The sequence below is a fragment of the Pristis pectinata genome, chromosome 6, assembly GCF_009764475.1.
Source record: "Pristis pectinata isolate sPriPec2 chromosome 6, sPriPec2.1.pri, whole genome shotgun sequence".
Taxonomy (NCBI): domain Eukaryota; kingdom Metazoa; phylum Chordata; class Chondrichthyes; order Rhinopristiformes; family Pristidae; genus Pristis; species Pristis pectinata.
In genome coordinates, this window is record NC_067410.1 from 45,513,011 (window position 1) to 45,801,368 (window position 288,358).

Below are 288,358 nucleotides of genomic sequence, written 5' to 3' on the forward strand. Positions count from 1 at the left end.
GGGATGTGAAGGATGTGGATAAGATGCATGAGTTTATAAAATTAGAGATAGATATTTTAATAGATATAGATAAATGCATTATATAGCACATTATATTTGCAAGTACACATAACAGAGTGAATAAGAAATCAATATGACCATTCCTTGTTCTGAAACATCAACTATAGTCGTCTCCACAAACATTGTCTGGTGTGCTGAGTATTTCCAGCATCTGCGTTATTTTGATTTTGCAATTTTTGTGGGCCAATTTAGTTGATTTTTTTAAAAATTGAGTGCTGATTGCTCATTGGTTGCCTTTTTCCAAATATCTTAAACAAGTGCATCTGGTTGGGATTTAAGAGCAACAAAAGACTGCAGATGCTGGAATATCTAGGTGAAAAACACTATGATGCTGGAGGAACTCAGCAGGCCAGGCAGCATCCGCAGAGAAAAGCAGGCAGCCTGAAGAAGGGTCCTGACCCGAAACGTTGACTGCCTGCTTTTCTCCACAGATGCTGCCTGGCCTGCTGAGTTCCTCCAGCATCATTGTGTTTTTCATCTGGCTGGTTTTTAATGTCTTCCATTCAAGCAAATCAACATGGTTCACTTAACAAATAGAAGTGGGTAAGTCTTTTGATTTTGTGAAATCAGTAACAATGATGATCTGTTGCCTTGCAAATGTGTTCCTGTGTGATGAGCTCTTTAATAAATATAGGGAAACACTCAACTATTTGCAAGTTCCCATTATTATTGTCATATTTATTCTGGCATATAGGAGATAGTAAAATTGCATTCCAGCATGTACATAAGGTAATGCTATTATTACATTTTAAATGTACTCACTTTAATTTACAGGATTTGGCATCATTGGTAAGGCTATTTCTAATTTCATGTGAGAAGGCAGTGGTGATCCATCTTCTTGCAATGTTGAAGTTGTTCTGGTGAAGGTACAACGTTGTTGGAGAGGAAATCCAGGATATAGATCCAGTGATGATGAAGGAAAACAATTTATTCCAAATGAGGATAGTATATGACTTGGAGAGAATCTACAGATGGTGACATTTCCATCTGTTCGTTACTTTATCCTTCTTATTAATAGAGGTCACGGGTTTAGAAGATGCTGTCAGTAGTAACTGTAGTGCATTTTGTAGATGGTACACTGTGCAACCATTAGTGGAGAGAAAGACCACTTAAGTTGATGGATGGAGTACCTACTAAGCAGATTGCTTTGATGAAAAACACGATGATGCTGGAGGAACTCAGCAGGCCAGGCAGCATCTGTGGAGAAAAACAGGTGGTCAACGTTTTGGGTCAGGACCCTTCTTCAGGACTGAAGACAGGAAAAGGGGAAGCCCAATATATAGGAGGGAAAAGCAGAGCAGTGATAGGTGGACAAAAGAGGGGAGGCGGGGTGAGCACAAGGTGGTGACAGGCAGATGCGGGTAAGAGATAGTGATAGGCAGGTGCGGGGGAGGAGGGGAGAGCAGATCCACTGGGGGATGGGTCAAAGGTAAGAGAGAGGAAAAAAAGGGTTAGGAAAGGGAAGAAGAGAAGAAGCATGGTGGGGGGAGGCAGTTGGTTGTGCGAAGGGGTTGGGATTACCTAAAGTGGGAGAATTCAATAATTCAATATTCATGCTGTTTAGGCTGCAAGGTTCCAAGATGGAAAATGAGGTGCTGTTCCTCCAGTTTGCACTTGCAATTCTCCTGGCAGTGGAGGAGGCCAAGGACTGACATATCAGTGACAGTGTGGGAGGGGGAGTTGAAGTGACTGGCAATGGGAAGATGCAGGTCGCGGTTACGGACAGAGCGCAGGTGTTCTGCAAAATGGTCACCTAGTCTGCGTTTGATCTCACCAGTGTAGAGGAGGTCACACTTGGAGCACTGAATGCAGTAGATGATGTTAAGGGAGGTGCAGGTGAATCTCTGTCTCACCTGAATGGAATGTTTGGGTCCCTGGATGGAGGTGGTGTAGGGGCAGTAGAAGGGTCCTGACCCGAAACGTTGACTGCCTGCTTTTCTCCACGGATGCTGCCTGGCCTGCTGAGTTCCTCCAGCATCGTAGTGTTTTTCATCTAGATTCCAGCATCTGCAGTCCTTTGTTTCTCAAGCAGATTGCATTGTTCTAGATGGTGTCAAACCTCTTCAGTACAGCTGGAGTTTCACACATCCTGGCAAGTGGTGAATATGCCATCACATTCCTGATGTCCCTTGTAGGTAGTGGAAAGGATTTCACCAGGAGATGAAATTCTTGTCACAGTATACCTAGTCTGACCTACTTTTGTAGCTGCATTACAGTGTATTTCACTGTATTACAGTGGCCAATCTAGTTCAGTCTGGAGTCAGTGGTGACCAATGTGGATGGTGGGGGTTTGGGAGTGGTTGGGGGAAGAGAAGGGTGTTGAGAGATGGTGATGTTATTGAATCTCAAGGGTAAGTGGCTACTTACCTTTCTGGAGGTGCTCACTACTTGGCACTCGTGAGGTGTGAACATTAGTAAACACTATCTGGATCTTGGTGTATGCTTGTAGGCACAGACTGCTTCATTTGTTATTGGAATTGAAAATGGAATTGAACGTTGCACAATCATTCACAAACATCCCCACTTCTGGCCTTATGATGGGAGGAAGGTCACTTCTTGAAGCAGCTGAAGATGGTTGAGTCGAACACAACAAATGACATGTAGTGGAGGTGACTGAACCTCGCCCCTCCACACTGTGGCCCCATTCCCGCTCACCCCATACCAACAATCACTACTATCTCCTTTTGTGCAAGAATGATTGCAGCCTATAAAGCAGCAATGCCCATTGGTTTCAGCTTTACCATGGCTCATCAACGCCATACTCAGACACAGCCTGCCTTGATGTGAAGGGCTGTTATCCTCATGTCATCTTTGGAATTCAGCTCTTTGGTCCATACTTGGACCAATGCTGTAATGTGGTTTGCAGCTTAGGAGTTCTGTTGAATCCTGAACTATGCAGCAGTGAGCAGGTTATTGGTGGTTAAGTGCCATTCAACAATACTGTTGATGATTGCTTCCATCATTTTGATGCTGATTGCCAGTAGACCAAAAATATTTAACCACACTGGATTTGTCCTGTTTTTTTCAGTAGACAGGAAATACCTGGCCATTCAGCTTTAGTGTTGTGATTCTAACTGAGATATATGACATGAAACTGAACCCGGCTAACAATGTATTTTGTCTCACACCCAAGATATAGCACTGCTGTTGTTGAATAAACTGGAAATCACTATAGACTCATAAAATCACAGTAGGCTACAGCATAAAAGAAAGACATTCAGCAAAGCAGGAAATGGTATCCAGTTGGTAAATAAGCATTGAGTCTGCTTCCAACAGAAACAGGGCTTGCCAGAAGCAGCAGCTGGCATGCCTAAAATGAAGTTGCAACAAAGGGCGTCATGTGTGCTACCCAACAAAAACAGCATGCAATAGACAGGGCAAGGTGATCCCACTACCAATGAATGATATTAAAGCTCTGGCATTCTGCCACGTCTAATCATTCATCATGGTGGACAATTATGAGCTAACAGGAGGGGGAGGCTCCAACAACATCCTCATTCTCAATGATTGGGGGGAGCAGTGTTTATTTATGTCAAGGATGAAGCATTTGCAATCATATTCAGCCAGAAGTTTCAAGTGGGTGATTTATCTGAGCCCTCCTGAAATGCCTGTTTTCACAGAAACCAATATCCAGCCAATTTGAAATCAGGAGATGGCTGAGGGCGTGGGACCACACCACACCAACTGTACTAATGAAGATCCACGCTCCAGAACTAGCATTTGAATGAAAAAATAATTTTCTGAATTCCCTATTAGATTTCTTGGTGACTATTTTATGCTGATGGCCTCTATCTATATTCTTTCCCACAAGAGAAGACACTCCCTTTGTATCTACTCTATAAATATCCTTCATAATTTCAAAGGACTCTATTAGGCCTAAAGGAAAGAGAGACCCATTTATTCTTCTGGGAAGGAGTGCTTGTTCCCAAGTTTAACTCCCCAGAAACTTCCATGGTTACTCAGTGAAAACTTTGCAAAAATCCAGAGAAAACAAGTATCAGAACTGTATTAACTAAAAGCTAATAAAATTGAAAAACCTTTCCATGTTCTCAAGTTGTAAGGGAAAAGCAGTTGCAGAATGCAATTGCTTCTATTATGTCTGATGTACATCTGTGACTCACGGGTAAGTCCATTACTGCACAGCTTGCCATTTTGCAAATGAATTCCAAGAAGCATTGACCTCTGCAAATTGTGCCCAGACTATTTGAATGTGGAGCAGTATGCTGAAAGTCACCTGAAGGAAACATCCAACATGTAAGAACAAGCCTTCAGATGTATTTGGTTATAAGCATAGCTTATAAATCACAAACTTGGCCATGAGAGAAAATACATATGTATGAGGCACACAGAAGAAACAGTGATATGCAATAAAAAATGATGAATAGATCTGTGCATGTGTGACAGATGAGAGAAACAGGCATTTCCACTAGCGAGGAGGGCAAGAGACAGATCTGTGTGAAAGATGCAGAGATATGAGAGAGAAGTACACATCTGCATGAGAGAGACACTGCCTGATATATGTGTAGACAAACAGTAAATGAGAGTGATAGATTGGCATGAGTATTAAAGACACACAAGAGATACAAAAACTGCTGTGCAAATGTGCATACTTGTACATTAATATTTAGTATTCCCAATTTCTATACATATACATGCCATTAGGTTTCACTGTTCCAGCTGTCATTTTGTTCACAAGATCACAAGACAAGGAAGCAGAAGCAGGCCATTCGGCCCATCGAGTCTGCTCCAAGGAAAGGGAAAATAGAAATGAGAAATGGGGAATGGGGGAAAGAAAAAAGAGAAAAAAAAAACCTATTCTAATCCCAATTTCCGGCCTTATCCCCATATCCCTTGATATCCTGACTATTTAGATATCTATCTATCTCCTCCTTGAATGCCCCCACTGATCTGGCCTCCACTGCTGTACGGGGCAAGGAGTCCCACAAATTCACCACCCTCTGGCTAAAGAAATTTTCCCTCATCTCTGTTTTGAAACTGTACCCTCTAATTCTAAGATTGTGCCCTCTGATCCTGGACTCACCCACCAAGGGAAACAGCCTAGCCACATCCACTCTGTCCTTTCCTATCAATATTTTAAATGTCGCTATGAGGTCCCCTCTCATTCTTCTGTACTCCAGTGAGTACAGTCCAAGAGCCGACAAACGCTCCTCATACATAAGCCCTTTCATTCCTGGAATCATCCTCGTAAATCTCCTCTGAACCCTCTTCAACGTCAGCACATCCTTCCTAAGATGTGGGGCCCAAAACTGTGCACAATATTCCAAATGAGGCCTCACTAGTGCCCCGTAAAGCCTCATCAACACTTCCTTACTTTTATACACTATACCTCTCGAAATGAATGCCAACATAGCATTCGCTTTCTTTACCACTGATCCGACCTGGTGGTTAACCTTTAAGGTATCCTGCACAAGTACCCCCAAGTCCCTTTGTACTTCCGTGCTTTGGATTTTCTCTCCTCCTAGATAATAATCTGCCCGCTTATTTCTGCTTCCAAAGTGTACAACTGCACATTTCCCTACATTGAATCTCATCTGCCATTTCCTTGCCCATTCTCCTAAACTGTCTAGGTCCCTCTGCAACCTTCCTATCTCTTCAATACTCCCTACTCCTCCCCCTATCTTGGTGTCATCTGCAAACTTAGCCATGAAACCATTTATTCCATTATCCAAATCGTTAATGTACAAGGTAAAAAGGAGCAGTCCCAACACCGACCCCTGCGGCACACCACTAGTAACCGGTAACCAACCAGAATGAGATCCTTTTATTTCGACTCTTTGCTTCCTGTCAACCAGCCAATGTTCCACCCATTCTGTTATCCTACCCGTAATTCCATGACCTCTCATCTTATTAATCAGTCTCTTGTGAGGCACCTTATCAAAGGCCTTTTGAAAGTCTAAATACACAACATCCACCGCCTCTCCCTTATCCACCCTACCTGTGATTTCTTCAAAAAACTCCAATAGGTTGGTCAGGCAGGATCTTCCCTTCACAAAACCATGTTGGCTAGGACCTATCTTGCCTTGCACATCTAGGTATTCCGTAACCCCATCCTTGAGGATAGATTCCAATAATTTTCCCACCACTGACGTCAGACTAATAGGTCTGTAATTTCCTTTATGCTGCCTCCCACCTTTCTTATACAACGGAACTACATTTGCGACTCTCCAGTCCTCCGGAACCATGCCAGAATCTATCGATTTCTGGAAAATTATCGCCAATGCCTCCACTATCTCTAAAGCCACCTCCTTCAGAACCCGGAGATGCACCTCATCCGGTCTGGGAGACTTATCAGTCTTTAGCCCATTTAGTTTTCCTAGCACCTTCTCCCTAGTAATCTTAACTGAACTCAGTTCCATTTCGTGAGACTCCTGACTAACCGGCACGTTGCTCATGTCCTCCACGGTGAAGACCGATGCAAAATATTCATTCAATTCCTCTACCATCTCTCTATCGTCCATTATAATAGCTCCTGCACTGTTATCAATTGGTCCTATATCAACCCGTGTCTCTCTTTTACTCCTTATGCATTTAAAAAAACTCATAGTATCCTTTCGAATGTTATCCGCCAACTTCCTTTCATAATTCATCTTTTCTTTCCTAATGACCTTCTTAGTTTCTCTCTGCAGGTTTTTAAAAGCTTCCCAGTCTTCTGTTTTCCCACTAATTTTTGCTTCTTTGTACGCCGCCCCTTTTGCTTTTATTTTAGCCTTCACCTCTCTCGTTATCCACATTTGTACCTTTTTTCCATTCAAAAACTTCTTTTTTCTTGGAATATATCTATCCTGCATTTTCCTTATTTCCTGTAGAAATTCCTTCCATTTCTCCTCCGCCGTCCCTCCAGCCAGCTTACTCTTCCAATCAATTAGGGCCAACTCCTCTCTCATACCATTGTAATTTCCTTTGTTCCACTGAAATATCGATACACCAGTTATCAGCTTCTCCTTCTCAAACTTGAAACTGAACTCAATCATATTGTGATCACTGGTTCCCAGTGGTTCCTTTACCTTTAGTTCCCTAATCACCTCCGGTTCATTACACAGCACCCAATCCAAAACAGCTGATCCCCTAGTGGGCTCTTCAATAAGTGCTCTAGAAAAACGTCCCTTAGACATTCCACAAACTCCCTCTCCTGAGTACTACCACCATTCTGGATTTCCCAGTCCACCTTCATGTTAAAATCCCCCATAATTATCTTCACATTGTCACTCTGGCATGCTTTTTCTATCTCAAACTGCAACTTATCGTCCACTTGCTGACTGCTATTAGGGGGCCTATATATAACTGCTACTATTTCTTAGCTCCACCCACAAGGATTCCACCTCCTCTGACCCAATGTCCTTCCTTTCTATTGATTTTATATCACTACTAACCATCATGGCCACACCTCCCCCTCTGCCTACCCGCCTATCCTTCCTATACACTGTGTACCCCTGGACATTCAGTTCCCAATCACATCCATCATAAAGCCATGACTCAGTGATTGCCACAATGTCGTATTTATTAACCTGTAGTTGTGCCACTAGGTCATCTACTTTATTCCTAATGCTACGTGCATTTAAATATAGTACATTTAGTCCGGTATCTGCTATTAATTTTGTTGTACTTCTATTGTTCAGCAGATTATCCTGGCTTTCCACCTCTCTATCCTTCTTACCATCTTCACTACATACTATCTTAGACATGTTCCTATATACCTCATCCCCTATCCTAACATTCTGTATCCTAACATTCTGACTTGTTGTACTTCTATTATTCAGCAAATTGTCCTGACTTCTCACCTGCCTGTCCTTCTTGCCATCCTCATTGGACTTGTTTCTATAAACTTCCTTCCTTACCTTAGCATCTTGTAACCTAACATCCTGGTTTCCATCCCCCTGCCAGACCAGTTTAAACCCTCCCCTACAACTAAATTAAACATTCCCGCCAGGATATTGGAACCTTTGGAGTTTAGGTGCAACCCGTCTTTAGCGAACAGGTCATGCCTCCCCCAAAAAAGGTCCCAATTATCCAAAAATCTGAAGCCCTGCCCCCTGCACCAGTCACTCAGCCACGCATTCACCTGCCAGAGCTTTCTATTCTTCCTATCATTGACACATGGCACAGGTAGTAATCCTGAGATTACTACCCTTGAGGTCCTAAATCTCAACCTTCTCCCTAATGCCTTGTATTCCTCCTTCAGGACCTCTTCTCTTTTTCTATCTATGTCATTGGTACCTACATGTACCAAGACTTCTGGCTGCTCACCCTCTCCCCTCAGAATATTCTGGACCCGGTCCGTGATATCCCGTACCCTGGCACCAGGGAGGCAACACACCATCCGAGACTCGTTGTCGGTATCGCAGAATCTGCTATCCGTACCCCTTACTATAGAATCCCCAATAATCACTGCATTTCGCTTCCTCCACTGGACCACAGTACCAGGCACGGCGCCAAGGTCCCGGTTGCTGAGGTCTTCCTCTATCAGGTCATCCTCTCCAACTGAATGGAGATGGAGATACCTGGATGTCTACGTAGCTCCTTGGGTTACTTGGTGCTCTATGTATTTTATGTATTCTAGGCAACTATGTAGAATGAGTTTGAAGTCTTTCAACTGTATACTGCAAGTGCAATAGACAGCTTGTATTGATGAATGGGAAAGTATTGTTTCGAGGTGCACGCTCAATATTTTGGACTGGATTTCTTAAATATGTTTTGTTTCTTTTTCAGCCCATGGATGAACATTTATTTGTGTAGCATTAATTTTGAATACTTCAACATTGCAATGATGATATCTCACTGTTCTCATAGTAATTGTAATGGTTTAAGCATTCATAATGCATGCACCAGAAATTTTGTAGCCAAAATTATGTTGTAACTAGGATTTCAGTAAAGCATAACAGGCATACAGAATAATTTATATTTTTCTGTTCATCAGTAATATTAAGACATTGATTTTGATCAACATGTGGGGAACACATGAAAAGGATATTTTAATTTCTCAAACTTTGTGTCAAGTACTGGTGGTTACAGGTCTGCCATGAACAGAGGTAATAATGACCAGAGAAGAAATTTGATCATGCACAATATTAAATGAAATTGGATTAAATGTGATTTTTAGTGTCTGCAGCATGATGAAGAAGGACAGCACGAATTTTGTAAGTTGTTTAGAGTAGTGATATTATACTTTCTCCTTAGTTTATCAAAACTTTGTGATATATGCAGAAAACATGGTTTAAAAAAACACTGGTATGGTAATGGTTAATGTGTCAAGAATGTGATAAGGCTTGATTAAAGCTGCTAGCTATAGTGATCTGTCATCTGACAGAACGAATTTGTGACAGGAATTTGTTTGATCATGTGTATAAAAGGAGATTTTTCCATTGATGGGGACAACTTTTTTGGACTGGAGTTGTGAGGACCATAAACAGTGAAGTTATGCTGAGATTTGGTGTTACCAGGTCTTTGTAACAGCAGAAAGAATGTGAGAATGATGGTTTGTTTCCAGGGTTGATTGAGCAGATTTTGCCCTCAAACTGTAGTCGTGACTGAGTGATATCAAGGACTATTGAAGATTCTTGCATTTGCTGTTGCCAGGAATAGCAGAAAAAATGTGGGAACTGCATTTACTCATTTAGTGTAAACTGTTTGTTCTTGTTACTAATTGTGTAGTCGTACAATTTCCTTGCACATATTGATTAGATCAGAACTATATTGTAATAAACCAGCATTTTACAACATAGCACCAAATCTCAGCATATCTTCTCTGTTAATACAACATGGAAGCAGGCCCTTTGGTTCATTCAGTCTGTGCTGACAATCCAGCACCAACCCTAATCTATTTTTTATTCTCCCCACATTCCCTTCAACTCCACCCAAGCTTCTACCACTCACCTACACACTTGGGGGGAATTTACAGTGGCCAATTAACCTACCAACCCACACATTTTTGGGACATTGATGGAAACTCCAGCACCCAGAGGACACCCACGAGGTCACAGGGAGATTGTGCAAACTCAATACAGACAGCATCAGAGGTCTAGATTGAACCCAGATCGCTGGAGCTGTGAGATAGTAGCTTGACTAGTTGTGTCACTATGCCATCTGAACAGATTTTCCTGTAACATATTGTCACCGACATCTGTGGTCATATCTCCAGGAAGAGTGGCTAACTGTACCTTAATGGGGCCAACTGGCAATACAGGTTGTAGCCCATAAGTTTTGAAATTAATCTTAAATTTAATACTCCAACATTCCTCAAGAGGTCCAAAGACACGAGAAGGATGGAGAGCTGAAGCCCTGTTTGCTCAGGCTGGAAGGAGGGAGGGGCATAACCAAGTCTCAGGTCAAAAGCAAAACTACAATTACTGGTGTTAATGACACATAAGAGTTTTATCTTCCCAAGATCTCTCAGTCGAGGGTGATGCAAACAGTCACCAGAGGTTGTGTGCCATCAGATCATCAGTGATTGACCCCTGGCATGCAGGGCTCAGCTTGTAGTATAAAGAGGTAGAGAGAGAAAATGGGTATCCCAGTTTTAGTTGTTACATTGAAGGTTATTGCAATCTCATCACCTCAAGTAAAAGTATTTCACTGCAAGATAAGAAATTCTGTTTTTTTGTTATTTACTGGAAATCCCCAGTCAGGATTACAACGTAATTGTAGGAATTCAATTACCAGCCTATGGTAGATGTAGGTAGGCAGGGGAAGACTCTAGTCTATGTCTATATAAACTTGGCTGTGAAGGATAGTTACATGGGAAATTCACATAGAAGACTGAAGTATTATAATTCCAGTACATTTGAAAAGGTATTGTGCTGTCCCAATATGAATTGTATTTATGTCAAGAAGAAAAAGAAAGCATATGTAAGATTTAGGAAACTAAAATTGAACAGAGCCCTTGAGAAATATAAAGAAGCCAGAAACGAGCTCAGGAAAGGAATTAGGAGAGTGAGGACGGGCCATAAAAAGTCCTTGGCAAGTAGGATCAAAGAGAATCCCAAGGCATTCTATACATAAATCAAGAGCAAGAGGATAACTAGGGAGGGGGTAGGACCACTCAAGGATAAAGATGAGAACATGTGCTTGGAGACTGAGGATATGGCTGAGGTCCTAAATGAGTATTTTGTGGTGGTATTCACCAAGGAGAACGACATGGAGGATAGTGAGATCAGTGAGGAGTATGCTAATACACTATGGCATTTTGAGATAAAGAAAGAGACGGTGTTGGTTTTCTTGAAAAACATTAAAATGGCTAAGTCCCCAGGGCCTGATGTGATATACCCCAGGTTATTTAGAGAAGCAAGAGATGAGATTGCTGGGGCCTTGACCAAGATCTCCGTCTCCTTCTTAGCCACAGGTGATGTCCTGGAGGACTGGCGAGTTGCTAATGTTCGAGAAGGGAAATAGGGATAATCCTGGAAATTATAGGCCGGTGAATCTCATGTCAGTGGTAGGGAAGCTAGCGGAGAGGGTTCTTGGGGAAAGGATCTATGAGCATTTGGAAAAACATGGCCTAACTAAGGGCAGTCAGCCCGGCTTTGTGTGGGGCAGGTCATGTCTTACTAGGTTGACTGAGTTTTTTGAGGAGGTGACCAAGATGATTGATGAAGATAGAACAGTCGATGTTGTCTATATGGATTTTAATAAGGCATTCAACAAGGTCCCTCATGGTACGCTCATCCAGAAGATTAAGAGACAGAAGATTAAGGCGGGCACAGTAGTGTAGCAGTTAGCGTAAGGCTATTACAATGCCAGCAACCTGGGTTCAATTCCGGCCGTTGTCTGTAGGGAGTTTGTACGTTCTCCCTGTGTCTGTGTGGGTTTCCTCTGGGTGCTCCGGTTTCCTCCCACATTCCAGACATACGGGTTAGGAAGTTATAGGTGGACATGCTATGTTGGCGCCGGAAGCGTGGCGACACTTGTGGGCTGCCCCCAGAACACTATGCAGAAGATGTATTTTACTGTGTGTTTCGATATACATATGACTAATAAAGATATCTTATTTTATCTTAAGATGCATGGAATCCACAGTGACTTAAGTCGATGGGCTTATTCTGGCTGGAGGTCCGTGACGAGTGATGATCTGCAGGGATCCATACGGGGATCTCTGCTGTTTGTGGTATACGTAAGTGACTTAGATGAAAATGTGGATGGGTGGTATAGTAAGTTTGCTGATGACACCATGATAGTGTGGATAGTGTCGATGGTTGCCAGAGGATACAGTGGGATATAGATCAGTTGCAGATATGAGTGGAGTTTAATTGGGGCAAGTGTGAGGTGCTGCACTTTGGGAGAGCAAGTGTAAAGGGAAAGTACACAGTTAATGGCAGGACCCTTAACAGTGTTGATGTACCCAGAGATCTTGGGGTCCAAGCCCACAGCTCCCTGAAAGTAGCTGCACAAGTCAATAGGGTGGTAAAGAAGGCGTATGGCACTGAATTCGAGAGTCAGGACATTATGTTGCAGCTTTATAAATCTCTGGTTAGGCTGCATCTGGAGTATTGCATTCAATTCCAGTCGCCCCATTATAGGAAAGACGAGGCAGCTATGGAGAGGGTGCAGAAGAGGTTTATCAGGATGCTGCCTGGATTAGAGGGCACGTGCTATAAGGAGAGGTTTGACGAATGAGGGTTGTTTTCTCTGGAGCAGCGGAGGCTTGAGGGGAGACCTGATATAAAATTACAATAGGCATAGATAGACAGCCGGTATCTTTTTTCCAGGGTCAAAATGTCTGACTCTAGAAGGCATGCATATAAGGTGAGATGTGCAGGTCAAGTTTTTTTTTAAACAAAGAGTGGTGGGTGCCTGGAATGCACTGCTAGGGGTGGAAGTACATATGATGAGGCATTTAAGAGGCAGATAGGCGCACAGATATGCAGAAAATGGAGGGATATGGACCACATGCAGCCAGAAGGGATTCCGTGTCATTAGCTTAATTAGTTCGGCACAATATCATGGGCCGAAGGGCCTGTTCTGTGCTGTACTGTTCTATGTAGTGGTGTGAATGCATAAACATGTCTCAGTCCAAAAATAGTTCCATTATTGTTCCATTTTCTTGGGTCACTGATGATCTGTACACCATTTCCCTAGTTTGATGCTTACGAATGGAGAATGCTCACAGGAAGATAATGGAACATGATGCGTAGTACCAGCAGCTACTTAAGTTCATTGCTCGGTCAGTGGGTTCCCTGCTGTATACATCAGGAAGCAAATAGCAAGTAATAGCTTGCATCTGTTACCCGCTGGTGAATATATTACTGCACAGTATGCCATTTTGCAAATAACTTTCAGGAAGTGTGGTCCAATAGTCTGCAATCAACTAGCAGGGTATTTGCTCTTTTTATTTGATTATGGAGTGATGTGCTAGATTTGTACCATTAGACATTTTTGGTGTCAAGCATTCACCAGAAGGAATTACGCAATGAGGAGAAAAGCCTTCAGATAGATCTTGTTCCAGGCACAGCTTATAAATCATAGATCAGGCAGTAAAACACTTCGTATTCCAACAATAAGTAATTGAAATCACATTATTCTGAATTCCCTATAGCTTGGCCAACTTCAGATAAAGGAATAATTGAGTATGGTCCCTGTTTTGCAAGTAATCTATTCCATATTTTCCTTCCCCTCAATTTTTTTTGCTCATGTCCTGAATGTGGAGATGCAGTTCATCAGTTGCCACAACATAGCCCAGACTCTAGTCTTCATGTATAAACCCTGACAATGAGAATGTGAAGTGTATTTGATTGTGGGGAGCACATACCCAGGTCCAACCTCAACCAACATTAAGCAAATAGATAGCTATGTGAATTACTGCCAGTTATAGTCCCTCTCACTAAAACTGAAGCTGAGTCATTTAGCAGAATATCCACACCTGCCTATCACTATCTCTTACCTGCATCTACCTATCACCATCTTGTGCCCACCCTGCCTCTCCTCTTTTGTCCACCTATTACTGCTCTACTTTTCCCTCCTATATATCGGGCTTCTCCTTTTCCTATCTTCAGTCTTGAAAAAGGGTCCTGACCCGAAATGTTGACCGCCTGCTTTTCTCCACAGATGCTGCCTGGCCTGCTGAGTTCCTCCAGCATCGTAGTGTTTTTCATCCAGGCCCTTCTAGTCAGGTAATCAGTTATATTTAACACAATGGCCAAACAAGGTTGTCTAAACTCATCTGATGATGAATACCAGAACCAACATGCCAGATAGACAACACATGGTCACATGGACCTGTGAATGGGAAAGAGAGGAAGTATATTTAGATAAATTTTATGACCTTACAGAGGTGGAGTTCCAAAATCTTGTACAAAAAATTAAGTACTTTTTTAAAAGAGGTACTATGTAATGCAGCTAGACAAGAAGCAATTTAATAAAAGACCATATTAGCTGTTCTTTAAGTGCTGAGTGATAAATATTTTTTCAGGTCTTGTAGATATGTTTTATTTCTCCTCAACTTTACTCCAATTCATTTTTTGTTTATATTTTTGGTTTTATTGAACCTCTTTAAATTACTTATCTCATAGATGAATTTGTCACCACACAGGTGAACCCAATACTATTTTAAGAACATGTAATAATAAAACATGGAAAGATAAAAGACTCATAATCTGCCTTTACACTAGATAAGTAAGATCTGCTCCATTATGAATTTTATCCAATGCCTTTAATAACCAAAGAAAACTTCCATGAATGTTGAAGATTTCTTAGTGTGTGGTGAATACAAATAGTAAATCTTACCTAAATATTTGGCGTAGACTTATGAAGGTGATTTGTATTCCACTTGCAGTTGGTGAATGCTGCACAATACCAGATAATACAAAGAGATGCTGACAATGAATATTACGCAGTATCTGGTATGAGGGATGCACAGTGAATGTTGTACAGTGGCCCCGTGTGGACACAGATGAAGAACTTTATACTCTGCCCAAATTGGGCATTGTCCTGATACAAGTGATGTGAATGCTGAACATGCCACTGTGCCTGGTGTAGGGTTGCAACCCGTGAATATTGCAGTGCTTGGTGCAGTAGATACAGACATTGAATCCTGCACAGTGCCTGCTGCAGGGGACGTGGCAGCTGAATGTTGTATCAGGTCTGGTGTGTTGAATGTTGATGGTGTACTTTGCACAGTTCTGTTGAAAGGGATGCTGATGGTGAATGTTATACAGGACCAGATGCAAGGCACACTGATGGTTAATGTTACACAGCATGCTTGTTGTAGTCAGAGTGTGAATGTTGCACAGTGGCTAATGCAGAGGGTGCAGACACTGGATCTTGCACAAGGCTTTGTGCAGGGAATGCAGCCAGTGAATGGTGCACAATGTCTCCAGGGTGCAGGATGCAAATGGTGAGTATTGCACAATCTTTATTGCAGGAGATGCTGATAGAGACTGCTGAATGCATGCAATGCAGATGCTAGATGAAGCACAAATCTTGTCAGGTGGGTATGCAGTTGGAGAATATCGCATGGTCAGATACAGAGAATGTAAATACTGAATGTTGCACAGTATCTGGGGTAGATGATGCAGCTGACAAACACTGCAATGTGTCTGGTAAGGGAGTTGCAGCTGCTGAATGTCAGAGTGCCAGATGCAAGGGACACAAGTGTTGCATGGTGGCTAGTCCAGGGTGGGCAGAGATGTTACACAGTACTTGGTAAAGGAATGTAGACAGCAAATGTTGCCCTGTGTTTGGTGCAGAGAATGCAGCTGGAGAATGCTGCACAGTGCTTCGTACAGGCTATGCTGACAATGAACGTTATACAGTGCCTAAAGTGTGGGGTGAAGAGTTGAAACAGGGTAGACAATGTATGTTCTATGGAGCCTGGCAGGAGGAGATACATAGGTTTACGCTCATCGGTGCCTTCTGCAGGGAAACAGGTGCTGAATATCACATAACAGCTGGGGAAGAAGAGGTGAATGTTCCACAATATTTGGAGCAGAGGTTGCAGGTGGCAAATGTTGCAGTGTCTAGAGCGAACGATAAAGGCAGTCAATGATGCAGTGTCTGGCATGTAAGATGTAGCTGGTGAAGGTTACACAGCCCCTGGAATGGGGACTGCAGCCAGCAAATGATGCAGCACATGGTGTGTTGAATGCAGCAAGTGAATGTTGCATGGAATGGATGTGGTGCAGGTGCTGCAGCCTGTCAATAGTGCACGTTGCCTTGGATGGAGAATGTAACTGCTGAAATGGGCACAGATTGGAGCAGAGGCTGCAACCCGGAGGAAAGGATGCAGGCAATGAACGCTGCACAATGCTTGGTGTGGAAAATGCAACCAGTGAATCTTGCACAGTGCCTTGTATATCCATAGCTGCTGGTTGCAGCTGGTGAATGTTGCATCGTGTCTGATTAGTTGGCTACAGCCAATTCATGGTTCAGTGCTTGGCGCAGTTGATGCAGCTGGTGAACATTTTGCAGTGCCAGAAGCAAAGGATGCAGGTGCTGAATGCTGCAGACTGTCAGTGCAGTGCATGTAACCATGAATGTTGCTGGGAGCATGGAATGGTGCTGCTGAATGCTGCACAGTGACATGTGCAGACCACACACTAGTGAACATGGTAGTGCCTGGTGTAGTGGATGCAGCTGTTATATGATGAATAGTGTCAGCCACTGAGGACTTAGCCAATAACATAAGGCATGATGCAGACACTGAATGCTGAACAGTGTCTGATGTGGAGGACAGAGGGGTTCAGAGAGTGAATGTTGCACAATGTCTGGTGCATATATGCATTTGGTGAATATTGCATAATGCATGCTGCAGGAGTCCATCAATATGCAGTGCCTGGGCAGGTTATGCAGTTGGTAGATGTTGCTCATGGAGAGGCTGAAGCCGTTCAATGGTGCCCAGTGTCTGAGGCAAGTGATGCAGCCAGCGAGTTTTCACAGTAGCCAATACAGTGCCTGTAGCCTTTTAACAATGCAGTGTTTGGCGAGTTTCCAGCCAGTGAATGTTATACAGTGCCTCGAGTGGACGATGCAGTTGGTGATGTTTGCACATTGCCTAATGCATTGCACTCAACCAATGCGTTGCCCATTCCCTAGGGCAGAGGATGCAGCCGGCGAAACACTGCACACTACTTGGTGCGGAGAATGCAACCGCTGAAATATTGCACAGCGCCTTGTGCAGAGGATGCCGCTGGAAAATGTTGCTTGGAGCCTGTCGCCGAGGATTGCAGCTGGTGAAATCTGCACAGGGCCTGGTACGGAGAATGCAGTCAGTAAACGTTGCGCCGTGCCTTATTACCGAGAACGCAGCTAGTGAGCAATCCAACTGCCTGGTGCATAGGATGTACCCGGCGAATATTGCATGGTGCCTTGTAGGAGAATGCAATCGGTCAACGATGCACGGTGCCTGGTGTGGCAGATGCGGCCGGTAAAAGTCGCCCCGACTCTACAGCGGCGGACGCAGCCGGTGGGTGCAGCTCATTTCCTGTCAGACGATGCCCCGCGGTGGGCGGGTGGCGCCGGCTCCGGCTGCCGTGACGTGTTTCCGGCCGTGAGAGGCGCGCGCGGTTTGGACGGGTTCGTCGAGCGGCGGGAATGTGGCGGCGGGAGGGCTGGGACCGGCCGCTGGCGGTGAGTGAGGGAGGGGACCAGGGACCGGGGACCGGCCGCTGGCGGTGAGTGAGGGAGGGGACCAGGGACCGGGGATCGGCCGCTGGCGGTGAGTGAGGGAGGGGACCGGCCGCTGGCGGTGAGTGAGGGAGGGGACCGGCCGCTGACGGTGAGTGAGGGAGGGGGCCCGGACCGGGGACCGGCCGCTGACGGTGAGTGAGGGAGGGGGCCCGGACCGGGGACCGGCCGCTGACGGTGAGTGAGGGAGGGGCACCGGCCGCTGGCGGTGAGTGAGGGAGGGGGCCCGGGACCGGCCGCTGGCAGTGAGTGAGGGGGTGAAGAGGGTGGTGGTGCTTCCCCCCCCCCTCCCCCGGCAACCTAACCCAACCCAACCTAACCTGGCCCGGCCCCTACAAACCGGGAGCCTAACGGCGGGCCGAGGCTTGGCCCGGCCCGGGCTCCCTGCACCTGCTGTCGGGCCAGTGACAGCCGGTCCGCTGCAGGAGCGGCGGCTCCATCCCAGGGGCCAGGCTGGCGAGCTGCTGACTGTGGCGTTGACAGCAGCTGGGCGGCGGGAGGCCTGGGGTAGGTGTGTCCTGGCTTAAAATCCACACTATGGTCCGTACGCCCACCTAGTACTCCAGCACCCTCTCCATGTTAAAACTCTCACGCTTTTGGGTGGAGTCCGTCTGTCCCCATCATCCCTGTAACCTTCTGCCGTCCCTGAACCCACGTCACTTGCAGCGTTGATCTCAGCTTCCCCCAGAATTGTTTCCAACAATCTGCCCACTGGTGATGTCTGGCTCAATAAACAATCCCCCCTGCTCCCCCCCCCCCCCCACCTCACTTCACACTTTTCTGGATTGAACTCCATCTGCCACTTCTCAGCCCAGGTCTGCATTCTATCAATGTCCTGTTGTAATCTCAACAATTTCTGCACTATCCACAGCACCACCAACCTTCATGTCATCAGCAAACTTTCTAACCCACCCTTCTGCTTCCTCATCCAAGTCATTTATAAAAATCACATGCTGTTCAGCTGAAGACTTTTAGATCAATTTTGCATCAAATTATACTTGAGAGTAAACAAAGGCTGAAAGATTGCTGTCAGACTATGTCCACGCTAACAGAGCTTGACATTATCTGTGTGCAAGTTCTGCAGCAAATTCAATCAAGAATAACAAAATGCAGAAATTGCTGTCTGAGATGGGCAGATTTCTGTTTGCTTTGCCAAAATAGCATCTAGCTATGTCTTGTCATTGAACTGTATTAAATCTTCTGTGAGTTGATATATTTATGCAGTAGGTATGAAGCAAGTTCATCACAGGTGGTTAGGATTTTCTATTTTCAGTCTTAAATGTGCTTTTAATGATATGATGTGCTACTTACTGCCAGTGCACCCCTCTACCATTCATAGTTAACTATTACAACTATGTCTTATTCTTTCAGATTTTAAACTTGGTTTTTGTTTATTTAAATAAAAGAGTACTTTAGATCTTCCTTCAATTTTGATGTACCAGATTTGACAATTAATTCATCATTCCAGCTTACACTTGTTCATTCCTTGTGCTGTCAATTTTACAATCTAATTGGTTAACGTGAATCGCACTCCAGGGAATAAAGTCCTAACCTATTCAACCTTTCCCTATAACTCGGGTCCTCAAGTCCCAGTATCATCCTTGTAAATTTTCTCTGCACTCTTTCAAGCTTGTTGATAATCTTTCCTGTATGTAGGTGACCAGAACTGCACACAATACTCCAAATTTGGCCTCATCAATGTCTTGTACAACTTCAACTTCACATCCCAACTCCTGTACGCAATGCCCTGATTTATGAAGGCGGAAGTGCCAAAAGCTCTTTTTACGACCCCATCTACCTGTGGCGCCACTTTCAAGGACCTATGGACCTGTATTCCCAGGTCCCTTTGTTCTACTGCACACCTCAGAGCCCTACCATTCACTATATAAGTATTACCCTGGTTTGTCCTCCCAAAGTGCAACACTTCATACTTGTCTGCATTAAATTCCATCTGCCATTTTTCAGCCCATTTTCCTAACTGGTCAAGAACATACTGCAAGCTTTGATAGCCACCTTTGCTGTCCACTACGCCCCCAATCTTGGCGTTATCCACAAATTTGTGATCCAGTTTGCCACATTATCATCTAAATCATTAATATAGATGATACGCACAGATCCTTGTGGCACACCACTAGTCACAGGCCTCCAGTCAGAGAAACAACCATTTACTGCCACTCCCTGGCTTCTCCCACTAAACCAGCGTTGAATCAAATTGGCTACCTCATCCTGAATGCCAAGCGACCTAACCTTCTGGAGCAGCCTCCCATGCGGGACTTTGTCAAATGCCTTGCTAAAGTTCATGCAGGCAACATCCACTGCCTTTCCCTCATCGACCTTCTTGGTAACCCCCTCGAAGTACTCTATAAGATCGGTTAGACATGACCTACCACGCACAAAGCCATGCTGACTATCCCTAATCAGGATCTGTCTATCCAAATACTTATATATCCTGTACCTTAGAATACCTTTCAATAATCTACCTATGACTGACGTCAGGCTCACTGGCCTATAATTTCCCGGCTTATTCTTAGGGCCTATCATGAACAACGGAACGACGTTAGCTATCCTCCAGTCCTCCATCTGTGGCTAAGGATGTTTTAAATATCTCTGCTAGGGTCCCTGCAATTTCTGTACTAGCCTCCCACAAGGTTCAAGGGGGACACCCTGTCTGGCCCTGGGGATTTATCCACCTTCCTTTTCCTCAAGACAGCCATCACCTCCTCTTCTGTAATCTGGATATGGTCACTACTCTTTTGCCCTAGTTCTGTAGTCTCTGTGTCCATCTCCAGAGAAAATATGGATGCAAAAAAATTCATTTAAAGAGCTCCCCCATCTCTTTCGGCTCCATTCGTAGATGACCATGCTGTTCTTCAAGAGGACCAATTTTGTCCCTTGCTACCCTTTTGCTCTTAATATAGCTATAAAAACCCTTGGGATTCTCTTTCACCCTGTCTGCCAGAGCAACCTCGTGTCCTCTTTTTGTCCTCCTGATTTTTCTCTTAAGTGTTCTCTTGCATTTCTTATACCCCTCAAGCACCTCATTTGACCCTAACAGTCTGTACCTGAAATACACGTTTTTCTTTTCCAGGCCTCAATATCCCTTGATAACCAATGTTCCCTAAACCTGTTAGTCCTGCCTTTTATTCTAAGAAGAACATACAGATTCTGTATTCTCAATATTTCACTTTTGAAAGCTTCCCACTTACTAAGCATCTCTTTGCCGGAAAACAGCCTATCCCAATGCATGCCTGCCAGATCCCTTCTGATGCCATCAAAATTGGCCTTGCTCCAATTTAGAATCTCAACCCGAGGACCAGTCCTATCCTTCTCCATAGTTATCTTGAAACTAATGGAATTATGATCACTAGATTCAAAGTGCTCCCCTGCACTCAATTCTGTCACCTGTCCTGTCTTGTTCCTGAAGAGGAGAACCAGAATCGTGCTCTCTCTAGTTGGGACCTCTAGATATTGATTGAGGAAACTCTCCTGAAACATTTGACAAACTCAATCCCATCCAATCCCTTTACAGTATGGGAGTCCCAGTCAAGATGTGGAAAGTTAAAATCACCTACTATCACAACCTTACTTTTCTTGCAACTGTCTGCTCATTCTGTACAAATTTGTTGCTCTAAATCCTGCTGTGACTATTGGGAGGTCTATAATATGGTCGCATTAACGTGGTCATCCCTTTCTTATTCCTCAATTCCACCCATATTGCCTCAGTAGATGAGCTTTCCAGTATATCCTCTCTGAGCATTGCTGTGACATTTTCCCTGCTGAGTAATGCCATCCCTCCCCCTCTATCATGTCTAAAACATCGGAACCCTGGAACATTGAGCTGTCAGTCCTGCCCCTCCTGCAACCAAGTCTCACTAATGGCTACAACCTCATGATTTCATGTGCTGATCTATGCTCCAAGTTCATCTGCCTTACCTACAATACTCTTCACATTGAAATAGACACATCTCAGAACATTAGTCCCACCATGCTCATTCACCTGTCGATTTCTGTCTCTGCTTGTAGGCTTAACATCTACTTTCTCCATAGCCACTCCACTTGCTGCTCTGCCACTCTGGTTCCCAACCCCCTGCAACTCTAGTTTAAGCCACCACCACCCCCCCCCCCCCCACCCCTGAGCAGCACTAGCAAATCTTCCTGCAAAGATATTGGTCCCCCTCCAGTTCAGGTGCAAACTGTCTCATTTGTACAGGTCCCATCTTCCCTGGAAGAGAGCCCAATGATCCAAAAATCTGAAGCCCTCCCTCTTGCACCATCTGCTTAGCCATATGTTAAACTTCCTATTTCTTGCCTCACTAGCATGTGGCATGGGTAGCAATCCTGAGATCACCACCCTGGGCATCCTGTCTTTTAACTTAGCACCCAACCCCCTGAACTCACTTTGCAGGATCTTGTCAGCCTTCCTGCCTATATCGTTAGTACCGGTGTGGACCACGGCTTCTAGCTGTTCACCCTCCCCCTTAAGAATGCTGTGGACTTGATCAGAGATGTCTCTGACCCTGGCATCTGGGTAGCAACATACCATCTGGGAGTCTCGTTCTCTTTCACAGAATCTCCTGTTCCCCTAACCAATGAATCCCCTACCACTACTGCATCTACCAGACTCCAGTGGCTTATTCACGGTCACAAAACCATTCATTACAATACTGCAGGGAATGGTTACCATACCGAGTGATTTTGTGTATTTTCTGACTTACGGACAAAATTGACTTATGAACTTCTGTAAAAACAGTCTGTTCATAACTTGGGGAGGGCAATGCCACTTTGTTTTGTGGCCACTAGATGGCTGTATAGAATGAGTCTCAGAAGTCTCCCAACTGGATGCAGCAAGTTCAGTGGCTAACTTACAAGTATTGAAATGTTGAGAGGCGCATTCACTCAATATGTAATAATTTCAGAATGGATTTTTAAATATTTTTCATTTCTTTGACAGTCCATGGATGAAATCTTGCGATGTGGCATTTGTTTTGAATACTTCAACATTGCAATGATGATACCTCACTGTTCCCATAATTGTAAGTACTCTGGTTGCAGCATTTGTAATCCTTGCATCTGAAAGGTATTAACCAAATGGGGTTGTCAGTAGGATTTCACTAAAGCATAAAGTGAATAGAGAGACATTTAATATATTACTGTTCATTGGCATTATAAAAACATTGATTTTGATCAACACATAGAATATCCCTGAAAAGGATATTTTAAGCTGTCAACTGTGGACTAAGGACTGGTGGTTATGGGTCTGCCACTGACGGGATGAAGTTAAAACGTGACTCGCACGTTAAATCGGATTGGATTAAATATGATTTTCCCTGTAGCATATTGATGTTGGTGTTGCTGTTAATTTTGTTCAAAATATACAGAGCAGACTGTTCTCTTATTATCCCAGTACATTTGAAAAGGTATTGTATTTTATTCAATTGTATCAATAACCATTGTATTTATGTAATACCTTCAATGCAAAATAATTTCCATAGTTGTTTAATAGTTTCAGCTATTTCCATGTTGTTGGGTCCCCACTGGCCACAGATAATTGTGCAGCACTCCTCTTGTATGCTGATGATTGTGAATAGAGAATGTTGAGTTTGTAATGCCAGTGGTGGTGTAATGAAAGAGGCTTCAGTGAATACGCCATTCTGAACTCCGTTGTGGAGGAGATTACTAGGTGGGCAAAGAAAAAGGTTCAAGGATGTGTTCAGAGCTTCCTTGAAGAAGTGCAACATCCCACCTGACTTCTGGGAATCTCTGACCCATGACCACTCAGTGTGGAGGAGGAGTAACCTGGATGGTATTGACAACCTGAAGATCAGGAGCACAGAAGCCCAATGCAACTGAGGGAAGGAGTGCATCACCTTACAAACTACGCTCCCTCCTGCCTGTCAGCTCCCTCCTCCCATTTGTGGAAGAGTCAGCGGTACTCACATTGGCTTTGTTGGCCACCTCCAAACACACAAAGCCAGAGTGGAAGCGAGTCATCCTCGATCCTGAGGGACTGCCAAAGATGAAGAATATCTGTAAGAGAACCTAAACCAAACTGGTTGTCTTGGTATTTCGTGCTGTGTGCATGGAATATTAATTCATGATTAAAAGTAAAATGTTGGAAATACGAACTAATAAAAGTGATGCTAATACCAGTTAGTCCATCAAGTGTGCCCTGCGAAGAGTCGCTGCTGCGTATCTCGGAAACGTGGCAAGAGGGCTGGGCTGCAGGCGAGGCTGAAACAACGTGGATACAAGGCCCCCCCTCCCCAGCATATTACTAGCTAACGTCCAGTCCATTGAGAACAAAGTTGATGAACTAAGGGCAAGACTGACCTACCAAAGAGAACTGAGGGACTGTTGTGTACTATTTCTCGCTGAAATGTGGCTTACACCTGCATCACCTGACTGTTCTATTCAAACTGAGGGCTTCTCAATTCATCAAATGGACAGTACAGTGATCTCAGGCAAAGTTAAAGGTGGAGGGGTCTGCTTTTTAATAACTTGTGATGCTCGGTCCTGGCGAGCTCCTGCTCACCCAGCCTGGATTATCTAATGGTGAAGTGTCGACCATTCTATCTGCCAAGGGAGTTCGCTTCAGCTATCCTGATGGCAGTCTACATCCCACCACAGATGGACGAAGCCTGTACTCAATGAGCTATACTCCATGGTCAACAACCTTGAGACAGGATATCCTGAGGCCCTCGTTGTTATCGCAGGTGAATTCAATCAGGCCAACCTCAAGAGTGTGTTACCAAAATACTATCAGCACATCTGCTCCGCCAGAGGTGCTAACACCCTTGACCACTGCTATGCAACCATCAAAGACTCCTTCCGAGCCACCCCTCGTCCTCACTTTGGTAGATCAGACCACCAGGCTGTGCTCCTCCTCCCTGCATACAAACAGAAACTAAAACGGGAAGATCCAGCACAGAGAGTCGTGCAGTGCTGGTCTGAGGAAGCAGATGAGCTCCTACGTGACTGCTTTGAGACAGTGGACTGGTCCATGTTCATAGACTCAGTTGCCAGCCTTGATGAGTATGCCACCACCATCAGCAAGTGTGTGGAGGACTGTGTACCAAAGAGGACAATACAGGTGTTCCCAAACAGGAAACCATGGATGAACCGAGAGATCCACTCCCTACTGAAGTTGAGGACTGCTGCACACAAATCTGGTGATCCTGATCTGTACAAGAAATCGAGATATGACCTTCGGAAAGCTATCAGGGATGCCAAGAGGCAATACCGACTCAAAATAGAGTTCCTGACCAGCTGTCAGTTATGGCAGGGCTTACATGCTATAACAGGCTACAAGACGAAGATGGGCTGCATAGTTAACAGCGCATCCCTTCCTGATGAACTTAACGCATTCTATGCGTGTTTTGAACAGAAGGGAAGTGGATTGTCACCACTCACTCTGACAGCCTCCAAAGCAACTGAACCTGTGGTCACCGTTGAGGACGTAAGATCAGTCTTCCAGAGAGTGAACACGAGGAAAGCATCTGGCCCAGGTGGTGTTCCTGGCCGTGTGCTCAGATCTTGTGCTGATCAGCTGGCAGAAGTATTTGTGGACATATTCAAACTCTCCCTGCTTCAATCTCAGGTTCCCACCCGTTTTAAGAAGACCACTATCATCCCGGTACCAAAGAGAAGCAAAGTAACATGCCTCAATGACTACTGACCAGTGGCTCTGACATCCACCATCATGAAGTGCTTTGAGAGGCTGGTCATGGCACGCATCACCTTCAGCCTCCCAGACAATTTCGACCCACTACAATTTGCCTATCGCCGAAACAGGTTGACAGCGGACGCCATCTCCCTGGCCCTACACTCAGCTCTGGAGCATCCAGACAGTAAAGACACCTACGTTAGACTATTGTTTATTGACTACAGCTCTGCCTTCAGTACAATAATCCCAAGCAAACTTATCACCAAACTCTGAGACCTAGGACTCAACATCTTCCTCTGTAACTGGATCCTTGACTTTCTAACCGCAATCAGTGATGATAGGCAGCAATACCTCTGGCACGATTATTCTCAACACTGGTGCCCCACAAGGCTGCATCCTCAGCCCTTTACTTCCTATACACTCATGACTGTATGGCCAGATTCTGCTCTAACTCGATCTACAAGTTTGCAGACGATACCACTGTTGTAGGCTGTATTTCAAACAGCAATTAGTCTGAGTACAGGAAGGAGATAGAGAGCTTAGTGGAATGGTGTCATGACAACAACCTTGCCCTCAATGTCAACAAGACAAAAGAGCTGGTCATTGACTTCAGGAAAGGGGGCAGTGTACATGCACCTGTCTACATCAATGGTGCTGAGGTCGAAAGGGTTGAGAGCTTCAAGTTCCTGGGAGTAAACATCACCAACAGCCTGTCCTGGTCAAATCACATAGATGCCATGGCCAAGAAAGCTCACCAGCGCCTCTACTTCCTCAGGAGGCTAAAGAAATTTGGTTTGTCCCCTTTGAGACTCACCAACTTTTATTGATGCACCATAGAAAGCATCCTATCTGGATGTATCACGGCTTGGTACAGCAACTGCTCTGCTCAGGACTGCAAGAAACTGCAAAGAGTTGTGGATACAGCCCAGCGCATCATGGACGCCAGCCTCCCCTCCTTGGACTCTCTTTACCTCTCGCTGTCTTGGTGTAGCAGCCAGCATAACCAAAGACCCCACACACCCGGGTCATTCTCTCTTCTCCCCTCTTCCATCGGGCAGAAGATACAGGAGCCTGAGGGCACGTACCACCAGACTTAAGGACAGCTTCTACCCCACTGTGTTAAGACTATTGAACGGTTCCCTTATATGATGAGATGGACTCTGACCTCACGATCTACCTTGTTGTGACCTTCCACGTTATTGCACTGCACTTTCTCTGTAGCTGTGACACTTTACTCTGTACTGTTATTGTTTTTACCTGTACTAATCAATGCACTCTGTACTAACCCAATGTAACTGCACTGTAATGAATTGACCTGGACGATCGGTATGCAAGACAAGTTTTTCACTGTACCTCGGTACAAGTGACAATAATAAACCAATACCAATAATATGTTACTTTCCCTTTCTTCCTGAAGTAATCTCTAGGAGAGGCAAAAAAGTTAATAAAAGACTAGTCAGTATCAGAAAAGAGATTGGCTTTTGTAAATGCAATTTTTTGTTCTGATCTCATTGGAACTACTATGTGTCCCTACCATTTTCCGTTTCAGATAAGTTTCAGTGTCAGTAGCTATTCTTTGTAACCTTCCATCATCTGTATGTTTTGGAAGCTTTCAGTACTTTTCTCACCTCCTTTCCTGATGGTGTGTGGTTCCACACAAGTTAAGCAGTTTCCTTTGTAGACATCCAGGTTATTCTGTTGTACTACATTGTACTACATGCAACTAGTAAGCAGGGTGCTAAAATCCACCCCACTTGCATATTTGCCAGTGCTACTAAACAATGCCCCTTGGACTATGAGGTGGGATTCTGGTATACTTAAGTACAAAATAATCATGGCTGACTCTTAGAGTAGTCATGGAAACTTTTGTGCTCCAATTTTCATGCAACAGTTTGAAAGCTGAGAGCTAGTTGTGTAAAATTGAGCTTCCTACTGCAATGTAAAAATTGGACCACATTGAACCACGCTCTTGAGGAATGTGGAAGGCATGCCTCTTTATTTGAACAAATGAGGCATCATGGACTTGGCGAAAAACATCGTAAATCCCTGCCCTGAATTTGCATATCATGTGGGGACTGAAGCAATCCACTTAACTTGCCCAAATTTCATCAACTGCCTAGCAACCATTAAAATGCACCTTTTCTGCTGTTACTTGTACCCAAAAGGTTGTGAGGGTATTGGAATTGAACTCCACTTTGACCATTTTCCAGGTGTGTGATCAGGATCCAGTGATATATTTATTCCATCTTTCTTTGACCTAGAGTACTACTTCAGTATCTTCATGCCACATTGGTTGAGATTAACTGATTTAGCATATCTGGGTTTGAATTTTGTGTTTCATAATTTGTGAGGAACACACTATACTATCTAATGAGAATGAATTATGAAATTGTCAACCTGGTTTTAATCGATGCTGGATTTAATCAACAATATTGACATTGATTGGTTTAATTAATCTTCCTTGTGACTTACTGCCTAGGATGTAGTTTTCAAAGATGCAAGGAGGAGTGACCTCATTCTTCATTCAATTCACAACAAATGCACCTTCTTCCTACCTGGCAAGTGATGAGTTAACTTTATAAGGACTCCAATGAATGTGGAGTTTTGATTTGATTCTGCATGAATTGGTAGAATGGATATGGTAGGTTCCTTGGAGAGGGTGGTTTGAAATCTCATATCTTGATCCTCGAAGGTAGCTTTGGAGCAATATCAGCAGGCAGATTTTGTCTGTGTGGGAGAGATAGGTGACTCAAGCTCATGAAATTAACATTTTATTGCAAATACTTTTATTTAGGGAAGCAGAGCATGAGTCACACAGTTGTCTGAAGGTATTGCAGGACAGTTGTTGCTCTGTAAAATAAACTCGATTGTTCACTCTGTGTCGCATGCTTTTTCTGTTTTCATCATATGCAGATATTTTCAGATAAAGGGATTGTTATGCAGATTATTTTCCACCTTGTCCCTTTGTATGACTTTGTGTTTTTCTGAATAGAAGACAAGCTGATATGGCACCTGTTATAACTTGGATTGGACATTTGTCTTGTGTATCAGATTATGTATTTTCTGTTTTAATCCTGTAGTGGTTCAGAGTTTAAAAAAACTTTCTCTGCTGGTTATCAGTACCATTCGTTCCACGTACACTCATTGCAAACTTTCTTTAAGGTTTAGATATTGTAATTTTAAAATAACAATGTATTTTCCCATCCTTAAAAATTATTTCTCAATTGCCATTAGGAATTGTAAACCTGGTTTTAATTGATGCTGGATTTAATCAACAATATTGACATTGGTTTAATTTATCTTCCTTGTGACTTACTGCCTCGGATGAAGTTTTTAAAGATACAAGGAGGAGGGACCTCATTCTTCATTCAATTCACAACTAATGCACCTTGTGTTGGGGGGAAAAGGACTCATTTTCCATTGAGCTTTCTCCTCCACAAAAAAATGATAATGCGTTGATCATATTTGACAGCATACCACAGATTTCAAATCAATCTAAACTATACAAGCTTTTTCTTCTTTTGATTGACACATAGCTGTTGGCATCATTAAAACGTGCTTATTCTTACTCACTGGCTTGTGTTCAGCCAGGCAACCAAACAGCCAGTTACTAGCCAGCTTGTATTTAATGCATGTTATCAGCAAAAGGAACCATCTTCCTCAGGCACTATGGATAACCTCTGAAATATTCCTTCCTTTACTTGTATTGTACAGCAAAACTAACTTTTATCTATTAAGTCATGATTGGGAATCAAGTACATTCTTAGAAGGAAACAATACCAATATGTTTTCCTTTGCTTTCATCCTTTTTGCCTTGACATTTGCTTGTAAAGTTGAGCTGCATCTTTAACTTAATGACTGAACAAGTTGAGTTGCTTCAGCAGAACGTCAGTAAAACAATTTTTGTTTCATCCAGCATCAATATGCCTCTGGTATTGGATCCAAAAACTCACCAGTTCTTATCTCAGGTTAAAATTGGCGGTGCAGAAGTTTTACCCTGAGAAAAACTTCATTATGTGTGACTTGTTGCTAGTATTGAGTCGTTGATCCCATCATTGCCAAAATCCTAGTTCATACTTTGTTGACATGTCAAACAGTCTGGTTGGGGCTTCCAGATGTGTGTGTCAGATGTTGCCAGTGGGGCATTTGTCCAGAGACACCAGTTGGAGTCTGGCCAGACTGAAGATGGCAGCACACATCTAGATATGCTTGTTGTGGGTTTCCAGTCGTAATTGCAAGACTCAAATGTATTGCAAATTTCAAAATAAAGATTTGCAATACATTGAGACTTGTGATCACCACTGGCAACCCAGACTTTCAGGTGATACACTTCTCTCCAATGATACTGCAAGACATTTGGTTCTGTACATCATAATTGAAAGCTGGGTCCAGTGTTTTTAATGTAGTGTACACTTTCCACACTGCATATATTTGAATGGAGTGAGTGGGCTTTATATTTGCTGCCTGGCTGGTGCTCTGTAATTTATTGACTGGAGCCCTGAAATTACTTAAGATGGCATAGAGTGACTTAGTGAAGTAGTTTTTGTTTTTTCTCATCTTAATTTCCTTTGCAAATTGCCTACCAATTTTTCCTTGGGGTTAGGTTGCTATTTTTCTTTCTTCCATTTCAAATTGATCCTTGTATTTTGACCAGCAGTTGTTCATTTAGGATTTTATTCCCTTGTGCTCCCAAACTCTTCAAAGTGGGTTTACCCAGGCTTGGACTAGCGACAATTTTCATTCTTGCTCAAATACAGTTTTTCCTCATGAACCTGGTGGGGGAGGAGAAAGGACTGTAATCTAAGGTCCTGCTGCCACTGGACACCAAGGGGCTGGATCCTGTGTAACAGTCTCTCAAACACTTGACGGGTGTATTGTTTAAAGAGGCCACACAAGTGGTATTGGTTTATTATTGTCATTTGTACCGAGGTACAGTGAAAAGCTTGTCTTACAAACCCATCGTACAGGTCACTTCATTACACAGTGCAGTTACATTGAGTTAGTACAAAGTGCATTGATGTAGTACAGGTAAAAACAGTAACAGTATGGAGTAAAGTGTCACAGTTACAAAGAAAGTGCAGTGCAGTAGGGTGCAAGGTCACAACAAGGTAGATCGTGAGGTCATAGTCCATCTCATTGTGTAAGCGAACCATTCAATAGTCTTATCACAGTGTCCCTAAGCTGTCCCTAAGTCTGGTGGTATGTGCCCTCAGGCTCCTATATCTTCTTCCTGATGGAAGAGGAGAGAAGAGAGAATGTCCTGGGTGGGTGGGGTCTTTGATTATGCTGGTTGCTTCACCAAGACAACGAGAGGTAAAGACAGAGTCCAAGGAGGGGAGGCTGGTGTCCGTGATGAGTTGGGCTGTATCCACAACTCTCTGCAGTTTCTTGCAGTCCTGGGCAGAGCAGTTGCCGTACCAAGCCGTGATACATCAGATAGGATGCTTTCTATGGTGCATCGGTAAAAGTTGGTGAGAGTCAAAGGGGACAAACCAAATTTCTTTAGCCTCCTGAGGAAGTAGAGGCGCTGGTGAGCTTTCTTGGCCATGGCATCTATGTGATTTGACCAGGACAGGCTGTTGGTGATGTTTACTCCCAGGACCTTGAAGCTCTCAACCCTTTCGACCTCAGCACCATTGATGTAGACAGGTGCATGTACACTGCCCCCTTTCCTGAAGTCAATGACCAGCTCTTTTGTCTTGTTGACATTGAGGGCAAGGTTGTTGTCATGACACCATTCCACTAAGCTCTCTATCTCCTTCCTGTACTCAGACTAATTGCTGTTTGAAATACAGCCTACAACAGTGGTATCGTCTGCAAACTTGTAGATCGAGTTAGAGCAGAATCTGGCCATACAGTCATGAGTGTATAGGGAGTAAATAGAATCTATTGGTTTGCTGGTAAAAATGTATGTGTTGATGGAACCATGAATATAAAGACATGTACTGATTGTATTTCCTGTATATATTTTTATGAATAAAGCTTATTTTTGAAATGAATTACATCCAATTATCATTCACCCATAGAGAACAGATGTCTATGGCAGTTGCTGAACCCAGGCCCAAATGGGAAGTCTGGATAATTTATTTATAGTTTGTTTTTCTTCCTCTAATTTGACCACGTTCTCTTCATCCTTTTGATTGAGATTAATAAATTCACAGACCATTGGTCTAGTTGGAGATTGGTACAGGTGGGCTGCTGATCACAAAGGAATGAAATATCTGAATTAAAACAGCTTAATTCAGAAAATAAAATAATTTTACATTGAAATGATGTTTTTCTATTCCAATAGCATCACTATTTAAAGATAATATTCCAAACTGGCAGCTAAAGTTTATTGAATTTGAGTTGCTTCCCACATCCTGCAGCAAGTCTTGGTTTGGGATGGGATATGAACGAATCAAAACAACACTTGAGGCAGAGCAGCACAGAGCACATTGTTTGACCAACATTCCTCCAGAATACTTCATGATTAGAAGCATTTTTATTCAATTTATTGGGGAGCTGATGAGAAGACAGACTGACCACTTCAGTTGTATTGACCCTCACCCACTTCAACCTGTTTGCAGGTTATGAACAGATCAGCCCAGGAAAGCAGACATGCAAATCAACACGAGTCCTTCGGCCCATGATGTCTGTGCTGAGCATGGTGTCAAACTAAACTAATATCTTATCCCACCATTCCCTGCATATTTGTGTGTTTTCCTAAAAGCCTCTTGAACACCACTATTATATCTGCTTCCATTACCAGTCCTGGCAGTGCGTTCCAGGCACCTACCACTATGTTAAAAGAAAACTTTACCCCTCCTTACCTTAAAGCTATGCCCTTAATAGTCAACATTTCTACCCTGGGAAATAGATTCTGGCTTATACCATATCTATGCTTCATAATTTTATAAACTTCTCAGGTCCAGAGTAAATAATTTGTTTGTTCCTTATGGTTAACAAACTCCTTATAGTTAATACCCTCTATTCTTGGTAGTATCTTGATAAACTTCTGAATCCTATCCAAAGCCTTCACAGCCTTCATATGATGGGGCAAACAGAACTACATGCAGTACTCCAAGAGCAGTTTAATCAACGTTTTGTACAACTGCAATGTGGCTTCCTGACTTGTACTCTATGCCCCTAGTGAGAAGGCAAGGATGCCATATGCCTTCTATACCACTATCTACTTGCATTGCCACTGTCAGGAAGGAATGGACTTGGACCCCAAGATCTCTTTGTAAATCAGTGCTATTAAGGGTCTTGCCAGTAACTATTCTTTGCCCTTCCATTTGACCTCCCAAAATGCAACACTCTCAGTTGCCCAGATTAAACTCCATCTGCCATTTCTCCACCCATGATCTATATCCTGTTGTACCTTTTGACTTCACTATCTGCAACTCCATCAATTTTTGTGCCGCCTGCAAACTTACTAACCAGCTCATCTACATTTTTGTCCAAGTCATTTATATAAATCATAAACAGAGATCTCAGCACTGATCTCTGCAGAACGCCACTGGTCATGGACCTCCAGCTAGAATAACACCCTTCCATCACTACCCTCTGTCTTCTTTGGGCAAGCCAATTCTGAATGCAGAGATCAAGTCACCATAGATCTTGTGCATCTTAATCTTCCTGATCAACCTACCCTGAGGGATCTTGTCAAACACCTTGCTGAAGTCCACATAGGCAACATCACTACCGTATCCTCATCAATCACCTTGGTCATCTCCTCAAAAAAAACAAAGAAGTTTGTAAGACATTGCCTGCCCCATACAAAACCATATTGACTGATCGTAATTAGTCCATGTTCTTCCAAATGATCATAAATCTGCCCCGTCTAAGGAAGTCCCAGTCAATATTGGGAAAGTTAAAATCACCCACTATAACAACCCTGTTGCTTTTAGATCTTTCCATAATCTGCCAACACATCTGTTCCTCTATCTCCTGTTGGCTGTTGGGAAGCCTATAGTATAATCCCATCACAGTGATTACACCTTTCCTATTTTTAAACTCTACCCATATTGCCTCAGTGGATGAGCCCTCCGGTATGTCCTCTATGAGTGTAGTCTCCCTGATTAGTAAAGTGAGATTATTTTTATCTGTTTGGAAAGCTGGATTCACATTCTAGTTTCCAAAACAATAAATCCAGTTCTTCAAATATAGAATGTTGTCACTAGGATTCCATTAAATCATCCATCAGTACATTCATTGATTTTTGCCATTCCAAATGAGTATTGTGAGTGCAAAGATTATTTTCACCTGTGTAACACTTAGGTGAAGCATTTTGTGGCTTGCCTCTTTAATGGGAAGTAATGAATTAACAACAATTCAATGAAAAACAAGGGTTGCTTCTTTAAAGGGAAATAAAGACCAAGCAAATGTGATGGTAAACAGATTAAGAAATGAAATAGGAAGAAAGAATGTTGTATATCTTGGAGAAAGAATAGAGAGCGTTTGTTGGGATGAATGCAAGAGTAATTAAAAAACATGCTAAAAGGCTAATTAGAATTGCAAAAAGGGATCCTGTGAAAGGTAGCTCTGATTTAAAAACATAAAGATAACAGATTATTTTGGTGCTACAACAGAAGAGATAAATACCTGAGTAACATAAATAGGTTGGAAAATGAGCACAAATAACAGGGGCTTAATATACAGGATGATTATTTCTTCTCATCTGAGAAGCTGACAAAAACCTTAGCTAACACGTTTGTCATGTACCAGATGTAATTAATGAATTAAATTTAAACAAAGTAGGAGTTTTGCATGCTCAGAACAAGTTAATTTTAGTGGATGGTTGACTGCTTTTGTCTTGTGCTTGTGATCACTTTTAAAATTAATTTGTAAATTTAGATAACTAGGCCTTAGCATAAGTCTTTGGATACCTGGCAAAGAAGAGGGCACTCACAGGTGCTGTACTCCATTATTTCTGTCATCTGACCATAGTTGGAGGCAAAGGTTTATTATGGTTCAGTCTGTACCAGTCTTTCCGATATTAGTCAAAATGCAATGGTTTCTTGACTGAAATTGCATGAGAACTTGAGGAGGAAACTGGATTGTCTCCATGTGTTGTTATAGGCTGAAGATGAAGGTTCGGGGGCAGCTCCCCAACTGCTCGAGCAAACCTGCCTGCAAGGACATTGGTCCCTCTCGAGTTCAGGTACAACCCGTCCCTTTTGTACAGGTCATACCTTCCCCAGAAGAGATCCCAGTGATCCACAAATCTGAAACCCTACCCCCTGCACCAACTCTTCAGCCACACATTTATCTGCTATATCTTCCTTTCTTACCCTTACTGGCACAGGCAGCAATCCAGAGATTACCACCCTTGAGGTCCTGCTTTTTAGCTTCCTTCTTTAGGTCCCTCTTCAGGACCTCATCCCTTTTTCTACCTATGTCGTTGGTACCAATGTGTACTACGACTTCTCCCCCTTCAGGATGTTGTGGACTCGATCCGAGACGTCTCGGACCCTGGCACCTGGGAGGCAACATACCATCCGGGAGTGGCATTGCCAATCAGGGATAGTATCACAGCTGCAGAAAGGAAGGATGTCATGGAGTGGTCATCTACTGAGTCAGTGTGGGTGGAAGTTAGAAACAAGAAGGAAGTGATCACTCTATTGGGAGTATTCTATAGGCCCCCCAATAGCCACCAGGACACTGAGGAGCAGATAAGTAAGCAGATTTTGGAAAGGTGCAAAAATAACAGGGTTGTTGTCATGGGAGACCTCAACTTCCCTAATATTGATTGGCACCTTCTTAGTGCAAAAGGTTTAGATAGAGCAGAATTTGTTAGGTGTGTCCAGGAAGGATTCCTGACACAGTATGTGGACAGGCTGACTAGAGGAGAGGCCGTACTGGATCTAGTACTAGGCAATGAAACTGGTCAGGTGACAGACCTCTTGGTGGGTGAGCATTTCAGAGATAGTGACCACAACTCCGTGACCTTTAGCGTAGCCATGAACGGGGATAGGAGCAGACGATATGGGAAAACTGTTAATTGGGGGAAGGCTAATTACGACGATATTAGGCAAGATCCTGAGAGTGTAAATTGGGAACAGATGATCTCAGGGAAATGCACAGAAGAAATGTGGAGGCTGTTTAGGGAACACTTGCATGGGGTTCTGGATAGGTTTGTCCCACTGAGACATGGAAAGGATGGTAGGGTAAAGGAACTATGGTTGACAAGAGAGGTGAAATAATTAGTCAAGAGTAAGATGGAAGCTTTAGGAAGGAAAAATCAGGCAGGGCTCTTGAGAATTGTAAGGTAGCCAGGAAGGATCTTAAGAAGGGAGTTAGGAGAGCTAGAAGGAGACATGAGAAGGCCTTGGCGAGTTGAATTGAGGAAAACCCCAAGGTGTTCTATGCGTACGTGAGGAACAGGAGGATGACTAGAGTGAGGGTAGGACCGCTCAGGGATAAAGGGGGAAACATGTGCCTGGAGGTGGAGGAGGTAGGGGAGGTCCTTAAGGAATACTTTGCTTCAGTGTTCACTAGTAAGAGGGACTTTGACGAATGGGAGGTCAGCATAGAACAGGCTAATGTGCTGGAGGATGGGATCCATGGAGACTTGGCTGCGTGGATTCGGAATTGGCTTGCCCACAGAAGGCAGAGGGTGGTAGGAGATGGAGAATATTCTGCCTGGAGGTCAGTGACTAGTGGTGTTCCGCAGGCATCTGTTCTGGGACCCCTGCTCTTTGTGATTTTTATAGATGACTTGGATGAGGAAGTGGGGGGATGGGTTAGTAAGTTTGCGGATGTCACAAAGGTTGGAGGGGTTGTGGATAGTGTAGAAGGTTGTCATAGGTTACAACAGGATATGGACAGGATGCAGGGTTGGGTGGAGAAGTGGCAGATGGAGTTCAATCTGAAAAAGTGTGAAGTGATACACTTTGGAAGAATGAACATGAAGGTGGAGTACAAGGTTAATGGCAGGATTCTGAGCAGTGTCGAGGAACAGAGGGACCTTGGGGTCCAAGTCCACAGATCCTTCAAAGTTGCCGTGCAAGTTGATAGAGTGGTTAAGAAGGCATATGGTGTTCTGGCCTTCATTAGTCGGGGGATTGAGTTCAATAGCTGCGAGGTAATGTTGCAGCTCTATAAAACACTGGTTAGACCACACTTGGAGTATTGTGTTCAGTTCTGGTCACCTCATTATAGGAAGGATATGGAAGCTTTAGAGAGGGTGCAGAGGAGATTTACCAGGATGCTACCTGGATTAGAGAACATGTCTTATGAGGAAAGGTGGAGTGAGCTAGGGCTTTTCTTTTTGGAGCAACACAGGATGAGAGGTGACTTGATAGAAGTGTATAAGATTATGAGGGGCATAGACAGAGTGGACATCCAGCACCTTTTCCCCAGGGTGGCAATGACCAATACCAGAGGACATCCGTTTAAGGTCAGAGGAGGAATGTTCAGGGGAGATGTCAGAGGGAGGTTCTTTACATGGAGAGTGGTAGGTGCCTGGAACGCACTGCTGGGGGTGGTTGTAGAGGCTGATACAATCAGGACATTTAAAAGGCTATCAGATAGGCACATGGAAGTAAGAAAAATGGAGGGTTATGGACAGTGCAGGAGGGAATAGTTAGATTGATCATGGAGTAGGTATTTATATAGGTTGGCACAACATCATGGGCTGAAGGGCCCATACTGTGCTGTACTGTTCTATGTTCTATAATATATCTTTCTTATATTTCCTGTGTTTTTTAAAGTAGTTACATGTCACTGACCCTTTTTGGGAAGCATTCGGATCATATCCAGATTCTGTCTCTCATGCCCAAATAAAAAAAAATAAATGGTGAATTTTTCCCATGTGACTTTGGAGTTGAATAAATATTGGTTCACGTATCATGTTAGTACAGATAGTAGGTGTTATTATCAGTCAAGACTTGCACTGAAATTTTACTCCTTTAAGGCAGTTTTCTGTTTTGAATTGTATTGGAAACAATGTTAGCATACTAACAATTAAGATGGTGTTCTTCAGTATGATTGTGCATCAATTAGAAAATCATTTGATACCAATCTTCATTTTTCAAGAATTTAATTCATTGCAGGAGGTACACAGAGTGGGGAAAAAACAGAGGATTGAGTAAATCTATTAGTGTCAGTTCCCTAACCAGGTGGTTCACGGAGCTTATGAATCTAGTTCATTTAGGAACGTAGGTAAGGTATGAAATGTGTGGCAATTAAGATGGTGGAAAGGCTTTGGGGTGTCAGGAGGTGAGTAACTCACTGCAGGATACTATTCCTATGACCTGCTTTTGTAGCCACAGTATTTATATGGCTCGTCCAGTTTCTGGTCAAGGACCCCAACAATGTGGGTGATAGGGAAATTCAAGGGTAAGTGGTCAGACTCTTTCTTACTGGAAATATTTATTTTCTGGCACATGTGAATGTTACTTGCCAGTTACCAACCCATACTCAAATGTTGCCTAGATTTTACTGCCTCTGGGCATGGATTGCTTCATTTGCTGAGAAGATGCAAATGGAATTGAACTTAACCTAATCATTGGTCCATGATTGAAGTAAGGCTATAATAGGATCTGGAGTCGAGTGCTTCTGGCAAAACCCAAACCCACGTCATTGAACAGATTTTTGGTAATTCCACTTGATAGCACTGTTGATGACAGCTTCCACTACTTAGCCGATGGTTGAGAGTAAACTGTTTTTGTGAACCTTTGATATCTGGGTGATTTTCCATATTGTTGGGTAGATGCTAGTATTGTAATAGTACAGGAGCAGGTTGGTTAGAGGTGAGATGCTTCTCAAGCATAGATCTTCACTGCTACAGATGAAATGTTGTCTGACTCCAAACTCTTTGCTGAATGCAGTACTGTCAACTTTTTTTTTGCAGAAATTCTATGAAACGGAATGAGACAGCATGTATTTACCAAAAGGAAAAGCATTTAACTGACTACTGAAATAAGTGCAACAAAGTGTATGTAATATACTTGGATTGACCAAGATGTTGTATAAGATGCATCATAGAAGATCTGATCACAAAGTCAGAGTATCAATGAAAAGTTAAAATGAAGAATTGAAAGCAATATATTTATGTTAATTGGAAGCAGTTTTGGAGATTTATAGATATTTAAGGGATAGAAGGAGGGTCAATTGTCCCATTGTGTCTTTTTGGTCCATTGCACCCTTGAGGATCATAGAAGAATTATCCAACTTAATCCGCTTTCCAGCTGTTTAAAGGTAGGTTATAGCACTTCATATGTGCATCCAAGTACTTGTTAATGACAATGAGAATTTTTGCTACTACCACCCTTTGCAGGAGTGAATTGCAATCCTCCACTTTTTGATCCTATCAATTACTTTACATCCACAGTCCCTGTTTATTGACCTATATTCAGGAGAGTAGGTTCTTCCTACTCAACAGCACTCATCCAGATCATAGGGGTCTTGATGGGGGATTTGAAGAGGATGTTTCTTGTGGAAGAACCAGAACTAGGGATCACTGTTTAAAAATAAGGCCTCCATCATTTTAAACAGGTAAGGCAATATTCTTTCTCTCAAATGACCATGAATGTTTGGAACACTCTTCCTCAAAAGGTCATGAAAGCAGAATCTTTGAATGTTTCTAAGCCAGAGGTAGATAGATACTTGATCTGCAGGAGGGTGAAAGGTTACTGGGGTATGCAGGATTGTGGTATTAAGCTTGCAGTCAGATCAATCATGATCTCATTAACTAGTGCCACAGGCTACATGGGTCAAGTGGCTTATTCCTGCTTCTGATTTGTATGTACCCTTTGCTTCCTGTCACTGACTCAGTTTTGGGTACAATTTGCAAATTTCCTATGGATTTCATGGACCTTTATTTTTCTGGCCAGTGTATTATCTAAAACCTTGCTAAAAGACTTCCTAAAATCTGTGTAATGACATCAAATGTATATCAACTCTCTTTGTTATCTTAAAAGATTTGATATAATTCGTCAGATACAACCTTCTGTTAGCACATTAATATTGGCTATCTTTGATTAATCTGATAGTATCTAGTTAGAGAGTTAGAATCATTCAAAGTTTTGGAATGATATACTCAATAGGTTGACTGAAGTATCATTATGTAGTCACTCCCTTTCTTTATACCATGTTAACAATCCAATATTTCATGAACCTTACTTGTAGCCAGACAGGATTTGAAAGTTATGGTCAGAACTTCCACAATTTATTTCCTTATTTCTTTAAACAATCTGAGATAGTTTTCATATCTGTCTGGTGATTTATATTCTTTCAGTATACTAAATTCCTTCATATTTCCTTTCCCACTGGCTTGGGTCTTCAGCTGCTCTGAGCTTGCTTGTAACCTGCTATTGAAGTCTGCTTTTACCTGCAGCAAGTTTCAGGGCACAGCCTTTGTCAGTGAAGCTGCCTCCCAGCTGTTGGACAAGGCCTAGCACACTGCAGAACCTTTCTGCTTGAAACTGGCAGCATTGTTTTGATAGCTGGCTAAAGGTCTAGGCTTATAGTCTGTGAAACTATGGATAATAAATGTTTGTGTCTAATAGGTATTACTCTTTTTTTAATTATCCCCTCTCTTTTTTAGCTATTTATAAATCATGTTTGACTTTTCTTTGACCTTCCTTGGCAATATTTTTTCTACGTCTTTTCTGTTTTCCTAATTTCCTTTCAAACATCAACCACCTATACTGCTCCAGGTGTTCTGCAGTACTGGGCTCTTAGTATCTGATATAAGCTTTCCTTTATTGTCTATCCCACTTTGCATTCTCCCTGTTATGTATGTGAGTAGATTTGGGAGAGCCACCTTTTTTCTTTAGCCACATATTCGGTCTATATCTGTTTTGAATGCATTGGTCTGATACTGATTTAACAAGTAGCTGCTTGTAGTCCATTTTTATTAAATCAAATTCAATGGTGAGATCTGGTGAATGGAGTTCTGCAGGCCTGTTGTTGGGATTTGTAGTTTTTAAAATTTCCTTTAATAATATGAAAGAGTATCTGAAGTCTTAATCCCAAAATGAATAACTGACACCCAGATAGCAAATGAAGAATGGATGAATGCTACAGGGGAATCTAGATTAGATTACATAGAATTACAGTGGCATGCAAAAGTTTGGGCACCCCTGGTCAAAATTTCTGTTACTGTGAATAGCTAAGCGAGTAAAAGATGACCTGATTTCCAAAAGGCATAAAGTTAAAGATGACACATTTCTTTAATATTTTAAGCAAGATTACTTTTTATTTCCATCTTTTACAGTTTCAAAATAACAAAAAAGGAAAAGGGCCCAAAGCAAAAGTTCGGGCACCCTGCATGGTCAGTACTTAGTTACACCCCCTTTGGCAAGTATCGTAGCTTGTAAATGCTTTCTGTAGCCAGCTAAGAGTCTTTCAATTCTTGTTTGAGGGATTTTCGCCCATTCTTCCTTGCAAAAGGCTTCTAGTTCTGTGAGATTCTTGGGCCGTCTTGCATGCACTGCTCTTTTGAGGTCTATCCACAGATTTTCGATGATTTTTAGGTCATGGGACTGTGAGGGCCATGGCAAAACCTTCAGCTTGTGCCTCTTGAGGTAGTCCATTGTGGACTTTGAGGTGTGTTTAGGGTCGTTATCCTGTTGTAGAAGCCATCCTCTTTTCATCTTCAGCTTTTTTACAGACGGTGTGATGTTTGCTTCCAGAATTTGCTGGTATTTAATTGAATTCATTTCTACCAGTGAAGTGTTCCCCGTGCCACTGGCTGCAACACAAGCCCAAAGCATGATCGATCCACCCCAGTGCTTAACAGTTGGAGAGGTGTTCTTATCATGAAATTCTGCACCCTTTTTTCTCCAAACTTTCCTGCGTCCTCACCACAAAATTCAGCGTCAGAAGTTTGCAAAGGAATATCCAAACAAGCCTGATGCATTTTGGAAACAAGTCCTGTGGACTGATGAAGTTAAAATAGAACTTCTTGGCCGCAATCAGCAAAGGTACGTTTGGAGAAAAAAGGGGACAGAATTTCATGAAAAGAACACCTCTCCAACTGTTAAGCACAGGGGTGGATCGATCATGCTTTGGGCTGGTGTTGCAGCCAGTGGCACGGGGAACATTTCAATGGTAGAGGGAAGAATGAATTCAATTAAATACCAGCAAATTCTGGAAGCAAACATCACACAGTCTGTAAAAAAGCTGAAGATGAAAAGAGGATGGCTTCTTCAACATGATAACAATCCTAAACACACCTCAAAATCCACAATGGACTACCTCAAGAGGCACAAGCTGAAGGTTTTGCCATGGCCCTCACAGCCCCATGACCTAAAAATCATCGAAAATCTGTGGATAGACCTCAAAAGAGCAGTGCATGCAAGACGGCCCTAGAATCTCACAGAACTAGAAGCCTTTTGCGAGGAAGAATGGGCGAAACTCCCCCAAACAAGAATTGAAAGACTTAGCTGGCTACGTCTTAGCTGATACTTGCCAAAGGGGGTGTTGTTAAGTACTAACCATGCAGGGTGCCCAAACTTTTGCTTCTGACCCTTTTCCTTTTTTGTTATTTTGAAACTGTAAAAGATGGAAATAAAAAAGTAATCTTGCTTAAAATATTAAAGAAATATGTCATCTTTAACTTTATGCCTTTTGGAAATCAGGTCATCTTTTACTCGCTTAGCTATTCACAGTAACAGAAATTTTGACCAAGGGTGCCCAAATTTTTGCATTCCACTGTATATTGCATATAAAGTTCGGAAATGGGCCATTCAGATTGCTTGGTCCACATGGATGTTTATGCTCTATTTGTGCCACCTCCTTTCTTTATAGGCATGCCCTTCCATTCCTTTGGACGTCAGATTAATAAAATTCATAAACCAGATGGTACCTACACGACAGATCATGTTCAAATTAATAAATCCTTTCAAGAAATTTATGCTTCTTTATACCAGTCAGAATCCCCTGAGGATTCTACATCAATGCATGAATTTCTAAGAGATTTGAAGATTCCCCAATTATCTTTAAATGAACGTTCCACATTAGATGCACCCATTTTGGAGGAAGAAATAAAGAAAGTAATATCTTCAATGAACTCAAGTAAAGCACCCGGCCCTGACGGATATACAGCCGAATTTTTTAAATCCTTTTCTGATATTCTTGTTCCCTGGTTAGCAAAAATTTTTAAAGATGCCCTATCAGTGGGTAAACTACCACAATCCTTCTATGAAGCAACTATTTCTTTAATTCTTAAAAAGGATAAAGATCCCACTGATTGTGCATCTTATAGACCTAGTTCTTTATTAAACGTAGATTCAAAAATATTTTCCAAAATATTGGCCTTTAGATTGGAAAAGCTTCTTCCACAAATTATCTCTGGAGACCAGACAGGATTTATTCAGAATCGTTACTTACATTTTAACATTAGGAGATTAATGAATATTGTATATACTCCTTCATCCCAAATTCCAGAATGTGTTGTCTCATTAGACGCTGAAAAGGCATTTGACAGAGTCGAATGGGAATATCTATTCATTACACTTCAAAAGTTTAATTTTAGTCCTAAATTTATATCTGCGATTAAACTGATTTATTAAACACCTATGGCTTCTATACTTACTAATAATCAAAGATCCCCTTTGTTTAGGCTTTTTCGAGGTACTAGACAAGGTTGCCCTTTAAGTCTTTTATTATTTGATACCGCTTTAGAGCCCTTGGCTATTGCACTCCGGGAATCTTCAAATATATGTGGCATTACTCGCGGACAGAAGATTCATAAGATATCCTTTTATGCAGATGACCTGTTACTTTATATTTCTAATCCGGAAGAATCTATCCCCGCAGTACTATCACTACTAGATCAGTTTTGTGTTTTTTCTGGCTATAGATTAAATCTTAATAAGAGTGAACTTTTTCCATTAAATATGCAAACCCCAATTTGTAGGCAATTACCTTTTAGCTTAGTAACAGACTATTTTATGTATTTAGGTGTTAAAATTACCAAGAAACATCAGCACATTTAAAGTTAATTTATTGCCTTTAATTGACCATGTTAAACAATTATTTACTAAATGGTCCCCACTGTCTCTATCATTGATAGGCTGAATTAATGCGGTTAAGATGAATATTTTACCAAAATTTTTATATTTATTTCAAGCAATTCCAACTTTCATCCCGAAATCTTTTTTTGACACTTGATTCTAAAATTCTTTCATATATTTGGCAGAATAAAAACCCAAGGTTAAGTAAGAAATATTTACAAAAACTAAAAAAGGATGGTGGTATGGCCCTGCCTAACTTTAGATTATATTATTGGGCAATTAATATCAGATATTTAATTTTTTGGATGGTTTAATTGAATGTCCCAAATGGATACACCTGGAACATCAGTCAGTATTTGGATTTTCATTAGTTTCTATTTTAGGAGCTTCACTCCCTTTTGCACTTACCAAATTAAGTAAACATATGATTAACCCAATAGTTAAACATACAATACGAATATGGTTTCAATTTCGTAAAATTTTCGGATTGAATAAATAACTTGTCAAGTCCCATCCAATCTAATTTTTTCTTTCAACCATCCAGAGTTGACTCAGCTTTTTCTATATGGAAAAGGAAGGGAATAGTATGTTTTCGTGATTTATTCATTGATAACTGTTTTTCATCTTTTGAACAACTGTCTAACAAATACAATTTGTCTAGATCACACTTTTTTTCGATATTTGCAGACTAGAAATTTTTTAAAAGCTACTATACCCTCTTTTCCGACACCATATAAAACTGAAATTATGGAAAAAATTTTAGGTCTTAATCCTTATCAGAAGGGCTTGATAGCAATAATCTATGATTTAATTATGAAAATACATCCAGAATCACTGGACAAAATTAAGAATGAATGGGAAAGTGAACTCCAAACATCTTTACCTATAGAGACTTGGAAGAAAATTCTTCATTTAGTTAATACATCTTGAGTGTGTGCCAGACACTCTTTGATACAGTTTAAAGTAGTTCATAGGACCCATATGTCAAAAGATAAGCTAGCCCGTTTTTATCACCATATAAATTGTATATGTGACAGATGTAAATTAAATGTGGCTTCTCTGACACACATGTTTTGGTCCTGTCCTCTTTTGGAAAAATACTGGAAAGACATTTTTAACATTATTTCAACTGTATTGAATATTGATTTACAACCTCACCCTATCACTGCAATTTTTGGATTACCAAGGATAGAGTCTGGCCATTTATCTGCTTCCGCTTACCATATAATTGCCTTTGTCCCATTAATGGCCAAACGATCCATTTTGCTTAAGTGGAAGGATCCAATACCCCCTACTGCTTTTCAATGGTTCTCTCAAACTATATCATGTTTAAACTTGGAAAAAATTAGGAGTGGTACTGTTGATCCTTAACTTAAATTTGAAGATATTTGGAGTCCATTTATTCAATATTTTCACATGATATAGACCCCTCTTCAATAACTTTCCAATTTAGAGGAACGGAGTTGACGATATAATATTGCTCTGTTTCTATTGAGAAATTTCAGTCCAGTTTTTTTTCTCTTTTTTGTCTTTTTCTTTTGAAATTCTTCTTTTTAGTTTGGTTTGATATATTGTTATAATTTTTCTTATTGATTTTGGGGATTTTTTTTCTTTCATATACACAATAAATCTTTTTCTTTCTTTTATATAATATTCATTTACTAAGAGATCGTGGGATCTACCGATTTTTAAAAAATATTTTATTATTCTTTATGATTATCTATGCCATGATTGTTCTCCTGATCTCTTTGTATTACATGTACAAACGTCGATGTTATATATTAATCTGGAAATTAATAAAAAGATTGGAAAAAAAAAGTTCGGAAATGGGCCATTCAGATTGCTTGGTCCACATGGATGTTTATGTTCTACTTGTGCCACCTCCTTTTTTTCTATAGGCATGCCCTTCCATTCCTTTGGACTTCGGTTTATCTTGCTTCTTTAATACATCCAAGCTAAAGTCCTGTGGTAATGAGTTTCAGAATCTTTGAGTAAACCAGTTTCTTCCAAAATCCTTAGTGACTATGTTAAATTGATAGCCTTTATGTCTGCTACATGATTGTGGAAACTCGGGACAATAGAAAAATGAAACAATTATGATGAAGACCTTGCAGTGAAATTGCTGGATTGGTGGAAAATATTGACCAAAATGATTCATGAAAGCAATCTTGGGGTAATTTTTTAAGGGTTATTTTTCTGAATGTGGACATTGTTGACATGGTCAACCTTATTCTCCATTGCTAATTGTCCTTTGGGTGAAAGTATTCCCACAGTGCTATTGGGTAGTGAGTTCCAAGATTTAGACACAGCGGTGCTGGTGGATAGTTCGATGTCCATCCAATTTTGTCACGAACCAGCAACAAAAGAAACACACTGAGCATGATTCAGTGTTAAAAACTATTTTATTAATCACTACTTATGATAATACGTAAAATAAAAGTAAAAATGTTAGTATGTTAGAATTCAAAAATGTTAAACCTCGAACGTTAACCCCAAAACTAAACTCTTCGTGTGTGTGTGGCAAAGTCCAAAACTCCCAGTTCCGGAATGGTTCTTAAAGTTCAGTTCCGCAAGCCATAAGGTGAAACATGAGCAAGGGCTTCTTCAACAACCACCGTTGTCAGAAGATAAGACGTAGATGTAGAAAAACATAGAGAGAGTAAATACGAAATCCAAATGTTCCACGATGGAACCCAAACGACACTCCAGTGTTTACTCGGTAGTGACTGCCTCACCCCGAAAAGCATCCGAATCGTGGTCGTCCACACAAATGCCTGTTTCCTTCTACAGGTCAGCAACAAAGTGAACTCCACCGGATTACTTCCAACTTCCATACATGGATTTCAGTGGCAGACACAGTTATTGTTTCTCATCCATCGATAGAGAACACTAGCAGGCTGGTGTCTCTCTCCCTTCTCTCTCTCTCTCTCCTTCTCCTTCTGACTTCTTCAACAACGTCATTACGTCCTTTATCTTCTATTGACGTAAGCACGCCCCACACACACACATACACACACACTCTAAAAGGGACTTTCACTGAGTCCGTAACACCTCCCACCTAAAAAAAAATTTTCCCAAGAACATCGATAATTGCCCATGATGTTGATGTTGGGGATGCAAAACCAATCAAACAACACCCATATCGCATGAATGTGGAAACAAGTAAACTTGTTGATCAGGAACTGCTCTTATGTCCATACTGCTCTTATTTATCTTGTTGATAGAAGCTGTAGATTTGGGAGGTACTGTCTGAGCAGCCTTGGCAAGTAACTGTAATGTGTTTTGCAGATAGTGTACGATGTTGCAGTGGTGTATTATTCACGCAGAGAATAAATGCTTAGAGTGATAGATGGGGTGCCAGTCAAGCAGACTGCTTTATCCTGTATGGTGTCAAGGTTCTTGAGTATTGTTGAAGCTGTATTCATCACACTCTTGACATGTAGCTTGCAGATGGTGGAAAGTCCTTGGAATGATAGCAGGTGAACTACTTGCTGCAGGTTGTCCAGTCTCTGACTTTCTGGTCCAGTTGAGTTAATGGAAAATGCTGATTCCCAGAATGTGGATGGTGAGGAACTTGGCAATGACACTACTTTTGAATCTCAGGGATAGATGGTTGGAATTGGTCATTACCTGGCATTTATGTGGATGCAAATATTACTTCCATTTCTCAGCCCATACCTGAATGTTGTCTAGGTTTTGCTGCACACGTGTGCCCGTGCAGTTATTGAGGAGTTGCGATTAGAATTGAAGAAGTTCCTGAAAGGAGAAATGGAAAATAGATCATAGTAAGCAGTTCTGTTCTTATGTAGAATGGGTTCCACCTGGACTTACTGTGTACAATTTTGAAACCTACTCCACAGAAACATATAGTGGATTTGGGAATAATGCAAATACTATTAAAATAACCAGTGAGAGAATAAGATGTGCAAGGATGGATTTGAGGTTCTAGACCCATTATTGTCGGAAGGAAGACTCGGGGAGATGTGATCAAAACATTCAAAGTATAGCAGAATGAATTGTATGTTTACTATCAGAAGTTACTGTGCTCATTGGCATGTTCCTTACTTTAGTTTAAAAGATAAATACAGATGCTCAACTTGTTTCAGGTCATCAAATCGTACCGGCCTCTCTTTGTTGCATTACTTCACTGCTAACTGAAGATCACTCTGCCTTGAACCATTCCCAGTGTTGAACATGTCAGACTTGGTAACAAGAATTGGCTAGAGCAGATGGGAAAGGGCAAATAAAAATTGGGACTGTGGGAACAGTGCTTCTTCTCAATGACTGGGAAGAACCTGGCCATCGGGTGTGAGGTGCTCTCGGTGCTGCTATACTTGGCACAGGTGTGGCCCGTTCCCAGCTCCTCCACCTTTGAAATCATCCGGGCAGTCTTCCAGTTCATCTGGGGATCCAAGATGAAGTGTGTCTGATGGGTCATGATGCACAAAGGATGCAAAAGCATACCCAACATTGCCCTCATCCTGATGAACACCTTCATGTGTGGTTGTATCAGGCTGTACTTGGAACCAAAGTACGTGGGCACCAAGTGTCGCTACATGCTAAAGTTCTGCCTGTCCCTGGTGTTGTGAAGAATAGGGCTGGCTCCTTTGCCACTGTGAACCTCACCATCATTGGCATTGTGAGCCCTTCCTGGTCTGAGGTTGCGTTTGTCATATTTAGCAAGGGTAGCCTTTATTGAAGATAAGATTTGATTAAAGATTTCGAAACATTAACTCAAGTACTAGAGAACATGCATTTAAGGTGAAAGGGGGAAGGATTAAAAGAGATGTGCAGGGTAATTTTTTTACACAGAGTGGTAGATGCCTGGAATGTACTGCCAGGGAGAGTGGTGGAAGCAGATACCATAGTGGTGCTTAAGCTTTAGATAGACACATGAATATGCAGGGATGGAGGAGTATGGATTATTTACAGGCAGAAGAGAATTAGTTTAATTTGGCATTGTGTTTGGTTCAGACATTGTGGGATGAAGGGCCTGTTCCTGTCCTATGCTGTGCTGTTCTATGTTCAAAGTAACTTGAAGAATACTGCATGCTTTTCAGCTTAGATGTTAAACTGAATTTCCATGTACCTGTTCCAGTGGCTTTTAAAATCCATTTGTAGCAGCTGCTACCGCGATGTGAAAGCAAGACACTAGTCTGTGGGCTGCAGAACAAAAACTGATTTATTTTCCCGCCTTGCGCGGGCCTTTTAAAAGGAATGGTTCCCGCCCACCGAAAACGGAAATGACATATGCGCTACGTCATCAAACATCTCCCGTGCGCGGGTTCTCCCCGTTGCTCGGGGAAGACGAAGGCCCAATGCCATCTTGGGCCTCGGTGCTCCGATGACGCGCGACCCGACCGCCGAGCCGGTTCGCTTGCTCGGACGGTGAGTTGCTACACATTGTTAAAATTCAAATAACAACATTTTTCCTGAAGCAACAGCATCAAAATTTATTGCTTAACTGGTCCTTTCTCTCTTTGTAGTTTCTGGTACTTTGTCAAGCATGAACATCAAAAGCAATTAGACCTCGAAGTATTTTGTTTTCCTTGAAATATTTTGAATCATTGTGGTCAAGAATGCTACGCATACACATCTTTTGTGAATTACTTCTTCTAATAAATATTTTTGGTTGATTTTCTTTTAAAATCTTTAAACAGTTGAAAACATTATACAGATAACACTTAAACTAAGAACAAAACCCAGCTTCTCTACTTTATTCACCCTCCACCCCCAGTCCCCTGGAACCTTCATTGAAATCAATGGAGTTGCTGATCTTGCATGAGGTTTGAATCAGGATCCAAGATTAGGATTTAATTCTGTGGTTTACTATGTATGACGTTTCAATTAGTGTGCTTTGAATGATCCTGTAGATAATTCCAAATAATATTAGCTACTTTACTTCACAAGATAATTAGCACGCAGCATATCATTAGTGTTGTTAAAATTCATCCGGATCTGAGCAATCAACATAATGCTAAAACAGTGGGTTGTAGAAGTTGCAGTATAACATTACATAACATACAGGGAAAAATATGTTTACAGCAGGACATTTTTTGAAACAAAACATGAACCAAGGGCAATGAAAATTATTAAGAACAACAATGCTATAAATACTGGAGTATGTTCATTAATGGAGCAGTAAGTGCTACTTAATCATTAAATTTATAGAGCAAGGTAGATCAGTAAATTGATAAATATAGCAGTGTACATCAGTGTGTCAAATGGAAAACAAATTAACTATTATAACCTGTAATTCACAGTTGTAATGATTGCAAACCTAACATTTATTTTATTGACACCTGAAACTGGCAGCAACTTGTAGAATACACACATACACACAAGTTCAGAAGTTTCTCCTTCATAGGTAGTACGCTTTTGCTGGTTTTGCAAGTCTAATCATGGAGCTTGAGATCCTACTTATATTGAAGGCATTTGTAAACTATTCTTGTTGCAAAATACCCTGAAAAATTTTACTGTTTGTTGCATTTGGCATTTATCATGGCCTACTAACTCATGATTATTGCTTAGCACACTTTATTGACTTAAAAAGCCAATTTTTTGTAGGTGTGTTGCCATTCCTTTAGATAAATATTTAAATATATATTTTTATTCCACACTACAACGTACTAGAAAATATTGGGAAAAATATGTGCTTTTCCTTTCCTGGTTTATTGCCTATGAAACTTTAATGTTTTGGCTGCCACATCACAGCTGCTGAACAGATGAAGGACATCAACTGATTCCAGGAAAGCAGATGTCCATGCTACATAGATTAAGAGATTCGAATTAAGACAGCTCTCCACGAAGTCAATAGTTAATGTCAACACTTTGTTATCCACACCAAAATTCAGGTCAATGTATTGATAGAGAAACTGAAACGGCAATGATTGAAAGTAAAGCAACAAAGCAGTGAAGCAGTAAGCTCCAGTGTGATCATAAAGTTGTAGAGAAGTAAATTCAGCACAGAAGTAATTAATAAGCCACTGACAGCAATGAATATAATAATCACTGAAGCTTCAGTCACACCTAGTGATTAATGAATTTAAAAAGTTGCACGTACAGCATTAACGCAATAAATAACTGAGCAGCAGGCATGACAACAAACAAGAAAAATGGTGGAGAAGTGAAAACACTATTTATCACACACTTCATAAATTCCATTTGGGCCACTCAATGGTATCCCTCAGGTCACTTTTTACATAGCAATGACTTATGATGTTTTGATGAAAGATCATCAACTTGAAATGTTAACTATTTCTTACTTTGCAGATGCTGCCGATTCTGATGAGAATTTCCAGCATTACTCTTTCAGACTTCCAGCTTCAGTTTTTGAATAATTATATGCTGCCAACTTAAAAAAAATACGTCTCTGTTGCTGCCAAAAGACTTTTAGCATTCATGTAGCATTTCCTTGTCTAATTACACTTACAAAGAACAGTTAAAAGAAAGTTGTTGTTCATATGTGAATTTGTTGCTCAAATAAATATTCCAGTGTTAAGTTTAGTGGCATTTCTAATACAGTGGTACCCAGAGGAAAAGAGAGATGCATGTAGGAGAGCTTTAGGCAAGAGAGGCATTGGGAAATTGTTGGTTGGGTTCAAGAGAATCAATGTAACAATACAACTATTGGAGATAAGCTTTCTGCTGATAGGCAATGGGGTCAGCCACCGTTCCATTATGGAAAGCAGCTAAGGTCATGCACCATCTGAGAAAGCTGAGTTTTGGGTGGGTGAAACTGTAAGGGCAAATTGGAAAGCAGGAAAGGAAGTCTTTTGATTTGGTTTTTGTCATCTCTTCTAACTTGTGACATGGTGTTAAATTTTGTTTGTCAAAGTTGCATTAAAGCACCTTAACATTTTATTGTGTTGAAGGTGTTGTAAAAATGTATGTTGTCTGACAGCTACCAACCTGATTTGTTTCTTTTATACTGCCTTTGCATTTCTGCAGATTTTTGATATCAAAAACTGTTCCGTATCTTCTTCCCCAGGTCATTGGCTTACTAGCTGTAAAAACTGTCAAGAATCTTAATATCTGTGAATGCATAAGCATTAAAAATATTCAAAAACTATTGAAAATTAATTCCACTTATTGAAATTTAACAATTATAAATATTCATTGAAACAGAAACATTGGTAAGTACAACACTAGAAACCACTTAAAAAATTAAATGCATTGCATTTCAATACATGTAAGATAAAAATTTAAATATATTTAAATAATCCAATTAAAAGATAATGTAATCTACCCAAAGTTTATCTATCTCCCTTATAGCTGTTCCTCTGCATTGAAGTGAATGGAGTAGCTGAACCTGTACCGGGTTTAACCTAGTGCAGATTTTCTAGGAAACTCTGGAAGGTGGCTACCTGCTACTGAGCTTCAAAAGTAAATGCTGTTTACTGATCTGTGCACCATGCTCCTAACACATGTAAATCTTTTTGGAATTGATTGTGTTTCTAAAATCTAAATCTTGTTGTAATCTGCAACCTTGGTTCTAGTGCCACTGCTTGAAGATTAGCAGATTAAGGACTATTCTTGGTGGAATCCACTGATAGTATGTTTTGAGGGGGCGAATTGCATCTCTAAAAGGTGCTAATAATATTTCTTTTGCTACAGGATTGGAGCCAATTTCTAATCCAACCTTTTGATTTTTCTTGACTGATACCACTGTTATATGAGGAAAAAAAAGTAGGAGGACATGAATGCAGAGTGTTGGTTGGTAAATGTTTAATAACAAAAGAAATAACTTTATGATTTGCATGAAAATGTGGATATAATTGCAGAACATTAAACCTTAAACGCTGTATGAAAATACTTCATTTTATTATCTAGACTAGCTGAGTTTCTGCTGTATTGCCTGAGAGGATTTATGTGAAATTTCAATCATTTTATTCTTTTCACTTCCTAGATTGTTCACTCTGTGTACGGAAATTTTTATCATACAAGACCCAGTGTCCGATATGTTGTGTGGTAAGTAAGATCTTTACTGTCCTGAAAAGGTTGGGGAGATGGCCATTCTTGAATATATATGAGGAAACAAAATGTTGAGTTTAATATTTTTCCATTTTAGAGTCTGTGGTCATCCTGGTTTGAGAGTTTGAAAGTCTTGGGATTCTGGACAGATGTTATACAAATGTGACTAACATATTTGAGATAAATATGATTGCCACAATAGGATTTATTGTAATTCCTTTATTTATATAATGCATCTATAATAGGAATTAAGCCCTGAGAATTAGGGTCCAATCTTTTTATTCTTTAAAATGAAGAAAGGCTCTCCGTGTAGAGTGCAAACAAATGTAATATAAGCTGCCAAAGAAACATGAAAATGCTGGGACCAGAGAAAACTGCTTCCAATTATAAAGAGCATCTCTTTGAATCAGTGTGTATTTATGGACATCTGTCCAAGAAGATGATGTTGAGTAGCAAAAAGAAGAAAGACAGAAAATGCAAAGAAAACAGAGAGTAAGAATGAGAGAGATATTGAGAGAAGCAATCAGTAGGCAGTGAATTCTGGTGTAATTGATATAACCATTAAAGATCAAAATTGAGAGTGAGACAAATGAGAGGTGTTATGTGAGGATGAAAGAAATGTCAAAGTTAAGGAGAAAGGGAAAGCGAAAGAAATTTTGTCATGAGTACAGGCTTGGGGCTCTGTGAAAGCTTTGATTTTTACTGAGTGTCTGTGTATGCATTCAGTTTATGTAATATTTTGAGAATTTTACATTCTATATATTTTACTTGTTTGCACTTATTAGAATGATTAGTTAACATTTTCAACCATGGTAATAGTTGCTAACATTATGAGAAGATAGGGTCAAAGTCATAGAGCACTACAACACAGAAACAGTCCCTTTGGCCCATCTAGTCCATGCTGGTCTGGTTTTCTACCTTGTCCCATCTACCTACACCCAGACCCTAGCCCTCCTTATCTCTCTCATTCATGTACCCTTCCAAACTTCTCTGAAATGTTACAATTGAGCCCACATCCACCACTTCCACTGGCAGCTCACTCCACACTCGCACCACCTTCTGAGTGAAGTAGTTCCCCCTCAGATTCCCCTTAAATATTTCACCTTTCACTGTAAACCTATGACCTCTAGTTCCAGTCTCACCTAACCCGAGGGGGAAAAGCCTGCATGCATTCACCCTATCTATACCCTTCATAATTTCCTATACTTCTATAAGATCTCCCCTCATTCTCCTGCGCTCCAGGGAATAAAGTCCTAACCTATTCAACCTATCCCTGTAACTCACCTCCTTAAGTCCTGGCAACATCTGTGTAAATTTTCTCTGCACTCTTTCAAGCTTATTGATATCTTTCCTGTAGGTAGGTGACCAGAACTGCACACAATACTCTAAATGTGGCCTCTTCAACATCTTGTACAACTTCAACATAATATCCCAACTCTTGTACTCAATGCCTTGATTTATGAAGGCCAATGTGCCAAAAGCTCTCTTTATGACTGTCTACCTGCGATGCCACTTTCAAGGAATTATGGATCTGTATTCCCAGCCCCCTTTGTTTTATCGCACACCTCAGTGCCCTACCATTCACTGTGTAAGTCTTACCCTGGTTTGTCCTCCCAAAGTGCATCACCTCACACTTGTCTGCATTAAATTCCATCTGCCATTTTTCAGCCCATTTTCCCAACTGGTCCAGATCACTTTGCCAGCTTTGATAGCCTTTCTTGTTGTCTACGATGCCCCCATTCTTGGTGTCATCTGCAAATTTTTGATCCAGTTTGCCACATTATCATCTAAATGATTAATATGGATGATAAACAACAACGTACCCAGCACCGATCCCTGTGGCACACCACTAGTCACAGGCCTCTGAATCAGAGAGACAACCATCTATTACCGTGCTCTGGCTTTTCCTGCTATGCCAACGTTGAATCCAGTTGACTACTTCATCCTCAATGCCAAGTGACTTGACCTACTGGGACTCCCATGTGGGACTTTGTCAAAGACCTTGCTAAAGTCCATGTGGACATCATCCACCGCCTTCCTTTCATCAACCTTCCTGATAACCTGCTTGAAAAACTCGATTAGATTGGTTAGACATGACTTGCCACACACAAAGCCATGTTGACTATCCCTAAACTGTCTATCCAAATACTTATATATCCTGTCCCTCAGAATTCTTTCCAATAATTTACCCACGGCTGACGTCAGGCTCACCGACCAGTAATTTCCCAGCTTATTCTTCGAGCCTTTCTTAAACAACAGAACAACATTAGCCATCCTCCAGTCCTCCGGCACCTCACCTGTGGCTGAGGATGTTCTAAATATCTCTGCCAGGGCCCCTGCAATTATAGCACTAGCCTCCCACAAGGTCCGAGGGGACACCCCGTCAGGCCCTGGGGATTTATCCACCCTAATTCACCTCAAGACAGCAAGCATCTCCTCTTACGTAATCCGGATACGGTCCATGACCTCATTATTCTTTTTCCTCAGTTCTATAGACACTGTCTGTCTCCCGAGTAAACACATGCAAAAAATCCATTTAAAATTTCCCCCATCTCTTTCGGCTCCACGCATAGATGACTACACTGATCTTCAAAAGGACCAATTTTGTCCCTTGCTATCCTTTTGCTCTTAATATAGCTAGAGAAACCCTTTGGATTTTCTTTTACGTTGTCTGCCAGAGCAACCTGATTTCCTCTTTTAGCCCTCCTGGTTTCTCTCTCAAGTGTTCTCTTGTATTTCTTATCTCATTTGATCTTATCTCACCTCAAGCACCTTATTTGATCCTAACTGCCTATAATACCTGATCTGCACCTCCTTTATCAGGGCCTCAATATCCCTCAATAACCAATGTTCCCTAAACCTGTTAGCCCTGCCTTTTATTCTAAGTGGAATATACAGATTCTGTACTCACAATATTTTACTTTTAAAAGCCTCCCACTTACCAAGTATCTCTTTGCCGGAAAACAGCTTATCCCAATTCACGCCTGCCAGATCCCTTCTGATGCCATCAAAATGGGCCTTCCTCCAGTTTAGTATCTTAACCCTAGGACCGGTCCTCTCCTTTTCCATAATTATCTTGAAACTAATGGAATTACAATTCCTTTACACTCACTTCTGTCGCCTGCCCTGTCTCGTTTCCTTAGAGGAGATCCAGTATCGCATGCTCTCTAGTTGGGACCTCTACATATTGATTAAGGAAACTTTCCTAACACACTTGATAAACTTGATCCCATCCAGTCCTTTTACAGTGTGGGAGTCCCAGTCAATATGTGGAAGGTTAAAATCACCTACTATCACAACTTTATATTTCTTGCAACTGTCTGCTATCTCACTACAAATTTGCTCCTCTAACTCCTGCTGACTATGGGGAGGGCTATAATATAGCCCCATTAACGAGGTCATCCCTTTTTTTATTCCTCAGTTCCACCCAAATTGCCTCGATAGTACAGCCCTCCAGTATGTCCTCTCTGAGAACTGCCATGACATTTTCCCTGATGGGTAATGCCACCCCTCCCCCTTTAATACCTCCCCCTCTATCATGTCTAAAACATCGGAACCCCAGAACATTGAGCTGCCAGTCCTGCCCCTCCTGCAACCAAGTCTCACTCGAGGCTACAACATCCTAATTCCACATACGGATCAATGCTCTAAGTTCGTCGGCCTTACCTACAATACTCCTTGCATTGAAACAGATACAACTCAGAACATTAGTCCCACCATTGTCAACCTTTCGGTTTCCATCTTTGCTTGTGGTCTTAACATCTACTTTCTCCACAGCCTCTGCACTTGCTGTCCTGCCACTCTGGTTCCCACCCCCCTGCAACTCTAGTTTAAAGCCCCCGAGCCATTGTCACCCATTTGCTCTGACTAACAAAAAAACAAATGTTATTAGACCAGTGAGTGATGTGTTCATCTAGAACACAGGAATGGAAGATGGATTCCTAGTGATTTTCAGTAACAAAATTTTAATACCCAGTCAGCTTAAACTTGATTGGTACAGGTGGTAATGTTTTAGACTTTTGTGATCTCAAAGCAAGTTCCATATTACATGTCTTGTTTGAATAATTAGTTCCACATTGTAAGACTTGACACCATCTCCCAGAGCCTCATCTGTTTCTCCTCATTCACAGACTGTGACTGAACCAGAACTGCTAAACAACAGAGTATTGGATGAATTAGTGAAATGCTTTCGTACTGCAAGGTACAATTATTTTTTGTTATATCATTGCAGGGCAATATGCTCTGTTCTCATTTTGATGGCATTGCTCTGTTTTTCTTAGTGTTTAAGGAATTTTAGAATTACCTTTTGCTTCCTTACAATGGATGAATTTATAAATAAATAATGGCACAGTATGTGTATCTCAAAGAGTCTATAGAAATCTAGGCGCTTTATCTTTCATGGATTTTTATTCTTTTAATTTTAATTTGTTGTACCTTCTTATTCTGTGCCAGTTTTTTCCCCTTTCTCACCTGGAGCTTTTGCCTGTAGCTGCAGAGGAGTATCCTCTGGTAGTTTGCCTAAATGGACCTTTCTAAGTGAACCTTGTGTTGGATTGCATAATATTTACTGGTAGGGGCATTATGTGTCAGCCTCATCTTGATACCAGGATTTACCGATAGGCCAGAAATAAAAAGTTAAATTGTGCACTCTGATCCCAAGGTCACTGAAGCCAATTCCAATGAATCCTAGTTGCACCATTTCTGAGATTGACTAGCTTGCATTGATTGAGAATTGAACATGAGATCTTTTGGTCTCTCTGGGTCTGTTGCACTCTGTGGCTAGCAACTGAGTTATTGTGACGTGTTATTAAAAGAAAGAGAAAATTAATGACATCAAAAATAGTTTCACATCTAATTAAGTACTGCTGAAGTGTGGCCACTATTCTTTCTTTGAAAGAAATCTTACGATCAAAATAGAGCCCTACCAATAGGTCAATTTCGTGTTTGCCACCTATTTTGAAAGTACCATTTCTGGTCAAATTACCATAGGTAAGGAAGCACGGGAGGTTGAAAAGTATAAATAGAAAAATAAAGACAGTTATGCTGTAGTCTCATAGAGTAATGAAAATCTTGTCAGTGTACTTGTTGTAGGAAAACTGCTGACTTGGTCAATGTATGGTTCCATGGATATTCATAGTTTGGCGATCCCTGGCTTTTCGTAATGTATCCTCGGATTGGTACCAGGCTATTTGATCAGAGAAAGCTCATAGCCTTTTTTCCTTAAATCGTCCATATGTGCACACTGTTTAGCAGGAGTCACTGAATAAATAAAGAATTGAGTCAAAGATTAATACGGTATAGAAATGGTCCCATCTTGTCCATGCCAATCGTCAGATACCTATCTATTACTAATCCCATTTGCCAGCACTTGGTCTGTAGCTTTCCATTCCTTAGTGATTCTTCTACACACTACTTAAATGTTGTGAGAGTAACTGTTTCCACTTCTTGTTCAGGTAGTACATTCCAGATTCCAACCACCCTCTGAATGAGAAAGTTCTTCCTCTGATCCCCTCCAGACTTCTTATCCCTTACCCTAAACCTCTGCCCTCTAGTATTACATACCTTTGCTATGGGGAAAAGTTGCCTATTATCTACTCTCACTATGCTTATCATAAATTTGTATACCTCTATCAGGGCCTCTTTAACCTCTTCCTCTCCAAGGAAAACAAACCCAGTCTATCTAGTCTCCCCTTGTAGCTAAAACACTCCATCCCAGCAATATCCTGCTAGATATCCCTTGCAACCTTTCTATTGTAATCATGTCCTTTCTATAGTGTGGCAACCAGAATTGTATGCAGTACTCCAACTGTGGCCTAACCAATGTTTTATAAGGTTGTACCACAACTTCCCTGCTCTTATATGCCCCGATTAATGAGGGCAAGTATCCCGTTTGCCACCTTTACCATCTATCTATCTGTGCTACAACTTTCGAGTATTGTTGGTCATACACCGAGGTCCCTGTGTCCTTCAGTAGTCCCTCAGGCTTTACCACTCATTGTATATGTCATTAGTTCTGACAAAGTATATCACCAACTTGCCTTGGATCCCATGGATTTTAACTTTTTGGATCAGTGTCCCATGTGGGATCTTGTCAAAGGCCTTACTGAAATCCATGTAGACTACAGCAACCACGCTGTTCTCGTCAATATGTTTTGTTACCTCTTCAAAAAGTAAAATCAAAATAGTCATATATGATGATGTAGGATTTCCCACAGACAACTGAGTTTAGCTTATTTTTTGCAGTCCCTTCCCAAGCCTGCTGTGTTGAAGCCAATTATATCTGTTATTGTAACATTTTTGTTGATTCATATGAGCAGGGTTAGGAATTTGACCTTCTCACCTGAATGGTTGCAGCAAGAAAGATTGAGTTCATCTCCAGGCAATGCATTTATCATGATTGAACTCTGGTGGTTTTACAATAAATTACTTGTGATTCATGTGGGTAATGGTAATTGTATTCTTTTCCCCTATTGGGGGAAAAGTTTGCTCTTCCCACATTGGCCTCAATAGGGGAAGAGTTTGCTGTCCCCACGTTGGCCTCATTAGCTACTTTAGAACTTGCAAAACATGAATGGAAGCAAATCACTCACAATGCCTAAGAAGAAAGTTTATCATGGCTAAGGTGGCAATGGGAATGGAAAACGTCCTGAGAGAAAGAGTGAGAATTTGTGAGCTGAACAAACAAGTGGAGGAATTTAAAGTGGCGAGAGAGAGGACACAAGTTCAGAGATCACTCAAAATAATAATTAAAGCAGCAATCATAGTTGATGGGGGAGGTGAGGAAATTTGCTTCATTCATTTAGGTTATATAAGTAAAACAATTGTAAAACGTAATTACTTCATTGAATAAATATAGTGGAATAGTCAAAATAGCTGAAATTATTAAGTAAAGAGAATAAGTGAGCTAAAAAGAAGGGCAGATTTGAGAGAGTTTGGGGTGGAATTCAAAAAGAAAATGATGGAAACATTCCACAAGTGCTACCTGATCTGAATGTTTCTGGTATTTTCTGTTGTTGTTTTGTATTTCTGGCACCTGGAGTCCTTTTGATTTTAAGAGTTTTGGGTGGAGTAGCAGAGCATTGTAGAGTTGTGTGTAGTCAGATCTGTGTGTTCTTTTTTTTTGAGGAGGCTGGAGGTCTGACCACAGGACTCAAAGCTGCATTATGTACTAGTCATCTAAATGCTCATGGGATGTCAAAAAGGAAGTGGAAAAATTCACATCTGACATGAATACGCATTTGCTTACTTTCTATAAACCATGAAATTGTGACTTTTTAATCTTGTCTGTTAATGCCCCTGCGCACAGCATGAAGCAGCATGAGATATTTTACAACATAAAAGGCTGCACATGAATGCATATTGCGTTGCTAAAATAAAACTCACCTTCTGATTTTCAAATGCAGACATTTAAAAAGTGTTTCATCTAACTTGTGAAATATTGCCATTATAATCTGCAAAGTACTACTACTCCATAAATATAAAGAAAGATATTTGCTAAACTGGGGTTTCCCCACGATCTTCTTTCAAAGATCTGAGCATTTGACAGTTTGAACATGAACACAGCTGTATGTAAAGGCTTTTGGTCAAAAGTACAGATGTTTTTAACTAGATTAAGGGCCTTTCTTCCTACTGTAATAAGGCTAAGTGCAGATGGTTTCCCAACTGAATTTCAAAAACTTAATGGTGAAAAGCTTCAATCGTGAATCCATAATCTTGTCATCCACATCTGGGGAGAGGAGGATGTAGCAGCAGAGCTCAGAGATACTGTAATTATGACTGTCTTCAAGAAAGGAGACAAACTTATAGAACGTGGAACAGTACGGCACAGGAGCAGGCCCTTCGCTCAACCATGTCTGAGCTGACCATGATGGCAATCTGACAGATCCCATCTGCCTGCATGTGGTCTGTATCCTTCTATTCACTGCCTGTTCATCTGTCTGTCCAAATGCCTCTTAAGTGTTTCTACCTTATCTGCTTCTACCACCTGTCCTGGCAGTGTGTGCAATAGCTTGACTCCAACAAATTTATTGCAGGAGTAGAGCTAATCCTCTGAAGCCTTTGGTGACTGCACTCCAGGACCATTGTCATCTGAGCCTCAGTAGTTGAATTGCAGTATGGAGGCAAAGCTTGCCAAGCTTAGAGGCCAGGTTCCAAGGCACAGTTGGCTTATTTGCTGAGACGATGGGCTTTACACTCAACACCTGCAAGATAGAGGACTTCTACCACCCTGTTACCACTGCACCATGCTTCCCTCTGATAATAAAGGTTCACTGTGAGACCCTGCAAAACATGGACCACTACCTATATCTTAAGACCCCCTCTTGACAAACACAGGTACTGTTGATGAAATTCATCATTGCCTTTGGTTAGTTAAGGAAAGAGTATTTGAAGATTGAGACCTCAAACCTGGCACAAAAATCACAGTGTACCATTGTGCAGAAATCCCTGTCCTCTCCTATAAGACCCGAACTACTGGCTGTGGACAATAAGGCAATGGAAAGTTACCACCAACGCTGTCTTTGCAAAATCCTCCTTATTCACTAGATGGACGTATGAACCAGTGTCAGTTTCCTGTTAAGGTCAACGTCCTCACCATTGAGAGTCTAGTTACCTTGGGTAGACCATGCTGTTCATATAGCAAACACCAGAATCCCAAAATGGATATGCTATTCTGAGCACTGTCATGGGAAGGAATTACCAGGTTGGCAGAGGAAAAGGTTCAAAGATGTGCCTAAAGTTTTCCTGAAGAAATGCAACATTTGCATTGACTGCTGGGAATCTCTGCCCCCGACAGAGCATTTGGGATGATATAGAGAGCCTTGACTCCATGCATCAGGAGATCATGTAAGCCCTGTGTGAAAGGTGGAAGAACTATACCACCTGGCAAATTAGCAACCCACTGTCCCATCAGGCACCTTCTGCTCCATTTGCAGTAGAGTCTGCAGTTCCCACATTGCCATCAGCTGCCTCAGAATGTACAAAATTGAAGTGGGAGGAAGTCAGCTACGATCCCAATGGACTTCCTGAGAAGTAGAAGTAATTTTGATGTGGACCTATCTAGGTATGCTCCAATTCCTAATAAGAAATAAGAAATCTTGGCTTGATTGAATAAAGAATAATACAAGCAGCAGAAGCAGGATTCAGTTGATAGTAGCTCAGATTGAATGCACTTTTTTCATCTTTGGAAAAAAATTGCATTTTAAATTAATAAGCTCAAAAATAATTAATTTATCCTAATGCTATTACTGCATAATTCTTGTATGTTCTCCTCTTGGAAAAACTTGTGTATTATGGAATTGTTCATCACAAACTTCCTGCCTAAGCACAAGTAATTTCAGGAATTCTGAGAACCTGCTGCAACTAACCTGCACTGACTGACATTATGCCTGCATCTCTTTTGAAGGATTTAGAGCTACTGAATTAAACCAGTGTTGGAAGTTTTTGGAAAACACTCATAGTAGCAATTACAGTACAAACAGTGACAAGTCCTCCATTTCACAGATGCTGATCTGGAAAACTTGTAGGAAGTGGATACCGGCAGGGAGGTTCTGCATGCTTGACAATTCAGAAGGGTAGAAGTAAAATGGCAGTGGGAGGAGATTGCTGTGGAGATGTCTGGTTGTCCATCCTGCATCCCTCTCATTTTACCATCTTTCCTGTTTAATATCACCCAATACTGCTGTTACCTTAGTTTACTTTAATCATAGCCGGACTCTCACACAACTTCCAATCTATGACCCCATGGAAATGGTGAACTCTGCTGCATGTGATATCCCAACAAAATGGCAAGTAAGGAATGATCACTGAATTGCACATGTGCAAGGTTTATCCCCGACATCAAAGACTTACTTTCCATTGTGTGATCCACAGTGATGTTGATTATGTGTCAGTTATTCAGTTTTTATAGAGGAACTAGTAATTGGGTGTTGCATATCACCTGTTCATATTCTGTGTAAGCATGTCTTGCAGGCAGAATTGGTCTGTTGAAGTTCACACTAAAGTTGTGTCTACATTTTATGACAGAATTTATATTTTGTTGCACTTAAGAAGGCTGCACTACATGATTGTATTTGTGTTTTCATTTACTTTTGCATTGCCTACTTGGTTGCAGTTGGCTTTGCTTGAATTTCTTCAGCTTTAACACTTGCAGTGAAAATAAAAGAATAATCCAGTAAGAATATGTGAGGGATGGGGAGATCTACATGGCCTGTATCCATGCTAGTGGCAGAAGGGGATTAAGTAAAACAATCATTTAACTCTGATGGTGAATTTTGTTACTTCTCTTATGTTTCTGGTATTTTGTTCACGGATCATTGGCTACACACTGGCACCTGACTGGATGTAATTGTCCATTCATATGGCTCTCCAAGCTGTGTCAGAACATGTAATTAATCAGTGAGCCTAGATGAAGTAGTGAAGGGCATCTATGTAATGAACAGTAGAGAGAAGTAAAAAAATGAAGAGTAATGTTCTAACTGATGCTCTTACATAACCTGATGGCAAAATGCAAGAGGTGCTTTAATATATGCTGTGTTTTACCTTGTAATGTCTGCATGGGTAAAGCAGATTTGTTCTGTATAGCAGTCATTCATGGAATGATGTAGTCAGTTTTTCTTTGGTGTGCTTATCATACAATATGTCACCTAAGGATGCTCAGTGAGGACAGTATGGAGTGTGTTCTATTGTGCTTTCATCACATTGTCATTAATCTGTGTGAAGAGAGAAGATGACCTGATTCCAATTAAATTTCACAAATACATTTTTTTCTGGTTTTAGTTTTTATCGTGGATCCAAGGCTGATCCCAATTCTGGACTTTTTTAACTCTGCTTACACAGGACCCATGAGTTAAGGACATTTTTAAGCTGCTTATCATTTGAAATACCACCACATTTTTTGCTACATTAAATAACAAGCTATTTCTAGCTATTCAAGTCTACCTAAGTACAAAAAGCCTTCTTCTGTGAAGAGTTCTTTTATAATAATGTGAATTAAGTGAATTGTAAAGAGCAGTGTATTTTTCGTTTAGGGACTATTATGTATTGCTCTTTGATAAAAGGTTACAGTCCAACATTTTTTCAATAATAGTTTGTAGGGTCATTATCAAAAGAACACATAGCCCCTTCAGCCTGCCACACTATTTAATAAAATTGGGACTCATCCTTGTCCATTTTTGTAGCTGATTCCCATGTTCTTTGACTCCCATGGTGTCTAAAATTCTAACTTTCAATAATTGACTATCACTTTCTTGGTTAAAGAATTCTAAAAATTTACAGTCCTATGATTCTCATCCTAAATAGTCAACATCTGATGCTCCTCTAGTTGAAGGACCAGCTTCTTTCAGCATCTGCTTTGCATTCCATCTTGGAATCTTTTATGTCTTAGAGTTGTTCTTATTCTCCTTGTGGTACAACCAATCTTCTCATCCCAGGGATCTATACTGCATTGACTCTCCTTTAGGTAAGGGGATCAAAACTGCACAAAGTACTCTAAGTGAGGTCACCTCAGAAAAATATCATTACGAGTACATGTTGATTATCAAATAGCCAGCATAAATATCCATGTTCAGGATGGTTTTTGCATTAAGCAATACACTAAGTTTAAAACAAAGAATACAATTTTTTGGAAGAATTCTGTTACATAACCTCACTCCAATTCCAATATTATACTGACTTGTTTGGTCATTGCATGACAAATTTATTTTCATCTAGTTATGAGATATTACTGCAGTATGTGTGTTTTGAGTTTTTATGAATTCTTGGCAAAGATACTCAAATGTTATTATGAGCACATGACCTAATTGTAAAAAAAACAAACTCCTTCAAGTCTTTACGCCCATCTAACTTTGTTTTTTTTCCATCTCTCTCACCACCATAGCCACTAATTCACAATGTTGTTTCTGTTTATCACTCTCTGTTACCTAAGCTATGGTTATATGCCCACCAGTAGGCTTCTGTTTCTTATTCATTAAGGCATTGTTTGTGTGTAAACTGGATTCGTTAATGATGGCAGAGCATTTACCTGTGGGAACCTGATAACTACGACTGGTCTCAGCCAAAAGCAGGTATGGGTGGGATGAGAGTTGGTAACTGCATAATGGTTATGGTGGATTTGCAGGTTAGAACTTGTTAATTTGCCCTTCCTTAACCTAGAGATCCGAGGCCAATTACCATGCCTGGTTGAAATCAGCTAATTCATCACAGACTGGCAATCAGCCTGGGACATTCATCAGTATTATTGTGTTGTGCCAAATGTGAAAGCTTATTTTGTTCTCTACTAAAACTGACTGCAGACTACACAATCCTGCCACTCTCATCTGTTCTTTCATCACAGAACAGCTGTTATCCCGATTATATACGTCTAGAAATTCCATCCATCTGCTTTGGTGACTTCAAGTACTTTACGTGTAATTGTCAAAGCCAACATTTCATTGCTGGCTAAGCTGCAGACTTTTTCTCTTTGAGCTGTTTTTATTCCACTCTGGAAACTATTCTTTGAAATTTGAAGTTAACCACGTCTGTAAATGATCAGCTATCAACTCTGTCACTAAGATTGTATAATTCTGGACTAATAGCATTTGTAGGGCTCTCACAAACATGTTGGTCCTCTGGTTGCTGTTATATTTGAGGTATTTACGGCTTTCCATTTCCAGCAGCAGATGGCACAGATACTTTGGCTGGTTAATATTTCCACATGAGGGCATTGAGGTCATTTAATAACCAACACCTGTGATTTTTCACTTGCTTTTGTTATTAGATATGTAGGATGTGGTTTGATGATTTTTATTCTCCTGTCTGTGTTGGTTGCCAAGTGAATTTAAAACATGACCGAATCCCATAAATCAGTGAAGATCTGGTGGCAATTGTCACTCCTGTAATTGGATGTTGTGACGCTCCAATTTAGACAATACCTTTACAAACAAATGTGAGCTATTGGACTTGAGGCATAGGAGGCATATTGGTAAACTGGATCCAAATTGGCTTGGTGATAGGAGGCAGAGGGTAGGAGTTGATAGTTTTTTTTCTGATTAGAAATCTAACAAGTGGTGTACCACAGGGATAGCTGCTGGGACATTTGTTGTTTATAATATCTACAAGTGATTTGGATGAGAATGTAGGTGGTATGATTAATATGTTTCCTGCAGCATGAAAATTGGTGGAGTTGTAAATAATGAAGAAGATTATCAGGGATATGGTGGGACATGGATCATCTAGAAAGTTGGCAGAGTGGTGGCAGATGGAATTTAATCCAGGCAAGTGTGAGGTAATGCACTTTGGGAAGTCATATTCTGGAAGGACATTTAAGGTAAACGACAGGGGCCTTAGGAGCATTGATGTAAAGAGAGACCTTGGGGTACTAGTTCATAGCTCCCTGAAAGTGGCGACACAGGTGGATAGGGTAGTGATAAAAGCATTTGGTATGCTTGCCTTCAAGAGGCACTGAGTATAAGAGATGGGATCATGCAATGTCATGTTGCAGTTGTACAAAGCGTTCGTTAGACTGCATAGAGTATTGTAAACCGTTCTGGTCACCACATTACAGGAGGTATGTGGTAGCAATAGAGAGAGTGCAAAAGAGCTTCACCAGGATGTTGCCTGCAATGGAGGGCTGTAGTTATAAGGAGAAATTGGATAGGCTGCATTTATTCTCACTTGAACATAGGAGGCTGAGGGATGACATTATAAAGGTTTATAAAATTATGAGGGGAGTAGTTAGAAGTGGCTGAAGATCTGCTTCCCGAATGACAGTGGGGGTTATCTCTATCCAGAGGCACAGTAGACATCTTCATTTGGAGTTTGAGGAGATTTGGTATGTCACCAAAGACTCTTGCAAATTTCAACAGATGTACGGTGGAGAGCATTCTGACTAGTTGCATCACAACCTAGTATGGAGGCTCGAATATGCAGGATTAAAAGAGGCTGCAGAGGGTTGTAGACTCAGCCAGCTCTATCATGGGCACAACCCTCCCTGCCAATGAGGACATCTTCAAGAGGCAATGCCTCAAGAGGGCAGCATTCATCATTGAGGAACCTCACCATCCAGGACACGCCCTCTTAATTACTACCATTGGGGAGGAGGTACAGGAGTCTGAAGACCCACACTCAACATTTCAGGAACAGCTTTTTCCCTACCGCCATCAGATTTCTGAACGATCCATGAAGACTACATCATTATTCATCTTTCACACAATTTATTTATGTTTGTGACTTTTAGTAATTTTTATGTCTTGCACTACCGCTGCTGCAAAACAACAAATTTCATGACATATGTCAGTGACAATAAACCTGATTCTGATGTTTTCCATGTAACACTGCAAACTGCAAAGAGCAGCTCCAACCACTCTACATTGCCTTTTTGGACCTCACCAAAAGCTTTGACTCTATTGTTTGGCTCCATTTTATGCTTGCCCCATGACTGCAAGCTGTGATGTTAATCAATGGATCTACAATAGAACTCTCCTCAGTGAAGACTGGTGTCAAACAAGGCTGCATTATTAGTCCAATGCTTTTCTCAATCCTACTTGCGGTGGTGTTCATCTCATGTCCAACAAACTTCCCATGGGAATGGAGTTAATCTTCAGAACTAATGGGAATTTGTTCTTCCTCTGGCAACTACATTTGTGAGATGCACAAGGACTAGCAGCCAGAGAGATATGATTTACTGGTTGTCTTGGCTACCAGGGTTAGCAAATAAGAAAAGTCTAAATCATTTTTTTGCTACAACATATGCATGCCCGAAGCTTTGGTAGCCAATATCATCAGCAGAATGCAAACTCAAAAGACCAGATGCTTCAAGTTATTGACAATATTGCTCTGCTTCCTTTGCATTATTTCATCTGGCCAGTTAATTGTAGCCAGATGCAGTAACGGATCAGAAAATGCAAGAACTACTCAACAAGGCATGCAGCATCAGCAGAGAGAGAAACAGCATGAACATTTCAGGTCAATGATTCCTCGTGATTGCTTTTTTTCTGTTTATCCACACATACTGCCCAATCTGATGTGTATTTACAACATTTTGTTTTATTTCATATTTCCAATATATGTAAATTTTTGTTACAGTAATAAATTAGTTCTTTGGACTGTTCATAGACAATGAACAACGAACAGTTTCAAGCAAATGTTTCCTGTTGGTCTCAGCCAATTTGGTGCAACAGAAAAACAAATTTTCAAGGTACCATACAATAAAAATCGTAAATAGAAGATGATCCTGTATAACAGCCATGTGGCATGACTTCTAACAATAATCTTAGTGATTCATACTTCATCAAATCAAAATGCAAGCATGTAACTGATCTAATTCAGTCAAGCTCATCCAAGCAGTTTATTACAGCAACATAAAGTGCATTGTGAGTGCTGGCTTTGCTATGTTGCACAACATTGGAATTTTGTCTGTTACTTTTGAAATAACAGATGTTTGACCATCATTTCAGCTGATTGCACCATCATGCACAATACATTATGACAGTACAATCAATACAACTTGATGTTTATCCTCACAAGAAGCTGTGCAAATTCCATGTACCTATGCAGTTCCCAACTCCATTTATCCATTATTTCCTTCAACCATTTTACACTTTTTATAACCTATTCTCAAACTTTAATGTTGTCACTGACTCCAGCAATAGTTCTACAGTTCCACAAATTATCCACAGACCACAGCTGCATAGCACTCCAGAACTAAGGTTGCCCAAGCTTTGGTAGTCAAGGAAAATATTCAAGCTGTAGAAAGAGGCATATAGTAAAATGGAATAATGCTATTCTCCAAGGATTGAGATGTTGGATTTCAATTGTTTGTTTTAAAAATGGTCCAGGAGGAAAGATCTGATGAAATTGGAGGAGATAATGTTGAGTAGAAAAAGATAAGCACACAATAGTTAATACCTGGAGTAGTTTTTGTATGGAGCTGTGAATCATTCAAACAACTGTGATTAAAGGGGCCTTGGTTTCTACTGCAGACTCTGCCAAAAAAAAAAGCTGCCCTCTATAATTGGTGTCTTGATGTTTCTGAAATGAATCCACAGGGAAATTGAAACTGATATGAAGAAATGAAAGTCATAAAGTTTTCAGTGAAAAAGGAGACCGCAATAATTGGTACAGGGCCAAGCGTAAAGAGAGACATCTTGAGAGAACCAGAAAATAATATAACAATATATATGTATCAGCTGTACCCAGCTGGGCTTTTCTGATCATATGCAGTGACAGATTGCTGATTAGGAATATCTGGCAAAGAATGATGTCAAGGATTTGAAAATGTCATTGTGCCCAGATTATACCAACCAGTGTAAAATATCATTTGTATATTATAGATTAAGAATCTACATTGTAGGTTAAGAATTATAAATGCAGAATTTAGAACAAATGAATAATACCCAAGATTGTAAATACTCACTGTGTATCTGCTACTAAATTGTGAATTTAATGCAAAGAACTCGGGCCAAATTCTATTCATGGGTTCAAATCCAAATTCATTTGGTTAAACTGGGAATATAAAAGCTAGCTACCGTCAATCATGTTTGTCACTAAACCACCCGTAAACATCATATAAACGCAGTTCTTACCTGGTCCAGCCTGTGCTTTCTTGCCCTCTCCTGAATGAGTGTCCAAATGGATTTGCCAGTGAATTAACCAGGTTTACCAAGATTCATCAGACTCTATGGATGGAAATATTTACCAAATGATTGGACTTTTCTAGATAATTACCAGAGCAGATTCTGCATTTGTTCTCATCAATAACAACTCTTTAAGAGAAATTATATGCAAGTTGCCATAATACAACAGGAATAAGCTGTCTGTACCCTGTATTAGAAGTGTTATTTATTATTGCTCTCAAGAGAACAAGTCTTTACTGCTTTCTTCGCTACTATGACCTCTCATTCTTGGATGCTACCCATGGATTTAACTAGGTGACCTTAATTACGTTCATTATTTTAGGTGTGCCTTAATGAATATCTTAGAAGTATCATGTTCAATGTCACTGCATAAAATCAATAATGTCTATTTTTACAACTTTACCAATTTTACTGCTGCTCATAAAGGTTTGTTCATTTGCATCATAAGATTTGTCTATATAATTCTTACCCTTTAAGATGTTTCACCATTTGCTGTTCTTTCTTCAAAAATACATCATTTTCTTTTTTCTTTGTACCATGAAATCTGCCACTTACTGATCACAGTTAGCTTGTCTGTTGAAGATGTGCAATATCCTGCTGACTCTTAGGAATTTCTGACCCATGACTGCAAAAAGTGTAAAAGGAGTATTGAGATGGTATAGAGAACCTCCAATCTATACATCGGGCGCACATTGAGGCTCTACGTAAGTGGTGGAAGGAGCGGACCACCTTAAGCTCTCCATCTATGGAAGGGTCTGAGTTTCCCACGTAGCCTCATTAGCCATCTCAGAACTGACAAAACTGGAGCGGAAGTCGAAACTGGAGTGGTTCCTCGATCCTGAGCGACTACTTAAGAAGACGAAGATCTTCCTATGAACTCCTCCAATTTTTCTCAGTTCTCGTCATCAGTGAGTTAATATTATTTCTCTGCTTTTGGGAGTAAATTGACTATTCCATGAATGATTTGGTTAGGTTAGATGTCACCTGTAAGAGAAATACTCATGTGAAACAACAAAGTTCCACAAAAGCAAAATATGCTGGACCCAGAAGTCTGAAATAAAAATAAAAATATCTGGGAAACATTAACCAAGTTGTTCAATATCTATAGAAAGGGAAACAAAAGTTAATTTTTCTTCAGAATTGGAAAAAGTTACGGTATAACCCTTTTTTGTCCAAGTATAAAAGCAGGGAGTTTAAAGTAAGACCGACAGGGAAAATCTATGATAGGGTGGAGAGTAAGAAAGATGAATTGACAAAAGGAATAATGGTGCAAGTTAAGAGAGGATGGTATTGGAGGTATGGGTCTAGTAGCTGTAAATGCTAACAGCAGAATTTGTACCAACAGGGGAGGAATTGTCAGCATATGGGGACAAGACCCTGTATCAGTTCCTCTAGCAGTTTGTTTTTTTACTCTCTCCATAGATGTTGTATGACCTTTTAAATATTTCCAGTATTTTCTCTTTTCCTTTCTAATATTTCCTTGTATGGTTTATGTCAAACTTGACTTAATAATGCTCATATAAAGTGTCGTGGAATGTTTCACTATGTTAAAAGCATTGTAATGGACATGTGATTGTGCCTTCTTTGTTCTGGGAAAATATAAGCTATTGCTCTAAAGATCTGTTGCAATGAATTGAGTTTCCCATATGTAAAAGAAACCATTTTGATTATTGTTACTTTAACTGGGAAGAATGAGTCAAATTTTGTGTTGATAATATTTCCTATCTGTTTTCTGGTGAGTAATGTTAGATAGATACTCTTCTTCACGTATTATCTAGAAAACTTGTTCTCTTTTCTGTAAAATTGCCATAACAACCATTAAACTGTTTTTCTGGTTTACCTCTTCATAAATGAAAGGGTTTGGCACATCTCTTTGACATTTTTCAAAAGAAAAACAACAAAATTATAAAACTGTGCAAGTGTTGAGCATTGTGCCTAATAGCTTTGTGAGATTAATAAATATGCAATGATTTTGCCTTCAACTAAACTTACAACTCTGCACGTGTCCAGTAGGGAGTTTTATTAATGATAAATGCTGCCCATGAAAGAATTTAAAAGGTACAGAAAACACTTAATTGTCCCATACAGCATTTGGATGGTGTATTCATAACTGTTATTTGAACAAGAGACATCTGGTTAAGGAAAATGGAATAGTTCATGTATGAAGTTATAATGAAATTTGTGGCAGCACTGAATTAGTTATCTATCATGTGTGTTGGAAAATGTTGCTGGGTCAAGGGATGCCTTTCAAGGTTAAACTGTCAAGTTTGACAAAATTGGGTTGAGACACTCATCAAGTTATGAGAAAATCTCAACGAATTGGTTTTCTGGAGGAGTATACAAATCTTTCCCTGGGAATCGTTCAACCTCATAACTTTCTATCTTAAATCTCTGACCTTTCTTATTGTATGTGAGAGCTTTGTTCCAAATTGCTTGATCATTGGAAATGCTCTCCCCTAGAAGATAGATTTATTAGTTCCCTTTCCAATTGGGCAAATTGAACATAAAAGCTATTTAATCCAGGGTAGGTCCACTGATAACCATTTCTGAATGAAATCATTTTCAGTAGAAAATTGGACAGCACACTTCCTTGTGCAAATTACCTTAACACATACCTGATGTCTTTCCACTATCTGTCACAGGTCATGCATTGCAAGTTTCCTTCTTCCCTGACATAAATTGGAGCTTTTGAAGACAATCTGTATTGAACTCTCTCAGATAAAACTAGGAGCATATTTTATTGAGATAACCTGTGAGATGTTAACTTAAACCAATGGTTTGCATGTGCCAGCTTCCGTTTTCAATGTTCAGCATATTTGGAGTGGATACTCTTCGAAAAGGGGTGAAGGATCTTGGGATAAGGGTGCCTAAGTCATTGAAAGTAGCAGGGTAGGTTGAGAAAATTGTTAATAAGGCATACTCAGTTTGTGCTTTATCGATGGAAGCATAGAGTATAAAACTGGGGAAGTCAGTATGGCCTCAACCGGAGTATTGTATTCAATTGCGGCTCGCTTATTAGTGGAGGACTTGGAAGCATTGGAGTGGGTTCAGAGGAGATTTATGAGGATGCTTTATGGGATGAGGGCCTACAGTTACAAGGTTGCAGTATGGAGGCTGGAACTGTTTTCTTTGGAGAAGAGCAGGCTGATGGGAGATTTTATAGTACATAAAATGATGAGGATCTTGGCAGAGTGGATGGTGTGGAGTCGACTAAAAGTCACAGGTACAAAATGAAGAATATAATTAATAGTAACCCAAGGAAAATCCTTTTTATGCAACATGTGGTTGGAGACTGGATTGCACAGCCTTCAGATGTGGAGGCAGCTTTGAGAGAAATGGATAAATATACGATGAGGGAAAATTTGCAAAGCTATGAATAAGGGGTAGAACTAGGGAGTTGCTCTGGTAAAGAGCTGCTGCAGATGTGATGGGCCAAATAGCCTCCTTCAGTGCTTCAACAATTCTATGACTCTTCAGTGATTGCTCATTCAATTTTTGAAATATTTTTATCCATGCATACATTGGAGTGACAGGTTGCCAATGGCATGGAACCACCTACAGTGCTAGATTTGATGAAGGTAGATGATCAGTATCTCTCCATGTGATTTCCCTTGCATCCGTGACAGCCAATTGTGCAGCTGTTCTAGGGTTGCCATGAGGAGAGTTTCTTTAAGATATGACACCCTTACCAGCAATCAACTAAACAATTTACATTGTTGTCATTCAATTGCATCTGCTATTGATTTTTCCATTTTAGCTATTTTATTGATATCCCCTGGTAGATTCCTTTGACTCTCAGAACTATGTATTATCTTTTCTGTTCTAATGTTGTTTCCAAATGTGGGCACCATTCCCTTTTGTAGGATTTGCATAACAAATGTTAAAAGTAAAATTTAAAAATTCCAAATTTTCCCATATTTGAGAGATGTGTATTTGCTTGGTTGTTTTAAAACACTACATGCACAAGTATTCTCCAGAGAAGTAATTTTCAATATGATAGCTGGATATGAGGCTCATTGCTTAAAGACTCCTAGAATTCCGTAATGTGTTTAAACAGAGATGAGATTGATTTCCCAGGGGCTTTTGAGAGTTCCTGCACCAATTGTAAATGAAAATCATGCCAACTTAAGATAATTACAGTTTCAAATGACTAGTAGAATTTCATAAAAAGTAAATTAATAGATGTAAGGAAAACTACTTTGCTTAGTAGTAAATGCTTGAAAGAACCTAATTTAGAAGGGACCAAGCCTTGTGATTATTCAAAATACAATTGAGCAACGTGATAATAGTGTTAAAGTAATAGTTAAATAATAGTCAAAGCAAAACAGTGCCTTTTGTTGCTAACATTTATTGATGTGCTGTTAGCCTGGATTAGACTTGAGGTGTTAGGAATGGAAAGCCAATATCTAATCACTTGAGTTAGCTCGGTACAGACACATTAATCATTTCTTTATTCATTTTTTTCACAGAGAGTTACTGTCCAAGTGTGATTTGCAGTCCCCTCCAGTCTCGCCTCAGGCAGCACAAGCAGCGGATATATCCAACAGGAATCAATCGTCCGGTTTCAAAGCTCATGCCAAGATGAAGAGGGAGATGAAATACATGGACAGATTTCTGTCTCAGAGCCATTCCTCCATAAGGCCATCAGGTGTACAGTCTACTGAGAAACAGTGTGAAGAAGAACAGAGTGACACGTACACACAATCAATTACTGCTAATTGCTTGGCAGACCTAGCTCAAAAGGATAATGATGCTGAACCATCGACTTCTGGACTGAAGGAAATAGTGAAAGGTTGCTGACTATTTTTTAAAAAAAACAATAAATAAGAATTATATGGACTAGTGCAAGCTTCCATTTGGCATTAACACTACAGATGCTTAAAGTAATATATTAGATTTCAGTTAAGTTGAAATTCTAGAGAATTTAGCATTAAGCTCCCATAGAGAAGAAGTAAAGAGATGTTCATAACTAATTAAATGTTCTAAGATCATAAGACTATAAATAGGAACAGGAGTAGGCTATTCAGCCACTCAAGCCTTCTCTGCCATTCTTATTCATAACCCTTTATTCCCTTATTGATTGGAAATCTATCTTTCTCAGCCTTAAATGTACACAAGGACTTGGGCTTCACAGCTCTATGTGGCAAAGACTCTCAACCCCCTGAGAGAAGAAATTCTTTCTCGTCTTAGTCTTTAAAGGGCACTCCCATATTTCTGAGACCATGCCCTCTGGTCCTGAACTCTCCCAGGAGAGGAGACATCCTCTCCACATTTACCCTATCTAGACCCGAAGTATCTTAGATGTCTCAATAAGATTGCTTCATTTTGAGCTCCAATGAGTACAGTCCCATCCTGCTTAACCCTTCCTCATAGGGCAATCTGGAATCATCCATGTAAACCTTCTCTGAACCAGCTCCAATTAAGTATTTTTCCTTAAATAGGGGGACTAAAGTTATTACAGAACTCTAGACGTGGTCTCACTAGTGCCTTGTACATATACAGTAAAACTTTCATACTATAATTCCTTTGAAATAACAGCCAGCATTCTATTAGCTTCCCTATTGCCTGCTGAATGTGCTTGTTCGCTTTCTGTATTTCATTCTCAAGGACTCCGAAATACCTTTGTTCTGTAGCTTTCTATAATTTTTCTCCATTTAAATTTATTCTGTTCTTTGCATTTCCCATATTATATTCCATTTGCTAACTTTTTATTTGCTCATTAACCTATCAGTTTCTCTCTGTACACTGTTGTGGTCTCAGCACTGATCCCTGTAGCACACCACTGGGTTGCCAACCTGAAAATGACCACTGAAAATCTACTCACTGCTTCCGGCCTGTAGTCCAATCCTCTATTGATGCCAATGTGTCACCTCCAACACCATGGGCTCCCTTCCTATGATTTAACCTTTTGTGAGACACCTTGTGGAACATTTTCTGGAAGTCCAATATATCTATTCGTTTCCTTTATCCATTCATGCTGAGACTTAAATAAACTGGAATATATTTGTCAGACATGATTTTCCCTTCATAAAACCATGCTGACTCAGCTAAATTAAATTATGATTTTTCAAATGTGCTGCTCTTACTTCATATATAATTGATTCTGACACTTTTCCAAAATAGATCTGAGGCTGATTGTTCTATTGTTACCTGCCTTTTGTTTCCTCTCTTTTTGACTGGAGGTGTAACAGTGACAGTTTTCCAATGTTCTGGTACATCTCCAGAATCCAAGGATTTTTGGACAATTAAAACTAAGGCATCACTATCTTGGTAGTTACTTCTTTTAGATAGATTTGATTGAAATAATATGACACTGTTCCAATGGGCAGAAATGTTGGTAACTAGAGACAAATTCAGATGTTGATATGAAATATGAGAATTCCTTTTTTAATGTATGGTTATTATGATCTGGAAAGTGGTGTTTGAAAGATTAAGTGGAAGCAGGTTCAGAATTAACTTTAGAAGGGAATTGTTTATATAGGAAAGAAATATAGACCTACTGGAACGACCAGTGGAATGGGATGGATTGGATAGCACTTTAAGTGGATGCTGTAGGTTGAATGGCATTCTGTGCTACACGATTCTATGATTAAGCATTGAAGTGTTCTTTTGTTTCTCTATTAGCTACATTGGACATGACATGGGATATATGCCATGGAAGTGATTGATAGTCTATCTGTGAATAGAGAAGCCTGAAAGCACATACTGTACTATGCTGTATAATCTCCACTTTCTCTTTTCTCATGCAGTGGATTGCCCTGTCTGTGCAGTTGCTATCCCTGAAAAGAACATTAACAGGCATCTCGACAGCTGCCTGACACAAGAAGATAAAAAGGAAAGTCTACGAAGGTACAATGTTCAGATTGCCTCATATATTGCTGTTGTGCAAAAAGTTACCTTGTCTTATTCAGGTGCTATTCTATTACCATTCCTTTGTCCTCACCAGAAGAGAGATTTTTCCATTTTTGTAGCTTTTGGGAAAAGGCAAATGTCTGTTGAGATGTAGCATTGTGACAGAGAATATGGAGTAGCTCATTGTTTATAGTTCAGCATTGTTCATGAGGAATATTTGTTTTTCTGCTTATTACAGTGGGTGTTAACACAGGGAACAGGATTTTTTTCTTAAGCATAATCAGCAGTAAACATAAATAATTCAGGAATAGTTTGGGTTAGCTTTACAGTTAAGTAGCCCTCTTGCACTTGTGTGCTGTTCTTCACCTCTTCAATCAGTCATCTGTAAATTTAATTGGATCATAATCTTAATGGGAGATGTAGGGCAATGATGTTTTGTTAATTCAGTTACTTTTCCCAAGACCATCACACTTAAAGAGCCAACTATTTGGTTAGTTGGTTAAACCTATGATTGCCTGCATACTGGCTTTTCTCTTTGGAAGTTCAGTACTCCAGTGCTTAGCTTTTAAGTTGCTGCATGCGGATAACTCTGTTCCTGTAATGAGATGCCGAGGTCAGTGAAGAGCTGTTCATAGCAATACAATCTAGCAGCCTTTGTACTCTCTGCCACCCGATGGTGCCATTCTGGATGCATTGGTTTGACTTGGCTCATTTGGATTGCAAGTGGAGAGGAAAGGCAAACGTGGTTTGGTCTCTGGTGGAAGTCACCTCTCTCCATTGCTGCTTGTAATCTGTATAATCTTCTGAAATTGCTGGATCAAAAGACTGTCTGTGGATACCTATTTGCAGGGAGACGCTGGCCTGCCTATTGTGACCTATTTGACCCAAGTGCAGCAACAACAACCCCAACCTTGTACCTTGCACTTTATAAATAAAAGAATAATCCACTCTCCCAGCTGTCAGTTCTAACATGTGGATTATTGCACATAACCTAATTTGCTTTCGGAAACGCTTTTGATAACCTTGATAAACTTGAGCCAATGATCTCAGTCATTTACTGTTGCACTGATTGTAACCTCATTGGGTACCATTGACAATGGTTTCTATTATTCAATTATAATGCGCTGATTTGCTAAAGTATATGCATTGCTGATTTCACCATTGCCATCAAAGAAAGTTAATTTGAACATCTGTGTTTTTTCAAAACAGCGAATGTTGCTCTGGTGGGTAGTTATATTTGGGATGCTGGATAATTTAAGCAAGAATAGGTGGTGGGGGGTAGCTCATTGGGAGTAAAGATTACATGCATTTAAGATGGATCTGTGCAAGAGGAGTAAATGAAATTGTGAATCAGAGTTAAATGCCTGGATTAGAGCATTCCTGCTTAGTATATCCAAAGTTAATTGCTCCCTTTATTAATGTCATTCCTCTACTTTCGGTTTGCCTGGTCTGTTTATGATCTTTTTTTTCCAATAAAAAATAGCTCCTTTATACTGTGCTGTGAATCCTATTTTACCATTCGTCAATCTGATATAAATTGCTCCATTTCTTTAATAATATTTTTTACATTCTTGAAGGCACTCATTTGTGCTAAGGTGTGGTACCATGAGGGAAATGGTCATGTGGGCCAGATTGTAGTGATTGATAGACATTTCACAATTAATCCTGGAGGTGGCAAAAGTTAACCATCGACATGTAGATAATTTTTTTCTCTTAGTCAGGAGTGGGAGCTCCAGCTGAATTTCCGATTAATTTTAGAACTGCAATTATTTTGCCAAGAAACTCCGAATGAATTTTACCAACTGGACCGAGAACATATCAATCAACATAAACCAGCAACAGTTTTGACAGCAGGTGATTCCACAGGCAGGGCTCAGAGAAGCCCTGTGCCCTGATGAACCTCTCTGACTAGCTGGGAGCTGGCCTTCCAACAGAACATGGATCCAGGACTGTGCTGAATGGTCCAGTGGCAGGCAATTGGCAAGTTTGGAGGTCTCACCAGTCATTGAGAGATCTACCTCAGCGTGACTGAGCTTTCTTCCCATTTACAATATTAACATCCAGGCCTGCAAGTGAAAAATCAGTATTTCCATCCCCAATTTCTTTTCAAAATGTAAGTGTGAAAACAGTGACTTCAGTGTTACTAGGGTTCCTTCATGCCATACTTGGTTAACTGCTGCCTTGATGTCAGAGCCAATCATTCACACCTTTCTCCTGGAATTCAGGTCTTTGTTCCATGTTTGGCCCAAGGTTGTGATGAGATCTAAGATTAAGTGGTCCTGGTGAATGTGAAAAGTAGCAGACCCAACACCAACCCCTGCGGAACACCACCAGTCACCTGCAGCCAACCAGAAAGGGCCCCTATTATTCCCACTCTTTGCCTTCTGCCAGTCAGCTAATCTTCTATCCATGCTAGTACCTTTCCTATACTGGCATGGGCTCCTATCTTGTTTAGCAGCTTCATGTGCGGCACCTTGTGAAAGGTCTTCTGAAAATCCAAGTAAACAACATCCACTGACTCTGCTTTGTCTATTCTGCTTGTTACTTCTTCGAAGAATTCCAACAGATTGTCAGGCAAGATTTCTCCATAAGGAAACCATGCTGATTTTGGCCTATTTTATCACTTGCTTCCAAGTACCCCAAACCTCGTCCTTAATAATGGACTCTAAAATCTTATCAACCACTGAAGTCAGGCTAACCGGCCTATAATTTCCTGTCTTTTGCCTCCCTCCTTTCTTAAAGAGTGGAGTGACATAAGCGACTTCTGGTCCTCTGGAACCATTCCTGAATCTAGTGATTCTTGAAAGATCACTACTAATGCCTCCATGATCTCTTCAGCTACCTCTTTCAGAACCTGGGGTATAGTCCAGCCGATCCAGGTGACTTCTCCATCTTCAGACGTTTGAGCTTCCCAAGCACCTTCTTAGCAATAGCAACTGCACTCACTTCTGCAACCCCCCCACCCCCCACCCTGACTCTCTTGAATTTCTGGCATATTGTTGGTGTCTTCCACAGTGAAGACTGACACAAAATACTTATTCAATTCATCCGCCATTTCTTTGTTCCCCGTTACTACTTCTCCAGCGTCATCTTCTAGTGGTCTGATGTCCATTCTTGCCTCTCTTTTACTCTTTATATATCTGAAAAATCTTTTGGTATCCTCTTTTATATTATTAGCTAGCTTACCTTCATATTTCATCTTTTCTCCCCTTGTTGCTTTTTCAGTTGCCTTCTGTTGGTTTTTAAATCAATCCTCTAGCTTCCTACTAGTTTTTGCAATATTTTATGCCCTCTCTTTTTTTTTATGTTGTCTTTGACTTCCCTTGTTAGCACAGTTGCTTCATCTCCCCTTTTGAATGCTTCTTCTTCTTTGGGATGAAATAATCCTGTGTCTTCCGAATTACTCCCATTGCTGGTCTCCCGTCATCCCTGCTAGGGTCCCCTTCCAATCAAGTCTCTCAAAGATAGCTCATATTTACTCCCCATAGATAGCTCCTCTCATGCCTCAGCAGTTCCTTTCTTCAGTTGTAATACTGATACATTGATTTTAACTTCTCTCTCTCAAACTACAGGGTGAATTCTACCATATTGTGATCACTGCCTCCTAAGGGTTCCTTTACCTTAAGCTCCCTAATCAAATCCAGTTCATTGCACAACACCAAATCCAGAATTGCATTTTCCACAGTGGGTTCGACCATAAGCTGCTGTAAAAGCCACCTCATAGGCATTCTACAAATTCCTTCTCTTGGGATCCAGTGCCAACCTGATTTTCACAGTCTACCTGCATATTGAAGTCCCCCATGACCTCTGTAACATTGCCTCTCTTACATGCCTTTTCTATCTCCTGTTATAATTTGTATCCCACATCCTGGCTACTATTTGGAGGCCTGTATTTAACTCCCATCAGAGATATTTTACCCTTGCAGTTCATTAACTCTACCCACAAGGATTTGACATCTTCTGATCCTATGTCACTTCTTGCTAAGGATTTGATTTCATTTTTTTACCAACAGAGCCACCCCACTCCCTCTGCCCACCTGCCTGTCTTTTCGATAGGATGTGTATCCTTGGATGTTAAGGTCCCAGCTCTGATCTTTTAGCCATGACTCTAATGACCACAACATCGTACCTGCCAATTTCTAACTGCGTTATAAGCTCATCTACTTGTTTTGTACACTGCGTGCATTTAAATATAACACCTTCGGTCCTGTATTCACCACCCCTCTTCTTAAATTTGTCTCCATGTTGCCTGAAGTTGAATTCTTATCCCTGTTTAAAATCTTTTTTTATTCTGGAGACTTCAGTAACCTCTCCTGTACTCTCCTTCCCTTTTGCTTTATCCATATTTTCCCAATCTGTTGAACCCACTCCCCATAGATAGCTGTGGGAATTGGTAGTCTCATAATGGATGTTGATAGCTGGCCTATCTCCTGAGATGGAGTTGAAAATCCAGAAAAGGAAGGGAGATTGACCTTGTGAAGGTACAAACAGATTGGCAGGAACAGTAAAGAAATTGTCATGTTGTGCATGAGTACAGGAAACAGCACCAATGTGATTATTGATGTATTGGAAAAAGAGTTGAGGGAGGGATATTGCACAAAATGACGGACATAGCCTGGGCCCATGTAAGTGCTCACAGCTAAACCTTTGATCTGGAGGAAGTTGAAGGAGAAACTGTCCAATGTGAGAATGAGTTCAGCTGGATGACAGGGTGTGTACGTGGAGGGCCGAAGCATGTGCTTAAAACATTGATAATCCAGAGGTTGAGCCTCTGCTCAAAGAAGAAATGGAGGGCCCCCAGACATTCTGATGTGGTTTCTTTTCCCACAGATACGGCCTGACCTGATGAGTATTTCCAGCACTTCCTGTTTTTATTCCAGTTTTTAAAGTAGTTGATAACTTGACAACTTTGGTGTGCACAGACATTCCCTCTGTTCTCCCATCCCACCCACTCTCTGCAATTTAACATGTTTGATTTTTCTCTTTTTTATTTCTGATGTAGGGTCCTTAACTTGAAATGTTGACTTTGTTTCTTTCCTCACTGATGCATTCCGATCTACTGAGTCCGTCCAGCATTCTCTATTTTTGTTGCCTAATATATGGAATCTGTGACATCCAACAAAAGGAATTCAATAAGCTTCTTTAACAGGCTGAAGAATTGCAAAACACTCTAAACCATGAAGCAGGAAGATCTAATTTGATTTAACTTTTTAAATATTTTACAGAAGGAGAAATAAAGATGAGAATTTGTTCATCGATTAAGTTAAAAGGTGAAATATCATTAGCCGAAAACAGTGAAATAAAAATTACTTTTGTAATGCTTTAAAGTCCATGGGGTTTTCAAATGATTATTTTAAGAGAAACAATTAAGGTTTCATGTAGGAGATCCTTTGAAAGAACTTCTTCAGTTTTGAAGAAGATTCTCTGATCTGAAACATTAACTCCTTTTCTCTTTTGAAGCTGCCCAACCTACTAAGTGTTTCCAGCAATTTTGTTTGCCTGCCAGTGGTCGCGTCTTGGGTGAAAAGTCATTAAAAATTGCCTTTATTCTCTTAATTTTTCTACGATTGGTATTGGTTTATTATTGTCACATACCGAAGTACAGTGAAAAACTTGTCTTGCATACTGTTCGAACAGATCAATTCATTACACAGTGCATTGAGGTAGTACAGGGTAAAAACAATAACAGAATACAGAGTAAAGTACAGGGAAGTGCATTGCAAGTAGACAATAAGGTTCAAGGTCATAACAAGGTAGATTGTGAGGTCGAGAGGCCATCTCATCATATAAGGGAACCGTTCAATAGTCTTATCACAGTGGGGTAGAAGCTGTCCTTGACCCTGGTGGTATGTGCCCTCAGGCTCTTGTACCTTCTGCTTAATGGGAGAGGGGAGAAGAGAGAATGACCTGGGTGGGTGGGGTCTTTGATTATGCTGGCTGCTTCACCAAGGCAGTGAGAGGTATAGACAGAGTCCATGGAGGGGAGGCTGATTTCTGTGATGTGTTGGTCTGTGTCCACAACTCTCTGCAGTTTCTTGCAGTCCCGGGCAGAGCAGTTGCCATACCAGGCTGTGATGCTTCCAGACAGGAAGCTTTCTATGGTGCATCGATAAAAGTTGGTGAGTGTCATGGGGGACATGCCAAATTTCTTTAGCCTCTTGAGGAAGTAGAAGCGCTGGTGAGCTTTCTTGGCCGTGGCGTCTACGTGGTTGGACCAGGGCAGGCTATCGGTGATGTTCACTCCTAGGAACTTGAAACTGTCAACCCTCTTGACCTCAGCACCATTGATGTAGACAGGTGCATGTACACTGCCCCCTTTCCTGAAGTCAATGATCAGCTCTTTTGTTTTGCTGACATTGAGGGAAAGTTTGTTGTCATGATGTTAAAACTGTGGGTCAGTTTGGTAAAAGTACATGACAAATACATCATTTGCCTCTTTCAGGTTGTTTTGTTCATTAAATTGTGGAGGAACTTCTTGTCGCTTATGCTTTGTCAGCTCGTGTTAATTAGTAATTTATATCACATGCTGTTTTAGAGAGACATGTTGGTCCTGCAGGTTTCTAAGCAGAAGCATTTGCTTATACATTGGTAAATCCAATAAAGTTGTCACTTCCAACTCACTGTCTGCCTTGGTTGTAATGTCAGTGCTCTGAACATTACAAAGCTATTTAGTGGACTTCGCAATTGTTTTCTTTTCCTCAGAGCAAAGCAGTAATTGTGTGAGTTGCATTCTACACCCATCACTGTTATTCTGCTCCAAGCTGACTCTTGATAGGTGATTTTTCTTCTTTTGGAAGCATTAATTAAATGAGAGATTTTGATCACAATGACCACAGTAGCCAGAAGAGACCAAAAGGCCAGATGATTGGAGAGCCTCAAGTTTTAATTATCATATGTTGGCAAAATTCAATTTTAACAGAGGTCTGACACTCTAGAATAAATCTGGTAGATTCCAGGTTTCTTATGAGTTTGAAAATTACACTTGGGCTTTTTAATTTGTAAGGATATACAAATTAATATTAGCCACACTAAGGTGAATTGAATCCAGAAGTGCCTGGTCCAATTTTGCGATGGGTGTGATTTCAACAGAAAATGGCTACTATTGTTTTAAGACATGTATGAAATTGTTTTTCTTTTCAAATATTTTATTTTATAATAAATATAAAATTATTTCAAATAAATCATTTTATTTAACTCTTTTATGTACATCAAGGAATACATTTTCATGGAAAGAAAATTAAATGAAACGATTAGTCTTTCTGTTGGAATGGTTATGCGGCTTTGTGTAAGATTTTACATTTATGACTAAGCAAGTGCTTTTTCGCAGTAATTTGAACTCTACCATAATCAGTCCAATTTTAAATGTGTATGAGGTATAATTTGCTAATTTTTCCTAAAGAGGAAAAAATACTTCATGAATATTTACCAGCTTGGGAAAGCAGTAAAATTCAACATCAACTATATTTGACCTTTTATTTAAGAGTGCAGCAATCAAGTCTAAAACTATATCAGCTATATTGCAACCTTGGGGCAATGATTAAAATCATTGGGTAGGACCTCTTAATAATGTATTTCCTACATTGACAGCCAGTAAGAACACACATGCTTAGAAACTAAGTTGTGCAGTTTTCTGCTTTTAAGCACTGTTCAATTGAATTTTTATGATCTTGTGATTAAATAGTGAAAAAAGCAATTATTCTGTAAGAATTGTGCAGTTTTCAGGCCAGAATTTTTTTAGGGTGTAATGCTTGATCAGAAGTTGAAAGTGGCTCACACTTTACACCTTTGAAAAGATTAAAAGTGCTCCATTTACTTCAGGTGTGCTATTTAAAGATCAACATGGCCAAAGTCTGGAGGCTGGCTGTATGCTCAGGAGGCTGCTGCAAGTTAACATGATGACTTTGCATGAGGTGAATTTCTTCACATTACCTCTATGACATGGGTGCTTCCTAGTAGACTAGCTGCATGTGGTGGATGAGCTGATCTGAAGGACAGGAATCAGAAGCAGGGTAAATGTATCGTGGCTCCCTGAGAGCTCATTGGTGGAACCCCTCCTTTAAGGATGTTCAGGCAGGCATGTTCCTCTCTCCAATCCTCCAAAAAGGTATAGGAACTAAAGTTTTCTGAGTTAATAATGACAGGGATTTGTGAGCTTCTGCAGCAGATCTACAGTCAGCAATCGTCTCTACCAACTCTCCTTTTCCTTATGCAGAAACAGTCAGGTGAAACTGCTGCATAGGATTGCAAGCTTCCCAAATGTTTGGAGAGTGATCAAAGGCACTTGTGGCCCTTTAGACTTTAGGTAGCTTCCACTTGCTCTATCAGTCACTGGTTTAGTGAAGAGTGCCCTTTAAGGACTGGAGCCCCAACATCAATATGTTCAGGAATAGATCTGTTGGTTCACGATATTGAGGTATTCAATGATCATGAACTGTGCATTAATAACATAAAGCTGTGCTGTGTGTCAAAGCATACTTAAATTTTGTAGTGTGATCACAATCAAATGCTGTATTTAACCTGCACCACTTTTAATAGCTATGGTTTATGGCAATCCAATTTTCAGTCAGTGGTTTAGCATACTCTTCGCAGTGAGGAGGAACAGAGGGATCTTGGGGTTCACATCCATAGATCCCTCAAGGTTGCTGCGCAGGTCGATAGGGTTGTTAAGAAGACATATGGAGTGTTATTACTAATGAAGGGGTATGAAGTTCAAGAGCCGTGAGGTGATGTTGCAGCCCTGTAGAACTCTGGTTAGACCACACTTGGAGCATTGTGTTCAGTTCTGGTCACCTCATTATAGAAAGGATGTGCAAGCCTTTAGAGAGGGTGCAGAGGAGACTTACCAGGATGTTGCCTGGATTGGAGAGCATGTCTTATGAGGATAGGTTGAGTGAGCTAGAGCTTTTCTCTTTGGAAGGAAGGAGGATGAGAGGTGACTTGATAGACGTGTAAGAGGGATGTCAGGGGTAAGTTTTTTTACACAGGGAGTGGTGGATGTGTGGAATACACTGCCTGCAGGGGTTGTGGGGGCAGGTACATTAGGGACATTTAAGGGATTCTTAGATAGACACATCTAAAATAGAGAAATGGGGGCTATGTGGGAGGGAAGGGTTAGATAGATAATAGAGCAGGATAAAATGTTGGCATAACATTGTGGGCCGAAGGCCCTGTGCTGTGCTGTGCTGTTATGTTCTATGTTCTACAGTGGTTAGTTGCACTATGTTGAGAATTAACACTAGGTGATGTTCGATCAAATGCTGTGAGTCAAATGGGTAATAATAGATGTTTGAACCGTAAATAAATCCCTCAAAAGAGTGTAATGCCTAGCAGCCATTTGTCACTTGAAAAATATTTTTGTAAAAGTTTTAATGGAATTACTTTGTTCACTAGTGCATGTCCTAGAAAGCATAGACCAGAGAGTTATGTGTGCTCAATGCACCTTAATGATAAATAATAATCATAAATTTATTTCAAAGCGAATGGAGAATAATTGCATGGCAAGAACACAGATAGTCAAACTACGTAATAATTGCAAAAATAGATTGCTTCGGCCAAGGTTAAATTAATTTAGAATAGAAAAACAGGATATGGGAAGCCATGCTATCCAAGGCCAAAACTGAAGGATTAATAAATTAATTCAATTGAAATATGTGCAATTAGGTGTACCCGTCTTTCAAAAAATATTGGTGCAGTGGAGAAGAAATCAGAACTTTGTAGTAAAAATCTAGTTAAAAGAATCAGTTTGCTTATAGAAACAGGAGATGTTGGAATCTGGAGCAACAAACAATCTGCTAGAAGAACTCAGCTGGTCAAGTAGCATATATTGGAGGAAAGGAATTGTTGATGTTTTGGGTCAAAACCCTGCATCAGAGTCCAGTCCTGAGTTCCTCCGGTAGATCAGTTTGCTTATATAGGTATAATACTCCTCGATGCGATGTCTGCAAGGAGGAATATAGGGTTAAAATTCCTACAATGTTTAGATCAAGATAGAAAAGTCCCAACTAATCTTAAAAACCAGACATTTGTGTATGTCAGAGGTGGAGGAGTGGATTCGAGATTGCCTTGCTATTCTGGATCTTGTTCAAGGATTTGTCAGCGGACCTAAATGAATACGCCACAGTTGTCACTGACTTCATAAGGACATGTGCGGATGAGTGTGTACCCACAAAAACATTCTGCGTCTTCCTCAACCAGAAGCCCTGGATGAACCAAGAGATTCGTAATCTGCTGAGGGCTAGATTTGTGGCATTTAGGGCTGGCAACGCAGTGTCATATAAGAACAGTCAGTATGAGCTCTGGAAGGCCATTGCGAGTGCAGAGAGGCAATTTCGGACTAAACTGGAATCACAGATGAATGTTCAACAGCTGTGGCAGGGCTTGCACAATATTACTTCCTAAAAGGTGAGATCAGTTGCATAAATGGCAATGACCCATCACTCCCAGATGAGCTGAATGCCTTTTATGCATGCTTTGATAGGGAAAACTCTGACAAATCCACACGAGCCCTCACACCACTGGATGATCCTGTAATCTCAGTCTCTGAGGCCGACGTCTGGGCATCCTTCAAGAGGGCGAACCCATGAAAGGCATCTGGTCAAGACGGTGTACCTGGCTGAGTACTAAAGATCTGTGAGGACCAGCTGGCTGGAGTACTTACAGACATATTCAGCCTCTCGCTTCTGCACTCTGAGTTTCCCATCTGTTTCAAAAAGGCATCTATTGTACCGCTGCCCAAGAAGAGTGTGATGACCTGCTTCAATGGCTCCCTTCCAGTAACACTTAAATCAACCGTAATGAAGTGCTTCGAGAGGTTGGTTATGGCGCAAATCGACTCCTGCCTCAGAGATGGCCTGATCTGCTTCAGTCTGCCTACCGCTACAACAGGTCAAAAGTAGATGTGATTTCTCTGGATCTTCATTCTGCTCTGGACCATCTGGACAACAGGAACTCGTGTGTCAGCCTGCTGTTCGTTGAATGCAGCTCAATGCCCAACGCAATCATCCTATCCAAACTCATCATCAAGCTTCAAGATCTAGTCCCTCTGCAACTGGATCCTCAACTTCCTCATTGGCAGAACTCAGTCAGTGAGGACTGGTAACAACATCTCCTCATCAATGACAATCAATGCAGGTGCACTGCAAGGCTGTGTACTTAGCCCCCTGCTCTAATTCCTATATACTCGTGACTGTGTGGCTAAGCACAGCCCCAATCCCATATACAAATTCGCTGACAACACCACTGTTGGACAAATCACAGGTGATGAGTCAGTGTAAAAGCACCATCTCTTTGAGTGGTGGTGTTGCAATAACTTCTCACTGAACGTCAGTAAAACTAAAGAGTTGATTGTTAACTTCAGGAAGGGGAAGGAGTGCTAACATGCACCAGTCTACATTGGGGGATCAGTGGTGGAGAGAGACAGCAGCTTTAAATTCCTGGGTGTTAACATATCGAATGACCTGTCCCAGGCCCAGCACATAAATGCAATCACAAGGGAGGGGCGCCAGAGTCTACTTTCTGAGAGGGTTAAGGAGGTTTGGCTTGTTACTGAACACTTTAACAAACTTCCACAGATGTACTCTTGAAAGTATCCTGACTATATGCATCACGGTCTGGTGCGGCAATTGGAATGTGCAGGAATGTAAGAAGCTGCAGAGAGTCGTGGACTCAGCCCAATACATCACGAGCACATCCCTCCCCACCATTGGTAGTATCTACATGAGGCACTGCCTCAAGGAGGCAACATCTATCATTAAAGATCCCTACCATCCGGGCCATGCCATCTTCTTGCAGCTACTATCAGGCAGGATGTACAGAAGCACCAGGTTCAAGAACAGCTACTTCTCTTCAACCATTTGGTTCTTGAACTAACTTGCACAATCCTAATCACTACCTCAGTGTAGCAACACTATGACCACTATGCTCTATAATGGACTTTGTTTTTTTTTTGTTCTAATTGTGTTCTTTCTTGTATAATTCTTGTAAATTTGTGTTTAATTTGTTTTTCTTGTGAACTTTCTGTATCTGATGCTTTATAGCTGTGATGTTGCTGCAGGTAAGTTTTTCATTGCACCTGTGCATATATGTACCTGTGAATATGACAATAAACTCATCTTTGACTTTGACTACGGTACATAAGGGACTGGTCAAGATATTCAGTGCATTCGTAAGCATTGTATGGGCTTAGTTTGAATGACTGAATGATCGGCAATTTATTTTGGAGTGTCCAAAGCATTTAAATTTACTGTGGATATTTTAAGTTCATTGCATGATGCCATATACAGCTAGTATATCATACTGTGCTGTGATGGAGCTGCTCCATCGTGCAAAGGTGTGCTGCCAAGCATAACCATTCTGGTGCATTGTTACCATAATGACTTGTGTGATTCATCTACCACATTTTACGACGATGATATATGTACCTGCTCCATCATATCTGCCATGATGCATGGATAGCATGTCATGATGCTATGTGTAGCTGCTCTTGTACACCACTGTAATGTATTTCTCTTGCTTTCTCTTTATTTTTATGATCGTCAGACCACACAATTGTCAATGAAGTTGTGCACTACAGGGATTATTGAATCCATAAGTGAAAATTCCAGAAAATAGAAATGCAGAGGAAAATGGAAGTTCTGTTTAACATTTCAAATTATGGTTTCTTGTTATGGGTATAGTGCACCTCATAGGTGGACCATTGATGACTAATCTCCCTCTGTATCTGAGAATTGACTGGAAATGCTTAGCATATCAGGCAGATTCTGTGGAGAGAGAAGTAGAGTTAATGTTTTAGATCAATATCTTTTATCAAAACTGGAAAAAGCTACTGGTAAATAAAAGTAGGCAGAGAAAGGGGGGGGAATGAAAGAGAGAACAAGGGAGGGTCTGTGTTAGTATAAATGCAGAAGAAATTTATTGCAAAGGTAATGATGGTGTAAGACAAAATGGGGTTGCAGTGGAGAAAATAAAGAAACAGAGGAGGTGTAAATGGTAACATTAGAATCATTATCTGAAGTTATTGAACTAGTTGTTTAGTGTAATAATCTGTCAAAAGATATGGTACTGCTTCTGGAGCTTGCATTGATCTTAAGCTAAATATTGTAGGAGCCAAGGTTATAATGGAAATGGAATGGCAAATTGGTGACAGCCAAATGGAAGTTCAGGATACTTTTGGATTGAATGGAGATATTCTGCAAAAGTGATTGCTAAATCTGTTTGGTGTCTCCTTTATTGTGGAAGCTGTACTGTGAGAAACCAATGCAGTATACTAAATTGCAATAAGTATGTCTAAGTTATTGTCTTGCCAGGAATGTGTGTTTGGGACCCTGGCTGCTGGGAAGGATGGAGGTATAAACTGGATCTCCTGCAGTTATATTGGTGGGTGCCATTGGAAATGGGAAGCTGCGTTAGTGGTGCTGCAAGAGTGAACCTGTGTGTCTCAGAGGGAACAAGGCCTTTGGTATGAGTACATGGGGAATTTAATGATCCTAGGCAACTAGATAAGAACTTGACTGGCCCAGGCATCAGGAAGAAGTGATCAGAACCAATTTGGTGGAGAAAACCAGAAGTACACTACTTGCACTATAAAAACAGAAGTTGTTTCCAAGTCAAGCCATTTGAGTCTATTCAGGTTCCCTAAAAATTCTATTTTCTAGTATTATAATTCCATATTTATTTATTCATTCATTCAAAATCAGCAGTTTATTATTTTTGTACTAAAGATGACTAAGTTATTTGAAATAGCACAAAGAATAACTTTTTTATCATTTCTTTTTACAATAAACAACCTGCTTTAGCTCTGCTTTTTCCAGAGACATAGAGATACATTGTAGTGGATAACTATATTGTTACTTGTGATTTGTAGATTATTAAACTGCTGAAATTGCAGAGTAGGTCTGATATGGAACAGTATGAAGTGAAAAAACAGGCACTTAGAATGAGCTATGCCCTTCACCATTTACTTGATTAATGACTAGTTTATTTAAGCAAGTAAGTATTATTCACATCACTTCTGATCAATTGGAACATTTCTCCAGAAACAAGCAATGTTTATAGATTTTTTTGAAAGCAAGCTGCTAGTTTAATATATGATGCAGGCGCATTAGGATCTGAGTGCCTGTCAGCATCCCTCCATTTGTGTTTTATGCAGCTTTTTTCCTGCTGTCTGGAAATAGATGCATTTTCTTTTTATAGGAGAACTTCTACTTCTGCCACAGTGGAAGGACCCTCCCTCTCCAGGTGGATAATAAATTTGGAGAATCATTGACAATATCAAGTTCTCAGTCTTAGTCTCAGTATACAAAATTTTAGCTACCATAGAGCCATTGGGATTTACAGCTCAGAAGGTAGAGGGAGGTGTATCACTACAGTTTCTCTTCACAGTCATGTAATGTTCGTGACTTAAAATGAGGGTGAGTATAATACAGTACAAATGGTCCAAATTTAATCTTTTGTATTTTGCAAGTTTAGTTGAAAACTGTCCAGGCAACCAAATAATTTTTCAAGAGGCAATAGAGTATTTTTATTTCTATAGAATGTAGGAGTGGCTAACAAGACCAGTCTTGTTATCCCTCCTGTGAGGGTAGTCATCTTCATGAAGTGCCATATGGCACTTCCATGGTGCGGGTGAATAGGGTGTTCCTGTAAATACTTCCCACAATTAAAGAACAGCCTTTATTTATCAAGTTCCCTTGTGAAAGACACTATTGAATCTGCTTCCAGCATCTTTTGGGATAATGCATAGCAACTTGTTAAGTATTTTAAACAAAACTGCTGCTCGCCTCTTTTGCAATTTAAACCTGTACCATCTGTTTACTTAACATTCTGCCAATGGAAACAGTTTACCTCTATATTAAAAACTCTCATAGTTTTTAACCTTCTTTGCTGTAAGGAGAAAAATCAGTTTCTCTCATCTCTCCACATACCTCTAACCACACATCCTTTACAGTACAATTTGCGATTTGATTTTTGGTATACTCAGTTAAACAGTAGTAAATTTGCCACAATACTGTGATCAACTTACTTTGTTCTGGGAACTGATATTAACAAGATTTCTTTCTTGTTCATTTTTCCATTCAAGCTCTGTGAACAAAAGGAAACTGTTGCCTAAACTGGTTTATAATTTGCTTTCTGACCGGGATCTGAAGAAGAAGTTGAAGGAGTGTGGACTTTCAACTCAGGGCAGCAAAGCACAACTGGTTAAACGGCATCAAGAATTCATTCAAATGTACAACTCACAGTGCGACTCCTTAAATCCCAAATCAGGTGAGCTAAACAGTTAAATTGCCAGAAGTTTAAACAAAATACATGCTATGTTTAAGTTCCTTCTTTCTGTAAGTTTGCATGTAATGTTTATGTGCAATTAAAATGAAGAAACTGTAAGCAATAACTCACCCCCACTAAAAAATGTTGATCTAATGCAAAAACAAGTTAGAATTAAAGGTCAACAATTCAGAGTGTAACTTTTAGAAATGTCTGTGAACTGCAAAAGACCTCTGAGCTGTGAAAATAATTGTGGAAAAAATTGGGTTTTTCCAGTAATCCATGCCATCGACTTGCATTCTCAATGATACCATCAATCCTTATTGCCTCCGGTCACCTTTTGCGAACCTATCAATGCCTGCTTGTTGTAAAGACATGTAATAACCTATTGTGTTTGCATGTAAATGTGTGAGAAGATGAATGAGTAATAGTGGAGTATTTTAGTTGTCTAACCTATAAACCCTGCAGTCTTCTTAATCTGGCAAACCAGCCCTCAGAGCCTTGTTTTGCACTGATATTTTTCTACTTCCCGTTTTGGCCTGGAGGTTTGACGAGGGTTACTTCATAAATATAATTGTGACTTCTGGTAGGGTTTGCAGTTTCAGGTATGTGCATATCAAGGGAATATGTCATATGAATTAACCATTTTGTGTGACGTGATTTGTGTATCTATGTCTGAATCCATTCCATCAAGGAAGCAAGTTGCTGTGCATGTCGGGAATCTTGAATTTTAGCCAAGGGTTTGTACCTTGCTTCTGCATTAAAAGTCCAACACAGCTTAGGCTGCAGCTGGGGAATCTGAAGCATGTGTCTTTTTCCATATAGTTCTTACTAAAACTTTCATGGTGAATAATCCCATGAACAGATCATATTTGCCTTCTCTCTGGAACCATCTCTCCTTGTTCCCTTGTTCCACACACTTTTACCATCAGCACAGCAACCAACCCCATCTTCAACTGCTGTTGAATGTAGTTCCTTTACGATCTTGGGTTCCTGCAGGGTGGGATATTGGTGTCTGGCTGCCATACACATAGCTCATTCAGCACAGCTTTAACAAGTGATTTTACATGTAATTTCTAAACCATTTTCTTGTCAACAATAAATAAGCAACCTGTAAGTTAACTTGGATTTGTGCTTCTACTCTTTATTTCCTCACAAAAATATTAAACGTTATCTTTGTGATTCTTTGTGGCTGAATCACTATACGACCTGAATTTCCATGTTTAAATGGGAAAGGAACGGTTGCATTTGTGCTGTTGCTACTACCTTATCTCTATCCAGCAGGACACAGAAAGTCGTCTACTTGTTTCATTTTGATGAAGAGTTCTTTTAGACAGCTCTCAACAGCAAGGACAACTTATAAAGCAGAATATGATGTCAAGCATTATCTAGCACATGTGAAAATAATTCCCTCTCATGTTTTCAGAATCAAACATCATTTAGGGAGATATTGGTTGAACCAAGACCTTCTCAGTTGCATATAAAAGGTCACATGGCATTATTTGAGGAAGTGCAGATGGGTTCTTGTGTCATGGTGAATGACTATCTCTCAGTCAGCATCACCAAAAAAGCAGATTATGGACATGACATTGCTACCTTACTACCTGTCAGAGCTTGCTGCAAACCAGTTGGTTTCCAAGTTTCCTATATTACAATGTTTAGTTGGTTGTAAAGTGTAATGGGACATCCTGGGATCTTGAAAAGCACTATTTTTAAGTGAGTCTTTTTTTTAATAAGACAACAGAAAATGTACTGTGTAATGTGGGATACATGAAGTCTGACTGCAGTGCAATCAATTATACTGAACTGAAGAGAATACCTAATGCACCATCTGAATAGGTAGCCCTCATTAGTGTGTGGTTTTCACAGAAAAACAGATGTGTGGAATGCAAACCCATAATCTCTAGTAATAAAGATGGAATTTGTCCCACCTGCTAGAAATCAGTAGCTATAATCAAAAGCAGATTGAGTATTAGAAGACATTCCCTAAATAGTAACTGAAGTTTATGAATCTCACATAATAAAAATGGAATTTAACTTAAGATTCTTTGTAAACAAGTGGACTTGATATTCACTTGTTTGTGATGTGCAAGTGTTAGAGAGTAAGGAAGCACACCTGTACTTGTCTTCACACTGTTTAATGTCTATTACATTCATGCAAACAGTATTTTTTTGACCTGGAGATTCTGTGCCCAGCAAATTAGGAAGGAATGCTCCTGCACTTAGTTGTATGTTACCCTCACAACTTCATTTTTCTCCTCAATTGTATCTGGTAACTGGCACAGCAAACTTAAAAGGCATTTAAAGGTCTGCATTGCCATGAGATGTATGATTTTTGATTTAGACAGACGCAAATAAGTACCAATGTAAACAATTGGGAAGGAGAAATACAACGTCATTTGGACTTGCTTGTGGGTTCTATTTTCTCCCTCCCTCCCTCCCTCAAACTATAATCGATTCCAGCTTATTTTCAGATGATTGAAGCTAACTTGCTGCTGTTTATTGGTAATCCTAGTTTGAACTAGACATGATCTCACTGGTGGTACAAAACTCCCAAATTCCAGGCAATGCTTAATTTTGTTCTTTACTGCGTTATTCCCTTCTGCTCCTGAAGGTCTTGATATGAGAGAGTACATTTCTGTAGATACTGAGCACCCTCAGAATATGGTAAAAGGGACTATACCTTATGAACTGTAACTGTTGACAAGATAATCAGCATGGCGAGTGTCACAGGGAAATATACAACCTTGTAGTAAGATAATCATTTAGCCTGTTGGCTCTACATTGGCTCTTTGACAGAGCTGTCTAACCTAGACCCACACACTAGCTTTTCCTCCATTACCCTTGTGCTTTTCGAAAGGTCGTATATAGTATATCTCCACTGTCATTTTTGGTAGTGTGCTCCAGATCTGACCAACTCTTTCCATGGAAGAAAAACACATTTCTCCATTTGATCTCTTGCCACTCTGACGCATTTCTCAGGTGAAACAGTTTCTCCTTACTTGCTCTATAAAAACAGGTTATTATTTTGAAAACCTCTGGTTATCCCTTTTCCAAGTACTCCAATCTTTCAAACTAATTGATGTAAAGATTGTTAAAAGTTCTTTATCCATTTTAAACCTCTCCTGTAGCTTCTGCAAGGCATTGACTTGCTTCTAAAGTGTGATGATCAGAATTGAACTCTAGCTGAGGCCAAATCTTTGTTGTGTAAAGCTTAAATGTGACTTTGTGAAAAACAGAATGATGCTGGAGGAACTCAGCAGGCCAGGCAGCATCCATGGAGAAAAGCAGGCGGCCAATGTTTCGAGTCAGGACCCTTCTTCGGGACTGAAGATAGGAAAGGGGGAAGCCCATTATATAGGAGGGAAAAGCAGAGCAGTGATAGGTGGACAAAAGAGGGGAGGTGGAGTGGGCACAAGGTGGTGGTAGGTAGATGCAGGTAAGAGATAGTGATAGGCAGGTGCAGGGGAAGAGGGGAGAGCAGATGGGTCAAAGGTAAGAAGAGAAAGGAAAAAAAATAGAAAAAAAAAGAGGCTAGGAATGGGAAGAAGAGAAGAAGCCTGGGGGTGGGGTTGTAGTGGGGAAGGGGCGTAGGGATATCCTAAAATGGGAGAATTGAATGTTCATGCCGTTGGGCTGCAAGGTTCCAAGACGGAAAATGAGGTGCTGTTCCTCCAGTTTGCACTTGGAATTCTTCTGGCAAGGAGGAGGTTGAGGACTGTCATATCAGTGATCGTGTGGGAGGGGGAGTTGAAGTGATTGGCAACGGGGAGATGCAGATCACAGTTACGGACGGAGTGCAGGTGTTCTGTGAAACGGTCACCTATTCTGTGTTTGGTCTCACCAATGTAGAGAAAGTCACACTTGGAGCACTAAATGCAGTAGATGATATTAAGGGAGGTGCAGGTGAATCTCTGTCTCACCTGAAAGGACTGTTTGGGTCCCTGGCTGGAGGTGATGGAGGTGGTGTAGGGGCAGGTGTTGCACCTATGGTGGGGCCAGTGGAAAGTTCCCGGGGTGGGAGTGGGATGGGTGGGGGGGGGGGTGTAGTGGTGGAGGAGTGAACTAGCGAGGCATGGAGAGATCGGTCCCTGCAGAAGGCAGAAAGGAATGGGGAGGGGAAGCTATGCTCGATGGTGGGGTCCCGTTGGAGATGGTGGAAGTGGCGGAGAATGGTGTGTTGGATACGTAGGCTGGTGCGATGTAATGTGAGGACAAGGGGGACTCTATCCCTGTTGGGTGTGGGAGGGGTGGGGGTGAGAGTGGAGGTGCGGGAAATGGCAGAGGTACAGGTGCGAGCTCTCTCGACTACATTTGGGGGAAAGCCCTGGTCAGAAAAGAAGTTGGACATCTTGGACGTCCTGGAGTAGAAAGCCCCATGGGGGCGGAGGCGGAGAAATTGAGAAAAAGGGATAGCATCCTTGCAAGAGACAAGGTGGGAAGAGCTGTAATTGAGGTAGTTGTGTGCGTCAGTGGGTTTGTGGAAGATGTCAGTGGATAAGGAATCTCCTGAGATTGAGACAGAAAGACTGAGGAAAGAGAGAGAGGTGCCAGAGATAGTCCAAGTGAATTGGAGAGCTGGGTGAAAATTAGTGGCGAAATTTATGAAACTGTCAAGTTCCGCATGGGTACAAGAGGTAGCACCAATGCAGTTGTCGATATAGTGGAGAAAGAGTTGAGGCTTAGGGCCAGAGTAGGCTTGGAACAGAGACTGTTCAATGTAGCCAACGAAGAGGCAGGCATAGCTGGGGCCCATGCGAGTGCCCATAGCTACGCCCTTGGTCTGTAAATGTGACTTTCTTGCTTGTATATTGTCTACTATTTAAGCTTTTGCAACCTTTCCACTTACTGCTCTGACCTTCCTCAAATTAATGCCATTTTGATTCTCTTGCCGTTTCATGTTCTTTCTTCCAAAGTGCATCACTTTAGCTGCAGTAAACTACATTTAATTGCAACAAACAATCTGCTGGAAGAACTCAGCGGGTTGAGCAGCAACTGTGGGAGGAAAGGAATTGTCAATGTTTTGGATCGAAACCCTGCATCAGGACTGCGAGATGGCCAGTATAAAAAGTAGAAGGGGTGTGGTGAGACAGGATTCTGAGGTGATTGGTGGACTGAGGAGGGGTGCAGGTTGACAGGTGGGTAGGGGAGGTGAGAGGGCATGGAGTTGGAAGATGGTGGCAGGTGAATGACAGATGGAGGCAGACAGAGAGGAAAGGGGGAGATAAAAACAGATGAAGCAAGGTGGGGGGAGGGGAGAGTGAAAATAGGAGACAGCTGCAGAAGGGAGATGAGCAGGAACACAATGCTCTACTAGTGCTGGATTCTGATCAGTAAAGGTGAGAATGGGAACCATTAGGGGAGAGGTGAATGACAGATGGAACCAGATGGGAGGTTGGAACCTGTGTGTGAAGCGGGTGGATGGAACCAGGAGGGGAAGGGGGATGAAGATGGGCGAAGAGGGGCTGAGGATTTGTGTGGGAAAGGGGACAAACATGGGAGGACCGGAGGAGGATCAAAGGGAGAGTGGGGGAAAGGTGGGGGGGGGGGGGAGGGAAAAAAGGGAGGGTGGGGGGTTACCTTTCTCACCACACCTCTTTCTTTATTCTGGCTATCTCACCACTCCATTCTCAGTCCTGATGTAGGGTTTCGACCAGAAACGTCAAAAATTCCTTTCCTTCCATGGATGCTGCCCGACCCGCTGAGTTCTTCCAGCAGATTGTGTGTTGCTCCAGATTCCAGCATCTGCAGACTCTTGTGCCTACACTTAATTGCAGCTTTTTTGTGCCTGCCTTTTTCACTAGTCTATCTATATATTCCTATTTTAGTATAGTCCTACCTATTTTTAAAATGTTATCAAATTGTGTACTTTGTGCAGGGCTTTGAAATAGCACTTCCAATGCCAGCATCCAGGACATTAATATGTAATAAAGAAAGCTGTGATCCCAGTGGACTCTGCTGCATTCTTTTTGCCATTCAGCTAATCATCTTTTTAACCCATACTGAAGGGACCAAAAATATTCTTTCTAAATTTGCCAGTTACACAAAGACAGATTGGAAAGTAAATGGTGACGAGGGCTTTTAGAGGGTACAAAGGAATGTAGGTAAGTGGCTGACCAAAGATCTGGCAAATGGAGTATAATTTGGGAAAAAATGAAAATGTCCATTTTGGCGGGTCAAATAAAAAAGAAGCATATAATCCAGATAAGAGATTGCAGAGTTCATGATGCACAAAAGGCTCGTATGGTGATATTGCAAATTATCAGGAAAACTAATAGAATGTTACTGTTTATTGTGAGGGAATTGAATACTAAATTAGGAGGGTTATACTTCAATTATGTCGGGTACTGGTGAGACCATTTCTAGAGTAGTGTCAGCAGTACTGGTTTCCTTATTTAAGCCAAGATTTCGTGCATTAGGAGCAGTTCAAAAAAAGTTTACTGGTTTTATACCTATAATGAGAGAGATTGTCTAATGAGGAAACATTAGACAGGCCATGCTTGTATGAGGTGAAGTTTAAAAGCGTGAGAGTGGACATGATTGAAACATAAAAGTTTTTGAGGGGTCTTCATAAGGTGGATGTGGAGAAGATGCTTTCCTTTTTGGAAAAGTCTGGTACTAGAAGTCATTGTTTAAAAATTAAAAGGTCACCCATTTAGGATATGATGGGGCAAAATGTTTTTTTCCCTTGAAAGGTTATGGATCTTTGAAACTCCCTTAAGGGTTGGCAAAAGCAGAGTCTGAATATTTTTTAATGCAGAGTTAAGTAGATTCTTGATAAGTAGGTGAAAGATTACCTGGGACAAGTAGGACTGTGGGTTGAGGTTATGGTAAGGTGTCATTGAATGGCTTACTCCTGCTCCTAATTCGTATGTACAAATAAAAATATAGAGAATCTGTTATTTACTGATTCAAATTGATCATTGACTATGGTCTACTCTCACATAATATAGAATAATGCATTTGCTCTATTTTTTCACATTGGCAGATTAGCCTACCAAATGAAATTGCTTAACAGTCCCAGCAAACCCAATAGGTATGTTAGATTGATGCAGCAGCAAGGCCCAATTGGGCTTGTGCTGTTCCTGGAGATGGGTTAAATTGGGGGTTAGAGTGGCATTGTGTGAGGGGCAGGTGTGATTGAACAGGCATGTGGCTGGCTCTGGGGGTCGGTGGAGCACAGGAATCCAGACTTCAATGATAAATATTATGGAACTACTGGGGTTGGGGTAGGCTGCAGATCAGGGTGTTATTTTGGAGGGGAAGGGGTGATGATGGAGTAGATGGGAGTCATGGATGAAACGAAGTAATTTACTTACCTTGAACATAGATCCAACCAGTTCACCTCCTCCAACCAGTTCACCTCCTCCAACACACTTACCTGCTTGGCAGAACTTGTCCTTACCCTCAACAATTTCTCTTTCAATTCATTCCACTTTCTACAGATCAAAGGAGTGGGCAACCGGCACTTGCATGGGCCCTAGCGGTGCCTGTCTTTTCATTGGCTACATTGAACAGTCCTTGTTCCAAGCCTATTTTGGTACATGATTCCCCATCTCCCCGCTGATTCTCCGCTACATCGATGACTGTATTGATGCTGCTCCTGCACTCATGCTGAACTCATCAATTTCATTACCTTTGCCACCAACTTCCATCTTGCCCTCAAATTCACCTGGACTACCTCTAACATTTCTCTTCCTTTTCTGGATCTCTCTGTCTCCATCTCAGGAGACAGACCTGCCACTGACATCTTCTTTAAGTTCACTGACTCTCACAACTATCTGGACTGTACCTCTCCCACCCCCACCTCCTGTAAGGATGCCATCCCTTTTTCTCAATTTCTCCATTCTCACATGTCTTCTCAAAATGAGGACTTCTGTAGGGCTTCTGAAATGTCGTCGTCCTGGAAATGTGGCTTCCCCTCTGCCAGATTTGATAGAGCCCACACACTCATTTCATTCATTTCCTGCACATCTGCGCTCACCCCTCTCCATCTTCCCAGACAGAACAATAATAGAGTTCCCTTGGTCCTTACCTTTCACTCCACCAGCCTCCACATCCGACATATCCTCCTCTGCCATTTTCACCAGCTCCAATGTGATCCTACCACCAGCCACATCTTCCCCTCAACCCCCCTTTACAGGGACCATTCTCTGTGTGGTTCCCTGGTCTGCTCAAACATCCCCACCCACCTCTCCTTCTCTCCTGGCACTTTCCATAGGAGGTGTAACACCTGTCCCTTCACCTCCTCCCTCACCACCATCCAGGGATCTAAACAGCCGTTCCAAGTGAGGCAGAAGTTCACCTGTACCTCTTCCAACCTGGTCTACCAAGCATAGACTAGGTGACTGTTTTGCAGAATACCTGTGCTACATCCATAATGGTCATCTTGAGCTTCTGGTTGGATGTCATTTTAACGCTTCCTTCCACTCCCACATTGGCTTGTCTGTCCTTGGCCTTCTCCATTGTACGAGAGGCCAAATGCAAAATGGAAGAAGAACATCTCATATTGTTCTTAGGTAGTTTACAACTCAACAGTATGAACATTGAATTTTCAAATTTCAGGTAGCCCACACCCCAGTGCTCTCATCCCTTTGACATTCATCCATCCACCTAGTTTCTTCTTTAGTTCACCTTTCCCATCCTTTCCCTCCACCTGGTTTTATCTACCTATCATCCCTTCCTCATCTGGTTCGACCTATCACCTACTAGCCTCTGTCCCATCCCCCCTTCTCCACCTGGTTCCATCTGCCCATCCCCTCCTCATCTGGCTCCACTTATCACCTATCTCTTTCTATCCCACCCCCTCTATATTGCTATACACTGACAATCTTTCCTCTTCCCTATCAGTCCTGATGCAGGGTCTTGACATGAAGCATTGACTTACACGTTTTGCTTCCTGTTTGTCAGTCCAGATTCCAGCATCTGGGATCTCTTTTGTCTTCTTTAATTTACTTACTTGGCAGGCATCCCAGCCTGGCACTGGATTTCCTGAGAATGTCCAACAGTGGTACTACTGAGACAACATAGTCCAAGTCGATTGTGAATATTATCTGGACAACAATGCCACCCTGTGTGCCCCTGATATGGAAATCATGTCAGGATTGTGAGGGTGAATCATGCCAGGAAGTATCCTGTTGAATATCCAGCCTGATGTAAAATGACCTTTAAGTGGTTATAAATCATGTTTACTCTCAAATAAACTGATTTTCATTTGCATACTGTTGAAATAAGTTGTATTATGCACTTGAATTTATAGACAAATAATTTCTAATTGCTCTACCTGTTGTGAACTGCAGCCTCATCAAACCCTGTTTTCACTTATTGGTTTAAACCATGGTTGACCTTGCACTGTTTGAAAGTTATTTTTAATAAGTTTCTGTTTTAATCACCCTCGGTACAACAGTCATACCAATAGGATAGATGTGACTTGTTTTTTAATTTCTGAGGTAGGCTAATGAATTCCAGTTATTTGCAGTCTTTAGAGGAGAGAAACATCAAACCTGAGCTTATTAATAATTTAACTATCTGCCCATCAATGTTTTTTTTAAACTTGTATGTCAAGAGTGTTTTGAAAACACAGAATTTAAGTTATAGAGGAAACGTTATTTAGTAATTGCTGTAACCTCCTTCAGCAATTTGGGGCAAAAAAAACCACTCTGAATGTGCCTAACATGATCTATTGAGCATTGTCTCAAAGTTCATAAAACATTGTTTTGTTCAGTTTGTTAATAAAGCTAAAATTTTTTGCTCTTAATCAAACCACTGCTGCTTATTTGAAGTTATCATCCTTGCTACCTTCTGTGCCAGTCTTTCCATTTGTTTAGTAATTGTGCATTCCTTTATTGCACTCTTACCATCAACCATTCTGTTATTTTCCTGGAAAAATAAAACAAATAGGGTGGTTCTTTTTAATGTAATTCCACATCAATGATCATTAGTAAACGGAGCTCCTGTGCCCCAAGAGTTAGTAAACGTATCTAGGCATAAAATTACCTGTTCAACATTAAGAAGTAATGCCCTCTGGTAGTGATGCATCATAATTGCCAAGAACCGTGTTTATGGAACTTCTAAGTCAGCCAAAGCTACTGTGTAATTGTTGTAATCATCGTTCAAGCAGCAGCTTGTAGTTTATGACTATCTTTGCATTAAAGAAATGTACAGTTGAACTGAACAAGCATTGAGCTCCAAATGTCAGGGTAAATCAAGCAGATACATGTATGTCCATTACCATGTGACTAGTTTGCAATTTTAAATTAACTATTACTCAAGAATCAGCTCAGTATATTGTTCACCAAAGCAAAAGCTGTGCAAATTATAGCTGTCAAATGTCTTGCACCCTTTCCTCAAGAATTTTGATGCTCTTAGTTGTTTTTCCCTATTCAGGTTGTAGCAGAAGCATGTTTTCCCACTGCCATGTTCACATCAACATTGCTCATTACTGGCCAGCATATTTGTTACGCTATAGTGGCTGCCTATCATTACAACATTTCTTAGCTTTCATTGAGGGCTTCTCTCGGTTGTGATTTGTCTTTCCTCTGTTCCATTACACCATTACGCCATTATCTGCCTTTTCATCACTTCTACAAACTGTTAAACTGATGCATCCAAGTCATAAGTCAGCATAATGCATGCCAGTCACGGAGGATCTTGTACATTCTAGTGATTAAAAACTGCGTGCATTGGGGGGAGGCTGTGGATTAATGCTGCCTGGGAATAAATAGGATTTTTAGTTTAATGGGATGTTTGGTTTAGCCTTATGCGTGTGTTTTGTATGTCTTCACAAATGCAGTAAATACGGACCTAGCTTGGGAGGTAGATTTTAAAATATTTGATTTATGAATAAATCTTGTAATGGAACATTGAACAAGCATTGTTGGAAATTGAAAAATGTCATTCAGTTCAACAGCTGATGGGCTTTTTGTTTCCATACACTATCTCCATTTATCTGGCCTCTCAATTTACATTCGTTCTCGTCTCATCAAGAAATGCTCTTCAAAATGGTAATTCCTAAATTCATTCCTCAACTGTATGAGCTCTTCACCAAAATGGACATTTTACACTTGGATTGACTTTTAAGTATTTTGGAACATTACAGTTTTGTTAATCTGTACATTGTTACAGTTTTAAAGGTCCTAGGAGTGTTTAATTGTATTGTGCTTTCTTCTCTCACTGTAATTATAATCAATATGGTGTCACTCATGTAGAAAATATTTAGATTGTTTTTCAGAGAAGTCAGCATTATGAAGAATGTAATTTAGGATTAGGAGATTAATTACTTGTTAGGATGGTCATATTTTTAAGAGAGAAGTTATATTGGAACAAAAGAAATAGGAGCAAGAGTAGGCCATACAGATCCTCAAACCTTCACCATCATTCAGAAAGTTGTAGTTGATCTGATTGTTGACCCCAGCTGCTCTTTCCTACCTAGTCATCATAAATCATGATTTCTCCATTTTCAAGAATCCATCAGCCTCGCATACAGTTAATGACTCAGTATTCTCAACTCCAAAGGAAAAAGAAATTCCTCCTTAGTCTTAAATATGCAACTCTTTACCCTGTGTCTATATGCCCATTTCTAGATTCCCTCTCTGGTGTAAACTTACTCACAACATCTCTGTCAAGCCCTTTCAGAACCTTGCTTGTTTCATTAAGATCATCTGTTATACTTCTGTACTCACTTAAGTATAGCCCCAATGTACTCAATTGTTCCTTGTGAAACAGTCCTTTTATCCTTGGAAAGAAGGTAATGAACCTTCTCAAAGTGACTTCTGCAAGTTACATAGGGACTCCAAAACTGTATGCACTACTATAGATGTGCTCTCACCAAAACCCTGCATAGTTGTAGCAAAGATTCCATACTTTTATGCTGCATTACTCTTGCAATGATTTCTAACATTCCATTTCCTTCCCTTCCTAATTACCTGTTGTATCTGTATGCTAACTTTGTGTTTCTTGTACATGGGAAACTGGATTACTCTCAAAACTAATATTCATTAGTATCACACCACTCAGTTGATTTTCTTCATTTCTCTTCTTCTAATCCAAGTAATTAGCCTCACATTTCCCCACATTATACTCCATCTGCCATCTTTTTGCTTGCTTACTTGCAGACAATCAGTGTTTTTCTCATAACTTACTTTACATCTGTATTGTTGCAAACCTGGACGCAATGCATTCAGTTTCTTCATCTCAGTTAACATTTATGAATAACTATGATCCTACCACTGATCTTTGTGACACCTTACCAGTTACAGTTTACTAACCTGAAAATGAGCCATTTATCCCAACTCTCTGATTTCTGCCAATGAATCAATCCTTCAGCCATGTTGATATGTTTAATCTCAATACCATGACTTTTTAATCTTGTGCATTAACTTTTAATTGGCATCTTATCAAATGATTTTTGGACATCCATATACACATTTTGTCTGGTTTCTCTTTATCTACTCAGTTATAACTTCGAAGAACTTCTAATGAATTTGTCATACACTATTTTCCTTTCATAAAACCATGTTGACACTGCCTAATTGTAATATGATTATGTAAATGTCCTGCTCTACTTGCTAAATAACAGACCAAAATTTTCCTGATGATGGATGTCAGGCCAACACACCTATAGTTTCTTGCATTTTTTCTCCCTTTGTTGAATAGTGATGCTGTAATAGTGGTTTTTGAATCCTTATGTGATCTTTACAGGATCGAGGGAAAATTGAAAGATCACAACTAATACATCCAGTATATATGAAGCTATTTCTTATTGAACTTTTGTATGCAGGCCATCGGGTACAGGGTTTTTGTGTTTTTTAATTCCATTAGTTTACCTTGGTCCAGTTACTTTTCCTTTTGTTATAACTGTTCTTTCCTCTTTTTTTTTCCCCTTCTTTCCTGCAACTTCTTGCGTGCTGCTTGATGTTTTTCACAGTGAACATGAATATAAAATCGCTGCAAGACCTGCAAAAACTAGCAATTACTTTTCCTACTTTTTTTTAATATACTTGTGGAAGTACTTGCAAATTGTTTTTTATGTTATGTAGAATTTTCCATACCCTAAAATTATGCCAAGTACTTCATAGACAATGTGCTTTTGAAGTACACAAAAGCATTAATGGTGTGGCTATTGGAAATCTGAAGAAAAATAGAAATGCTGGAAGCGCTCAGCTGGTTTGACTTCATGGTACCATGTGATCTTTAAAGTCACAAGTTGGACAGGGCAATGACCAGTGATAATGCAGCACTTATTCGGTGCTGGCCTAGATTATTTGTTCTATCAGGAGATCAGGAGGATGGTAGTAGGGGTTTGGATTAGTGAAAATGTTTCTTTGGGGACATCTGAAGCATTTTTATTCATGGAAAAATATAACAAACCGATGGTTTTCCAAGAAATTTCTGTAGAACAGGCCATGACAATTCAGTGAGTCAGGGAAATAAAGATTTGTGCATCAATCGGAGGCATGTGTTATAATGTACTGTTAGAAAGATCCTAACAATATTTGAAGAAATAAACAAAAACAACGTTCATTTTAATGTTTTGAAGTTACTTATATTGGGATAATGCACGTTGCAAGAAAACCCATGATTCATTGCTCTCAAGTAGGTGGTGGTGAGCTACTGCCTTCAATCACAATGATTTGAGTGGTTATTAAATGAAAAATAATGTCCGTGTCAACAAGCTGATTTGCAGAGGTTGCAGATTTGTGAGGTGTTGTTGAAGAAGGCTTGATGAGTTGCTGCATTCCATTCTGTAGCTGCAGGTACTGACACCTTTTGGAGTGAATCATGGTTTAAGGTGGTAAACGGCCTATTGATCAAATATGGTGCTTTGTCTGGATTATGTTAGGCTTCCTGCATGGGGTTTGCTCTCCATTCATCCAGGCAAGTGGTGAACTGCTGCAGTTATATCCCGGGATGAGGTGATTACCTCCTCCTCTCTCCCCCTCACCAACTGCAACCATTGATGACTTTATGAAGGGTGGTTTTGGAGTAACTGACCAGGAGAACGTTGGAATAGTCAAGGTGAAATTATGAAGGTGGTAAAAATTCTGTGGATGAGTTTTACAATTGAGAAGCTCACTTAATTTTGAAAAGATTACTTGATTATCAACAATTTGGGTCGTTCTGAGTTGGTGACATTGGAAGGAAAATGAAATTATTGATAACAGTGTGGAATTGTAGCTGATTGCAAACACAATGACTTTGATCTTACTAGCTTGGAGGAATTTACTGCTCACCTAAGAATGGCAGTTAGAGAGGAAGTCTGACAGTTGAAGGTGATGGAAAGGACATTGAGCTATGTTTACAGAAGATGTTCCCAGTGATGTTGACTGCAACCAGATTGTTGAGGCTTGAATGAAAAGAGGTGGCTGAAGTGAAATCATAAATCATACATGTTAAATCATACCATTTTACTTCAAATAAAAATCAACTAAACATCAGTGTTACCTCTATTAAATACAGTTTAAAACAAAAATGACTGTCACATTATTGCACATAATGTAAGGGTTGGACCTGCCTTCTGTTCATGATCATGGTTTCCATTCAGGATGAATAGGTTACCTGTGTGGCAGGTGTGCTGTTGAATCTGTTTCCAGTTTTTTGTTTTTGATCTTGTCAAAGTTGAAAATCCTCAACAGCGAATAGGAACATAATCCAAATCACTGTTAAACTTAATGACTTTTATTATGTGAAAATCAAAAAATTCTAGATACTGGAAATCAGAAATAAAAATAGAAAACTATGGAGGTACTCAGCAGCTCAGGCAGCATCTGTGGAAGGAAAAATTGAGTTAAGCTTTCATGTTTTCATGTTAGATAACAGTTTGCCCTCTTGCTCAGGAATCAAATTTAGTTCCATCATTGATTCAGGATTTTGAAAGTAATAAGATCTTTCATTCAATAGCCTTTACTTCAAATTTTCAAACCCGTCCTCAGGGAGATACTGACTAAAGTTATCTGACAGTGCAACAAGATGTAACTATTCATTCACCTTCACTGATACTGTTTTCCTTGGTGTGTAGTAGCAAAGTTGGGGATATGTAGTGACCTGGATGATTACTTTTCATTTGTGTACGCTGTTTCATTGACTTTCGGAATCTTGTGTTTGTTCACATTGTCAGAACAAATTGTTACTTTTCCTTGTAACTTCAAATTATGTTCATTTCAAAATGAGCAAACATTAGCTAAATTTGACAGCTTTATTAACTAACTGTCATTGTGAAATGAATATGTCATATTAGATTAGGGTCATTGAAGGCTTGCAACAGGCAACCATATGGCCCACTGTATCCACACTGATTGTAAAAGAACTACACAACCTAACCCTGCCTTCTCGCGCTTGATCCATAGCCCTCCAGGTCATGGCTCTACAAATACACATATAAACACTCTTTAAAATTATGATGAGGATTTCAAATACCAGAGCTTCTACAGTACTGGTTGGTAACCTCAGTTAACAATGGATATTGTCTATGAAGTCCACCTTGCCATATGTATCTCACATAAACTAACAGTGCACAATTTGAAATATCAGTATTCTCATCATAGGGTTTCCAGATATACCTCCAGATTATACTGTATATGTGCCAAGATAGTGTGTTATCGCTGAGAGGAATACTTAATTTTTCAGTGAATTTCCCATTGGAAAAATGACCTCACCATATCCAGAGATGGTGCAGCAATGAGTTTTTTTTTGCTGAGTATTGGATCATTTTCACTTTTGGTACATGGTTTGCAACCAAATAAAGATGCTTTATCATTTGAATTAATTAACCAATTAAGGAATTGTGCTGATAGCCCATGGCAACCTTTGAAGATGTTTAAGAGACTTACCTATGAGTTCTGTGCTTTACTTCTAATTGTCTTTTCGAATCAATGGTTTTAAGATCTTGTTTCGAAGCTTCTCACCAGCCCTGCACCTGGAAGCTACTGTTGACGCACAGCTGGATCATACCTTCTGGACTCTGCATGCTTCTGAGTCAAGAGGCCACCCTAATGTTATTCCAGAGGACCACTAATCATGACCCAGTGCCTAATAATTTGCGACCCAATCCTGGATTGCAGTCTGTGCTTTGAAAATCACTGACCTTGAATGTACTGCTTAAAGATGTTGTTGATGCATATTCAGTTGTAGTTTTCAAAAGGACAAAGGGAATTGGATAAATAATTGCAAAATAAAAATGTTCAGGGCTACAGGAGGAGTGGGAAATGGAACTGACTGAATTTATCTACCAACACAGGCTCGATATTAATGTCCTTCACTGCTGTGATGACTCAGATTTTTTTTTGGCTTGCCAGCAGCCTTTTAAGATTGTTAAATAATTGATCCTTTTAACTGGCAAAAAGAATATGCATTTTTAAAAAAACTGCATGTTATCCAAGTCCTGTCTGGGTCAATGAAAAACTCTCAGCTTGTAGTAAATTACTTGCTGACATCAACCCATTTTTGAATAGAATTGATTTTTCAAAGACTGATAATTCTGTCAGTGTGAACTTCTAATACTACTTTTACTGTTTGCAAAACCTAACATTAGCCAATTAGATATCCATGGCAATCAATATTTCATTCAGCTTAAAAAGTGATTATGCGGAACAGTTTAATTTGCATGACATTCTTTGAAATAAACTGCAGTGACTTGCATAGGCTACTCCAAAAGCACCAAGAAGAACAATTATAGCAGCCACATTGCACGTCATCCTGACTTTAAAATATGTTGCTATTCCTTTAACATTGTTGGGTATAAATGCTGGAATCCAGCAGCAACATTGGAATACCTTCACCAGAAAGACTGTAGCGGTGCAAGAAGATGGCTTATCACCACCTTCTCAAGGAAACTAGAGATGGGTAACAAATGCTGGCCTAGCCAGAGTCAGCCAGGTACTGAAAAGTAATAAACTAAAAAAAAGTAAACATGAGGCAAACTGGAAACCTGAAAAATGACAGAGTTTTCTTTGACAAGAGGAGATTTTATGCAGGTTTTCAGATAGCTGTGAAGAAATAGAAAATACTGATATAGGATATGACCCTTCAGCTGGATTATAAATTCAGCACTGCAGGGCACAAGGGTAAAATGAAATAGAATTGAAGCAAGAGCAGTCAGGATGGGGAACCATTTCTTTTAAAGCAGTTGCTTATTAATTGCTGTAAACCCAAACTTAGTGAATGTCTGGCTTGAAGAAGGGTTGGAAATTACAAGGATAATAGACATGCAATGATGTACATGATTTATGATATATGAATTCTGGGAAACAAAAGAGTACTTCTGCATGAAGAGCATCTGGTTGAAGATGAATGATGTATACTGTGAAGTTAGACATAAATATTCTGGTTTTGCTTGCTATGCCTTGAGGAGGAACAGCAAAATTTGAAGAAATTTCATTCTGTAAGGTTTGAACAGATCAGAAGGCCCTTTACAGTGACAAGATTGATGTAACTTAGGGGTCTAGACTTCCCTTTTCAGAGGGTGATTTGTTGATCTATCTGCCTGTGGCATTCAGGGGGTAATGCACATATGGTAGGCCCCCTGTATTTTTCCTGAAAAACTTGTTTCTAGCTTTTCTAGTTCTATTCAATGTTAATTCTTGTTTCTCTTTCCTCAGATGCTGCCTGACTTGCTGAGTGTTTCCAAATTTTGTTTTTTTTTCAAATTCTATTTTTAATTACGTTAACCTTTAGATCCTTCCTGATCTGCCCCTGTCTAATTTGAGTATATGGTTCTCTAAAATGATTCAAAATTTTGTCCTCCACAGTACTACCAGACCATCAGTCAACTATAATAGCTTTAACATAATTAAATGTTAAACTCCTTCATGATCTAATGTATGAAACAACTAAGTACATTTCAATATGTTTGAATAGGTTGCCATTAATTTATATAAAATGTACAAAAAGCTAAAATTGAAATTTATGGTACATTTGATTAGGAGTATGGCTTCTCCCTTATTTTAATAGTGGTTCTTATTTTGCAGATGATTTGGGAAATGTGAAATGGTTTAATTTCTTGTGAGAAGTATTTTGTTTAGTATTGTACTGGTTTATCAGCAGTTCTGGGTAGTTTTAGTATTGTTAATTATCCTTTAAATAATTTTGCTTTTTCCTGTGTGTTACCACATGTTATTTGGCATGCACCATATGGTCGTATTCCATTAATTACAGAGCAATTTTAAAATGCTTTATAGTTCTAAGCTGAAACCTGAAACTGACCTGGATGTTATAATTTGCATCCCTGACCAAACAGTAACCTATAAGTAACTGAGGCACTGTTCATTAGACTTTGTGGGCTTAACGGGACAGGTGATCTTAAAAATGATTCTATGTTAGTTGCATTATAGTTCATGTGTATTGGTATCATGGCTTAATGAAGTAACCAGCTGATATAATGTGAGAAGGGTCACAGGAAATTTGCTGGAAATATTACAGATTTTCTGCTGTTTTATCCACTTCATGAACATGCGTTCAGGAAGGTTGAGTGAATGTTTGCTGGAATATTGGGACCAGAACTATGGATAGGCAAGTTGGAATCTTCCAAGCCTTAGAAAGTTCAGATTGAACTCCATAAGGAAGCTCAAACCTGGATAAACTGGAAGCTGTGATCAACAATATTTTATTGAGTTGTTGTGAACTTAAGACCTCAAGATTCAGCTGTGGCATCATATGTGCAAATGCTGTAATCCTGTACTGCCTGCACACATCTTGTGTCTTGTCAATGTCATGCCTTCTGCGATTTACTTGACTCATCAGTTTCTTAGCATCTTCCTTTTGTGACTGATCCATCACATTGTGCACGACTGCCATTCCATTTCAGTTTTCCTCCAGTTAGATTCCACTAAAACTTTCTTTCCCATTGCATAGCATTTCAAATGATTTCAAGTTAATCTGTTTAAAATAAAGCATGTTTCTTTAATATGCCAGTACTCTGGAACACATTCATCAATAATCCAGCAGAATTTATAAGCTGCTCTCTGCTTCCTCAAACAGCTCAAGACAGAAGATGAAGCCCATATGTGTAATAGATTTCTCCACTCTTCATATCAGTAAAGCTAGCAATTGAACATGATAGAAAAATATATCATAAACTTATTTGCTTAATCCTCTTGTCAGTCCAACAACTTTCCCCTACTGACCTACTGCAATTCATCATACCGTATGAGTATACATGGCTCTGGGTATAACCTGGTGTATGACACTTTACTGTGTAGTTTGGAGTGTTCAGCTATCCTCTGACTTTGGTGAGGTGTACAAGAAATCATATGTGCACAGCAACCTTATGTTTTGCACTTTGTAACCTCTCCCCACTATTAAGGAGGAAGGATTTAATTTCACTGTGATGGTTACAAAATATGTATTTTCCATTTAAAGTAAAAGTTGATAGGAAGCACATGACAACAAAAAAAATTTGCAATTGCTGGTTTGTCGTGTCATAAAAAAACAATCAAGTTCATGTGCCATCTGCAGGTCACACAGAGTTAGAGAGTGGAATTGAATCAGGGCAGAGGACTATTGATAGTCAAAGCCAGAGAGGTAAAGTAGTGAGTGAGGATAAAATGACAACAAATCAAAAGTATAGGAAATATGATGGTTTAGATATCAATAGAAGAACAGGTAGATATCTGCATGAGCGACAGAATGAGAGATCAAACTCGTAAATATTATAAAAGAACTAGAGCATTGTAAAGAACATTAATCAAAAGACCATGGGGAATTTTGGGAATATCTTCTGCTTAGTGGTGATACATCAACTTCTCATTTTGTGCCAGATGTTGACAGGACAGCTGTACTGTTCCAGTACTTTCCACTTTTTTTCTTAAATAACAAAACTCAACAGCAAAGTGATATCTGTTATTTGCAATATTGCCATGGTTGAATTGGCTTTTTCATAGCATGAGAACTTGCAGTTAAAAGAGATAATCCAGTTTGAATGATGAGTCCATGAAGTTATGTGGAATATTTTCATGTAAGAATGCTTAATGTTTTGAGGATTGTGGTGAAATGGTTATAAATATATATTTTTCTCATGGTCATGTATCACATGAGCATCTTGATGATTTTTGTTTCTTACATGCAGGAACAGCAGAAGGTCCTTCAGTCACTTGAGTCTGTTTGGCTATTCAGTTAGACAATGCATCAATCCATATTCCTTAAAATTTGTCAATATTCTCAAAAATTTCATTTCACCTATCTTCAGTGACATTTTGGATGATGAATTCCACACTCTCCTATCCTTTATGTTGGAAAAAGGGCTTCACGATTTCCCATCTGAATTTTACCAAGCACTATTCCCACTCACCACTCTCCTCCTTATTCCCATATATTCTGATTTCCACCAACAGAGGAAATAATTCTGTTATAATAAATAAATTATAATAAATAGATAATTATTCCGCAATATGAACTCTGTAAGGAGAGTGTAGAGGTTTTTAGTAAAAGTCTATTCATGGATGCATTAGATTATGTCAATCTGCCTGAGATTAAGAAAGGAATAGAGTACTGGTATTGCCAAAGAGAAATTCCTACCATTACCTCTGATTTTTAACAGGATCACCACTGCCGCATTCTTAAGATGTCCTATTGACTAGAAATTCAACTGGACACGTGCATTGACAGAATGAATAAAATGAAGAAGCAGATGCTAGGCACTTACAATCCATGGTTCACCTTTTCGAGGCTCAAGTCAGGATTCTGATGATCTTCTTGCGAATTGCCCAGATGAATTCAGCACTTGTGACCCCATCCAAGACAGAGCAGTTTGCTTGATCTCGACTCTTGCTAAAGGGCGCAATGTTTACACCTTTCACCAAATCTGCACTGTGACTTTAGTATGTATAATCTGCAAGATTCACTTCAGCAACTCAACAAACTTACTTTGACAACACTTCTCAGTCCCACGAGGACGACTACCAGAAAGTACAAGAGTGGCTTTGCCATTATTTCCAAATTAATCTCCATACTCCACCATCTTGATTTTGGATATACCCTGGAATTTTCTCTGTTGCTAGATCAAAGTTGTAGAATTTATTTTACAGTATTATCTATTATAGAAGCATAGACACTACAAAAGAAAATGGTTCACAAAGGGTATCCCACCTCAGCCTTCCCAAGGCAATCTAGAAATGGCCAATGAATATGATGTTGGTGGTATCATCAAAAGTATAAAAGCAAATAATCACAGACACTCACACAGACTTGGCTTTAATTTCAAGATGCAGCACTTTCTTTAAAATTCCCAGTGGTCAGTTTTAATTCTATGTTGGTCTTTATTCAGGTTGAAACTGTCACTCAGTGACATACTAGTAGGGCCACATGGCTCTGTCGGACTCCAAGGTAATTACTACAGACTGATACTGCAGGTGGTTTGTTCAGCTGATAATAAGCTATAAAATGATTGACAGTTAGGAATAAATGAAGGTTTCGATCCACGTAGCCACTTGCTTAATTGATGGTCTGGTTATGAACCTACATGCTGAGCTTAGGATTTCATACAGAGTTGTGTATTTTTGGACTTATTTACTCCAGGTTGCTATGGATGTTTGGTTATGCATATTTAAGGTTTTGATCAATAGATTTTTGGAATATGGGACTCGAGGTGATGGGATCAAGTAGAAGATCAGCCATGATCTTGAGAAATTATTAAGCACACAATAGGCACTATGTGGTCTTCAAATGTTCTGCTTCTCTTGAATTGCACCTTAACCTGGCCAGTCTTCAATTTGTGTCATGTGACTGGGAAATGCAACAGGTTTACTCAGTACCCTTAATGCACTGTTAATCACTTTCCACACTGATTTCTCAGTCTGACCATGACTAAGAAACCATTGATCCACTGCTAGAAAGTTAAAGAGATGGGTGTTTCTTTTGAGAGATGGTTTTTTTCACTGATTAGATTTGTTTCCATCCAAGTGATACGTGGCACTGCAGCATAGAAACCAATCTTTAAGAGTTAAAAATTGATTGTGCTCTGTACTGTCAGGAATTCTTGTTGCATTATTTATTAATAAAATGCAAAGGCAAATCTGATGCTTATGAGCAGATAATGCTGCAGCTTCAGCTCAGAGTAGAAATCCAATATTTGCTTTTAGGAAGTTTCACCGTTACCTTTGTGAAATGGCTTATTGTTCTCCTGCTCGCCATTGCAATGCATTGAGAGCTGTGAGGTTGCTATAGCTTCAAACTAGGTGCAAACTAAACTTGCTACAGATGATTAGAACTCCTCTGAAGAGAAGGAAGAAATCAGTTTCAAAACTATTTAAAATTAATGCATATTAATTAAGCCTGGATTAGCAGTCAACAATTCACTTAATAGCATATTGTTTGTTTATCATTATCAACGAATCTTCCTGGAATACCATTCTCCAAATCTTGGATATTTCAAAAATAATGTGGCTCAGATTAAAATAAATTATTTTTCCTCTTTTTCTTCCCATCTCAATCCAACCATTCTTTTCCTTGATTTATTTTTCTCTTCACCTGATTTAGCATGCTGTCATGATTAAATGATCAAGAGCAAGCCAAATTTAACATCAGACACTGTTGGTTCTTTTTTTTAAACAAAATAATGGCTCACAGTTTTTTTTTGTTCTTGACTGAGGAAACTGTTTTCTGATATTTTGTGGGAAAATGGACAGAATCACACACTCCCTAAATCATTAATGAGATTTCAATGATACGCAAGTGGAATTTGGCTGCTTCTGTTTCCATAAACAGTCTAAAGTCCTGTTGTATAATCCTCAAAATACTAATAAAAATTTCAATGTTTTATATCAAGAACAATTTGATTCACCTCCTGTAAATTGCAAGGTATCTGAAAAATTATCTAAGCTTAAATTGCCCTTATGGTTTTGTTGCAGAATTAATATTACTTGCACTGAAATTTGTTGAGGTTATAGTTCAGTTAAAATGACAGAAATTTTAAATGCTGCAAAATCCAAAAGAAGACAATAAATTAACTTTATTCTTCCAGGAATGAGGGTGACATTTTACTGGATTTGCTCAGGCCATTAATTTAGAATGTACTGGAGTACATATGTTGATTTGGACTTCCTTTGTGCACTCTCATCTTAATTATAACTAAATTAGGCTCTTGAGAACTGATGTACACAGGAAACCTATTGCCTTTATACACCAATTAGTCTTACCTGTTAAAATATTTTGACACAATTAAGATTAGTGCCTGAAAAGGTCACATTATTTTTGACTCCACTTGCTTAAAAACCAGAAGCCTCCCCTTTCCTTCACCAAATAAGATATTTTGGAATAGAACTTGTACCAAGTAGCCTGAAAAGTTAAAAATAAAAAAGATACACGCATGCTGGAAATCTGAAATGAAATCATAAAATACTAGAAATACTTAGCAGGTCAGGCAGCATCTATGGAAAGAGAACTGGAGAAGGTTCTGTTGAAGGGTCTTCGATTTGAAACATAACTTTGTTTCTCTTTCCACAGGTGCTGCCTTATTTGCTGATTGTAGCCTGGGAAATTCTAGGTTTGGTCTCTGATCTGTGCTAGATTTAAGGGGTAATCTCATTTAAATACAGTAGGCACTCTACTAATCTTCATTGACCTCAGAGAAAAGTTAAAAAGCTTCTTACTCCTTGTTGCTAGATTGTGTTGCATGCTGAAACTGCATCTATATTCCTAAATGTTCATTTTAATAAAAGGAAATAAATGGTTTTAAGACTCAGGATGGAATAATTTCTTTTACTGTTTTTTGACAAATTATACATTTTCCATGATGCTTGGACTATTGATGTTCTGAAAGCAATAAAGTAAATTGTCTGATGTCAAATATTGTAAAGTTTCTGACCACCACAGCCACCCTGTCTACCAATTATCCATTAATTGTAGCAGTGAAACATTAAGAATGTCTTTACCTGCTTTCTTTTGTGCCTAATGCCTGTTAGAAATGTTAATATCTCAAATGCCATTTTAATTTGTATTAGGCATACAGTAGCACAAGCTGTATGTAGCTTTTCAAAAATATAATACTGATATGCAAGAAATAATGGAAATTTTTAGCAGGCCCAGTAGAATCTGTAGGGAGAGGAACAGAGTTAATGTTTCAGGTTGATTGATTATTCAACTGCAGCTAATTGTAGTCCTGATAGTAAATAAAAATAATTATAAAACTCAATCATTTGTTTGATTTAAGCAGCACTTTATTATTTTTGCATCTAATGCCAAAATGGTAAGATAAAAACCAATGTGTAGAAGTATTTTGATACTTGTATTTATTTTTATTATGCTACTGATCAGTAATAATTATGAAACATTAAGATGCTTGTATGTATTTTGTTTGGTTGCTAATTAGTAGTAGTTATGAAACATTTATTGTGTGAGCATGTGTGAAGTGTTCTATACTAATATTTGTGCATGTGGCTAACAATATCATTAAAGGCCTGTGGCTATTGAGCAATTCTTAATAGTTCACAATAGCCTAACAAAAAGGTAGAGAAATGGGAAATCACCATGGGAATACACCTCTTAACTTTAGCAAAGATCTCAGAAATCATTTTGGAGATTGCCATTCATTTACTTAATTGTTTCTATCTGTGTTGCACTAATTTTGAAGGGAAAGGACATTCACCCTGGGTAATCCACTTCTTAGCCCTGCTCTGCATTCTATCAATATCCTGTTGTAATCTACAGCAACCTTCTACACTATCCACAACACCACCAATCTTTGTATCATCAGCAAACTTACTAACCCACCCTTCCACATCTCTATCCACTTATCTATCCTAATGTTGAAAAACATTAGGATAGATAAGTCACTGGGGCCAGACGGGATATATCCAAGGTTATTACGGGAAGCGAGGGAAGAGATTGCTGCGCTTTTGGCGATGATCTTTGTGTCCTCTGTGGCCACAGGAGTAGTGCCAGATGATTGGAGGGTGGCAAGTGTTGTTTCTTTACTTAATAAAGGGAGTAGGGATAACCCTGGGAATTACAAACCAGTGAGTTGTACTTCAGTGGTGGGCAAATTACTGGAGAAGATTCTTAGAGACGGGGTTTATGGGCATTTAGAGAAGCATAGGCTGATTAGGAACAGTCAGCATGGCTTTGTGAGGGGCAGGTCTTGCCTCAGGAGCCTGATTGAATTCTTTGAGGATGTGACAAAGCACATTGATGAAGGTAGAGCAGTGGATGTAGTGTACATGGATATTAGTAAGGCGTTTAATAAGGTTCCTCATGGAAGGCTCATTCAGAAAGTCAGGAGGCGTGGAATCCAGGGAAACTTGGCTGTGTCGATTCAGAATTGGCTCGCTCGTAGAAGACGTGGTTGTAGATGAAGAGTATTCTGACTGGAGGTCGGAGACCAGTGGTGTTCCACAGGGATCTGTTCTGGGACCCCTGCTCTTTATGATTTTTATAAATGACTTGGATGAGAATGTAGAAGGGTGGGTTAGTAAATTTGCAGATGACATGAAGGTTGGTGGTGTTGTGGATAGTGTAGAAGGTTGCTGTAGATTACAACAGGATATTGATAGAATGCAGAGCTGGGCTGAGAAGTGGCAGATGGAGTTCAACCCGGATACATGTGAAGTGATACACTTCAGGAGATCAAATTTGAAGGCAGAATACAAGGTTAATGGCAGGACTCTTAGCAGTGTGGAGGAGCAGGGATCTTGGGGTCCGCGTCAAAAGATCCTTCAAGGTTGTCACACCGGTCGATAGGGTTGTTAAGAAGGCGTGTGGAGTGTTGGCCTTCATTAATCAGGGTATTGAGTTCAAGAGCCGTGAGGTGATGTGGCAGCTCTATAGAACTCCGGTCAGACCACACTTAGAGTATTGTGTTCAGTTCAGGTCGCCTCATTATAGGAAGGATGTGGAAGATTTAGAGAGGGTGCAGAGGAGATTCACCAAGATGTTGCCTGGATTGGAGAGCATGTCTTATGAGGATAGGTTGAGCGAGCTAGGGCTTTTCTCTTTGGAGAGAAGAAGGGTGAGAGGGGACTTGATAGGGGTGTACAAGATGATAGGAGGCATAGATTGAGTGGACAGTGAGAGACTTTTTCCCAGGGTGACAATGGCTAACACAAGGGGACATAATTTTAAGGTGATTGGAGGAAGGTATAAGAGGGATGTCAGGGGTAAGGTTTTGTTTTTACACAGAGAGTGGTGGGTGCGTGGAACACACTGCTGGCAGAGGTTGTGGGGGCAGATACATTAAGGACATTTAAGAGACTCTTAGATAGACACATTAATGATAGAGAAATGGAGGGCTATTTCGGAGGGAAGGGTTAGATGTTAGAACAGGATAAAATGTTGGCACAGCATTGTGGGCCAAAGGGCCTGTACTGTGCTGTAGTGTTCTATGAAAGTTGCTTCAAGCTGGTTTGAACTTGTTCATAAATAGGAATTTAGTTTTCGTCTGGACGGACAGGAACAACTTGTGCATGTGTTTTTTTTAGAGCATTGTTCTGGAAGTTGATCAGCACCTGCTGTCCAGTGAATGTTTTGCTTGTGGACCTAACACTGGGAAATTCAATAGCACAAGGTCCAACGTATTGTGTGCTACTCATTAAGCCTTAAACTTTCAAGGTCTTTTGTCTGCCAGTGTAAAAGCATGTGAAGGAAATCTCATTAATCAGGTCCTGGGCTCAATCTGGGTCCTGATTCAGAGGGGTTTGCTGGAGGGGAAGGTCAGGGATTAGATTGTTGACTGGTAGTTAAAGGGGTTGAGGTAAGAACTGGTAGGGATATTGGTTCCTCCAGAGAATCAGCTGCCAGGATATAATAACAGAATTGGTTAGAGATGGGTAATTAGATTGAGGGCTGCAATTAGATTGGGTTGATATCAGTGGGTGCAATTGGTGTCTAACTGGCCGTCAGTCCTTGGTGGCAGATTGAATTAGGGGAAGATCATGAACTTCCAGGTGAGGAGAGAGTTACTACCCTAAGGTGGAGTAGTTATGGGGAATGCAAAAAAGAAAAGCTTGATTAGTAAATTAAAGGGAACATATCTGCATCAGGTTCCCTACATGAGCCTAGGTCTTGGTCAAGGAGGTTTTTCTTAAGTCATGTCACAGGAGCTTTGAGAGTGTACCATGGACAGCATGGACTATACGTATGCCACTAAAGATCCTGGAAGTGGTATCCATATTTGTTGGAGGTCACTGTGGGATATCCCAGGTCCTTTATCATCACACAAGAGGCATAGGGGACTTGGAACAAATTCGTGATCCAAGATTTTCCACTGTGGTTCATTTTTTATGTATAAACATATGGCATCAATTACTTGGCAATCCAGTTTCTAGGCCATTATGCTTCATTATTCAATGAACAAATCCAGGAGTTTGGAGACCAGCTGAAGTCCAGATGAAGGGTCTTGACCTGAAACATCGAATGTCCATTTCCTTCCACAGATGCTGCCTGACTTGCATCTTGTTTTTTGCTACAGGAATTTGGAATTATTTTTAGTATTCAGTTCTTTCAGGTCTTTTTGTAATTAGTAAGTTCTTCTACAGCTATTTGCCTTTTTATGTGTTTGGCATGCTGAATTGACCATGATGTAAGGAGGGTCCATGTAAACCTTAATTAAAATGTCCACTGATTGAGGAGTACAGCAAGCTGTAAACTCTCCTCCTGACTAGTTCTGTGCAAGAGTTATAATAGGCTTGGGCTCTGAATTCAAACTTCTTTATTCTGTAACAGAAGTATCTGTGTTTAACGCGGCTGCACCAGTGCTGCGGTTATAGTGAATAGGCTAAATCTATACGTATTTTAGGAATAGTTAGAGTTTCTGCTAATCTCTAGTTATAGTCGAGGCATATTTTAGTCCTTTTGAGTTTTAGAAGTCTCATCTACCCTTTCTAGAAAATAGATCTTGTTACATTGTCAGAGTTTTCCCATATGTCCCGTAAAATAACCTATCTCTCATCAAGCATCACTGAAACATTATCTGGCCCTCATTACACTGCTGTTTGCAGGGAACTTGATATTTCCTTCTTTGTAACAGCAACATACATGTACAAAGTAATTGGTTGTAAAGTGCTCTGGGATGTGTGATGTTTTTAATTTTTTCTGCTTATTTTTCTTTGCTCATGAGCAAAGCTAATTAGGCGCTTCTGTCCTTGCCATTAATGTCCTTCAACATCTTCAAGACTCTTTTCATGGCTTCCTCTTTCCCCTTATAAAATAGCCATTTTTTAGTTCTCCCCATTTCTCTCTTGAAGACAAGGACTGCTGATGTGCAGGTTCATCTGGTAGTTATTCAGTAGTCATGCTTCATTTCTGACCCCAAATAATAATGGAAGACATAAAATCCAATACTGAATATGCATTCTTACAGATTAATATAAGCAATTTCCAGCAAGGATCACTGAACAATGATCAGGAATATGAACACTGGATGATTTGTTTTTCACTTCTGGCAACCCATAGGAACCAACACTTGATTGCAGCATCCTAATTATTGTATTGCCTGAGATTAACTATTGCAGCACAAAAAAGAAATTAGATCAGCAGACTTTAGACATGAATACTTCGGTGTTGCAATATATACCTGCTCTATCCATTAATCCATCAGGCAAACTCTTGGAAAAACAACTGCTGAAGACGAGTTTAAAGTCATCAGGACAAACTGGTAAAGCATCATATTTTCAGGATTGTTCCAAGAAGAAATGGAGAATTTAAAAAAAAATCACTGCTTGTGTGTACGTGAAGCTGAATACATCCCTGTGTATTATTTTGGCTGAGCTGTCTCCAAGGTCCCAAGTGATCTTCTGAAAAATATTTTGCTGTTCCTGCAGCATTATACCAATCTAGAGCATTGTGATTCCACATATGATTCCAATGTTAATCTGTTGGTTTGAATGTACATCTGAATTCTAACTGGTACCAAAAGTGAAAAGTGTATTAATGTATTACTAATCTCAAAATAGATCAAGTTGCATTTTGCATAAAATAAAGTTTGGATAAAGCAGATCCTCAGGGAGTTGAATAAAAATTTGAAAAGGGAAAAATTGTAGGCATCCAAGGATAGTTTTAAAAAGGAAATATGGAACAGACACCATGGGCTAAATAATTTGTGGTGCTATCAAATTCAATGAATTTATTAGTCTTGGTAAGAAATCACTATCTTGTACAACTGAAACTGGTGGGATTTAAGGAAAAGCTACCCTCAGGCTGGAGTCGTAAAGCACATGAAAGAAGTTGGTTATGATTTTTGGAGGTCAATCATTGCAGCTCCAGGATATCACGGCTGGAGATCCTCAAGATAGTGTCCTAGTACCGTCATCAGTTCTTCATCAGTTATGTACATTTTATCATAACATCTGAAAGGTTAAAGGGGGGAGGGGTGATTGCTGATGTCCATTCCCATTTGGAACCCCTTGGAAAATTAAGCAGCCTCTGTCTGTAGGAAGTGCAAAATTCTGGCACGGGCTAAGTTTAAGTGACATTCATGTCATTAAAGTACCAAGCAATGACTATTAAGAGGAGAATTTTACCATCTGCCAATAGCATTCAACTGCATTGTCATCGTTGAATGCACCCCCCACCTAAAACATCTGAGGGTCATCAATGATCAGAATTTTAATCGGACCAGTTATAAGTACTTCTCACTTGCCTGAGTGAGTGCAGTTCCAATAGCACTCGAGCTTGACACCGTCCAGAGCAAAGCAGTCCGCTTGATTGGCATCCAATCCATTAGCCTAAACCTGTACTATTTTCATGGCTTGCAAAGTGACTGAAATGTATACCATTTAGAAAATGCAAGTCTGTTGGTGGCGCTCGGTGGACTAAGTCATAACTTGGCTTTGGTCCAGGCACTTTTCAATCTATTATTTACCACCCTTTAATAAGTCTTTTACAATATTGGTGCAAGTTTAACCTTGATTTTTAACTGTTAAAATGACCACCAGATCTAAAGCCTCTGCTAATGGTAAAGGTATTGGAGACCAACCTACTTTGGAAGCAATTTCTAATCTGGATAGAAAGTTTGATCGGAGCTTTGCCGAATTGAAGTCTATTTTAAAAGACTTTGAAGACAAACAAAATACTCTTATCCAGGAGAATGCCAAACATGCAATTAATTGCTGAACTTGACCAAGTTGGTAGAGAGAGATGCCAAACTTCATTCACTTGAAAAAGCCTTAATTACAACCAAGCAAAACCTGGAAAAGCAACAACAGAGGATCATCGACCTGGAAGGACGTAGCAGAAGGAAAAATTTAAGGATCATCAGTTTTCCAAAGAACACAGAGACCGGTAACCCTACAGAATTCTTTTCTAACCTTTTGGTCGATGTTTTTAGTCCTGAAATGTTCCCTGTTCAGCCCATTCTGGATAGGGCTCACAGAGCATTAAGATCTAAACCTGCTCTGGATCAAAAACCTCTGGCAGTAATACTGAGATTCCATTATGTCAGCGTCAAGGAACTCCTGATTCGTACCGCTCGTAGATGTGGAATGATTCAATTTAAACAATGGAAGTTTCGAATAGTTAAAGATTACACCCCAGAAGTCATGAAAGAAAGGCTGACCTACAAACCAATTATGGCTCGTCTCTATCAAAGCAACTATCATCCTGCATTATTATTCCCAGCAAGGTTGAGAATTTCATTACCTGATAAATCTCACAAATGGTTTAAATCCATTCAAGAAGCCGAGAATTTTCTTTTGAATTAGCTTTTAATTTTAGAAGCTAAGAAATGCAGAAGAGACACAGTGTTTTTCCTTTGATTTACTACCTACTTATTTTATTATCTAATTAATTTTTAGATTTAAACCTTTCTTTTTTCTTCTTTTAATATTTTTAATATTTTGTTTTAATAACAATTAAGAATTTAACAAAATAACTGATCGTTTGTTTTCTTTTCGAAATAATTATTAAACTGTATTTTTTAATTGTGGCCTTTGGCTCTGTTTCAATCTCACAACTATGTTATGAGTTCGATATCTCTGCTTGTATTATGTTGTTCTTTTTTAGACAAAACATGGGTGGTTTATATATTTTTTCAATTTGGACTACTGCCACCAATAGAACTGGGGTTAGTTCAATTAGAGAGTCGCTTTCTGGCTGCCTATTGGCCAGTTTTTGGGCTGTTGGGAAGGGGGGTGGGGTTGTTTTTGTTTTTTTTCTTCTGAGCTAAACTACAAATTTTTCTAAATTGTCGTCACATCCGTTTCCTCTTTGAATTTTTTTTTACTTCTTCTTGTTGGTAAGACTCGGAAATACCAAGATTAACCCTTTACATACCATATGTTTTTTAATCTGTTAAAATGGATAAGACTATTAATTTTATTTCATGGAATGTTAACGGCTTAAATAATCCACTTAAATGCAAGAAGATTTTTAAAGTTTTTCGTAGATTAAGTGCTCAGATTATTTTCGTTCAGGAGACTCACATCAGGAAGAAAGATAATCAACGTTTTTTTAGATTTTGGAGGGGTCAACAGTTCCATTCAAATTCACAAACAAAGGTGAAAGGAGTTTCTATTTTTATAGACTCCTCAATTTTGTTTGTCCATCATGAGACAATAACAGACCCAAATGGTAGATTTTTATTAATTACTGGTCTGCTTCATAATAAAAAAAAGTTGTTATGGTTAATCTTTATGCACCCAATGTAGATCACCCTGAATTTTTTAAACATCTGTTTGCATTTTTTCCTAATTTAAATGAATACACTGTGAATATGGGTGGAGATTTTAACTGCTGTCTAAACCCTTCGATGGATAGATCTGTGTCAAATCCTGTACTTCCAAACAAATCCGCTGTCTTTATTAATTCCTTTTTAGTTGAATCTGGAATTTTAGATGTTTGGAGATTTCTACACCCATATGATAAAGAATTTTCATTCTTTTCTCATGTTTACCATAACTACTGGAGGATTGATTATATTTTTTATTGATGCTAGGTTAGCTCCACTTACTATGGACTGTAAATACGATGCAATTGCCATTTCTGATCATGCACCATTGACTTTATTAATTAAATTACCAGATGTATCCTTTGATGTCAGACAATGGCGATTTATTCCTTCTCTATTACAAGACAGATTTCGTCCAATTTATTAAAGAACAGATTTCATTTTTCTTTTTAACTAATTTTACTGAAGAAATTTCCAGTGGGATAATATGGGATACTTTTAAAGCATATATCCGTGGTCAAATTATTTCATATTCCGCTGGTTTGAAAAAACAAACTAATAATGAAATAAGTATATTGGTTGACAAGATTAAAGAAATCGATAAAAAATATTCTGATACTCCTAATCTGGAGCTTTTTAAAAAGAAAACAGAACTCCAATTACAACATAGTTTATTATTAACATCTTCAATTGAAAATCTACTACTTAAAAATATAAAAATATATACATGGTGACAAATCTGGTAAATTATTGGCCAACCAGTTGAAAGCTACTTTATCTAAACGTCAGATTAATGAAATTCGTAAACCAGATGGTACCTACACGATAGATCATGTTCAAATCAACAAATCCTTTCAAGAATTTTATTCTTCTTTATACCAATCAGAATCCCGAGGATCCTACATCAATGTATGAATTTTTAAGAAATCTGAAGATTCCCCAACTATCTTTAAATGAATGTTCTACATTAGATGCTCCCATTTCAGAGGAAGAAATAAAGAAAGTAATATTTTCAATGAACTTGGGTAAAGCACCCGGCCCTGATGGATATACAGCTGAATTTTTTAAATCCTTTTCTGATATTCTTGTTCCCTGGTTGGCCAAAATTTTTAAAGATACCCTATCAGTGGGTAATCTACCGCAATCTTTCTATGAAGCAACTATTTCTTTAATTCTTAAAAAGGATAAAGATCCCACTGATTGTGCTTCTTATAGACCTATTTCTTTATTAAATATAGATTCAAAAATATTTTCCAAAATATTGGCCTTTAGACTGGAAAAGGTTCTCCCACAAATTATCTCTGAAGACCAGACAAGATTTATTCAGAATCGTTATTTACATTTTAATATTAGGAGATTACTGAATATGATATATACTCCTTCATTCCCAAATCCCAAAATGTGTTGTCTCACTAAGATGCTGAAAAGGCGTTTGACAGAGTCGAATGGGAATATCTATTCACTACGCTTCAAAAATTTAATTTTAGTCCTAAATTTATATCTGCGATTAAAATGATTTATTATGCACCTATGGCTTCAATGCTTACTAATAATCAAAGATCTCTTTTTTTTAGGCTTTTTCGAGGTACTAGACAAGGTTGCCCGTTAAGCCCTTTATTATTTGATATTGCTTTAGAACCCTTGGCTATTGCACTTCAGGACTCTTCAAATGTATGTGGCATTACTCGCAGACAGAAGATTCATAAGATATCTTTCTATGCAGATGACCTGTTACTTTATATTTCTAATCCTGATGAATCTATCCCCGCAGTACTATCACTACTAGATCAGTTTTGTGTTTTTTCTGGCTATAGATTAAATCTTAATAAGAGTGAACTTTTTCCATTGAATATGCAAACCCCAATTTATGGCCAATTACCTTTTAGATTGGTAACTGACTACTTTATGTATTAAGGTATTAAAATTACCAAGAAACATAAGGACTTATTTAAAGCTAATCTATTGCCTTTAATTGACCATGTTAAACAATTATTTACTAAGTGGTCTCCACTGTCTTTATCATTGGTAGGCCGAATTAATGCGATTAAGATGAATATTTTACCAAAATTTTTATATTTATTTCAAGCGATTCCAACTTTCGTCCCAAAATCTTTTTTTGACACTATTGATTCTAAAATTCTTTCATATATTTGGCAGAATAAAAACCCAAGGATAAGTAAGAAATATTTACAAAAACTAAAAAAGGATGGTGGTATGGCCTTGCCTAACTTCAGATTATATTATTGGGCAATTAATATCAGATATTTAATTTTTTAGATACAAGATTTAGATGTAATTCAATGCCCCAAATGGGTATACCTTGAGCACCAATCAGTACTTGAATTTTCATTAGTTTCTATTTTAGGAGCTTCACTCCCTTTTGCACTTACCAAATTAAGTAAACATATGACTAACCCAATTGTTAAACATACAATACGAATATGGTTTCAATTTCATAAATTTTTTGGATTGAATAAATTTAACTTGTCAAGTCCCATTCAATCTAATTTTTTCTTTCATCGATCCAGAGTTGACTCAGCTTTTTCTATATGGAAAAGGAAGGGAATAGTATGTTTTCGCGATCTATTTATTGATAACTGTTTTTCATCTTTTGAACAATTGTCTAACAAATACAATTTGCCTAGATCACACTTTTTTCGATATTTGCAGATTAGAAAATTTTTTAAAACTACTACACCCTCTTTTCCGACACCTTACAAAATTGAAACTACGGAAAAAATTTTAGGTCTTAATCCTTATCAGAAGGGCTTGATAGCAATAATCTATGATTTAATTATGAAAATACGTCCAGGATCACTGGACAAAATTAAGAATGAATGGGAAAGCGAACTGCAGACGTCTATACCTACAGAGACTTGGAAGAAAATTCTTCATTTAGTTAATACATCTTCAATGTGTACCAGACACTCGTTGATACAGTTTACGGTAGTTCACAGGACCCATATGTCCAAAGATAAGCTAGCTCGTTTTTATAACCATGTAAATCCTATATGTGATAGATGTAAATCGAATGTGGCTTCTTTGACACATATGTTTTGGTCCTGTCCTCTTTTGGAAAAATATTGGAAAGACATTTTTAACATTATTTCAACTGTATTGAAGATTGATTTACAACCTCACCCTATCACTGCAATTTTTGGATTACCAAGGATAGAGTCTGGCCATTTATCTGCTTCCGCTAACCGTATGATTGCCTTTGTTACATTAATGGCCAAACGATCCATTTTGCTCAAATGGAAGGATCCAATACCCCCTACTGCTTTTCAATGGTTCTCTCAAACTATATCATGTTTAAACTTGGAAAAAATTAGGAGTGGTACTGTTGATCCTTCGCTTAAATTTGAAGATATTTGGAGTCCATTTATTCAGTATTTTCACACGATGTAGATCCCCTTTCAATAACTTTGTAACTTAGAGGAACGGAGTTGACGACATAATATTGCTCTGTTTCTACTGATTAGCCCAGTTTTGTTTTTCTTTTTTTTTACTGTTTGTTTTTTTTTGCAATTTTTCTGTTTAGTTTAGTTTATATTGTTTATAATTTTTCTTATTGATTTGGGTTTTTCTTTCTTTTAATTTATATAATAAATCTTTTTCTTCCTTTTATATTATATTCATTTACTAAATGATCGTTGGATCTACAGATTTTTTTATATGTTATTGTTTTTTATGATTATCTGTGCCATGATTGTTATCCTGATATCTTTGTATTACATGTATAAATATTGATGCTATATATCAATCTGTATTAATTTGAAAACTAATAAAAAGATTGAAAACAGAAAGAAAGAAAGAAAATCCATTGCAGTTAGTCACTAAAGCTTATTCAACAACATCTTACAAACATGCATTCCTACCACTAGGAATGACAAGGACAGAAGGTGTAGCTGACCACCAACAGGTTCCCCTCCCATTTGGACACCCTACTGACCTGGAAATATATCACCATTCCATCATTGGCACCTGGCCTACATCCTGAAACTCCGTACCCAACAGCACTTGTGGAAGCACCTTTATCGGAAGGACCACAGAGGTCCCACCTTCGTCACCACCACCTCAAGGGCAATTAGGAAAGTGCAATAAAAGCTAGCCCTGCTTTTGTAGTCCTCATTCCAAAGTTAATTGAAATTTCATAAATGAACATAGCAGTTGTAAGACTGTGCTTGACTAATGTTCACTAAGAGTGGAAGCTCTATCTGGAACTCAGGAGAGAAGCAGCAGGAGCGTATATTGTTTGGGGTAAAGTAAAAAAGCAAAGCACATAGCAATAATATTAGGTCTTCACATTTTTTTGGAAGTGTTTGAAGTTAAGAGGAGAATAGGGTAAGACTAAAAGTAAATGGAGTGACTAAATGGGAAAAAACTTGGATAGTTTTATTTGTGGGCATTCCAGTTCCATAAAGTATGTTGAGTTGAGGATAATGAGACTTTGGAAAGTATGAATGAACTGTTATCATGTTAAACACGTTAGTATGAATTTTAAATATCTAGGGAGATTAAGATAAATGTCTGGTTCAATTGAATTTTTAATAGTTCCCCATGTAAAGCTCATGGGTGTCTCAGCAGACATATCATTGATATCGGCGAACAGGGCTGCATCGAACCATGGCTGAGAAGAGACAGAGTATCAGTTAATAATTCAGATGGAAAGAGAAGGTGGGGGAGTATGTGTCCTATTGGACTGAAAACCGAATGTGTGAGTTGAAGGAGTGGTTTGGAGACGTTGAGGCATGCAAGACGATGGCTTCAGTCTTCCCAGTATTTAATGGGAGGAATTTTCTGCTGATCAAAATCAAACAGCATGAAAAAATTTATCTGGTGGAGGTGGTAGTGATTGGATTTGTAAATTATTAGTTTGCATATGAAATTTTGTGTCTTCAGATAGTGAGCTTGAGGGACAGCACGTAGAAGGGAAACTTCAACAAAATATTAACCCAGACTCCTGTGTGGAAAGTCTTGACTGTAATGCACTACATCTTCCAAGCCTCTGGAATGCTGGTTAAAACTGAAGGAAAATTATATTTTCATATAATGCAATGAATGAATGTCCATTCTTATTAAGCTATTTGCTTAATTTCATTTGTTGGATAAGTCAATTTCTCAATGCTGTTTGAATTATCAGATGTAGACATTTTTTCTTTACATGTTATAGACTTGACTAGAAAGTGAATTGTAAGATTGACATTTACAGTCAGGTTATTACGGATGAGTGACTGCGATTCATTACTCCATGAGCAGAAGCTGGTCATCATGGTGCTTTAAAGCTTCAGACAGATTGTAAACAAATATAATCTGTCTCCCTTTGTTGACAGACTCTATTTTTAGATTACCATTAAGTGCTGAGCTCCTGCAGCTGGTCATAGGTGTCCTACAGGTAACAACAATCAAAGGTAAACTTCAGGTTTTTTTAAAAACTGGTGAATGTGTCCTGGAGATAGACAGGGAGAGGTGGCATAGTCAATGGCGATGTGCAGTGCAGGATAGGCTTCAGTATCTTTGTTCTGCATGCTATGCTTGTATATCAGCAATCAATGTTTGCTTCAATGTTAAGCTCTTTTATTAGATTTCTGTTAAACCTGATCATTGGCATACTGTCTTATTAGTTTTTGTTTCCTGTTTTAAGACAAGTGGACACAGTTTGTTCCAAGTTTTTTTCACGCAGTAATATGACTGTATGTGATATGTTTGTCAATTGATGTTGATGCACCCTGGTCTAGATTGCCTCCTTGTAGTAAATTAACAAATTTGGAGCTTGGTAAGTGTATCCTGTAATGTAGTAATGACTGGTAACTAGTTATCTCAACTTAGTCCAATCATAATTACTCCTTATTTATCTTTTTTCACATCTTTTGTTTATCATATGACCATTAAATTTAAGTGATATGTCCAGAGTTTGAAGCCATTTTATGATGTGTGCTTAATAGATGTTTGAGAAACCTTGGGCAAATTTCCTTCTTGGTTGGTGATTTAGACAAGACAAGATATCTTTATTAGTCACATATACATTGAAACACACAGTGAAATGCATCTTTTGCGTAGAGTCTTCTGGGGTCAGCACGCAAGTGTTGCCACTCTTCCGGCGCCAACATAGCATGCCCACAACTTCCTAACCCGTATGTCTTTGGAATGTGGAAGGAAACTGGATCACACGGAGGAAACCCACGCAGTAATGGGGAGAACGTACAGACTCCTTACAGACTGTGGCTGGAATTGAACTCTGGTCTCTGGCGCTGTAATAGTGTTACACCTGCCCATAGGAATGTGGTTTTGACTTTCCAGGAGGAAGTGGCTGCATCTCCCTTGGGTAATCCAGCATTGGTTAATGGGTACTTGTAATCTTTGTAAGTCTGAGCTGTGATAGGATGAGCTGTTGTTGAGGATGTTGTTCCTACTCAACATTTTCAACAGTTTCCAGTGATAATGAAAAAGCCTATTGGTGTTCCCATGCTTGTTTCCTTCTGACCTGCTTTGCAATTCACTGCTTTTTTAACTGCATTATATTTCAGGAGCATTCCGTGTAGGTGGAACACTAGCAATTAATCACATGTTGTACTTCATTAAACTAAATGACATTTTTTGTGACCTTTGGTGGCTACTCCTGGGAAATAAATCTTAATTTTCCCTGGCATTTAATTTTGTTCATTTATTCTAATAATGTTCTCTGTTCAATCAAGCATCTTTCTACAATCTTATTTAAAAACCACAAAATAAAAGGTAATTCATCACTCAGAATGCCTGCACCCCCCCCCACCCCCTAATATATTCTAGACAGTCGTAGTAAGTTAGTGCATCCTTGCCAATGGTTTTATGCCAGCTTGATCCACAGAATGGAGATTATTTGGGTTTCCAAATTGGTAGTTTGTTTACCCTATTTAGTGATATCATGAAAGTTGGTTCAAAGTCAGTTGATGATATGATGCCCTTCATTATTAAATAACCTGGCAATAATTGTTGTTTAGGCCACTAGAGTGTGGGCCATCTACCAGGAGATATTGGTCTGATTGTGCTGATGGTTAGCCAGTGGGTTGATGGAGAACTGATGTTCAACTGCAATGTGTGTATCAATGTGTGCCAAACCTCTTTGCTTGTGCACTGTAGCACAGAAATACGGAGCATGTATTTGGTTCCCAGTTTTATACCAGCCATCACAGATGCATCTAATATGGGTCCATTCCTTTGAATGTGTTCTTCAACGTTGTATCGAAAGTTGTGTTTTTTTTAATTATTATATTTCTTTACTTCATATGTACAGGTCCTGCTTCCCAGGTTACAACAGGGTTTCATTCCCGAAAACTGTTGTAACCTGAACAGTTCTCAAGTCGGAAATGTTGCTGCAAACCGAATTCCCACACATCAAAAGATACCTGCAGCAGCTGGCAAATCCATCCGGCCAGTTTCCCAAATGCTCATTCATATGTATGTAATGGCCATTCATAAGCTGGGGAGGGCCTGTATTTATGTTTCTAGATTAACAGCAGTTTATTTTTAAATATTTTAATTTTTTATCTTATGTTTAGGATTTTTAGTTACCTAAATGTTTCTGATATCTCAGAGAAATTTAGAAACACTGAAAAGGCCTTCTGACAGTTGAGGTTATGCTGGTATGGTCCACACGCAGACCAGAGGCTGACAACATTTGCATGCCAGGGAAAATTTAACCACAAGTTTAACATTTTGTATGTTACTATTAATATTTAGTACATGTATAAGATGCTTGCTATAGTGAAAAGGAGAAAAAAATACTGGAACATCACTTCAGGCATTCTGTCCACGTGCAATTTAATAATGTTGCTTCAGTGGCATTTCTGGGAAGTGAAAATATTCCCAGTCAGGCAATTTACCTGAGGTTGCCTCTTAGACTCAGAGGAAAGAAAAGTGTGTGAGAGCAGGAGAATACTTTGAGTCAGGATGTTCAATGGTTAGCTCACTATCAAATAAAATGTAATTGAAGTTAGCTGGAGAATGGTCTAACTTATTCATTCCGTGTCTGCTCTGCCTGTTTGCATCACCTTTAGTTGCTGTACCCTTATGTTGCTCAGCATTGAGTATTGTGGGAGTGAGTAGCTTTCTCTGGAACTGCTGACACTGCCATTCTGCTGTTGCCCACCAAGAGGAGCCCTGGAGTTGTCTCCCCTTCTGTTCTCAACTCATTTGGCCGAAGTTGAACTTTCTTAATGAGAGGAGGATGGGTAAGGATGAAGGTTGGCCCACTTCCCTGAAGCAAATACATACTCATTTGGGCTTCTAAAATTAATAATGTTGGGTGTGAAATTTTCATTCTAAGTCACCTGAGCTATGAGAAACAGCAGTAGAACTATGGACTTTATTCTGCAGCAATCCAGAGAGAGGGATTTAGACTTGTCAGGCAAGAGAGTGAAAAATATAGTTAATTAAATTGGGAACAATTTGAAATGATAAATTTGATCTGCAGTGTATTATTTCACTTGAGGTACTTCTGCTGTAAGTATATTGTTTTCCTCCTGTCCCAACCCAGTCTTGTAGAGATTGGATTCCAATATATTATATACATATAAACTGGACAAGCATCTTCTAAGTTTGGAAATAAAAGTTTTCTTTGGCTTTTTTCATGCTTGAAATTATTTTCAATTGCTTTTGTCATTCAGCCAAAGACATCGCTAAAGAAATTGAAAAGAATGAAAAGACCCGAGCTCAGCTTGAAACCAAAATGGTTGAAAATGTAAGTGTCCTTTAATGCTTTCTCTGTAATTTAATCTTTCTGATGGAGAAAAAAGTTATAGTTCAGTTGTTTTCATTAGGCATTGAAATTCACAAAGGATCAGTCAGAAGAAGAAATCAATGTAATCCACAAGGAATATCGTGAGTATATGATTTTTTTTAACTAGCACCTTTTAAAGTTTGGAGACTTGTATTTGAGTGCATGAGCAATGGCAGTGCTCACAACCATTCTGCGACCACCACTAATGTAAACCCTGAGGGACTCAGATAAGATAAGCTTTTTGTTAGTCACGTGCACATCGAAACACACAGTGAAATGCATCTTTTGCGTAGAGTGTTCTGGGGGCAGCCCGCAAGTGTCGCCACGCTTCCGGTGCCAACATAGCATGCCCACAACTTCCTAACCTATACGTCTTGGAATGTGGGAGGAAACCAGAGCACCTGGAGGAAACCCACGCAGACACGGGGAGAACGTACAAACTCCATACAGACAGCAGCCGGAATTGAACCCGGGTCGCTGGCGCTGTAAAGCATTACGCTAACCGCTAAGAGGGAATAGTGAAGATTTACTGGCATGGAGTGAAGGACATGAGTTATGTGCAGAGACTATGGCTGGGACCTTTAGCAGAGTAGTGAAGAATACAGGAGGGATTTGGTAAAGATGTTCAAAGCTTTTGATATAGCGTAAATGCTTTTGGGTTGTCGATAAACAAGACATAGATGTAAAACAATTGGTAAAAAGGTCGATGGGTAAATATTTTTCCAGAGTGATTTGTATTGATCTGGAATGCATAGCTTGAAACTTTGATGGAAGCAAATTTAATACAAATTTTCAGAAAGGTGTTAGATAAATACTTGAAAAGGAAACATCTGCAGGGCATTGCGAGAAGAGCCAGGGAGTAGAATAAATAATTAAAGGAGAATTAAAGATGCAGATAGAATAGGCTGAAATGCCTCCTGTCTGCTACTATGCAAGCCTGGAAAGTCAAAGTCGAGTTTATTATGACATGCACAGGTGCAATGAAAAACTTACTTGCACCATATAAACAGCATTCACAAGAGAAACATAAGTTAAACATAAATTGTACACAATTTTTACAAGGAAGAACACAACTAAAAAAAGGTCCATTTTAATGCAAAGTGATCAAAGTGGTAATAGTGTTGTTAAACTGTAGTGATTAGGGTTGTACGGTTGGCTCAAAAACCAAATGGTTGAAGGGAAGTAGCTGTTCTTGAACCTGGTGGAGTGGGACTTCAGGCTTTTGTACCTCCTGTTCGCTGGTGGATGTGAGAAGATGGCATGGCCCAGATGGTGGGAATCTTTGATGATGGATGTTGTGTTCTTGAGATAGTGGTTCCTATAGATACTATAGATGGTGGGGACGGATGTGTCCATAATGTATTGGGCTGAATCCACAGCTTCTTATGTTCTTGCACATTTGAAATGATCCATTAAAAGAAAAATGAATGGCGGGATGAGGTTAAAAAGTTCAGATGTTTTCTGCACTACACAGTTGGCAGTAGTGTTATAGAGCAAACAAGTAGCAATGACTGAACAACTCTCACTGACTTGTGACCAGGAATGGGTTTTGCCATAAAATTACAAGTGGCTGATTAATGAAGGCACACATTAATATACCACCTTTCACAGTCTCAGGATTGAGCATTTACATTCACACTTTTACAGTGTTAAATACACAACAACCAATTCATGCGTTGTAACCTCTCAAAAAAAAATCAACAAAATGAATGATCTGGTAATTGGTTTTAATTGAAGGATAAAGTTTTGGCCAGAGCACTGGGAAATCTCTCTTGCGGTTCTTTGAAAATTGCTTAGGTTTTTTTTATACCCAAGTCTAATGATTCATATGAAAGAAAGCATCTCTGGCAGTTCAGAGCTCCTTCCATGTGCTAGCGTGCATTATATGCTCAAATCTCAGGATCAAGTCTTGAGGTGACAATGTTGCCTCATAGGTGAGAATGCTGTCTTAAAGATATCGCCCAAAAATATATCAGAAGTACTGAGCAAAAAGCATTTTAATTTTAATTGCTTTTTTTTAATGCAGCCAGCGTCTGATATGCAGAAGTTGCACTCCTATGTTGACGTCCTTCAAATTAATGTATCATGTTTATTGCTCATAGTGTAATTTAGATTAGATTAGTTTATTGGTGTATACACCAATAAACTATACTAATCTAGGGTGCAATGAAAATCCTTGTTTTCATGAAGCTTATAGAGTAAACAGTATACTTGGTAATAATAAATACAAAAATAAATACAACGATATGCAAAACAACGGAATGGTGCAAAGATTGTAGTGCAATCTGAAGTAGTCCAATAAAATATGTAAGTGACGATAGCCGAGTACCCAAGAGGGGCAGAGTTAAGAGTATGAGAATGTGGCAGCATCACCGTGAATGGTGTGAAAGAGGTGATTGGTTTAGGAGGCTGGTAGCAGTGGGGGAAAAAGCTATTCTTAAGTCTGGATGTCCGGGATTTCATGCTCGTCTTCTCCCAGAAGGTAGAAGAGAGAAAAGGGAATGGCCAGGGTGGCAGGCATCCTTGACAATACTAGCAATGCACCATGAAGACGGACTGGATGGAAGGAAGTGATGAGCCTGTGATGAACTGGGCTGTATTTACCATCATCTGCAGGTTCAGTCGGTCAAGAGCAGAGCAGTTGCCGTACCAGGCTGAGATGCAACCCGTCAGAATACTTTACACTTATGAACACGCTAATCTTTATTCCCACTCTGACAGACTCAACAAAAACTTCAGGATTAGGGTCTGTCAACCACAGCATATGATAAAAGGACAGTAGCAACTTCAGATCTTATAAGATTTCTTTACTAGTCACATGTATATCGAAACACACAGTGAAATGCATCTTTGTGTAGAATATTCTGGGGGCAGCCCCTAAGTGTCGCCACGCTTCTGATGCCAACATAGCATGCCCACAGCTTCCTAACCTGTACATATTTGAAATGTGGGAGGAAACTGGAGCACCCGGAGGAAACCCACGCAGTTACGGGGAGAGCGTACAAACTCCTTACAGACAGTGGCCAGAATTGAACCAGGTCGCTGGCGCTGTAATAGCGTTACGCTAACTACTACACTATATTCCCCCATTATTTTGCTTTGGAATGGATTCTGCAGGCTCTGTGTTTTACAGTATCTTTATTGTTTTGCAAGTTGTGGACGCAAGAAAAGGAAGCGTTCATTTAGTCCTTTTAGACCACCATTTGGTATTGGTATTGGTTTATTATTGTCACTTGTACCGAGGTACAGTGAAAAGCTTGTCTTACAAACCGATCGTACAGGTCAATTCATTACACAGTGCGGTTACATTGAGTCAGTACAGAGTGCATTGATATAGTACAGGTAGAAACAATAACAGTATAGAGTAACGTGTCACAGCTACAGAGAAAGTGCAGTGCAATAAGGTGCGAGGTCACAACAAGGTAGATTGTGAGGTGATAGTCCATCTCATTGTATAAGGGAACCGTTCAATAGTCTTATCACAGTGGGGTAGAAGCTGTCCTTAAGTCTGGTGGTATTTGCCTTCAGGCTTCTGTATCTTCTACCCAATGGGAGAGGAGAGAAGAGAGAATGTCCCAGGTGGGTGGGGTCTTTGATTATGCTAGTTGCTTCACCAAGACAGCGAGAGGTAAAGACAGAGTCCAAGGAGGGGAGACTGTTGTCCGTAATGCGCTGGGCTGTGTCCACAACTCTCTGCAGTTTCTTGCGATGCTGGGCAGAGCAGTTGCCGTACCAAGCTGTGATACATCAGATAGGATGCTTTCTATGGTGCATCTGTAAAAGTTGGTGAGAGTCAAAGGGGACAAACCAAATTTCTTTAGCCTCCTAAGGAAGTAGAGGCGCTGGTGAGCTTTCTTAGCTGTGGCTACTACGTGATTTGACCAGGACAGGCTGATGTTCACTCCCAGGAACTTGAAGCTCTCAACCCTTTCGACTTCAGCATCATTGATGTAGACAGGTGCATGTACACTGCCCCCTTTCCTGAAGTCAATGACCAGCTCTTTTGTTGACGTTGAGGGCAAGGTTGTTGTCATGACACGATGCCACTAAGCTCTCTATCTCCTTCCTGTACTCCGACTCATCGCTGTTTGAGATATGGCCTACAACGGTGGTATCATCTGCAGACTTGTAGATGGAGTTAGAGCAGAATCTGGCCACACAGTCATGAGTGTATAGGGACTAGAGTAGAGGGCTGAGGACGCAGCCTTGTGGGGAACCAGTGTTGAGAATAATCGTGCTGGAGGTATTGCTGCCTAGTCTCACTGATTGCAGTCTGTTTGTGAGAAAGTCAAGGATCCAGTTACAGAGGGAGGTGTTGAGTCCTAGGTCTCAGAGTTTGGTGACAAGCTTACTTGTGATTATTATATTGAAGGCAGAGCTGTAGTCAATAAACAATAGTCTAACGTATGTGTCTTTACTGTCCAGATGCTCCAGAGCTGAGTGTAGGGCCAGGGAGATGGCATCCGCTGTAGACCTGTTTCGCCAATAGGCCAATTGCAATGGGTCCAGGTTGTCTGGTAGGCTGGAGTTGATGTGTGCCATGACCAACCTCTCCAAGCACTTCATGGTGGTGGATGTCAGAGCCACTGGTCGCATGTTACCTTGCTTTTCTTCGGTACCGGGATGATGGTGGTCTTCTTAAAACAGGTGGGAACCTGAGCTTGAAGCAGGGAGAGGTTAAATATGTCCACAAATACTTCTGCCAGCTGATCAGCACAAGATCTGAGCATACAGCCAGGAACACCATCTGGGCCAGGTGCTTTCCTCGTGTTCACTCTCCGGAAGACTGATCTTATGTCCTCCATTGTGATCACAGGTTCAGCTTCCTTGGAGGCTGTCAGGGTGGATGGTGACAATCCACTTCCCTTCTGTTCAAAACACACATAGAATGCGTTAAGTTCATCTGGAAGGGATGTGCTCTTGTTAACTATGCAGCCCAACTTCGTCTTGTAGCCTGTTATGGCATGTAAGCCCTGCTATAACTGACAGCTGGTTAGGAACTCTATTTTGAGTCGGTATTGCCTCTTAGCATCCCTGATAGCTTTCTGAAGGTCATACCTCGATTTCTTGTACAGATCAGGATCACCAGATTTATGTGCAGCAGTCCTCTCCTTCAGAAGGGAGTGGATTTCTCGGTTCATCCATGGTTTCCTGTTTGGGAACACCGGTGTTGTCTTCTTTGGTACACAGTCCACCACACACTTGCTGATAAAGTCTGTGATGGTGGTGGCATACTCATCAAGGCTGGCAGCTGAGTCTTTGAACATGGACCAGTCCACTGTCTCAAAGCAGTCACATAGGAGCTCATCTGCTTCCTCAGACCAGCACTGCACGACTCTCCGTACCGGATCTTCCCGTTTCAGTTTCTGTTTGTATGCAGGGAGGAGGAGCACAGCCTGGTGGTCTGATTTCCCAAAGTAAGGACAAGGGGTGGCTCGAAAGGCATCTTTGATGGTTGTATAGCAGTGGTCAAGGGTGTTGGTGCTCTTGGTGGAGCAGGAGATGTGCTGATGGTATTTTGGTAACACACTCTTGAGGTTGGCCTGATTGAACTTACCTGCAATGATGAAGAGGGCCTCAGGATATCCTGTCTCAAGGTTGTTGACCACGGAGTATAGCTCATTGAGTACAGGCTTCATGTCCATCTGTGGTGGGATATAGACTGCCATCAGGATGGCTGACGTGAACTTAGATCTTAAGCATTTACCTGTCTTGGTTAACCCTCCATATACCTGAACAAAAATCTTTTATTCCTCTAAACTTCTGAGTCAACTTCATCTTAAGTCTTCCTGTGGGTGCGTGCTCCATATTTTCATTTCACTTGTGCAAAATACATGTGTTTTAATGGCAATCAATTTGCTCGTGGCTCTCATCTTTCCTATTTGTCATCTCGGAGATAATAAAATTGCTATTATGGTGCCGGACCAAAGAACATTAGTGATTTTACCTTCCACTTCAAAACAAATCTAGTAACGGTAAGCATTGGCAGAAAGCCATAAAAATCCAACCATTGTTTTCCAGTGAAAGAAACCTGTATGTGACTCTAGTTCCCACACCAATATGGTGAACTCTTATCTGACTTCTCTGCACTGGCAAATCTCTCAGTTATATTAAGCTACAACTGTAAACATTCAAGAAGACACTCCTGCACTCTTTTCAGGACAACCAGGGATAGACGATGTGATGACCTTGTCTGAGTGCCCATGACTGAGAATAACTTCTTAAATATAAATTTTTTCTTGTGTTCTTTTAAGAAGCTTTCAGATCTTTTAATTCATAAGACTCTTCACTGCGATTGGAGTTTGGTATTTCTTCCTATATGTCATTGTGCTATTCTACTGACAGAGGTGCATCTTTTAGGTCTCAACTCCAGCAAGAACTCAAGCCAAAATATCAACTTATTGTTAAGTTGTGGGTTGGCTATTTTTGCTTTAAATCTGTTTTCAACACGGCCTGGACTAAGAAGTTAAATTTTCCGTTGAGATTGTAATCCCTGATTCATTAAAACCAAGAATGCACTCTCTACCTTTCTCCAGTCAGTTTTATTTTGCCAGATAGCAGAGTCTATAAGGATTTTTCATTTATTGGGTTGACAGTTCTCGTGGTGTCGAGGTATGGAACTTAGCCTTTTGTTTTACTGATCAGGAATATGTAAAATTGAACCTTGCTGTGAGGAAATTCGACATTTATTAGACAAGTGGAACAAAGTCCGTTCCCAGTAAAAAAATACTAATGCAGCCATAGTACAAAGCAAGTGTGCTTTTGTATGACAGAGAACCATGTGTTTTCCAAATTTTCTGTAAAGGTTAATAAAATTTAGAAGCTAATGATTCTGTAGTCTTTTGAACAGAGTTTAGTAGACTAGAATCCCAATATATTTCATTTTATTCAACTCAAAACCACGAACTCAGAATGTGATAGATTTATGCTGCAGGGCATTCTTCAATAATTATTTTATCAAATCACGGCTATATTGAGGGTTGAGGAAAGAGGCTGAGAAATCAATAATGTAAAGCAAGGCCATGGAAATAAGTTCCCTCATAAATCAGTGTTACCTGACATGAAATCAAATAATTGTTTCTTTGTAGTGTGGAGACATTTAGCTTTGAGTGGGGGTGAATTTTCAATTTATTTCATTCATGCTTCTACTTGGCCTGTTATCCAACACTCATGTGGTCTAAATTCTTTTACTGTTTACTTCGATGATACCTTAGTTTCCTTACTTTGCAGGAAAAACATGTATTTTAAAATTTTCTGGCTAATATAGTCATTGCTATATCCTGGCGTTCACCTACTGATCCTCCTGGGGTTATGACCTGGCCTGGCCTATTGTGTCTCCAGTTTTCCATATATTGGACACTTGGGCAAAGACAGCACACTTCAAGGCAATGATTTTTAGAATTGCCTCATCTTTCAGCTTTTCTACATCCCATCAACACCTTTAAGGCTCTTAAAATTTACCCCTTTGGCTAAGCTTTTAGTTGACTGGCCTAATTTATCAGACTTTGCCTAGCAATGTCTTTCTATATTGAAAGTCTATAAAATGTAGATTGCTGTTGAGACTGGAGAGGCTAGGTCTGTTTTCCCTTGTGGAGGAGATTAAGAGGGGACATGCTTGATGTATATAAAATTATAAGGGTACAGATAGGGCAGACTGCAGGAAACTTTTCCCTTTATCAGAGGTGAATAAAACTAGAAGACGTAGATTTAGGGTAAGGAGTAAGAGATTTAGATGGGATCTGATGGGGACCTTTTTCACCCAGAGAGCGGCAAGTACCTGGAATGCACTGCCAGAGAGAGTGATGGAAGTAATGTGCTGACAGTATTTAAGAATTGTCCATTTAAACATTAAATCATCCTCTGCATAGCAAGCTATGGGCCATGTGTTGGAAGATGGCATTAATATAGTTGGGTGCCCACAGATTGGGGAGGCTGTGGTGGCCTGAATGGCCTGTTTCCATGCTGTGTGACTCGATGACTCTACATTGTCCTTGATAAGTCTCTAGAACCAGCCTGTCACCAAAATGATGGCCGATTGTAGGTATGAAGGGAAAGTTGGTCGAATTAGACAGTGGCATTAGTTTGAAAGGTATGGCACTGCCAGATGTTTAAATAAGTATGTCATTTTTCTCAACAAGGATATGTACTATTGTGGAGTAATGGCTATGTGTGAAAGATGATCTATCTGTGACTAACCAAAGAAGCTGAGATGCAATTAGAGTGAAAGAAAAGGTTTATAATGTTGAGAAGAATACTGGTAGGCCAGAGAGCCGGAAGAAGTTTAGAAACCAGCAAAAGAAAACTGAAAAGTGACAGAGGAAGAAAATAGATAAGAGAATACATCTTAAGGAATACAAAAACAGATTATTAGAGTTTACACAAATATGTGAAGAGGATAAGAATAACAAAGACTAATGTTGGTCCTTGGCAAGCTGAGTGAGGGGTTTTAATCATAGGGAATAAGGAATGGAAGAGCCACTGAACAGATACTTTGCATCTGTCTTCGATTAGAAGGCACAAATCAGACCAATAATAAGAAATAAGGGAGTAAGAGGGAAGAGCAACTTAAAACTATCATATTCAATATAGAAAAGGTATTAAGCAAACTAATAGGATTAAAGACTGACAGATCCCCTGTCTGTGTACTGGGCTTCTATTAAGAAAGTGGCTGTGATCTTTCAAAATTTCCTCTAAGTTGGAAATCAGATTGGAAAATTGCAAATGCCACACCACTATTCAAGAAAGGAGAACAAGTGAGTAGGGAACTATTTGCTAGTTACCCTTACATCTTTCATTGGGAAAATGTTAAAGTCCTTTATTAAAGAATAGTAAGAGAACACTGAGAAACTCATAACGTGATGAGGCAGAGTCAATGTGACTTTAAGAAAGGGAAATTGTGTTTGGCTGATTTATTAGAATTCTTAGATGTATTTTTAGATTTAATTTGCAGGGTGGATTAAGAACAACCAGCAGGTGAAGTGTACTTTGATTTTGAAAAGGCATTCAATAAAAGTTTATTGGACAGGATAAAGGGTCATGGTGTTAAGAGTAATATATAAACTGGTATAGAGGATTCATTAACTGGTAGAAAACAGAGTAAAGTTGGCAAGTTGTAATTAGTGGGTTGCTGTAGATGTCAGTATTAGGTCAGAGGTGTCAGTGTTGGGGCCATATTTATAACCTATGTTAATGATGATATGAAGATTGGTGGGCCAGTAAATTTTGAAGAGAGTACAACAATTCTTCAAAGGGATATTGTTGGAGTAAGTTAGTAGGCAAAAAGATAGTAGATGTACCTGTATTTTGAGGCTATCCATATGTTAGGAGGAAGAAAAATGCAGAAAATTATTTGAATAGTGTGTAACAAGTGAATGCTGGTTTTCAGAGAAATTTGGGTGTATAAGAAATACAATGTTAGCCTCAGGTACAGCAAGTAATTAGGAAGACATGGAATGTTTTGTTTCACTGCAAGAGGGATGGAGCATAAAAGTAGGGAGGTCATGTTGGAACTACAGAGGGCTTTGATGAGACCATACCTGGACAACATACAGGTTTGACTTCCTTACATAAGGAAGGGTGTCTAGAAATTGCACCCATTTGTGTACATTTTTTATGTCCAAATCACACATAAAAGCCATTTTGCATATGTTAGATTGCACAAGCGATTGTTTCCAGATCGGAAATTGACCCAGGCACTTGCTTGCACGATTCAGCTCAACACTGTTGACGTGTTCCATGTCAGTCATGCAGTTAATGGCATTAAAGGTCACACAGAACATGTTTCCTCCACTGCTGACAGAAATTAGTGCTTGGTTAACCTGTATCCTTCACTGTTCACTTAGAAAACTAGGAGTACTACAAAATCTTTAGGAATGAGATGGCATGAAAGTGTTTGCACTGTTGCATTGATGTCTTGCACAGTGCATCTCCTAGTTTCATTTTTCAATGCCTACTATTCTGTTAGCGGGCAGCTTAAAAAGTAGGAAAAAACTTCGGAGGCCATTAGTTTCGCTTCGAGGGGAGTTCGGAGGACCTCGGAAAAGCTAAGTGTTTCTTTTATCTTTTTTAGTGGGTTTTAAGTGTAAAGTTTAGTTTTTAAGAGGGGTGTAATTTACTAGGGTTAGTTTGTTGTTTTAAGGTGCTTTTAGTAGGGTTGTAAAAGTTTTTAAGTGCTTGAGTGGGGGGGCTGGACTGCGCAGGTGCGGGGCGGGCAGCTTAAAAGGCAAACAGCCTCTAGACCGGGCAGCGTCGGAGCGGGCAGCGGAGTGAGAGGGAAGCAGAGTGGTCGGGCTTTGGCACAAGGGGCTTCAGCACACAGGGACTTCGCTAAGAGGAAGCTGGTAAGCCTGAGTACGTGCTGCTGAGATATAAGGCAAGGTCTGGTGGGTACTTTTTTTGATTTGTTGTAACTAATCTGGGAGCAGGATATGGGGGAGACAGTTAGAGCAGTGATGTGCTCCGTATGCAGTATGTGGGAGGTCAGGGTCAGCACAGTTGTCCCTGATGACCACACCTGCAAAAGGTGCGTCCAGCTGCAGCTCCTAGCAGACCGAGTTAGGGAATTGGAGCAGCAGCTGGACGAACTACGGATCATTCGGGAGGTGGAGGCAGAGATAGATAAGAGTTATCGGGAGATAGACACGCCGATAAGACAGGAGGAGAGTAACTGGGTAACTGTCAGGAGAGGGAAGGGGAGCAGGCAGAGAGAGCAGAGCACCCCTGTGGCTGTCCCCATCAATAATAGGTATACCGCTTTGGATACTGTTCGTGGGGATGACCTACCAGGAACTAGTTGCGGAGGTCTGGTCTCTGGCACCGAGAGTGGACCCTCAACTCAGAAGGGGAAGAAGGAAGAGAGGAGAGCGGTAGTGATAGGGGATTCTATAGTCAGGGGGATAGATGGGATATTCTGTGGGGATGATCGGGAATTCCGGATGGTCTGTTGCCTCCCTGGTGCCAGGGTCCGGGATATCTCAGATCGGGTTCAGGTTATTCTCAGGAGGGAGGGCGTGAACCCAGATGTTGTGATCCATGTAGGGACTAACAACATGGGCAGAAAAAGAGAGGAGGTCCTGCGTAAGGAGTTCAGGGAATTAGGTGCTAAGTTGAGGGGCAGGACATCCAGGGTAACAATCTCAGGATTGCTACCTGTGCCACATGCGAGTGAGGAGAGGAATAGGAAGATTAGGCAGATTAATACGTGGCTGAGGGGATGGTGCGAGAGGGAGGGCTTCAGGTTTACGGATAATTGGGATTTGTTCCAGGGAAGATGGGATCTGTTCCAACGGGACGGTTTACACCTGAACTGGAGGGGTACTGACATTCTTGCAGGAAAGTTTGCTAATGCTGCTCGGGGGGGGGGGGGGCGGTTTAAACTAAATTTGCAGGGGGAGGGGATCCAGAATGAGAGAGAGGATAGTGAGATGGAGGGTAGAGGACAGGTAGGAACTACACAATTTCGGAACATTAATACCAATGGAGAGAGAAGAAATGGGTTAAAAATCCTATATCTGAATGCACGGAGTGTCAGGAATAAGGTAGGCGAGCTTGAAGCTCAGATGCGAATGGGTAAGTATGATGTTGTTGGGATAACGGAGACGTGGCGGCAGGGAGATCAGACCTGGGAAATGAATTTTCACGGGTATACATGCTATCGTAAGGACAGGAAGGTGGGCAGAGGGGGTGGGGTGGCCCTGTTGGTGAGGAATGAGATTCAGTCCCTTTCAAGGGAGGACATTGAATCAGGAGAAGTAGAGCCAGTGTGGATAGAACTGAGGAACTGTAAGGGCTAAAAGACCCTAATGGGTGTTATCTACAGGCCTCCGAACGGTGGCATGGATATTGGGTGCAAGCTGAATAGTGAGTTAATGTTGGCATGTGGCAAGGGTAATGTCACAGTAGTTATGGGGGATTTCAATATGCAAGTGGACTGGGAAAATCAGGCTGGTACTGGACCCCGGGAAAGGGAGTTTATAGAGTGCCTCCGGGATGCATTCTTGGAGCAGCTGGTACGAGAGCCGACCAGGGAGAGGGCTATTCTGGATTTAGTGCTGTGTAATGAGCAGGATTTGATAAGAGAACTCGAAGTAAAGGAGCCATTGGGAGGTAGTGACCATAACATGATAAGTTTTTATCTGCAATTGGAGAGGGAAAAGGGCAAATCAGAAGGGTCAATTTTGCAGTTGAACAAAGGAGACTATGGAGCCATGAGGGAGGAGCTGGCTAAAGTTGACTGGGCGGGCATCCTAGCAGAATTGTCAGTGGAACAGCAATGGCAGGTATTCTTGGGAATAATGCACAAGGTGCAGGATCAGTTTATTCCCCAGAGAAGGAAAGAATCAAAGAGGGGAAAGGGGCCACCGTGGCTGACAAAGGAAGTCAGGGATAGCATTGTGTTAAAAAGGAAGAAGTATGGCAGAGCCAAGCTGAGTGGGAAGATAGAAGATTGGGAAATTTTTAAGGTGCAGCAGAATTTAACTAAAAGGGCAATTCGGGAAGAAAAAATGAGGTACGAAGGCAAGCTAGCCAGGAATATTAAGGAGGATAGCAAAAGCTTTTTTAGGTATGTGAAGGGAAAGAAGTTAGTTAGGAACAATGTTGGGCCCTTGAAGACCGAATCGGGTGAAATTATTACGGGAAACAGGAAGATGGCAGTCGAATTTAATAAGTACTTTGGATCTGACTTCACGGGGGAAGACGTAAGAAATCTCCCAGAAGTAAGGATGGACAAAAGGCAGAGGGTGACAGAGGAACTGAAGTGGATTGACATTAGGAAAGAAATGGTGATGGGTAGACTAATGGGGCTGAAGACTGACAAATCCCCAGGTCCAGATGTTCTGCATCCCAGGGTACTAAAGGAGGTGGCTCTAGAAATTGTGGATGCATTGGTGATCATTTTTGGATGTTCCTTAGATTTGGGGTCAGTTCCTGAGGATTGGAGAATGGCTAATGTTATGCCACTTTTTAAGAAGGGAGGGAGAAAACGGGGAACTATCGTCCAGTTAGCCTAACATCTGTGGTGGGGAAGATGCTAGAGTCCATTATTACGGATGAAATAACGGCATATTTGGATAGCAATGATAGGATTGGGTCGAGTCAACATGGATTTACCAAGGGCAAATCATGCTTGACTAATCTACTGGAGTTTTTTGAGGATGTAACCAGGAAAATAGACGAGGGAGATTCAGTGGATGTTCTATACCTCGACTTTCAGAAGGCATTTGATAAAGTGCCGCACAAGATTGGTGGGTAAAATTAGGGCTCATGGAATTGGGGGGCGGGTATTAACATGGATAGAAAACTGGTTGACGGATAGGAAACAAAGGGTAGGGGTGAATGGATGTTTCTCAGAATGGCAGGCCGTGACTAGTGGGGTGCCACAGGGCTCGGTGCTGGGACCGCAGCTGTTTACGATCTATGTTGATGATTTAGATGAAGGCATTGTGAATAACATTAGCAAGTTTGCTGATGATACAAAGTTGGGTGGCAGTGCGACGTGTAGAGGAAGTTAGGAGAATTCGAGGTGATTTGGATAGGTTGGGTAAGTGGGCAGATACTTGGCAGATGAAGTTTAATGTGGATAAGTGTGAGGTTATCCACTTTGGGAGCAGGAACAGGAGGGCGGATTATTATCTGAATGGTGTGGAGTTAGGTAAGGGGGAAATACAAAGGGATCTAGGAGTCCTTGTTCATCAGTCACTGAAAGTGAATGAGTAAGTGCAGCAGGCAGTGATGAAGGCTAATGGAATGTTGGCCTGTATTACAAGGGGAATTGAGTACAAAAGCAAAGAGATTCTTTTGCATTTGTACAGGGCCCTGGTGAGACCACTCCTGGAGTATTGTGTACAGTTTTGGTCTCCAGGGTTAAGGAAGGATATCCTGGCTATAGAGGGCGTGCAGCGTAGGTTTACGAGGTTAATTCTGGGGATGTCGGGACTGTCTTATGCTGAGAGTTTGGAGAGACTGGGATTGTACACGCTGGAATTGAGAAGATTGAGAGGGGATCTGATTGAAACATACAGGATTATTAAGGGATTGGACAAGATAGAGACAGGAAATATGTTCCAGATGTTGGGGAAGTCCAGGACCAGGGGGCATGATTTAAGAATAAGGGCTAGGCCATTTAGGACAGAGGTGAGGAAAAACTTCTCCCAGAGGGTTGTGAATGCACTGCCTCAGAGGGCAGTGGAGGCCAATTCTCTGGGCACTTTCAAGAAGGAGCTAGATAGGTTTCTTATAGATAGGGGAATCAAGGGATATGGGGACAAGGCAGGAACAGGATATTGATTGTTGAGGATCAGCCATGATCTCAAAATGGCAGTGCAGACTCGAAGGGCCGAATGGTCTACTTCTGCTCCTATTGTCTATTGTCTAATTCATTGCGGCAAGAAGGAAGAAAAGGGATGGTCTGAAACAGGATGGAAAACAGAACTGATTAAATGACATAAAGATGGTAAAGAACAAGCAAGGCAACAAAAGATGGGCCTGGAGGAGCTTCAAGTTTGAAGCGCAGAATCACTTTCTGAAATGGTTGAACTCAAATCAGTGACGTGTGTAAAGAAATAATTTTTGTTTAAGTCTTGAGATCACAATTCAAAAGGGGGTGTGTGGTCACCCTGAGATGAATTGATAAACAAAATAGGTAATACCAACTGTGGTTTTACAGTTGAAAAATCAAAGTTGGTGGCAAAACTAACTAGAGAGAATTCACAAAATCAGTCAGGCAGACTCTCTGTTTTGGTGAAGGAGTAAAACCTCAAAGAATATGTTAGTAAATCAGAAAGAAGAGTTAAAATTAAGAAAAGTTGGAGGAAGCTTTATCATTATAAAGTAGAACAGATTTGGGGTTCAAGTTTATCAGGAACAAAATACTGAACTGGATCATATAATTTTTAGGAACGATGAAAATGTTTCTTGGGGAGAGAATTGAGGATTCAATGAGAAAGTGGCTGAACAGTGTTAATCTGTGAAGTAGCAATGCATCTACAGCTTTTACTGTATTTCAAGAACTGGTTTTCCTTAGGAGCAGTGATGATTTTAAAAAAAGATTGTGTCTTGTCTTCTGATGTTTTAATTCCATCGTACTCATATAAATTGGAAACCAGCACAACAGCAGCTGCCTGTAGATCAGTACATTAGTGATAGGTTGTGACTTCCATTAGCACTCGTAGTTTGCCTGTTATTTTGAATGAATCTAATTGCAGCTTCTGGCTCAGCTCACTAGTTACACAAAAAATGATTTTCTTTTGTGGTTGTGTGTAACAAAAGTGAGTTTCCTTTGAACTACAGTATATATACAATGCTTGCATTTGTGTGCACTTGTCTGAGCTTCAAGCCACCTTTGACTCATTTTCTGAAGCATTCAAGTGTATGGGCCTTAAGCTCCACACCAGCAAGTCAAAGATCTTGCTGCATTACCCTGCCCTTCAATGATAAATGTTAAAGGCGAGGCCCTGAAAAACTTGGGCCACTTCCGTATCTCAGGAGCCACGTCACTACCACCTTTACTGTGCCAAAACAGCCTTTGATAAATTTAGGAAAAAGGTTTTTGAAGACTAAAACATCAGACTTTATACAAAACTTATGGCTTCTGAGCAGCAATGCTCTCTGTTTGGCCGCATGCTACTGAGATATGTATTATCTACAACAGGCCCCTCAAACCACCAGAAAGAAAACACCAATGTAGCCTCCACAAAATCTTCAAATCACTGGAAGGGTAAATGAATTAATGTCAGTGACCTCTCCCATCACCAACATCCCCTGCACTGATGATGGCTAAACTCAGTCAGCTCCCTTGGGCAGAGCACGTTGTTCCCATCTGATCACCAGACTTCTGAAATTGGCATTCCTATTTCAAGCTCTGTCATGAGAAGAGATTATGAATTGGACAGAGGAAAAGATCCAAGGATGTTTGCAAAGTCCCCTTGGAAAAGTGCAACATCTCCACTGACTCTGAGGAACTCCTAGCTCATGACTGCTTGAAATGGAGAAGGCACATCCGGAAAGCTATTGGAACCTCGAGTCCATGCACGGAGCGCTCAGAAAGCGCTCGGCCACCCAGTAAGGCATCTTTTGATCCATCCGAGGAAGAGTGCGGTTCCTACACTGGCCTCAACATCCACAAAACTGGACTGAAAGTAAATCATCCTTGCTCCTGAGGAACTGCCTAAGAGGGAGAAGGAGTGGGCTTCCTTTGGGAATGGAGACTTACTTTGCAGATAATGCCTTATTTCTCACTGAGCATTTAAATCTCCTTGGGGAACTTTGAATAGATTCGTTTTGAGAAATGCTGGTTTTGTGCAAAGATTAATGGTGCATTCTTCCCCACGTGTCAGTTACAGCCTTCTGAAATCAGCATCTGAAAGTATATTCCTAAATTCGTTGCTCTGTGGATAAATGGTGTGCACTTTCTCTGTAGCTGTGACACTTTACTCTGTACTGTTATTGTTTTTACCTGTACTACATGAATGCACTCTGTACTAACTCAATGTAACTGCACTGTGTAATGAATTGACCTGTACAATCGGTTTGTAAGACAAGCTTTTCACTGTACCTTGGTACAAGTGACAATAATAAACCAATACCAATACCAGTGTTAAAATTGCCACTCTAGGCACGGGAAATGGAAACTCAAAGATTCTAGTTGATCAATACATGCAGCAGTAATGCATGTGCAATAACTGATCGTTCAAACCTGAATTTGGATCAATAAATCAGACAGTTGTCAAGCCTACTTAAAGGATTTTTTTTAAGTGTTAGTGAAATGGGAAGTGTTGTAAAATAGTGATACCATGGGTTTGAATGGGTGCAGAGCAATAATAATTACCTTCTGTTGTTAGCAAGAGGTTGCAGTAGAGGGGCAGAGAATTCCAGGGAAATGTGGTGTGGCACAATGATGGTGTAAATCACTTAATCCGGATTTTTTTTCTTCCTGTTGCACTTTTGCTTGTCTTAATAATGTCAGTGTGCCATTGCAGTGGTGCAAGTTGTTGAGGAAAACAGGACCTAATGATTTGTTAGTTTGAATTCCGAATAAAATTTTGAATTAAGCCATATATAGTTAAGAGGAACCTTTTAGAAATATTAATACCTAGAAATTTATTTCTGGTTGCTAATCTGTTAGTTTTGAAATCATTTAGCTCTGTCCACCTTCTGGTCTTTTTACTCTTTAGTATGCAAGTAATCTTGTATGGCAGCTTCACTAATCTGGGATCTCATCACGCTTAGATGTGCCTGATGCTGCTCTTGGCATGCTCTTCTACACTCACCATTGATCCAAGGTTGCTCACCATGCTGGATAATAATGGTAGAATGAATGATATACTGGGCATGAAGTTATAGATTGTGGTAATGTGCATTTCTGCAGTGCTGATGGTGCACATCATCCCATAGGTGCTCAGTTTTCAGCTGCCAGATCAATTCTGCCTCTATCCTATTTAACACATTCATAGTGCCACTTAACACAATGGAGGGTGCACACGGTATGAAGTCAGAAGTTTGCCTCCACTGGGATTGTACGGTGGTCACTTATACTAATTATACTACATTGGGCATCTGCCTCAGGTAGATGGTTGAGGACGAGGTCAGGTTATACTTGTTGATTCACTCACTATCTGCCACAGTCTCAAACTGGCACCATATCCTTCAGTGCTCGGCCAGTTCTGAATCACTCTTGGTGATGAACATTAGCACCCTCGCCCAGAGTATGTTCCATGGGTTTGTAACTTTCAGTGCATTTTCCAAATGTTGTTCAACATGGAGAAGCACCAATTCATCAGCTGAGAGAGGACCATAGGTGGTAATCAGGAGGAGTTTCCTTGCCCATGTTCAGTCTATTGTCATGGGATTTCATGCAAAATTCATGAGTTTTTGCCTTAAATCAGAAAAACAGAATATCATTCATGATATTGCCTGTGCTAATCCTGGTCATTGGTATAATATCTGTAATCATTGTTAAGCTTCTTTTGTGTAATGAAGTCAATCTTTTTGCACTAAATTAGCAATATTTCATGAAATTCCTGTTAAGGAATTTGTCTGATTTGTTTTAGCAGTTGTCCTGCAAGATTTGTTAAATCCCAGTGTACTTCACTAATGAATAATCATGTAAGGAATAAACAATTAGCAGTTGTATGAGCTGGAGCTTGTCTGATTGATGCCTTAGTACTTTCCAACCTTTAAGTTGCTGATAGTGGCTGAGTGGTAGCTTTCTCTCGTCAGTGTGTCAAATGGCTGTTTGTCCTAGGTTCCAGTCCAGAGACTTGAACATATCATGTAGGCTTACACTCCAAAGCAGTACTGTCTCTGAAGTCTTATCTTTTGATTGAGATTTAAGCCCCCTCTGATGGATATAAAAGAAATCAAAGCACTATTTTGTAGATCAAGGCATTCTTCCCAATGTTCTGCTCAACATTAATCCCACAACCAACATCACAAATCAAGACTGGATCTGATGCTCTGCAAATAAAATTTTGAAAGGATTACTGTTAATTAAAACAAAAAAATAAATGCAGAATACTTAATTTTTTGATTTGGCCTTTATCACTTTTAGGGGAACATTTCTAATTGACTGCTGTGTTTCCTACAATGCACCAGTGAGTACACTTCTGAAGTATTTCATTGGTTGTAAAGCCCTTTGGGATGGCCAGAAGTTGTAAAAGGTATAAATATGTCTTTCTTTTTGATAATTTCTGTAATCATGGTAGGATCTCACCTGCGCCCAAAAGCAACATAATAGAATCATACAGGATGGAAACGGTTTCTTTCAGCCTGCTCGTGCATGCTGACCGTGATGCACTACTCCCGTTTGCCTGCATTAGACCTGTGTCCACCTATGCCTTTCCTACCCAAGTACCTGTCCAAAAGCTTTTTAGGTGTTGTAATTGAATGTGCCTCTACCACCTCCTCTGGAAGCTCACTCCATACGCACACCACCCTCTGTGTGGAAAAACTTACCCCTCAGATCTCCTTTAAATTTCTCCCCTCTCACTTTAAATAAGTCATTGATTGACATTGGACAGGAACAAAATTTTTTATGTGTGTGTCTGTAGTAAACTCCCACTTGCTATAGATTTCCAGTGTAACATATTTTTAGCAGAAACAGTTTCCATACAATCATAAGGTCAGGTAGGGTTGGCTTTTGCCCTCAAATTTCATCATGACTGTTTAGTGAATGGTAATAACCAGGATTAGTGTTTGGCACATAATTAGTTTTTTGATTATCGGAACATTCTGGCTAAGTATTTTAACTAATGTGTTTCCAAGTTACTAAAACATGCTTTGCTTTATACAGTTCTTAGCAGTGATAATGAATAAAGAGAGTAAAGGTAGATTTAAGTTCAGCTTCTGTAGGATATAGAACTGAATTAAACAGATCTGTCTGTGAGAAGCAGAACTGTGGTAAGTTGATATCAAAGTAGAAGAATAGAAATTTTTAAAAACATTCCAGATATTCAATTCAAATATTCAATCCCATCAAATCAAACTCTATTGTGCTGGAATTGTGGCAGAACATGGATTACTCCCAAGACTGAACTCAGTACTGTAAAATCCTGATAATCCTCTATCTCATTGTTTGGAAATCCTGATGGTTCAGGAACTGACTCACTGGGACCATGTTTTCCATGCTTTCTTTAAATTAATAAGGTCCCTATTTTTCATGCTCCCTTTAGACTCATTAAATTGCTGCAATTGTGTACAATAATTGCTAATTAAACCTGCCACTAAAATTATGGCTAGTACTTACCAGTTTAAATAGTTTAAGAGATTAATGTTCCTGCAGTGCCAGTCAACCTTTCTAGATGAAAGAGAGCAGCTGTACCTGTGGGTTTCATTCCTACATGTATTAAATTAGTAGTGTTATGAACCAGCAACAAAAGAAACACACTGAGTCATGATTCAGTGTTAAAAACTATTTTATTAATCACTACTTACAATAATACGAAAAATAAAAGTAAAAATGTTAGTATGTTAGAATTCAAAAATGTTAAACCTTGAACATTAACCCCAAAAACTAAACTGTTCGTGTGTGTGTGGGGCAAAGTCCCAAACTCCAAGTCCAGGAATGGTTCTTAAAGTTCAGTTCCGCAATCCATAAGGTGAAACATGAGCAAAGGCTTCTTCAACAACCACCGTTGACTGAAGGTAAGACGTAGATGTAGAGAACATAGAGAGAGTAATTACGAAGTCCAAATGTTCCACGATGGAACCCAAACACCTCAGTGTTGACTCGGTAGTGACTTCCTCACCCCGAAAAGCATCTGAATCGTGGTCGTCCACACAAATACCTGTTTCCTTCTACAGGTCAGCAACAAAGTGAACTCCACCAGATTACTTCCAATTTCCATACATGGATTTCAGTGGCAGATACAGTTCACATCCATCGATAGAGAAACTAGCAAACTGGTGTCTCTCTCCCTTTTCTCTCTCTCTCTCTCTCTCTCCGACTGACTTCTTCAACAACGTCATTACATCCGTTATCTTCTGTTGATGTAAGCACGCCGCGCGCGCGCGCGCGCACACACACACACACACACACTCTATCTTAAAGGGACATTCACTGAGTCCGTAACAGTAGCAATTTGTAAATTATTTTTTACAGTTGCATTTCCTCATTTAATTCAATCTATATCTCTTTTTGTATATCATTAGATTCTTATTTACCTTATTTCACTCCGTGCAATTCTCAAATCTTATTGATTAAGAAGATCACTGTGCAACCCATAGACTTAAATCTTTCACTGAATAGCCAGCCTCCCAAGCTCGCCCACTGGCAGCCTACTAAAACCACTTTATTAAACAGATTGATTTTTGATAATATATTTAGGTCAAAAATTTAATATGGATATGAGATAGCATTTTTTGGGCCTTGTCAAATAAAGCCTACGGTATTTTGGGCTAACTGCTTCAAATCATGCCTCAAGTCCCAAACGTGTTCTTGTGCCATGCCTGCAAATCTCAGAAGTACTGCTTGATTAGAAAACATTTGGCAGTTGCTATTAGGTACCAGACCATCTTAATTTTTACTTATGCAGTCTTCAAAATCAAACAAAGGTACGAGATCTTGCTTGTAAGAGATCTTGCTTAAGATGTAAAGCCAGTTTATTATGTATACATTACAAGTCTAACCATTCCAGTGCAGGGATCAGTCCTTGCACCTTGTCTGTGCCAGAGTCAATTTATCAATCAAGTATTCTGACACAGAAAAATCTTCTGTACGATAACTGTTTTTAATTAACAGCTACCAAAATAACTGGACAAAAATGAATAACCTTGTCCCAGATGTGTTTGATGTAGTATCTAATTTGCTGTGCTCAATATCAACAAAATGCTTTATCTTGAAAAGAGAGCCTCTCATGCAGGATTTTCCCTCATGGTGGCTGTCCAAATGAGCTCTCATATTCTTTAAATTTATGGAATTTAATTCTGTGAACCTATTTCCATTAATAGAAGGATAGAGACTTTTATGTAATGTCTTTATGGTTGACATCTGAAGGAGATTAAACCTGTTGGGTTTAAAGTAAGATGCTAAGTTTGGAAGAATATTGTGGTAAATTATTTTATCACATGATTCCTAATTTAATTATCCAGCAAAGGTGGGGTCATTCAGTTGATTTTGTTTGAGCCAGGTTTGAAAGGATATCCAAGTAATCCCATTTCTTGTTCTTTCTCCATAAGATATAAAAGTAAGAGCTCTCTGACTGATCCTGTCTGATCTCTCTGTCTCACCCACTTATTTGGCTTGATTCCCATAACCCCAATTCTACTTGTTTGCAGAATTATAAACTCAGCAGTTTAGCATCCATTGCCCTTAGGAGTAGTGATTTCAAAAGATTTACTGGGTGAAGAAACTCCTCCTCATCTCATTGTTAAATAGCTGATTCCTTATGCTGTGACTATGCTATCACCATTACCACCTCCAATTCTAGATTCTACCCAGCCTGAGAAAACACCCTCTTAACAACTCCCTTTGTAAGTCTCTCTCAGAATCTTGCATGTTTCAGTCAAATTACCTCTCATTGTTCCAACCACTTTTTGTGTCCCATTGTAATTTCTTCTGTCATTGACTGTATGAGACCCACATTTACTATGCTACTTTCTTGCTTTTTACATAGTTGTAGAGCTCATATGGACATTTACATGTTTTTTGCTGGTTTGTTCTCATACCCTATCCTCATTATTAATATACACAAATTGCTGCTTCGTAAAACGTTACTAGCCCTGTTATTATTAGATTCAATAAGCATATAATCAACTAGTAAAGATCGATCACCATTCTTGTACAGTTTTTAATTTCTCAAAGGAATGTATATACTTCGAAACTATAAAGTATTTCCTTCGTGCTTGCTATGATTTATCCACATGCAAAGCTTTTAATCTAGTTTTCAGCCTACCTTACCCAATTAGCCCTTCATACCTAAGTAATTGGCTTTATTTAAGTTCATGGCTCTAGTTTCTGCATGAATTGTGTCTCATTTAACTCGAATACAAAATTGCACCCTACTGTGATCACCATTCCCCAGCGGATCCCTTGCCATGAGATTACTCATTAAACTTAGCTCATTACTCAAGATGAAGTCTGTCCCTTAGGTGTTCTATGACATATTGCACCAGAAAACTTCCTGAATGCGTATCATGTGTGCCTCTCCAACTATATTTGTCAATTTATTTGTCCAGTCTATGTGAAAGTTAAATTTGACCGTAATTCTTGTAATATTGTTGATTTATTTTGACTAATTTTCTTTCCAATAATATTGCTGCTGCTAGGAGGCCTGTAGATTGCTGCCACTGATATCTTTTTGTCCCTCTTCATTATTTATTTCGACTTGTTGATTCTTCTTTCTTTTCTATTCCCAGCAGTCACTAGGCTGTATTTGCTATTTCTATAATAGCTATTAAATCAAATCTATTTTTACCTACTTATTCCATTAGTCCATTTGTATTAACTTGAATGTTTCATACATTCAGATACAATGCTTTTAATTTTAATGTTTTTACCATTTTTCTTGATGACTTGTTTCATAAAAGCAATATTATTATCAGATCTGCTTACCATAACCCAATTTTCTGCTTTGCTGTTTGTTTTTACATTTCACTCCCACCTGATCGCTTCCACCATCTCTCTAGCTTATTCACACCACCCTATCTGCAGTTCTAGGTCTCTAAGTCCCAAGGACACTTGTCCCAGCCCTATTTAAGTGAAGTCCCTCCTAATGGAGTAGCTGTTTTCTTTGGTACTCGTGCTAATGTTCCATGAATGGTATCCATACTCTTTTTCTGCCCTGATCTAGTCACCCTTTCCTATGGAAATTTCTGTTAGCTCAGACAACAATATGCAGATTATTACCCTCAAAGTTCTTCATTTTGGTTCCATCCTAACTTCTCATATTCTCTCAGCAGAACATCATTCTTCCTGTGTTGTTGCTTCATATTTCAGTAGCAGGATCCTTGCTCTTTCAACCTTGAGGATCAATATTGAACTCCAGCATCTGGCAGGCAATACAACCAGAGAACATATTTGCCCCACTTGAGTATACTACCTTGTGCCACTTGTTCCTGTTTACATCTCCCCACTTGTACCACACTCAAATTCCCTATCCTTCCTGTACTTTGTTCTCCCCATATCACAGCATCCAGAGTCTCCATATCTTTTTAATGCAGTCACATCGATTTGATGCTGATAACCAACCAATTCTGGACAGCTACCCGGCTTAGATGTGTGAAAATCCTTGAGATCGAGCTGTACAGGTAGCTCCTTCACCTCTGTCCCCACCAATCCCTGAAAACACAGATTTCAGCTCAGTAACTCAGCAAAAGTTTGTTGAAGTGCAGACAATTACCTAAACATGATTGCTCATGATCACATCAATTTCCATCGGTTCACACATGCTGAAGCCATGGCTTGCCACTCAGCTAAGAGAGCACAAACTGATTACTCACTTTATGACTGTGATGACATACCTTGATTTGTTTTTATTTATCTTAATTTTACTTACATTCCCATTTTATCCTTTTGCTCGTGCTTTTAAACTCTTAATGCTGGTCATTCCTGCTCTAACATCATCCTGCACATACCCTTGCAAGTACTGAATCTATTTGTTCCCCCTATCATTTTATCCCAGATCATAACAGCTGGTGCATTAAAAGAAAAAGAAAATTAAAACTAATTCTCAATTCTTCCCTGGATCTTTTTCCAGAATGCCTTAAATCTGCATCTTCTGGTGAGTGAACTTTCTGCCAGTTTTCTTCTGGCAAGAAATGAATATTTTGAAACGAAGTTAAGAATAGCTGTGAATGCTTTAACAGTTTCTTTGTTGATTTGGGTGCTATAGTTACTTGGAGCGCTGTATCTTTACAGTCTTTTTCTGAGGAAGGGATAATGTTGGCAGGAAGTTGCCATCTATCCATTCTTTGCTGACATTGTTTTGTGGTGTTAGGTCATAGCAGGGGTATTATTATAATTTTCCACAATGTTGTATTATAGGATTCTGTTTTAGTCACTGGTGCTTTGCTCTTGGTTGCAGAGGCCAGGATTCATTGCTGTCCCCATTACTTCTCTAGCTGAAGTGAGAGGTGCATGACAAATGTTCTTTGAAGCAGCTTCTATAACATGAGTGAAAACTCTAAATTTTACCATGTTTACAACATCTCAGCAGTTTCAACTAATACAATTCCCTCGTATTTTGGAGGTTGCAATGCTCCCACCTTGTGCCTTTCTCTGCCAGTACATGACAATAAACAAGATCAGAGACTGAGAAGAGATTGGAGATAGAAATGGGATAGATAGAATAGACTGAATAGGCTTCACATACATTGCAAAGCAAATATAAGTGGTCTTAGGCAGGGCATATCTGTTTCTTTTAAAAATAGGTATTTCCTTAAGCTCTGTTACTCTCTTTATGTGATAAGAATGATAGAATTCTCCCTCAGCCTCAACTTAGATGGTTGTGAAGCTGCAAACACATTTCCTTGAATGGTTGGATTATGGTTGTAAAGTACGTATATCACCAGTGACAAGTTTGAACAGGTCCATGTGGAGGTCTGTACCATGAGATGTAATTGGATTCAGATGTTGTCTTCCAAAGCTTAATCCCGCAGCTTTGTAGAGCTAGCAATTCTAACCGCTCTTGACTGTCTAGAGAGAAGAGTGATGATTGTTGTTTTCCAGATAGAGATCTTGCTATTTAATTCCCATTGTTGATAAGCTCAGTACAACATTCTCCAATGGGATATCAGGACCAGTCTCATAGCCACTCTGTAAATATGTAAACAATATTTGATTTATTACATTGCAGGTGAAAAACACAAGGAGCAGTTTCAACAGCTGATTACTGAGGTGAGGAACAGATGGAAATCAAAGGGAAAGAAATTAAAGAGTGAACATGATAAAGAAACTGAAGAACAGTGTTTAACCATCAGAGGTAAAAGGAATATGGCTTTTCTTTATTGAAACAGCATTTAAAATGTGGGTCCAGTGTGTGGTTCTTTCACAAATCAAATCTAATCAGCAGAACTACAGATACCAATGTTCCCAGTAGAATGATGGTGTAACATAGACTGGTTTTGTTGCCTTTAAGTTTTGATCTTTTTAAGTATTGAAGTTTCATCTTTTAATATTGTTGAATTTATTTCATGTATGAAGCTGTACAAAACAGTCACATTGGGAGGTATCCAACACACCTGGATCAAGCTTAGTATCTAAATAGGAATCAGCCCTCGATGGAGAAAAGGCTGCTTAGAAGAATCCAGTGCAAGGTACAAAGGCAAAACAGACAGACGGTTATTCTGCTCTCAACAGCACTGGCCCCTCCTGAGCAGGAGCTGGTCTGGACTGCAGAGGAGATTAGGGCTACCATGATGAAGGAAGCAAATATTGAAACATTGTTTCTTCCCTTCTGCTTTGGCCCTTCAGTTCTCAGCCTCTCTCCACAGGGCTCACTTTCTGGAAATATTTAAAAGGGTGACAGCCAACCAAAGCACAGACGTGTATCACGGGGATTGGCTGAGTGTCAGCAGGTTACTGTTCCCGGGCAGATAATCAAACCCTTGCAATGCTCCATTACATGGGTGCCTCTGAATTTGAGGACATGAGGGATGTAATGGTTTTTAGCTAGTTGGTAATACAAATGCATGTAGTCCAGCAGAAAAGATATTGCATGAAGTGCAATTAATGAAGTTGGCCCACGTCCAGATTTAGCAGGATGTAAACAAATGGGAGCTTCTGGGATCCATTCCTACCCTTCAAGCACTAAGTGTCTAAGAAAGAGGATATACGTATAATATCACCATTAAATCTGCAGTACATTTCTCTAGGCATTAGCATAGAACAGGCACCAATACCGGCTACTTCCAGGTCTAAACTACTCAGTTACTGGAGTTGGATTAATAAGGTTTATTAAAAAAAAAGCATAATTCAATGGTGTCATTTGTAAAGCTGTAATCCTTGCTAATGTGATCACACTTTAAAAACTTAATCCATTTTCTGCAGGTCACTTTTACATGGTTGACAGGAATGTTATCTATCACAGATATTATAAAACATTGGGAAGGCTGACAGCAGATCAAAGCACAGAGACTCTCACATATGTCAAGGGATTGACTACTGTCAGCAGAATCTTGTCCTTGGACAGATAATTAAACCCTTGCAATGCTATCACCTGAGTGCAGTGTTTTGAGACATTTTAAGAAATCTCAGTGGAGGTGTGAATGCATACTTTTGTCAGAATTGCTTAAAAGAGTGATTGTAATGAATTTGAGAAAAATTTGAAACCCATTTTCAATTTTCAAAGATGTGTGGCTTTTATTCTTTCCTCCCCACCCCCCACCCCCACCTCCCAGTTCAGTTATTGGCTTTACTATGGCTGATTTTAAAAAGAATACTTGCTTGCTAATGATATGGATATGCTTACAGTTGTCGCTGATACAAAGAAGAGCTATTCTCATATGTTGTGTTCTCATTGAAGCAGCTAATCTAATTTTTATAGGCCACTTGCATATGAATGATATGATTACCAGTGTATCTGTATTTTATAAGGTTAGAAAAATTAACAGAAATCCAATTGCAGAAACCCCTACTTGTATCAAGTGAATTATTTGGTAATAGGCAGTAAACTCAGGTATTGTTGTTTGCTCAGAGATGCAAGATTAACATTCCTAAAGTGTCATATCTGCAATATCCAAATCTCTCAATTGGTTCTCAATCTGTTATTTACTTCTGCAATTGGTTACTTTATATATTAACCATTTGAACCCTTCAGTGTGTATCTATTGCTGCTCTTTATGTCACACACATCTTGAAATATCAGCGTACTGGCAACCTCTGCATTATGGCTGTTTGGTTTACAGAAATTGGCCCCTATTGAATTCACAAATCATAACCCAAAAACTTGAGACACGAAATAAAATTCGCTCTCACGGAATTTGTGTGGGGCAAAAAAAACAGAAAATTTTTTCAACTTGCATTTCTTGATGCATGCACAGATGACAAATCATCTTTATGTTATGGAAAATTGCGATACAGCCCTTTTTCTAGGAATGCAACCACCTCACCACACCCCAATGTAATATAGGGCTCACTTGTAGTTTCAAAATACTCCTTACTTCAGGGACTGGAGGACTACCTTCACCACAAGAACTGCACCTTCTCAAGCCCAAAATCCCTCTCTTGAAGACAATTGGAGATGGTAAATAAATGGCAAACTGTGACCAAGTTGGGACAGAGTGTGACATGGAGGTGATGGTGTTTTCATGTTTCTGGTTTGGCAGGTGCTGATGAAGAAGTCTTGATGAGTTGCTCCAATGTCTCTGTAAATACAAGAAACTATAGCCATAAGTACACTAGTGGAACTGATGAATGTTTAAGTCAGTTGCTGGGTGCTTTGATTGGATAATGTTGAATCTCTTGATTGTTACTGCAGCTGCTCCCATTCCAGACTAAAGGAAGATATTCTATTTCCCTGGTGCTTTGTGGATGATATTGAGATTTTGTGAGTTTGTACGATGAGGCATTTGCCCATAGAATATCTGGCCTAACCAATAGACAAATTGAGTTTCTGGTCAATGGGATCCTGAGATACTATTCTTATAATTGTATGACACTGATATTGAGTGGAAAAAAAAACAGCCTTTGGGCATTAAATTATTGCTAAGTAATGAGACTAATTAGCAAATCTGACTTACAGAAGTGGATATTACGGAGTGCCAGAACATGGACTGTAACACGGAAGAGGCATGCCAAGATGAGCCACAGTTGCCAGAGATAACAGGTTCACTTGTGACATCCGATACTTTGAAACCTGAGTCTTGTTCGTTCGATGTGGTTCTACCTTCATCCTTGTCAACATCCAGGTAACTCTTTCTCGTTGTCATGACTCCCCCCCCACCTCATTCCACTACTCTCTGCCATGTTCTCAAGGGTATTTGATTTGGCTCAGTTGGTAATACTCTTGGCTGATAAATTGGTAAATTAGTTTATTGTCATCACATGTTTTGAGTACAGTGAAAAACTTGTCTTGCATACTGGCCATACAGATCATTTCATTACAACAGTGCATTGAGGTAGTACAAGGTAAAACAATAACAGAATGCAGAATAAAGTGTTACAGTTGCTGAGAAAGTGCAGTGCAGATAGACAATAAGTTGCAAGGCCATAGATTGTGAAGTCAAGAGTTCATCTTATCATACTGGGGGACCATTCAATAGTCTTATAACAGCAGGATAGAGGTCATCCTAGAGCCTGGTGGTACGTGCTTTCAGGCTTTTGTATCTTCTGCCTGAGGGGAGGGGGTAGAAGGGAGAATGTCTGGGGTGGGTTGGGTTTTTGATTATGTTGGCTGCTTTACTGAGGCAGCAAGAAGTGTAGACAGAGCCCGTGGAGGGGAGGCTCATTTCCATGATGTGCTGAGCTGTGTCCACAACTCTTTTCAGTTTCTTGCGGTCACAGACAGAGCAGTTGCCATACCAAGCCATCTGGGTAGGATGCTTTCTGTGGTGCATCAATAAAAATTAGTGAGCATCAAAGGGGACATGCCAAATTTCCTTAGCCACCTGAGGAAGTAGAGGTGCTGGTGAGCTTTCTTGGCCGTGGTGTCTATGTGTTTGGACCAGAACAGGCTATTGGTGATGTTCACTCATAGGAACTTGAAGCAGTCAACCCTCTCGATCTCAGTACTGTTGATGTAAACAGGAGCATGTGCACTGCCCCCTTCCAGAAGTCAATGACCAGCTCTTTTGTTCTGCTGACATTGAGGGAAAGGTTGTTGTCATGACACCATGTCACTAAGCTCTTTATCTTCTTCCTGTACCCTGACTCATCGTTGTTTGAGATACGGTCTACTACGGTGGTATCATCTGCAAATGTAGATGGAATTAGAGCAGTTTCTGGCCACACAGTTGTAAGTGTATAGGGAGCTGAGTAGGGGGTGGAGGATGCAGCCTTGTGGGGCACCAATGATGAGCATAATTGTGGCAGAGGTGTTGCTGCCTATCCTCACTGATTGCAGTCTGTTGGTCAGGAAGTCAAGGATCCAGTTGCAAGGGGAGCTGTTGAGTCCCATATCTTGGAGTTTGGAGATGAGTTTGCTCGGAATTATGGTTTTGAAGGCGGAGCTGTAGTCAATAAACAATAGTCTAACGTAGGTGTCTTTACTGTCCAGATGCTCCAGAGCTGAGTGTAGGGCCAGGGAGCTGACATCCACTGTAGACCTGTTTCAGCGATAGGTGAATTGCAGTGGGTCGAGATTGTCTGGGAGGCTGGAGTTAATGCGTGCCATGATCAGCCTCTCAAAGAACTTCATGGCAGTGGATGTCAGAGCTACTGGGCAGTAGTTGTTAGGGCACGTTACTTTGTTTTTCTTAGGTACGAGGATGATAGTGGTCTTCTTAAAGCAGGTGAGAACCTCAGATTGAAGCAGGAAGAGGTTAAAAATGTCTGCAAATACCCTCTAACTCAGTTAGAAAGCTGTGGTTTCAAGTCCAGCACCAGAGATTTAGAAACAAATATCCAAGCTGACAGTTCAGTGCAGTACTGAGTGGGTGTTGCACTGCCAGAATTGCTGTCTTTGAGAAGAGGTTTTAAATACGCATACCGTCTGATTTCTCAGATGGTGTAAAATATCCCACAGCACTAGTCTGAAGAAAAGCAGGTGAGCTATTGCTAATGCCCTGGACAATATTTATACTTCAAATCCACAAAAAATGAGATTATCTGGGTATTGTTACCTTGTTCTTATGCAAGCTTGTTCCTTCCATGACCACAGTGATTCAATAGTATTACGAAAGCTCTTCATTGACTACAAAGCTCTTTGGGATGCTCTGAGCAGTGGAAAGCTGCAGAATGTAAAATGCAAGTTTTTTTGTTGTCCTGATTGCATAGACTGTTGGTTAGGGTACAGTCTAGCTGTTCCACTCACCTTCCAATAGCTCACCCATGTGGTTTGGGTCTGCCTTCCCCTCCAATTATATCCCCCCACTACTGAACTGGAGGATCTATCGCAATAGCACCTGATCCTGTTTTCACCCAAGAGCAGTTGCCAGTGAGAATGTTGGGGAAGTATTAAGGATAATCAGACATCCAGTTGCTGCTCCGACTGACAATAGGAATACTCACCATACGCCTCATGAGCTGAATCAGTGGAAATATTGCTGCTTGTCTTGCATTCACTTCTCAGAAGTTTTGCAGTGCTTCTCCATGATGGGTCACAATATGGGCGTAAGAGCAGCCTGCCATTGCCTTATCCCCAGTTTTTTGAAGCCTTCCACATAAGGAGGATCACGAGGAGCCATAATCTGTGCTACTTGAATCTGGTAACTTTGCATTAGATTTGCAGTCCACATCCAGCTAGAGCAATGAACAGGGTTGCTTTGCATCTCAGACATATACATAGGTGGAGAAAAAGACTTCAGGTGCTGAAACTCAGAAATAGAAACAGAATTGCAGATCTGGCAATATATGAGGAGAGAAATGAAGTTTGTTTTGGTACAATGATTCTTCATCAAAACTGGAAAAATTTAGAATTCAGATTAATTGAGAGAGTTTCTTCATTCTGGACATGGATGAGCAAAGGCACCAACATCAACCTGGTTTCTCATGGCAAAGAGCATTACTCCCCCCATGTCAGTTTTCTGTCTTCCTAAAAGGTACTAAATCTTAAGTGATTTTTAAAGCAGCATGAGAAAGAGAGTCTTCTAGTACTTTTTGAGGTAATAGTTTTCCCACAAGTGAACTTAGGCAAGCTGATTGACCATGAAGCTCATTATAATTAATCCCTTTCCCATATTCTCTTTGTTCAATGTATCCATGCTGAGTCTCTGTTTGTTCTTGATCAGGACTTAAATGTGGGAGAGCAGCATACTTAATGGTTCTCCTTCAGGCTCGGCATGTAAAAGCAATTTTCGATAAATCAGACTGCATGTCAAAGGTCTAATCGTGTTTAAACTGACTTATGAAAATATGAAATGTCATTTTTTGTTCACAAATAGAAAATCCTGTCTCCATGGTGTAGATGTTCAAGCAGAAACAACTCTTTTGCAAAATGCTGTAATTATTTGAAGTATTAGTCACTATGACCTGAGGCTGCTAAATAATCCTTTGCAACTCTGTCTATTTTAAGGAATATAACTGGATTCAAATTGTATTCAGTCTTAAACATTAACCTGTCCAGGCATTAAGATTGATTGCAGTAGCACTTGGATGGAATTAATTTAGATTTGTGTGTCAGCCTATTTAACGTTTTTTTTCTAGAGACTGCTACTGTTTGTGATGCACCTCCTGCTAACTGATTAGCAAACCACTTAGGTTCTGAAATAAAAACACAAAATGCTGGTATATTCATCAGGCCAGTGTTTGTGAAATAAAGTAACAGAGTTTACAGTATATTTAAAGTTGATGACCTTTCATCAGAGCTGTATGATTTTGGCAATGTAACATAAGTCAGTAAGGGTGGAAAAGAAGAGGACAAAAGTGAATATTTGGTATTATATGGAAGGCACAAGTACTGAAATGGCAAAAGGTATGGTGGTGCAAGGCAAAAAGGTGCACGTATAGAAACAAAAAGATTGGTCCAAATGAGAAAAATAGAAGGGAGCCAAAGTTGAATCGTTTGAGTACTTGAGAGGGTCAATACTGGAACTGGAAGAGAAGCCTTTCTCTGGTTCACATAGGTATGGAGTCAGGCAAGTGACATTCCACCCAGCTGGAGGACCAGAGATGTGTTGGTGGAGGGTCACTGTATCAACGACTACAGACAGGTCAGGAAGTCACACAGAACTATACTTGTGACTTTGTTTCAGTTTTGTGACAGGGCCAAAAATCTGAGTGTGGGATTTTAATGTGGAATGTCGACATGGATTTGGGAGATGACAACACGTTCAGGAACTTTGGAGAAGAAGGGGAGGCTGGAATGGGATAATGCATTGCAAGGTTAAAGGATCATTGATTTTGTTTTTTTGAGAGGAGTGACAATGGCAGGTTTGAAAGGGAGGGGGCAGCATCTGAGGACCATTAACTATTTCACCTAATAAGGGCTAGAGAAAGAGAAGATGGATTGTCAGCAGTTTACTCGAAATATTGTCAAATTGATTGCATTGCCATCTTTCAATATATTTGGTTCCAACTGATTGTTTGAATTTGACAACAGCATCATCTGTAAACTTGTCACTACTAAACTACTTTCAGGGTTTCTTTAAAACAGCACCTTAAAATTTTCCTTTGTATCAGTACAATTTTTGTCTGATTGTACCTCCATGAAGTCGTTTGGAGGTTTTTAACATTAAAGGCTCAATGCAGGTTGTTGTTTGTCTACCAGGGCTATGTTATCAGTTGGCTTCCCAGGGCTGGGCATATTGAAGGCTGAGATTGATAGATTTTTTGACCTTGTGAACTTGGATTACAGGGTTAGTAATTATCTTATTGAATGCCAGGTTCAAAGAATGGTTTGGCCTTCTCCTTCATGGTCTGTAATGACAAAAACATCCATTGCTCATTCTGGTCTTGATTTGCAATGATGCCAAATACTGATTTATATATCTTTTAGATAATAAAAGAAGTTGTTAAGAAGGCGTATGGAGTGTTGGCCTTTATTAGTCGGGGTATTGAGTTCAAGAGCCGCAAGGTGATGTTGCAGCTCTATAGAACTCTGGTCAGACCACACTTGGAATATTGTGTTCAGTTCTGGTCACCTCATTATAGAAAGGATGTGGAAGCTTTAGAGAGGGTGCAGAGGAGATTTACCAGGATGTTGCCTGGATTGGAGAACATGTTTTATGAGGATAGGTTGAGCGAGCTAGGGCTTTTCTCTTTGGAGGGAAGGAGGATGAGAGATGACTTGATAGAGGTGTACAAGATGATAAGAGGCATAGATCGAGTGGACAATCAGAGACTTTTTCCCAGTGTGACAATGGCTAACATGAGGGGACATAATTTTAAGGTGATTGGAGGAAGGGATAAGGGGGATGTCAGGGGTAAGTTTTTTTACACAGAGAGTGGTGGGTGCGTGGAACGCACTGCCGGTAGAGGTTGTGGGGGCAGATACATTAGGGACATTTAAGAGGCTCTTAGATAGATGCATGAATGATAGAAAAATAGGGGGCTATGTAGGAGGGAAGGGTTAGATAGATCTTAGAGCAGGATAAAATGTTGGCACAACATTGTGGGCCAAAGGGCCTGTACTGTGCTGTCGTGTTCTATGTTCTAATAAAAAAGTGTATTTATTGTGAAAAGCTATCATAGAGATAAAAGCAGAAAATGCTGGAAATACCTGGCTAGTTAGTGAGTATCTGTCAAGAGTAAAGACTGGGTATATTACTTTTGAATCAATGACCATGCCCTGTTTGTTCTCTGTACCAGGAATGAAGTTGTCAGAACCAGTCTGTGTTAGGTTAGTTTGAGAGCCTTATTACCAAAACCAAGTGAAATCATTACCTAGTCTCTTGTGAATAGCAACTTATCTGAGGAACTGTGATACGCAGACAGCTGTGAGCCGCACTCAAGTGGGAGCCAATGCCTTCAGGAGTGGCAATGAATCCAAAGAATTCAGAACGTTTGAATATATTTACTTTGCCCTCTTCTTGTTATACTTTTCCCTCGTGAATCTAGCAAGGTTATTTGTTACTGTTCTTTACAGTACTGTATTCATCTTTAAATGTTTTTCATAAATATACAAAATGTTTTTAATTTGTTCTTGGGAGGGGTGCCGCCAGCAAGAACAGCATTTATTGCCCATCCCCAAATACCCTTGAGCTACCCCCCTTAATCGCTTTGGGCTTTGTGGATAGTTATTTCCACAAAGCTGTCAGCTATGGAGTCTGAGGATTTTGGCACTGATGATGAATGAGTGGCTACATATGCCCAGATCAGAATATGTTACATGGACAGGAACTGGAAAATGAAGAACTTGCTCCAGCCCTCCTTGGTGATAGAGGTTGTGGATTTGAAAAGTGCAGTTGCACAGTCTGCGGATAGGATTTTAAAATTGCTTTTGGTGTAGTTTCAACCACTATATGCAATTTTTGTGCTTTAAATGTATAATTTGAAGCTATCTGGTTGTTCCATGTACAGTACAAAAAAAACTCATGGGTGAAATCAGTGAGGTAGCACACCATTCTTTTACCTTTTTGACCTGAAAGAATGGATGAAAATCTCCCAGGATTTGTCAGCCTAGAAATTGGATTTCACCCTTTTTTGATCCAGGAACCCATTAACACATTTAGCACTAACCCACATTTAGGATCCCTATATAAAAAAAATTGAGAACTAGTCCAAAAAAAATTTTGAAACAGCATTTGGGTGATTTACATGCCAAAACATTGGCTGAAATAGAACTTGCATGGTTCCTGATGGGAACACACTCAATGCCATGCAGCTGCCGGAAATTTGCTGTGCACCAGTGACAGCCTTTCAAGGCACACTCCTCACGGCAGCCAGAAACAACAACATATGCGATGGATGTCATGAAGGAGGGAGAGAGAGATGCTGTAGGGAAGAAGAAGCAAAGTCTCTGAGTCATTCAGGGGCGACAAATACATGTCAGAAATGTAGTCTTGAATGCCAGCATTAGAAGAGCATGTCAGGAGTTGATGGCCTAGCATCAAGATATGGAGCAATGCTTTTAGAGGTTTCATGATATTAATGTCCAGGTGAGCACTAGACTGACATAAATTTCTTCCAAGTGCACATGCATGCATGCGCGCGTGCACACATACACACACACTCCTTCTACATCACTCCCACCCTGACCCACCACTAATCTCTACACCCTCCATCGTGTACACAAGCAGTTAAGTTTCCAAAGGGACAATAATGAAAAGGGTACTCAATATCCCTGATCATCTCCAGGAGGGATAAGAGAGAGGCCACCCCACTTGTGAGTGCAGCATCTGTTCTCAGCAGAGAAGACGATCCTGCATCTAATGGGTTGAGGGGCCAGTACGATCTGTAGTCTACCAGGGATATAGTAATCACTATAAAGCAGTGAAACTATTTAACAATGGTTTAAATGTTTCCAGTACTCACCTCCCACTGGGCTTTGATGTGTCATTTTGATTTGTTTAGCAATAAATACTCATAACCACCTGTGCTGCTTCATAATCATTAACATGTTTTGGCTGCAGCTTACAAGTACAGCGATCTTTTGTCTTTTCAAGGTATTGGGAGGGGCCATCCACTTTCCCATCCCCAGGAGTTCTTGGTGCAGGAGGAGCAAGAAAGGAGACTGGAGGAGGAAGGGGAATGATTATGTTGGTAGTGATGATGAAGGGAATAAGGCAGCATTGAGCCGGATATCCCACAATGCCACTGTGGAGACTGGGACAAGCAGTTTAGAAGAATGCCAGTCACAGAATGGTACACTCGCCTCTAGTAGACTGCAGTCTGGCACAAAGCACAGGAATGCTTTCATGGCGAGGCTGGTGAGGATGTATAACAAAGTGCTTAACGAGCTGTAAGGTCTACCTGACCAAGCTGATAATGATGAGCATGGAGAAATCCATCTCCAGGCTCCCACAGGAGGTTATGTGATGCCAGGAGACCACGACCTCCACTCTAAATATTGTGTGTTATTCTTTTCTGGTTTTCGCCAACAGTCCCCTCACACAGTGCACACAGTTTCAAGTGGTAACAACTGTGAAGCCACAGACGAAGGTGACACAAAGTCTTTCTGCATCTTGTGCTAATCCAACTCAAAGTCTCTGGCACACAGGAGCAGCTTGAATGGCATGCCACTGTGGAGCATCATATTGTTCTCACTGGGCAGCATGATCCTAATTGTGAGCAGGATACTGCTCTCAGGAGATACCAGGAAGCTACTCAAAAGTACTCGTGGTTCTACAGGAGTAAAAGAATGCTGCATGTGAGCAACTAGCTTTCTCCATGAGCACACAGCTGTCACACAACAGCAGATCTCTCTCCTGCAGGATCAGAGACATGGCTTGAGGGATCTCTTCTGCAGGACCAGCAATGTACACACCCCTTTACCTTCCCCAATACTCCCCCTCCCAACGCCAGTCATACCCCTTTGTTGCAAACAGCAATCCACATGGATTACACTAGCTGGCTCCCAGGAGAAGAGGGAGGAAGACACGGTCTAGATAATTGTGACTTGGTATCTGTTAATTGGCTCATGGTGTCTAGAGATTGAAATAATGGTGGAGTAGTCTGAATACTAGCAGATGATTGGACCATTTTCTAACTAATCTTCTGAGAGATCATCTGGTGTGCTAGTGCAGGACCTTGATGTCCCCTTGCAAGGGGTCACTAAGTCAGCTACTGCCCAGGCCTGTCAGGCAGCCCACTCACTTGTGCCCCTCAGTCAGACCTTCCAGACAGCTCCTTCCATTGGACTCGAGCAGAAGTCTGAAGCCAGCTCATTTACAGCAAGAGCTTCTAATGGGTCAACAAGGACATCTGAGCTGACTCAAAGAAGAAGGTGCAACCTTCCAGCAGTCACTCTGCGGCCACACAGGGATAGCAAAAGGGCAGCAATACTTACATGCAAGTTAGTAAAGCAGGAAGGGCACAAGGAAGTTCAGATCCACATGTAATGACTTTCAGTTGTTATATTATTTGTTTTATTGTTATAAATGATTCTTAATACTATTGAAATGCATTCTTGATTAGAGCAAATCGCATCCTTCATTGTGCAGAGATAAATGTCACTGGTGTTGGGAATCTGCTCAGTCTTATCTCCTGGTGTCAGCAGTGTCACTTTAAATAATGATGAAAGCAGCAGAGTGGCAAGTAAGTTGCATCTTTGAGATCTTCTATTGATGAGGGTAGAAATGGCCATTGTCCAGTTGTGATATTATTAAGTATGTGCCTGATGCCAGGAAAGTGGCAGGCACACTAACATGCAGAGTGTATGGAAGTGTCCAGTCCAATTTTGCAATAAGTACAGTTTTACCCAAACACGATTGCTACTGCAGTGTGCTCTGGTTTAAATTGATTTTTGTTTGCTTTGTGCGTGTAAAAAACAAAAGCCACTGATTGATCTATTTTCTAAGCACTTGGCTCTAATGGTCCTATATGAATGGACTCAGTGCAATTTAAACCCACTTTCCTGAAACTTAAAACTAGCATGGAGTTGCAGTCTCATGCCAACATTTGTCCTGTCAGTGTAGAAAGTGATCCCAGTCAGTACAGGTATCTGATGTTGATTCATTATTCTTATTACTCACAACTAATTTGTCCCACCTCGCTGGCTATGTTTCCAAGCTGTCTGAGCCCTCTCTAAAATTCCCTCCATAAACACTCTGCCTCCTATTACGAACTCCTTAAGACTTAACACTTTGGCCATAGATACTCTCTGGTTACACTCCTTTAAATGGCCTTGGGATGTTAGAGTTCATTTAAGAAGATGCGTAAATGCAAGTTGTTAAGATCAGTGATAATCAGATGTGTTAGTTAATTAGATTTATTTCTTCTTTAGGGTAGTTAGCTTGAAATTATTCTGTCAAATTACAGATTTACTGGAGGAGCAGCATGGGAAGAGGGAAATGTAGTTTGCAAAGCATTATGGATAGATTGAAGATGGAAATTTAATTTCTCTACTTAAAGCCCAGAAAACTGGAGTACTGTCATCAAACAGGAGAGGCATCATTCTGTGGTGATTTGATTTTTTCTGTCACATGAAATCAGTAATTTTCAACTTGAGTCAAGATGGTACTAGGCACATAATAACACAATTTATTGCGATATAGATATATGGGCACATAACAACACACAGATTATTTGAGATTGCTGCCTGAAACAGAAGCTCACAGAGAAGAAAGTGTGCACAAATCTCTAGCTACAGTTGGATGATTTTCAATGTCATAGTGGCTTATGAGCAAATAAGAGATAAGTAGGTAAGTTGCAATGCAGAGTACCGGACTTATTGGACTGGATTATCCTGGAGTCAGCCCCTTGTGTGTACTGGTGCCAGGCTGCCTGGTTTTGCTTTTTTTTGTACAAAGTCCAAGCAAACCAGTTCTGCATCTGAGAGGTGTTTTCCAAGGTGGAATGGGCTCCAAACAGCAATTTGATCTGAAAGATACATTTAAAACTGTTCAAATAGTTTTAAATAATAATAAAACACTGACTAAATAAAATTTGATTTAAGGCCTATTTAAATATTAACAAATGGTTAAAAATATTCAAATAAAGTTAAATGACTCAAAACTATCTATGCTGATTTTTTGCCCAAGGATTGGCAACTCTGTTCAAGTGAATGGGGTTGCCACTCATACGCCAGCTCTCCCTGGCGTTACGTGAAAGTCTGGATATGGAATGCATCTAACCCCTTTTCTCAGCATGATGGTGCTTTGTTACTGAACACAATGATGAATTCAGTAGTGGAGCTGGCATCTGACCTCCGGCTCATCTCGGTCTTATGTGTTGGCAGAGAATGAGTGGGAGTCTGTGATATGCTGAAACCTTAGTGGCTGACAGCAAGCATTTCCTTACAGAGTAGCCAGCTATCCATTAACTTGATTCATCCCATCTACAAGCCAAATGTATTTGGGATTTTAGGGACAGTAGTAACTTGATTATGTAATTGATAAGGTGTGGGGGGAGGCTTGGCTAGCACTTTTGGGGATGGTTTAAGTTGGAAGGAGGGTGTGAATCAGGACTTGGAAGGATTGATTGGGAAAGACAGTACTGGAGTTAGAAAGAGTATTACATATGAGAGCAGATTAAGATGAAAAGCAATCAAATCCAGGAGAATTTGATGGTGCATGTGAATAACTCCATGAAGAATTTTAAATAATGTTATTTTGATGAAGGTGTAAATAGCCACAGTGGATTATGATGGTGTGCTAATAACAGACCTAGCTCAAACTGGGAAAAGTTTGGCTTCTATTTCTGGATACAGTGTTCTGGAAGAATAGCGAAGGAAAGAAAAGTGAGGGATGGCTATATTGATTAAGGAGAATATTGTACAGGAGAAAGAGAATGTCAGAAGGACAGAATCTGTATAGTTAAACATTTTTTTTATATATGTATTCTATCCTCAGCAGTTGACAGGAAGGAGCGAACTTGTCTGGAAATTATGGAGAGGTGTAAGAAGTGATAATGGGGACTTCAATTATAGTAATGGTATAGATGGCAGAGAGGGAAATAATTTTTGAAGTGTGTTCAGGAAAGCTCTCTTGATCAATGGAGAGCCATAGAGAGATACAGAATGGAATCAGGCCATTTGGTCTACCGAGTTCACATGGCTACTCATGTCACTAACCCTATATCATGTTTTATTCTCCTCCCTTGTTCTGATCAACTCCCCCACCAGATTGTACGACTCACCTGCACTCTGGGGGAAATTTTGTGGCTGATGGGGGTGGGGAGCACACAGGGAGACTTTTCTATTTTGGTTGGAAGAATTAAGGGTACATTTCTTAAGGGGATGCAGAAACAGAGACCTGATATGTACATGAGTAAATCGTTAACAGTGGCAAGCATATTGAACCCTTCCCCCCCCCCTTTGTTTTCCCTCATTCCTGTTGCCCCCCTCACCCCTTCTCCTCCCTCATGACCTGCCCATCTATTTTCCACCTCCTTCCCTATTCCATGGTCTCCTGTCTTCTCCTACCAAATTCCTCCTTTTTCAGCCCTTTGCCTGTTCTACTTATCACCTCTCAGCTTCTTGCATCACTCCCTTTCATTCCCCCTACCTTCCCCCTCTCACTTGGACTCACCTATCCCTTGCCAGCCTGTGCTCCTCCCCCTCTCCTGACCACCTGATTCTGGCTTCTGACCTCTTCCTTTTCAGTCCTGATGATGGGTCTCGACCCCAAACATCGACTGTTCATTTCCCTCCATAGATGCTGCCTGACCTGCTGAGTTCCTCCAGCACTTTGTGTGTGTTGAAACAGATTGAGGGAGCATTTGTAAATTTCATAAATTCAGTACAAAAGCAGGGAAGATGTATGAATCTTTATGAAGCACATGACTATTCCATCCATTTCTGGACATTGGATGTTAAGATGTATGTGAAGGATTTGGAGATTATGCAAAAAATATTTCCTAGAATGGTTCCTGGGATGAAGGACTAATGTTACTGAGAAAGGGTGGAGAAGCAGCAATTGTTTAGAGAAGTTGAGAAGATAGAGGTTGTCCTAGAGGAGTCACAGAAACTGGTGAAATGGTTGAGAACCTAAGCCCATAGATTTCAGGTGACTGGCAAAAGAATCAAAGGCAACATGAGCAAATTGTTTTATACACTTAGTGGTTAACATGTTGACGTGCATTGTCTGTCTTCTAACAGAGGCAAATTCAATTGTGGCCACTGAGAAAGAATTGGATCAGTATCTGAAATAATAAAATAGTAGGCCTGCAGCAAAAGAGCTGGGGATAAGAACTAGGGTAGAGTACTAGAGTAGGGAGAGAGTAGATCCCCTTAATGATCAGTGTGGTAATCTATGTATGGAGCAATGGAAAATGGGCAAGGTCCTAAGTGAATGCTTCTCATCTGTATTTACTGTGGAGAAGGACATGAAAGCTAGTGAGTTCAAGGAAGAGAACAATGATACCCTGAAGTATATCAACATTAAGGAGGAGGAGGTGTTGGCAGTCTTGAAGCGCATAAAGATGGATAAATCCCCAGAATCTGACCAAGTGTATCCTAGGATGTTGTGGGAAGCAAGGAAAGAGATTGTTGGGGCTCTGGCAGAGACTTTTGTATCTCTTTTTAGTCACAGATGAGGTACCGGAAGACTGGAAGATTAATTTAAGAAGGGCTGTAAGGACAAGCCAGTGAACTATAGACTGGTGAGCCTTATATCAATGATAGGAAAGTTACTGGAAGGGATTCTGAAGAACAGGATTTATTTGTATTTGGAAAAACAAGGAAAGCTAATTAGATTGGAAAGAGGAGTGTCAATGGCTAATATAAATATGTGGACTTCTAAAAGGTATATGATAAAGCTTCTCATTGGAGACTGTTGAAGTTCATGGAAATGAGTGCAAATTTTTAGCCTGGTGAGAAGTCCAGCTATCAGGTAAGTAACAGAACAGTGATAATGGAATGGGACTGCAATTGACATGTTGTGTCTAGTGGTATCCCATAGGGATTTACTGTAGTAAGCCAGAGAGCCACGTATCTTAAATTATCCAATTAGAAATAGTTGGCTTTGTTAGAATATGGATGATAGCATAAAATGACAGGAGTTTAACAGAATGGGTCAAAGTTGTGGCAGATGGGTTTCAGTCTTGGCAATTGTGAGATTGTGGCGACTCACCGTCTAGTCGGGCGAACCTGCTCGGCAGTCGGATCGCGCGGCGTCGGAGCGACGAGGCCCAAGATGGCGGCGGGCCTCGTCTTTCCGAGCGACGGGGAGAACCCGCGCGTGGGAAAGTCCTGATGATGTAGGACTTACGTCATTGCCGGTTGTTTTGGGCGGGAACATTCTCCCTTAAAGGGCCCGCGCAAGGCGGGAAAATAAACCAGTTCTGTTTGGCAATCCTCCGAGTAGAGTCTTGTTTTATTCCACGGTAGCAACCGCTACATTGGTGACCCTGACGGTCCAAATGGCTTTTGGACCCGCGAAATGGACGACAGCGCAGCAGCCAACGCAGTGGCCCTCAAGCTGCCCACCTTTTGGACACTTCGGCCCAGCGTCTGGTTTGACCAGGCCGAAGCGCAATTCCACTTTCGGCAGATCACCTCTGACTCCACGAAGTACTACCATGTGGTTAGCTCTCTGGACCAGGAGACAGCCGCCCAGGTTGGAGACTTCATCCAGTCACCTCCGGAGGAAGATAAGTACCCGGCTTTCAAAGACCTTTTGATCTGGACCTTCGGTCTCTCCCGTCGTGAGCGCGCCGCCCGCCTGCTTCATCTGGATGGCCTGGGGGACAGATCCCCATCCGCCCTAATGAATGAGATGCTGGCATTGGCCGAGGGACACAAGCCATGCCTGATGTTCGAACAGGCCTTCCTCGAACAGCTCCCCGATGACATCCACTTGTTGTTGGCTGATGCCAACTTCAGCAACCCCCGTGAGGTGGCCGCCCGGGCAGATGTCCTGTGGAGGGCCAAGCGCGAGAACGGTTCGTCTGTCAGTCAAATCGCCAGGCCGCGAGCCCAACGCCCGCCTCGCCCGGCCCCAGCAACCAAGCAGCCACGCCCCAGGAACACAGACGACGACACGGGTGACCAGCTGTGCTTCTACCATCAGAGGTGGGGTGCGGAGGCCCGTCGATGCCGCCCACCCTGCAAGTTTCAGGGAAACGCCAGGGCCAGCCGCCGCTGATGGCTATGGCGGCTGGCCGCCGACAGAGCCTCCTCTTCGTTCAGGACAAGAAATCTGGACGGCGTTTCCTCATTGATACTGGAGCGGAGGTCAGTATTTTGCCCCCGACAGGCCGCGACACTCGTGACAGGCCACCAGGTCCTCTACTCAATGCCGCCAACGGTACAACAATACGGTCTTTCGGCACCCATACGCTTCAATTACACTTTGGCGGCAGCCGTTTTACCTGGACCTTTACCCTTGCCACCGTCGCCCGACCACTCCTAGGAGCCGATTTCCTTCGGGCCCACAACCTGTTAGTCGACCTGCGAAGGAAGCAGTTAGTCCACTCTAGCACTCTCCGGACCTATCCCCTGGGAGAAATCAGCCCACCAGCCCCGCGCCTGGACTCCATTTCCCTTTCTGGCGACGATTTTGCCAAGCTCCTAGCCGAATTCCCATCGATTTTGGCACCTTCGTTTACAAATTCTAGGCCCACACACGGGGTACGACACCACATCATTACCACAGGGCCACCCCTTCATGCCCGAGCACGACGATTACCTCCAGACAAGCTCCGCTTGGCAAAGGAAGAGTTCCGTCACATGGAGGAGCTGGGGATTGTTCGCAGGTCAGACAGCCCCTGGGCCTCCCCCCTGCACATGGTCCCCAAAGCCACCGGAGGGTGGAGGCCCTGCAGCGACTACCGCAGGCTGAATGACGCCACCACCCCGGACCGCTATCCCATCCCTCACATCCAGGACTTCGCAGCGAACTTACACGGGGCCTGCACCTTTTCCAAAGTGGACCTCGTTAGGGGATACCACCAAATCCCGGTCCTTCCGGATGACGTCCCCAAAACTGCGATTATCACCCCATTCGGCCTGTTCGAATTCCTTCGGATGCCGTTCGGCCTTAAGAACGCCTCGCAGACCTTCCAGCGGCTGATGGACGTGGTAGGCCGAGACCTGGACTTCGTGTTCATTTACTTGGACGACATACTGATCGCCAGCCGTAACCGCCAGGAACACCTTTCCCACCTCCGCCAGCTGTATTCCCGCCTCCGCGATTTCGGCCTCACGATTAACCCGTCCAAGTGCCAATTCGGACTTGACTCTATTGATTTCCTCGGCCACAAAATCACCAGCGACGGGGCAACACCCCTACCCGCCAAGGTGGATGCTATCCGCCATTTTGCCCGCCCCGACACAGTCAAAGGCCTACAGGAATTCCTTGGGATGGTCAACTTTTACCATCGTTTCATCCCTGCAGCAGCCCGTATCATGCGCCCTCTGTTCTCGCTGCTGGCTGGTAAGGGCAAGGACATCACCTGGACTGACGAGGCTGCGGCTGCTTTCGTTAAGGCCAAAGACGCCCTGGCAGACGCCACGATGCTTGTACACCCCAGGACTGACGTCCCGACTGCCCTCACGGTAGACGCGTCCAACACCGCGGTGGGTGGGGTACTGGAACAGCTACTCGAAGGCCGCTGGCAACCCTTGGCATTTTTCAGCAAGCACCTTAGACCGCCCGGACTGAAGTACAGCGCTTTTGATCGGGAACTTCTAGCGCTGTATCTGGCGGTCCGGCATTTCCGATACTTTCTAGAAGGCAGGCCTTTCACCGCTTTCACCGATCATAAGCCTCTGTCCTTTGCCTTCTCCAAAATCTCCGATCCCTGGTCAGCTCGTCAGCAGAGACATTTATCCTACATTTCCGAGTTCACAACTGACATCCAACATGTCTCCGGAAAGGATAATGTCATTGCTGATGCACTTTCCAGACCAACCATCCACAACCTATCCTTGGGTGTCGACTACACGGCCCTAGCTGACGCACAGCAAGCCGACGACGAACTGCCCAGCTACAGAACCGCAGTCTCTGGTCTGCAGCTCCGAGATTTCTTGGTTGGTCCAGGTCAGCAGACCCTACTTTGCGACGTTGCGACTGGTCAGCCCCGCCCTATAGTCCCTGCAGCCTGGCGGAGACGCGTTTTTGACTCGGTACATGGGTTGGCGCACCCGTCCATCAGATCTACTGTCCGACTGGTCGCCAGCAAGTTTGTCTGGCATGGCCTGCGCAAACAGGTCAGTGAGTGGGCCAGGACTTGTCCGCACTGCCAGACGTCAAAAATCCAGCGACACACCAAGGTCCCACCACAGCAGTTCGAGCCTACCCGTAGGAGGTTCGACCACATACACGTCGACCTCGTGGGCCCTCTGCCGGTTTCAAGAGGAGCCCAGTACCTCCTTACCATCGTGGACCGGTTCACGAGGTGGCCTGAGGCAACCCCCCTGGCTGACATCACAACTGATTCCTGCGCCCGGGCGCTGCTCACAACTTGGGTCTCACGTTTTGGCGTTCCGGCCCACATCACTTCAGACAGAGGCACCCAATTCACTTCCAGTCTCTGGGCTGCATTAGCGAACCTACTAGGGACGCAGCTGCACACCACCACGGCCTACCATCCTCAATCAAACGGGTTGGTGGAACGTTTTCACCACCATCTGAAATCGGCCTTGATGGCCCGCCTGAAGGGTCCTAACTGGGTTGACGAGCTCCCTTGGGTCCTGCTTGGCATACGCACTGCCCCCAAAGAAGACCTCCGCACTTCGTCAGCTGAGCTTGTATACGGGGCGCCACTAGTTGTCCCCGGGGATTTCATACCTGCCCTTCGGGACCAAGGGGAACAACCCCCAGCAGTCCTACAAAGACTGCGCGAGAAGCTTGGCGCCTTGGCCCCGATTCCCACCTCACGGCACGGTCAAGTCCCATCCTGCCAGCCCAAGGAACTACGGGACTGTAAGTTTGTTTTCGTTCGCAGGGGCACACCTCGGGCGCCATTGCAACGACCATATGAGGGACCGTTCCGAGTCATACGGAATAACGGATCCACTTTTATTTTGGACATTGGAGGCAGGGAACAGGTTTTCACGGCAGACCGCCTCAAACCGGCCCATTTGGATCTGCAACAGCCTGTCGAGGTTGCCACGCCGCGACGCAGAGGCCGCCCCCCTAAGCGGCAGCTGGCACAGCCCACGGACCTTGGGGACTGTCTCGCCGGTTCTGGGGGGGGTTGTGTGGCGACTCACCGTCTAGTCGGGCGAACCGGCTCGGCAGTCGGGTCACACGGCGTCGGAGCGACGAGGCCCAAGATGGCGGCGGGCCTCGTCTTTCCGAGCGACGGGGAGAACCCGCGCACGGGAAAGTCCTGATGACGTAGGACTTACGTCATTGCCAGTTGTTTTGGGCGGGAACATTCTCCCTTAAAGGGCCCGCGCAAGGCGGGAAAATAAACCAGTTCTGTTTGGCAATCCTCCGAGTAGAGTCTTGTTTTATTCCGCGGTAGCAACCGCTACAGGATCATCATTTTTGTATCTTAAAAAGATAGAGTGCAGTTCTTTCTAACTGGTGAAAAGGTGACGGTTCAAAGAAGCTTCCAGCCCATGTACATGGGATCTCATGGAGATACCGAAAATAATCAAAAAGGTTTGCTGACCTTTATATCCAGTGGACAAAAATACAAGTGTGCAAAACCTCTGCTGCAATTATGCACAGCAATTGTTGACCCAGCTGGAGTACTACGAACATTTCTGGATCCTAGAAATGTGTGACAGTTATTGAAAAGTTTGAAAGATGTGATTTTTTTTTTTCCCCTTGATCCCATGTCTCTAAATAATACTTTTGTGGCACAGGGACCATATCCTGCAGACAGTACTCTTGGCTTTTACCTCTTTGATGACATGTTGCCAGATCAATCACTTATTTGCCTATTTGCTCTTTCCCTCAGTGGGTGCAGGACATTGTTGTATTTACTTTACTGATCTCCCATGCTGGCTTTAAGAACAGATTAGTTTGATCCCCTCAGTCCTCAAGACATCCTTATGGGGGCCATTGACTGCCAGGCATCTGCAGTGGATATCTGCATGTGGAAGCTAAATGTACTGCTTCAGGAACATTGCTTCTAATCTGTGATTGAATGGTGAATGTAGAGGTTTTTTGTTTTGGCTTTTCAGGACAGTTGTATGTCAGAGCAATCAGCACTGAGCCCCAGAACTGGAGGCTTAAACCAGATTGTCAAACCTACCCATTTTATTGGTACAGCATCGGTTTTCATCCTTCTCCATGGGCAACCCCTCTCACAATTTTTACTAAAGATGTGCTTTAAAGGAGAAACTGGCACCGTTACAGAACTGAATTAATATCAGTAAATATATAATCTTCAGTACTTATTGTTGATTGGAAGGAATTGTGAAATTGCAGCTGGGCTCATGTCAGTGGGTATAATCAGTTTACACCAAGATATTTTAATATCTCCTCAGGAATGCAAACAAGAAAAAAATGCTTTCTGTATCCATTTCTAAACAGTGCTGTTCCTTATGGATGAAATGTGACAGTGCACTAATTACAAGATCTATTGAATATTAGACTTCCAGTATCCAGAGGACAAGGTGCTCGAATGAGGACTGTTGGATCAGAGCCCCTACTTAGGAATCACAGAGTCATATAGCACAGATATAGGCCCTTCAGGGCACTATGTCTACATCAGCGGTCAAGTATCTAGATTAATCCCATTTTTCAGCACTCAGCGCATAGCTTTGTATGCCATGGAGTTCCATATGCTCAAACGTCTAAAATGTTGTGAGCGTACGTGCCTCCACCATCCTCTTAGGCAATGCATTATACATTTCAACCATCCTTTGAGTGAAAAGATTTTTTCTCAAATCCCTTCTAAATCTCCTAATCCTTACCTTAAACTTCTGCCCTCTGGTTGTGGACATATAGTTAACAGGAAAAGTTTTTCACTATCTACCCTATATGTGCACCCAATAATTTTATATACCTCAGTCAAGTCCCTCCCAGCCTTCTCTGTTCCAAAGAAAATAAACCAGCCTGTCCAGTCTGTCTTCATAGCTGAAACACTTCATCTGAGGCAACATCTTGCTGAATCTCCTCTGCATCTTCTCATGTCCCTCCTGTAGTGCAGTGACCAGAACTGCACACAGTACTGCAGTTGTGGCCTAACCAAGATTTTATTTGGTTGCACACTAACCTCCCAGCTCTTATAGTCTATGTCTCAGTAAAACCACCTTGTCCTACTGTGCCGTTGTCTTCAGGGATTCTGGCACATGTATGCTGAGGTGTCTTTCTTCCCAGGTTTTTCCATTTGTTGTGTATATTTTAGCCATATTAGTCTGCCCAAAAAGCATCATTTAATGTCTTAGCAGGATTAAATTCCTTGCCATTTCTCTGCCTATCTTACCAACTGATCGATATCATTCTGTAGCTGAAGACTACCCTCCTCATTGTTAACACCATCAATCTTCATGTCATCTGCAAATATAGTAATCAAAACTGCAACATTCACATCAATATCTCTAATGTATATAACAAATAACAAGGGTCCAATCACCAGTCCCTGTGCTTCACGTCGCTAGCTTCACGATAACAGCCCTTGACCATCACCTTCTCCCTCTGATCACCAAACCAATAGTGGTGATAGAGGATTCATTGGTTAGGGGAACAGCTTGGAGATGCTGTGGACAAGAACAGGTCTCCCAGGTGCCAGGATCAGAGACGTCTTGGATTGAGTCCACAGCATTCTTATGAGGGAGGGTGAGCAGCCAGAAGTCGTGGTCCACATTGGTACCAATGACACAGGCAGGAAGGGTGATGAGGTCCTGCAAAATGAGTTCAGGGAATTAGGTGCTAAGTTAAAAAAACAGGACCTCCAGGGTGGTGATCTCAGAATTGCTACCCATGCCATGTCCTAATGAGGCAAGAAATAGGAAGAGAGTGCAGTTTAACACATGGCTAAGGAGATGGTGCAGGAGGGAGGGCTTCAGATTTTTGAATCATTGGCTCTCTTCCAGGGCAGTTGGGACCTGTACAAATGAGACAGTTTGCACCTGAACTGGAGGAGGACCAATATCCTTACGAGAAGGTTTGCTAGTGCTGCTTGGGGGGTAGTGGGGGGGTGGGGGGGGAGGAGGTGGGTTTAAACGAGAGTTGCAGGGAGGTGGGAACCAGAATGGCAGGGCAGCAAGTGGAGTGGCTTTGGGGAAAGTAAATGTTAAGCCTACAAGCAGAGACAAAAATTGACAGGTTGATGAGTATGGTGGGATTAATGTTTGGAGATGTGTCTATTTCAATGCAAAGAGTATTATAGGTAAGGCAGATGAATTTAGGGCATGGATCAGCATGAGAAATTATGATGTTGTAGCCATTAGTGAGACTTGATTACAGGAGGGGCAGGACTGGCAGCTCAATGTTCCAGGGTTCAGATGTTTTAGACATGATAGAGAGGGAGGTATTAAATGCCCCTCGGTGGCATTACTCAGCAGGGAAAATGTCATGGCAGTGCTCAGAGAAAATATACTGGAGGGCTCGTCTACTGAGGCAATATGGGTGGAACTGAGGAGTAAGAAAGGGATGACCACATTAATGGGACTACATTATAGACCTCCCGATACGATACAATACGATTTCTTTATTAGTCACATGTACATCGAAACACACAGTGAAATGCACCTTTGCGTAGATGTTCTGGGGGCAGCCCGCAAGTGTCGCCATGCTTCCAGTGCCAACATAGCATGCCCACAGCTCCTAACCCCTACGTCTTTTCAATGTGGGAGGAAACCGGAGCACCCGGAGGAAACCTGCGCAGACACGGGGAGAACGTACAAACTCCTTACAGACAGTGGCCAGAGTTGAACCCGGGTCGCTGGCACTGTAATAGCGTTATGCTAACCATTACACTACTATGCCGCCCTAGTCAATGGGATTTGAGGAACAAATTTGTAGAGAGCAGACAGTTGCAGGAAAAATAAGATTGTGATAGTAGGTGATTTTAACTTTCCACATATTGACTGGGACTCCCATATTGTAAAGGGATTGGATGGGATTGAGTTTGTCAAATGTGTTCAAGAAAGTTTCCTCAATCAATATATAGAGGTCCCAACTAGGGAGAGCACAATACTGGATCTCCTCTTAGGGAACGAGACAGGGCAGGTGACAGAAGTGTGTGCAAGGGAACACTTTGGATCTAGTGATCATAATTCCATTAGTTTCAAGATAATTATGGAAACGGATAAGACTGGTCCTCGGGTTGAGATTCTAAATTGGAGTAAGGCCCATCTTGATGGCATCAAAAGGGATCTGGCAGGTGTGGATTGAGATAGGCTGTTCTGGCAAACAGATGCTTGGTAAGTAGGAAGCTTAGAAAAGTGAAATATTGAGAGTACAGAATCTGTATGTTCCTGTTAGAATAAAAGGCAAGGCTAACAGGTTCAGGGAACCTTGGTTATCGAGGCATATTGAGGCGCTGGTAAAGAAAAAGAAGGTGGCACATATCAGCTATAGGCAGTTGGGATCAAATGAAGCACGGGAGGAATATAAGAAATGCAAGAGAACACATGAGGGAGAAATCAGGAGGGCGAAAAGAGGACATGATGTTGCTCTGGCAGTCAAGATGAAAAAGAATCCCAAGGGTTTTTATAGCTATATTAAGAGCAGAAGGGTAGCAAGGGACAAAATTTGTTCTCTTGAAGATCGGCATGGTCATCTATGAATGGAGCCGAAAGAGATGGGGGAGATTTTAAATGATTTTTTTGTATCCGTATTTACTCTGGAGACAGACAGACTCTAGAACTGAAGCAAAAGAGTAGTGAGGTCATGGACCGTATCCAGATTATGGAAGAGGAGGTGCTGGCTGTCTTGAGGCAAATTAAGGTGGATAAATCCCCAGGGCCTGACAAGGTGTCCCCTTGGACCTTGTGGGATGCTAGTACAGAAATTGCAGGGGCCCTGGCAGAGATATTTAAAACATCCTTAGCCACAAATGAAGTGCCTGAGGACTGGAGGATAGCTGCTGTAAGAATAAGCCGGGAAACTGTAGCCCAGTGATCCTGACGTTAGTCGTGGGTACAGAATATATAAATATTTGGATAGACGGGGCCTGATTAGGGATAGTCAACATGGCTTTGTGCGTGGTAGATCATGTCTAACCAATCTTATAGAGTTTTTTTGAGGAGGTTACCAAGAAGGTTGACATGAACTTTAACAAGGCTTTTGACAAAGTCCCACATGGGAGGCTGGCCCAGAAGGTTAAGTCGCTTGGCTTTCAGGATGAAGTAGCCAATTGGATTCAGCATTGACTTAGCGGGAGAAGCCAGAGAGTGGCAGTAGATGGTTGTCTCTTTGACTGGAGGCCTGTGACTAGTGGTGTGCCGCAGGGATCAGTGCTAGGTCTGTTGTTATTTATCATCTATATTAATGATCTAGATGATAATGTGGTAAACTGGATCAGCAAATTTGCAGATGACGCCAAGATTGGGGGCGTAGTGGACAGCGAGGAAGGCTATCAAAGCTTACAATGTGATCTTGACCTGCTAGGAAAATGGGCCGAAAAATGGCAGATGGAATTTAATGCAGAAAGGGGTGAGCTGTTGCACTTTGGGAAGACAAACCAGGGTAAGACTTTTACAGTGAATGGTAGGACTCTGAGGTGTGTGGTAGAACAAAAGGACCTGGGAATACAGATCCATAGTTCCTTGAAAGTGGTGTCACAGGTAGATAGGGTCATAGAGCTTTTGGCACTTTGGCCTTCATAAATCAGGGCATTGAGTACAGGAGTTGGAATGTTATGTTAGATTTGTACAAGACTTTGGTGAGGCCGAATTTAGAGTATTGTGTGCAGTTCTGGTCACCTACCTACAGAAAAGATAGCAATAACCTTGAAAGAGTGCTGAGAAAATTTATAAGGATGTTGGCGGGACTTGAGGAGCTGAGTTATAGGGATAGGTTGAATAGGTTAGGATTTTATTCCCTGGAGTGCAGGAGAATGAGGGGAGATCTTATAGAGATATACAAAATTATGAAGGGTATAGATAGGGTGAATGCATGCAGGCTTTTTCCCCTAAAGTTGGATGAGACTAGAACGAGAGGACATAGATTTAGGGTGAAAGGTGAAATATTTAAGGGGAATCTGAGGGGAAACTTCTTCACTCAGAGGGTGGTGCGAGTGTGGAACGAGCTGCCAGTGGAAGTGGTAGATGCGGGTTCAATTGTAACATTTAAGAGAAGTTTAGATAGGTACATGGATGGGAGAGGTTTGGAGGGATATGGTCTGGGTGCAGGTAGATGGGACTAGGCAGAAGATCAGGTCGGCATGGACTAGATGGGCCAAAGGGCCTGTTTCTGTGCTGTATGACTCTATAATTTTGGATCTAACTTGCCACATTACTTTGGATCTCATGGTTTCTTACGATTTGGATAATTTTCCCCCGTGGGACCTTATCAAAGGTCTTTCTGAAGTCCATGTAGTTTACAGCAAACGTACTACTCTCATTGACACACTTCATAATCCACTTGAAGAATTGAATCAAATTAGTCTGAAAAGATCCCTGATTAATCCCTTCCTCTCCAAGTACTCATTAATATTGTCTGTCAGAAAAATTTCCATTAGTTTCCCTGTCAGAAATGTTAGATTAACCAGCCTGAGATTACCTGGCTTATCCCTACTTCCCTTCTTGAATAAAGGTACCATATTTGCTGTCCTCTTCTATGCACCTTTGCACTTCTTCTCTGACCAGAGAAGAATTGAAAATTTCTGACAAAACGAAATGTAGAAATGTATGACAGTGATGGGGTTTAGTCATGGGACAATTGAGAAATTTAAATTCAGAGTCATTAAATAATTTGGAATGAAAAAGCTTGTATCGGTACAGTGACCATCAAACTATTGGATTCTAGCAAAACTCACCTGGTTTACTAATGCCCTTAAGATGATCAGGCCATTTTTATTATGTATGGGAAATGTGTGCCTTGAAACCTCCTACCATGCGATTAAATTTAAGGGTAACTGGGAATGGACATTAAATGCAGCCTTTTCTTGTCAAAAAAAAAGGAGAGTTTCAGATTGAACTGAGACACAAGAGATTCTGCAGATGCTGGAATCTGGAGCAATGCACACAAAATGCGGGAGGAACTCAGCAGGTCAGGCAGCATCTATGGAGGGAAATGAACAGTCGATGTTTCGGGTCGAGACCCTTCATCAGGATTCCTGATGAGTCATGACCTACAACGTAAACTGTTTATTTCCCTCCATAGATGCTGCCTGACCTGCTGAGTTCCTCCCGCATTTTGTGTGTGTTGCTTCAGTTTGAACTGTGCATTTCTGGGCCTTGATTGTGTATGTAAATGTATGCATGACTTGTATATTCAGCATGCATATGGAGTGAGTGGTGTACAGAGATGGACTTGTGTACACTGTTCTACTGGTAATGATTTTTGTGCTGCACTGTCACCCATTGTTTTAAATATGCTATTATTTTGGTTAAATTGCAGTGGACAGTGGGAATCTTCTTGGAATAGATGAAACTCTCAGTAGATCAGAAATAGGGTGTTTCAACCCTGTTTGAAAGGCTACTGGGAAATACATCTCTTGCTCTTGGGCTTTTGGATAAATTTGTGGAATTACTCTTCAAGAACTTGAGATGAGTCACCTGCTCCTATCCTGGACTGTTCTACGAATATATTAAGACTTTCTCTGCAAAAGTCTGGCGCTTAAACCCGATCTCTATGTACTGGGAAGGTGATCTCCTTTGCAGCTGTAATTTAACAATCTGTATCAATCCAAGAGTTTCAGACAAGTAAAGATTTAAATCTTGTTTTATTGGAATTCTTCCTGGAATCTTCACACAGAACATAAACTGAATTTTGTGCAGACCTATCTGTTGCTTGTTAAAGAACGGCTATTGAAGAACTATTGACTTACAATTGTAGAATGGTTTACTTTATGCAGGAATTTTTAGCTTCTCAGCAAGGGTCTCTAGAATTAGATTTGAAAAAGTTTTGTGAAATGTGGCTTTCTTTAAAAAATGCTTAAGGCATTTTTAATAATAAAAAGTATAACTGGAAAAAAAGTAAGCAAGCTCTGAGATGAAACATTTGGGGAATGCATGGAAATTGAAGCCAGCTGTAAGTCCAGTGAATCTGAAGAGCATGCAAAGGGCAGCAAAAGCACCCAGCAGCTCATTAGTTGTTTATTAAGCTGTGTTTGTGGAGCCTTTTCCATTGTTTTTATTATACTTTATTGCCTTCAGAAATGTCTCGTAATATTTTTACTGAACTGTATGTCGTATGTGTAAGTGCACCCCTGTTTGGATTGGCCATGAACAGCGATTTACATTCACCACTTAAATAAATAAAAGTGTAAGTGAATTTTAACAATGACGATTTTAATTGAAATGTTCAGCTCATCCAGTGTTATTCATCAGTGTTTTAATTCAACAATTAATATTTAGCATTAAAGATGTAAGCTTAGAGACTGAATTCATAAGAAGCTACTTGCTCCTGCTTCTGTGTTTTAAGTTGCACATGAGAAAATTCTCCTGCACATTTAAGTGTTTGCACTCATTTCTGGAGAAGTTCCACCCATTAGGAAATTGGACTAAGTACTTTCTGTGGTAGTTCATCTAATGTTGCTGTCCTATCCCACTTGTATTGTGCGCATACTTAACAATGTTAATTGTTACTCAACAGGGGAATCATGCGATCATAGAGAAAGTTGGGAACCACGTATGATTTGCAGGGTTCCCCCAGGGCATTGATTTTATTTTCACAGATTCCCCATGTTGATTACATGGCACATGGCCCAGTGGAGCTGCTTATAGTGTGGGGTAACCCCATTACTCAATGTTGCACCATTTAACCCTTCCCCCTACTCCAGTTTCCCCTTCCTTTCCCTGACTTCCTTCCTTCCTCTTCATTTTCCATCCTTTCCCCCAACCCTTTCTCTCTCATTGTCCCTCATCTCTAGTCAGTAGCTGTCATCAGTGGATGCACAATGCCAGTTGTAAATATAAAACAAAATACAATATCAATGTATTGATGATTTTTATTTTTAGTGACACCTGAATTGGCATTGGGGAAAAAGTTGGCATCCATTAACACACCAAAAAAGAGTGATATCCAAGTTATAAGCTGCATTATTTTCTTGTTAACATTCCGAGAAGAGGGAGAGTGGGCAGCAGTAGGAAAATAAAGTGGGTTGCAACATTCGTTGTAGGAGCAAACAGATGGAAATAAGTAAACAAAACTTGTTCTCAGAGCATGTTTGTTGCAGCACTTGCAGAGTTGAGAGCAGCGTGTTGGGTGACCGCACTCTCTCTCCATCTGCAAGTACCTAATTCTAATGCAAAATAAATAATGTGAGATTATAATGGGTTTGATTTTTAGGTGAGCTTTTGAATTAGAACTTGCTCTGATTTGTTTATTTTGGGTAGCGCCCTCTGTGGTGTGAACAGTGCAGAAAAAAAGCTTTGATAAAATCAGAAAATGCTCAAGATAATTGGCAGGTCAGGAGGCATTTGTGGAGAGAGAGAGAGAGAGAAACATTTCAGCTTAATGAAAGGTGAGAAACCTGAAAGGTTAACTTTTGTTTCTTTCTCCACAGATGTGCCAGATACGTTTGGCCTCTCCAGCATTTTCTGTTTTTATTTCAGACTTAGAGCATCTGCAGTTTTTTTTTGCTTCTTGAAGCAAAATTCTTTACTATGGTGTGAAGTCTGAATTAGAGAATGTCAGTTAAAAATATTTAATTCTATCTGAAAGCAGCTGTAGGAAATGAAATAAATATAGGGTTGAAAAATAGATATATATAAAAAAGTTAAAAAATACCCTGCAATTCTTAAAAGGCAAAAAATACTGGAAATCTGAAATAAAAATGGTACTCAGCACATCAAGAGCATCAGGGGAAAGGGAAACGAAGCTAACGTTTTGGGCTCAATGACCTTTGCAAACTGATGAAAGATTATTGAACTGAAATGTTAACACTTTTTCTCTCCAGATGTTGACTGACCTGAGGGATGTATTTCCAGAATTTTCTGTTTCTACTCATATTTCTTATTTTTTAATTATTGTAGAAGATTTAAAAATGGTGGAAATTGATTCTACATTTTAATTTTGAATGCTAGCAAATATACTTAGCAGTCGTCGTAACCTATCTGCAATAGTCTGAGACTAAATCTGCCTACTCGCATATTGATACAATATTTAACACCAAGATGGACTTGTGACTGAGGCCCATCTCCATAACGTTGTCTGATTCATCCCATCTCAGCTCAACTGTTGCAGAAATTCTAACCATTCACTGTTACCTGCCAGCTTTACAATGCACTCCTGGCAGGCCACCCATCTTACACATCCAGAGATTAAAGATTTCTCTAAGTCTGGTGAATTTACAAGATCACAAGACAAGGGAGCAGAAGCAGGCCATTCGGCCCATCGAGTCTGCTCCAAGGAAAGGGAAAAAGAAATGGGGAATGGGGAAAAAAAAACCTATTCTAATCCCAATTTCCGGCCTTATCCCCATATCCCTTGATATCCTGACTATTTAGATATCTATCTCCTCCTTGAACGCCCCCACTGATCTGGCCTCCACTGCTGTACGTGGCAAGGAGTTCCACAAATTCACCACCCTCTGGCTAAAGAAATTTTTCCTCATCTCTGTTTTGAAACTGTACCCTCTAATTCTAAGATTGTGCCCTCTGGTCCTGAACTCACCCACCAAGGGAAACAGCCTAGCCACATCTACTCTGTCCTTTCCTATCAATATTTTAAATGTCGCTATGAGGTCCCCTCTCATTCTTCTGTACTCCAGTGAGTACAGTCCAAGAGCCGACAAACGCTCCTCATACGTAAGCCCTTTCATTCCTGGAATCATCCTCGTAAATCTCCTCTGAACCCTCTCCAACGTCAGCACATCCTTCCTAAGATGTGGGGCCCAAAACTGCGCACAGTATTCCAAATGAGGCCTCACTAGTGCCCCGTAGAGCCTCATCAACACTTCCTTACTTTTATACACTATACCTCTCGAAATGAATGCCAACATAGCGTTCACTTTCTTTACCACCGATCCGACCTGGTGGTTAACCTTTAAGGTATCCTGCACGAGTACCCCCAAGTCCCTTTGTACTTCTGTACTTTGAATTTTCTCTCCTTCTGGATAATAATCTGCCCGCTTATTTCTGCTTCCAAAGTGTACAACTGCACATTTCTCAACATTGAATCTCATCTGCCATTTCCTTGCCCATTCTCCTAAACTGTCTAGGTCCCTCTGCAACCTTCCTATCTCTTCAATACTCCCTACTCCTCCCCCTATCTTGGTGTCATCCGCAAACTTATCCACAAAACCATTTATTCCATTATCCAAATCGTTAATGTACAAGGTAAAAAGGAGCGGTCCCAACACCAACCCCTGCGGCACACCACTAGTAACCGGTAACCAACCAGAATGAGATCCTTTTATTTCCACTCTTTGCTTCCTGCCAACCAGCCAATGCTCCACCCATTCTGTTATCCTACCCGTAATTCCAGGACCTCTCATCTTATTAATCAGTCTCTTGTGAGGCACCTTATCAAAGGCCTTTTGAAAGTCTAAATACACAACATCTACCGCCTCTCCCTTATCCACCCTACCTGTGATTTCTTCAAAAAACTCCAATAGGTTGGTCAGGCAGGATCTTCCCTTCACAAAACCATGTTGGCTAGGACCTATCTTGCCTTGCACCTCTAGGTATTCCGTAACCCCATCCTTGAGGATAGATTCCAATAATTTTCCCACCACTGATGTCAGACTAATAGGTCTGTGATTTCCTTTATGCTGCCTCCCACCTTTCTTATACAACGGAACTACATTTGCGACCCTCCAGTCCTCCGGAACCATGCCGGAATCTATCGATTTCTGGAAAATTATCGCCAATGCCTCTGCTACCTCTAAAGCCACCTCCTTCAGAACCCGGGGATGCACCTCATCCGGTCCGGGAGACTTATCAGTCTTTAGCCCATTTAGTTTTCCTAGCACCTTCTCCCTAGTAATCTTAACTGAACTCAGTTCCATTTCGTGAGACTCCTGACTAACCGGCACATTGCTGATGTCCTCCACGGTGAAGACCGATGCAAAATATTCATTCAATTCCTCTGCTATCTCTCTATCATCCATTGTAATAGCTCCTGCACCGTTATCAATTGGTCCTATATCAACCCATGTCTCTCTTTTACTCCTTATGTATTTAAAAAAACTCTTAGTATCCTCTTGAATGTTATCCGCCAACTTCCTTTCATAATTCATCTTTTCTTTCCTAATGACCTTCTTAGTTTCTCTCTGCAGGTTTTTAAAAGCTTCCCAGTCTTCTGTTTTCCCACTAATTTTTGCTTCTTTGTACGCAGCCCCTTTTGCTTTTATTTTAGCCTTCACCTCTCTCGTTATCCACATTTGTGCCTTTTTTCCATTCAAAACCTTTTTTCTTGGAATATATCTATCCTGCATTTTCCTTATTTCCTGTAGAAATTCCTTCCATTTCTCCTCTGCCGTCCCTCCAGCTAGCTTACTCTTCCAATCAATTTGGGCCAACTCCTCTCTCATACCATTGTAATTTCCTTTGTTTCACTGAAATATTGATACACCAGTTATCAGCTTCTCCTTCTCAAACTTGAAACTGAACTCAATCATATTGTGATCACTGGTTCCCAGTGGTTCCTTTACCTTTAGTTCCCTAATCACCTCCGGTTCATTACACAGCACCCAATCCAAAACAGCCGATCCCCTGGTGGGCTCATCAACAAGTTGCTCCAAAAAACCGTCCCGTAGACATTCCACAAGCTCAGTCTCCTGAGTACTACCGCCATTCTGGATTTCCCAGTCCACCTTCATGTTAAAGTCCCCCATAATTATCTTCACATTGTCACTCTGGCATGCTTTTTCTATCTCAAACTGCAACTTATCGTCCACTTTCTGACTGCTATTAGGGGGCCTATATATGACTGCTACTATTGTCCTTTTACCCTTGCTATTTCTTAGCTCCACCCACAAGGATTCCACCTCCTCTGACCCAATATCCTTCCTTTCTATTGATTTTATATCACTACTAACCATCATGGCCACACCTCCCCCTCTGCCTACCCGCCTATCCTTCCTATTTAATAGGTGTATATTGCCTAAGTACAGCAGGTTCATGCTATTCCATATTTTCAAGAATGAATTTTGAAATCTTCTGCAAGACTAGGGCAAGTTAGACGGCAACATTTTGAATTCCACTTTTAACTGCACATTATGCACTCAACGGAAATTGCTGTCTGATTCATTCTTTTACAAGTGTGAACATTGATAGTCTCACTGTTCTTCCTGTAAAATCCAGGTCAAATTCTTCTCTGTCTGCCTTAAGGCTCCTGAGTGTAATGTGTTTTGAGCAGTTAAAATTCATCTGCAGAAATTTCCATTCAGTGTGCAGCCTGACTCAATAATCTAGGCACTTCATGGATCTTGAGCTGTTGGGCATAATGCTCTTTCAGAAAAATAAATCCTGTTCTGGCTACTCATGTCTCATACAATCTGTGCATCTTCTGATTTCATTATTTTTTTGTATACCCTTGAACTGATTTTTTTTTACTCCACATTTTGATACAATGCAAATGGAAATTAGGGTTTTAAAATTAAAATATAATTAACGCACTGCAGCTCAAACATTTGTCGCAGTCCAGTGACTCTACTAATGCAATGAATAAATGAGATACTCAATGGCCATTATTGTTATATCGGACTCTTTAGTAATTAGTAAAAGTTTATTAGGTCTAACAAACCTTTTAGTAATATGTTGGCAGCCTTTGTGTGTGCTGTTAATGTTCACCAGCAACAATGTTGTCCAGGTGAAAGCTCGTGATTTTAATCAAGAATAGATGCCATTGATTTCACCAATTTGCTGTGCTTTTGTATATAATGTTACTTTCTTGTCCCGATAAGGCTCTAGAACATCTGTGGCACAGTTCACCTGGCCTCAGTGTGAATTGTTCACATGTGAACCTGGATGCTAAGAACCAACAGGCCATTCAACTCTAGGGACATAACAATGAACTCCAATTTGGTCCTTATCTTGTTTTTCAGGCATGTGCAGTACCAAATATATTGAGCATTGCTTAATAATGAACAGCAGCAGGAGCTTTTTCTGACTTTCCTTTCCCTTATGAAAGTGTGCTGTGACCAAATGCTGGATTATCTGAGATCATGAAGCATGTGACAAAACAGAATTTGTTTTTGATTGTTATTTTTTCAGAAAATAAGCATGCTGCAGTAAAACTCTGTTAGTCCAGCATACTAGGGATTTTGGTAGTGCTGGACCAGCAGGTTTTCTGGACAGTCACATGATTTTGTTAATGCTTTAATACACTTCTAATTCACTTTTGTAAAAGATGTTACACAGTAACATTTCAGTGAAACCAGTTAATCTCAAAGAAGTGTGCAAGTGTTCAGAGTGCAGGAATCAAGTCCCCAACAAACAGAAATGTAGGAACCAGAGTCCTGGTGAACGAAAGGAGTGCAGGAACTGGGGTCCTGGCGAGGGGAAGGGAGCATTGGAACTGGGGTGAGTGGAAAGTGCAAACCTTACCTGGTGAGTCAGATGCTAAACCACAGGGATTTCCAAATGTGAAAATTAAAATACTATAGATGCTGGAGAACAAAAATAGAAAATGTTGGAAATACTCAGCATGTCAAGCCACATCAGTGAGAAAAAGAACAGGTAGTATTTCAATTCTGACGAAGGGGCACGTGAAATCTAGTTCCCTAGAAACATATTCTCCTCTTATATCCCCTGGTTCTTTTGCTAATAAGCTTGAACCTTCTCTGTTCTTAGGAGGATAACTTTTAATTATAAAATTTGTTTCTAAATAAATCTGGATACAAATTTTATTCTATTTAGTGGTCTGTCTCCACTCCTGGATGTGGTGAGAATCCCACATAAGCCAGTGAGTAATTTATGGTGATTAAGATTTATTCTTGGTTTTGAGCTAATCTAACTTAAATGCCACAGATAGACTTCAGTTTTCAGGAGACTTAGTCCACTCATGGAAATTTGAGTAAAATTACCAAGAACAAAAGGATTTGCTCAGCATCATCTGGCTGCTTTCTTCCTTAATCGGCCGAGTCACGAGGACAGTCATTCTGATTCCAATAAAAATGCCAAAATAAGTGTTGACCTTGGCATGGAAAGAGTAACTGAGCTGAATTATGTGCAGGATTCCCATCCAAATAACTAATGGCATTTGGAGTTGATTATTAAAGCATGTTCTTCTTATCCCATCAAAGCAAAATGGAGACGTGCTTGATTTCCCTGCAACTTCGTTGGCTGGATCTCCCAACATGATGTCTGCGCACCGCTTATTGCTAAGTTGGGGCTACATAATACACTTTCTTTGATTAGACTGCTAAACTCCTGGCAGGGTTTGCTAGGTCAACACTGTGGTGCTCATCAGTGCACAGGAGCAGTCTGTGACCACTGATGAAAATAATTTCCTGTATTTCACAGGCGATTAAGGTAACATTTCTCAGCTGTGCCAATGTTTTAGGTAAGGTGTTGCCTCATTTGCTCCCCAACCCAATGAAAAAATACAGGTGAGAAACTTCCCTGGGATTTCCATAACTTGAGAGGAAACAAAGAATGAAAAATTTCAAACCATTTGAAAAGGCCAGGGTCACAGCTGGACGCCTTTCACCATTAAGCTGTCCAGTTAGGCTGAAAGGTTCCAGTGGAGCTGGGTGCTAAATGGTGGTGGCCAGCTGCTTTTGTGAAGCTGGAAGATTTGGTGAATGGCTGCATGGAAAGTGGCTCATCAATTGGTAAACTATTTTGCAAATCCAGCCACCTTCCAACCAGAAATGAAGGTAAATCCAGGCGGATCTGTGATTGGACAATGCAGCCTATTTATTATGTACAAAGTAAGTAGAATGTGCTGAAGGCCAGGGTAGAGTTTGACTTAGTTTGTTACCTGCACTTACAGACTTATCCAACATGAAATAACGTGGCCATAAAATTTACAGTAATAGACCTTGCATCTCAACTGACCCTTATCTGTGTTCTTGCTCTTTATGAATCTAATCCCAGTACTCCATCTGACCCTGTCTGGATATCCTTTGTCATTTATTTCAACACTCCTAGTGTTCAACATTGAAACCACTTCAGAAGGTTACTGTATGCCAAATTTGTACTGTCACTTCAAATATTGGGTATTTGTTTACCCCCATGTTTTGTCCAGACTGTGAAGGAGTTTAACATGCATCCTCAAACACCTCATCCTTCATGTGACTTGTACATGGATGTGGTATTTGACAGGAGCAATATCACTGCAAGTTTAAATTATGTTCTTGCATAGTAATCTGAATTTGATTCTAGACAGAACAGTTCATATTACTTGAACAAGATATGGGAAAGTGTGTAGATATGTTTAACCTCTCTATAAAGGACAGGCCTGTGTTAGTTCATATCTTTCCATATAGAATACATATGCAAGTTGTGAGGATCACTAACTACTTCTTGAACAAGTAACTAGCTTCTGAAGTCATCACTGCTTTTGAACATGCAAGATTTTGTTTTATGCTTTTGAACATTTAACTTAACACATTGTGGAAATGTGAATTTTCAACATGAAATGATTTATAAGGTCAACTTGCTAGTTGTGTGTAGATGATTGTAGCTCCAGGGTACATAAAAATGTCACCACAATTACTGTCATTATGCCTCAAGTAATCATAATATAATGTAATGCAAGTGAAACCACCTTTATATCACTAAAGATCATTTCTTTTCCATCAGAAAAAAACCTAAGCAGAATAGACGGAATTTGGATTCATGATTCCTGAAATTTCTTCTTTACTCACCAAAATTTCCTCCCTCTTCATAAAGATACTGGCTGTGACTGGGGTGCAGGTTCTTGGCACTAGATAGATTTCTGAGACACTGGAGCTTTCCTCACATCATTCTGGGGACTGTTGTAAACTACTTGATGGAGGTTTGCTGCTATAATTTGCCAACATTATTGGCTAGAAATGAAGGTTAGTTGTTCATGTTGATATATGGTGGAGAATGGTGTTCCACAAGGATCAGTGCTGCAGCCACTGCTTTTCAGATTTTTTTTCTTTAATGTTTGGATTCAGAAACAAATATAATGCCAGAATTTGCAATCGATACCAAACTGGAAGTCGAGGGTGGTTGGTGGTTGTGGTTGAGGAGTTCAACATAATGCATTGGAAAATTTGCAGACTGGGCAATTAGGTGCTCCTGAACTTCAGCCTAGAAAAATGAGGTGATGCATTTTGAAAGGAAAAGCAAATTTTACCTATATCTTTAAAAATAAGTAACTGTAACAGCAGAATGCAAAGGAATCTAGATTATACAAGTGAGCAAATCATTAAAAGTAGCATCATAAGTCAATAGAGCAATTAGAAGTGTGAATTTCATGAAATGTTTTTAGAGGTGTGAAATTCAAGTTATAGAATTTATAAAAACAGATCAGGGTTCAATAAGAGTTCTGGTCTTTATAGTTAGAAAGAGGAGAGTAACACTAGATAATGTGCAAAAAAGATTTATAAGTATGTCCCAGAACAAAGATTATAACTCAAGAAAGATTGAACAGGTTGGAGCTTTTTTTTCTATAGTCAAGGAAAGTTTTAAAGATAACGTAGTTTTGTAGTATATGAATAAATTAGTTAGATTATAAGTGGAAAGAAAGGTCCTGCTTGTGGAAGAATCTGAAACTTTGAGCTATAAATATACCCAACTTACTAGCGAAACCGATGGGAGAAAAGGGTAAACATTTCTTGCTCAGAACGGTTTGAGTGTGGAACTCAATGCCACATTCTTGACATGGCATTAGTTTAGATACTCTCATATGGAGAGAAGGTGGAATAAGATAAATAGGGTGGTAATATGGCAGATTAAAAAGGTAAGGTTTTTTCTTCAGGCAAACTTTCTTATTTAGGAACACTTCTGACTCAAGGAGACTCATTACTTGAAATAAGGTGCATCAGGTAGATCAAGTATAATTTCACAAAAATTATCAAAAAATTTAAATTTATGGGAGGAGCAAGATACAATCTAGATTACAAAAACATAATTGAAGGAGTGGCAGTTTCAGTGGATTAAAATTTGATGTGGACAGAGTAAATTGGTAATAGCAGTTGACATCCATAACTGTAATTATTCAGACAATGAAATAACCTTTGAAGAGAAGATGGTAGTGGGTTATTATTGTCACGTACTGAGGTACAGTGAAAAACTTGTCTTGCATACCGATCATACAGGTCAATTCATTACACAGTGCAGTTACATTGAGTTAGTACAGAGTGCATTAAGGTAGTACAGGTAAAAACAATAGCAGTACAGAGTAAAGTGTCACAGCTACAGATAAAGTGCATTGCAGGTAGACAATAAGGTGCAAGGTCACAACAAAGTAGATTGTGAGGTCAGAGTCCATCTCATCGTATAAGGGAACTGTTCAATAGTCTTACCATGGTGGGATAGAAGCTGTCCTTAAGCCTGGTGGTATGTGCCCTCAGGCTCCTGTATCTTCTACCTGATGGAAGAGGAGAGAAGAGAAAATGACTCGGGTGGGTGGGGTCTTTGACTATGCTGGATGCTTCACCAAGGCAGCGAGAGGTAAAGACAAAGTCCATGGAGGGGAGGCTGGTTTCCGTGACGCACTGGGCTGTGGCCACAACTCTCTGCAGTTTCTTGCGGTCCTGGATAGGGCACTTGCCGTACCAAGCCATGATGCATCCAGATAGGATGCTTTCTATGGTGCATCGATAAAAGTTGGTGAGTGTCTAAGGGGACATACCGAATTTCTTTAGCCTCCTGAGGAAGTAGATGCACTGGTGAGCTTTCTTGGCCGTGGCATCTACGTGATTTGACCAGGACAGGCTGTTGGTGATGTTCACTCCCAGGAACTTGAAGCTCTCAACCCTTTCAACCTCAACACCGTTGATGTAGCCAAGAGCATGTGCACTGCCCCCCTTCCTGAAGTCAATGACCAACTCTTTTGTTTTGCTGACATTGAGGGAAAGGTTGTTGTCATGACATCATGCCACTAAGCTCTCTATCTCCTTCCTGTACCCTAAATCTTCATTGTTTGAGATATGGTCTACTATGGTGGTATCGTCTGCAAACTTGTAGATGGAGTTAGAGCAGAATCTGGCCACACAGTCATGAGTGTATAGGGAGTAGAGTAGAGGGCTGAGGATGCAGCCTTGTGGGCCACCGGTGTTGAGAACAATCGTGCTGGAGGTGTTGCTGCCTATCCTCACTGATTGTGGTCTGTTGGTCAGAAAATCAAGGATCCAGTTACAGAGGGAAGTGTTGAGTCCCAGGTCTTGGAATTTGGTGACGAGTTTGCTTGGAATTATTGTATTGAAGGCAGAGCTGTAGTCAATAAACAATAGTCTAACGTAGGTGTCTTTTCTGTCCAGATGCCCCAGAGCTGAGTGTAGGGCCAGGAGATGGCATCCGCTGTAGACTGTTTCGGCGATAGGCGAATCACAGTGGGTCGAGATTGTCTGATAGGCTGGAGTTCATGCGTGCCATGACCAGCCTCTCAAAGCACTTCATGATGGTGAATGTCAGAGCCACTGGTTGGTAGTCATTTAGGCATGTTACTTTGCTTTTCTCCGGTACCGGGATGATAGTGGTCTTCTTAAAACAGGTGGGAACCTGAGATTGAAGCAGGGAGAGGTTAAATGTGTCTCCAAATACTCCTGCCAGCTGATCAGCTCAAGATCTGAGCACACAACCAGGGACACCATCTGGGCCAGATGCTTTCCTCAGGTTCACTCTCCGGAAGACTGACCTTATGTCCTCGACGGTGACCAACTAATTACTTACTTTGGGTACAGACTAATTACTTTCCTACATGGGGACAATAAAAGCCAGAGTTTCCTTGTCTGAGAAAGAGAAAGAGTAAAATAAAGCCGCAGGAGCAGCTATATGACTGATGTTAGGTAGATAACGTAAGTGAGAATCAGGCTGAATATTAGAAAGATCAGAGGAGAAATATGCAAAGAAGTAAGAGTGCCGAAGAGAGAGTATGAATAGACTGGCAACTAACATAAAAGGAAATTCCAGTATCTTTCAATAAGCACATAAACAGCATATGGTTGTAAGACAAGTGGTGGGATTGATTGGGAAGAATGTGGAGGCAGAAGCATGGCAGAGCTACAAAATGAGTACTTTTGTCTGTCTTTACACAGGAAAAAGATGCTGCCAAAATTGACATAAAAGAAGGGATAGTTTATACATTAGATAAATCATCAAATCTTGATATAATACATCATTTAACATAAGTGGTTGTGGTTATAACTAGCTGATGGCTTCTACAAAGTGTTTCAAGACCTTATTGGGGGAAATGAGCTCCTGTATTGTGATGTTTCAATATGATGAAATGCAAAGGTGAGATGGAGGGAATGGAGAAATTTCTAAACACCAGCTCTTGAGCTGAATGGCCTGGTCAGTACTGTATGTTCTGTCAAATCGTTGTTGCATCATGTGATGGACTTTAGATATTCTTTTGTTTTATAACTCTGTGCTTCACCAAAGAGGAATTCCATCATGTGAAGGTGCAAGCAGTGCCCATTGTTGCACAAAACTACTAACTGTACCACATTTGAGTTTGATCCTACCCTTAACCAATATGCATACTCTTCTTACAAGGTAACTCAGTTTTGTCTGCATTTTCCTTCCTTCAACCAATATCATTAAAGTCTGTCATATTATTTCAATGCATTCCTGGCTCAGATCAGTGAACTCTGCACTGTAGTAATTTGAACAAGTACTTTCTGGTCTCTTAAGTCCAATGTTTCAACTGGTAGAGCTCATGAGATATTCATGGCATTACAACCATTTTTTCTGAGCAGCAACAACTATGATAATTTCATATTTAATTAAAATACGTTTTAGAGGCAGAATTATTCAGTGTTATTTGCACCTTTTTTGTAGTTAGAATGAAACCTTTATTTGTGAATTAGATTTTGATTTCAGTTCACAGCTCTTTTCTATCTAAATGATGCGTGATTTTTAATGATAAACAAGGAAGTGCTTGGAAATACTTAGCACCTCAGTCAGCATCTGTGGAAAGAGAAAGATGCTGCCTGACCAGCCGGGCGCTTCCAGTATTGTCCATTTTCAAGTTTCCAGCACCTGCAGGTTTTTTGATTCTTTTAATGAAGCAATTTTAATAAACTAGAAATTGCGACAGATGGAAATTAGTCATGACATAATTTTATAAGGTGAATTGCTAGTGCCACCCATAAAGTAGTTGAAGTTCTTGCTTCCCCATCCAGTGTCTGTCATATTTGTCTTTAAAATTGATTGACTTCAGAATACAAGATGTAGTTGCTAGAGCCAAATGTGCAGAATGGTACATAATAGACCAGTTTAGTTGCACATAGGCTCTAGGAGCTCTCACTGATATTTCATCTGTACTCAACTGTAGGAATATTTGAATTTTACAAATTCACTTAACCACAACGTACACGAGTCACCTGTACTGTTTTAATTTAATGCTGTATTTTTGCGTATCCTGCTGATTTCACAATCTTGATCTTTATCGTGATTACAGGTGACATTGACTTCCTATTGCACACAATTTATCCTTGCATTTTGAGGAATGTGTACCACAATCTCATCCTGTTTGTTATCAAACTCAATAGTTTTCTAGTGACCAAGTAAATGAAAAGTCATTTTTTATCATGTGGAATTACAGGATAGTTTAGGGCCTTAGCCAGTGTATTTTGGGGATATAATCCTGTAATTCCATCAGCTTTCTGTGTAAAAATATAAATCAGGATCCAATTTTACAGTATATGTTGCAGCACTGAGGGGGTAGTCAAACTGGATTTTGTGAGGCTTGCCTCTTACCCATAGTGAAATTATCTGTGAACAGGGTTTTCCTTTATATATGGAAAAGATTGATGAGAAGATGGGGGAAATTGGGGTCAATAAGAGACCAATGAAGATTAGGAAAGGAACAATTCTTAGGTGGGGTGGATGGGAGTTGGTTCAGTAAAAAAGCTGGGTGGTGGCAGACAGATGAAAGGTAAGTTGTTAACTTAATGGACAGGTTTCCCAGTCTGTGCTGCAATGGAGAGACCACATTGTCCCAGGACTGCCAAGTAATGGGCACTCTGGGGCATTGTGAGTTCAAGTAGGCGCTAAACAGATTCAGAAGGAGCATGTCAACAGCCACGATGTTCTTGACAAGGGTACAAAATGTGGTCACAACTGGATGAATTTCAGAATGACCTGGAACTGATAAGTATCCTGCATCGCTCTGAGGGAAAAAAATTTGATTTTCAGTTGGTTAAGTGAAAGCATAGCATTACGCAACTATATTTCCAGGCATACTTGTGCTAGATTGTGATTCTAATGAAGGTAGCTCTTGTTATTTGTTGCCTGACTTGTTTTAGAAACATAGTCACATTGAGTTCTATCCTTTTCTGCCACAGAATGGCACCATTATAGTTTAATCAAAGCTGTGTGACTGGTTATATTGCAGTCTATTAGAAATTTGATCTAAGTTCATTGGCATCACAACTAGTGAATGCTTCTTGGGGGAAAGTGTTGCAGACATAGTTTTAATCAGTTCTGTAAGATGCTGTCGACTTTAATTAAGGTTTGATTTTCTTTTGGGAATTCTGAGATTTAATTTGCATAGTTCATTCTTTAAAGTTCTGAGCAAAACTTAAAAACCTTTTTTGATGTTAGAACATACGTGAGAGAATATAACAATAATGTGATATAAACTGCCTGCAGATTTAGGTGTTCTGCAAAACTGGCAACATTCTCAGAATGGTTACAGCAGGAAGGAGGCCATTTAGTCCATTGTGTTCATACTACCTTTATGTAAGAGCAATCTAGCTAGCCCCTCTCCCCATGGGTCTGCAGACCCTTTCCTTTCAGATACATATCCAGCTCCCTTTTGAAAAGTGCAACTGATTCTGCTTCTACAGTATGCCTGGCAGTGCATCCAGACCATAAACAATTCACTGTGTAAAAATATTTTTCCTTGCATCAATTTTGTTTCTTTTGCCAATGACTTTAACTCTGTGTTCCCTTGTTCTTCACTCCTATGCCAGTGAGAGCAATTTCTCTGCATCCACTTTATCCACATCTTTCATGACTTCAAATATTTCTGTGGATCTCCTTCTGACCTTCTCTGTTCCAAGGAGAATATCTCCACTTTTTTTCAGTCTATTCACATAGTTAAAGTCTGTCAACTCTAAAAATCATTCTGGTAAATCTCTTCTACACCTTCTGCAAAGCTTTCACACCTTTCCTAAAGTGTGATGCCTGAACTGTACGCTATGCTCCAGTTATCGTTGAACCAGTGTTTTATAAAGCTTCATCATTTCTTCCTTGTTCTTGTATTCTATGCTTCTGTTTATGCCTGGATTCCATAGCTTTTTTATAATCATTTTCTCAAGCTTCCTTATCCTTTCAACTAACTGTGCATATATGCTTCAGACCTCTATGTCCTGGCATCCTGTTTAGATGTGAACCCCCTAATTTTAGATTGCAATTGCTTTCTTCCTATCAGAATGTAACATGTCACAATTCCTAAAATTAAATTTAATCAACTGCTATTCCACCAGCCTAAATTTTTCTCATCTACTGTTCTTCTTAAAGTGCAACATGTCTCCAAGTTTTCTGTTATTTGCAAATTTGGAAATTATGTCTTGTTCACCCAAACTCAAATAATTAATAAAAGCTGGAACTGACTCCCAGGAACTCAACTGTATATTTGCCTCCAGTTTGAGAAATAGTCTTTCACTGTTATTCTCTTTCTTCTGTTTTAGCTCCTTTTATTCCATGACTATCATTTCAAATGATGTTTATTTATTATGAAATGTTTTTTGCAAGTCCATATATTCCACATCAACCATATTTCCCTCATCCATCCTCTCTGTTCTAAATCTGAAAAATCCATAAAGTTATTATACATGATTTTCCTTTAACAAATCCTTGCTGCCTTTCTGTAAACAATCCAAGGAAAATGCAAGAATCTATAGTTGAAAGATGTAAAAATGGAATATCTTGGAAAAAGAACTGAACAGAATCGGCATAGGTTTATGGAAAAAAATCACATTTGATTAATCTGCTGGAGTCCTTTGAGGATGTAATGAATGGAATAGGTGGGAGTCAGAGAATGGTGGTAAATTTGGATTTTTGGAAGACTTTTGATATGGTCCCATGTCGGCTGAACGTTTAAGAGGCATTTAGACACACATGAATAGGCAGGGAACAGAGGGATACAGACCACGTGCCGGCAGATGGGATTAGTTAGATTGGCATCAGGGTTCAGCACAGACATCATGAGCCAAGGGGCCTGTTCCTCTGTTGTACTGTTCTGTGCTAATATTGAATCCAGATTGCTGGGGCTATGAAGCAGCAGCTCTACCAGCCTGGGCCACTATGCTGCCCAAATTTGCTAGTTAAATCCTCCAAAAAGAGAATGCACAGTAGCAGCAGTTTGTACCATCTACATTGTACCATTGCAGCAACTCACCAAGACTTCTTAGACAGCACCTTCCAAACCCACAATCTCTACCAGTTAGAAGAACAAGGGCAGCTGGAAGTCACCCTCCAAGCCACACACAATCCTGATTTGGAAATATATTGCTGTTCCCTCAGTGTCGCTGGGTCAAAATCTTGGAACTCGCTCCCTAACAGCATTATGGGCATACCCACACCTCATGGACTGCAGTGGTTCAAGAAAGCAGCTCATCACCGCCTTCTCAAGGGCAGTTAGGGATGAGCAATTAAATACTGGATCAGCTTGCGAAGCCCACATCCCTTAAATGAATAATAAAAAAAGTGATTTGGTTGGAAAGTACATATTTCATTATTTCCAATTTTTTCATGACAAAGTGTTTACAATAAAAAAGTTAAAAAATGAAGAGAGGTCAGAGCCTCAAGTGAGTCAGAGTTGTAGGGCAAGGACATGAGAATGAATCATCAGCTACTCTAGAAAAATACAAGACAAGCACAAACATTGCATTGACGCTGGTAATATGTTTGGAGCTACAAAGGCTGGAGTTTTTTTTTAATGAATCACTATCAGTTTTCATTGTTTAGAACCAATGATCCAGAGATTTGTTGCACAGGAAACCATGGAATGAACAGCTATGCTTTCAGTCAGGTTTATGGAATCTACCAAGATCTTTATAAGTGATGACTATTTGAGTGTTAACAGCAGCTTCCCAAAGTTCCATTTAAGGCACTCATCAATTAATGGCTGGCAGTGCACCTAAACTAGGATTTTCATCTGCAGTGGAAATCTTTCTTTCATGCTACAATTGTATGCAAGCTCCTTAAATGCTGATGTCTGTGCTTAATAATGTATTTGCTTATGAGTCAAGTAACCTGATGACATGTTTGTGCTGCTGACAAAATTATATCAGCTAACATTGTGTTGAGATATCTCACAAGGAACAAAGTGGAATGAACAAACAATATGTTCAGTAAAACTGTAGTGATATGTTTAAGTTATGACGTTCATTCTTCCCCAACATATTTATCAACAGCATCAGTCATGCAGTGTGCTTCAAAAAAAAGATTTTACTCCACATCAAACCTTAGAAACAATTGAGCTGTTGGATGTGCCATCTTTAGGATCTTTCAGATGAAAATTTAAACTGAAACAATTAAAAGATACCTTCTCACTATTTTGAAGAGCAGGGCAGTTCTTCCTGGTGCCCTGGTTATTAATTTCCCCTCAACCAACACTAAAAACAGATTAGAAAACTATAATACCCCAGATGATGGATATGGAAGATTGTCAGCATCTGCAGAAAGAGAAACAGAGTTTATGTTCTATATTAGTGGCCGATCATCAGTTCTGATGAGAACTTTTTGACCTGGAATGTCAATTCTATTTCTCTATAGATGTCACCTAACCTGCTGAGCATTTTCTGTTATTGTCACAGTGCTGTCAATATGATCTTGCTGTGTGCATTTGGCTGCCACATTTTCTACGTTACAACCATGCCTATATTTCAAAACAACTTCATTGACTGCAAAGTGTCTCTGGACATTCAGAGATTGTGATATGTTTGCTATATTAAATAACAAGTACTTTCTTTATTTCATCACTTCAACTCAGATGTGATTGAGGTCTTCCCATCTCTTTTTATTCATTTTGTTTGATGTCTTTGGTCATTTCATGGTGCTAGTGAATGAGAGTTATGGATTTCAACTTTATTCTAATTTGAAAATATATTAGGTATTGAATAAAGCCTCAGGTTATCATTTCAAAGGTAGCTAACACATTTAGAGCTGCAACTCTGTAGGATTCTGTTTATCAGCAGAAATCTAGTGTTTTCTGTAACCTATACTGAACGTCACCTGAACGTCAGCAATCAAACTGCAACCTGCAGATCTGTTATGTGTTTGTGTATACTCGGAGGCCAAGCTCCAAGTATCATCACCTCGTTCACTGAAGCACACAAGAGGAAGGGTCTTAAACTCAGCAATCCCAAGACAGAGATCCTCCACCAACCTGCCTCTGCTGTACCATATTGCCCTCCAGCAAAAAATTTTCACAGCAAGATCCTGGAAAATGTAGACCATTTTCCATAGCCATCTCTTAACCAGGGCAAACATTGATGATGAAATTCACCACTCCCTTCAGTGCTCTAAATTAGCCCCTGGTTAATTGAGGAAGCTGGAATTTGAAGATCAAGACCTCAGACCTGGCACAAAATCTGTCAGTGATCCCTGTCCTTTCTGAGGCTTGGCCTACCCCATGTGGGCACTGGGAAAATACCACCAACACTACTTCTGCAAAATCCTCCAAATTCACTGGAGGGATGTGAGCTATTCTCCCTCTGGCCAACATTCCCAGCATTGATGCTTTGGTTACATTCAGTTGGGCAGGCCAGGTCATTCATATATAAGGCACCAGACTCCTGAAACAGACAGTCTATTCGGAGCTCTGTTACGTAGAGAGATTACTGGGCAGACAGAGGAAAAGATTCAATGATATGTTGAAAGCCTCCTTGAAGAAATGCAAAAATCCCCATAACATGTGAATCCCTGATCCATGACTGCTCAAAGTGGAGGAGTATTCAGGATGGTATTGAGAAGCTTGGGACTATGGCATTAGGTATTCACAAATGCATAGAAGCCCAGTGGGAGGAGAGCGCTGCCTCATAAATTCAGCCACCTTCTTGTCCTGTCACGCATCTCTTGTCCAACACGTGAAAGTGTTTGTTTCCCACGTTGGCTTTGAGATGGTCATTGAAGCCAACAAAGCTAGAGTGGAAGCCAATCATCCTCAATCCCAGGGGACCAGGTAGGAAGGTTCAAGCCAAGAAAGGAAACAATTACAGTAATTTTCTTGACAACTACAAAAGTGTAATTGTGAAGCATGGATCACTATGAGGTGCTCTGATCGTTCCCTGACCAGAAAGGATGGAAGAACTACCCAGTCATTCATGACAGGTGTGCATGTGTGTCATATGTAATTAATATCAATGAAATCTTCGGATATGCCATATTTTTTACAGGCATCTTCTCAAGTTCAATCAGTTCACAAGGATTAATTGGATTGTTTGCAACCAATTTACCTTTCTGACAAAGGAGACATTTTTGGCAAAAAATGTTGTGGGGAGCATCCATCCTATGGATTGTGTCCCTCTGTTTCATTGCCTTTCAAATGCCTCTGCTTCTTTCCTCCTGAAACAAAATTCTGCAACAAACGGCTGTACAATTTTGATGTGCATTTACTTCAAGCCTTGGTGGTTGGTAGGATTATTGCAGATGGTGTTTCATTAGAATCCCATGGGATTCTAATGAAACACCACTTTATCTAAAACAATCCTTCATGATTATCTAAAACAAACCTCTCTATGTTGGGTTATCAGTTTTTGTTTAGAATACGGGTAGGTCTGGACATAAGTTTTTTAGTTAAAGCTAAATTGAATCTGTCATTTTTCTAGAAGGAGATTTCACATTTTCTAGCTATCAGGGTTGGAACATCCTTGCAATCTTGTTTCTATCAGTTTACTATGAAATTCCATAATAGAGTTTGTACAGCTTCATTTTCTTTTAGTACACATATCTTTTAAAAAAAAAATTGGGATGCTAATAGAATCATAGAACCACGCAGTGCAGAAACAGGCACTTGAACCCACCAAGATTTGAGTACAAGTAAAAGATGGGTATAGGGATTGGGATGTCATGTTGCATTTGTATAAAACATTGGTTAGAATGCACTTAGAGTATTGTGTACAGTTCAGGTCATCACACTGCGGGAAGAATATGGTTTCAGTAGAGAGAGTGTAGAAGCGATTCACCAGGATGTTGCCTGGAATGGAGGGCTATAGTTATGAAGAGAGATCGGATGTGCTGGGTTTGTTCTCAGTGGCATGTAAGAGCCTGAAGGGTGACCTTATAGTTGTTTACAAAATTTTGAGGTCCACAGATAGGATAGATAATGAGAGTCTTTTACCCAGGGCAAAGGGTCTAGAACTAGAGGCCACAGGTTTAAGGTGATGGGAGAATTTAAAGGACATCTGAGGAGTAAGTTTTTCCACACAGAGAGTGGTGAATATTTGGAACAAGCTGCTAGAGGAGGTGGTGAAGGCAGATACAATTACAATGTTTAAAATGCATTTGGACAGGTACTTGGATAGGAAAGGAATAGAGAGATACAGGCTTAATGCAGACAAATGGGATTCACCTAGATAGGCATCACACTCAGCATGGAAGAGGTGAGCAGTTAGGGCCCATTTCTGTGCTGTACATTTATGAGTGAAATAGTCTTTGATTTTATGAGTAAAACAGTATAGAGATGGAACATCAACCATAATCCTGATAAATGGTGGAACAAATTCAAAAGGATCAGATGGCCAACTGCTGCTCTTGTCTCTTATGTTTTTATAATTAGAATTTTAGTTGGACTTGACTTAACAATATTGCAGTTATGGTCATCATATTACATAAAGGATACAGAGACAGTGGAGAAGCCTATGATGATACTCGAACTGAGTGATTATAATTATCAGGAATGTCTGAACAAACAGAATTCTTTTCTGTAGAAATGAAAAGATTAAAAATAAACTGAAAGAGTTTATATAGTTTGAAGGGTAGTTAAATGCTGTTATTTGATCTCAGAGGTGAATTCAAAACTAATTGTCATACATCAGATAATCACTAGTGTCCAGTACAAATATATTTTACTAAAATAAAACAAACTGGACAATTATAAGACACCATGGATGAATAGTGCCAAATGAGAAGGAAAGTTGAGGGGAGATCATGACAAAGGAGAAACAAAATAATAAGTAAAAAGAGAGACAGGAATCATTAACATCAAGGAACCTGAAATAAAATATCATCTATGGTCACATAAATAAAATAAGGAAAGGATCATCAAGACATGAGTGGAATAAAAGCCATAGTGAAAGGATAGAAATATTAAATACCTTATTTCGTTATCTACTAAGATAAATCAGATAAATGTGGTAAAAGGGTTGCGATTAGAAATCATAACTGAATTTAAAATAGTGGAGAAATATTAAATAAACAGGTCAATGTCAAAGAGGATAACCCTCCTATCCATCTTCCTTAAGTGCATGCATTTTAAAAAATAAAATCTGTGGAAGAGTTGTTAAACTCTATTTTATTACACATTTAATACACTAGGAACGACTGCACCGGCAGATAACTAGCAAATGCATTACATCAATTCTGTTTTTAAGATGGGAGATAGAGAATGTCAAGAGGCTAGAGCAGATAGCATCAGCCTTGGAGAAAATAATGGAAACCATGCTAATTGAGAAATAAAGAACATAATGAACACGAGTATCACTTTCAAAAGAAAGTTTTGCTTTACTTAAGTTGAATTCGTTCAAGAGATAGCAGAGAATAAGCAATGATGATAAGATGTCTAAATTTCCAAAAAGGGTGCTCATAATAGATTAGTGAATGTCGGAGTATGCAGAGTCAGGAGACTATTAGGAAAATAGCTGCAAAACAGAATGCATGGTGGGGGAGTCAAGGGTAGCTTTTGAGTGCCAGAAGATAAAAACTAAAGTGTCATAAAGATTGGTGCTGACACCAGTGTTGCTCATTGTTTATTTAGATTTTGGAATAAAAGGCATCGTTTCTGATTTTGTGAATGATGCAAAATGGGAAAATAGTTAAAACTATTTACGAGCAGGTTTTTAATAAACACACATAGTAACTATAATTGCCAAATACAATAAATGTTCAAGACATTGTATTTGGCTAAAAAATTAGGTCTCATGTTACTTATACAAAGAGAGATCTCAAAGAGGGAAGGGGAAGAAATTCCACCATGTGAGAAGTGAACAGTAAAACAGGGCAAAGAGAAAGGTCATCCATAAGAGTCATGACTCAGCCCAGAAGGTGAAAAATTCATTCCTGCCTCCTTTGCCTGGGATAGGTTCACTGTCAGCAATGATAAATTGTTAGCATAAAAATATGCTGAATATCATGCTTACAATGCAGCAGACATTCAAGCAGAATAGATAAATGGAAAGGAAAATTGCCAAGAACAATAACAGGAGCAAGCACGAATAAGATGAGATAGGCAGGTCTCAGTAAAACAAATGTTGAAGTATTATATAATCATATAAAGATGTTCGTAGGTAGTGTAAAGTCAACTAGTCCCCAACCAGGAACTACTTAGAATGTGCAGGATGAAAAAGCCAGCTCAGTCTTTGGTTTATCCCAGTATCTCAGTGTTACTGTTGTACAAGGGCACAAAGGGCATAATTTAGTTTGTAGATGGAATGCATTCTGCAATCAGCCAGTGAAATGCCTGCACTCTCTGCACTCTATGAAAATGTTGCACTTACCTGAAAAGAAGTGCTGAAATGTACCAACAGTCATAGCAACTTGGAATGTTTCTGAATGTCAAAAGCATTAAAATAAATTGCTAAAACTATTGAAAAAAAACATAAAATTTAAATCACTTACATACCCTTAAGAATTGAAAATCTTTTAAATAAACTCAAAAAAAATCTAAAATTATTTGATCCTTTACAACCATTTGCCATTGGAGTTGATGGAGAGCAGCCTGAGCCAGGGCCAACTCAGGGTGCTCCCCATCATAAGTGGTGAGGAGTTCCCCAACTTGTTTTCTCAAGGTGAATGGCAAAGTGCTGTCTGCAAAACATCAGTAAACAACTGTCAGTAATTTCAGGACTTGCACGTTACCAGATACAAGAGCAGAAATCAAAAGCTTTCTGGCATTTACGCAGGAAGCTCCTGGTGCTTGGAACCACCCAAGTCACCCTGCAAAATCTGAGCTAATTTTTTTTTCTAAAATGAGGATATTGACAATGTCACAGTAGGGTTTTGGATGCAAGTTCAATAGAACTTCCAAATGGGATTTAGGTGTATATCTACCAAGGAAAAAATTGAAGAGTTGGTTGAAGTACCATCAGAACAGTATAAATTGAATAGCTCTTTCAAGGAGCAAGTAGGCATAATGGCAGACTGGTCTGTGCACTATGATTTTACGTTTGCATTCTGCATCATAATGGGTTTCTGTGTCCATACCACCATACCACTGGACTGAATGGACAAGTACATATATATTATGTAATGACTCTTGATGGTTGCTCACACATTCATTGCACCCTATTGGGTTGACCCACACTACCCGTTACAGTCTTTTTGTCCAGTATATTGGATTAACTAAAGAGCAATAAAATCACTCCACTGTAAACATCTACATAGAATTAATGGCACTAATACAATGATGCAGTTTTTTTTAAAAATAGAACTACTTTGGGGAATCCTGAAGCAGTACTCTACAGCATAGATCTGTGCATCTGGTATTCCGATGTTCTAGGTTTTTTCATAGCAATAATACATTAAGTGTTTGACAAATAATTTTTTTTGTTTGTACCAGTGTAAGGCCAGATTTGCAACTGTTTCATTTCATCCTCACAATGTATACACAGGGTGTATTTAAATCTGACTCTGTTCTGCAATTCTGAACATTACACATTAAGGGAAATTGATTCACCTTACTCAGGGCTTTTTATTCCAGCCAGAGGTGTGGATTTAGACGTAACCTGATCATACTAATTCACAGATTATGCATGAGTCAGCAACCTTAAAATAAGAAAAGAAATACTGACATTCATTCTAATCTGTGCTTTTATTTAACTTTTCAAGATAATATGAGAAACTGATCAAATAGAAACTATTTCTGTTTATTGTGGGAGCCAGGGCTAGGGGTGGAGTTTGTCCAAAATTAGAGCAAAGCCTTTCAGGAGTGAATCTAGTTAGCACCTTGTAGAAGCTTGGAACACCTTGACATGCAAAGGATAGTGTAAGTTTGGAACCCTTCCACAGATAGCATTTGACATTGGTTGTCAATTTTACACATGTAATTGGTAGAATTTTATTAATCAAAAGGAATTAGGCGGATATGAAACAAAGGCAGGCCTATATGTTAGTTTACAGATCAGCAATGATCTAATTGAACTGTGAACTGCTCAAGAAGCTAAATGCCTATTCCTTTTTAAGTTGTTGTCTTGATTATTGCTCATTAGAATTACTATATAAATCTACTTCATTTTGATTAGAAAGTATCTATTCCTTATACCCCATAAGGATAGTTCCAGGTGTGTTGGTTAATATCAGAAAGAAAGAGATATAAATATATGTAGACATGTTTTACACCCTTAGAACATATCCAACACTTAGTCACTAATGAATCAAAGTGTGTTCACTGTTGTAAAGTAGGTTGGTCCGTATCTGTTTCATTGATAATGGTTAAGTAGCATACGCTGGCCAGGATACTGGAGCTCCACTGCACTTAATCAAAATAATACTGTGTGATCTTTAATGTCCAGCTGTGAGGATGGGCAGAGACATAATATAACATCTTACCCGCCTTTAACAGTGGGACTTTCCCCAGTTCCACACTGAAACCTTGGCCTAGATTTTGGGCTCAAAACTTTGCAATGGGTCTTGCACTCTCAGCTTCTAACTTAGGCTGCCATGGCCACAGCAGAGATAACCCAATGACTTTGGATAAGAAAGAAGAAATCAACTGACTGGAAAATAGCTATTTGAAGTATTAAGTGAGGGCAAGATCACATTAAACACTCTCCTAACCTTCTCTCAGTATTTCAAAAGATTGGCAGTATTTTGAGCAGCAGCTCAATGCCTGCAAGCTCTGATTGAAATGAGTCTGTAGCTAGTAAGAGAGGATGAATCCCAATTGATCTATGACTACCATTTCTGTGGTTAGCTTTCTTATCACATGAAGTGTTGTTCCACTGGAAAGTAAAGCACTGTAAAGTCCTTTTGCTGTTTGGAAATATTCACAAACCAATTTTCAGTTTGACTCTACAGGAGTCAATTAGAATCTGTGTTTCATTTCAAACCCCTTAATCTGTTTCTGCAGCTCTGACTCTGATATTTGCAGAGATCCTGAATATTCCCAGGAACCTGAAGAATCAACAGATATGTGAGTACACTGTTTTAGCTATTCACGGACAGAATTGCTTTTCATCTTCAAGGTCCATTCCTTGACTTTCCTTTGAACTAATGAGTGAATGTGGTGTAAGTTAAACATGTTTAAAGTAAGCAAGGCAACTAACAACTTATGAAAATCTGAATTTTATTTGCAATTATTCTGGTTCTTCAGCTGTGTGGTGTCATGCTGCTAACTTAGCTTTATGAAGACAGGTTTAAAGGGATGAGGAGTCACTGTGCAGTAATTAAAGATGGAGATCTTGTCTCAATTAGTTTGGAATGTGGACAAGCATGGCTTTTTAAGAAAGATGGAAAGGGTGAAATAGTTTGAAGTACCTGAACAAAGAAAATATGCCAGTAAAAATAGAGGAAGTGGAAATTATGTCAAGTCCACAAGAGGTTGAATAGGCAACATAGTACCACTAATTGAGGAGCTTTCTGAGTCATCATCCATGAGAAGAATGTTGATTCACTGATTCTAGGCTGTGACTATGAATTGTGTTCAGTGCAGCAAAGGAAGAAAGGAAGAGTGGCTGAAGAGAGTGAGGAGGGGATTAACTCCAACCCAAAGAATTGGTAGCATATTAAAGGTAAGGTAGTTAAGGCTACTGCTGGGGGTGAGCCGGGAATGAGGATCAGGTGGGAATGCCATAGAATGCTGAGGAAGGAGTAGAGGAAAATGGTGGTTATATCCTGGAAGAACTGGGCTAACAGTGATGAGAGTAAATTTCAGGCAAATGGTTTGGTTGACTGATATACTGCAGAGGACGAGGAAATGGGGAGTTGGAAAGTGATTAGCAGAAATTCAAGGAGATCAGAAGGCTACAGGTTTCATATCTGGTCTGCACATTCAACCATATGGAATTATTGCTATAATTGTTAAATCCACTTCTGTACTAAAATGAGTTTGGGAAGAAGTTACATCATAAACATTTCTCTTCACAGTTGTGATCGTGATTAGAAAAACATGCCTTGCAAGGAAGGAATGATATGATGTGTTACCTTCCATAATTAAAAAACCCACCAAAATTCAGTATTTGGGCTCACATTTAAAGAGGGTTGAAATTGCCAATAGTAGAGTGCATAATAATGGAAAGAGAGAAGTTTCATCACCTCTATATTTTAACATGAAGTGAATTATCTCATATGAAACAATTGGAAGGAATAACTCAATTGAAGTTGACCCCATAATATCAATGAACGGCTTTAAAAGTGAATGGAGGATATAAATATGAATTTTCTCTGATGATCCAGTCATAAGAAACTCCTTGGTCCACTGTTTAATATTTGATATAGGGAATTTTGTAAAATGCATTAAATCCCATATTTGGTTCCACTTGCCCATATCTTCCATTTTTTGATCTCTCTGTTTATTTTTTTATGACTTGTGAGTTTTGTGTGATAGACATTTGACTAATTAGAAAATGTGTCTGAATGATCAGAATTCTCTCTCCTCCACAGAGTAGTTTTGTGAAATTGTATATTTTTGGAAATTAGTGCCTCTCAATAGATTGAGTGGGTTGGATGGAGTTCCCGACCAGGCAGATTGTACACAGTTTGTCAAAGGAACGATTCAGTTGGCCCATACAACTTTTTTGTTCCAAATGTATTGTTCACAACTCAGTATAAAAATGGAGGCTTGGTAACCATTGTGCAATTTTCATCAAGAAAGACAAATTGTTATTCAAATCAATTGTTTCCACTGAAACAGCTCTAGGCCAGAGCATGCTTAGAATGAAGGAAGGTTGCAGTATTGTCCTCAAGCTGGGCAAATGATTAACGTTGCTTGTGATATCTGAAAGGCCTACCAGCAACCACAATACCTAGAAGTCATGAATCTAGAATAGATTTTTGGAGTTAAATGATGAAAATGGGGTCGTCAGCACTCTCCTCTCAAATCATCGTGTTAGATTCCCATCCTTCTGATGATAGAGATGTTATTGATCTTAGCCTTGGGCTGCACTCTTACCTGTGTATCAGATTTGAGTTTCATTCCAAAAATAAGGACATAATTCAGATTGACAGCAACACAATTTGAAGGATTGTTGCAATTTCGCAAGTTCCATTTGTCTTGTAAAATGTTAAGTTGGGAATAACTTCCCCTTGCCTCAGACAAAAGTTCTTAGGTCTCTATTTCAAAGAACAGGTGTTACCTTACCAGTTCTTGGCTAATATTCATCTCTCAACCAACAGTGATGTAAAGGGGTAAAGAAAAATGGAAAGCTTAGGGTTGCATTTCTGGAGTTTAGGGTTGAAGGTGTGACTTCCAATTACAGAGCGATTAAAACTGGATAGGGTAAGAGGCTAAAATTGGAGGACGATTATTGATATTGTGCGGGTTATGGAATTAGGGAGGGCCAAGGTCAAGAGAGATTTGAAACAAAGATGAGAACTTTGAAGTCAAGATGTTACTTTTGCAAGAACCAATATCAGTCAGCAAATATGAGGCTACTTGGTGAAAAGACTTCTTGATTATCCCATTGCTGTTTTGGGAACCTTTGTTATACATTACTTGGCAGCTCCATTCCCTATATTATAACTATGCTGCTCATGAGAAGTTCTTTGTTGGTTTTTGGCATGTTTTTTGGAATATATAAAAGCAAATACTTCTTGCTAAAGGATAAAATTTATGAGAAACTGGCTACTTGAAGAGCGTATTACGTTTGGTGCTCTCAGATGGTCACATTCAAGAACTTATCCTTATTATAGGAAGGTAAAAAGTACAAGCTATTATTTCCAGCTGAGCCCATATTCCTGGCATTATAGAATCCCTCCTGGTCATTTTTATTCAGTTTGGTATGTAAGTTGCCACCTTTGCATCAAACTTTTAATTAACTGTGAATTACTTAACAATGAATAATCACTGTCAATAATAAATGTTTGCAGAACATTAACATGGGCTTTAGAAAAAAAGTCTTGACTGTTATTAATAATAATTTATTATTTCATAGACTGACAAGCTCTTCTGTGTTTAATGATGATTAAACTCTCCTGTCCATTAACGTGTGACATTGCTGTATTTAATTTAGTGTTTTAATGAGCAATAAGACAAATTAAAGATAAACTCACAGTCAAAATTTTAAAGGTAGGAACCAAAACACTTGAGTGGGGGAGAGGGGACTGCAGCAGTGCATATATTCTTCCTGAAGTTCATTTAATTTTCCAGTTGATCCAGGTAGTTTTGTAGACAGGAAAATGCTCTGTGGAAAATGAACAAATAAATGGATCATATTTTTAATATATTAACAGGCATAAGAGTCTTAAGAGGAATTTCTTCTCACCTCTGTAATGAATGCCCAAACCCTCATGTTGAGTCTATGGCCCCTGGGTCTTGAAATTTAGTTCAGGGGAACATCAATTCAGCATTTACCTTGTCAACTCCCTTAAGAATCTTGTTGTCACATGAGAGGTCAAGCAGACTGAACCCACGCTTTCACCTATGAGAGTGCTAATACTATAAAAGGAGGAAGGTTTGGGAGGTGAAATTGAGTTTTAAGTGTGTTAAAACAGCCCCTTACATCTGTTGATGTATAACTAATAGAGTTTTAAATATTATTCATTTGTGGTCCTCTGGTGAATTTCTTGAAATTGTTATAGGCTAAGCAGAGCAACACCCATGTGTTTGTTTCTTTGCTTTCCCAATCCTCTTTTTTTAATGATGGCCATTTTGAATTACTGTACAGCATATACCTACTGTCTGTGGAAGGACCAAGTGCAGCTGGCAATATTAAGCATTTTAATTAATTCATACTGTGCTATTTCATCATTTCAAAATGAATTATTGCCCATATATGTGACACCTAAAGAATCTGTATTGTCGTTTGTCTTCTGATTCAGCTTAAATTTCACTCCTTACTGAAAGTAGCTTTAATGCCTTTTTAATCTAACATATTTAAAAAGATATTTGTTCAAGTAACTGGTGTTAGAGTTAGTGATAGCACTTTAGAAATATGTACAAGATGACAATTTGTAATGCAACAGATTTTTTAAAAATTTCTATCTTCCTAAGGATGGATATACTTATGAGAAGCAAGAGAATGGAGACTGATCAAAATTTGTGTTTCCTTACCCCATAGAAGGATGCTCTTTGGCCTATTGAGTCTAAGAGCAATTCCATCAATCCCTCTCCCCCACATTTTTCCCCCATAACCTTCTTTCTCTCACATACCATCAATTCTTCATCCAATACATGGGGTAATTTACAATAGCTTATAAACCAACTTTAAAACCAAATCCTATTATTAGAAATAACTGATTAAATGAGTTTCACAAGATCACAAGACAAGGGAGCAGAAGCAGGCCATTCGGCCCATCGAGTCTGCTCCAAGGAAAAGGGAAAAAGAAATGGGGTGGGAAAAAAAACTATTCTAATCCCATTTTCCAGCCTTATCCCCATATCCCTTGATACCCTGACTATTTAGATATCTGTCTATCTCCTCCTTGAACACCCCCACTGATCTGGCCTCCACTGCTGTGCGTGGCAAGGAGTTCCACAATTTCACCACCCTCTGGGTAAAGAAATTTCTCCTCATCTCTGTCTTGAAACTGTACCCTCTAATTCTAAGATTGTGCCCTCTGGTCCTGGACTCGCCCACCAAGGGAAACAGCCTAGCCACATCTGCTCTATCCTTTCCTGTCAACATTTTAAATGTCACTACGAGGTCCCCTCTCATCCTTCTGTACTCCAGTGAGTACAGTCCAAGAGCCGACAAACGCTCATCATACGTAAGCCCTTTCATTCCCGGAATCATTCTCGTAAATCTCCTCTGAACCCTCTCCAACGTCAGCACATCCTTCCTAAGATGTGGGGCCCAAAACTGCGCACAGTATTCCAAATGAGGCCTCACTAGTGCCCCGTAGAGCCTCATCAACACTTCCTTACTTTTATACACTATACCTCTCAAGATGAATGCCAACATAGCATTCGCTTTCTTAACCACCGATCCAACCTGGTGGTTAACTTTTAAGGTATCTTGTACGAGTACCCCCAAGTCCCTTTGTACTACCGTACTTTCAATCTTCTCTCCTTCTAGATAATAATCTGCCCGTTTATTTCTGTTTCCAAAGTGTACAACTGCACATTTCTCAACATTGAATCTCATCTGCCATTTCCTTGCCCATTCTCCTAAACTGTCTAGGTCCCTCTGCATCCTTTCTATTTCCTCTATGCTCCCTACTCCTCCACTTATCTTGGTGTCATCCGCAAACTTAGCCACACAACCCTTTATTCCATCATCCAAATCATTGATGTACAAGGTAAAAAGGAGCGGCCCCAACACCGACCCCTGCGGCACACCACTAGTAACCGGTAACCAACCAGAACGAGATCCTTTTATTTCCACCCTTTGCTTCCTGCCAACCAGCCACTGCTCCACCCATTCTGCTATCCTACCCATAATTCCATGACCTCTCAGCTTATTAATCAGTCTCTTGTGAGGCACCTTATCGAAGGCCTTTTGGAAGTCTAAATACACAACGTCTACCGCCTCTCCCTTATCCACCCTAACTGTGATTTCTTCAAAAAACTCCAATAGGTTGGTCAGACAGGACCTCCCCTTCACAAAACCATGTTGACTAGGTCCAATCTTGCCTTGCGCCTCTAGGTATTCGGTAACCTCCTCCTTGAGGATAGATTCCAATAATTTTCCCACCACTGACGTCAGACTAATAGGTCTGTAATTTCCTTTGTGCTGCCTCCCACCTTTCTTATACAACGGAACTACATTTGCTACCCTCCAGTCCTCCGGAACCATGCCAGAATCTATCGATTCCTGGAAAATAATCGCCAATGCCTCCGCTATCTCTACAGCCACCTCCTTCAGAACCCGGGGATGCACCTCATCTGGTCCAGGAGACTTATCAGTCTTAAGCCCCTTTAGTTTTCCTAGCACCTTCTCCCTAGTAATCTCAACTGAACTCAGTTCCAATTCGTGAGACTCCTGACTAACCGGCACATTGCTTATGTCCTCCACGGTGAAGACCGATGCAAAATATTCATTCAATTCCCTTGCCATCTCACTATCGTCCATTATAATAGCTCCTGCACTGTTATCAATTGGTCCTATGTCAACCCGTGTCTCTCTTTTATTCCTTATGTATTTAAAAAAGCTCTTAGAATTCTTCCGAATGTTGTCCGCCAGCTTCCTTTCATAACTCATCTTTGCTTTCCTAATGACCTTCTTAGTTTCTCTCTGCAGATTTTTAAAAACTTTCCAATCTTCTGTTTTCCCACTAATTTTTGCTACTTTGTACGCAGCCCCTTTTGCTTTTATTTTATCCTTCACCTCCCTCGTTATCCACATCTGTGCCTTTTTTTTCCATTCAAAACCTTTTTTCTTGGAATATGTCTATCCTGCATTTTCCTTATTTCCTGTAGAAATTTCTTCCATTTCTCCTCCGCCGTCCCTCCAGCTAACTTACTCCTCCAATCAATTTGGGCCAACTCTTCTCTCATACCTTTGTAATTTCCCTTATTCCACTGAAATATCGATACACCAGTTATCAGCTTCTCCTTCTCAAACTTGAAACTAAACTCAATCATATTGTGATCACTTGTTCCCAGTGGTTCCTTTACCTTTAGTTCCCTAATCACCTCGGGTTCACTACACAGCACCCAATCCAAAACAGCCGATCCCCTGGTGGGCTCCTCAATAAGTTGCTCCAGAAAAACATCCCTTAGACATTCCACAAACTCACTCTCCTGAGTTCTACTGCCTTGCTGGATTTCCCAGTCCACCTTCATGTTAAAATCCCCCATAATTATCTTCACATTGTCACTCTGGCACACTTTTTCTATCTCAATCTGCAACTTATGGTCCACTTCCTGACTGCTGTTAGGGGGCCTATATATGACTGCTACTATTGTCCTTTTACCCTTGCTATTTCTTAGCTCCACCCATAAGGATTCCACTTCCTCTGACCCAATGTCCTTCCTTTCTATTGATTTTATATCACTACTAACCATCATGGCCACACCTCTCCCTCTGCCTACCCGCCTGTCCTTCCTATACACTGTGTACCCCTTGACATTCAGTTCCCAATCACATCCATCATGAAGCCACGACTCAGTGACTGCAACGATGTCATATTTATTAACCTGTAGTTGTGCCACTAGGTCATCTACTTTATTCCTGATGCTACGTGCATTTAAATATAGTACGTTTAGACTGGTATCTGCTATTGATTTTACTTCTATTGTTCAGCAGATTATCCTGACTTTCTACCTGTCCATCCTTCTTACTATCTTCGCTACCTACTATCTTAGACATGTTCCTGTAGACCTCATCCCCTATCCTAACATTCGGTATCCTAACATCCTCATCCCCGATCCTAACATTCTGTATCCTAACATCCTGATTTGTTGTACTTCTATTATTCAGTAAATTATCCTGACTTTTCACCTGCCTGTCCTTCTTGCCATCCTCAATGGATTCGTTTCTATACAGTTCCTCCCTCACCTTAGCATCTTGTAACCTAGCATCCTGGTTACCATCCCCCTGCCAGATCAGTTTAAACCCTCCCCTACAACTAAATTAAACATTCCCGCCAGGATATTGGACCTTTTGGAGTTTAGGTGCAACCCATCCTTAGCGAATAGGTCTTGCCTCCCCCAAAAAAGGTCCCAGGTATCCAAGAATCTGAAGCCCTGCCCCTTGCACCAGTCACTCAGCCACGCATTCAACTGCCAGAGCTTTCTATTCTTCCTGTCATTGACACGTGGCATGGGTAGTAGTCCTGAGATTACTACCCTTGAGGTCCTACTTCTCAACCTTCTCCCTAATGCCTTGTATTCCTCCTTCAGGACCTCTTCTCTTTTTCTACCTACATCATTGGTACCTACATGTAGCAAGACTTCTGGCTGCTCACCCTCCCCTCTCAGAATATTCTCGACACGGTCCGTGATATCCCGTACCCTGGCACCAGGGAGGCAACACACCATCCGAGACTCATTGTCGGTATCGCAGAATCTGCTATCCGTACCCCTTACTATCGAATCCCCAATAACCACTGCATTTCGCTTCCTCTGCTGGACCACAGTACCAGACACGGTGCCAAGGTCCTGGCTGCTGAGGTCTTCCTCTATGAAGTCATCCTCTCCAACCGAATCTAAAATGAGATATCGGTTTTTGAGGGGGACCGCCACTGAGGTGCTGTCTACATATTCTTTATAACTCCTGTCTATCTCCTGCTCGCTCTCCCTAACCAACCGAAGGTCATCCAGCTGCTGCTCCAGACTCTCAATCCGTTCCTTGAGGAGCCGCATCTCGGTGCACTTTGCGCAGATGTAGTTATCAGGGAGTCTGGTCGTCTCCCAGGGGTCCCACATCTGACACTCCAAATACAACACTAATCCCAGATGCATACTGCTGAATATCACTGAGCTCAACAACTAAACTAAAATAATAACTTATCCCCTCTCTATAATCTTGCCTCTTTCCCGCTCTCGCCGAAGCCCGTTGAGCCAAAGCCTAACCCACTCTGCTCCCTCACACTCCGCTGCCCGCTCCGACGCTGCCCGCTGGATATGCTCGTCTGCTTTTTAAATCACCCGCGCACTTCCGAGTGACGTCACGCGCCTGCGCAGTCACTCGCCGCTGTCCAGAATGCTAGAAAGAGAAAAAAAAACTCGCTCGTTATTTTCCGGCACTCTCCGCTCTCTCGTCGCTGGAAAGAAAAGTGAAGGCGAACCTCCGACTTTTAAATCGCCTGCGCGCTTCCGAGTGACGTCACGCGCCTGCGCAGTCACTCGCCGCTGTCCCGAACGCTCGAAAGAGAAAAAAAAACTTGCTCGTTATTTTCCGGCACTCTCCGCTCTCTCGTCACTGGAAAAACATGGAATAAAGTAGGCAATGCTTGAATTTCAGTGACTGACAGAATCAAACTGCTGAGAAGATATCTTTAAGATATCTTTATTAGTCACATGTACATTGAAATACAGTGAAATGCATCTTTTGCGTAGAGTGTTCTGGAGGCAGCCCACAAGTGTCGCCATGCTTCTGGTGCCAACATAGCATGCCCACAACTTCCTAACCGTACATCTTTGGAATGTGAGAGGAAACCGGAGCACCCGGAGGAAACCCATGCAGACACAGAGAGAACATATAACGTAGACAGTGACTGGAATTGAACCCAGGTCGCTGGCGCTGTAAAGCATTACGATAACCTGTCCATGGCTGTCCGTGGGTTTAAGCTTACTTTAGGTTTAAAAACAAAATGTACTACTGACATAGCATTGCACTATTAGAGATCCCATCTTTCTATCATTGCCATGTCAGAAGATCCATATTTGTATAAAAAATTCCATGGAAATACTTCAAAAGAGAACAGGAAAGTGTGTTGGCTAGTAGTTATCTCTCCATCTGACAATACCAGATAATTTTGTTAACATCAATAAATCAGATTTTCTTGCTATTATTGCATGGCTCTACACAAATTACATTGCAACAGTGACTATACTTCAAAAGTACTTCATTGGCTGTGCTTTAGGTTTGCTGAGGTCATGGAAAGCCCCTGTAGAAATGAAAGTTCTTTTTCCATGAACATCACCAAACAGAAAACTCAGCTGACTAATTTAAGTACCTATAGTCACAAATTACTAAAATCCAGGAATGGATTGCTGCAGTAATTTATTTGTATATTTTTATGTAACTGTTTTAAAATAGTTATAAAGTTAAAATAGTTATAAAAACTGAAAACATGTAGTAATTTTCTCATTGAATATTTCATCAGCTAACTTGCACATTAACCTGGATGAGAACTTAATTTACCACAGTGGTTGAAAAAGAAAAAACAAATGCCAGCAATTATGATAAGAAAGGGGTGTAGTTTTGGTGTCCAGAGTGGTTTCTTGTGATTCTATCTTAGAAGAATTTTCCCCTAAATAGGTGAATTGCAGATGTCCTGAGGCTGCTGCTGGTGCTGTTAGCTCATGGTTTTTTTAAAATTCTGTTTATGGAGACCACCCATTCTCTGACTGATCATTACCTTTTGTTCTGCACCAGCACAGACATTCCCTAGGAATGCAAAAATCCTCATCCTGTGAGACTGAGAGATGAGCATATTCCAAGAGTTCACTTTAGTTTTGTATTCAACAGAAGCAAGGTCATTTGATACTTGTCAACTGCTGACATTATGTTGAGTGTTACCCTCTATTTTTTGATCAAATGAAAATCAGTTCAGTATAATCAAAGTAATTCTTGGTTCCAGAGAAAACAGAAGCTGTAGATAGATAGATTTTTCCTTTTTTTGTACATACAAAAGATAAGCAGGAGTAGGCCATTTAGTCCCTAGCCAATGGAAAAGTCATCTCTGTGTCTTTTCTTTCAAGCCCTATAAGAATGTTATATGTTTACATGAGATGTCCCTGATTTTTCTAAACCCTAGAATATAGGCCTAGTTTGTTTAATCTCTTCTCATTAGGGATCTCAGCATGCTAGGAATTAATCTGGTAAACCTTCTTCTATTGCACTCCCTCCATTGCAAGTATCCTCGGGTAGGAAGATCAGTCTTCCAGGTGCAGTTTCATCAGGAGCCTATATAACTAGAGAAGGGCATCTTGACTCTTGCATTCAAAATCTCTTGAAATAGAGACCAATATACCATTGCCTTCCTAATTGCTTTCTGTATCTGCATTTTAGTCTCCAGCAATTTATGAGTAAGGGCAACTAGGTCTCTGAGTACCACCACTTTTCAGTCTCTCAGCATTTAAAAAAATATCTTGCTTTTCTGTTTTTTCCCCCCACCAAAATGAATGACTTTAAATTTTACCTTATCATTTGCCATGCCTTGCCCATTCATTTAGCCTGTCTGTATTTTCTTAAACTTCTCTGCATCCTCCACACAATTCTTACTAGCACCCAGTTCTGTATCAGCAGCAAATCTGAATATGTCACACTTGCTTTCATCATTGAGATTAATGATACAAATTATGAATAGCTGAGGCCCCAGCACCAGTCCCTGTAGCACCCCACGAGTCATAACCTCCCAACCCATAAAGGACCCATTTATTCCTACTTGCAAATTTCTGACTGTTAACCTTTCTTCATTTCACACCTGAACATTACCCTCAATCCCATATGCTCTACTTTGCTTTAATAACCTCTTTTCTGACACCTTACTGTTGACCTTCTGAATACACCAAATCTCCTTGCTCTATTATACTAGTTGTAACTTCAGAAAGCTTTAACTGAATTGTCAAACATGATTTTTCTTTCATAAAGCTATGTTGATTCACTCTAATCCATTTATTTTCTGAGTGTCCTGTTGCCATTTCCTTAGTTATAGATTCTAGCATATCCTGTACTATTCATATCAGGCTAATTAGTCTGTAGTTCACAATTTTCTCTTTCCCTTTTTAAATTGTGGGGTTGAATTTGCTGCTTTTTGGCCTCTGAGAATCTTTCTAGAATGTACAGAATTCTGTATGATGACAACCAATGTATCCACTCTCTCCATCGCTACCTCTTTAAAACTCTGGGGTGTAGGTCACATGCCCTGGGGATTTTTCAGATTTCAGTCCCATTAATATGTTCAATACTACTTCCTTACAAATAGTAATTTCCTTCAGCTTCTTACTCTCTCCTTTAGTTCTCCACCAAGTCTACTAGGACTTTTGTGTCTTTTTTTCCTGTGAAGACGTATGCAAAATATTTGTTTAATTTCATTGCCATTTCCCTATTCCCCAATATAATTTCTCCTCACACATTAAACTCTTTACACATGCTTATAAAGACTTTAATAGTCTGTAATTATGCCTCTTGTTAAGGTATTATTATATTGCATAGTCATTCTTCAGAACTGATGGTGGACGAATCATACTTGCATGGTTGCTACAGTTTCCTTCTGTGTATTTTTAATATTATCAACCTGTGTCCATCCTTGTTCTGTATCATCCAGATACCACAAGATAGAGCCCAATATGTTGGTGGGAATTTAATCTGTATGCTAGCCCACTTTCCCCCTCCAAGTGTCCCCCTCCTTGTGATTAGTCTTGCTGGGGATTTAGTTGCTCTTTACCAGTAACTCCCAATTACCTCACATAAATAGTCATTTGGAGACCTACTGCTGTAACTTTGCTAGTGCTAACCCCTGGGATACGTGGAGGTAGAAAGGTCTGGAGATAACGAGGAGCTGAAAGAATGAGTATTAGTAAAAGGTAGTATTGGAGACATTTTACTGGAACTGAAAGTGATAAATCCCCAGGACTGATGACTTCTAGTGGAGTGTAATTAAAGTATTCAGCTGCATCCGGCTAAGCACCTTCATTACATTCTAAGTAATATTATTAGCATTGATATTATCATGTCCATATTCTGACTGTGGAATCCCAATGTGAGCCAGCAGTTCAGGATATCAATTTATAATCGGTTGTAGTGTATGTAATGGACCTTTAGATATTACTTATTATTGGAAGCAGCTCTTTATGTGCTGGGAATTTTCGGTAATATACTGAGCACTTAATTATTATGACGTAAGCTCTGTTTAGAAAATAATTAACAACAGCAGTGTGTTGCACTGATAAGTAGGTGATGTAAATATTTTCTCTCCATTTCCTATCCATGTGTGCCACACCCAGCACTGGTTATTCCAATTTGGTTATTCTGATACATCTAAGTATTTGTATTATGTGTACACGCTGAGAGTGCCACTGAATTCTGTGGTGTAGGAACTGAACCCAGACCTAAAACTGAATCACAAATTTGGATTTACCACAAGATGCACTGGGTGGTTATTGAAAATCTGGTCACTTTTTTTTCCAATTATTCACCCTGTTCAGCTGTCACACTGTCTACCTTCAAATTCCTGGCTCAGTACAGCATCATAGTAGATTCTTTCATCCAATGAGCAACACCTACCAGAATTTTTCCTGCAACTATTGCCAATAGAATATAGGGCAGAAGTGGACCACCCACCCCCTCACATTCTCATATATTTACATATTTCATATATATTTTATCATATTTCATTATGACGGAGAAGAAGGACATTTGGCCTCCATATTATTAAATGGCCTTTATGTCTTTTACTTTGCTTACATGAATTTTGCTAAATCCCATCCCCAAATTCAGTATTATTTTTCTTTGGATATCTGTCATGCTGTCTTCATGCACTGTCATCATTATTAGTTTTCAAGCCCCCTACACTCCACCCTTTCTTTACTCCAGATTCCAATTTTCCACTCTCCACTCCTGGTCCCCATTTGACAATCCCACCCCCACCTCCTGCCTCCGCTAATGCTGGTCTTCCCTCCAGCAGAGAATGGCAAGCTGGGATTGGGAGAGGGAATTGCATTGGGATCTAGACAAGGGACTGCCAAATTGGGACTGGGGATGGAGAACAGCAAGTTGGGTTTAGGGACTAGCAAACTGGAATAGTGAGCAGAGAGCTCCAAATTGTGATCAGAATTGAGAAGCAGTAAGTTTGTATGGATAGATGTAGCTTAAATTGGAGGTCAAAAGGTTGTTGATGGGTAAGAATTATAAATCCCTCCCTACCCCTCTTCAGATCCCAGTTACCCTCCCCACCCTTCCTGATGCCAGACCCAACCCCCTCCTGATACCAGCCCTCACTTGCTAGTCCCTGATTCCATTCCCAATTCGCTGTTCTCCACTAATGATCCCAGTTTGCTGTTCTGTTCCTGATCCTATCTGGACAGTCTCTACTCCCAATCCTCATGCCATGTCCATTCCTGATTCCAACTTGCAAATCCTCACTCCCAATGCAAATTGTCATTCTCCACTGCAAACTCCTCACCCTGTCTTCATTTGCTGATCTCTGCTGCCCCCGCCTCCTTTTAGCATAGGCCAGCTTTGGGTTTGTCAGCTTCCCACATCCTTGAGAGGAGAAGAAGATGGAATATTTTCATCTGTGAAACATGCAGTTCCTTGACTGTTGTAACTGAGGTCCAACTCGTGGGAATCCCTGGCTAAAGGTTGCTCAAATAGTGGAGGAGGAACCAGGGAGGCTCCAAGCACAAGGACATGGAAGGCAAACACAAGGAAGGGACATGCAATAACCCCATAAATTACCCATCTACATCATCAAACGCTACCTGTCTCAGCTGTGACAGGGTCTGTGGATCCTGTAATGGACTCTTTTTTTCAACTCAGAACCCACAGAACTATAGGGGAATCAGGTCTTTCTCAACCAAGAGAGGGCAATGCTAAGTGAAGGAAAAGCTGCAACACTAGGTTTATTGGCTGAACGGGACCTTATTTCAACTATATAATATAAATTAAATTAAAATTTTCTCCCAGATCAAAGAGGCGTCTCAAAATGTAATATCAGCCTTTAAAATCCTTCTCTAGTTTACAGAAGAAAAGTGCATATAACATTCTATTCTCCTGCTCTCACCCCCAGCTTTACATGTACATACGCCATTACTCTGCCAGCAGTTAATGTGGAAAAGGGACAAAATTGCACAGTGAATAACATGTACAATATAACCTCTCCATTAATTAATCCCTCTTCCATCCTTTAAAATGCTTCATAGACTTTAGACAGACATTATTATTAATGTATTTTGGTTTTAACAATTTGTGGTGAAGATTGAAAACCTGTAGCAGCTACTCTCACTAAATGTCATAAATCGAAGATTGGTTGTAATCTTACTGCACGTAGCTGCTACATGTTGCATCCCGAAGGAGTAATGGCTGGAAATTCCAGATAATGTATCAAATGATTAAGGACATATTTTGCAAAATCTTGCCTATTTCCTAACTGCTTTTTCGGCATGCTCTGTCTCAAGTATTAATCATGAACTTGATGGTAAACATAAAAGGGGAAATGGATGCTTCTTGCATACTGTTGTAACTTTGATTAAAGTATTCCCATTCAGTTTGTGTACATAATGGCCACAGCCTGGAAGTCTGTGTGTTCTGATAAAACGCACATCAACATGGTAGTTTCATTCATCTGTGAAAACACTAATGATAATGTACACAAAGAGACTATCTTTCAAATTGGTAAATGAGTTTGGTGAAATGCAGCAATCATTCCACTAGACAATGAAGAGGTACTTCCGTTTTAAATTGATACATGTGATTACTCTTTGTACAAATGAGACATTTAGCAGTTTTAGAGTCAGACCATTCTAATACTGCAGAACAGAGATTCCTGGTTGCCAATCTGGTTCAGCTGTGATTGCAAAGTTGGTCTATGAATAGAAAAAAAACATTTACTGTACAATGTTTGATCCATCTGCAGCAAGGGTTTCAATAAATGATGATTGGCTTATGAACAAACGATCAAGAGTGGTCATTCAGCCCCTTGAGCTTGTTCTTCCATTCTGATAGCTCATAGCAAGTGTTTAAGGAAGAAAACAGAAAATTTGGTCACGTATTAAAACTGCTCATGTGGCTAAGTCTTTGTTTATGTTTCATTCTCCGGGAGGTAATGTTAGTCAGCTCTTAATCTTTCCTTGATATTGTTCATAAAAAAGATAAAATAGTGAAAAGAAAATGTTTAGACCATCCTGCCTAATAAATTATCTGCCATTTCTTGGACAAAAGCTTGCAACTGTTATACTTCAAAACCAGATCTGTTATCAGAATCAAGGATTAACTGCGATTGGTGTACCTCCTAGTTCTTGCCTAGGTGTAGAATCCAGTTCTTTTCCAGAGTTTGAGATTAATAACTCAAGAACTAGCACCCTGCATCTCAGATCCGATTCACAGCTTAGCTCTTGATCCCAATGTGTTCCAACGTGAGGATTTTGTATCTTCAGTTACAAACTTTTCTTTAAACTCCAGATTTATTAACTAAATTTAAGTTCTACAGCTGCTGTGTTGGGATTTGAACACTTGGCTCCATTCCATTTTACGTCATTTGTTCTTCGGGTCACAGACCCAGATTTGCCATTTTGTGGGCTTACACATACATTTGAATTCCCAAACATGTCAAAGGTAGCAAGAACTGTTGGCTTATCAGAGATAAGCATATTAATTCTCTCTATGGGAAATTGCTTCATTTAGGTGGTTATTGTTTCTGTGATTCTCCAGTCTTGCAAGTATAACATATATTTGTATGGTTTCATGTGTTTGATGATCATTAGAGTTTGATTGTTTTGATCAAATTTGCCTCAAATCTTAATATGTTATTTCAGGACAGACGTTTTTGCAGTTTGTTGTGTGAACACATTTTGATAGTGTTCTGTTCTGAAACTGGACAATAATTAGTGCTCCACTGCCTCTGTAGTTAAGTAGAATAAAATTCACTTTGCAAACATGGAATTTGCAAAACAAATTCTTCTATTTAATATTGATACCTTTCAGAAGGAAAAATACTTCTAAAAGAACACAGGGCCTGGGGGCCTGTTGTTCTACGTCTCCCCAGCCATCTGTTGCATCAAATCCCAATGTTTTTATCAACCTTATGTTTTCCTATCTTTTTGCTATGTCTTTTCCCGGTCATCTGCATTATCTGCTTCTCCTAGCCCACCAGCCACATCCTGAATTCACCTTTCCAATCTTTAGCAGTGGTTTATATATGTCGTAAGCTGCTGGTATTGAAGTATACTAGATCAGAAAAACCTAGCACTGAAGTGTGAATATGCTATTCAAGGCCACCTACCATCAATTTCCTGATTATAATGTGATAAGGTGTGAGCTTCCCCAAATCAATATACTGACTGGTAAAGCTCTGCAGCACTGTGATAAATATCGAGAAAATCACAGAGAGATACAGTACAGAAACAGGCTTTTCAGCCCACTGAGTCCACACTGACCATCAACCACCCATTAACTCTGATCCTATATTAATCCCATTTCTTATTCTCCCTATATTACCAACAACCCCCCCCCCCACCGCCCCCAATTCTACCACTCACCTAAGGCAATTTTCAGTGTTCAATTACACTACCAACCCACACATCTTTGGAATGTGAGAGGAAACACAGGCAGTCACAGGGAGAACGTGCAAACTCTGCACAGGCAGCACCTGAGATAAGGATTAAACCTGTGTCTCTGGAGTTGCAAGGCAGCAGCTGTACTAGCTGTGCCATTTTGCTGACAAATGATTGTTGCCCCTTGAGTGAAGAAACGTTTCCCTATTATATCTGTTTAAAGGTTGTTTCCTTTATTTCCTAAGGCCTTCCATACTTTGAATGACATTCCTTGTTTGAGTGCAGAACATTTTGATTAGTTTTGATCTAATGATCTTAGAAGTAATGTATAAAATACAATGTACTTTATCTTACAAATTTCTATCCAAAGAAATTGAGAACCATTGAACAAAGCTCTTCAGTATCTTTCCTCCACTATAAGCTCTTACTTGACCCAATGTTATCATCATTGGCACCATGGTTATTAGCATTGACTGGAAGTTTCACTAAACAAGCCACATGCAGGTCAGAGACTGGCATCCTACAGTGAGTGAACTACCTCCTGACACCCCAAGGCCATTCAGCAATCTGCAGGGGACAAATCAAAAATGAGAGAGAATATTCTCCATATACCTGAATGATCACAGTTCCAACGAGGCTTGAGAAGCTTAATAACACCTAAGATAAAGAAACCTTCATGGTCGGTACCTCCAACCACCTTAAGTAATCACTCCTACCATCACCAACACAGCATGATTGCCATGTGGATTATCTCCAAACTGCAATTGTGGTTACTCGCCAAAGTTACTCCAACAGTACCTCCCAAACCTTTGGACCTACCTCATAGAAGAGCAAGGACAGCACGCATGTGAAAACCCCACCATGTGCAGTTTCTCCTCCAGGATTAGGGATCTGTTGCTGTTCCTACATCATTGCTGATTCCAAACCCTGAACTGCTTACTCAACAGCACCACCTTTTCAAGAGCAATAAATAACTGCTGTATTAGGATGACCTGCAACCCATAAATAAATTAAGAAAAGCATCTCTTCACCAAGACCTACAGATTTTTCCAATTTTTTGTACTCCATATTCTGCTGTAAAGCAAACCGATATGAACAAGTCCAGATGAAGGATCTCGACCCAAAATGTCGACTGTCTTTTTCCCTCCTCAGATGCTGCTTGACCCACTGAGTTTATCCAGCAGTTTGGTTTCTTGCTCCAGATTTCAGCATCTGCAGTCTCTCGTGTCTCCTGATATGAATAACTGTTCGGAAAACAAATAAAACTGCAGATGCTAGAATCTGAATTGATTAACGGTCTTCTTGTTTGGAAGTGAATTAGTTCCCAAGCAAGCTTTCACCCACTCACTTGCCCATACTGAAGGAATCCCGCATTATTAAAGATGTGTTACCTTTCAGATGAAACTGAGGCATCAGATGGAAGTAAAAATCTCTTTGTACTATGTTGAATAAGTGTAACAGAATTCTAACAGTGCCCTGGTCAATTTTTATCTTTTTTAAACAAACTCATTAAAAACACATTATCTGATCATTATCATTGTTTCTATCAAGGGATTTTGTTGTTCAAATTGCCATGTGCATTTCCTACCAGGCTACAGTGACTGAACATCAAAAGTACTTCATTACCTCCAAACTACTTTTGAAATTTCCCAAGGTTATGAAAAGCTCTACATAAAATGTTCTTTTATTAGCTTTAGGGAAGAGTTATCATGGATTAACCAAGGCTTGATCTCTTTGGGTTGATCCCAGTGATACACTTCAAAGATAAATAGAGTTCCTCTTGTGGCTGCCACGTTCACTTCCAAATTAACAGTAACTACTCTTAACAAATTTTATTCATGGGGCCTCAGGCTCTGGAATATGTAACATACTTACAATACTTTTTTCATCTGCTTATAATACTGAAAAATGTACCAAAGTGTGGAAATGCCATGATAGTTACTAACCATGGGTTTTGAGACAGATGCCCGGAGAACTTACAAATCTCACTTGTATAAGTAGCTCATTGCAGTATTCAAATTGTAGGTCAAATTTTTGACTGTAGACGCAAAATATCTAGCAATGTGGCATTACTCAGCATCAAAGAGTGCACTCTTTTTACTACTAACCTTAATAACATAAGTTTGCTTGTGGCCTTGTTTTGGGATCCTAAAAGAATAATTGCTGGCAGATTGTGACATTTACTTTATAAACTATGAATGAAGATTGTTAACAGTAGAAGTGAAGTCGTTATCAAGAAGTTGGAAGGATTACTTTCTATATTGGTTTATTATTGTCACGTGTACTGAAGTACAGTGAAAAACTTCGTTTTGCATGCAATCCATACAGATCATTTCATCATATCAATGCATTGAGGTAGTACAATGGAAAACAATAACAGAATGAAGAATAAAGTTACAGGTACAGAGGATGTGCAGTGCAGGCAGACAATAAGGTGAAGCCTGTAACGAGGTAGATTGTGAGATCAAGAGCATCTTATCGTACTAGGGGACCATTCAATAGTCTTATACCAGCGGAATAGAAACTGTCCTTGAGCCTGCTGGTACGTGCTTTCAGGCTTTTGTATCTTCTGTCCAACGGGAGGGGGGAGACGAGAGAATGTCCGGGATGTGTGAGGTATTTGATTATGTTGGCTGCTTTACCAAGGCAGCGAGAAGTATAGACAGAGCCCATGGAGGGGAGGCAGGTTTCCGTGATGTGCTGAGCTGTGTCCACAGCTCTCTGCATTTAATACATAATAAAATTGCTGTTTGCCATTCTCAAACTGATAAAAAGAAAATGCCTTGTTGCTAACTCTTCTGGACCTCTTTCTGTTGCACAAATGTTTAGAAATATTGCAGAATTCAATGGCTGTAAGAACTCAGCAACTTGGAATGATAATCTTTGACTGTACAATCCAGGCGACATCTAAAGTGATTCAGTTGTTCTTTATATAACCAGTGACACATTGGAGGAATTTAATTTGAGCCATCATTTCTGGCAGAAAGCAGATGACCCTCTCCCCTCCCCATCCCTCCTCCCGATTTCCCCCCCTCATCCTTCCCCTCCTGATCCCGCCTCCTCCACATCCTGCCCCCTTCCCCTCTCCCTTCCCCACCCCTCCCCCCCATCCCTCCCCTCCCCTCTCTAAGGGCATGGCCCAGATGATTTTTCATTGCATTCGTGGCAACACCTCAATTTAACACTAATCATGGATCTTTGCTGAAAGGAAAAATAAATGTTCCATTCTTTCTGAATATCAGTTTATGTTTTGCTACATCATTTCAAGTACTTGGGGGGGAAAGAGTGAACAATAAATCGAGCAGGCTCGTGTCAATGTGAATATAATGCAGCAGAAGCCACAAATACCAAGGCATTCACAAAATCTTGCAGTTTGTTCCTTTGGTAAAGTGTTCATTTAAATTTATTCATCATGCCCTAAAGTTGCTGTAATAATTCCCAGTCATGTATTATGTTCCCACTCCTTCCTTCTGTATCCTCAGTCTGATGGATGTACAATCCATACCCATTGCAGCTTAGTAAAAAGACAGTTCCTTAGTAATCAATACGGAATGAGCTTTGCTAATCAACTCTGTTTAATTATCTTATCTGTGAGATTTATGTTTGAAGTCAATATTTTTATTTCACACGAAATTATTTGAGGAAAGAAAAGTTACAAAGTGGCACAAGTAGTCTTGATTCATATATTGGTCTGAGTATCTGGAGGGTATGAATTTTCATGGTTAAGTATTTTGTTCCTATTGTCCTCGGCCAATTATATTTAATTACTGCTCCTGCCCTGACTGCATGTTTACTGAAGGAAGCAGATCTGCCCTAGTGACATATTTTCTGTTTCTTACCTTGTATGCCTTTTTTAACCCCTCCCACTTCCATTCCTGAGGGTTGTAGCTTTTTGGACATTCTGGGTATTCTTCTTAAATAAAAACAGAAAATGCTCGAAAAACTCATCAGGTCAGACAGCATCTGTAGAAAGAGAAACAGTCAATGTTTCAGGTTTGTTACCTTTGTCAGATTTTTCTTTATATGATTTTCTTCTGTAAACTACTCAGATTTTCCCCATTATGAGCATAGACTGCAGGTGTTAGCAGTACTAAGACTACCATGTCTATATCTGATTCTGTGTGGTACATTTCAGCGAGAGTAACAAGATAAAAGTTGGGAGTAGGACCCATAACTAATCATTTCCTTTCCTCTGTGCTAAATTTAGTTGGGACACACTATCCCATCTGAACTCTGTTAACTTATCATAAACCAATTATAAAAACTGGAACCTTGTGCTTTTGCAATTTCACATCTAAATTTACCAAGCTTTTAGGGGAGCTCTTCTTTATCATTCTCTTCAGTTTAGGGGGTGCACAGGAGCACAATCAGTGTGAATCTCTGTCCCACTTACTAAGGACACATTCACTTGGCTCTCCCAGTGTTGACCCACCTTGCTTTTGAGGTGATGGAATTCTATGAGTATTTTCACTTCATCAGCCCAACAGTTTGTATGCAACTGAGTGAAATAAGACATTATTAATTTGATTTCTTTTACATTTCAGGCAATTGTCAAAAGTCAGCACAGGGAAAAGGAAGATGAGAGAACCGTTCAGGAAAAGGAGTTCTGAAAATAAACGGGCAAGGATGTGAGCATTACAGCAAGAAACATGACACAAGCTTCCAATGAGTTCTGGGACCCAGTTGTTAACAAGGAAAATGTAGTTTTAATCTGTGTACACTCTATACTTTGCAATTAAGCATTGTTGTGAGACAGAGCATTGACATACGTAAATATCTTTAATCATTGATAAAGGAGCAAGGAATATTATCTGCCAGGTTCTTTCACTGAAGACTGAGCCTTGCCATTTGCCTGCTGTTTTAAGGGAAAGATACTCTAAGTATTCAAAAAGCAGGAACAATGGAAGACAACTTAAGTGACAGGAATAAGGGATTGGTATGGATACTTAGTATACATGGTAGTTGTCAGTAAGGCTACTATCAAGAGAAGTGTATATATCAATAACTGTTGATATCTTTGCTTACTGTTATCCACTGCTTGCTACCTTTCGATATTTGTTAATAGTTCCTTACGCACAATGTTTTTTTGAGCTTCAATGCATAGTCCCCTTTCTCTCTATATTTTGACTCTTTCATCTTGCACTTCAGCTACCTCATTACTGGATTTAATTGAAAGAAATTTGGGAGAAAATCAGCTTTGGTCACCAGTACTATGTGTGTGATGCAATTAGTAACCAGTTGTACTCCCCTTCGCAGCCTTTATTTCGCAGTGAAACTGAATGTTTGGGAGCTATATACCTACAACAGTAGATAATTTTGTATGTATTCAGGGCTAGTGATGACAGGTCATTAAGGTTAAATTGTAAATATTACTCTAAGCAAGAAGAGTAGTACATACCATTCTTTAAACAAAGGTTACCTTTGGAGCACTTATACTGGAACAAACAGAAGAATCAGCCAATGTCATTGATATGAAGGTGAGTCTGATGTGCCTGCTATAAGATTGACCCTTGATTGGTGATCTGAGGTGGGATGATCGTAGTAGCAGACAATTGGCATCCTCAACCTGTGATTATGATAGAGAAAATAATTGGACTTTAATTGCTAGTTGGATGACTTGATTTTACAGTACCTTCAAAAGAAAATTGGAGGGACACATGGGGAAAAAATATAAAGAATCGGCAGGGAATTTAGGTATATAAACAGCAGAGGAAGTTCAGAAACCACTGCAGGTTACTCTGTGAAATCGCATTGTTTTCAGAGTGAAACAATAGCCACAAATCTCAAGGAGGCCACTTGGTTAGTTGTGGTAAATGAGACCATAAAAATGAGCAACAAAGAATTTGTTTAAAATTATTTAAAATTGTTTACCTCTTAAAAGTATAGCATATTTAATCTATATTTGTGGATAAGCTTAAGTCACTTGACATTGTAGGCAAAGTAAAAATTAGATGACACTTTCTTTGAGAAGGTTAATATTTCATTTCTACTGAAGACTTTTTTTGCTGTTTCTTCCTAGCTTTTTCTCTGTTCAGAAGGTTATAAGTGTCACTAACAGAGCTCTGATGCACAGTACTGAGATGCAGATGCAAGTATATGCAAGTTGAGCAAGTGTGAGCAATTATAACCAAGTTCCCAAGCACCTAGCCACCTGCAAAGCAGGTAGGTGCACAGCTGAAGCCAAGTTCAGGTCTGGCAATCTCAATGCACCAGACTTTGAAATTAATTCTACTTGAGAGGTATTTCTTGATACAAGATATTCTCAAAAAAATTTGCACTGGCTCCAAAGTAACCCCCATTGTACCATATGGCATTGATGAGTTGTGGTCTCACCTCTTGGATTATGTGAATTTCTTAGTGTACACAGGCTCTCAATTGAAATTGGGTATTTACTTATGAGAATGATTCAGTGGCATGAATTACATAGTATGAGTATGAATTTATGTAGTTCATCTGGAATAAAGTTAGAGGAATAGTTGGACCACCAGCCATGGATTTTACTGCTAGTTGTATGAATTTTACATCGTCTTCCAGGTTTTACAGTGTTTAAATCGAAGTTGATGTTTCATTAGATAAACAGATAAAGTTTTCCAATATTAAACAACCATCATCAAATCCACAAGTGTTCCACCCAATAATAATTTGGGATATGTTACCAAACACAAGATTAATATCTCATGCAGTGTATTGTATTCCAATGTTGCCAAGATTATGATAAAAATCAGATTGAACCCCAAGTAATTTTCTGTGTTACACTCTTGATATATCATCTATTAACTCTATGACCCACGCCAGGCTTGCAATCATCTTAGCTTAAAAATGCTGCTTTAACATAACGTCTGAAAACACTGTTTTGCTACATTCATACTTCAAATGGGTATGAAATAAGAATTTTGCACAGCAAGAGCTAACAGAGAGATCTCACCCCCCCCCCCCCCCCCCCCCCCCCGCACACACACACAAACACACACTTGCTGTATGTAAATTTGAGGGCTATTGCTGGAACATTTTATCAAATTAAGTTAGTCTGAAGCTAAGAATACTTGAGAATTTCTTAGTAAACTTATATAGAACTAAGCATTTTCAAAGTCATTTGCTTAAAGTTATGCCATGATAGCACACTTCAAATACTTCTACAACTTAGATGTTAAATGGATTATTCTTTCTCAGGAAAAAATATTTAGCAGTAGGAGATAAAGGAAAGAAAGCATACGGTATATCAAGAGTTCATTTGCTGTAGGTTGTAGAGAATCAAAATAAATTGTTTGTTGAGTAATTAGACTTTGTAAGTTGTTTGCTCACCACATTCTGCTGGTGTAATAAATATCATTCTATGTTTGTTTAATTGTCCAACTGCTTTTCAGACATTACTCCCATCTTTCCACAGCATTATAGTAATGCTTATTAAAACGACATAGTGTTTGGGTTTGTTAATTGGTGTATCACTCTCTGCTCCTTTTTTTAAGCTGAGGTGGGGTGGGAGGGGAGTAGTTGTCAAGGCTTGTTTGAATGTGTTTGCTGTCATCTTAAGGTGTTAGGTCTCCCTAATTTAAAAGAATGTAATGAACCTTACTGAGTGCTTTATAAAGGATAAAATGTTTGGAATGATTTCAACCATTACACTGCTTACAATTGCCCAGATATATTGACTCTACTGTATCATCCATTCTAGAGGAAAGACATTCTTACTTCAAGAATTTCAAAAATAAATTTTCATAACAAAATCTGTTTATTTATCAAACATAGTCTCTATAAAGTGCAGCAAACATAACTCAGGAAATACAGGTTCCCTTTTTTAAAATGTGACATGGATGATGGGAATTTACCCGATCATCTCCAACAAAACTGGGATTTATGGTGTCGTGGAATGTAACCTAAGTCATCATCAATGTTATCAACCACCATGCAAATATCCATTATTAATATCTCCTTTGGCTCATTATTCTTCTACACACAAGTGTATTCAAATTGGCCTTTGACCAGTTTTGCATGCTGGATTATAAAAGGTGCTGGATATTAAGAATTTCAGTGTGATTTGGAAAATATACAGATTTCCATTTCACTACAAGGACAACATTTATGTAAACTTCAGTTCCTATTTACATGAGATTGCATTTCACTTGAATCTGTTGCAAGTTGTGATGAATTCTGATGATGAATAGAACAATGGCCAAATTTTGTGTATTGTTTAATGCTGCTCTTTCAATTAATCCTCGTTTTATTCACTAATTATTACTGGCAATGCATGGTAACGATAGTTAAACTTGGAGGGCTACCAAACCATCCATGAAACAAAATCAAAAGCACGTTGGTTGAAAATACAAAATGTTATTCAACCTTTGTTTAAAATTTTAGATATGAATGTGAAATAATCATTGTTCTGTATTTGAACGAATACATTAGTTTGATAAAATGAGAACTTTAGTATCCTATTCCAATGTCAGGGCTTCATGTAACTGCATTCTCCAATGGCTTAAGCAACTGGAACATTATTTTTAGACTGTAGCTGGTGCTTTTTTAAATAAAGTGGATGATCTTGACACACGTTTCTTAATCTTTAATTAAAAAAAGAGAAAATGCTATAACTCTCAGCAGGTCAGGTCGTAACACTGGGACCTAGTATTTCAGACATTTACTTGGAAGATGTTAAGCAAGTGAAAAACCAGAAATGGGAGGTGAACCCAACAATGATTCCTGCTTAAGGTTAGAAAATTGGAGAAATTTAAGGATAGCATTGTTTGAATGTTAGATATATTGTCGCGCTAATGGAATTGAGAGTGAGTGTTGGCAATTCTCCATTGCAAACCTGTTTATGAAAGAGCGATTTATGGTTGGCTAACATTGTCTTGGCGATATGTTTATATGTGTCTGCATATTTAGCTTTCCCATTCGGCAACACGTCAATAATTTTCTCACTTAATGGCTGCTTCTCTTAGATGTTATTGAATTATTTAACTCAATAATTCTAATTCCTTTACTTTCTTTCAACTTGATTTTTTCCCTCAGCTGCTGATACATGCCCAAGTGTGAGCAAACAGTCTAAGGTGCGACTTCAGTACAGTACTGAGAAAGTACTGCCCTGTTGGAGATGCTGCCTCTCAGATAAATTTATCCATGAGAACACATGAAACAAGAGTTATGCTAATTCTATTAGGTGAACATAAAACATCCAGAAACATACTTTGAAGAGATGGATGTTTGCTGAGTGCCTGAGCCAACATTCATTCCTCAACTAGTATCACCATATGCAGCTTAGCTAATCAAGTTTTCACATCACTTAATCAGGAAACATGCTTTATGTGAATTGCTTTCACATTTGCCCCAAAGCAACAATAATTACACTTTACAAGAAATTCGTTGGTGGTGAAAACAACTTTGGGGATGTGAAAGGCACTATATAAATGTAAGATATTTCTTCTTGTTTAAATCCTTCAGAATCTTCCACTCTTTAAAATTAATATGAAGAAGACTTTTTCCTATTATGTCAGTGGCAGGTGGATAGAACCATCCAAGACTGTTGCTCCCATAGCCTTATGTCATTTACTTTGCACTTGAATGATGTCAAAGCCTTTGCATCAGCAACTCCCTGAAGCAAACTAGGTTAGATGTTATAATAACTTCGCATCAAGACATTCCTATTCTTCTCTTAACAGTCTCTTGGTTATGACTTTAATGATTTCTTCACAAACCAGATGAAATAGTCTTCCTCATTTTGCCCCCTATCGAAGTCCTACATAATTTTAAAAACCTTGAGTAAATCTAATTTGCTATATAGGAAACACTGCAAAATGTGTCACACCATAACGAAGACTCACACCATAACACAGTCTCCAGTATCAACACCTTCAGGGTCACTGTTGATCAGAAACTCAGTTGAATCAGTCACATAAATACAGTGGCAATGTGAACAGAACAAATCCTGTGGCAAATAAGTCACCAACTGATACTCTAAATCCTTTCCATTATCTATAAGACAATTCAGGAATGTGATTGAATGCTCTCTCAAGAAGCATGACACCATCAAGGACAAATTATCCCCCTTCATTTGTACCCCATTCACCACCCTAAGTATTCATTCCTTCCAACACTGGCTGCAACATCTACCAATATAGTTAATCATACAAGTTACTCTGACACCACCTCCCAAACACACAACCACTACCACCAAAAAGGGCATCAGATGCATGGAGACACCACTACCAGCATGTTTCCTTCATGTCACATATATTCCCAGTCCTTCATCATTACTAGGCTTGAATCCTGGAAAGCACTCCTTAACAGCTCTGTGAAAATACCATCATCAGAAGAATTACAGCAGTTCAAGAAAGCTTCTCAAGGGCAATTAGAAATGGGCAATAAAAGCTGGTGGTGTTACATTTCCCACCCTCCAATCTACAGGAATTGTTCCATGATCTGGAGAATTTTGGAAGATGGCCACCATTTCCATGGCTACGTAGTGCTCTGTGATTCTAATATCTGTCCCTGGGGTTTTATTAGTGTTTTATGCCAGTATTTTAAGATAGTATTTATTTACCCTGCATATATCTCTTCCTGACTCATATGTTACCAATGTTTCACCATCCTCTTTCATCCTGTTACATCACTCCTTGTGCCTTTTATCCTTCCCACTGGTCAACCCCTCTCTTTGTATCTTTTACCTGTAACTCTCCCTGGCTCTGATGAAAGGCAATCAACTTGAAAAATTACCTGTTTCTCACTCCAGAGAAACTGTCTGACTTGCTGACAATCTCCAGCATTTTCTGCTTTACACTTTTAATAAGAATTGATTAAGGGATTACCACCAATCAAGACCGCTTTTCCTCAATATCTTGCTACAGGATGTTTTACGACTGCCTTACAGAGCAGGCAGTGGCTAATCTGAACATCTCATTTGAAAGTTGAGATCTCCAGTTGTGCAGCACTTCGGAAATGACAGTACAAGTCGTATGCTCAAATCTGTGGATTGAGGTATTAATCCACAACCTTTCCCAAGAAGTGAAAGTGCCACCATTCAAGCAACTTAAATTGGTCTAAGCCCTTGCCACCAATAAAAACAAAATTAACCTTTTTTTTTAAATTCCCACAGAGTTGTACAGCATAGGAATAGCCCACTGTGTCCACACCAACCATCAAGCATCCACTTGCACTAATCCTACACTAATCCCCGTATTCCTATCAACTCCCCCAAGATTCTACCACTTACTTACACACCAGGGACAATTTACAGTGACCAATTAACCCACCAACCTGCATGTCTTTGGGATGTGGAAGGAAACCAGAGCACCTGGAGGAAACCCACAGAGCCACAGGGAGAATGTGTAAACTCCACACAGAACAACATATGAGCCCGTGGTAATACAGGAAAGGTACTAGCATGAATAGAAGATTGGCTGACTGGCAGAAGGCAAAAAGTGGGAATAAAGGGGGCCTTTTCTGGTTGGCTGCAGGTGACTAGTGGTATTCTGCAGGGGTCTGTGATGGGTCCACTTTTCACATTATATGTTAATGATCTGGATGATGGAACTGATGGCTTTGTGGCCAAGTTTGCAGACGATACAAAGATAGGTGGAGGGGCAGGTAGTGTGGAAGCAGGGAGTCTGCAGAAGGACTTAGGTTAGGAAAATGGGCAAAGAAGTGGCAGATGGAATACGGCTTAGGAAAGTGTATGGTCATGCACTTTGGTAGCAGGAATAAAGGTGTAAACTATTTTCTAAATGGGGAGTGAATTCAGAAATTGAAGGTGCAAAGGGACTTGGGAGTCCTAGTGCAGGATTCCCTAAAGGTTAACTTGCAGGTTGAGTCAGTAGTAAGGAAGGCAAATGCAATGTTAGAATTCATTTCAAGGGGACTAGAATATAAAAGCAAGGATGTAATGCTGAGGCTTTATAAGGCATTGGTCAGACCACATTTGGATCAGTTTTGAGCCCCCTATCTAAGGAAGAATGTGCTGGCTTTGGAGAGGGTCCAGAGGAGGTATACGAGAATGATCCTGGGAATGAAAGGGTTAACATATGAGAAGAGTTTGATGGCTCTGGGCCTGTAGTCGCTGGAGTTAAGAAGGATGAGGGGGGATCTCATTGAAACCTGCGGAATAGAGTGAACGTGGAGAGGATGTTTCCATGAGTGGGAGAATCTCGGACCAGAGGGCACAGCTTCAGAATAGAAGGATGTCCCTTTAGAACAGAGATGAGGAGGAATTTCTTTAGCCAGAGGGTGGTGAATTTGTGGAATTCATTGCCACAGACAGCTGTGGAGGACAGGTCATTGAGTGTATTTAAAGCAGAGGTTGATAGGTTCTTGATTAGTAAGGATGTCAAAGGTTACGGGGAGAAGGCAGGAGAATGGGGTTGAGAGGAATAAATGAATCAGCCATGATCGAATAGTGGAGTAGACTCGATGGGCCGAATGGCCTAATTCTGTTCTTATGTCTTAACACCAAAGGTCAGGGTTGAACTGGGGTCTCTGGAGATGTGAGACAGCAGCTCTACCAACTGTGCTATTCAATTGTCTAAACTAAAGAGGAGTTGTAAATGTGAAAACTCAGCATGTTCTGAATATATCTTTTTCTCAGGCATTCCCTTTGGATTGACTTGCTTCCACTCCAATTTTGTGGATTGTGAGGTAACTGAAGAAGCCAGTGTGGGTCATCTACAGATGGGGCAGGAGGTGCTTGACAGGCAGGCCGGTAGTTTGTTTGTGAGGTAGTGTGTTCCTTTTGCCATTTAATCAGGGCCTCTATGAGAATCAGAATCAGGTTTATTATCACTGTCTCACATGACGTGAAATTTGTTGTTTTGCAGCAGCAATACAGTGCAAAGATATAAAAAGCTATAATTAAAAAATAAATAAATAGTGCAAAGAAAGGAACAATGAGGTAGTGTTCATGGACCATTCAGAAATCTGATGTCGGAGGGGAAGAAGTTGCTCCTGAATCGTTGAGTGTGGGTCTTCAGGCTCCTGTATCTCCTCCCCGATGGTAGTAACGAGAAGAGGGCATTTCTCAGATGGTGGGAGTCCTTAATGATGGATGCCGCTTTCTTGAGGCACCGCCACTTGAAGATGTCCTCGATGGTGGGGAAGGTTGTGCCCATGATAGACCTGGCTGTGTCTACATTCCTCTGCAGCCTCTTGCAATCCTGTGCATTGGAGCCTCCATAACAGGCTATGATGCAACCAGTCAGAATGCTCTCCACAATACATCTATAGAAATTTGCAAGTCTTTGGTGACATACCAAATCTCAAACTCCTAATGAAGTAAAGCTGCTGGCATGCCTTCATCATGCAATCAATGTGTTGGACAGATCCTCGGAGATGTTGACATCCAGGAACTTGAAGCTGCTCACCCCTTCCACTGCTGACCCCTCAATAAGGATGGATGCATGTTCTCCCGACTTCCCCTTCCTGAAGTCCACAATCAATTCCTTAGTCTTGCTGATGTTGAGTGCCAGGTTGTTGTTGCAACACCATTCAACTAGCTGATCTTTCTCATTCCTGTACGCCTCCTTGTTGCCATCTGAGATTTTACCAACAACAGTGATGTCATCTGTGAATTTATAAATGGCGTTTGAGCTGTGTCATGGGTATAAATAGAATAGAACAGTAGGCAAAGCATGCATCCTTGAGGTATGCCTGTGTTGATTGTCAGTGAGGAGGAGATGTTATCTCCGATCCATACTGATTGTGGTCTTCTGATGTGGAAGTCTAGGATCCATTTGCAGAGGGAGATACAGAGACCCAGGTTTAGAAGCTTGGTGATTAATACTGAAGGGATGATGGTGCTGAACGCTGAGCTGTAATTGATAAACAGCAGCCTGACATATGTTTTGCTGTTATCTAGGTGCTCTAAAGCAGTGTGGAGAGCCAGTGAGATTGTGTCTGCTGTAGACCTATTGATTCCAGCATCTGCAGTCATTTGTTTCTCTTGCGTTAATAGGCAAATTGCAGCAGGTCCAGGTCATTGCTCAGGCAGGAGTTGGTTCTAGCCATAACCAACCTCTCGAACGCATAAAAGGCGTTCAGCTCATTGGGGAGTGAAGAATCACTGCAATTTATGCTGTTAGGCTTCGCCTTGCAGGAAGTAATGGCATGCAAACCCTGCCACAGCTGTTGTGCATCCGATTGTGTCTCTATGTACTCCCAATGCATGGATATCATCCCGAATGCTCCTCCACTTTGCACACTGATGGGCCAAAAATTTCCAGGAGTCAACTGAGATATAGTATTTCTTAAAGGAGGCTTTGAACACATCCTTGAACTTTATCTTCTGTCCATCTAGTAATCTTTTACCATGGACAGAACTCAGAATAGACTTTCGGCCAAGGAATAGAGTGTCTGTTTCAGGAGTCTAGTGCAAGCATGCAAATAACCTTATGCAAATGACCTTAACACGGAGAAAATACATATATGTAAGTGACCTGCTGAGTTCCTCCAGCAGTTTGTTTTTTTTTGCTTCAGATTCCAGCATCTGCTGTATCTTGTGTCCTTATGTAAGTGAGCATCAATGCTGAGAATGTTGGCCTGGGAGAGAACACTTGACATTGGTTCACCAATCCTTCCAATGAGTTTGGTGGATTTTGCAGAGACAGCATTGGTGGTATCTTTCAGTTGCTTTAAGGTGCCATCCACAGGTTGTTGGGATCTTAGAAGCACACAGGAGACAGGAGTCACTGCTGCCCAGTAGACTATGCAAGGTCTGAGGTCTTGATCTTCAAATGCCTTTTCCTCAATTGACCAAAACTCTAATGTTGTTTTGAATACAATGATGGATTTCATCATCAGCATCTGTCTTTGCCAAAAGATGCCTCCCAAGATGTGAGAAATGTTCCATGTTTTCTAGGGCCTCACATTGATCTTTTATTGTTGGAGAGGAATGTTGTGCAGCAGGGGCAAGCAACTTAGTAGTGGACGTTGGTCTTGGGGATGTTGAGTGTGAGGATCATTCCCTCATATGCGTCAGTGATAGCTTGAAACTTCGATCTCAGTGCACAGGCAAACCCATGCATTGACTGCATGCTAAGACTCTATTGCTGGGATTCTGGAGTCTTGTCACCATAGGTTGAACAGTTTCTCATGAGCTCTGCCGACGAGCTCCACTCCTGGAAATCGGTGGGAAGTGCGGAGCCACATTGCAGGGTGGGAGACTGAGGTAAGTATTGAGATATTGACGCAGCTTTGTTTGATGTCAGTCATTTCTGTGTTTCTGTTGTAGACCTGTTGGTCAGGACCATAGCTTTTGCACTGTCATGAGGCATTGTGATTGGTACAGAAATACTGGAAAACTGCAGTGAGTTAAACTAGGCAGCAGCAAATTCAAAAATAAGTCACTGCTTGCACTAGAAAGTTGACGAAAGTGAATACTTAGTGCAGTTTCAGACTGATCTACAGTGACCACAGTGAACTGTGATCACAATCATGTATGCAACTGACAACCTCGCTAGAAAGTCAACTGGTGCATGCAGACTCATGAAATGAATTTGCTTACTATTCTGCAGATTGGGGCAGCTGCAGGGGCAGATGCAAATTCCATTTGTTGGCCCAGAGCGGTTGTTAGAGATTTTATAAGTATTCCGGGCTGTGGAATTAGGGGAGGAGGAGGCTAGATATTGGTAAAGGGATTTGGATTGGTTCACAAAGTGTGGACTTGAAGTTTGGATCACAAAAATTGCAGTGAGTTTATCAGCAGCATTTAGCAAAATGATTTACCTGCAGCCAGGGCGCAGCCTCCACTGTATAATGATTAAAGAACCTTTCACTCAAGAAGAACACACAATCCCATTGTGGTACCAGATCACAGCAAGAGCTGCCAAGGTGAGTAATGGAGGCAGTCAGCACTTACCACTGGTCTTCCAGATGATGGATCATCTCAGGTGCAGTGGTTGATATCTCCACCAAGCTTGCAGATTCCCTAGATACCAGCTGTTGCTCTGCAATCTTGCTGACCCTGTGTTGAAACCGACAATGTAAATTGTCCAAGGACTTGCAACTATCATCGTGCAGTGGAACAGGTGTGGTAAAACAGCTCAAATAAGTGGACTATTCTCAGCAAGCTGGAGAAGTATTTATTACTCCAGAGTGAAGAGGGAGCACTTTTAGTTGGCCACATTAGTCAATAGAAGTAATCATCCAACAAGGGGACGAGAGAGAGACCAGGTGAAGTGATGCAGCACAGAAACAGGCCATTCAGCCCATCAAGTCCATGTAGACCATCAACCACCATTTTACAAATCCTACATTAATCCTATTCTTTTATTCTTTCCACATTCTCATGAGCCCAGTTTCTACCACTTTCTACCAGGGAAATTTTACAGTGGCCAATTAACCTGCCGACCCACACATCTTTGGGATGTGGGAGGAAACCCACGCAGGGAGAATGTTGCAAACTCCACGCAGACATTGCCCGAGGTCAGGATTGACTCTGGGTCTCTGGTGCTGTGAGACAGTGGCTTGACCTGCTGCACCACTATGCCGCCCATAATCAGCATATGGTTGGGGATGGATGCAAATAACAGCAGATGTTTGTGTTCCAAATGCTTGAATTTTTCAATGTTTATTTTTGGTTCAGTTCAAGGGAGTTGTTTTCAGTTTTGATTAGCATTCGACAAAATTGATATTTTCATTTGTTTCAAAAGCAATGAAGAGATGCATCAGCTTTCAGTCCCTAGAAAGCACCGCTAAATTGAAATCAGTGGTAACAGCAATTGCAGACAAGACCAGGCTTTATCTGAAGTATTTCTCTTACAAAATCTGCATCTCCTCCTGTGTAATTGCAGTCTGCTCTTCATTCCAGTTCCACCTGCGTATTTACTCTCCTAGGCTTTATCACCCAATTACCTCAGTCACCCAGCTGACCTGTCCAACCCACAGGCAAACATGTAATCTGTGTGCATTTTGAAAGCTATGTGTGACATTCTTAAAGCAAAATAAATGAAAAAGTAAATTCAGCATGGTTGCTGTGAACAGAATTTATCAGTGAAAACAAATTAAACAGTTTTTCAACAGGGCCTAAGAGAGAGTTTTTTAAAGTTATGTTTTATCGGTTAAAATCAAAAAATTCAAGCCAAATGCATCTGTACTAACTTGATAATTACTTGTTTTCAATCCACGGTCATTTTATGAGAATCAAGAAAATGACTCCCTTTCCTGGGCCAGACTACAGAGATTAACCCATTAAAGAATAAAATGCAAGGCTGATATTTGGCTTTACTGATAAAGACCATCACTCTTATCATTACGGGATTGTGTGCGGATAAATATGTTTCCTTATGTGTGAAAACAATTTTAGAATTTAAAAGTATTTCATCTTCATGCCAGTCTTTCAACATTATTGATGCTTTCTAATATATGATGTACTTAACTGACGATAGACAAGAGTTTTTAGAAAGGGGAAGGACATTGAATCCAACAAACTCTCCCATTGTTGAAAGATAAACACACCTGTCATCTACTCATTGATGCCTAAACACTTGACAGTCCAAGAACTTCTTTGATTGATTGGCCTCATTTGTAACTTCCGTTTGGATGGTTTTTGTCCATTCTTTATTACATTAGCCTATTACCTTTTGAATGAAAGAAGTTCTATCGCATTTTACTTCCAATTAGTATTTTCATTGTTCCAACTCTACTTTTTCTGGTTTGAGAGTTTTGCTTGGAACTGAACTATTAATCACCTTGCACCTGAAGCCAACACTGATATAATTGAACAGAAGAACATGATTGGAAGCTGGAAAATGTTATTTGAATTAAAACGTATTTACTTGCATTCCTGATGTTTTTGTTGAGGCATAGTATCCTGTGATCTAGGCTTAGAAGAAGTATTCTGTTTAACTATTTTGTCTATCCCGACACAAGGCATCACCTTCAAGATAAGGCTGAAATTCCCTCCGGTGCAATGGCAGGATCCCACATTTTCCATTAAAAAAATGTGTTGATTGTGAGGTTCTTCTAGATATCATTGGACACCCCTGATTATACCCATCATATGCCTCTTGTCTACCTTGTCAGTCATGTCTTTGAGAAATTACAGCATTATCTCACCTTCCTGAATCCTTTCTGAATATCTTAATGTTAAACTTTATCCCAGTGGATCGCCCAAGAGAATTCCTCATGTTTCTTTAAGATCTCCTTAATCTTACTAATGTGAAAGAATATGCCCTGATTTTAATTACAACTAGAAAAACAAGGTATCACAAGTACTGAAAATCTGAAATAGAAACAGAAAACATTTGCGCCTTTGGCTGCTCCTTCTTAGGCAGTCCCTCGGAATTGAGAATGATAGACTCCTTCAGGTCAGACAGCATCTGTTAAAGAGAAACAGAGTTGGTAGCAAATTGGCCAACGAGACAATGAACACCACCTCCACCGCTCCTAGGACCAGTGTCCCTAATGCACTCCCAAAGCTAAACCTCACTTTGGCACCAGTTATAGTCATTCTGTTATTTGCTGAGAATTTCAATACAAAGTGTTACAACCAAAAAATATCGCCAGGAAACTGCTCCGGCTCCTCTCCATTGTTTGCTTTCAATTTTTATTTTTCAATCGATTGAGTGGATCAGAGCTCATGTCCAGAGCAGTAATCACTAATTTTAATTAGGACTAAGCTGTTTAAAAATGCAAAGAAAAATATTTAATCTAAGGAATTGATTTTATCAAGTTCTATTAAAAGCATCAGAAACAAGGTTTTAAAATTACTTTATTGATGGTTGCTCTCAGCAGTTCTGTCTTTGTGTCATCCGAAGGATTCCTCCGCAGTAATTGATAATGTGTTGAGTCAGTTGAAAGATGGTGCAGATTAAAGATGTGATTCAAATTCAGGGAGTGTCACAACAATTGACTTGAGCTGAACACTTCAAACACTTACTCATATGTATCAAATAGATTGTGTGTTTGGTTGGTGATGAACCATTTGTCAATGCAAGCAGCAATCAGTAAACTAAGTATCCTGTTCCAAACTTACTGTATCTTCTGACATTCTAAAAATCCCCTTTCAGGTCTCTGCATTAAACTTTCCAACCTTTCTGCTATTCGTAACTTCAGAAATACCATTTACGCTTCTAACATCAAGAGCAACCTCTCACTGCAGCTATATTAATCAGAATGAAAGCACTACTTCAGACAACATATCGCCACACTACAGGAAAGATGTGGTTCAGTTAGAGAGGGTGCAGATAAAGTTCACAAGGATGTTATTCTGGATTGGAGGGCTCGAATTATATGGAAAGATTGAGTAGGCTGAGTCTGTTTTCTCTGGAGCAAAGGAGGCTGAGAGGTGACATGATAGAGTCATATAAAATTATGAGAGGCATAGTATCCGTTTCCCATGGTAGGGGTGTCTTAACATAGAGGGCATAGGTTTAATGTGAGAGGAAGGCTGTTTAATGGGAATCTGAGTTATAAATTTTCACACAAAGTGTTGTTGGTATCTGGAATGAGCTGCCAGAGGAGGTGGAGGCAGGAACAGTAACAACGTTTAAGAGACATCTGGACAGGTACTTGAATGAGCAAGGCACAGAGGGATATGGAATTAATGCAGGCAAGTGGGATTGGTATATGGTCAGCATGATGGTCAGCATTGACGTGGTGGGCCATAATGACTGTTTCTATACTGTACAACTCTATAACAATTTGACCAATCAGTCATTTTTCAAGAAAGTTAGGATTCCAGTTATGGGTCTAAAGACTGGACTGTTTCTGCTCATTAATGAGAGTGGTCAAAGGAAGAGATCTTTTTGCTTGATTGGAGCTTGAATGTTTGAGGTTCCAACAAAATTGACACAAACCATCAGCACAACTAACATCATCACAAGCAACATCTGGACATCTGCATTTACTAATCAGTTAATGATGCATAATAACTTTGAAATTATTATCTAATGTTGTAATATGGTAGGCTATGAGCTATGGACTCCTTTCTTATTACTGTTTACCTTCCCTGTTGTGGGTTCAAATATAGTTCAAAGGTGTAGGCATTAATGTGTTTGATGCTATATTTCAACTATAGTTAGGTGCTATCTCTCAGTCTTACCAACAACCTACTCTGTACCCAATGGCAAGGTCAACGATGGATTTATACTGAGTGTATATTTTTTTTCTTACAGCATCTGGCAAGAACTTACTTTGTAATGCTGATAGTTAATCCACAGGATGCCACAAGTGGCCAACCGTTTCAGGAAAGTAATAGCTGTAGGATCATCAGTGAGTAACACGTACATGTATTCTTAAACATCAAGCTTTTGTGTTTTCATTTGTCGATCTGTATTGATAAATCTGACCTTCAGAAATGCATAGGTCACATGATCCCAGATACCTAAAAATATCTGAATTAATACCATTACAATTTCAGTGATAAATTTATAAAATAGAAAGCTCCAAAGTGGGGAGGGGGCATTCATTCTGTCTCAATTCTTTCAAGAATCTTTCCAATTGGTTCCAATTGACTCCTCATTCCTCATTATGCTGGACCTTCTGCCTCCTTTAATATTTATTCCTTTTTGTAAACCACTGTGCTATGAGTGGCAAGCTGCTCAAGCTCCCTTCTGTCAAATGGGCTAACCTTTTGGGGAACAACAGCTGTACACTCATTTGGAGAAGTTATTCTGACCCACAATGTAATGCTATCAGTGCAGAGGCCTGAATAAGCCCCATCTATCAAATGGTTGGGAAAAAACCTTTTGAATAACTGCACCATACCCCACCCTCACACTTAACAGGCTGTCAATCCTGTCAAGACCATTGAATGCTTTCGAATATCCCATGGATAGAAAATCAATGGAATATTTACAAATATCTTAGAAATTATTAAAAATGTATAAAGATATTGCTTTAAGACAATAAAAAGCACTTAAACAAGATCAATTAAAAAACTTTTGAACCAGTGCCATTTTTATACATCCAGGTAATAAATATCAAAAAGTGTAGAGGACCCAGCTGCAACCCCTGTTGTGCATGAATGCACAAGTCCCTCCATTCTGTGGAACAAACTGCACCACACTCTGCTTTTAGTCCTTTGTCTAATTTTATGTCTCAGGTTCCACTGCTAATTAAATTCCACATCTTTCAATGTAGCGTACAGCTCCATTATGTGATACTTTATCAAATGCCTTTTGAAATCTCAAGTACATAACACCATTATCCTCACCAACTATTATGTCATCGAAGAACTCAATCAAGTTAGTCAAACACAATTTGCCTTCAACAAACAAACACTGATTGCTATTTAGTAACCATATTTTTCCAAGTGACAATGGTCTTGTCATATTGTGTCTGAGATTTTCCCCCACTTCCAACATTAACTGTTTTATTGCTCCTTGGTATATAACGTCGCCTTTATTAAACAGATTGTGTTTTTTTAAAGAATATATTTTATTTCTGAATTGCACACACAATTTTTTGTGTTGTGAGAGCAGGAAATTAAAATAACTCTTTTATTCAATTGAAGTAAGCCGCCAAAACACGAATGGGCTATGTCCATAGAAATTGAATAGAGTAGCAAAAATCTTTGTGGAGAAGGGTGTCCTCTGAGGTATTGAGTAAGCACTGAATCGTCCACTCGTAAGTCAGGCTTGCTCTTTGTGCCATCTGATAGGATCCAGAGTTGAACAATGAAATGAAACAAAAGGGAAAAAATCCCTCTCCTTGTCAAATGTTTCATGTCTGATGCACAGCAAAGCCTTCAGGGAGGTGATGGGATTCTAAGCCAGTATTGTTTCTGACAATATCCATGCCAGTAGATTTTTGAAAACTCTGCTGATGGACCAGGTTGAAAGGACATTTGTGCACAACATGGCCCAGTGGAAGCATTCTCACTGCTGAGCCAGAAATAAGGCAGTTCACATTGGACTGTAGAGTCGGATACAACTATGCAAGGTATCTCTTTAGTGAGTACTCTGGACCTGCTGCAGTGTCAGAGGTCTCGTCTTTTGGATGATGTTAAATCAAGGCCCTATCTGAACTTCCAAAAAAGCATAGGGAAGTTTACCTCTGAACCAGTATCACTAACATATCCAATGATCTCATTTCTGTTTTTGGGATCTCATTGTGTTGAACATTGGCTTCAACACTTACTGCATTATAACAGTAACTCTAACTTAACAGCATTTCACTGAATCTCAGGGACACCCTGAACATGTCAAAGGCTTTATCCTATAAAAGTACTTTTTTAACATTAATATCATGATTTGTTGTATGAAATAGTCCAAGAAACAGAAAGAAAGTTCCATGTTTCAGATTACCACATTAATTTACCCTTTACCATTCCAACAATCAATTTTCAGACCATTGCAAGATAGGAATGCAGATCGCACATTCTGCATATGATCATGTTCCATATCCCAAGTGACACTACTCTAAGCACTGAAAAGTGCTTCAGGCACATTCAGATTCTGGTCCATACAAAGAACTATGCCACAAATAAAAGCAGACACTGCACTGTTTAAGGAATTGTGCTTCATATGCAGGTAGGACCGTTGCCTCCATGCAGGTGACAATGGTTTTCACAATGATGCTGTAATCTGGTGAATACAGGCTGGTGTCACTTTGTCCATCGTATTTTGCTTCAGCTACAGGAAGATTAGCACACAGGAATAGTGGGACAAACACTATTCCTACTGTTTATAGTGCAAAGTGGGTGCACGGCTCAATATATCGGGTGGCAGCAGAATAACTAACACCGCTGTGTGCACAGGTTGGTGTTCCAGGTATAAGCAAACAGAACTTTGTTTGGCAATTATGCTCCAGAAACCACACAGTCTACTCAGTCGTCTGGCCAATTATCCAGGAAAAATTATTGTTTTCTAGCTAAAAGCAATATCTCACTTTACTTAACATATCATCAGCAGGTCAGGCAGAATCTGTGAAGAGAGTTCTGAAACCAGCTTTTCCACTTTGTGTCAGAATTGGTCAATTCTAATGAAAGGTCATTAAGTTGTTTTTTTCTCTTGACACTGATGCTACCTGTTGAGTATTTCCAACATTCTCAACATTTCAGATTGGATAGCAACTACTGTGTTCTGCTTACCACAGTTTCTGCATTGTTTGTTTCCTTGTCTCTCCTGCGACCTCATTCATCTCCTCTATTTACACCTCCTCCAGACAGACTAACTTCAATTAACAAACCTTCACCATCCTCTCTCAACCAGCACTTGTGTAATTCAGTCTCTCTTAGTCTGCACCCTATCACAGACATTCCTTTTGTTCTCTCCACCTTTCTGCAGATGAAACAAATAAATGATGGAGATATGAATAGTGAAGAAGGTTCTCAAAGGATAAAGCAGAATATAGATCATTTGCAAATATGGGCAGAGAAATGACAGATGGAGTTTAATCCGGACAAATGTGAGGCATTGCACTTTGGGAGGTCAAATGTAAGGGGAAACATACAGTGAATGACAGGACCCTAAGGAGCATTGATGTATAGAGGGATATTGTGGTGCAACAAAAGTAGATAGGATGGCACAGAAGTATGCTTCCTTGAGCATAAAACTCAGGAATTCATGTTGTAGTTGTATCAAACTTTGGTCAGGCTACATTTGGAGTATTGTGTGCAGTTCTGTTCACCCCATTACAGGAAGCATGTGGAGGCTTTGGAGAGGGTGCAGAGGAGGTTCACCAGGATGTTGGCTGGTTTAGAGAGCATTAGTTATAAGGAGAGGTTGGACAAACTTAGATGGTTTTCTCTGGAGCATCAGAGGCTGTGGAGGCAACCTGATAGAAGTTTATAAAATTATGAGAAGCATAAATCAGGTGGACAGTCAGAATCTTTATCCCCAGGGTGGAAATGACAAATATTAGAGGGCATAGCTTTAAGGTGGGAGGGGGAAAGTTGAAAGGGGATGCGTGGAGTAAGTTTTTTTTTCACATACAGTGTGGTAGCTGCCTGGAGTGCATTGCCAGAGGGATGGGGATGTGGTGGTGAAAGCAGGCATGATAGTGTATTTAAGGGGCATTTTGACAAGCACATGAACATGCAGGGAACCATGGGATATGGATCGTGTGCCGGCAGATAGGTTTAGATTAATCATGGTTAGCAGAGACATTGTGGGCTGAAGGGCCTGTTCCTGTGTTGTGCTGTTCTATGTTTTAGTTATAACTTTTCCCATTTCTGATGAATAGACATCAACCTGAAATGTTGACTCTATTTCTCCCTCCATAGATGCTGCCCGGTATGATGAGCAATCCCAGCACCTTCTGTTTTTACTTCACATTTCCAATATCTGCATTTTGTTTTGCTTTTTGCTCCATAATGATCCTGGATGCATCTTCACTGTCAATCTGAAAAGGGTTTATTAATTCCGGGACTCAGTTTACTGTTCTCTGTCCCACTTATCCATGATAATATGCTACTCTGACAGAGAAAATACTCAGCAAGTCAGGCAGCATTTGTTGGTAATATCCCATTCCAGCATAGAACACGGTGGAAAAACTCAGCTTGTCAGGCAACATCTGACATTATTTAATGCCTTGTTATCCTAATGATAATCTTCAGCATTTTTCCAACAACTATTTGTGTCTCCCTATTTGAAAATTGTGGTTCTATTTGTTGTCTTCCAATCTGCTGAAACTATTTCAGATTCTAAAGAACTTTGCAAGATCACCACTAATGTCTTCACTGTCAATGCAAGTACCCTTTTAGAGACTTAGGATGCCAGCTATCAGGATGATAGGATTTGTTGAGTTTTAGTTGCTTTAATTTCTGCAGTACTTGCTCCACAGAGATAATAATTACAGTTTATCATTTTAACGTGCCTTTTGCTTCTTCTCCATGTCTACTACATTTATTTATCCTCTCCAGTGAAATTAGGTGCACAAGATGTATATAAGGTCTCCACAATTTCTTTATTCTCCATAGCAATTTCACCTACATTTGCCTCCAAAGTACCTACAGTTATTTTTGCTGCTTTCTTCTTCTCACAATCATTTTTATCTTTTTTTCTAATTTACTCTCTATTTATTTTCTCCCTCATTACCATTTTTTGTTGATTTTGCTGCTTTCTATAACCCTCCCAGACCTTTGGCTTACCACTTTTTTGATGCTATAAATCTCTTCTTTTGAACTAATTTTATCTTTAATCACCTTATTTCACCATGGTTAGATCACTTTTCTTGTGGAACTTCAGTTTTTTTAATGGAATATACATTTATTGAGAATTTTAAAACATTTCTTTAAATGCTTTTCATTTTTTGTCTGCTGACAAACATTTCCCACACTATGTTAGGCAATTCATGGAGTCAGAGTCGTACAACATGGAAACAGGCCCTGCAGAATACTGAGTCCATGCCAACTATCAAGCACTGATTTAACTAATATTACACTAATCCTGTTTTATTCTCCCCCACATTCCCATCAACTCCCCCCAGATACTACCACCCGCTTACACACTAGGGGCAATTTACAGTGGCCAATTAACCTACCAACCTGCATGTCATTGGGATGTGGGAAGAAACTGGAACATCTGGGAAAAACCCACATGGTCACATGGAGAACGTGCAAACTCCACACGGTCAGCACCAGAGGTCAGGATCAAACCTGGGTCACTGGAGCACGAGTCAGTAGCTCTACTAGCTGCACCACTGTGCAGCCCATAATTTCACAATGGTTCTCTTTGTATTTGAGGCACTAGTTTCTTTATGAACTTTGTCCCTCTCAAACTACATACAAAATTCTATCATTTTATTCACTAGATAATGCTACAGATAGTGGCAAAAACTGTACTATACCCAACATTAAGTGCCAAATATAGGAAGATGCCCATTGGTCTGCAATTGATGCTCCAGGTATAGATAGACAGACACCACTTGGTCCATGGTTGATGCTATAGGTACAGGCAGACACAACTTGATCCAACAAATCCTCCAGCGGATTGTTTGTTAGATAAGATATCTTTATTAGTCACATGTACATCGAAACACACAGTGAAATATATCTTTTTGCGTAGAGCCCGCAAGTGTCGCCACACTTCCGACGCCAACGTAGCATGCCCACAACTTCCTAATCCATACGTCTTTTGGAATGTGGGAGGAAGCCGGAGCTCCCGGAGGAAACCCACGCAGACACGGAGAGAACGTACAAACTCCTTACAGACAGCGGCCGGAATTGAACCCCGGTCGCTGGCGCTGTAATAGTGTTACGCTAACTGCTACACTACCGTGCCTGCCCTATAAGAGTTTTATAAAAGAATTGCCTCATTTGATATTCATTTCTAGCAAGACACTTAATACGTCTAAGTTGGTATGGTTAACTGTATTGTGTGGGACAGCTGTCTCTATTTCTTTGAAACCTACCTTCACTATAACCAAAACTACCTATACACGTGAACAGTTCCAGAAGCACACAATCTTTTTGAAAGGGAGTTATCTTTGAGTCGCTGAATGTTCTATGACTGAACAGAGCACCAGTCAAATCTGGCCTCCACTCTGATCCTTTATTCATGGGGACTGCGCTTGAAACCACAGTTGCTTTGCTTTGAAAAGGGATGATTTTTATTGCCGCTTTAGCAGCTGTTACTTGTCCTGAGTTGATCTTGTATAAAAATGTCAAATATTTGCAGAGTGTATTGGAAAGAACGAGTGAGTGGGACTAATTGAATATTCATTCAAAGGGTTGGCACGGCCGCTGTGGGCCAATGACTCCTCATATGTTTACGGCCACTGTCTGTAAGGAGTTTGTACGTTCTCCCCGTGTCTGCATGGGTTTCCTCCGGGTGCTCCGGCTTCCTCCCACTTTCCAAAGACGTACGGGTTAGGAAGCTGTGGGCATGCTATGTTGGCGCCGGAAGCGTGGCGACACTTGCGGGCTGCCCCCAGAACACTCTACGCAAAAGATGCATTTCACTGTGTGTTTCAGTGTACGTGTGACTAATGAAGAAATCTTGTCTTATTCTATGATTTTGGCTCTGCTGATGGTGAAGAGCTTAAAGTACAAGGACTGAAATAGTCTCATTCAATCAGAAGTGCTCACTGTCCCAGCTTCTGTTACAGGAGAAGAATATTGGTTCTCTTGAATAGTGTCCAATGAGAAACTGGTCACAGCAGTAAGAGTGCATGCATGTTTGTGAACTGTGACCAACCGTGGTCAGCTGTTGTGTTGATGCTCCCTGTCAAGACCACTGCTTTGTCATGTGAGTTGGTCACTGGAGGCAACAGGTATTTGGAGTGGCACAGCTGGCAGAGCTTCTGCTTCTCAGTTCCAGTGACCCATGTTCAGTCCTGACCTCCAGTGCTGTCTGCGTGGAATTTGCATGTGCTTCTTGTGACCATATGGGTTTCCTCCAGGTTCTCCAGTTTCTTCCCACATCTTTTTCCCCCAAGAGTAGGGGAGTCTAAAATTATAGAGCATGGTTTTAAGGTGAGGGGGGAATGATTTAAAAGGGACCTAAGTTTTTCCACACAGAGGGCGATGGATGTATGGAACGAGCTGCCAGAGGAGGTGGTAGAGGCAGATACCATTACAATGTTTAAAGGACACTTAGATAGGCACATGGATAGGAAAGGTTTAGAGGGATACGGGCCAAATGCAGGGAAATGGGACTAGCTTGTGGACAACTTGGCCAGCATGGATGAGTTGGGCCGAAGGGCCTGTTTCCATGCTCGATAACTCTATGACTGTATCCCAAAGACATGTAGGCTGGTAGATTAATTGGCCACTATAAAATTGCCTCTGGTATGTAGGTGAGTGGTAGAATTGGGGTTGGAGGAGGTGGGAGTTGAATGGTAGAATCTGGAAGGCATTGGTGCGAATGTGGGGAGAATAAAATGGTACTAGTGTGAGATCAATGTAAGTGATTGGTTGATGGTCTGTATGGATTTATTTGGGCTGAAGAGTCTGCTTCCATGCCAAATGACTCTATCGATGACTCTATGACCTTGTGCAGCAGAGACCGTATCCCCGTCAGAAAACCCAGTAGCACAATTAATAGCTCAGCCCAGCTGAGCTCACAGAAGGCTGTAGGCCACCACCAAGCAGGAAACATTCAAAGTTACAATATTGCTTCCCCAAACTCTCTCCTGAATCCACAAATGATTGCCTCCATGATGCAGAAGTACCGATGATTGATGGAGGGTGGCTAAGGGGGCAGTCTCAGTCTCTCTTACCTGATAGAACAAAGTCAGCAGAAGCAGCAAAAGGGGTATTCTTTTTTGAATGCATTAAAAAGCAAATGCTACTAAGAGCAAGTCATGTCGGGGCTGTCAACACCAGGTGATGTTTGGATGGATAATGGAGATTGAGAACCCATTGGCAAAACAGAGGGAGCCACATTGATTTTGCGGAGACGTGCCACAGCAGGTCATAATTTTCAATCTAAGTGAACAATTGTCTTATTTGCAGTGGCAGTCTGTGTACTGAAGAGAAAATTTATGTGTTTTCAAGTTTGGTGGGAATTTTAGACTGGCAAGAATCAGTCATAAATTGGATTGTTATTTTCTAAGCATTTAATCACTTAGCAATTACATACTGTTTGTGCATTTCAAATTCCAGTGAGAAAGTCAGCTCCTCCTGAACTGATGCTACTCCCCATTCATGTGGCAAAATAGTTTTTCCCTCTCAAAATAACCACAGCAACCAACACCAACCTTGCCAACAGCCAATATAACACAAAAGTTTACCTCACGAACACTTCATATTAGAGTGAGAAAATCAAAACGCTTGTATTTCTTTAATTATTTCCCACAGTAACATTCCTTAAGACTGTTCTGGGTTTGCAAATTTAGTGTGCAGCTGTCTACTGTGTGCTGTAGAATGTTAACTGAATTGAAATTCATTGAACTCCTTCAGTCTACAGGGAGAGCATTATCTCATGTTTAAAAGGCTTGATAAAATTGTTGATTGGAAGCAGGAGGGGATATTACATCTCGTTTCTACTTTTGTGCTCAGGCCTTATGTTTCATACTAATTATGTTAAATAACAGAGCAAATCTTGAGTGTTGATAACATTTGTTCTCATTGCATCTGACCGACTGAGTTCTGCAGAACTGAATCACAATTCAGTTGTCTGTTCTGTTCACATTTCTATGCTATAACTCCCTGTAGAACTATGGTTATGGTACATGCAAGAGATGGGCATTGCTCCCATGTAGGTGGAGATCTTCTGGATGGTGAGATATTAAACATAGAACATTACAGCACAGTACAGGCCCTTCGGCCCACGATGTTGTGCTGACATTTTATCCTGCTCTAATATCTATCTAACCCTTCCCTCCCACATAGCCCTCCATTTCTCTATCATTCATGTGGCTATCTAAGAGTCTCTTAAATGCCCCTAATGTATCTGCCCCCACAACCTCTGCCGGCAGTGCGTTCCACGCACCCGCCACTCTCTGTGTAAAAAAAATTTACCTCTGACATTAGGAAGCATTATCCAGCAGAAAAAAAATACAGCTGTCTAAAAAGTGACTTTTCTCTTGTAATATATAATCTTGACTCCTTATTGGGTCCTGCTCCATCAAAACCAATGCAGTAATTTCTCTTAAACCTTATAGTGTTGAAGCACATTATCATACACACAGGCTCCATACACCCTCAATACTCTGAAACCAAGAGCCAACACACCATCCTGTGAGTTCCTCACATGTCTCCACAACCATCTTCGTTGCCTTCTTCAAGCTTTAAAACTGCAGTTTGCTGTTGAGTGCTTAACATATCACTCTTGGTGAAGACCACTGCTGTAGGGCTTCCCTTTCTCCATGAACCATTCACTGAAAGACCATATGACATCTAACAGTATGTAATCTCCCTTGAAATAATTATAATGCTATGTCACCTGTTACCAGCATTGGGATGCTGCAGAGTCCATTTATTTCTAATGCTCCAATTTTCTCTGCTCTTCCCTCCTGAAGTTTTTTCTCTTGAGACTGAGATGTTATAGAGTCACACAGCACAGAAACAGGCCCTTCGACATCTTGACTCTATGCTGACTGTCAAGCACCCATTGACTTCAATCTTACGCTAATCCCACTTTATCCTCCCCATTCTCTCATCAGCTCCCCCAGATTCTTCTACTCATCCACACACAGACAGTGCCAGATGTCAGGATTGAACCCTGGTCACTGGAGCTGAGAAGCAGCAGTTCAACCCATTGTGCCACTGAGCCATCCAAGGTTTTATGTGACCTGGCGAGTCGTTTGGTATTGGTTTATTATTGTCACATATACCGAGGTACAGTGAAAAACCTGTCTTGCATACCGTTCGTACAGATCAATTCATTACACAGTGCAGATACATTGAGTTAGTACAGAGTGCATTGAGGAAGTACAGTTAAAAAAAACAAAAACAGAGTACAGAGTAAAGTGTCACAACTACAGAGAAAGTGCATTGCAGGTAGACAACAAGGTGCAAGGTAACAACAACATAGATTGTGAGGTCAAGTGTCCATCTCAACGTATAAGGGAACCATTCAATAGTCTTATCACAGTAGGATAGAAGTTGTCCTTGTGCCTGGTGGTATGTACGCTCAGGCTCCTGTGTCTTCTGCCTGATGGAAGAGGAGAGAAGAGGGAATGACCCAGGTGGGTGGGGTCTTTAATTATGCTGGCTGCTTCACCAAGGCAACAAGAGGTATAGACAGAGTCCATGGAGGGGAGACTGGTTTCCGTGATGCACTGGGCTGTGTCTACAACTCTTTGCAGTTTCTTGCGGTCCTGCACAGAGCAGTTGCCATACCAAGGCATGATACATCCAGATAGGATGCTTTCTATGGTGCATTGATAAAAGTTGCTGAGAGTCAAAGGGGACATGCCAAATTTCGTTAGCCTCCTGAGGAAGTAGAGGGGCTGGTAAGCTTTCTTGGCTGTGGCATCTATGTGGTTGGACCAGGACAGGCTATTGGTGATGTTCACTCCGAGGAACTCGAAGCTCTCAACCCTCTTGAACTCAGCACTGTTGATGTAGACAGGTGCATGTACACTGCCCCCTTTCCTGAAGTCAATGACCAGCTCTTCTGTTTCGCTGACATTGAGGGAAAGGTTGTTGTCATGACACTATGTTACTAAGCTCTCCATCTCCGTCCTGTACTCTGACTCATCGTTATTTGAGATACGGTCTACTATGGTGGTACCATCTGCAAACTTGTAGATGGAGTTAGAGCAGAATCTGGCCATACAGTCATGAGTGTACAGGGAGTAGAGTAGGGGTCTGAGGACGCAGCCTTGTGGGGCATCAGTGTTGAGAGTAATCGTGCCGGAGGTATCGCTGCCTATCCTCACTGATTGCGGTCTGTTGGTCAGAAAGTCAAGGATCCAGTTACAGAGGGAGGTGTTGAGTCCCAGGTCTCAGAGTTTGCTTGGAATTATAGTATTGAATGCAGAGCTGTAGTCAATAAACAATAGTCTAATGTAGCTGCCTTTACTGTCTAGATGCTCCAGAGCTGAGTGTCGGGCCAGGGAGATGGCGTCCGCTGTAGACCTGTTATGGTGGTAGGCAAATTGCAGTGGGTCGAGGTTTTCTGGGAGGCTGGAGTTAATGCGTGCCATGACCAGCCTCTCAAAGCACTTCATGTTGGTGGATGTCAGAGCCACTGGTCAGTAGTCATTAACGCATGTTACCTTGCTTTTCTTCAGTACCGGGATGATGGTGGTCTTCTTAAAACAGGTGGGAACCTGAGATTGAAGCAGGGAGAGGTTAAATATGTCTGCAAATACTCCTGCCAGCTGATCAGCACAAGATCTGAGCACTCAGCCAGGGACACCATCTGGGCCAGATGCTTTCCTCGGGTTCACCCTCTGGACTGATCTTACGTCCTTGACAGTGACCACGGGTTCAGTTGTATTGGAGGCTGTCAGGGTGCGTGGTGACAATCCACTTCCCTTCTGTTCAAAACGCGCATAGAATGCATTAAGCTCATCAGGAAGGGATGCGCTGTTGTTGACTATGCTGCCCGACTTTGTTTTTTAGCTCATTATGGCATGTCAGCCCTGCCACAACTGACAGCTGGTCTGGGACTCTATTTTGAACCGGTATTGTCCCTTGGCATTTCTGATAGCTTTCCTGAGGTCATATCTTGATTGTCAAGAACCAACATGACTGCTGTGTAGCACTATGTTGCTGTGAGCAACTGAATGTGGTTGAGGGAAGAACATGAAACCATAGGTGACACAAGAGACTACAAATGCTGGAATCTGGAACAAAAAACAAAATGCTGGAGGTCTTGACCCAAAATGTCGACTGTCCACTTCCCTCCATAGATGCTGCCTGACCCGCTGAGTTCCTCCAGAGCCTAAGTTTTTGCTCCATGAAATCATAGGCCTTGCACTCTCTCAAATGTGCACAGGTTTGGTCAAATACAAAGCAAACCCTATGTTATTTAACTTTCAGTTTATGCTTTACAACTAATGGAAGTTCTTTGATGTTTACATTGTAGTTTAAGCACCGGCTGTGTGTCAAAAGGCGCTTAGTTTTGCCCTATTGCCCTTTTTGGCCTATTGCTTGAAGTCCACTAATTATAAGCAACATTTTCTCAGCACTTGGTCTGCGCTTCAATGGCAATACACTTGCTGCAATCAGAAGCAATTTTAAAAGGTGCACAACAAAAGTTAACGTTTGAACTTACAAACAAAATCAAACCTGAACAGACTGTTGCACTTGGACGAGTTAATCCATGCGGGCATCAGCCCATGTCTCACTCATACCATTCTCAGCATGGAGCTGTGGGCTCACATCCCACTCCAGCATTCTGAGTGCGGAAATCTGAGCTAAAGTTTCACTGCAGTCCTGAGGCAGTGGCGCACTGTCAGCACTGCTGCTGTTTGGGTCAGACATTACCGAGGCCCTGTCTGCATCCTCAGATCTCCTGACACAGCTTTGAAGAAAAACAGAAGAGTCTGGCTCAAGTTTTATTAGCTCTGCACAACATTGTGGGCCAGAGGGCCTGTTCTTGTGCTCTACTGTTCTACGTTCTCTCCAGGCCCAGCTAATATTTATCCCTTGAAAATGGTTTACCTGGTCATTACCTCGTGCAGACTGGTTGGCAATTTTGCAACAACAGCGATTATGCTTCAGAAGTACTTCTTTTAGCTGCAGACATCATCACATCCTGAGATCAATACAAGTGCCAAAATTAAATGTTCTTCCTGTTGATCCACAGAATCCGCATCAGGCTGGCAGGGACCTTTTGCAAGGACAAATCCAGCTGCAACACTTGCTCAGTACACAGCTGCTTGCCCATGTATTGAGAATTAAATGTGTCTACCAGTTATCGAGAACAGAACACGAATCTTCCACATTTTCCTCCCAAGCACAGGGCTTCAGGAAGAAATGTAAATTTAGCTACCTTCTCTGCATATTATGTACATTAAGCCAACTCTCTTGGTAGGGGTCCCGAGCCATTGATAGCTTCCCCAGTCCTACCACAACCTTGTCCAAGCGCAGCATCTGCCTAATTAATTGTTGCCATTACTGCAACACCTGCAGTCAGACATAGCTTTTGAAGTCACTTAAGAATCTGAGTTTAGAGCTACAGTTTCATGTATATCTCACTGTGCCCTGACCCCCTGGCGACTAATTACTCCTCAACCAACATCATTAAAAAAAAGCAACAGATGATCTGGTCATTATCACGTTTCAGATAGCTAGGTGCAAACTGAGGGGCAACACTTCCCACATTGACACACTGACTACACTTCAAAGGTACCTCATCAGCTGGAAAGTACATTGAACTGCCCTGAGCAACAGAAATGCAACTCTTTTTTTTAATATAAATGTCATTGTTTAAGTGAGATAATCCAAACCAAGGTATTGTGAGAAAGGTCTTCATGTGGCCCTTCTCCTCCTAGGCACTGCCCTGCCTAGTTCTCTTTGCTCTCCCTGTAACCGCAGTGAATCTGGTGACATCTGGAAGTTATCCTGAGACCAATACAAGTGGCAACTAAGTGCAAGACTTTCCTTCCCATTGATCAGCAGAATCCACATCATCATGGTAGGAGGTGGCGTTATGACCCAGCGATGTGATGTCAGCACACTTGGCTGGAAATTCAATTCCTTTAACCTGTTCTCTTTCCAGTGTTATGCAATTGAAAATTGATTGTTTGCTAGCATGAAACAGGATAATAAGTCATCTGGGCAACCCCATGTTACTCTGAACGTTTGACCTGGCAATATCAGTCCTTAGGCATCATTCCGACATGGTTATTTCTGCACCAGGGCAACATGGGATGCTGCCATTCCTTGTACAGTGTTCCTTTTATAGTACTTTGGGAAACTTAGGCCAGGTTGTCCTGGATGTGCTTGTTGTTAGGAACTCCCAGAATAAAATGCTCTGATGCCCTCAATGCCAAACTGGGAAACCTGCAAGGTAAGTAAATGGTTGCTACCTTCCATGCACTGAACTGCACCATCTCCCCAAAAACCCCCCTCTCCAGCCCACTGGAATCCTCCAGAGCATCAATTCCTGATCCTGATTCCAGTCCTCCCCCCTCCTCGGTTACTGATGCAGAATATTGCTCTGACTTCCTCACAGCTGATTGCCAAAGCAAATGCAACTTACTCCCCACTCCTCTGATTCCCAATGAAGAATTCCAGTCCTTCCCATCTTCCCCAGTTTCCAATGCAGAACGCCCTTCACCGATTTCAGTTCTTCCCACTGATTCCCATATAGGATGTCTTTCCTTGCCCCTCCCCGTTGATTGCTGACGCAGAATTCTAGTCCTCCTTCCTGCTGATTCCAATACAGAATACCGGTCTTTGTCCCTCTCCACTGGTTGCCAATGCACAATTCTGATCCTTCTCTGCTGATTCCCAATGGAGAATTCCAGTCCTTCTCCACTCATTCCCAGTGCAGAATTCCAGTCTTTCCCCACTGATCCAGATTGCTGGCCTTTCCTACCCCAGTTCCCAATGAATGATACCAGTGCTTCCCCACCAATCTATTGTGATGAAATCTGAGGCCTTAACTGAGCTTTCATGTGAAAGACCCACAGAATTTCTAGCCAATGATCACAAACAAATCCAGACCTACTGGGGAGATTGCACTGCTTCTATGCCAGAAGCCACACAGACTCCTAGCAAAACTAGAGAAACAAAGGACTGTAGATGCTGGAATCTAGGTGAAAAAACAAGAAGATGCCAGAGGAACTCAGCAGGTCAGGCAGCATCTGTAGAGAAAAGCAGACGGTCAATGTCTCAGGTGAGGATCCTTCTTCAGGGGACTAGAAAAGAGGAAGCCCAGTATATAGGGGGGAAAAGCAGAGCAGTGATAGGTGGACCAAAGAGGGGAGGCGGGGTGGGCACAGGGTGGTGATAGGTAGATGCAGGTAAGAGATAGTGATAGGCAGGTGCAGGGAGGAGGGGAGAGCAGATCCACCGGCAGATGGGTCAAAAGTATGGAGGCAGGCAGCATGGGGGGAGGGGAGGAGAGAAAAAGTGGTGAGGAAAGGGAAGGCGAGGAAAGGGAAGACAAGGAAAGAAGAGGCAAGTTGACAGTGGGGTGGGGGGGTTTGGTTTACTTAAAGTGGGAAAATTCAATGTTTATCCCATTAGGTTGAATGGTCCCAAGTCAGAAAATAAGGTGCTGTTCTTCCAGTTTGCGTTTGGACTTCTTCTGGCAGTGGAGGAGGCCGAGGACTGATATATTTGTGGTGGAGTGGGAGGGGGATTTGAAGTGATTGACAACTGCTCTCTCCTCGACTCCCAAGTTCATTCCTCCCGCTCCCAACCCGGGAACTTTCCACTGCCCCCACCATAGATGTAACACCTGCGCCTACACCACCTCCATCCGGGGACCCAAACAGTCCTTTCAGGTAAGGCAGAGATTTACCTGCACCTCCCCTAATATCACCTACTGCATTCAGTGCTTCAAGTGTGGCCTCTACATTGGTGAGACCAAACGCAGAAACGCAGACCATTTCGTAGAACACCTATGCTTCATCCGTAACCGCGATCTCCATCTCCCATTGCCGGTCACTTCTACTCCCCCCACCACCCCCACTCCATCACTGATATGTCAGACCTCGGCCTCCTCCACTGCCGGGAGAAATCCAAACACAAACTGGAGGAACAACACCTTAACACCTTATTTTCCATCTTGGGACCTTACAGCCTAATGGGGTGAACATCAAATTCTCCCACTTTAAGTAAACCAACCCCCCACCCCTCACCTTGCCTCTTTTCTTCCCTTTCCTAGCCTCTTTTTTCTCCTTGCCATTCTTTTTCCCTCCTTTTCCTCCCCTCCCCCATGCCTCCATACCTTTGACCCATCCCCCAGTGGATCTGCTCTCCCCTCCTCCCCCTCACCTGCCTATCACTATCTCTTACCTCCATCTACCTATCACCACCTTGTGCCCACCCCGCCTCCCCTCTTTGGTCCACCTATCACTGCTCTGCTTTTCCTCCCTATATATTGGGCTTCCCCTTTTCCTACCTTCAGTCCTGAAGAACAGTCCCGACCCGAAACGTTGACCGCCTGCTTTTCTTCACAGATGCTGCCCAGCCTGCTGAGTTCCTCCGGCATCTTGTTGCTTTTTCATCCAGACTCCCAGCAAGCTAGCTCATAGTTCATCTAAATCAGGTCATTGTAAAGCAGGACAATGATTCATTGCGAACCCACTTTATGATCCTGGCAGAGTCCAGTTGAGCTCCCGGAGAATGCTATGAAGTCTGAAAGCCTTGACTGCAATATTCCACATTCTAGCAACTTGTGCTTCTGCTGGTTTATATTTAACACTGCATCTTGGATGGAGTGACTCCCCGACCACTTCTCTTTTATGGACTTCATAATGTAGACTACAGCTGCAAGAGTAAGGTTGCGGTGAGAACACTAAAAATTTGCCCGACCCTGGAGCAGCAGTGACACATCCACCAAACCTCCCTGTTGAGTCTGAACCTCCAGCAAGCTGCAGTTTTACTGACTTGATGACTTTCAATCCTTTCCTTCGAATTGATGGTGCCATTTGATGAAGTCAGGTTAGGCCGATCCTTTGTGTTCATGGTGAGAAAAGCAGCATTTCTTCCGACATTTAGCACAGGCCCTCCAATAGTAGGGGGTGGGACCTGAATTCCCACCAGAGGCAAAAGTAAATGGCTGCTCTCAAGGGAGGCCACTAAAGTGAAGGTGAAGACGGATCAAATATGAAAACAACAAGAAGTCAGGGAGATGGAGAGTGGTGGTAAAAATAGACTGAAGAAATTAGTAAAATGGATGTTGGCAATGTTTGTCTTCTCTTCATGTGGAATTGATTCCTTGAATTAACAGACACAAAATGTAAACAGCCCATAGAATGGATTAATAGTACCACATGGGTTGAGAAGAGCAGTATTTTACATCAGGAAACAATAAAAGCCCAAACTTGACCTCCACGGACAATCTTGGGAGAATTCTGCTGCCCCTCTATAGCCCTGACCCTCCCAGCACAAGCTATAACCAAGAGTTTTGATATGTGAGGTGGGGGAAGTGGTGGCAAGTTCATTTATCGCCACAGTAAATTCAGTTGTGATGTGCCGTAAATGCAACCCTGCTGTGTGGAACAACAAAGTTTCCAAATGACATTTTCTCCAAATGGAAACCAGTCGCTCCGCAAAACGCAGTCCGAGAAATTAACATCACATGAGCCCCAGAGGTGGCGTTCCAATATCTGCAGGGACTTTGAAGAAGGAATTTCTTGACCTAGAGACAAAAAAGAAGCCTTCAAAGTAAACTGCTCCTCTAACCTCTGCATTCCTATTCAATTTGTGGTTTCACCTATTGAAGTTCCACACTACTTTCATCCTTGTATCCAGAATATCAAAGGGGTCAGACCTGTTCCAAGATGCTGCATTCTCTTCTGCCTCACAACTGAGGTAGGACTTACCCAGGCAGGATTTTTGTTGGATATCCTATCACAGGGAGGCACTCAGGTTCCTCCTGAGTTTGGACCAGATTCTTCCCATTCTATGGCAGTGCTTCAAACCGCAGTTCCACCTCCCCCCCACTGCCTCTATCTCTGGATGGCTGCCTTGTGTTCCCACACTCTAGGGTGGAGTTGTGAGGTGTGCCACAGACCACGGATCATTCATTTGGCTCATGAATGCAGAAATTTACTAATTCATATGTTTTCACATGGGCATGTGCAGGAATACATGAGACGGTAGCTGGATCAAACTTCACTGTGTAAAGGAGCATAAAGCTCATAATCACTAAAGATTCTTCTTGGAAAACAAAACAGTTAACATTTCAGATGAAGGGTCTTAAACTTTAACTGTTTCTCTTTCCACAGACGTGGTCTGAACTGCTGAGTTATTCCAGTTTTTGCTTCCGGGACCTCTGCCTTATTATCACAAGATCACAAGACAAGGGAGCAGAAGTAGGCCATTTGGCCCATCGAGTCTGCTCCAAGGAAAGGGAAAAAAGAAGAAGAAATGAGAAATGGGGGTGGGGGGGGGAAGGACAAAAAAACTATTCTAATCCCAATTTCTGGCCTTATCCCCATATCCCTTGATACCCTGACTATTTAGATATCTATCTATCTCTTCCTTAAACGACCCCAATGATCTGGCCTCCACTACTGTACCTGGCAAGGAATTCCACAAGTTAACCACCCTCTGGCTAAAGAAATTTCTCCTCATCTCTGTTTTGAAACTGTACCCTCTAATTCTAAGATTGTGCCCTCTGGTCCTGGACTCACCCACCAAGGGAAACAGCCTAGCCACATCTACTCTGTCCAGTCCTTTCAACATTTTAAATGTCTCTATGAGGTCCCCTCTCATTCTTCTGTACTCCAGTGAGTACAGTCCAAGAGCCGACAAACGCTCATCATACATAAGCCCTTTCATTCCGGCAATCATCCTCAAAAATCTCCTCTGAACCCTCTCCTACATCAGCACATCTTTCCTAAGATATGGGGCCCAAAACTGTGCACAGTATTCCAAATGAGGCCTCACTAGTGCCCCGTAGAGCCTCATCAACACTTCCTTACTTTTATACACTATACCTCTAGAAATGAATGCCAACATAGCACTCACTTTCTTTACCACCGATCCGACCTGGTGGTTAACCTTTAGGGTATCCTGCACAAGTACCCCCAAGTCCCTTTGTACTTCTGTACTTTGAATTTTCTCTCCTTCTAGATAATAATCTGCCCGTTTATTTCTGTTTCCAAAGTGTACAACTGGACATTTCTCAACATTGAATCTCATCTGCCATTTCCTTGCCCATTCTCCTATACTATCTAGGTCTCTCTGCAAACTTCCTGTCTCCTCAATACTCCCTACTCCTCCACCTATCTTGGTGTCATCCACATATTTAGCCACAAAACCATTTACTCCATCATCCAAATCGTTAATGTACAAGGTAAAAAGAAGTGGCCCCAACGCCGACCCCTGCAGAACACCATTAGTAACCAGTAGCCAACCAGAACAAGATCCTTTTATTCCCACCCTTTGCTTTCTGTCAACCAGCCAATGCTCCACCCATTCTGTTATCCTACCCGTAATTCCATGACCTCTCATCTTATTAATCAGTCTCTTGTGAGGCACCTTATCAAAGGCCTTTTGAAAGTCTAAATACACAACATCCACCGCCTCTCCCTTATCCACCCTACCTGTGATTTCTTCAAAAAACTCCAATAGGTTGGTCAGGCAGGATCTTCCCTTCACAAAACCATGTTGGCTAGGACCTACCTTGCCTTGCGCCTCTAGGTATTCCGTAACCCCATCCTTGAGGATAGATTCCAATAACTTTCTCACCACTGACGTCAGACTAATAGGTCTGTAATTTCCTTTATGCTGCCTCCCACCTTTCTTATACAGCGGAACTACATTTGCGACCCTCCAGTCCTCCGGAACCATGCCGGAATCTATTGATTTCTGGAAAATTATTGCCAATGCCTCCGCTATCTCTAAAGCCACCTCCTTCAGAACCCGGGGATGCACCTCATCCGGCCCAGGAGACTTATCAGTCTTTAGCCCATTTAGTTTTCCTAGCACCTTCTCTTTAGTAATCTTAACTGAACTCAGTTCCATTTTGTGAGACTCCTGACTAACCGGCATATTGCTTATCATCCATTATAATATCACCTGCACCATTATCAATTGGTCCTATATCAACCCGTGTCTGTCTTTTACTCCTAATATATTTTAAAAAACTCTTAGTATCCTTTCGAATGTTATCCGCCAACTTCCTTTCATATTTCATCTTTTCTTTCCTAATGACCTTCTTAGTTTCTCTCTGCAGGTTTTTAGAAGTTTCCCAGTCTTCTGTTTTCCCACTAATTTTTGCTTCCTTGTACGTCCTCCCTTTTGCTTTTATTTTAGCCTTCACCTCTCTCGTTATTCCACATTTGTGCCTTTTTTCTTGGAATATATCTATCCTGCATTTTCCTTATTTCTTGTAGAAATTCCTTCCATTTCTCCTCTGCCGTCCCTCCAGCTAGCTTACTCTTCCAATCAATTTGGGCCAACTCCTCTCTCATACCATTGTAATTTCCTTTGTTCCACTGAAATATCGATACACCAGTTATCAGCTTCTCCTTCTCAAACTTGAAACTGAACTCAATCATATTGTGATCACTAGTTCCCAGTGGTTCCTTTACCTTTAGTTCCCTAATCACCTCCGGTTCATTACACAGCACCCAATCCAAAACAGCCGAACCCCTGGTGGGCTCATCAACAAGTTGCTCCAAAAAACCATCCCGTAGACATTCCACAAGCTCAGTCTCCTGAGTTCTACTGCCTTGCTGGATTTCCCAGTCCACCTTCATGTTAAAATCCCCCATAATTATCTTCACTTTGTCACTCTGGCACGGTTTTTCTATCTCAAACTGCAACTTATCGTCCACTTCCTGACTGCTATTAGGGGGCCTATATATGACTGCTACTATTGTCCTTTTACCCTTGCTAATTCTTAGCTCCACCCATAAGGATTCCACTTCCTCTGACCCAATGTCCTTCCTTTCTATTGATTTTATATCACTACTAACCATCATGGCCACATCTCCTCCTCTGCCTACCCGCCTATCCTTCCTATACACTGTGTATCCCTGGACATTCAGTTCCCAATCACATCCATCATAAAGCCATGACTCAGTGATTGCCACAATGTCGTATTTATTAACCTGTAGTTGTGCCACTAGGTCATCTACTTTATTCCTAATGCTACATGCATTTAAATATAGTACATTTAGTCCAGTATCTGCTATTGATTTTGTTGTACTTCTATTGTTCAGCAGATTATCTTGACTTTTCACCTGCCTATCCTTCTTACCATCCTCACTACACACTATCTGAGACATGTTTCTATATACCTCATCCTGTATCCTAACATCCTGTATCCTAACATCCTGATTTGTTGTACTTCTGTTATTCAGCAAATTAGCCTGACTTCTCACCTGCCTGTCCTACTTGCCATCCTCACTGCAAACTGTCTTGGACTTGTTTCTATAAGCTTCCTCCCTTACCCTAGCATCTTGTATCCTAACATCCTGGTTTCCATCCCCCTGCCAGATTAGTTTAAACCCTCCCCAACATCTAAATTAAACAGTCCCACCAGGATATTGGACCCTTTGGAGTTTAGGTGCAACCCATCTTTAGCGAATAGGTCATGCTTCCCCCAAAAAAGGTCCCAATTATCCAAAAATCTGAAGCCGTGGCCCCTGCACCAGTCACTCAGCCACGCATTCATCTGCCAGAGCTGTCTATTCTTTCTACCATTGGCACGTGGCACAGGTAGTAATCCTGAAATTACCACCCTTGAGGTCCTACTTTTCAACTTTCTCCCGAACTCCTTGTATTCCTCCTTCAGGACGTCTTCTCTTTTTCTACCTATGTCATTGGTACCTACATGTACCAAGACTTCTGGCTCCTCACCCTCTCCCCTCACAATATTCTGGACCCGGTCCATGACATCCCGTACCCTGGCACCAGGGAGGCAACACACCATCCGAGATTCATTGTCATTTTCGCTGAATCTGCTATCTGCACCCCTTACTATAGAATCCCCAATAACCACTGCATTTCATTTTCTCCGCTGGACCACAGTACCAGGCACGGTGCCAAGGTCCCGGTTGCCGAGGTCTTCCTCTGTCAGGTCATCCTCTCCAACGGAATCTAAAATGAGATACTGGTTTTCGAGGGGGACTGCCACAGAGGTACTCTCTACAAACTCTTTATAACTCCTGTCTATTTCTTGCTCACTCTCCCTAATCAGCCGAAGGTCATGGAGCTGCTGCTCCAGACTCTCATTCCGTTCCTTGAGGAGCCGCACCTTGGTGCACTTTGTGCAGATGTAGTTATCGGGGAGTCTGGTGGTCTCCCAGGGTCCCCACAACTGACACTCCAAACATAAGACCAACCCCAGATGCATACTGCTAAATACCACTGAGATAAATAAATAAACTAATAACTTACCCTCTCTCTATAAATCTCGCCTCTTACCCAGTCTCGCCGAAGCCCATTGAGCCAAAGCCCAAACCACTCTGCTCCCTCACTCAGCTGCCCACTCCGACGCTGCCCACTGGATATGGCAGTCTTCCTTTTAAATCGCCTGCGCGCTTCCGAGTGACGTCATGCGCCTGAGCAGTCACTCGCCGCTATCCCGAACGCTGGAAAGAAAAAAAGCTCACTCCTTGTTAATTTCCGGCACTCTCTGCTCTCTGGTCGCTGGAATGGCCCTGTGATATTGCTCAGGTGGCCTGGGAAGTTGAATTTTAATACGATGATCGTGGAGGGTTGGCAGCTCTGTAGTGGATTGAATGAAGCTTCTTTCTTTTGGTTGGATAGGATTGTATCACATGACCCCAACACCTGATCTGTGTGCGTTAAAGTGACCACATTTAGGCTCTGAAATAGCAAACTCACCACATGAGAAGTTATCTTGTAAAATAGAATGCAGGAGATTATGCTGCTCTGACACCAGATATCGATCACAAATCTGAACAAAGTCTTGCATCCATATGAGAACATCCCCAAACAGCTTCTGTCCATTGAAGGAAGGTTAAAGTGCACTCTGTTGTACTTAAGTATACAGCAGTCAACCTGCGGACAGCAGGGTCCCTCAAACAGCAATGGGACTGTTACCTCAAGTCTACATTCATGCAGCTGAGGGAAGGTCATTGATCTATCAGGACATTGTCCAACTTGTGAGTGACAGAAGGAAGGGGATGATGGACACAAACTCAAATCGGTGGTGCCGACCTGCAAAGATCTGTGTCGAGCTGCAGCCATAAATGGCTTATGATCTAATGGAAAGCCACAAATCCAGATTGCTAACTATGCATCAGTGTAGCCAGCAGCATTAAATCACAAAGATATTAGTAGATTGAATGAATGAATAGAAAAGTTGTGGTAAATGGATTTCATCACAGGCAAATGTGAAGTCATCCACCTTGGACCTAAAAGGGACAGGACAGTCCATTTTCATAATGGTGAAACATCAGAAGCAATGGAGCTCCAAAGAAACGTCGGGTCCATGTCAATAGATCAATAAAATGTCATGGACAGGAATCAAAAATAAACAAGCCAGTGGACAACTGGCTGTCATATCTAGTAAACTGGAGAACAATGGAATTAGAAGCATGCCGCAGTCATACAAAGTCTGAGTTAGATTCAACCTGAAGTATTGTGTTCCAGGAGGGAGGTATATTGGAGATAGTATTACATTGATTTTACAGAATAATACATGGATGCCAAAGGATAAATCATGAGTGGAGATTACAGAAAATAGCACAGTCTTCCCTGGAATTTAGAAAATCAAAGGGAAGTTTGTTTGAAGTTTTCAAATTTGATCACATTTTTTCAAGTTTGATCAAGTTTTCAAATCCTTCAGCCCAACTCGTCCAGGCCAACCAAGGTGCTTACCTGAGCTAGTCCCATTTGCCTGTGTTTGGCCCATCTCCCTCTAAACCTTTCCTATTTACGTACCTGCCCCGATATCTTTTAAATGTTGTTATTGTATCTCCCTCAACCATTTCCTCTGGCAGCTCATTCCACATACACACCAAGCTCAGTGTGAAAAACGTTGCCCCTCAGGTTCCTATTAGATCTTTCCACTCTCACCTTAAACCCCTGCCTTCTAGCTTTATACTCCCCTACCCTGGAAAGAAGACTGTGACCATTCACCTTATCCTGTACAGCTTAGATGGAAGCTGTGCAGGATGCAGAGTCCAGGATTAGGATACAATCTAATTCTTAGATTCTTGCCTTCAAAGAATGAAGTTACGAAACTCTAATACACGCAGGTGGTAAATTTGGAGCTCTCTTGCACAACTGACAGTTGACACAAGGTCAACAGTAAATTCTAAGCCCGTGATTGATAAGTATCTGCTCATCAAAAATATTTAAGAAAAAAAGCCCTAAAATGGAGTTGGGGTATGTAATTAAATAGTGGAACAGGTTCAAAGGGCTAAATGGTTTGCTCCTGGTCCTAAATTGCTATGACTATATAATCTCTGTTAATGATGATTGCCAAGGGATAAATGTTGGCCAGAGCTCCACTACTCTTCATGGAAATGGTTTCATACAGCCACATCTGCAGAGAGACCCTGTTTGCCAGTCTCGTTAACTTACTACTTGTGTCCTTTGTTCTGCTTGCATAATCTAAGCAAAATAACTTTTATTTATTTACACTGTTCAATCCTCATTTAAAAACCTGGTGAACATCTTCCCTCCATCCAATAAAAATAAGTTCGACCCCATTAATCTCTCTCATAACTTGGAACCCAATCCAACCCAAACCTTTGTTGCTCTTTCCCAGACGTTCCCTGATGCATTAAAGTTTGTCGACCATCAGAGGCTCATAAACAGCAAGAAATATTCCAAACATTATCTCGTCAATGATACATAAACATTAAGATATTTATGGTCATCTGAATGTTAAGTTAGTTGTGATAGCTTCACAATTACTGCATATTTCTGGTTTTCTAATTTATAGTAAATTAAGAGCAGTTCTGTGCTACAGGTCAATACCCAATCAGAACTTTTTTTGTGTGTGTCCTTACCAGAGTTTAGATTTTAAGGGTTGAAGACACAAAGCAAATAAAGCATATAAAACACAGTAGAAATTTGGTAGCCACAGTCTGAGTAGCTTAGGTGAGTCACAGCAGCACATTCTGTAGACGCTGCACAGTGCAGCCACATGCACTGGAGCATAGCAGTTGTTGTGACCAATGTCCAATACAGATGTGATACAACACAGCATCATTGATATATATATATAAATGACCTGGATGAAAACATAGACGGGTTGGTTAGTAAGTTTGCAGACGATACAAAGATTGGTGGTGTTGTGGATTGCATAGAAGACTGCCAAAGGATACAGCGGGATACAGATCAGTTGCCGATATGGGTGGGAAAATGGCAGATGGAGTTTAACCCTGCCAAATGTGACATGTTGCACTTTGGGAGATCAAATGTAAATGTAAAATGGAGGACCCTTAACGGTGTTGATTTGCAGAGGGATCTCGGGGTCCAATTTCATGACTCTCTGCAAGTGGCTACGCAGGTTGATAGGGTGGTGAAGAAGACATTTGGCATGCTTGCCTTTATCAGTCAAAGGATTGAGTTCAAGAGCCAGAAAGTTACGTTGCAGCTTTATAAAAATTCCGGTTAGGCCACATCTGGACTATTGCATTCAATTCTGGTCGCCCCATTACAGGAAGGATGTGGATGCTTTGGAAAGGGTGTAGAAGGGAGTTACCAGGACGCTGCCTGGATTACAGGGCATGTGCTATGAGGTTGGACAAAATTGCATTGTTTTCTCTGGAGCGGCGGAGGCTGAGGGGAGATTTGATAGTGGTTTATAAGGTTATGAGAGGCATAGATAGACAGCCGGTATCTTTTCCCAGAGTTGAATTGTCTAATACCAGAGGGCATGCATTTTAAGGTGAGAGGGGGTGAGTTCAAAGGAAGTGTGCGGGGCAAGTATTTTACACAGAGAGTGATGGGTGCCTGGAATGTGTTGTCAGGGGTGGTGGTAGAGGCAAATCCCATAGAGTCATTCAAGAGGCTCTTAGGCACATGAATGTGCAGGACATGGAGGGATATGGACATAGTGTAGGCAGAAAAGATTAGTTTAGTTGGGCATTTGATTACTAATTTAATTAATCTGGGACAACATCATGGCCCAAGGGGCCTGTTCCTGTGCTGTAGTGTTCTATGTTCTCTGTTCTATTTACCTCTCATTGTCATTGCTGCAATAGTGGGAGACGCTGTACAAGTATATGCCATATTTTGTAGAACAGCCTAACAATGTCAAAGACTGACCTGGTGGACAGCAAGGGTGGAAGGAATGGACAGCCAGCTAGGCAATTAGTGTTCAGCACCAGCTGTACAGTCTCTCCAGACTGGAATCTCCACAGTGAAATATATTCAGTGCAAGAGAGCAGAAAGGTTTCCTCAATGCTTGTTTCTGTCAGGCCTGGTATGGTTTAGATACACAGTAAAGCCTTTCTCCTTTGCACCATCAAAGCTCAGCAGTCAGGGATGATTTGTTTTCTCAGGATGAGGGAGGCACTTGGTTAAAAGGCAAATGAAACAAACTAACACATAAAGGTTTATTTTTCAAATAGGGATTTGACAATAAAGCAGATGGGAATGTTGCATTTTGCATTAATGTAATAATCAAATGAAAAATCAGATGTACAAAAACAATAAAGAAGCAAGTATACACACTAGCAACCTATGACTGGTCTATTAGTAACCACCTCAACATCCTGGCAAACACTGGACTACATAAACTCAGCTAGTCAGTCTGCTCCGCCACATCATCTATTGTCCTAGTGTTTCAACATGTTCTTTCGGAAGAAGGAGGGATCTGATGTAAGAAAATCTGAAAGATTTGAAAGATATAGGGCATCTTGCCAGGGCTTCCATAGAAAAGTGTCTTCGGTTTCTCCACTACCTACAACAGCCATCTCTATAAACTCGTTAGCTGAGATGGGCAACTTTCTGACCTTATTCTGCACCCCCCTGGGTCTGGGCCTGTGGAACGAACAAGTGAAGGAACGAGAAAGACTATTCATCCCCTGAGCCTATTCCACCATTCACCGGGTTATGGCTGATCTGAATCACTTTCTCACTATGTTTCTAAATCCCTTAATACCTTTTCCAAACAATACTTCATCAATTCCAGGTTTTACGTTTTTGGCTAACTCCTGGTTTTTGGGGAATGAGTTTTGGATTTCCACTTCGTTATGTGAAGAGGAGCTCCCTGGTATTGCCCTTGTATGTGGTATTTCTAATTTTGAGGTTACGTCCCCAAGATCATGAGCCAACAGAGCAATGGAGCTATCAGAGAGGGGACCAGGTTCCGCAGCACCCTGTGACGAGAGGTTAGGAGAGTTGACCTGCTCACTCACTTCACAAACACCCTGGAAATCTTAACTTTGAACATGATCCATGTAGGTGAATAGGAAGGAGAAGGAAGTCTTTCTCTCTGAAGCACTCAAAGATTTATCAATTTGTGTGCAAGGCACTGTTTATGCAGCAACTTTAATTAGATGCATCTTATGACATTGCGAGTTTAGTTAGAATGAGCACGGTAAGAAGTCACCAATATTTGTTAGGGACTCATGATCATTGAAAGTTTGATCCACCAGTTTCCAAAGTTGCTGCCAGCTGGGTCTCTGGTTGAGAGGAACATGGCTGTGGGAGAGTTCCAGGGGCTTCTGGTGTCTCTGTTTCCGAGCTATGAGGAGCTTCTTTGTCCAAAAGAAAAATACCTCAGATCAAACTGCAATGTTTGTGTCTGCATCATACCTTCCACACACGAACATGTCCCAGGGTACTTTACAGAAGGCAAACCAGACAAAAATATTTGCATATAGCCAATTTATACAGGCATCACAGAAGAGCATAATGCTCAGCCAGATGAAGGTGAGGAAGATGAGGCAGGATTATACGTTTTGCTGAATAAGGAGAATATGAATGTTGATGTATGTTAATAAACACACACACATATATATTCACACAGATGCACTTAAGCAATCTCTCACATATCAGCTGACACATGTACACAAACACATCAACAGATATACCCACATACAAACATATATTCACACCATCAGGTATGGATACAAACACACACACACTCACATCCCAACAGACAACATATATTTACACACCATTACACATTTACACCAACAGGCATATTTATACATGTATTCACACCATCAGACAGGTTACACAACACGGACATATGTATAATAAATACAAACCCACCAGCAGATACACATACACCCATCAGATTCTCTCCCTCTCTCTCTCTCCCTCTCTCTCTCTCTCTCTCTCTTTCTCTCTCTCTCATATGCACACACGGACGCACGTGCACACACACACAAAATCAGGCGTACCCATAAACACACGCACACTAGTAGATACATGTATACACAAACACAAAACAGCAATCGTGTGCATACCTGCCTAAAAATGAGGAGCTGCAACACACAACTACATACATGTTAAAAGGTAAAAACAGCATTCAACAGACCTAGCTGAGTGATTCCACAACCAACGGATCAGAACAAAGCTCTGCAGTCCTGCCACATGTAGTTGTGCATGGTGGTGAACAATTAAACAGCTAACAGAGGAGGATGCTCCGAGAACACCTATATCCTTAACGATGGACGGCCCCAGCATGTGAGTGCTAAAGACGAGGCTGGGGCATTCACCAACATGTTCAGCTAGAAGTGCTGAATAAATTATTTCTCTCACCTTCTCCCTGAGATCCCCACCATCACAAAACAAAACAGCCTTCAGCCAGTTCGATTCGCTATGTGATATCAAGAAACAGCTGAGCGCTCGGGATATAGCAAAATATTTGGGACCAGACATCATCCAGCTGCAGTATTGAAGACCTGTGCTCCAGAATGAGCTGTGCCACTAGCAAAGCTGATCCAGTACAGTCACAACACTGGCATCTACCTGACAATGGTGAAAAATTGTCCAGGTGTGTCTTGTTCACAAGAGGTGGTTCACAAAGACAAATTCAATGCATTAGTCACCACTCAATCAGTCTACCCTCAATCATCAGCAACATGATGAAAGGTGCAGTTGACAGTGTTAACAAGTGGGTTTTGCCAGCATCAATCAGATCCAGACCTCAACACAGTCTTGGTCCAAACATGGACCAAAGAGCTAAATTCCAGAGGTGAGGTGCGAGTGACGGCCCTTGAGATCAAGGTAGTATTAGACTGAATGTTGCATCAAGGAGCCCTGGTAAAACTGAAGTTATTGGGCATCATGAAAGCAGGCCATTGGTTGCGGTCTTACAATGTAAGAAGGAAGACAGTTCTGGGTGCTGGAGACTAATTATCCCAGCCCAGGACCTCACTGCTGGTCTAGATGTCCCAGCCCCAACCATCTTCCAGTGCTTCATCAATGACATTCCTCCCTTCAGTAGAATAACATTTGAAATGTGTGTAATATTGATTATGACCCCTTTAAGAACTATGTAATCCACTGCTTTCTACATATATATTATTACATTGTGAATATTCAATTAGTTTGAACTGGTTGGTTGTGTAGTAGTGGGCACATGGCAGAGAAAGGATGCATGTCTCTCTATAAGTTCTCTTATTTAGTAAAACACTTTGATAGTTTAACTGGTATCTTAGGGAGTGATACTGATACCTGATGTCAGAAGGGTTGGTTCTAAAGCATGAAATTTAAACTCTGTGCCAGACAGCACATGGACGTGCACCAAGGGATGACTGATTGTACAGTTTGTGAGATAAACAAGGTGCCTAAGCAGTGGATTTCTGATAAGTACAAGTAGTTCTGCTGCAACGTGATAGTTATGTTTGAAGAAACCTCACATTATAGCAAGTGGCATTATAGCAGAACCAGCTGTTGATACTTTTAAAGCATAGATTTCCCGATCATGATAGTGCAATAACTAATGCGGCCTGCTAATGCAGATAGCGTTCCCTAATCCATCAGTCACGTTATAACCAATTCACCTATGGAAACATGCATTATAATAGGACTACCTTCACCTGTGTAAAGAACGGAGGTGGTAGAGAGGAAACATTACACAATATATCGAGTTGGCTAAGCAAGATAAAGCAGAACAGGCAAAAGTAAGGATGCTATTGTTTCTTATTGGCCGCAAGAGGAGGGATTTGTACCACGCTATGAAGCCCTCAAATGAGATCTTGCAGAAAGCATTTGATGCATTTCAAACATAAGGCAATCCACTAGAAATGAAACATTTGAATATTGCTTTTTTTTGCAATCGGGAGCAGAGAAAATGCTTTGCTACTTTTTTCACAAAGCAAATCCTATTAAGCAACCATTGTAATTCTACAGATTTGAAGGACTTGCTCATCGGGGATTGAGTTACTTGTGCAATCTCGGAGATCGGCCAGAGGGGAAGGCTGCTTCATGAGACAAGAGTTAATGTTAGGAAGGTGCATACAGCTGTGCAAAGCCAGGCTAGAAATGTTGGATGGCCAGCAGTAGGAATCACATGCGATGAAATGTGGGACAAAAGGCAGAAAAGAGAAGCTATGGTCGATGCAAGTAATGTGGGTGCTCATGTGAGTAGCTGAAAAAGAAATGGCCTGTGGGTAGAAAAAAATGTATTTATAGTGTGGATTGGAAATTCATTTCTACAGACCGTGTATAATGTTGAGGACATTGAAAATCACTGGAGTGAAGATGAGCACGCAGAGATAGAGACAGAGTCAGATTCAGAGCACTGGTTGAACATAATGTACCTGGTGCCAAACAAGGTCAATTCTGGAGCATTTGATATATATATCTACTCCAAAACATTGGTGTAAAGGTAACCATGGGCAACCAGTGACATTCAACTTGACCCAGCAGCAACATGTAATGTCAGTCTTGGGGTGGTTCAGTTAAACTGAATGCTATCCAAGGACAACAAGAAACAGTGAAACCTGCTGGGTTCTATAAAGATGGTGAACCTAAAAAAAAATCAAAAGGATATGGTTTGGATTTCATTGTTGTAGACCAGAGAGATGTTACATCCATACTTCGAAGTTGCATAGTACAGCAGATGGGACTAATAAGTGCTCACCATGAGAGTATCATTGCTCAATGCAAGGAACACTCCAGTCATGCAAAACACAGATGTTTATGTGGATGTTTCTCATGGAACATGGCAATTAGAAGGCAGATATGTGCACCCTACCCAATGTACGTGCATTTGTATGGAGACATATACACACATCCACAAACAGGTTCACATTTATACACACATACACCCCGACAGATACATATTTATACACACATAGCCGATATCAGGCACACTATACACACACAGTCAGACACACATATAACCACACATATCATCAGACACACATTCACAAACACAAATGAACAGGCACAATAAATGCACACATTTCTCAATACACACACATGCCATCGACCAATATTCCTTCTTCTTCTTAGGCAGTCTCTCAGGATCAAGGATGACCTACTTCCACTCCAATTCCGTGGATACTGAGGTGGCTGACGAGGCTAGTGTGGGAACCACAGACTCTGCCACAGATGAGTCTATTGATGGGCTGGCAGTTGATCACTTTGTGAGGTGGTGAGCTCTTCTTCCATTTACACGAGGCTTACGTGTGTTTCTGATGTGTGAGGTTTTCATATGATTCTGAATGCTGCTTCTCCACTTTGAGTGAGAGAGCAAGCAGGGAGACCCCTCTGTAGTTACCACAGTCTCCAATAAATGTACACACACACACAAACACACACACACACACACACTCATTACACACACACACACGTGTATAAGCATAGACCAATAGAAACAAATATATACATTTAGTGACTCAGACATACACACACACTACAGACACACATACAGTATCTAAGCATAGACCAATAGACATAAGTACATACATACAGCAACTCACACGCACACACACATACACGAACACAGGCACAGGCATGCACACATACAGGCTGTGCCTGAGTAAAAAACAGGTTCTGTTTTCACAGACATCCATGAGCACATTTTGTCCATGTCGAAAAGTCACAAAAATCACTCACTGTGGTAACCACACCTCCACCGTATTGTAATGAATGGCATCAAAAGCACATCAGACTGATAAGAAAGAACAATTACTAAAAGTGGAAGGAGAGAGAAAACTAGTTTTACCATTCGTAGGGATGAACATATGTACAGTATGTACATCAGACTTCCGGATTTAATAATATTATGGGAGCATTTTTGTATGTCGGGGTGTCCATAAGTTGGGTGTTCTTACCTAAGTGACATAAAGAAAATGGATAGCATTTCTTTTTGAAATAACAGAAGCAGGAGAAGGTCATTCAGGCACGCAGTTGGATCACAGCCGATTTGCCGATCCAATCTATTTACCTGGCTTTAATCTATAACTTGAGACCATTGCCTGCTAGAACTCTGCTGAACTCAGTCTTGGACATTTTAATTGGCATAGCGTTCATGGGTTTTTACTGGAGATTATAGCAGGTTCTACAAGTTAATCCAAATAAAAATGACATGGGGATGGAAAATCACAGACCGCATATAATTTGGGACTGTTATAAGTGCTCTGCTTGGGATTTATCAGCAGAGAATTGATTAGCAGCGCAGTACTTCTTAAGTTTTTTAGAGGAGATGGAACTCAGCACGAGCCCACAGATGTGAGCAGTCTTCGTGCACTTTGTCCTAATGGGCACCCAGAATAAACATAAGCCCAGCTCTGAATACAATGAAGATATGTTTTCACTCCGTCATGTGCTTTGTAACTATTGGATTTACATTGTTAAACCAACTTCATCTTGGCACAGCCCTTCAGGATGAAGTTCACATCTGAAGGACCTTATTACAGATGTGATTTATGGCCCTGATGAGGAGGATTTGGAGAGGATGTATCCCCTTGTGGGAGAATCTAGAACTGGGGGGGAGTGGGGGAGGGGTCTGTGAAAAAAAGGGTCACCCATTGAAGACAGAGATGAGGTGAAATTGTTGAGAGAAACGGGGTTGTGAGTCTTTGGAACTCTTTCTCAAAGGGCAGTGGAAGCAGAATGAATATTTTTAAGGCAGAGGTAGATAGATTCTTGGTAACTTTGGGGAGTTGGTAGGTGGGAATGTGGAGTTGAAGTTACAACCAGATCAGCCATGGTCATATTGAATAGCAAAACAAGCTGCAGTGACCAAACAGCCTACTCCTGCTCCTAATTCATATGAACATCGAAAAATAGAATAGTACAGCATGGGAACAGGTCCTTTGGCCCACGATGTCCATGTTAGCCAAATGTCCATGAAGCTCAAATGTATTGGTATTGGTTTATTATTGTCACTTGTACTGAGGTACAGTGAAAACTTGTCTTTCATACTGTTCATACAGGTCAATTCATTACACAGTGCAGATTCATTGAGTTAGTACAGAATGCATTGAGGTAGTACAGGTAAAAACAATAACAGAGTACAGGTAAAATGTCACAGCTACAGGGAAGTGCATTGCAGGTAGACGATAAGGTGCAAGGTCATAACAAGGTAGATTGTGAGGTCAAGAGTCCACCTCATTGTAGAAGGGAACCGTTCAATAGTCTTATCACAGTGGGATAGAAGCTGTCCTTGAGCCTGGTGGTATGTGCCCTCAGGCTCCTGTATCTTCTGCCTGATGGGCAGAATGGAGTAGGAAGATATGTTAAGGTATGTTGAGGTCCAAATAAGGAAGAATTGAACTTCTGCAGCTGGGAGTCCACGTTAGTGCTTTTACAAGTTGGATCAGATGCCCACGGTCCAGACCGTTGCTGCTGATATTTCCTTTAATTTGATCTTCTCCCCCATTGCCTTGCAGATGCCTATAGCAGCTAACTGCTTGTTTAATATCATGTGGAACATTGTAACATGCACACTGTACCCGGCGGAACACTGAAGCAGGTTCTGGGGGAAGGGTGGAGTCTGCTTTAGGTTTAATTAAAGAGCCCCACCATACCTGGACCATTGCCAGAGATCTCAAGGCTAGCTTCATTGGAGAAGGTGCCTTCTTGAACTCGCAGTTGTAACTGATCAATTGATTAGTTAGTCAAGAGACCTGTGAACATAGCCCCACAGATCTGAGTAAGGTCTAACACACCCAACCTAAAGTCAGCTTCCCCCAGAGACCTGTTCAACCCCAACTCCAACCCAGGCCTGCTCAAGACCTTCACTCTACAACACCTACAGCTCTATAATGCCTACAATACCCTCCAAAGAGGGGATGGAGCTGACCTTGGGAAGGACACGTGGAAGGAAACAGACATTGGAGGGTATCCATCCATCAGTCATTGCTCCAATGGCCATCCCTCAACTGTCTCCCAAGTCCAGCCCCATCCCCTCCCCTCCCCCAAAACCAGTTATGCTTCCTACTCCATTCCCAACACTCCGTCCTCCTCCCCATCCTTAGTTTGCTCCATTCCACACTCCTCTCTGTTGCATCCACCTCCTACTACGACAGACCCCTGCTTGCCTGCCCAGCGCACTGCTTCCAAGATATGCTCGCTGATCTCCCACAACCTGGGCAATCTTGAAATTTGCAAATTTCCATCAGAGAGCCTGCATCGGGCCTTTAAAGTCCCCAGCTGAAATGTTTCACAATGTTTTGAGTGTTCCTTTCTTCAGCAGCTGGTCTCAAGCTCCAGACCACAATCTGTGAGGTGCAGACTGCAGGGGAAAGTTTAGTGCCAGGAAAACAGTCAGACTCTTTGCTTTGAAGTGCCAAGCCTTCTGTGAAGAAACATGTCCTACTTCACAATAAACTACTCTCTCATTGATATGCTCACTAAAAATAGTCACCATGGACCTTTCCCAAAGATGAACAAATAAAACTCACTCTACAAAATAAGAAGCAGGAATTTTATCCATCAAGAGTCAACAAACTACATTGTGCTAGGTTACAGTAATTTATCTCTCATCAGATCCTTAAATGTATTAATTCTTTTGAATCTCACATCAGTAAGGGAGCAATTTAGTCAAGAACCCTTGATGCAAAACTGTGGTCAAATTGCCTCCTTTGCCTGAATAAGGACGAAGGAGGAACCTTTCACAATTGAGGCACCTGTCAATCACAAGCGGAAGAACAAAAGATAAAATAATTTTAATTTAGTATGTTCTTAGTATAGGGATCAGCTCCAGGAGAGTCAAATGTAATTCTGCGCTACATCAGGTGGGTATTGGTACTGGGTATTAAAGCTTAAGTAAAGAGGTCAGTTTTGAGGAGTGTAGTGTAATACAGAACAGAACAGTAATCCCATTCTCCCTACATTTTATCAATTCCCCCCCACCCCACCCCAATATTCTACCACTCCTTTAATTTACAGTGGCTAATTAACCAACTGTCTATGAGATGTGGGAGGAAACCAGATCACCCAATGGAAACCAACACAGTCACAGGGAAAATGTGCAAACTCCATGCAGACAGGACCCGAGGTCAGGATTGAACCCGGGTCTCTTGCGCTGTGAGGGAGCGGTTCTACTAACTGCACCAATGTTCTGCCTTAAAGGGGGGGAGAGAGAGAGTGAGAGAGAGAGAGAGATATTTTACGTGTGTATATACACGTATATATATGTGTATATATATATCCAGAGCTTAGGGCCTTAGTTATTGGTTGCCAATGGAAAAGCAATTAAACCCAAAAGGTCACAATTCATGGAGATTATTGGCATAGAGAGGGGTGCAGCTATGAAAGGATTTAAATGTAAGGCTGATATTTTTAAAATTAAGATGTAGCTGGACCAGAAACCGATAGAGGGCAACAAGCATGGGGTGGTGGTGTGGAGGAGATGAACAGGACATTGTGGTTCAGGATTTGGGCCTTGCCAGCTATACTTCGATATATTGCTGAAGTACGCGGGTAATCTTAACCCATCCGTAAAAGGGGTTTGGTTAAAAAAGGATTGTTTAAACTTGAAAAATTTTATGCCTGAAACTAATCTGGGAGGGAGAATAGGAAAATAGCCCATTCCCAGAAGGTGGGTGGATCATTTAAATATTATAATGAGGCTGCATGTCTGGAATTTTCCTGTTTTGATACTGAACCCCCCGTAACTTATCAATTGCCCCCTTTACACAATGTCTGCCTCCTTTCACACTTAATTGCCACCTCCCCTCCTTCCCCACCATCCTTCTTACTTATTACAATGGGAAAGAGGTCATTTGGCCCTTCAGGTCTATGCTGGCTCCACGCAGAGCAATCCCATCAGTCCCGTCCCCCTCTTGGTCCCCTGTGCTGCAAATATCACCAACAATTTGCACTGGTCCAACCACGTAGAAGCTATGGCCAAGAAAGCACACCAGCACCTCTACATCCTCAGAAGGTTAAGGAAATTAAGCATATCCCTGATGATCCTCAGCAATTTTTAAAGATGCCCCATAGAAAGCATCTGATCTGGATGCATCACAGCTTGGAATGGCAACTGCTCTGCCCAAGATCGCAAAAAACTGCAGAGAGATACAGACACAGCTCAGCACATCACGGAAACCAGCCTCCCCTCCATTGACTCTGCCTACACTTCCCACTGCCAACATTGGTATTGGTATTGGTATTGGTTTATTATTGTCACTTGTACTGAGGTACAGTGAAAGGCTTGTCTTACAAACAGGTCGTACAGGTCAATTCATTACACAGTGCAGTTACACTGAGTTAGTACAAAGTGCATTGATGTAGTACAGGTAAGTGTCACAGCTACAGAGAAAGTGCAGTGCAATAAGGTGCAAGGTCACAACAAGGTAGATCGTGAGGTCATAGTCCATTTCATTGTACAATGGAACCGTTCAATAGTCTTATCACAGTGGGGTAGAAGTTGTCCTTAAGTCTGGTGGTATGTGCCCTCAGGCACCTGTATCTCCTACCCGATGGAAGAGAGAATGTCCTGGGTGGGTGAGGTCTTTGATTATGCTGGCTGCTTCACCAAGACAATGAGAGGTAAAGACAGAGTCCAAGGAGGGGAGGCTGGTGTCCGTGATGCACTGGGCTGTGTCCACAACTCTCTGCAGTTTCTTGCATAATCAACATAATCAAGGACTCCTCCCACCCCAGTCATTCTCTCTTCTCCCCCCTCCCATCAGGCAGAAGATACAAAACCCTGAAAGTACGTACCACCAGACTCAATCCCACTGTTATAAGACTGTTGAACATATGTCTCACACAATAAAGATGAGCTCTCAATCTACCTTGTCATGGCCCTTGCACTTTTAAATCTCTACCTGCACTGCACTTTCTATGTAACTGTAACACCATATTCTGCATTCTTTTTTTTCCCTTTTGTACTACCCCAATATAAAAGAAAAGCTTTTCACTGTATCTCAGTACATGTGACAATAATAAACCAATTACCAATTACTATTATAGAAAGGACGTGGAAGCTTTAGAGAGGGCGCAGAGGAGATTTACCAGGATGCTGCCTGGATAGGAGACCATATCTTATGACGATAGGTTGAGCGAGCTAGGGCTTTTCTCTTTGAAGCAAAGGAGAATGAGAGGTGACTTAATAGAGGTGTACAAGATGATAAAAGGCATAGATCGAGTGGACTGTCAGAAACTTTTTCCCAGGGTGACAATGGCTAACACAAGGGGCATAATTTTAAGGTGATTGGAGGAGGGTATAGGGGGGATGTCAGGGGTAGGTCTTTCACACAGAGAGTGGTGGGTGTGTGGAACGCACTGCTGGCAGAGGTGGTGGAGGCAGATACATTAGGGACCTTTAAGAGACTCTTAGGTAGGCACATGAATGATAGAAAAATGGAGGGCTATGTGGGAGGGAAATGTTAGATACTTAAATCTTAGAGCAGGATAAACTGTGGGCACAACATTGTGGGCCGAAGGGCCTGTACTGTGCTGTAATGTTCTATGTTCTATGTTTTATGCTCTATACCAACTTATTCTCGCTCACACATGCCCAGATTAAATGTCCTTAGATTCTTTTGCCACTGGGGATAACTTACAGTAGCCAATTACCAGCACACCTTTGTGATATGGGAGGAAATCGGAGCACCAGGGGAATTCCTCAAGGTCATAGGGAGGAGATGTAAACTCCACACAGACAGCTCCAGAAGTTAGGATTGAACCAACACTACTGAAGTTGTGAGGTAGTAGCACAAACTGCTGTGCCACTGTGACAGGCTCACTCAATAGTGACTCATCATTAACAGTTTCTAAGCCTTCGATGAAACTTGCATATGATGTTCATTATTCAATGCACCTAGGCAGAGTTGATGAAGCAGGCAAGATTCCTGTTCTGTCCTTCATACAACGACACTTGCAAGAACATGCAAGTGTTTCAATGTCTTCTGAAGACATACAGTGGCATGCAAAAGTTTGGGCACCCCTGGTCAAAATTTCTGTAACCGTGAATAGCTAAGCGAGTAAAAGATGACCTGATTTCCAAAAGGCATAAAGTTAAAGATGACACATTTCTTTAATATTTTAAGCAAGATTACTTTTTTATTTCTATCTTTTACAGTTTCAAAATAACAAAAAAGGAAAAGGGCCCAAAGCAAAAGTTTGGGCACCCTGCATGGTCAGTACTTAGTAACACCCCCTTTGGCAAGTATCACAGCTTGTAAATGCTTTCTGTAGCCAGCTAAGAGTCTTTCAATTCTTGTTTGAGGGATTTTCACCCATTCTTCCTTGCAAAAAGCTTCTAGTTCTGTGAGATTCTTGGGCCGTCTTGCATGCACTGCTCTTTTGAGGTCTATCCACAGATTTTTGATGATGTTTAGGTCGGGGGACTGTGAGGACCATGGCAAAACCTTCAGCTTGTGCCTCTTGAGGTAGTCCATTGTGGATTTTGAGGTGTGTTTAGGATCGTTATCCTGTTGTAGAAGCCATCCTCTTTTCATCTTCAGCTTTTTTACAGACCATGTGATGTTTGCTTCCAGAATTTGCTGGTATTTAATTGTATTGATTCTACCCCCTACCAGTAAAATGTTCCCCGTGCCACTGGCTGCAACACAAGGCCAAAGCATGATCGATCCACCCCAGTGTTTAACAGTTGGAGAGGTGTTCTTTTCATGAAATTCTGCACCCTTTTTTCTCCAAACATACCTTTGCTCATTGCGGCCAAGAAGTTCTATTTTAACTTCATCAGTCCACAGGACTTGTTTCCAAAATGCATCAGGCTTGTTTAGATGTTCCTTTATCCTTTTGGCTCATCTAAGAATATGGATCAAATGAACTTTATGCCCCAGTATTCTATTTCAAATGGAATAGCCACGAAGAGAGACCTGCAGAGAAGAGAAGAGTATCAGCAGTAGAATTGGCCGAAGTATTGTGATGTCTAAGAAAGCTGGAAAAAGCAACCCACAGTGAAAGCGACAGAGCTGCTGTGAAATTCTCCAAATAAAAAGGACGCGTGGATTAAAGAACACTTAATAATCAGTTAAAGAACTTAACTGCTATTTTTGAATAATGTTATTTCCATTTGTTTATTAAATTAAAACCAGAAAAAATACAGTATTCATTAGCTCAGGGAGGATTGGGAACTTAATGGTCCAGAAGTTTATTCTCACCCAGGTTGGAGTGTTAACCTGCTGGAGGAGCTGGTTCACAGTATTTAATCACGATTCTACTTTGAATACATTTACTTGCAGTGTGTGGGCATTGCTAGTTTCAACTAGTTAATGATTATCAGTACTGCCCCACTGTGCACCCGCGGAGTCACTCAAGGGCTAGTCACTGGGCAGAGCTGGCTTCAGCTCCCTGTCCAGACTCACCACGGTGAAGTTTCAACGGTGAGTAGGTATCAGTAGTGTACACCCTGACAGCTTTTGTGAGGCATTGTAAGTTTATAGATGGTTCTGATATAAAAATAAAACAAATGCAAAACATATTAAAATTCTGAGAAATAAGTTAAATAAAATAATATGAAAAGAATAAATGATGTCCCCTTCCCCTCCCCATTCCCATTCAAACCATCTGGCTGGGATATGATTAGAAGGTGGGGTTCTCCAGAGTAAGGCTGGGCAGTACTAGCAAGGTCAGTTTCCTCTGTTGGTCTCCAGTGACAGAACAAATTGACAGATGCCTTTGAAACAGATAGCCACAGCGACTATTGTTTGGTTCAATGTCAGGGCTCCTGTCTTAAAGGGGACTGTACTGAGATAGCTGCAAGAAAGGTGGTGGAGAGGAGAGACTGTGATCTTCCAACAAACAGCACATTGCATTAACTTGTGAACAAGGTGGTAAGGAAAAGTGGACACATGCTCATAGCTCACAACCCACATGAACATGCACACATGCAGTACATACACACACACAATTCCTACACAAAAATAACCACACTCATGCAAACATACACAAATACACATAAAGAAATTATGCATATGCACACACACACACACACACACACACACACACACACACACACACACACAGCTCTTGGTTTACAATGCATGTGCACACACATGCGCAAACCCATACACACACTCACAAACACACACACACACACACACACACACACACACACACACACACACACACACACACACACACACACACACACACACACACACATCCCCTACCATACCTGCCATGGAACTCCTCACATCCTCATCTCTTAGACATAATTCACAAAGCTCCTAGCTCTCAGTGTTCACTCAAACACAGCCAGTAAACAATGCCAATCATAGTTACAGCTCTGAGACATCAATTTTCCTCTTGCTTTGTGGGATAACACCAACAGGCCACTCTGGAAAAATGAGGGTCACACTTCCAGTCCCAAAGCCTCTACTGGTAGAGAGGGTAACTCTGCACGTCTGCTGAGCACTCCCAATTGCGCCACACACCCTCCATTATAATGTCCCTCCTTTCACCTTTATCACCACAGTCACAGGAGCAATTAAGCCCATAGTTAGCATCCTTCCCCAAAACCCTTATCCCTTGTGAGAGATCAACAGAGGAGGAGGAGGAGGAGGAGCATACTGTGTCATTGTGCCTGACACTTTCAGGCACCCACTTGCACATTGGCACTGTGAGGTTGGAACTGGAGGTTTGTGCTTTGCATTAGGAGGCAGTTAGGTTAGCAGGAAAGGGAGGCTAGAGCAGAGGGTAAAATATACATCAGTTCTGCTCCAACAGATGTAGACGAGGACAATGATAGGGGAGATTTCATGGGAGGACTTATGTGTGATGAGAATTGAAATGTTTGTAGCATTAACCAGTTTGAACAGTAGCATGTGAAAACTGTCAAGCATCATCATCTCTCAGCTCTCTTGGACTTCCAGTAGAGTCAATGTCACTTTCTTTCCACCCAGGAATGGTGGACACCTCTGTGGCCG

At 40.8% G+C, this 288,358-nt stretch overlaps 1 protein-coding gene across 5 annotated transcripts; it reads left to right on the forward strand.

Annotated features, from left to right (window-relative positions):
• Positions 1-14,788: 14,788 nt before the first annotated feature.
• rad18 (RAD18 E3 ubiquitin protein ligase) lies at positions 14,789-234,165 on the forward strand. 5 transcript variants are annotated; one of them, XM_052018687.1, is made up of 13 exons: positions 14,789-17,470; positions 22,643-22,724; positions 52,211-52,272; positions 56,406-56,476; positions 73,355-73,677; positions 75,635-75,734; positions 90,814-90,998; positions 131,226-131,299; positions 131,379-131,439; positions 156,628-156,753; positions 159,514-159,679; positions 210,308-210,370; positions 231,763-234,165. In XM_052018687.1, exons 1-13 carry the CDS (start codon positions 17,366-17,368, stop codon positions 231,848-231,850), a joined length of 1,506 nt encoding a protein of 501 aa, XP_051874647.1. In that variant the 5' UTR covers positions 14,789-17,365; the 3' UTR covers positions 231,851-234,165. The 5 variants fall into 5 exon arrangements, with proteins under 5 accessions (XP_051874647.1, XP_051874648.1, XP_051874651.1 ...); XM_052018689.1 differs by lacking the exon at positions 14,789-17,470 and adding an exon at positions 17,571-17,634; XM_052018690.1 differs by lacking the exon at positions 14,789-17,470 and adding an exon at positions 17,719-17,722.
• The last annotated feature ends 54,193 nt before the right edge of the window (positions 234,166-288,358 follow it).

Bases quoted from the DNA above. Each gene is read 5' to 3' on its own strand.
- rad18 (XM_052018687.1), top strand. From the start codon at position 17,366: ATGGTGCCTTGTAGGAGAATGCAATCGGTCAACGATGCACGGTGCCTG. The intron at 52,273-56,405 runs GTAAGTAAGATC...CCTCATTCACAG, and splicing joins AGTGTCCGATATGTTGTGTG to ACTGTGACTGAACCAGAACT. The intron at 73,678-75,634 runs GTTGCTGACTAT...TTTCTCATGCAG, and splicing joins ACTGAAGGAAATAGTGAAAG to TGGATTGCCCTGTCTGTGCA.